The 288,358-nt window shown below is 41.8% G+C and overlaps 2 protein-coding genes, 1 long non-coding RNA gene and 1 pseudogene across 3 annotated transcripts in view; 3 read left to right on the top strand and 1 right to left on the bottom strand.

Annotated features, from left to right (window-relative positions):
- The first annotated feature begins 56,465 nt into the window (after positions 1 to 56,465).
- On the top strand, positions 56,466 to 145,184 carry LOC126474426 (uncharacterized; annotated as a pseudogene).
- Positions 145,185 to 168,205: 23,021 nt separating this feature from the next.
- Positions 168,206 to 203,762, bottom strand: LOC126473865 (uncharacterized). The gene is made up of 3 exons (XR_007586533.1): positions 203,546 to 203,762; positions 172,533 to 172,741; positions 168,206 to 168,758 (listed from the first exon to the last, which is right to left on the bottom strand). It is a non-coding gene; the product is annotated as an uncharacterized LOC126473865 (long non-coding RNA).
- Positions 203,763 to 217,831: 14,069 nt separating this feature from the next.
- LOC126474425 (trypsin alpha-3-like) lies at positions 217,832 to 222,720 on the top strand. The gene is made up of 2 exons (XM_050101896.1): positions 217,832 to 217,837; positions 222,349 to 222,720. The coding sequence occupies exons 1-2, from the start codon at positions 217,832 to 217,834 to the stop codon at positions 222,718 to 222,720; spliced, it is 378 nt and encodes a 125-aa protein (XP_049957853.1).
- Positions 222,721 to 287,620: 64,900 nt separating this feature from the next.
- The window catches only part of LOC126474424 (trypsin delta-like), an 8,619-nt gene continuing 7,881 nt past the window's right edge, over positions 287,621 to 288,358 (top strand). The window contains exon 1 of the mRNA XM_050101895.1: positions 287,621 to 288,025. Within this exon, the coding sequence (XP_049957852.1) occupies positions 287,621 to 288,025 (405 nt within the window). The remainder of the gene's footprint in view (positions 288,026 to 288,358) is intronic.

Below are 288,358 nucleotides of genomic sequence, written 5' to 3'. Positions count from 1 at the left end.
TATATCATCCTTCGTGCAAAATAGTAGCAAGTTCAGGTAAAGATGATGTAGATGGATAGCGATAGTGCACCCTTCTCTCCAAAGTAAACCACAAAGGTATAAAAACATGGCTGTGGTGGCCAGGGGAGACGCGACAGTTCTTCCTGGTGCTCACAAAACCAGTCCTGTGAACGGGGACCTCGTCGCCTTGGGACGCAACTTCACCACTGGGGGACAAACATTCTACCATGGGATAGACCTGACCAGCCAAAGTGGTCACATGATCCTTGGCAGTAATACAACCTTGCAGAGTAGCCATGAGACCCCATGGACTATCACAATATCTCTGAACCTCCGCCATGATTCACTCTTTGGACTTAAACTCGGCCAGGAGTTGGAAACAGTTTGAAACAAGATTCATCCGACCAAATGAGATTCTTCCATTCCTCCTTAGCCTAGGTTTTATGGCTTCGGCACGTAATTTTCCTGTTAAGGACATTTGCTTTACCGATGCGTGGCTTTGGAATTCCCGCTCGCCCTGCAATTCCCAGCTTATCGAGCTCCCTTTGTGTTGTTTTGGTGCTGACAGTATTCGCGAATGCGACCTTCTGTTCTGTAGTGACTTTTGAGGCTATCCTGTTACTTCACTCTTCAATGACCGTCTGTCACGATCACTCAGTGCACACTTTAGTCCGCGTTGTCACTTAGCACATGATGTTTCAACGCTTTCCCTACAAGCGGTATATAAATATTCGATAAGGTGCCTCTTTAAACACCGAACACTTCGGCTGCTTTGGCTACGGAATCACCCACCATACGAGCGCAAACTATTTCCCAAGTTCGAATTCACTTAGCTCCGACATAACGCTCTCACAATTATACAGAACACTGTTCTGACCACAACCGCCGATTAGAACGTATTGAGGACATTGCAGAGACACCGTTCGAGGTGTAATACACTCATGCTCATAAATTAAGGATAACTGCAGAATGTGATGCCACACAACGTGGCACTACACATAACTGGCGCTATTAGCATAGGCACATAGGGAACATACACGACACAGATCTGTAAGTCCACAGTATTGGTGATAAGTTGAGAAAACCGTCCCGACCCCGACATCAATATGGGATATGATCACCATGCACACGTACACAGACCGCACAACGGGTTGGCATACTCTGGATCAGGTGGTCGAGCAGCTGCTGGGGTATATATAGCCTCTCATTCTTGCATCAGTGCCTGTCGGAGCTCCTGAAGTGTCCTAGTGGTTTGCAGACGTGCAGCGATACGTCGACAGAGGGCTTCCGAGACGTGCTCGATGGAGAACAGGCAGGCCACTCCATTCGACTGATATCTTCTGTTTCAAGGTTCTCCTCCACGATGGCAGCTCGGTGGGGCCGTGCGTTATCATCCATAAAGAGGAAGGTGGGACCCACTGCACCCATGAAAAGGCGGACATACTGGTGCAAAATGACGTCCCGATGCACCTGACCTGTTACAATTCCTCTGTCAAAGAGATGCAGGGGTGTATGTGCACCAGTCATAATCCCACCCCACACCATCAAACCCCGACCCCCATACAGCTCCCTTTCAAGGACATAAAGGGGTTGCTACCTGATTCCTGGTTCACGCCAGATGAAAACCCGGTGAAAATCACTGTTCAGACTATAGCTGGACTCATTCGTGAACATAACCTGGGACCGCTGTTCCAATGATCATGTTCTGTGTTCTTGACACCAGGCTTTACGGGCTCTCCTGTGACCAGGGGCCAGTGGAATGCACCTTGCAGGTCTCTGGGCGAATAAACCATATCTGTTCAGTCGTCTGTAGACTTTGTGTCTGGAGAACTGTTCCAGTGGCTGCGGTGAGGTCCCGAGCAAGGCTACCTGCAGTACTCCGTGGCTGTCTGCGTGCACTGATAGTGAGATATCGGTCTTCTTGTGCTATTGTACACTGTGGACGTCCCGTACTGTAGCGCCTGGACACGTTTCCTGTCTGCTGGATTCGTTGCCATAATCTTGAGATCACACTTTGTGGCACACGGGGGGCCCGTGCTACGACCTGCTGTGTTTGACCAGCCTCCAGTCGCCCTAGTATTCTATCCCTCATAACGTCATCAGTATGTGTTCTTTAAGCCATTTTCAAAACACAGTCACCATTAGCACGTCTGAAAACGTCTGCACACTTGCTCGCTGCACCGTACTCTGACATGCACCAACACCCCTCTGCGTATGTGGACTGCTGCCGGGCCAGCGCCACCGTGCGACGACCGCAGGTCAAATGCACCGCATGATCATATCCCGAGGTGATTTAAACTCGCAAACCGCCCACCAGAGCGTTGTTTCACCATGTATCAGCATTATCCTTAATTTATGAGCATGAGTGTACAACAGGCTGGCTAGCATCTGCATTTGTTTGTCAAGCATGCTTTTCTCGTGGTGTTTCCATATTCTTGTCCAGTTCCTGAATACACTTAGTACTTTACAGGGGCGGTTTTGCTGAAGCGAATGTGAACGTAGGATCTGAAAGTCGACTATCGTTAGGCCTAAAACTTGAGTCTAACCCTAGACGTGCTACTATGGTTCCTGGACAAATATCTCAAGATATAATAGAGCGGATGAAAAGGACGCATGTTCGGTGGCTTCATTAATGACGGCTTTTAACCCAGTTGGTCTGTCTGTACGTAAAGAGTGTGCAGTTTTCATTAATGTGCCATAAAATTTTTGGAGTGTGGTTAAAGAGAGAAAAATTATTCCTTCTTTAATTCGCACTAGACTCGTACCATCACAAACATTATGAATGAAGGGAAAAGTACATATATTCAAAGTGTGGGAAAAGCTACGATTACTTCAAGGATCTGAGAAACCACGTGACACAGGTAAATCCAGGAAAATTACGTGATATCGAAACATTTATGTAGTTTATATGGCAAACAGTTAAGCCAGAAGTATTATTTCATGTGTAACAAGAGAAACACATATGCATCGGAGCAAATAAAATGTCTACAATGCTAGCCTTCAGTAGTTTCTAAGAGATGCTATATTAATCAGTTGGCGTTGAAATCTGAAGTTCCATTCTCGCCAGAAGAGACTGAATTTTAATCTTTTCAGGAATTCATTGATTGGAAGCAGGACGCTCAAAGAAATGCGTTGTCACTTTATGTAAAAAAGCATCTGTCGTATTATACTTTAAAGACACACATCATGTCTGTGCGTCATCGTTCAGGACATTACGTATCTAAGTAAGGATGAAGGGCTGCGTCACATGAATACTCAAGGGAATTACAAAATAGTAGGTGTCTGTCCTGCCAACATTTTAGTAACCGAAGTTGGTGATGCTAGCTGCAAAATCAAATCTGTGGTTACTCATGAGGATCATCAGAATGGTATGTCATCTAGGCTCGACAGAAGCAGAAAGAAATATGCTAGCTACGGACATGCAAATAGAGTTCCATTTGGTATATTAGTTGACAAAATAAAAGATATTTAATCAGGTTTTAAGCCAGAATGAATCCACCTGGTGACAGAAAATTGAGCCATGGCGACTGGCGCTAGTTATGCTCCATTTGCGTCGCTGATATCGACACTCGTCTGGTCTTGTATCTCTGACTGTTCCGCCTTTGGTTTTCCGGCTTGGGCTCTCTCCGGTCGGCGTTCAACGAGGCAACATGTTTCGAAGGCAGGCCCTCGTCTCGATCCTCAGTGCCTGGGCCTCGCCGCCCTTGCCCTTTTGGCGCCGTGAGTACGGTGCTGATTAGTCGGCGCGTTTGCGTGCGAAACGGTGTCGCGTTTGCGTGCGAAACGGTGGCGGGTTCGTCATCTCAGGCTGGACATCTTCTCATCGCGTAACTGGAAGCATTAAGTTACGTATGATTCATATGCTGCTGTTAACCTGTGAAGATTTGTGAAACTTCTGGTGTCACGTTGTATCTGCCGGAGACCAGTTAAGGGAGTCTAAGGCTTCTAAGTGTTGTTTCCGCGTAGCAGAGTCTAAGTATTTCAGGAAGTGCAAAAGGGCATGGAGTTTTAGTGCTTGTTTTTAAAGGTTCCTTGCAGTGTTAATTTGATGTAGTACGTTCATTAGTGTGCTCTTCTCCCAGTTTTAGTTTTAGACTCTCTTTTAATCTGAAGGGCAGAGTTTTGTTAAGTCAGTGTAATTTTAATTGTTCTCCTATTCGGTAAATGTCTCAGTTTGGTTTTCAGCTATGTTACAGATAGTCACGTAGTTAGTAAGCCGTTCATGGTCTTGAAAAAGGTGAATCGCGAGCTGAATTTGTCTGTCGCGTAAATTATTTGCTATTGCAGAAATTTTCTGGTATGTGAGGCAGATGGGGTTTGTCACCTTGGCGTACAGGCTGAGATCGTGTGTGCGTTCGGCGTGTTTCCTGCCCTGGCTTGCAGCCTGATCATCTTCGAAATTGCTTGGCGGTTGCTTTTTACTCGTTTGTTCCGAGTACCACCACGTATAAGCCGCGCTCCCATCCTTTAGTTAAATATCCGGCCTGTCCTCCGGGACGAAAGAGATCTTTTTATAAGTAACGCAAGGTGAATCATTAGAGTTATGTAAATTGTGGTTACGTAAGGAGGAGGAGGATATTAGTGTTTAACGTCCCGTCGACAACGAGGTCATTAGAGACGGAGCGCAAGCTCGGGTGAGGGAAGGATGGGGAGGGAAATCGGCCGTGCCCTTTCAAAGGAACCATCCCGGCATTTACCTGAAGCGATTTAGGGAAATCACGGAAAACCTAAATCAGGATGGCCGGAGACGGGATTGAACCGTCGTCCTCCCGAATGCGAGTCCAGTGTGGGTTACGTAAGCAATGAACCGAATAGGGTGCTTATGGTGGTGACTGTATGTGGTCCTTTTGCAATCAAATCTAATTCTTATCTTTAAAATACTGTTTGTTATATTAATTCATGATCCAATCACATAGTTTTTCTAAGGTCAGTTGTATATTTGCTTAAGAGGAGAAAGGTCCGAATTAAATTTTTATGTTATTCTGATGCTGTAATTCTGTCATAATGAGATCTGTTCTGTAGTTGAAATTAAAATTATGTACCAACCACAAGTTTGTCCATCAGCAAAGGTCCCGAGCTTTCTATCTCCTTTGAGTAGCTGTAGTTAAATTGCAATTTTGGTTTCTCTAGCAGGTAACTTGAGCAGTGACACAGCTCATAAATATTTGTAGAAACTAAGTATTATCATGTCACGAGAGATAAAGCTGATGGTAGAAGCGTAGGTTATCGCGATCAAGGCTAACGATAACCGCTGTGTGTCATTCTTCAAACCACAAGATGCAAAGATGCATCCACTCGTAAGCAAGGATGATTTTGTTCAAAACCCTGACAGTGATTTTATTTGACTCGATGAAATCTTCGGAATTAATAGCTGTTATTTTGAATTCATTGCACTTCTTGTCTTTGACGACCTGAGACAAGGTTTTTCTTCTATTTTTCTTATGTCAATCAGGTCAGATCAAGAGGTGATATCATTGTTTGTTGAAGAAATAAAGTCTGACGTACTTAAGATACGCCTTCAGTAATTAATGCCATGTTTAATTTAATCATTTTAAAATGATTGGTTTTCACAGATGTCAGAACCAAAGAGGAAACTGTTGTCGTGGTGCATCGACAGCTAAGAGAAGAAAAAAATATACACTCCTGGAAATGGATAAAAGAACACATTGACACCGGTGTGTCAGACCCACCATACTTGCTCCGGACACTGCGAGAGGGCTGTACAAGCAATGATCACACGCACGGCACAGCGGAAACACCAGGAACCGCGGTGTTGGCCGTCGAATGGCGCTAGCTGCGCAGCATTTGTGCACCGCCGCCGTCAGTGTCAGCCAGTTTGCCGTGGCATACGGAGCTCCATCGCAGTCTTTAACACTGGTAGCATGCCGCGACAGCGTGGACGTGAACCGTATGTGCAGTTGACGGACTTTAAGCGAGGGCGTATAGTGTTCATGCGGGAGGCCTGGTGGACGTACCGCCGAATTGCTCAACACGTGGGGCGTGAGGTCTCCACAGTACATCGATATTGTCGCCAGTGGTCGGCGGAAGGTGCACGTGACCGTCGACCTGGGACCGGACCGCAGCGACGCACGGATGCACGCCAAGACCGTAGGATCCTACGCAGTGCCGTAGGGGACCGCACCGCCACTTCCCAGCAAATTAGGGACACTGTTGCTCCTGGGGTATCGGCGAGGGCCATTCGCAACCGTCTCCATGAAGCTGGGCTACGGTCCCGCACACCGTTAGGCCGTCTTCCGCTCACGCCCCAACATCGTGCAGCCCGCCTCCAGTGGTGTCGCGACAGGCGTGAATGGAGGGACGAATGGAGACGTGTCGTCTTCAGCGATGAGAGTCGCTTCTGCCTTGGTGCCAATGATGGTCGTATGCGTGTTTGGCGCCGTGCAGGTGAGCGCCACAATCAGGACTGCATACGATCGAGGCACACAGGGCCAACACCCGGCATCATGGTGTGGGGAGCGATCTCCTACACTGGCCGTACACCACTGGTGATCGTCGAGGGGACACTGAATAGTGCACGGTACATCCAAACCGTCATCGAATCCATCGTTCTACCATTCCTAGACCGGCAAGGGAACTTGCTGTTCCAACAGGACAATGCACGTCCGCATGTATCCCGTGCCACCCAACGTGCTCTAGAAGGTGTAAGTCAACTACCCTGGCCAGCAAGATCTCCGGATCTGTCCCCCATTGAGCATGTTTGGGACTGGATGAAGCGTCGTCTCACGCGGTCTGCACGTCCAGCACGAACGCTGGTCCAACTGAGGCGCCAGGTGGAAATGGCATGGCAAGCCGTTCCACAGGACTACATCCAGCATCTCTACGATCGTCTCCATGGGAGAATAGCAGCCTGCATTGCTGCGAAAGGTGGATATACTCTGTACTAGTGCCGACATTGTGCATGCTCTGTTGCCTGTGTCTATGTGTCTGTGGTTCTGTCAGTGTGATCATGTGATGTATCTGACCCCAGGAATGTGTCAATAAAGTTTCCCCTTCCTGGGACAATGAATTCACGGTGTTCTTATTTCAATTTCCAGGAGTGTATGTTCGAAAACTAAATCGGAGGAAAGTCTAGCTAAAGCGAAGCTAGTGAGAAGTTTCATGCAGGAACGAGAAGTTATTTTTTTGAGCATGTTTTTCTTCTAGCGCTGTACGATCTTCTTCCTAGGTGAATTTAGCTATTTTCTTCAAGAAAATTTGAATGAGTGCTGCTGCAGCCCGATTTTTATTGCTTGTCAAGTGTGCATCAATCAGTACACATGTTCATGCCGAGATCCAGCACCAAATGGAACACGTGTAAACATATTCAGTCTACCTCGATAAAGTAAACCAGTTACCCACTTCAGCCCTGTGATCTCTAAGCTTCTGTCGCAGTGACTGTTCAGTGTTGTGTTTCTGAGCGTTCAGTCGAGTTGTTGTTTCTGTTTTATGCTCTATTGGAAACAACTGACTGAACACCCGGAATCACGTTAACTTTCGTGCTGGCGGTGTCGAGACTCAGGCAGATACACTACTTATGTACAAAGAATGGGAAGTAGTAAGTGAGAAAAAAGCAAACTCAACAGAGAAAATACTGAATATTCAGATTTAAATCAGCAGAAGTGCAGACTGAATCGGGAAATTGCTGATGTTATCGACTCGCTGTCTTCTGCAAGACAGCAAAAGCCAAATGTCAGACGTGAAGCGACATTAGTTCCTGTCTGTGGATGTCCGCAGAAATTTAGTCAAGAGTGTGGGGGCGGGGAAAGACTCCCGCATCCCGTGGTCGTGCGGTAGCGTTCTCGCTTCCCACGCCCGGGTTCCCGGGTTCGATTCCCGGCGGGGTCAGGGATTTTCTCTGCCTCGTGATGGCTGGGTGTTGTGTGGTGCCCTTAGGTTAGTTAGGTTTAAGTAGTTCTAAGTTCTAGGGGACTGATGACCATGGCTGTTAAGTCCCATAGTGCTCCGAGCCATTTGAACCATTTGAAAGACTCCAAAAGTGCCATTTTTTATTTAACTGATTAGCTGAGTTCCAAGAAATAAAACTGATAGGATGTGTGCTAAGTTTACTGTATCTCAAACGTTTGATGGTCATCCAGTCAATATTTTTATGAAATTAGATTACTGTTATACCTTAAGGAAAGCATGTGTCATTAGAAAATCCGAAGTGCATATATGTTTGTCCTTTTAATATTAATATAGTGTAGGAAACTTACAAAAAATCATATAATTGGTCAGTAGATCCAACACTTAACAGCCTAGGACTGAATCAAAACGATCCTCGCCTCCCACGTTTGGCAAAGTATTGTGTACCTATGGCAAATGGACTTCAGAATCGCAACTCTATGGCTGGATGTCATCTTTTATAGTTTAAGAAAGTCCAAATGCCTTCTCCCCTTGATATTTCACCATTTTTCCTCTCTTACAGGGCAGAAGTTGGTGTTTCTTGAAGAAACTTCCTTCTGCGCTTGGATTCACGTATGAGGTATAGGTGAATGCGATTATTACAATATAGCACGAATGCCGATGGTCTTGACACAGTGTTAACACTGGTTTCTGTCAGATCACTGAAATTAAGCTCTATTGGGCTTGGTTAGTACTTGGGTGGATGACCATCTGAGTCTGTCGAGTGCTGTTGGCAAGAGGGGTATATCCAGCCCTTGTTGGGCCAACTGAGCGACTACTTGTCTGAGAAGTAGCGGCTTCAGTCACGAAAACTGAAAACGGCCGGGATAGCGGTGTGCTGACCACATGCCCCTTCTTTTCCGCATCCAGTGACGCCTATCGTCTGAGCACGACACGGCGGTCGGTCGGTACCGTGGGGTCTTCCGAGGCCTGTGCGGCCGGAATTTAGAGTATAGCATGACTACTACAGTCTACAGAGTAGAGATACTGCGTAGAACTCAATGAAATATCATCAAGACTTGACAGGTGAAATGGAAACTTGAGACTAAGATGTGTAGTAGGAGATTGGATGCCATACTGCAGCCAAGTGTATGCAGTGTTGGGTGTTGGTTCAAATGGCTCTAAGCACTATGGGACTTAACAAAAATGGTTCAAATGACTCTGAGCACTATGGGACTTAACAGCTGAGGTCATCAGTCCCCTAAACTCAGAACTACTTAAACCTGACTAACCTAAGGACATCACACACATCCATGCCCAAGGCAGGATTCGAACCTGCGACCGTAGCAGCCGCGTGGTTCTGGACTGAAGCGCCTAGAACCGCTGGGCCGCCTCGGCCGGCGTTGATGGTAGGACATCTCTCGTACATTCGTGAGGACGTGTGATGGAGCATACACATCACAGACCAAGTGCGTATTTAACAATGCATAGAAAAAAGCTATAATCGAAAACAGTTGAGGTGTAAGTTTTTTATTTGGTAAATGTAGTCCAGGTGGTAAGGTAACTGGCAATTGCAACAGCAATTGCAGCGGGTCCTCTAGAAAACATTTGCACTTACATACTACAATCGTAGAAATGGAAGATTGGTCAGCTTTGAAAGAAGCCCTTTCCATGTCTTTGGCGTTAATTTATTCGCACCACTTCACATACTAGATGCGAAACCTGCTTTCTTTGTACCCTCCTCCAATGTCCCGTAGATTAGTACCAACTATTATTCTTGCATCATTCAGATCCATTACATTTCGTTAGTGCGTTACGTTATCAGTAGGACTGGGAACGTGCTTTGTGAATCATGTCGAAACTTGGTTACTATTTGTGTGTGTTATCACCATGGTACCACTAATTATGCCTTTCAACATTGAGTCTGGTAACCGCATGCTGCTTAGTATGTATTTCAATGTATTATTATTATTATTCTATTGAGGGGATTGTGGAAACATCACGTCTGTTACCGTTAGGGAAACAGTGTGATTCGAAACCAAACATTTCACAATTAGCGGTGTCAGGATGAATCATGCAAAGCAATATCTGTCAAAGGTGTAATGCGTGTTAGGTGGAACAGCGCGCGTAACTGACGGCGTGTTTATACTGTATGCGCTGTCCACCAGACAGGGACTAGTTGCGAGCGGAGTAATGCGCCCGTGACAGACATAAAAACTGACCGCCGGCCGGCCGCGACAGAGACTAAGTCCGAGTCGTTCACTTAAGGTGGCCAGTAAAACTGGCCGCCCCTGACAACTCGTCCGGTCATCTGCACAATCTGGCAACACTGTAAGATGCGGAAGTGTTAGGAGGAAGTGTTGACTACTTCCGAGGTAGTCAGTGTATGTATTAACTGTCATTTTCGAATTTAAAGTTCTAGTTATCATTTTGCAGTTATGCAACTGTGTGTGGAGCGAGTGCTTTTGGGAAAAATACGCCAGAATAAAGATATTCTTGTTTCAACAAAGATCGTTCTGGCATGAATGATTTTCCACATTAAGGAAGTCTCGACTACTGATATATGTGATAGATTACCGTTTCACCATCATGCGACATTTTCATTCAACAGGCAAAGTTCAGAAATCTGGCGTAGGACTCTAATTCGAAACAACAAAAATCATGGAGTGACTTTTATTGAACGTCATCAGGTCGCTCATTGAGAATTCGTAGGCAGTACTGTTATTGGTGACGTGTTATGGTGCCTTTATCGTTAACTTCCTCACAAGAAATGAAAGGCTGAGCCCCACCAAAAGACGTAAACTCGATCAAAGAGTAGTGTGAACATAATATTTTACATCTGATAGCTCCAAAAGTGTGTTTTGGGCTACGATTTCTGCCCCAAGGGGTTGTGCAACACAGCTGGAATTTGTTACCAACAACTGAGAGACCTTTCGGTCGCACTGTAAGAAAATCGAACAAGAAAATTACATCACCTATGTTACTGCATGATAATGCACTCTGTTGTCTTGAGAAACAAAACTATCCAGGAGATTGGTAGGAAAGTCGTCTCTCAGGCATTTGTATTGATAGGGAAGTGCTCTCTCAAGCACTTGTCCCTCTCGTCATATATTCGTAACATTTTACCTTTCCTGCTCTTGATCGATCAACCGTCAAGGCAATTCATTTCTAGACGAAAATACTCTTAAAATTACACTGGTTTAATGACATTGTTAGAACCAGTGGGTTTCTGCGGGCGTAGAATTTGTAGACAACATTAGCACTGTCAGACAGTTTTTGCTCATAGTATTTTCGAGTGTGTTCCAGAATTTTTCGACATTTTCGGTGTTGGTGGGGGCATGTGCATTGATGAGTGTATATTTTTTATCGGGGCTCTGAATGAGCATAGTCGTAAGTCGGATGTTGATGGGCCGGCCGCGGTGGCCGAGCGGTTCTAGGCGTTTCAGTCCGGAACCGCGCGACTGCTACGCTCGCAGGTTCGAATCCTGCCTCGAGCATGGATGTGTGTGATGTCCTTAGGTTAGTTAGGTTTAAATAATTCTGAGTCTAGGGGACTGATGACTTCCACTGCTAAGTCCCATAGCGCTCAGAGCCGTTTGAACCATTTGATTGTTGATGGGTGTGATTTCTTTGACAGAGTTGATGATAGATCTGTCTTCGAGAAATGCAATGCTGAAGATAGGTACGCCTTACGCTACCTCTTGTTGTATTTTGCTCTTGAAGATTCAATGGTTTCCGTAATGCAAGGTTTCACTGTCACTTAGTCGTGGTTCTTGAAGAGCAAGGAATAGAATTTTTTGTCGGTCGAATTCTTATGTGAGATTATTTAGTTTTCGTGTTTGGATTAATGTATCGATGTTTAGCTTTCAATTGCATGTTTTCTGCTTGTAGGCAAATTTACCAGAGATCTTCGATATTCTCTGCCATGCTAACCTGGACTCCCCAGAATCCGAAAATTCAACAAATCCATGCCCGAGGCAGGATTCGAACCTGCGACCGTAGCAGTCACGCGGTTCCAGACTGAAGCGCCTAGACAACACGGCAACATCGGCCGGCCACGGGACTATTATTGTCATTATGTTATTAGCAAATTCGATATGGTGTATCTTCGAAGCACTGAAATAGATATGTATTGTTCGATTCAGTATGTCCATCACATAACTACGGGCTATAATTACATTACATTGCTGCTATTAGACATATTTCTCACTTTATCTTAGACAGTTGCTACCTGTTACTCCATCATAGGAATTTATGTACGCAGCATTGTTGCAATACAGTTGTTCAAATTATACGACTTCTGTAATTCTCTTTCGATACCTGATCGTTCTAATCGGATTCAGCCAGTCAGTCTTAATGTGGATATCCGACTACGACTCTCATCATATGATAGGCTGGGTAAACCACATTCTTAACCGGACTGTTGAATCTAGATCACTTATCTATGACAGGGAATGTATTCTTAAACACTGTGGAAAATAATAATCCAATGTGCTTATTACATACACGTTATTTAAATATAAATATATGAACTAACGAGATAACAGTTTACTTACAGGAGCAAAGCCCCATCCATCATAGCAGAGCAGTGCGAGATTGGTTTCAGGGCCGAGAGAGGATAAAGCTGTTGCCGTTTGTTCCACGATCAGCGAAGATCAGCCAGGTAGAGAACATGTGGGCAGAAGTAACAAGGTCATTGCCATGTGGACCTACAAGTGCAAGCGACCTTTGGACGAATATAGAAAACGTATGGTGGGAAGTAAACCATCACACTACACTGTCGACAACTTAATGAAATCAATGTTCCTACGCCTGCGAGAAATCTTACGTAATGATCGTTGGTGGGTTGGTTACTAAAAGTATACTCGTCCACGAAACCCATGTGGACAGTTATCTGATAATCGGCCAAGCTTTGCTTTGTCGCAGCTCTTTAGCATAAAAGTCCATTTCCTTCAGTCTCCTTACAATTCTTGCAATGCAAGGTAATTGAAAAATCTCATCCACTCGACGCCAACTGAGGAATTGACTGGTGCATTTGTTGTTCAACACACAGCAGTTGTCACCCGCACGGGAATCAATGGCTGTTTGTGCGTGCGTGCGTCCGTGTGTGTGTGTGTGTGTGTGTGTGTGTGTGTGTGTGTTGTTGTTGTGTGTGTGTGTGTGTGTTTGTTTGTGTGTGTGTGTGTTTTCGTGTTCACGCACAATCTGAATCAATACTGCTAACATTAGAGAGACAACCAACAATAAATATTGCATCAAATATGACAGTAAAGTATTTTAATGCGATGGGAAGCTACAAACTGAATATTTACCCAACCCACGTTCTGCGTATTACGTTAAGTAAGATATATTAACTCCATAGCATCGTTAGCAGAGACAGTGCGCTCTTGTTGTCGGGGCTCACGACAAGTACAGCGATTAGCAGTGCCCAATGCCGCCGCGCTTTGTTTATGTTGGCTGAGCGTGGACACTGCAGCAGACGCTTCGCCATAGACAGAAAGAAATCACGTTGGCTCTGACTGCAGTGAGCGGATATCACTGCCTGCGTGTTCTTATAGTAACCAACGTGAGACTCTACTCACAGGTGCCATGGAGCAATTGCAAAGGGTATTATGTCATTAGTCATCTGAATATTAACCAGTGATGAAATGTCCACTCTATTTGAATCCGACGAAAATAGGAACCTTCTCACAAAGGAATGTGAGGTGGTATCAAAATTTATCAACCATATAAAAATTAACTGCAGGGCTTTCATGTATGCAGTAGTAGCACACAAGGAATAATACGTCTTGCAAGCGTATATTTCATTTCCTCTTCTCATACTAACGCCCCTGTTTTAGTACGAAGTGAGAAAATAAACACGAAAAACTAAAGTTCCTGAGAAGCATGTAAGTCATTACCTATTCTCAAATCATAACTTTTACTTTAGTATGAAGTAAAAAAATAAATAGTTTAGGGTTCTGAAGCATAATATGACACCAGATTCTTATTGTAGGCGCTATCGGAAACGCAAAAGCAGGGAGCTGTCCATTCTTTTGTCGAACAGTCTGTTCCCTTTCATGCATTACTCTGGCTAGGAGATTCTTATTTAAGGACTTGTGGGCATCAAGTTCTTCAGCAGAATACGCCTTATGTTACTGTGCTAATTACGGTATGGAAAAAATGCAACAAAGACGAGTTCCCCTAAAGCAGTGAGGATATTTGCACATGTCTGTATTCAGCAATGACTGCCAGCTGCCACAATACTTCACAGAATCCATGCGGCAGGCAACACAACTGTGCGTGCGCTTCAGACTTCATACAGTAAGACATCAGGAGATGGATGGAAATGTCAAATTAACATCGCTATCTGAGTCGTATTCAATCCAGGGAATGAGGTGTTATTAAGGTAGTTGAGCGTTATAGCAATTACACTTTCCGCTATTCTTGACAAACATCAGCAACTTGTAATCACTACGAGTTACAACTGCGTGATGATAATAGTTCAGGTTGTCAGTAGTTTTGGTGGTGTTATGCTGTCAAACTGCTTACAGTAACGTTAATGGTGGAGCACGTAATTTAGGGCTGACTACCTGCTTAAAAACACATTCATGCCCGAGACAGAATTCGAACCTGCGACCGTAGCCGTCACTCGTTTCCAGACTGTACCGCCTAGAACCGATCGGCCATCCGGTTGGCATTCTTGTAAACTGACCATTCGTTATTTGAGTAAATACGAACTACAATCTGATTCGCATATATATGACATGGGTTAGCCCCGGCACAAAGCAATGACTGAGGGTTGGATGCCGTTGAAGTCCCGTTACATTGATAGCAAGACAAATGTTCGCAAATCACCTCTATTGCATCAAAGCGTCACAGCGCGGTGAGGAAAATTTGTGACCGTCTGGGCTTCGAACATGGACCTCCTGCTTACTAAACAGATGTGCTAATTACTGCACTATAATTTTTTTTAAGTTTGAGAAGACTTTCAGCACCAAGAAGGCGGAGGGAAAGAGTGCAGGGGTCGAATATCCGGGGCCTCGCCACAATGCTTCCCCCATATCTGTCGCTGAGCAGCTGCGTTATTCCCATGTTTGAACCCATATATTCCTTTGATTTGATGTAGTAATTAAGCTAAAATAAATTACAGTTGCTGCCTCCAGTGGGGTACATTCCTTGTAGAACATTACGTATACCAGTGAACAGGGTGACGGAAAAATATATAACAAACGTGTCATTCAGAAATATATTCACAATTTAGATTATTATGTACTGGATGCATATGAGGTCTGTAAGGAAGCCATATATTTTTCAACAAATGAAAAAACTTTACGGAGCCTGATGGATTTTACCAAATTAGAATAGTTCTAATTTTAGAACCAACGTTAGAGAATATTCCAGGAATAAAAAAAAAGTGAAAGAATAGTATTCTACTTCTAATCAAAAAAACTGTCCCCCTATTTGTAGCCCACATAAAGCAATAGATAAAAAATATTGAAACCATTCCTTATATTTGTTATTCTTCTTCAGCTTAAAATGTTCTTCTGCAATTTAAAACATGTACTCTTCTAAGTTTTGCTTGTTACGACGTAAAATACAAACGGTAGCAGAAGCCACGAATAACAATTTTTCTTTGCGGGCAGGTAACATTTCCAGTCGGGTTGTAAAGCTTCAGTAATCGGTATATGACTTTCTGCGGTTCTGTTGGTAGTGCTAATTTCTTCCTAGTCCAGTTCCAAATTCTGATTCTATTTTCACATAAGAAGATGTGCGCTACAGTATCTACAAGGCGACAATTGTCGCAGTGTGGAGATGGTCTCAATCTGATTTTCCATAATCGTTCCGCTGAGGGTATAGTTTCGTTTACAACATCGCACCATACGGCACTGACTCGAGTTGGTAGAATTTTATTCTTGATATTTTCCTGACGTTCCTCCAGTTTTTTGTAGGTTAATTTACCGGAATTGGTTTGTGATGATGATGATGATGTTTGGGTTGTGGGGCGCTCAACTGCGTGGTTATCAGCGCCCGTACAATTATCCAATCTTTGCTCAGTCCAATTTCGCCACTTTCCTGGATGATGATGAAATGATGAGGACAACACAACACCCAGTCATCTCGAGGCAGGTGAAAATCCCTGACCCCGCCAGGAATCGAACCCGGGACCCCGTGCTCGGGAAGCGAGAACGCTACCGCGAGACCACGTGCGGCGGACGAATTGGTTTGTGAAGACGATGTCTGGTAATATAATGATCACAGACGGTGCTAGTGTTGGTTTGTGCTGGTGGAAGTCTTATACAGCTCCAATCGCCATATTACTTTCGGACGTAATCTAGGCCGGCATTCTACAGTAACAGGAGCTTTCCTATCCCCAGGATCTAACGAGAGGAACAGAAGTTTCGTTATGCCTGTCTTAGTGGCATGTATTTGTTTAAAAGCACGTCTTTAATTCCAAGTCCTCCGGTTTGCCTCTGCAAAGTCGCCGTGTGGAAGGAAACTTTTGAAGATATTTTGTTTCCACACATACCAAGAGGCTACAGCTAATATTTTATGTGCAGTGACCTGCGGTATCGGTGAGACTGCTGCGACATGATTTATTTTGCTAAGTATGTGTGTATTTATAAACTGAACTTCCTGCAGCCGGTCTAACGATCGCAAGTCATGGTATTTCAACAAGGTTCCGATGACATTAAGTTTCCGCTCCCAATTGTTCGTGACCATGCGCTTGGGATTCTCCCTTAACAACAATCCGAGTTGGAGTCTCTCTTCAGTTACATCCACCCAGTGCGCACCTATTGCAATATTGTAAGAACCGAGATGCAGTATTTTGGATTTACAATTTTGTAAATTATTGGTAAGAACCTATGAGACCAAGCTGCTTAGGTTATCTGTCCTAAGCTTACACAATACTTAATCTAACTTAAACCGACTTACTCTATGGACAACATACACCTTTGCCGGAGGGAGGACTCGAACCCCCGACGGTGGGTACAATCGGGACACAGCAGCCAACCTCTCTGCAGCACCTATCTACACACGCTCCTCGTCAGACGCAAATTCCCCCGGTCCATTATTCCACTCTCTCGCGGCCACACTGTATTCCCGCGTGGTTTCGGACGATGACGGGCGTCTAGGACTGAAAACGTTCGATGACCCATCGAGACCTGAGTAATTACACTGGATGTTTCAGGAGGAATAGAAAATCTTGTAGGAGATGGTAGTATTGACAAATTGCAGAAAAAATGCCATATAGCACGTGTCCAATTTTTATTGCTGGGTTCAATGCATTTTCGTTTCGTATGTTGGTCCTTACAGGACCCAGTTGTCTACACTTCCTTGAAAATGAGCTTCCAGCTTTATTGGAAGAGGTTCATTTGGCTACAAGGATGCGTATGTTCCTCCAGCATGACGGGGCTCCTGCACATTCTAGTCGTCAGGTGACACAGTATCCAAACCTAACATTTCCCGGAAGATGGATCAATAGATATGGGCACTTTTCTGGCCTTCAAGGCCCCCAGACCTTATCTCTTTATCTCTTTGGATTTTTGCCTGCGGGGATGGTTAAAGGTGAAGTCTACGAAGAAGAAGTAAACCCAAGAGCCGATTTGATCGTTCGGATCATGAATAGTAGCTATACGTGGTGTTATCAACAGAACTCAAATATGCATTGAAGTTGGTGTGGGAATTTTTGAAAATCAACTTTGAACACCCTCATTTGTCTTTGCTTTTGAGTCTGTTAGGGTTACGTACTAACAACTGTATCTCTGTACTCAATAAAAAGTGGACGCATTTATTTGGAATTTTTTCATGAAATTCGTCTGTACTACCACCTGCTAAAATATCTACTATTCCTCCTGAAACACCCTGTATGTGGATATATGTGTGATGTCTGTTCTTACGGACATGTCCGAAAGAAAATGCTTCTGGCATCCTGCAACTACCTTCGATCTAGTTGCAGGGGCTGATAGACATTTCAGAGCTGCTTGGCTGTCTGAATAAAAGTAGATGCTACGATTTTTGTAGGGTCTACTCTAATTCTTCTCCGTGCATATGCTTTTTCTTTGTAGACTTCGCCTTTAACCATCCCCGTAGGCAAAAATCCAAACAGATGTTTTGTTGTTGTTGTTGTTGTTGTTGTTGTGGTCTTCTGTCCTGAGACTGGTTTGATACAGCTCTCCATGCTACTCTATCCTGTGAAAGCTTCTTCATCTCCCAGAACCTACTGCAACCTACATCCTTCTGAATCTGCTTGGTGTATTCATCTCTTGGTCTCCCTCTACGATTTTTACCCTCCAATACTAAATTGGTGATTCCTTGATGCCTCAGAACATGTCCTACCAACCGATCCCTTCTTCTAGTCAAGTTGTGACACAAACTTCTCCCCAATCCTGTTCAACACCTCCTCATTAGTTATGTGATCTACCCACCTAATTTTCAGCGTTCTTCTGTAGTACCACATTTCGAAAGCTTCTATTCTCTTCTTCTCCAAAATATTTATCGTCTTCCATACATGGCTACACTCCATACAAATACTTTCAGAAACGACTTCCTGACACTTAAATCTATATTCGATGTTAACAAATTTTTCTTCTTCAGAAACGCTTTCCTTGCCATTGCCAGTCTACATTTTATATCCTCTCTACTTCGACCATCATCAGTTATTTTGCTCCCCAAATAGCAAAACCCCTTTACTACTTTAAGTGTCTCATTTCCTAATCTAATTCCCTCAGCATCACCCGACTTAATTCGAATACATTCCATTATCCTCGTTTTGCTTTTGTTGATGTTCATCTTATATCCTCCTTTCAAGACACTATCAATTCCGTTCAACTGCTCTTCCAAGTCCTTTGCTGCCTCTGACAGAATTACAATGTCATCGGCGAACCTCAAAGTTTTTATTTCTTCTCCATGGATTTTAATACCTGCTCCGAATTTTTCTTTTGTTTCCTTCACTGCTTGCTCAATATACAGATTGAATAACATCGGGGAGAGGCTACAACCCTGTCTCACTCCCTTCCCCACCACTGATTACCTTTCATGCCCCTCAACTCTTATAACTGCCATTTGGTTCGTATACAAATTGTAAATAGCCTCTCGCTCCCTATATTTTACCCCTGCCACCTTCAGAATTTGAAAGAGAGTATTCCAGTCAACATTGTCAAAAGCTTTCTCTAAGTCTACAAATGCTAGAAACGTAGGTTTGCCTTTCCTTAATCTAGCTTCTAAGATAAGTCGTAGGGTCAGAATTGCCTCACGTGTTCCAATATTTCTACGGAATCCAAACTCATCTTCCACTAGGCCGGCTTCTACTAGTTTTTCCATTCGTCTGTAAAGAATTCGCGTTAGTATTTTGCAGCTGTGACTTATTAGACTGACAGTTCGGTAATTTTCACATCTGTCAATACCTGCTTTCTTTGGGATTGGAATTATTTTATTTTCCTTGAAGTCTGAGGGAATTTCGTCTATCTCATACATCTTGCTCATCAGATGGTAGAGTTTTGTCAGGACTGGCTCTCCCAAGGCCATCAGTAGTTCTAATGGAATGTTGTCTACTCCCGGGGCCTTCTTTCGACTCAGGTTTTTCAGTCCTCTGTCAAACTCTTCACGCAGTACCATATCTCCCATTTCATCTTCATCTACATCCTCTTCCATTACCACAATATTGTCCTCAAGTACATCGTCCTTGTATAGACCCTCTATATACTCCTTCCACCTTTCTGCTTTCCCCTTCTTTACTTAGAACTGAGTTTCCATCTGAGCTCTTAATATTCATACAAGTGGTTCTCTTTTCTCCAAAGGTCTCTTTAATTTTCCTGTAGGCAGTATCTATTTGTTCTCTAGCCATCCCTGCTTAGCCATTTTGCACTCCCTGTCGATCTCATTTTTGAGATGTTTGTATTCCTTTTTGCCTGCTTCATTTACTGCATTTTTATATTTTCTCCTTTCATCAATTAAATTCAATATTTCTTCTGTTACCCAAGGATTTCTACTAGCCCTCGTTTTTTTACCTACTTGATCCTCTGCTGCCTTCACTACTTCATCCCTCAAAGCTACCCATTCTTCTTCTACTGTATTTCTTTCCCCCATTCCTGCCATTTGTTCCCTCACGCTCTCCTTGAAACTATGTATACCCTCTGGTTTAGTCATTTTATCCAGGTCTCATCTCCTAAAAATCCCACCTTTTTGCAGATTCTTCAGTTTTAATCTACAGTTCATAACCAATAGATTGTGATCAGAGTCCACATCTGCCCCTGGAAATGTCTTACAATTTAAAACCTGGTTCCTATATCTCTTTCTTACCATTATATAGTCTATCTGAAATCTGCCAGTATCTCCAGGCTTCTTCCATGTATAGAATCTTCTTTTATGATTCTTGAACCAAGTGTTAGCTATGATTAAGTTGTGCTCTGTGCAAAATTCTACCAGGCGGCTTCCTCTTTCATTTCTTAGCCCCAATCCATATTCACCTATTACGTTTCCTTCTCTCCCTTTTCCTACTACGGAATTCCAGTCACCCATGACTATTAAATTTTCGTCTCCCTTGACTATCTGAATTATTTCTTTTATTTCGTCATATATTTCTTCAATTTCTTCGTCATCTGCAGAGCTAGTTGGCATATAAACTTGTACTACTGTAGTAGGCGTGGGCTTCGTGTCTATCTTGGCCACAATAATGCGTTCACTATGCTGTTTGTTGTAGCTTACCCGCATTCCTATTTTTTTATTCATTATTAAACCTACTCCTGCGTTACGCCTATTTGACTTTGTATTTATAACCCTGTATTCGCCTGACCAAAAGTCTTGTTCCTCCTGCCACCGAACTTCACTAATTCCCACTATATCCAACATTAACCTATCCATTTCCCTTTTTAAATTTTCTAACCTACCTGCCCGATTAAGGGATCTGACATTCCACGCTCCTATCCGTAGAACGCCAGTTTTCTTTCTCCTGATAATGACGTCCTCTTGAGTAGTCGCCGCCCCGAGATCCGAATGGGGGACTATTTTACCTCCGGAATATTTTACCCAAGAGGACGCCATCATCATTAACCATACAGTAAAGCTGCATGTCCTCGGGTAAAATTACGCCTGTAGTTGCTTTCAACCGTTCGCAGTATCAGCACAGCAAGGCTGTTTTGGTTAGTGTTACAAGGCCAGATCAGTCAATCATCCAGACTGTTGCCCCTGCAATTACTGAAAAGGCTGCTGCCCCTCTTCAGGAACCACGCGTTTGTCTGGCCCCTCAACAGATACCCCTCCGTTGTGGTTGCACCTACGGTACCGCTATCTGTATCGCTGAGGCACGCAAGCCTCCCCACCAACAGCAAGGTCCATGGTTCATGTGGGGGGTCCAAAGAGATAAGGTCCGGGAACCTTGAAGGCCAAGAAAAGGAACATATCTAGTGATCCACCTTCCGGGAAATGTTAGGTTTGGATACAGTGTCACATGACGGCTAGAATGTGCAGGAGCCCCGTCATGCTGGAGGAACATACGCATCCTAGTAGCCAAATGAACCTCTTCCAATAACGCAGGAAGCTCATTTTCAAGGAAGTGTAGACAACTGGGTGCCGTAAGGACCAACATACGAAACGAAAATGCGTTGAACCCAGCTATATGTACGCAATAAAAATTGGAAACATGTTATATGGCATTTTTTCTGCAATTTGTTCATACTTCCACCTCCTGCAATATTTAGTATTCCTCCTGAAACATCCTGCATGATTACTTGAGTCTCGACGGATAATCGAAAGTTTTCAGTGCTAGACGCACGACATCCTCCGAACCCTCGCGGGAATACAATGTGTCCGCGAGCGAGTGGAGTAATTGCCGAGAGGGAGGGGGGGGGGGCGGCAAAGATGGAATTCGCGTACGACGAGAAGCGTGTGTGTGTGTGTGTGTGTGTGTGTGTGTGTGTGTGTGTTGTCCATAGCGTAAGTTAGTTTAAGTTGGATTAAGTAGCGTGTAAGCTCAGGGACAGATGACCTAAGCAGCTTGGTCTCATGAGTTCTTACCACAAATTTACAAAATGTTAAATCCAAAATACTGCATCTCAGTACTTACAATAGTGCAATATGTGCGCACTGGTTAGATGTAACTGAAGAGAAACTCCAACTCGGACTGTGGTTAAGGGCGAATCCCAAGTGCATGGCCACGAACAATTGGGAGCGGAAACTTAATGTCATCGGAACCTTGTTGAAATACCATGACTTGCGATCGTTAGACCGGCTGCAGGAAGTTCAGTTTATAAATACACACATACTTAGCAAAATAAATCATGTCGCAGCAGTCTCACCGATACCGCAGGTCACTGCACATAAAATATTAGCTGTAGCCTCTTGGTATGTGTGGAAACAAAATATCTTCAAAAGTTTCCTTCCACACGGCGACTTTGCAGAGGCAAACCGGAGGACTTGGAATTAAAGACGTGCTTTTAAACAAATACATGCCACTAAGACAGACATCACGAAACTTCTGTTCCTCTCGTTAGATCCTGGGGATAGGAACGCTCCTGTTACTGTAGAATGCCAGCCTAGATTACGTCCGAAAGTAATATGGCGATTGGAGCTGTATAAGACTTCCACCAGCACAAACCAACACTAGCACCGTCTGTGATCATTATATTACCAGACATCGTCTTCACAAACCAATTCCGGTAAATTAACCTACAAAAAACTGGAGGAACGTCAGGAAAATATCAAGAATAAAATTCTACCAACTCGAGTCAGTGCCGTATGGTGCGATGTTGTAAACGAAACTATACCCTCAGCGGAACGATTACGGAAAATCAAATTGAGACCATCTCCATACTGCGACAATTGTAGGCTTGTAGCAACTGTAGCGCACATCTTCTTATGCGAAAATAGAATCCAATTAGGAACTGGACCAGGAAAAAGTTAGCACTGTCAACAGAACCGCAGAAAGTCATATACCGATAACGGAAGCTTTACAACCCGACTAGAAATGTTACCCTTCCGCAAAGAATAACAGTTATTTGTGGCTTCTGGGACCGTTTGTGTGTTACGTCGTAACAAGCAAAACTTAGAAGAGTACATGTTTTAAATTGCAGAAGAACATTTTAAGCTGAAGAAGAACAACATATATAAGGAATGGTTTCAAATTTTTTTTATCTATTGCTTTATGTGGGCTACAAAGAGGTGGACAGTTTTTTTGATTAGAAGCAGAATACTATTCTTTCACTTTTTTATTCCTGGCATATTTTTTTACGTTGGTTCTAAAATCAGAAATGTTCTAATTTGGCAAAACCCCTCTGGCTCCGTAATGTTTTTTCATTTGTTGAAAAATATATGGCTTCCTTACAGACCTCATATGCATCCAGTGCATAATAACCTAAATTTTGAATATATTTCTGAGTGACACGTTTGTTATGTATTTTGCCGTCACCCTTTTCACTGTTATAAGTAATGTTCTACAAGGAACGCACACCATTGGAGGCGGCAACTGTGATTTATTTTACCTTAATTACTACTTCAAATTAAAGGAATATATTGGTGCAAACATGGAATACATGGGAATAATGCAGCTGCTCAGTGACAGGTATGGGGGAAGCATTGTGGCGAGGCGTCGGATCTTCGACCCCGTCCCTCTTTTCCTCCGCCTTCCTGGTGCTGAAACACTTATCACACTTAAAATAAAAATAATAATAATAGTGCAGTGATCAGCACGTCTGTGTAGTAACCACGAGGCCGAGGTTCGAAGCCCAGTCTTCACAAATTTTCATCTGCCGTCGTTGCTCTATTTCAACGCGCTGTGACAGTGTGGACGTCGATCCTTCGATATTTAAGATGCAATTGTTTTTTGAGGAAACAGAGGAGATTTGCGAACATTTGTCTTGCCATCAATGTAACGGAACTTCATCAGCATCAAACCCTTAGTCACTGCTTTGTGCCGGGACTAACCCATGATATATATATGCGAGTCAGATTGTAGTTCATATTTAGTCAAATAACGAATGGTCAGTATACAAGTATGCCGCCCAGGTGGCCGAGCGGGTCTAGGCTCTACAGTCTGGAACCGCGTGACCGCTACGGTCGCAGGTTCGAATCCTGTCTCGGGCATGGATGTGTCTGATGTCCTTAGGTTAGTTAGGTTTAAGTAGTTCTAAGTTCTAGCGGACTGATGACCTCAGAAGTTAAGTCCCATAGTGCTCAGAGCCATTTTAACCATTTTTGAAGTATACAAGTACACTCCTGGAAATTGAAATAAGAACACCGTGAATTCATTGTCCCAGGAAGGGGAAACTTTATTGACACATTCCTGGGGTCAGATACATCACATGATCAAACTGACAGAACCACAGGCACATAGACACAGGCAACAGAGCATGGACAATGTCGGCACTAGTACAGTGTATATCCACCTTTCGCAGCAATGCAGGCTGCTATTCTCCCATGGAGACGATCGTAGAGATGCTGGATGTAGTCCTGTGGAATGGCTTGCCATGCCATTTCCACCTGGCGCCTCAGTTGGACCAGCGTTCGTGCTGGACGTGCAGACCGCGTGAGACGACGCTTCATCCAGTCCCAAACATGCTCAATGGGGGACAAATCCGGAGATCTTGCTGGCCAGGGTAGTTGACTTACACCTTCTAGAGCACGTTGGGTGGCACGGGATACATGCGGACGTGCATTGTCCTGTTGGAACAGCAAGTTCCCTTGCCGGTCTAGGAATAGTAGAACGATGGGTTCGATGACGGTTTGGATGTACCGTGCACTATTCAGTGTCCCCTCGACGATCACCAGTGGTGTACGGCCAGTGTAGGAGATCGCTCCCCACACCATGATGCCGGGTGTTGGCCCTGTGTGCCTCGGTCGTATGCAGTCCTGACTGTGGCGCTCACCTGCACGGCGCCAAACACGCATACGACCATCATTGGCACCAAGGCAGAAGCGACTCTCATCGCTGAAGACGACACGTCTCCATTCGTCCCTCCATTCACGCCTGTCGCGACACCACTGGAGGCGGGCTGCACGATGTTGGGGCGTGAGCGGAAGACGGCCTAACGGTGTGCGGGACCGTAGCCCAGCTTCATGGAGACGGTTGCGAATGGTCCTCGCCGATACCCCAGGAGCAACAGTGTCCCTAATTTGCTGGGAAGTGGCGGTGCGGTCCCCTACGGCACTGCGTAGGATCCTACGGTCTTGGCGTGCATCCGTGCGTCGCTGCGGTCCGGTCCCAGGTCGACGGGCACGTGCACCTTCCGCCGACCACTGGCGACGACATCGATGTACTGTGGAGACCTCACGGCCCACGTGTTGAGCAATTCGGCGGTACGTCCACACGGCCTCCCGCATGCCCACTATACGCCCTCGCTCAAAGTCCGTCAACTGCACATACGGTTCACATCCACGCTGTCGCGGCATGCTACCAGTGTTAAAGACTGCGATGGAGCTCCGTATGCCACGGCAAACTGGCTGACTCTGACGGCGGCGGTGCACAAATGCTGCGCAGCTAGCGCCATTCGACGGCCAACACCGCGGTTCCTGGTGTGTCCGCTGTGCCGTGCGTGTGATCATTGCTTGTACAGCCCTCTCGCAGTGTCCGGAGCAAGTATGGTGGGTCTGACACACCGGTGTCAATGTGTTCTTTTTTCCATTTCCAGGAGTGTATTTACGAACAGTAGAAGCAGGATTGCAGCGAAATGATCACTTAACCAAATGCAACATAGAGTACCTGTTCAATGAGTAATTCCAGCAGCATAGCGGAGGGTAATATCTGTTAAGCAATTCATTGCAGAATTAATGTAATACCAGCACGTTGATCTCTGTAGTCATACTGTATTATTAGCAGCTCGCGAATGGTGTATTATGTTCGTAAAATTGTATTAGTCAAGCTGAGGCCAAATAAAGAGAAGCGACGACGCCATAACACTATCTTTACTTAAGTAGGTAGTCAGTGCTAAATTATGTGCGCCACAATTAACGTTACTGTAAGCAGTTTGACAGCATAACACCACCAAAACTACTGACAACCTGAACTATTATCATCACGTAGTTGTAACTCGCAGTGATTACAAGTTGCTGGTGTTTGTCAAGAATAGCGGAAAGCGCCTCTGAGGTTCCATTTGTATTACTACTAGGGCGGAGAGAATCCTAAATAACAGTTCAAAATGGTTCAAATGGCTCTGAGCACAATGGGACTCAACTGCTGAGGTCATTAGTCCCCTAGAACTTAGAACTAGTTAAGCCTAACTAACCTATGGACATCACAAACATCCATGCCCGAGGCAGGATTCGAACCTGCGACCGTAGCGGTCTTGCGGTTCCAGACTGCAGCGCCTTTAACCGCACGGCCACTTCGGCCGGCTAAATAACAGTAATAGGTCACCCAGCGAAGAGAAGAGTCCACGTATTGTCTCAAGTTCTTGCAGTTTGATATTAATGCAGTTCCAGATGGTTTCACACTAACGGGTTCTTTTGGCTATTGGAATACTCATATAGGAACTATAAAAGTGTAATTGCTAGAACGCTCAACTACCCTAATAACACCTCATTCCCTGGATCGAATACGACTCAGATAGCGATGTTAATTTGACATTTCCATCCATCTCCTGACGTCTTACTGTATGAAGTCTGAAGCGCACGCACAGTTGTGTTGCCTGCCGCATGGATTCTGTGAAGTATTGTGGCAGCTGGCAGTCATTGCTGAATACAGACATGTGCAAATATCCTCACTGCTTTAGGGGAACTCGTCTTTGTTGCATTTTTTCCATACCGTAATTAGCACAGTAACATAAGGCGTATTCTGCTGAAGAACTTGATGCCCACAAGTCCTTAAATAAGAATCTCCTAGCCAGAGTAATGCATGAAAGGGAACAGACTGTTCGACAAAAGAATGGACAGCTCCCTGCTTTTGCGTTTCCGATAGCGCCTACAATAAGAATCTGGTGTCATATTATGCTTCAGAACCCTAAACTATTTATTTTTTTACTTCATACTAAAACAATAGTTATGATATGAGAAGAGGTAATGACTTACATGCTTCTCAGGAACTTTTTGATCTTCGTGTTTATTTTCTCACTTCATACTAAAACAAGGGCGTTAATATGAGAAGAGGAAATGAAATATACGTTTGCAAGACATAATATTTCCTTGTGTGCTACTACTGCATACATGAAAGCCCTGCAGTTAATTTTTGTATGTTGTATAAATTTTGATACCACCTCACATTCCTTTGTGAGAAGGTTCCTATTTTCGTCGGATTCAAATAGAGTGGACATTTCATCACTGGTTAATATTCAGATGACTAATGACATAATACCCTTTGCAATTGCTCCATGGCACCTGTGAGTAGAGTCTCACGTTGGTTACTATAAGAACACGCAGGCAGTGATATCCGCTCACTGCAGTCAGAGCCAACGTGATTTCTTTCTGTCTATGGCGAAGCGTCTGCTGCAGTGTCCACGCTCAGCCAACATAAACAAAGCGCGGCGGCATTGGGCACTGCTAATCGCTGTACTTGTCGTGAGCCTCGACAGCAAGAGCGCACTGTCTCTGCTAACGATGCTATGGAGTTAATACATCTTACTTAACGTAATACGCAGAACGTGGGTTGGGTAAATATTCAGTTTGTAGCTTCCCATCGCATTAAAATACTTTACTGTCATATTTGATGCAATATTTATTGTTGGTTGTCTCTCTAATGTTAGCAGTTTTGATTCAGATTGTGCGTGAACACGAAAACACACACACACACACACACACACACACATACACACGGACGCACGCCCGCACGCACGCACGCACAAACAGCTATTGATTCCAGTGAGGGTGACAACTACTGTGTGTTGAACAACAAATGCACCAGTCAATTCCTCAGTTGGCGTCGAGTGGATGAGATTTTTCAATTACCTTGCATTGCAAGAATTGTAAGGAGACTGAAGGAAATGGACTTTTATGCTAAAGAGCTGCGACAAAGCAAAGCTTGGCCGATTATCAGATAACTGTCCACATGGGTTTCGTGGACGAGTATACTTTTAGTAACCAACCCACCAACGATCATTACGTAAGATTTCTCGCAGGCGTAGGAACATTGATTTCATTAAGTTGTCGACAGTGTAGTGTGATGGTTTACTTCCCACCATACGTTTTCTATATTCGTCCAAAGGTCGCTTGCACTTGTAGGTCCACATGGCAATGACCTTGTTACTTCTGCCCACATGTTCTCTACCTGGCTGATCTTCGCTGATCGTGGAACAAACGGCAACAGCTTTATCCTCTCTCGGCCCTGAAACCAATCTCGCACTGCTCTGCTATGATGGATGGGGCTTTGCTCCTGTAAGTAAACTGTTATCTCGTTAGTTCATATATTTATATTTAAATAACGTGTATGTAATAAGCACATTGGATTATTATTTTCCACAGTGTTTAAGAATACATTCCCTGTCATAGATAAGTGATCTAGATTCAACAGTCCGGTTAAGAATGTGGTTTACCCAGTCGTAGTCGGATATCCACATTAAGACTGACTGGCTGAATCCGATTAGAACGATCAGGTATCGAAAAGGAGTTACAGCAGTCGTATAATTTGAACAACTGTACTGCAACAACGCTGCGCACATAAATTCCTATGATGGACTAACAGGTAGCAACTGTCTAAGATAAAGTGAGAAATATGTCTAATAGCAGCAATGTAATGTAATTATAGCCCATAGTTATGTGATGGACATACTGAATCGAACAATACACATCTATTTCAGTGGTTCGAAGATACACCATATCGAATTTGCTAATAACATAATGACAATAATAGTCCCGTGTGGCGGATAGGGGAAACCCTCCCCCATATGTGGGGGGGGGGGGGGGGTACCGAGGAAATCAATACTTGGGGTGAGCCAAATACTAACACGATCCTGAACGGCTACTCAATCCGTTGAACCCAAAATCCAGACACGTCTGAGTGAAAATCACCGGTACTCTGGTGACCGTCTGTTAGCTCAGTGAGCTCGGCTGAAAATATTTGGTTGCAATGGCTTCAACACCCTATGGCCCTGTCCGGTCCTGGAATCACACAGGCCAAACCAATGAGACACAAGCAAACATGAGCTATGCAAGAAAAGTCAACTTTACCCCTGGTGGTACACAACCCGCCTGTCGACATGCGGCAGTTGGATTTTCGGATTCTGGGGAGTCCAGGTTAGCATGGCAGAAAATATCGAAGATCTCTGGCAAATTTCCCTACAAGCAGAAAACATGCAATTGAAAGCTAAACATCGATACATTGATCCAAACACGAAAACTAAATAATCTCACATATGAAATCGACCTACAAAAAATTCTAATCCTTGCTCTTCAAGAACCACGACTAACTGACATTGAAACCTTGCATTACGGAAACCATTGAATCTTCAAGAGCAAAATACAACAAGAGGTAGCGTAAGGCGTACCTATCTTAGGCATTGAATTTCTCGAACAGAGATCTATCATCAACTCTGTCAAAGAAATCACACCCATCAACAATCAAGTGGTTCAAACGACTCTGAGCACTATGGAACTTAACAAGGGAGGTCATCAGTCCCATAGACTTAGAACTATTTAAACCTAACTAACCTAAGGACATCACACACATCCATGCCCTAGGCAGGATTCGAACCTGCGACCGTAGCAGTCGCGTGGTTCTGGACTGAAACGCCTAGAACCGCTCGGCCACCACGGCCGGCCCATCAACATCCGACTTACGACTATGCTCATTCAGAGCCCCGGTAAAAAATATACACTCATCAATGCACATGCCCCCACCAACACCGAAAATAAGAAAAACACCGAAAATGTCGACAACTCTGGAACACACTCGAAAATACTATGAGCAAAATTCACCAAGATGACGTGATAATACTAATGGGAGACTTAAACTCTCTATTTGGGACAGAAAAAACCTCTAGAAAAGTCATTGGTACAAATTCAACCCACCGAAACGCTTAGACCATTGGCACACGTATGACATTTGCCAACAATTCAACCTCAAAAGGAAGTCTCCCCACTTTAGGAAAAAACCAGTTCCCAGGTAAAAAGCTTGGCTACCAGGTTCAAGCTGCTTTCGTTTGCCTTTCGAGACTCGCTGAAAGCCAGAGTTTTAAATCTTTTGTAACAGAGCTACAAGCAGGCAGATACAAACTCAATAAGGGAATCGTAAGACAACACTCCAGCAAAATTCGTCTTGCTACTTTCAGTAACCCTTAGTGTCAGAACGAAAACCTTACGGTACTGTCAAATTCATAATGCCACTTTTGTTTTCTGCCGACATATTTTTTGTTGTTGTGAATACGTAATTTTATCTATGAAATGACACATTTTCATAATAATTGCGAATGATACACGAAATGAAGTAAATTCAGACCTTTTCGAAGTCAAATGTCGGTAATATCCTACTAGTTCGTGTTAAAATAGGCTCAATTGCCTTATAGACACTTAATGTTTTATTAAGATAGACTGCCGTCGTGATGTTACTGTAGTAAGCTGAATTTAATTTATATTAGTACAGTGAATATTTTAATTGCATTTTCCATTAGTTTACTAAATGCATCAGTAATGCATCAGTAATGCATCAGTAATCGTCAAAGAAAAGTTAATCAGGAGCAGAATTTTCGTTCACGATATCTAAAACTGTCTGACAGTGCTAATGTTGTCTACAAATTCTACGCCCGCAGAAACCCACTGGTTCTAACAATGTCATTAAACCAGTGTAATTTTAAGAGTATTTTCGTCTAGAAATGAATTGCCTTGACGGTTGATCGATCAAGAGCAGGAAAGGTAAAATGTTACGAATATATGACGAGAGGGACAAGTGCTTGAGAGAGCACTTCCCTATCAATACAAATGCCTGAGAGACGACTTTCCTACCAATCTCCTGGATAGTTTTGTTTCTCAAGACAACAGAGTGCGTTATCATGCAGTAACATAGGTGATGTAGTTTTCTTGTTCGATTTTCTTACAGTGCGACCGAAAGGTCTCTCAGTTGTTGGTAACAAATTCCAGCTGTGTTGCACAACCCCTTGGGGCAGAAATCGTAGCCCAAAACACACTTTTGGAGCTATCAGATGTAAAATATTATGTTCACACTACTCTTTGGTCGAGTTTACGTCTTTTGGTGGGGCTCAGCCTTTCATTTCTTGTGAGGAAGTTAACGGTAAAGGCATCATAACACGTCACCAATAACAGTACTGCCTACGAATTCTCAATGAGCGACCTGATGACGTTCAATAATAGTCACTCCATGATTTTTGTTGTTTCGAATTAGAGTCCTACGCCAGATTTCTGAACTTTGCCTGTTGAATGAAAATGTCGCATGATGGTGAAACGGTAATCTATCACATATATCAGTAGTCGAGACTTCCTTAATGTGGAAAATCATTCATGCCAGAACGATCTTTGTTGAAACAAGAATATCTTTATTCTGGCGTATTTTTCCCAAAAGCACTCGCTCCACACACAGTTGCATAACTGCAAAATGATAACTAGAACTTTAAATTCGAAAATGACAGTTAATACATACACTGACAGCGTCGCGCCGCGTTCACGTGGGCGGCGCCGGATTTCAGGCGGCGGGTGGCGTCTGGCCGTTGGCCGGTAGCCGCTGCAGCGCGAGGAAACGCTAGATCGTAAGCTGTTACGATCGCGACGCAGCCACGAACTGTCCTGCGGAATTGCTTCTGGAATACTTGTTATTGCTGGTGGGTAGAATGTCAAGCGAATTATGTTTGATGTTCAATCAGACTCATAACTTTAGACGAGGGCCGGAATGTAGTAAAAAAAAATACAGGTGGACGCGAACAGGCGACTGTAATTTAGAATGCACGACGATTACCACTAGACCACGGGCGCACACAATCGGAGTACACCTCGGAAGTAGTCAACACTTCCTCCTAACACTTCCGCATCTTACAGTGTTGCCAGATTGTGCAGATGACCGGACGAGTTGTCAGGGGCGGCCAGTTTTACTGGCCACCTTAAGTGAACGACTCGGACTTACAAGGGGAGGCCGCCAATTGTGAAATTGAGATTCGATTCATACTGCGCATAATAAAAGCTCATGGCCAGAGGTGTAATGCGGCAAAGCACCAAGATGCACTTCTCAGCCGTTGTCGAGAAAATCGACAGTTAAAAGAAGCTGTTGCAGTGAAATACTCTCTACGATTAATTATTGTCCACAGCGTCGTGGCGCAGCGGTAAACGCTCTGGTTTGTAATCCGCAGGTCGCCGGATCGAATCTCGCACCATGCACGGTTTTTTTATTTGTTTTTTGTAATTCAAATGTGTACATACATACATACACACACACACACACACACACACACACACACACACACACGCACACACACACACACACATATATATATATATATATATATATATATATATATATATATATATATATATAATTCCCGGCAATCAGTTGCAACAATTATGCATATAATAAGTTGTTGAATGTCGTTTGTCGTGGAAAAACTGGCGACTTCGAACATCATTATGTTTTCCGCAAACAAAGTTGTATTTCACAAATGTTATTAATTGTCTTCATAATGTTAACCACATATAGTTAACGGAAGACGTAGAAACGATATTCCGAAACGAATACGTATAGCGTAAGTCAAACGTTCCAATTAGAATAGAGACCCCACGAACACAAATTCGCTGTGGCAGGTATGAAATATACACCCCGTTACTCGCTCGTTACACTTGAAGGACAGATGTTGAATGGGCCGAAAGGAGCCGCCGCATAACAGCGTAGTTGCCAGCTAACTTCCAAAGAAGGTAGATGCGGTCCCTAGCGCAACTTATTACATCGTCGAAAATCAGTGTGGACGGGAGAGATTTGGTACACCCTGTTAAAAAAACGGAAAAATGGAGGCGGTACAGTTGGAGAGCGATCCGCCTTCACCAACATGCATAAGCAATTCATTAATATATATATATATATATATATATATATATATATATATATATATATATGAATTACAAAAAACTAATAATAAAAAAATTGCATGGCACGAGATTCGATCTGGCGACCTTCGGATTACGAACCCAAGCACTTAACCGCTGCGCTACGACGCTATGAAAAGTTATTAATCGTAGAGAATATTTCACCGCAATGGTTTCTTTTAACTGTCGATTTTGTCGACAACGGCTGAGAAGTGCATCTTGGTGCTTTGCCACATTACACCTCTGGCCATGAGCTTTTATTATGCGCAGTATGAATCGAATCTGAATTTCACAATTGGCGGCCTCCCCTTGTTAGTCTCTGTCGCGGCCGGCCGGCGGTCAGTTTTTATGTCTAAGACTGTACATGTGTAGACGTATAGAATTTTCTCATTGTAAATCTCTAAACCAGTGTGGCAGATGTATGGCATAAACGAACGATGAATATGTGGATATGCTTTTGGTCCTTGGTGTATCTGACAACCGGGCTGGTGTTGTTGCTCGTGAATATGCTGTTAGATATCCTCATAAATGCTATCCAGATAAAAATGTGTTCTGTCGTCTGGAGCTGCCCCTTCCAGAGTGAAGGTCTCTCCTTCCACCACTGTATGACAGAGGTCATCTATGGACTCGCCGTACTCCAGCTACTGAGGAAACTATTCTGGAGGTCATTCACCAAGAACCTCAGCGAAGTAAACATAGCGTAGCAAGGCAGCTGCGTGTCTTGCAACGCCCGTACGTTAACGTGATGCATGAGCATGGCCTGCACCCCTATCATTATGCTTTCACGCAACACTTGCATCCTGTAGTTCGCCATCAGCGGATACAGTTCTGTGAATGGTTCCAACAACAACAGGAAGCCAACGATGACTTTGCGAACACCATAATATGGTTGAATGAAGCAGCATTCACTCGTGAGGGTGTCATCAGTCTGCACAATGGCCACCATTGGTGTGAGGTTAACCCGTAAGTCACCTGCGATCATGGATATCAAGTACGCTTTGGCATCAACGTCTGGGCTGGAATATTGGGAGACGGGTGTTTGGGCCTTTACATGTTGCCTGACTGGTTGCCTGCACGAAGGTATCATGCATTCCTATCAAACTATCTGCCTGACGCGCTGGAAGACGTTCTACTACATGTTCAGCAGAGAATATGGTTCGAGCATGATGGTTCAAATGGTTCAAATGGCTCTGAGCACTATGCGACTTAACTTCTGAGGTCATCAGTCTCCTAGAACTTAGAACTAATTGAACCTAACTAACCTAAGGACATCACACACATCCATGCCCGAGGCAGGATTCGTACCCGCGACCGTAGCGGTCGCTGGGCTCCAGACTGTAGCGCCTAGAACCGCACGGCCACTCCGGCCGGCCAACATGATGGTGCACCTCCACACCCTGGAATTAGTGTGCAGCAGTATTTGCACAGAAAATATCCAGGAAAATGGCTCGGACATGGAGGTCCAGTTTTATGGCCACCACGTTCACCTGACCTAAATCCCTTGGATTTATTACTGTGGGGACACTTGCAGGAGCACGTGTCCTCTACTCCGCCGACGCAAGTTCATGCTGCTCTTGGTACTGTGGACGCAGATTTGCTGCGAAGGGTCCAGAGCTGTATGATCTGGCGGGCTGCGCAATGTTTGGACGTGCAGGGAGGTCGCTTTGAGCACCTGTTGTTCTGAGGACAACTTATTCTGTTGTGAAGGTCATGCGGTCATTAATATGGACATTATTATTGTCACTGGTTGCTAATGTCCGACATCTGAGTGCTCATATTACATATAGTATAAATGACAAGAATATGTTGTGTTATTGTACTGTGCTATCATCTTTATCATCTCGAAATTGATATTGTTTTTGTAGTTATTCTGTCCTATGACAGGTCATTTGTTTCAACTGCCTATTTCTTATTTGTCTAACCACGTATTTGTTATGTTCAGCGTTTTGCAAAATGTTGTAAATTTAGGATACAGAATGAAATTAGCAAATAAAAAAATACGCCCTAACCCAGGATCGAACCTTCGATCTCCTTCATGTTAACCCAAAACTTCATCCATTGCACCAATTGTACAGCACAAACAATACCTCCTACAGAGATAGTTAGTACACGTAGTTACAGTGTTGCCAGATTGCCACTCTTTAACGTCCTTTTTCTGCGGATGTACTCACCGGACGAAATTTTGTGACAGGCAATTTTTATCATTGGCACGTGAGGAGTCGCGCTGCGACGCCCAAGTGCCGAGTGCGCGAATTTCGCTGCACCCTGTATACCTTCAGACTCCGCCTTTTATTTTGCAGATTACCAATAATAATTCAGAATACCATACCAGCAAGTTACATCTTGCCTTTTTTTTTTTAAGCAAGCTTAGTGCAGGTGTTTGAGGAAGAGATCACGTGTGTGGGGGAGGCAAAATATTCTGAGACAAACATCTTGATTTGCTGGCAAGTGGTTGCAAAATTAGACACAACCGCTAGCTTTAGAAAAATACTCTTTGTTCATTCAGAGGCAAACAGATAGCTTGATACTTCTGGCGCCAGCTGCATCCATCGAAATACGTATTGTTGTTAGGGTAAAGCTGTGGGGTGAGAATGCTAACCTAACATTTGTTTTTTTTCTTCAAGTAGGCTTAGTGCGGCTGGCAGCTGTGGGGACAAAACAGTTCTGTGAAACAGATAGAGCCCCCTTCTGAAAACATCCTTTGTTTGCTGGCAAGTGGCTCGAAAAGTGGGCGCACCTGCTATCTTTAGAAAAACTCCCCTTGTTCATTCTGAGACTCTGGTACAGCCAATGCCAGCTGCATCCCTAGAACTATATGTTCTTGTTTTCGTTAGGACAGAGCTGTGGGGAAAGACACTAACCTTCGAAAACAAATCTATTCTTCATGGTAGATGCCCAACAAAGCGAGTGCTGAGAATGGCATTGTACATTAAATCATCTACCGATTTCCAACTGCTGGCTGCTGCCCCCCTGCGATGTGGTAGCCGAGGAGGCCGCAAGTGTGGGTGACCATCGTGCAGATCGCCGGACACCAAGCCAAGCGGTGAACGTGGCGGATTGTGTCATCTAAGACACTTGGCGCGGCGCCCTTTAATCTCGAGCAACCGAGCAGGGCAGGAGGTGGGGGTAGGCGTGTCTGGAGGCGAGGCAGCTCCAGCAGCCGTCATGAATGCAGATCGAGCCCCCCCCCTCCCCCCCCCCCCTCCCCAAGAACATGCAAGGCGGCGTGGTGCAGAAGGTGGGTAAGTGATGAACCCTGGCACATGACTATTGCACTCGCGTCAGGGGCAGCGCTCCGCAGAGCGTCTTAATGACTTTGCGATGGCAGTATACAAAGCGATAGAGCGATCGGAAGTTAAACAAGAGTATCCCTGTCCTACGAAATGCAAATTATGTCCTTCTCAGAGCATCATTCACCGATTTCCCGTCCTTTGATTTTTTTTTCCATTTCTACCACCTATTTCCGTTTTATAAACAATTTCCATCGACAATTTCCGTTAATATTAAGTCCTGTGATTGACAATTTAATTGTACAGCAAAAACTCGAAATCCCCGCTAAAATGTGAAATTTCCGTCAAAATTCGAAATTCCCACCATTATAGTAGGGGGAGATGGAGGGGGAGGGGTGGGGAGGGTGCAGGGACCCACCTGCAGGCTGAGAAAAACACATGACCTCATCTGGGGGTGGGGTGGTGGACGTGGTTAGGGGGGTAATTAATTGGTCAATTTAATTACTTTGCATATCAATTTGATATCAAAATTGCGCTCATGCCTCCTTCTCCCTACTACTAACGAATTCACAGTTTCTTTCTTTTAATGCTACATTCGTTTATTTAAATATACAATTTGACGCTTTGTATCCCAGGGTAAGCGATTTATTATCTATGGTTCAGAAATAAACAAATTATCATTGGTCAAAGGAAGGAATTATTGAGATAATCCTACTGAATATCAACAAAAATGCCACATTAACAGGAAACAGGAAATAAACTTAAAAAAAAAGGTTTATTCAACTTTGATGCCATTTGGAAAACTTTGTTTGCTTATAACACTTCGCATGTTAATGCATTTATTGCATTACTTCAATGATTTCACTTTTTTAGTGTCGACTGGCATAACTAAAGTTGAACAAAATGTGTTTTGAAGGCTACATTTTTTTGTGTTGGTTAGTTAAAGTGTAGCCCCGGGGCCATTATACGACTAAATGCATGTGGGAAACCTCTCAGAACCACTATCAAACTGGTCTGTAGAATCAACTTTTAGCAGCGTAGGACTGCAGCAAGGCAACCCCTGTCCTTACATTATTCTGCAGCTTGCCTACTAGAATGCAGATATCGTACTCTTTGACTGCATGAGGCGCTGTGTTGCACTGACTGACTTCGAGAAGGTCCCACCTTGGAGGCCACATTTTTCGGCCCGGAATTTTACGCTTTCTTCCTTCTCTTCTGCAACGTAAAATGGTAATAAGTCCTTTGAGTGCTGTGTTCGGTTGGATAGATTACGGCATAGCTGTACGAACTTACAGCATAGCATGGCTGTGTTCTTCCGATTGTACTGCAATACGCATTTGCGTCATGTGAAACTGTATACCGTATCATCAAGCCAGCCTGCCGACAGACAAATGGTAAACTACTGTCGTGATTCTATTGTGCAGCAAGGGTGTGAAAATCTGGGACAGACAAATGGTAAACTACTGTCGTGATTCTATTGTGCAGCAAGGGTGTGAAAATCGATGATGGGTGACTAGCACGTATGCAGCTGCCATGTTTTTGATGTGTTGGAAGTGGCGAAGGAATCGGCGCTCAAGAGCGTTGAACTGACTCTTTCCCGTAGCACGGTAATGGCTGAACGAGGAAACGACAGAAAAGATAGAAGATGTTACTTCGGTACTGTTCTGTAAAGGTTCGCATCCATCTTGATTGCAGCCACGCCAATTGAATCGTCATAATTATCCTTAAAAAACAAAAATAACAAGTAGGATATATTGCAGTATTTCCCGTCGCGGTCGTCGGTGTTAAATATGCAGTGTTCTGTAGTAGGAGACAATGACTACTAGACATCTGATATAATCCTGTAATAAATAAAAATACTGTACCCAAGCTCCATGACGGAGCAAGTGCCCCCTTTTGTTCTCCACCCCCTTGGTGACGCCTATGGTAATGAATGACCTTAAGAAGGTGGAAAGCCAATTACAGTAGAAGCCTAATGTACCAAGGTCCGAAATACAGTGGATTCGGGTATAACGTAGTATGGAATATGTTCCCCAAAATAAAATATCATTTACGAAATATTTTTGAATTCTTAGTATACTTTATAAGCTTGAAAAACATCTCATTACAGTCTGCATGTAGTCTTTCTGCAGTATAATTTACTGCTGCAGCCTCCAAACTCTCTAAACAATAACCAAAATAGATGGACGTAATTAAACCCAGTCTTTGTTTGTCTTATCAACCTATGGGATTGTTGCTGGACACAAGCTTTGAATACAAATCTCACGTATAACACTGTGACGTAGTCAACAAAATCACTATGCATACAGTGCTTGGCAACAGCCGAAATGATAGCAACCATCATGTGGATCGTAAATTATTCTTTGATTGTTCAGATTTCTTTGTGCTTGTTACGAAGTCTCAGGAACGGAAAGCGTATTCTGCGAGTGTTAAACTAAAAATTATTGATCGTATGAAGAATGGCGTCATTACAGCAATTTTATCACGCGCGTGTGGTGTAGCTGGAGGAGCAATCAGGGGACAGGTGAAATAAGAAAATAAACTAAGCAGTTTTGTAAACACAGTTGAAAGTGATGCTGGAATGGACAGAAAAAGCTCTATGCTGGGAAAAGACAGTGAACATGACGAATGCCTTTATAGGTGGTTTTTAATAAAGAGGCGTGGAGGTGTACTACTTTCCGGACCAATTATAAAAGCCCAAGCCGAAAAATTTCACTTTTATATATATGGCAAGAAGAATTTTATGATTTCCAATGGGTGGTTTTCAAGATGTAAACGTCGCCTCAGAATTCGCCAAACGATGAAGGAGAAGCAAGGTCTTGCGATAGTGACTCTGCTTCACAGTTTCCCGAAATTCTGTACAAAGTAATGGTAGATGAAAATTTAAATTTTTAAGAAAGTGAATAATTGTGATTGAACGTCGCTTTATTATCAACAGCTTCCCGCCAGAACTCTCGATAATAGAAATCACGGAATAAGATGGGTTTGAAAATGAATAAAGATAGAATAACTCACCTCTTTGCCACAAATAAATCGCGCAGCCTTAACTGAAACCCCTTTGAATAGGTCAAAGTAAAAGCCCTAGATGTTCCAATCATGTAAACATGTCATCATTATGATTCACTTACCACGCATTCAAAGAATGCTTTGATGTCATATATTTTCTGCAATTAGTTTCAGGAAGAGTTTGTTATGTCAGTGAGAAAGCATCTACGGTCTCTTGAGAGAATAAGCTTTAATAATCCTTAATCACTGTCCAGCACATCCACCTGCTGATGTGTTGTAGTCAGAAGATGGAAAAATAAAAACTTTTTTGCGAAAAAAACATAACGGCATTATTCATACGAGCAAATTCAGGTGAGGAAATGGAAATGTTCTTGAAATGTGTAAATCTTAAAAGTGTTGCGTATTCAGGAGATATGGCGTGGCAAAGTATCGGCCCGACCACTATTAGAAATTGCTGGAAGAAGTGTTCCATTCAACTGCGAACGGTGCACTGACATAGGTTTCAACAGCAGTCAACAGTCTGCATGTGATGTTCTATAGCGAGGTACTGATCTCGAAGATTTGAACCGCTGGTTAGTCGACGACGACGAAGAACCGATTTCGAGATCTTAAATGACAAGGACATTATTGATGCTGTTCCAATAGAGGGTAGTGATGCCGTCGAGGATGAGAACGACAAAGCTGAACAAGAAAGTATAGACGATCTCCAGTTCACGTGAAATATTGGATAGTATAAATAAAGTGAGTACGTGGGTGTAGCTACAAATTGAACCAAACCATACTCCATGGTTTTTTTAAGATGGTGGATAACGCACAAGGGGGAGAAGACCTAAAACTTGGCTTTTTCACGAGAGGGAAAATACATACAACATACCTGAAAGTCAAAATTATTCCACCTTTTGCAATCTAAAATGCTATCTCTACTGGATTAGAAAGCAGACGTGATTTTGTGTAGCACTATTTGCTGCTTTCACCAGTCGAGAACGAATATGTAATGCACTAAATGTGCTTTTGAAGGTGTGTTTGAAGTAAATGCGTTTACGTACTTATTTCGTTAGTTAGCTATTTACATGTTCCCTAGGTAGTAAATCCGACCTCTCACTATAACGTGGCGCGCTGTCTAAAAATCACTACATTCATACGTCCCGCCAAAGCTCAGCTTACTTCATACCAGCTCCGAGAGGTAACTGAACGTCAGACACAGACAGTTCCATTACACTGTCAAAAATCTTCTGTGAGTAACTCAGTAATCATCAGAGGTCTTATCGAACATTTTTTAGAACCGATACGTATGTTCTGCTCGTAACTATAACAACGCCTCCGCACGAATAAACAACCTTCAATCTCGTCGGCAATATGGAAGAAAGGAGATCCCTCTATGATGTGCTCAAAGGGAATTTAGCGGCAGCTGGAAGAGTAAGTACTCAGGTAGAATACTTTTAGAGTTGATAAAAATGTGTGTAGGACTATATCGCTAATACCCGAGGAGTATGTATAAACTGAGACCTCCTAAGAACAAACATTACAGAGACAGTTACAATTTGCCATCAAGTAGCGGAATGCATCGGTTAAACTGCCAGTTACTTTCATATGAGTCGAATTAACTAGTGTTTTCCGGTGTCAGTAATGGCGAATCTGTAATAAACACCACAACATTCGAAAGTATCTATATGATTAACTTAATCTTTATTTATCAGGGAAGGCCCACATGACGAAGACATATAAAGCATCGTTTCAAACCCATATTTTTAATTTTTTTTCAAATAATCGTAAATTAAAACTTACAGGAGCTATTCGTATCAAAACTTTGTCTATAGTTAGTAAGTCTAAATCAACACCCTTTGTTTTTTTTTTAAATAAAAGATGACGGCACTTGTGAGCTAAGTATATTTACCCCCCTCACTTACGCCAATGACTGCGAACCTAAAAATGAACACACTTCCTTTTAACTCCGTTAAATTCTGACAAGTATAAAGTTTCTCACTGCAGCTAGAAAATGAGTAGACCTACAAATTACTAACATCACCTCGAAAGTGGTTTATCAGAACTTACGTGTACTCGAAACATGAATGTATTATCAACGTAGATCCCGCATGGCAAAATGCGAGTGGCAGCAAGGGATTTTTTGTCCTTAGTCTTACATGACATTTTAATGTTTTAGACGTTTGTGGAGAAAACACCATTAAAAATCTATATTTCATAAGCAGGGCCAGTCTAGACCATTTTCTACACATTGGTTCCGTTTTCTTGGGCTCGTCTTAAGACCTTTAAAAATATCCAAATATATTGATCGTGGAAATGGATTGTTTATCCTTTTGAAATAAGTACTACAAAGAGATTTCTCTGAAACAGAAATAAATTTCTTAATCTTATTCCAGTGCTAAATATTAAAAAAAGAAACAATTCATTTCCATTTAAGATAATTCCTGTGATCATTAGCTTTTTGCGAAGGCAGAAGCAACAAGACCTACTGTTCTAGCTTCAGCAAAAATCTGCTATAGGCCTACTGTATGTTAATTTTTTAGTTTCATAACGAAACTTTTTAATTCTATAATTTACAAATTATTTCACTTTTCATCTGGAAAAGTAATAAATAAAGAAAACCATAGTATTTTGCATTGACATGTTAAACATAAGTCATTGTTTAACTGCACAAGTTACTGCCCACGCAAACTAAGTTGACATTCGGCGCTGTGGCTGAAGGGAGCAACCATAACGGTTTTTCTCATTTGCCGTCGCTCCCATCAGGCAACATTCCGAGTGGCGACTTAATTTGTGTCGGCAGTGTATATCACACGAGAAGAAAACTCAGCGTTTCAGTGTATGTACAGACAACTTCTCTCTCAGATGAAAGCATAACATTCAACAGGCCTGTTCCCTCGCCTTTAACTTAGACAAATCTTTCAAAATAGAATCAGAGTCTTTTAATTTAAAGGTATCGCTTTCAGTGGTTAGACTGACAGTTCACACAATTGTTGCTACGCAAGTGTTGATCTAAGGCAGGGGAGTACAGACTTGGTAGTACCTTGGGCCGAACGCCTCTCTCTGAGACAGCGAAAGCGCCGGAAAAAGTAATAAATACTAGTTCACCAATTTGTTTCCCAGATATTCATTTTGTTTAACAAATGTAACAATAATATATTTTTACAGAAGCACGTCATTCACTCCACTGTCATATACAACTCGTATTGCCGCAACTGTATCATTGCGCTAGCGCGCAAGTTCAAAGATAGGAAGTTGTTTCAGCGTAGGAGTAAAGAAAACAAAATACGAGAACGAACGTTTAGGGGCGGGCCGCTACCAGATCGACGGCAGACCGCATGCGACCGGCTGGCATTATTCCTTCTCCGTGTTTAGTAGGAGGCAATACTGTCTTGAAACACGCACGGGTTTGTTACGTTAAATTCCCTCTCTAAATTCATGTTCATTTCCAGGCGCGCCTTCTCCATTCGTGCACGGGTTTGTAATGTTCTTACAAACACATAATTAAGGCGATGCATGGAACATGGTCATGAAGTTCGCGCGTTTACTTCAGGTCGCTCGTGTTTCATCCGTCAGTCACGTTTGATTTTCACTGTGCAGTGCTTGACGTTACATTTCCAGCGTGTACTGTCAGTTAATGCGGAACTTTTGAAGGTCGTTCTTCGTGGTATGGCGGACAGTTTTGAAATTGTAAATTTGATGGAGAGAATGATAATTACCAATGTAAAATTCGATGTTCTTTATAATATGAAGGTGAATACGACGCAAAGTATGGTTATTTCATTGAAACATTTTCGGAGTCATCTCAAACCACTTGGATTATGATGGGACGTTATTCGTAGCAGGTGCGATTTGATTTTAGAGAAGTATGTAATTGTCATCTTCCGGAACGAAACAAAAACAAAGACAAAAAGAAAGGCGAAAATAGAAACTTTAATTTTAAAGCAAATATAGGAATCATGTTTTTAAAAGTAACTAAGAGTACCCTAAAAATTCACCATTGAGACGGGGATTGACTGCCCTAATACGGATTAATTATAATCATTGTCTTAACAGAGATTAATTATAATCTTTCTCCTAACAGAGTTTAACTATAATCGTTCTCATCGAGTTAATGTCGCCCAAGTATTGAGGGTGCTGCGTTGTTCTGAAGACGTTAAAAAGTAATTTGAACCGTATTTTGAAGAGGGCATGACAACTGCTGCAGCCACGTCTTATCATGAAATGGTTCTCACTGAGGAGCCGGCCGTGGTGACCGAGCGATTCTAGGCGCTCCAGTCTGAAACCGCGCGACCGCTACGGTCGCAGGTTCGAATCCTGCCTCGGGCATGGATGTGTGTGATGTCCTTAGGTTAGTTAGGTTTAAGTAGTTCTAAGTTCTAGGGGACCGATGACCTCAGATTTTGAGTCCCATAGTGCTCAGAGCCTCACTGAGGAATGTGAGAAAGACGTTTACATTAAGTTGTGCAACGCACAAAAAATCCACTTGACCGTCAAGCCATGTACCTATATTAACAATGGCGTCATCGAACCTACATCTACACACGATTACTCTCCTATTCACAATAAAGTGCCTGGCAGAGGTTTCAATGAACCACGGGACGCGAGACTTCAGTAATGTTATCGACGTTTTAAAGCAAAAGGAGATTGAGTTATATAACATAAACGTATATACACTCCTGGAAATTGAAATAAGAACACCGTGAATTCATTGTCCCAGGAAGGGGAAACTTTATTGACACATTCCTGGGGTCAGATACATCACATGATCACACTGACAGAACCACAGGCACATGGACACAGGCAACAGAGCATGCACAATGTCGGCACTAGTACAGTGTATATCCACCTTTCGCAGCACTGCAGGCTGCTATTCTCCCATGGAGACGATCGTAGAGATGCTGGATGTAGGCCTGTGGAACGGCTTGCCGTGCCATTTCCACCTGGCGCCTCAGTTGGACCAGCGTTCGTGCTGGACGTGCAGACCGCGTGAGACGACGCTTCATCCAGTCCCAAACATGCTCAATGGGGGACAGATCCGGAGATCTTGCTGGCCAGGGTAGTTGACTTACACCTTCTAGAGCACGTTGGGTGGCACGGGATACATGCGGACGTGCATTGTCCTGTTGGAACAGCAAGTTCCTTTGCCGGTCTAGGAATGGTAGAACGATGGGTTCGATGACGGTTTGGATGTACCGTGCACTATTCAGTGTCCCCTCGACGATCACCAGTGGTGTACGGCCAGTGTAGGAGATTGCTCCCCACACCATGATGCCGGGTGTTGGCCCTGTGTGCCTCGGTCGTATGCAGTCCTGATTGTGGCGCTCACCTGCACGGCGCCAAACACGCATACGACCATCATTGGCACCAAGGCAGAAGCGACTCTCATCGCTGAAGACGACACGTCTCCATTCGTCCCTCCATTCACGCCTGTCGCGACACCACTGGAGGCGGGCTGCACGATGTTGGGGCGTGAGCGGAAGACGGCCTAACGGTGTGCGGGACCGTAGCCCAGCTTCATGGAGACGGTTGCGAATGGTCCTCGCCGATACCCCAGGAGCAACAGTGTCCCTAATTTGCTGGGAAGTGGCGGTGCGGTCCCCTACGGCACTGCGTAGGATCCTACGGTCTTGGCGTGCATCCGTGCGTCGCTGCGGTCCGGTCCCAGGTCGACGGGCACGTGCACCTTCCGCCGACCACTGGCGACAACATCGATGTACTGTGGAGACCTCACGCCCCACGTGTTGAGCAATTCGGCGGTACGTCCACCCGGCCTCCCGCATGCCCACTATACGCCCTCGCTCAAAGTCCGTCAACTGCACATACGGTTCACGTCCACGCTGTCGCGGCATGCTACCAGTGTTAAAGACTGCTCCGTATGCCACGGCAAACTGGCTGACACTGACGGCGGCGGTGCACAAATGCTGCGCAGCTAGCGCCATTCGACGGCCAACACCGCGGTTCCTGGTGTGTCCGCTGTGCCGTGCGTGTGATCATTGCTTGTACAGCCCTCTCGCAGTGTCCGGAGCAAGTATGGTGGGTCTGACACACCGGTGTCAATGTGTTCTTTTTTCCATTTCCAGGAGTATATATATATATATATATATATGTATATATATATATATATATATATATATATATATATATATAAATTACAAAAAACTAATAATAAAAAAATTGCATGGCACGAGATTCGATCTGGCGACCTTCGGATTACGAACCCAAGCACTTACGGCTGCGCTACGACGCTATGAAAAGTTATTAATCGTAGAGAATATTTCACCGCAATGGTTTCTTTTAACTGTCGATTTTGTCGACAACGGCTGAGAAGTGCATCTTGGTGCTTTGCCACATTACACCTCTGGCCATGAGCTTTTATTATGCGCAGTATGAATCGAATCTGAATTTCACAATTGGCGGCCTCCCCTTGTTAGTCTCTGTCGCGGCCGGCCGGCGGTCAGTTTTTATGTCTAAGACTGTACATGTGTAGACGTATAGAATTTTCTCATTGTAAATCTCTAAACCAGTGTGGCAGATGTATGGCATAAACGAACGGTGAATATGTGGATATGCTTTTGGTCCTTGGTGTATCTGATAACCGGGCTGGTGTTGTTGCTCGTGAATATGCTGTTAGATATCCTCATAAATGCTATCCAGATAAAAATGTGTTCCGTCGTCTGGAGCTGCCCCTTCCAGAGTGAAGGTCTCTCCTTCCACCACTGTATGACAGAGGTCATCTATGGACTCCAGCTACTGAGGAAACTATTCTGGAGGTCATTCACCAAGAACCTCAGCGAAGTAAACATAGCGTAGCAAGGCAGCTGCGTGTCTTGCAACACACGTACGTTAACGTGATGCATGAGCATGGCCTGCACCCCTATCATTATGCTTTCACGCAACACTTGCATCCTGTAGTTCGCCATCAGCGGATACAGTTCTGTGAATGGTTCCAACAACAACAGGAAGCCAACGATGACTTTGCGAACACCATAATATGGTTGAATGAAGCAGCATTCACTCGTGAGGGTGTCATCAGTCTGCACAATGGCCACCATTGGTGTGAGGTTAACCCGTAAGTCACCTGCGATCATGGATATCAAGTACGCTTTGGCATCAACGTCTGGGCTGGAATATTGGGAGACGGGTGTTTGGGCCTTTACATGTTGCCTGACTGGTTGCCTGCACGAAGGTATCATGCATTCCTATCAAACTATCTGCCTGACGCGCTGGAAGACGTTCTACTACATGTTCAGCAGAGAATATGGTTCCAGCATGATGGTTCAAATGGTTCAAATGGCTCTGAGCACTATGCGACTTAACTTCTGAGGTCATCAGTCTCCTAGAACTTAGAACTAATTGAACCTAACTAAACTAAGGACATCACACACATCCATGCCCGAGGCAGGATTCGTACCTGAGACCGTAGCGGTCGCTGGGCTCCAGACTGTAGGGCCTAGAACCGCACGGCCACTCCGGCCGGCCAACATGATGGTGCATCTCCACACCCTGGAATTAGTGTGCAGCAGTATTTGCACAGAAAATATCCAGGAAAATGGCTCGGACATGGAGGTCCAGTTTTATGGCCACCACGTTCACCTGACCTAAATCCCTTGGATTTATTACTGTGGGGACACTTGCAGGAGCACGTGTCCTCTACTCCGCCGACGCAAGTTCATGCTGCTCTTGGTACTGTGGACGCAGATTTGCTGCGAAGGGTCCAGAGCTGTATGATCCGGCGGGCTGCGCAATGTTTGGACGTGCAGGGAGGTCGCTTTGAGCACCTGTTGTTCTGAGGACAACGTATTCTGTTGTGAAGGTCATGCGGTCATTAATATGGACATTATTATTGTCACTGGTTGCTAATGTCCGACATCTGAGTGCTCATATTACATGTAGTATAAATTACAAGAATATGTTGAGTTATTGTACTGTGCTATCATCTTTATCATCTCGAAATTGATATTGTTTTTGTAGTTATTCTGTCCTATGACAGGTCATTTGTTTCAACTGGCTATTTCTTATTTGTCTAACCACGTATTTGTTATGTTCGGCGTTTTGCAAAATGTTGTAAATTTAGGATACAGAATGAAATTAGCAAATAAAAAAATACGCCCTAACCCAGGATCGAACCCTCGATCTCCTACATGTTAACCCAAAACTTCGCTCATTGCACCAACTGTACAGCACAAACGATACCTCCTACACAGATAGTTAGTACATGTAGTTACAGTGTTGCCAGATTGCCACTCTTTAACGTCCTTTTTCTGTGGATGTACTCACCGGACGAAATTTTGTGACAGACATTTTTTTATCATTGGCACGTGAGGAGTCGCGCTGCGACGCCCAAGTGCCGAATGCGCGAATTTCGCTGCACCCTGTATACCTTCAGACTCCGCCTTTTATTTTGCAGATTACCAATAAAAATTCAGAATACCATACCAGCAAGTTACATCTTGCCCTTTTTTTTAATGCAAGCTTAGTGCAGGTGTTTGAGGAAGAGATCACGTCTGTGGGGGAGGCAAAATATTCTGAGACAAACACCTTGCCGGCCGAAGTGGCCGTGCGGTTAAAGGCGCTGCAGTCTGGAACCGCAAGACCGCTACGGTCGCAGGTTCGAATCCTGCCTCGGGCATGGATGTTTGTGATGTCCTTAGGTTAGTTGGGTTTAAGTAGTTCTAAGTTCTAGCGGACTGATGACCTCAGCAGTTGAGTCCCATAGTGCTCAGAGCCATTTGAACAAACATCTTGGTTTGCTGGCAAGTGGTTGCAAAATTAGACGCAGCCGCTAGCTTTAGAAAAATACTCTTTGTTCATTCTGAGGCAAGCAGATAGCTTGATACTTCTGGCGCCAGCTGCATCCATCGAAATACGTATTGTTGTTAGGGTAAAGCTGTGGGGTGAGGATGCTAACCTAACATTTGTTTTTTTTCGTCAAGTAGGCTTAGTACGGCTGGCAGCTGTGGGGACAAAACAGTTCTGTGAAACAGATAGAGCCCCCTTCTGAAAACATCCTTTGTTTGCTGGCAAGTGGCTGGAAAAGTGGGCGCACCTGCTATCTTTAGAAAAACACCCCTTGTTCGTTCTGAGACTCTGGTACAGCCAATGCCAGCTGCATCCCTAGAACTATATGTTCTTGTTTTCGTTAGGACAGAGCTGTGGGGAAAGACACTAACCTTCGAAAACAAATCTATTCTTCATGGTAGATGCCCAACAAAGCGAGTGCTGAGAATGGCATTGTACATTACAATCATCTACCGATTTCCAACTGCTGGCTGCTGCCCACCTGCGATGTGGTAGCCGAGGAGGCCACAAGTGTGGGTGACCATCGTGCAGATCGCCGGACACCAAGCCAAGCGGTGAACGTGGCGGATTGTGTCATCTAAGATCTGCTGCGGAGAGCAATGAACGCACTTGGCGCGGCGCCCTTTAATCTCGAGCAACCGAGCAGGGCAGGAGGTGGGGGTAGGCGTGTCTGGAGGCGAGGCAGCTTCAGCAGCCGTCATGAATGCAGATCGAGGCCCCCCCCCTCCCCCCCCCCCCCCCAAGAACATGCAAGGCGGCGTGGTGCAGAAGGTGGGTAAGGGATGAACCCTGGCACATGACTATTGCACTCGCGTCAGGGGCAGCGCTCCGCAGAGCGTCTTAATGACTTTGCGATGGCAGTATACAAAGCGATAGAGCGATCGGAAGTTAAACAAGAGTATCCCTGTCCTACGAAATGCAAATTATGTCCTTCTCAGAGCATTTCCCGTCCTTTGATTTTTTTCCATTTCTATCACCTATTTCCGTTTTATAAACAATTTCCATCGACAATTTCCGTTAATATTAAGTCCTGTGATTGACAATTGAATTGTACAGCAAAAACTCGAAATCCCCGCTAAAATGTGAAATTTCCGTCAAAATTCGAAATTCCCACCATTATAGTAGGGGGAGATGGAGGGGGAGGGGTGGGGAGGGTGCAGGGACCCACCTGCAGGCTGAGAAAAACACATGACTTCATCTGGGGGTGGGGTGGTGGACGTGGTTAGGGGGGTAATTAATTGGTCAATTTAATTACTTTGCATATCAATTTGATATCAAAATTGCGCTCAAGCCTCCTTCTCCCTACTACTAACGAATACACAGTTTCTTTCTTTTAATGATACATTCGTTTATTTAAATATACAATTTGACGCTTTGTATCCCAAGGTAAGCGATTTATTATCTATGATTCAGAAATAAACAAATTATCATTGGTCAAAGCCGACGAGTTGTATCCCATCATTCATCAGCAAAAAAAAAAAAAAAAAAAAAAAAAAAAAAAAAAAAAAAAAAAAAAAAAAAAAAAAAAAAAAAACAAGGAATTATTGCGATAATCCTACTGAATATCAACAAAAATGCCACATTAATACACCTCAAAGCAGAGAAACAGGAAATAAACTTTAAAAAAAAGGTTTATTCAACTTTGATGCCATTTGGAAAACTTTGTTTGCTTATAACACTTCGCATGTTAATGGATTTATTGCATTACTTCAATGATTTCAGTTTTTTACTGTCGACTGGCATAACTAAAGTTGAACAAAATGTGTGTTGAAGGCTACATTTTTTTGTGTTGGTTAGTTAAAGTGTAGCCCCGGGGCCATTATACGACTAAATGCATGTGGGAAACCTCTTAGAACCACTATCAAACTGGTCTGTAGAATCAACTTTTAGCAGCGTAGGACTGCAGCAAGGCAACCCCTGTCCTTACATTATTCTGCAGCTTGCCTGCTAGAATGCAGATATCGTACTCTGTGACTGCATGAGGCGCTGTGTTGCACTGACTGACTTCGAGAAGGTCCCACCTTGGAGGCCACATTTTTCGGCCCGGAATTTTACGCTTTTTTCCTTCTCTTCTGCAACGTAAAATGGTAATAGTTCTTTTGAGTGCTGTGTTCGGTTGCATAGATTGCGGCATAGCTGTACGAACTTACAGCATAGCATGGCTGTGTTCTTCCGATTGTACTGCAATACGCATTTGCGTCATGTGAAACTGTATACTGTATCATCAAGCCAGCCTGCCGACAGACAAATGGTAAACTACTGTCGTGATTCTATTGTGCAGCAAGGGTGTGAAAATCTGGGACAGACAAATGGTAAACTACTGTCGTGATTCTATTGTGCAGCAAGGGTGTGAAAATCGATGATGGGTGACTAGCACGTATGCAGCTGCCATGTTTTTGATGTGTTGGGAAGTGGCGAAGGAATCGGCGCTCAAGAGCGTTGAACTGACCCTTTCCCGTAGCACGGTAATGGCTGAACGAGGAAACGACAGAAAAGATAGAAGATGTTACTTCGGTACTGTTCTGTAAAGGTTCGCATCCATCTTGATTGCCGAAAGGCGCCGAAACCGCAGCCACGCCAATTGAATCGTCATAATTATCCTTAAAAAACAAAAATAACAAGTAGGATATATTGCAGTATTTCCCGTCGCCGTCGTCGGTGTTAAATATGCAGTGTTCTGTAGTCGGAGACAATGACTACTAGACATCTGAGATAATCCTGTAATAAATAAAAATACTGTGCCCAAGCTCCAGGACGGAGCAAGTGCCCCCTTTTGTTCTCCACCCCACTGGTGACGCCTATGGTAATGAATGACCTTAAGAAGGTGGAAAGCCGATTACAGTAGAAGCCTAATGTACCAAGGCCCAATATACAGTGGATTCGGGTATAACGTAGTATGGAATATGTTCCCCAAAATAAAATATCATTTACGAAATATTTTTGAATTCTTAGTATACTTTATAAGCTTGAAAAAAAATCTCATTACAGTCTGCATGTAGTCTTTCTGCAGTATAATTTACTGCTGCAGCCTCCAAACTCTCTAAACAATAACCAAAATAGATGGACGTAATTAAACCCAGTCTTTGTTTGTCTTATCAACCTATGGGATTGTTGCTGGACACAAGCTTTGAATACAAATCTCACGTATAACACTGTAACGTAGTCAACAAAATCACTATGCATACAGTGCTTGGCAACAGCCGAAATGATAGCAACCATCATGTGGATCGTAAATTATTCTTTGATTGTCCAGATTTCTTTGTGCTTGTTACGAAGGCTCAGGAACGGAAAGCGTATTCTGCGAGTGTTAAACTAAAAATTATTGATCGTATGAAGAATGGCGTGATTACAGCAATTTTATCACGCGCGTGTGGTGTAGCTGGAGGAGCAATCAGGGGACAGGTGAAATAAGGAAATAAACTAAGCAGTTTTGTAAACACAGTTGAAAGTGATGCTGGAATGGACAGAAGAAGCTCTATGCTGGGAAAAGACAGTGAACATGACGAATGCCTTTATAGGTGGTTTTTAATAAAGAGACGTGGAGGTGTACTACTTTCCGGACCAATTATAAAAGCCCAAGCCGAAAAATTTCACTTTTATGTATATGGCAAGAAGAATTTTATAGTTTCCGATGGGTGGTTTTCAAGATGTAAACGTCGCCTCAGAATTCGCCAAACGATAAAGGAGAAGCAAGGTCTTGCGATAGTGACTCTGCTTCACAGTTTCCCGAAATTCTGTACAAAGTAATGGTAGATGAAAATTTTAATTATTAAAAAAGTGAATAATTGTGATTGAACGTCGCTTTATTATCAACAGCTTCCCGCCAGAACTCTCGATAATAGAAATCAATGAATAAGATGGGTTTGAAAATGAATAAAGATAGAATAACTCACCTCTTTGCCACAAATAAATCGCGCAGCCTTGACTGAAACCCCTTTGAATAGGTCAAAGTAAAAGCCCTAGATGTTCCAATCATGTAAACATGTCATCATTATGATTCACTTACCACGCATTCAAAGAATGCTTTGATGTCATATGACATTTTCTGCAATTGGTTTCAGGAAGAGTTTGTTCTGTCAGTGAGAAAGCATCTACGGTCTCTTGAGAGAATAAGCTTTAATAATCCTTAATCACTGTCCAGCACATCCACCTGCTGATGTGTTGTAGTCAGAAGATGGAAAAAAAAACATGACGGCATTATTCATACGAGCAAATTCAGGTGATGAAATGGAAATGTTCTTGAAATGTGTAAATCTTAAAAGTGTTGCGTATTCAGGAGACATGGCGTGGCAAAGTATCGGTCCGACCACTATTAGAAATTGCTGGAAGAAGTGTTCCATTCAACTGCGAACGGTGCACTGACATAGGTTTCAACAGCAATCAACAGTCTGCATGTGATGTTCTATAGCGAGGTACTGATCTCGAAGATTTGAACCGCTGGTTAGTCGACGACGACGAAGAACCGATTTCGAGATCTTAAATGACAAGGACATTATTGATGCTGTTCCAATAGAGGGTAGTGATGCCGTCGAGGATGAGAACGACAAAGCTGAACAAGAAAGTATAGACGATCTCCAGTTCACGTGAAATATTGGATAGCATAAATAAAGTGATTACGTTGGTGTAGCTACAAATTGAACCAAACCATACTCCATGGTTTTTTTAAGATGGTGGATAACGCACAAGGGGGAGAAGGCCTAAAACTTGGCTTTTTCACGAGAGGGAAAATACATACAACATACCTGAAAATTAAAATTATTCCACCTTTTGCAATCTAAAATGCTATCTCTACTGGTTTAGAAAGCAGGCGTGATTTTGTGTAGCACTATTTGCTGCTTTCACCAGTCGAGAACGAATATGTAATGCACTAAATATGCTTTTGAAGGTGTGTTTGAAGTAAATGCGTTTACGTACTTATTTCGTTAGTTAGCTATTTACATGTTCCCTAGATAGTAAATCCGACCTCTCACTATAATGTGGCGCGCTGTCTAAAAATCACTACATTCATACGTCCCGCCAAAGCTCAGCTTACTTCATACCAGCTCCGAGAGGTAACTGAACGTCAGACACAGACAGTTCCATTACACTGTCAAAAATCTTCTGTGAGTAACTCAGTAATCATCAGAGGTCTTATCGAACATTTTTTAGAACCGATACGTATGTTCTGCTCGTAACTATAACAACGCCTCCGCACGAATAAACAACCTTCAATCTCGTCGGCAATATGGAAGAAAGGAGATCCCTCTATGATGTGCTCAAAGGGAATTTAGCGGCAGCTGGAAGAGTAAGTACTCAGGTAGAATACTTTTAGAGTTGATAAAAATGTGTGTAGGACTATATCGCTAATACCCGAGGAGTATGTATAAACTGAGACCTCCTAAGAACAAACATTACAGAGACAGTTACAATTTGCCATCAAGTAGCGGAATGCATCGGTTAAACTGCCAGTTACTTTCATATGAGTCGAATTAACTAGTGTTTTCCGGTGTCAGTAATGGAGAATCTGTAATAAACACCACAACACTCGAAAGTATCTATGTGATTAACTTAATCTTTATTTGTCAGGGAAGGCCCACATGACGAAGACATATAAAGCATCGTTTCAAACCCATATTTTTAATTTTTTTCCAAATAATCGTAAATTAAAACTTACAGGAGCTATTCGTATCAAAACTTTGTCTATAGTTAGTAAGTCTAAATCAACACCCTTTGTTTTTTTTTTTAATAAAAGATGACGGCACTTGTGAGCTAAGTATATTTACCCCGCTCACTTACGCCAACGACTGCGAACCTCAAAATGAACATTCTTCCTTTTAACTCCGTTAAATTCTGACAAGTATAAAGTTTATCACTGCAGCTAGAAAATGAGTAGACCTACAAATTACTAACATCAACTCAAAAGTGGTTTATCAGAACTTACGTGTACTCGAAACATGAATGTATTATCAACGTAGATCCCGCATGGCAAAATGCGAGTGGCAGCAAGGGATTTTTTGTCCTTAGTCTTACATGACATTTTAATGTTTTAGACGTTTGTGGAGAAAACACCGTTAAAAATCTATATTTCATAAGCAGGGCCAGTCTAGATCATTTTCTACACATTGGTTCCGTTTTCTTGGGCTCTTCTTAAGACCTTTAAAAAATCCAAATATACTGATCGTGGAAATGGATTGTTTATCCTTTTGAAATAAGTACTACAAAGAGATTTCTCTGAAACAGAAATAAATTTCTTATCTTATTCCAGTGCTAAATATTAAAAAAAGAAACAATTCATTTCCATTTAAGATAATTCCTGTGATCATTAGCTTTTAGCGAAGGCAGAAGCAACAAGACCTACTGTTCTAGCTTCAGTAAAAATCTACTATAGGCCTACTGTATGTTAATTTTTTAGTTTCATAACGAAACTTTTTAATTCTATAATTTACAAATTATTTCACTTTTCATCTGGAAAAGTAATAAATAAAGAAAATCATAGTATTTTGCATTGACATGTTAAACATAAGTCATTGTTTAACTGCACAAGTTACTGCCCATGCAAACTAAGTTGACATTCGGCGCTGTGGCTGAAGGGAGCAACCATAACGGTTTTTCTCATTTGCCGTCGCTCCCATCAGGCAACATTCCGAGTGGCAACTTAATTTGTGTCGGCAGTGTATATCACACGAGAAGAAAACTCAGCGTTTCAGTGTATGTACAGACAATTTCTCTCTCAGATGAAAGCATAACATTCAACAGGCCTGTTCCCTCGCCTTTAACTTAGAAAAATCTTTCAAAATAGAATCAGAGTCTTTTAATTTAAAGGTATCGCTTTCAGTGGTTAGACTGACAGTTCACACAATTGTTGCTACGCAAGTGTTGATCTAAGGCAGGGGAGTACAGACTTGGTAGTACCTTGGGCCGAACGCCTCTCTCTGAGACAGCGAAAGCGCCGGAAAAAGTAATAAATACTAGTTCACTAATTTGTTTCCCAGATATTCATTTTGTTTAACAAATGAAACAATAATATATTTTTACAGAAGCACGTCATTCACTCCACTGTCGTATACAACTCGTATTGCCGCAACTGTATCATTGCGCTAGCGCGCAAGTTCAAAGATAGGAAGTTGTTTCAGCGTAGGAGTAAAGAAAACAAAATACGAGAACGAACGTTTAGGGGCGGGCCGCTACCAGATCAATGGCAGACCGCATGCGACCGGCTGGCGTTATTCCTTCTCCGTGTTTAGTAGGAGGCAATACTGTCTTGAAACACGCACGGGTTTGTTACGTTTAATTCCCTCTCTAAATTCATGTTCATTTCTAGGCGCGCGTTCTCCAATCGTGCACGGGTTTGTAATGTTCTTACAAACACATAATTAAGGCGATGCATGGAACATGGTCATGAAGTTCGCGCGTTTACTTCAGGTCGCTCGTGTTTCATCCGTCAGTCACGTTTGATTTTCACTGTGCAGTGCTTTACGTTACATTTCCAGCGTGTACTGTCGGTTAATACGGAACTTTTGAAGGTCGTTCTTCGTGGTATGGCGGACAGTTATGAAATTGTAAATTTGATGGAGAGAATGATAATTACCAATGTAAAATTCGATGTTCTTTATAATATGAAGGTGAATACGACGCAAAGTATGGTTATTTCATTGAAACATTTTCGGAGTCATCTCAAACCACTTGGATTATGATGGGACGTTATTTGTAGCAGGTGCGATATGATTTTAGAGAAGTACGTAATTGTCATCTTCCGGAACGAAACAAAAACAAAGACAAAAAGAAAGGCGAAAATAGAAACTTTAATTTTAAAGCAAATATAGGAATCATGTTTTTAAAAGTAACTAAGAGTACCCTAAAAATTCACCATTGAGACGGGGATTGACTGCCCTAATACGGATTAATTATAATCATTGTCTTAACAGAGATTAATTATAATCATTGTCCTAACAGAGTTTAACTATAATCGTTCTCATCGAGTTAATGTCGCCCAAGTATTGAGGGTGCTGCGTTGTTCTAAAGACGTTAAAAAGTAATTTGAACCGTATTTTGAAGAGGGCATGACAACTGCTGCAGCCACGTCCTATCATGAAATGGTTCTCACTGAGGAGCCGGCCGTGGTGGCCGAGCGGTTCTAGGCGCTTCAGTCAGGAACCGCGCGACCGCTACGGTCGCAGGTTCGAATCCTGCCTCGGGCATAGATGTGTGTGATGTCCTTAGGTTAGTTAGGTTTAAGTAGTTCTAAGTTCTAGGGGACCGATGACCTCAGATTTTGAGTCCCATAGTGCTCAGAGCCTCACTGAGGAATGTGAGAAAGACGTTTACATTAAGTTGTGCAACGCACAAAAAATCCACTTGACCGTCAAGCCATGTACCTATATTAACAATGGCGTCATCGAACCTACATCTACACACGATTACTCTACTATTCACAATAAAGTGCCTGGCAGAGGTTTCAATGAACCACGGGACGCGAGACTAAGGTAATGTTATCGACGTTTTAAAGCAAAAGGAGATTGAGTTATATAACATAAACGTATATATTTTTGTCAAAGAACATAGGTGTGCATTACAATAACATCTACTATGCAAATAATGTTTATGGTCGGTTTGGCTGATGAAACGGTGTTTTTTGATACGAGTCTATCCTATCAGCAAACAAACGCCAGTATAACATTTACATTTTCTGAAATGAAAATTGGTGCTATGCCTGTTGTTGCAATATTGCACACAAGTCAGTCTCCAGACAATTACATAAATGCCTTTCAATCTGCAAAAGCTTATTTAGAGACTTTCCAGAAAGTTTTTCACGCAAAAATAATTACGACAGATGACAACAGTACAGAAAGGAATGCCTTATAAGGTGTACTTCACAATAGCACATTACTTCTCTGCATATTTCATGTCAATCAAGCTCTTTGGCGTTGCTTGTGGGAAAGTGGTAATGTTGTTAATAAGGACGATCGACAACCAGCTTTAAGGAAATACCGAACTGTAATGTTCGCCAGTACAATGCAAAAAGCCGAAGTCACTGTGTCTGATTTATTAAATAGGAGCAAATGAAGAAAAATAAAAAGCTGGAAAAGCACCAACACGTTTGTGGGAACGGTGTGAGGAGTGGTGTTTAGCATATCACCCGGGGGAATAACAGAGAATTACTGTGAATCCTCAGTACGAATGTTTAAAGACGTAGTATTGCAGCGCTGTAAATTATTTAATACGTGCGCGTTAGTGGACTTTACCGCGAAGGCCTTTGAATCAAACCACAAGAAAAGGTTGTTTCAGTTTGCCAGTAGGAGGGCGAGAATCTTGCGTTAGCGTATGAAAAATTTTGCCAAGCAAGTGGCAATATTGAAGATATTACACACGTGGATGACAATACTTACTTCGCCAAAAAGAGGACTAATCTGTACACTGTTGATTGCAAAATTGCAACGTGTGATTGTCCAAATGCAGCTGGGGGCCCAATCTGTAAACATCTTTCTGTTGCAGGGAGAAAAAGAATGGGACCGTACTTACCACGTGACTATATTTAAAAGACTCAATATCGTCAACAGTTTACAAATTACGCTCTGGCTGACCAACTTTCAGCGTCGTTCTTCGAAAATATTACTTGTGAATCAAGTACAAATAAAGAAAACAGAAAACTGACTCTATTACACCAGATGAAGTACCAGAAACATTTACACTTCGAATAAATTGTAAGAAAGCAGCACAACTATCAGTAATGAAAACTTTTAACAATGATGTTCGAAATACTAATACCTTGGAAAGGAATTCAGATGCTGAACATACAAAAATTCTCACCAAACTAAATCTTGATTTGTCGAAGATAAAGACTCCATCAAGTATTGTATCATTTATTGCTGGAAAACATCGGCGAAGATCTCAAAAAATTAGTGTACAAACTACAACGATCGCACGCTGCAAGAAAATGGGTCTTCCAGGCGGCAACGGAAGGATTCAGTCAGGACGACCAGCCAAGTCTGAACTGAAGAAAAGAAAACGTGTTCACAAAATTCCATCAAATATCGATGATAACGAACCTCCTGCTAAAAAAAACTGATTTTATAGAAATGAATTATTTTTTATGTATGTTGTTGCCTTACATATTGTATACGTCTTTGAATATAGTTTTATTTCTATCCTATTAATAAAAAATACATACAGATTTTGCTTTCTATTGCCCAGTCATCACATACAAAACATACTCCAAACAAACACTGGTTTGTAGCCCTCAATCAGTGGGCACAACAATTATAAACCCGTGCACGATTCCAGGACGCGCGCCTTGAACCAAACACGAGGTTAGAAAGGGAAAAGTTAGGAACCCGAGCGTGTGTCAAGGCACAGCTGCCTCCTGTTGTATATGGAAAAGGAAATACACGACCAGCGGGCCCGCTCTGTGTATCACTGATCTAATGTATGTCTTTTATCAACTTAAATTTTGAAAAAAAAAAAACAAGTCTTTCACTACTAGCTACAGATCTAGACAAAGTCAGGAGTATCCGTAAACTCATAGGGGCAATGGGTATGATGTAGTAAAGTAGTTTTTTATGATGTAAGATAAAGAGCCTTGTGGAGAACTTCCAGCTGGAAGAATGGGCCTTAAGATCAAAACTTTACTGTTTAGTTCGTTCCAGCTGGTTACATTCATCACAACGCAGTCTCAAAAGCAATGCTTGCGGTGTTTAGTTTTCCACAGGGGTACCCCACAACTACAGATCATGACTGTCGTAAAGAAAGCCGAAGTGTTTACTGTGACTATCCATAAGCTCAAACCTGTCTTTTGGTGAGCAGTTAGCTGCATCAAAAATAATTACCTTAAACGTGCTTTCTGTTTCACCTTCATCGATGGGTGCCTGTTAGACTCGCTGGTAAATTTCTTCTTCACTCACCTGGGACGAATTTTAAACTCTTTTGGATGTGTTACCACACTATTAAAGTCCTAGTCTGATCTTATCTTCGGAAAGCTGCCTACCCTTTCAACTAGATCCACAGCATTCTGTAGGCTTACAGGAACTCTTTGGAGAACTTTGCTCACCTAATTCATGCTAAAGTAAATTTCATACCAGATCACCGTACAACAAAGAAATCTGTATTCTTGTTATCTTTCTTGTAATACTAGTGGACGTTTCTTGCAAATGCATTGCCTTTAGAATCTTCGCCAGCTTCATAAACAGCAACATGCACTTGTTTACTGTAGAATCTAGGCCGCTGCAAGGCACCTATTTGGTGTTCCAAACGGATACGTAGATGCAGTACAGAACTTGAAAATTTCTTGAACTGTATTGACAGGTTGCCGGCTTGAGTGACCGAGCGGTTCTAGGCGCTACAGTCTGGAACCGCGAGACCGCTATGGTCGCAGGTTCGAATCCTGCCTCGGGCATGGATGTGTGTGATGTCCTTACGTTAGTTAAGTTTAACTAGTTCTAAGTTCTAGGGGACTGATGACCTCAGAAGTTAAGTCCCATAGTGCTCAGAGCCATTTTTTTTTATTGACAGGTTGACAGAAATAGGACATGACAATGTTGCATCTTTCACAACAAGGTCCAACGAGTGAGCACACATGAGATAACACGTGCTAGAGAGTTAAAGTCTTATATTTTTCCCTGTCCAAATGTTATCAGATCCTTAGCCACATGTGCTTTTGAAAGGAATATACTGTCCTTCAGATTAGTTCAAAATAACATCAGGCAGACATTCACCAGTAGTGTCTGTAAGTCGAATAAAGCAAAGGAAATGCTCTTTGGTAACTATTTTTTCACTAGGTTCGGTGTGAACACACCGAACGACCAGTGACATTTGTTTTGTGTGACTCACGCTAGGGGTATGTTTGCTGTCTTTTAAGTTCATTCAAAATGTGATTCGGAATATCTGTTTGATAAAAGAGTGATGAATCTATTTTCCATTCTTTACTGAGATAGTGAACATTGGGTTTAAGAGACCTTACACTTCACAAATGTCTTCCTGACCGGTATCTAATGTGGCGATGTGTTTTGTTAGTTTGAAGAAATTCCAGTTATTTTGTTTAAAGAGAATGTCTGTTGCTCCTTGAGACAGAAAAGCTTCTGATCAGAATTCAATATTAATTTAGAAAGCATGTGCGAAAATAAGCTTGCCTTTCTTCCGCTTTGTATCCTGCCCACCACGGATAAGGGGCAACATGCAGATTCTATACTCCTAGATTACAGATAGAGTTTGACACAATGTCCGACTGAAGACTGTTAACAAAGTCCCGAGTATGCGGAGTGGCTTGAAGACTTCTTACGTAGACCGTCTGCCTTTCACACATAGAATTTTTACAAACTCATCATCTTCAAATATGTTTTTGACAGCTGATAACACCGCTACTCACTTCGATAGGTTTAACTGTAAAATTGAAAAGCTTTAAAAACATGTTTTATACTCGTACATTTATTAATTTTAACAATGCAAAATGCAAAGCTACTAAAATTGATGCTTTTAATGGGAGGGATGAGCCAGACGCTTTATTACCTACTATATATGACTATGGCTCCATACAAAATTAAAATCATTGATAACCAATCTGTTTTTTTTTATTTGCAAGTAGATTGGCAACCATGCTGTAATTCCTTTCCATAAGATTTTAAGATGGAAAAGCTATCAACAACTTTCTCCCGATAGTCCATAACTCACGATACGTAACAGGTATATCTCTCTGATGCCAGAATTGCTACTCTTTTCTAAACAGTACCTTAAATTCTTCGTTAGCGCTTATTCCTATTAGTTCTTCTTGTAATATCACATCCGTTTCCTCAACTATTACTGTATGGACTGATTTAGTTATGTGTTTTCATAGTTTCAAAGTCTGCCTAAAGGACAATTAATAGTCGAACATAGGCTGAAATGTCATCATTCTGGTAGTCTATCTGTAACAATCTGGGAATATCCGCGACAACCAGTGTTCGCCTTCACTGATTTAATTCTGGCAAGAAAAGTGAAAATGAAAGATTTTATTTTTCTCAGTTTTAGGCTGTCACATTGCAGCTGCAAGCTAACCTCATTAAATTTAGTAAACAAATCAGTTAAATAGACAATTTATAGTTTTCCACTTGATTAAATTATCTTTTGACATTGGATCTTTAACATCCAGAAACTCTGAAACAGTCTCAACAAGAGAGAAAAATCTTGTCAAACTTAAGTCTTGACAGCCAGTGCTACTCTAGTGTGAAGGGGTAACCGATCAAACCTCTCGTCATTTTCTTCGCATAACTGCATAAATAATCGAGAATTCGACGTGTTGGTTCGGATTTTGTTTACTGCATTAATCACAAGTATGAGAGATCAATGCAACCTGCCACTCTGATTTTTAGCAACTGAATATTATCGACGGATGATGCAGTGTATTGCAAACCCACGGGCACGTTATGTCTTAAATGACCAATAATTCCACGATAGCGCCCAAACATGGCAAGTGCTCCATAAACTGCAGCTAATATTATATTTCATGAAGGGGTCACTTTTTTCATGAAATAATCTTTCAGAACATTAAATACTGATTCACCTTTTTTTAGCCTGTTGTCAAAGTTTTCAAGAAGAGCAGTTCTTCATGGATTTCTTGGTCGATTACAAAGGAACATTTTTGTCAATAACCTTCATTGCCAGGTAAAGGTGACTCGGCCATTTGTATGGAGAAATTGTCGTTTGCAGATAATTATACAAGATGCTTTCAATATCGTAACTCATTTCATCAATACGTCTTTGAACTGTATTGCTGTTCAAAGAGTACTTTTGAGTATGTCATAAGCGGGTTTGTGTAGAGCAGTTTTTAAAATCTGTCCAGTGGCTGTCAAAATTAAGTGTCCCCAGTTCCAGATTTGATTGTAAGTAGCTAGATACTGTGAAACGCCCGCAATCTATCATCATCTCTTTGTGACGTCTAAGTGAATATAATGTCCACTGTGGGTCTCTCTTGAAGTCCTCTCTATTTCTCAAAGTATTTCAAATCTTTACTGGTTCTATCAAGGTGAAACCTTCTCAGCGTGGATGTTTTCATAACGTAATTACTTAAAACTTTGTTTCAATCTGCCTAAATCGGATACACTCTCGCAGATCCACATTTTTCGCTGACCCCGGCAGATTGGAGTCGAAAATTTGGGAATTACGGATCTGAATGTAACGTTGCAGAGCGATACGAAATGGAACGAGTATTTAAAGTCGGTAGTAGACGATGAGAACGGTCGACTTCGGTTTATTGTGAGGCTTCTACGAAAGTGTAACTCATCTCACAAGAGACCTCCTTTAGAACACTAGTGCGACCCGTTCTTGAGTACTGCTCGAGTGATTGGGCTCCCCGCGAGGTCGGAATAAAGACATCGAAGCATTCTGAAGCAGAATGCAAGATTTGTTACTGGTCGTTTCGATCAACACTCGAATATTCTGGAGTGTTTCGTGAAAAATGGGAATCCCTTGAAAGCAGAATGTTTTTTTAGCAAAGCACTGTTGAGAAGATTTAGCGAACTGGCATATGCGACTGACTTCTCCGTTTGCGAGAGTGTAAGGGAAGGTGCAAGGTATCCTCTACCATGCACCCATGGTGACTTGCGAATTATTTATGTATATGTAGATGAAACACCAACCTCGATGTCCCCAGGAACTGTGTAGCACAAAGTAGTCTTTAGCAATATGCAGTCCCAGCCTGAATAACTCTCTGATTTTCTTCATCAAGCATTCTGCTAAGACACAAATATAATTATAGTCCTAATTACTATACATTTATATGATTTGAGGATTTTTTCTATTGGACTAGAAATCCGGACATATTTTTCTAGTTTGAAAACTTGGAAGAGTGAGAGCGAGAAAATCAAGAAGTTAAAACTTTTTGATCTCTCGAGAAAATCAAGAAGTTAAGATTTTTCGATTCTTCGCTACAGCACATTGTCACGGAATAGCAACAGATTTTCAAATAACTATGTGCTTTTACTCAAGCTGAGGTTGAAATATTTCCAACAAGACATCAAAATTTAAGTGTCAGGAAGTCGTTTCTGAAAGTATTTGTATGGAGTGTAGCCATGTATGGAAGTGAAACATGGACGATAACTAGTTTGGACATGAAGAGAATAGAAGCTTTCGAAATGTGGTGCCACAGAAGAATGCTGAAGATTAGATGGGTAGATAATGTAACTAATGAGGAGGTATTGAATAGAATTGGGGAGAAGAGAAGTTTGTGGCACAACTTGACAAGAAGAAGGGACCGGTTGGTAGGACATGTTCTGAGGCATCAAGGGATCACAAATTTAGCATTGGAGGGCAGTGTGGACGGTAAAAATTGTAGAGGGAGACCAAGAGATGAATACACTAAGCAGATTCAGAAGGATGTAGGTTGCAGTAAGTACTGGGAGATGAAGAAGCTTGCACAGGATAGAGTAGCATGGAGAGCTGCATCAAACCAGTCTCAGGACTGAAGACCACAACAACAACAACATCAAAATTTTGTTTGTCCGTTCACATAATGTTAATATACCGGTGTCGATTAGGTTCTGTACACAATGTTCCTTCATCACATTTTCACAGGTGTTAATGTTAACTATTCCTAATACACATGTTAGAGTCATTTGTAAATAGTGTGAAGCAGTGGCACAGCATGAAGAGATCTTAATGAAGACGAGATTGACAAGCTCAGATCGTAAAGTCACTCTTTGTTTGTCAAACCCCGGAACAGAAAACAGTGAACTTGACAAAGAGCAATCATTGTAGGTTTACAGGGAACATGTTTCAGGCCACTCTGTTAGTTCTCCGGAGGACTTGAGTGAGTATAGGGTTCGTACTCGGAGAAATAATGGTGAGCGGTGAATCGTTACGCATTTCCACTGAGACAGAGGAACCGAGAAAGAGTTCCCATTTATAACGCGGAATGACAGCAACATCAGTGTTAACTTGCAGAAGCTCATTACCTCTTTCATAGGAGGAGTTCTCGTTTGTCTGATAAGCGCATGTGTCTACGGACCTCAGTGCGCCCTAAAATTCTCTACAAAATTAGTTCATGGACCAATGTACAACATACAGGAGACTTTATGTTATGAAAACGAAAAGATGCCCAGAAACAAGACGGATGTAATTTTATATTCAATCATAACGGCCTTCCATTTTCGCTTTTAGTTCTTGCTAATACGTGGTTAGTCCATTTCTTTCGTCGTCAATGCACGTTGATGACATTTCCCCTCTCCTGAGAAATGACCGACATCGAAAGACAGTCAGTGACAATGGCGGCATTCCAAACAGGAAACCGACAAATACGGTGCCGTGTTGCGCTGTCAAGCGAGAATCTAGTCGCCACAGCACCGTACAGTGAACAGCCTAAGAATATGGTGCCAGCAAATTTTTTCTGAGAGATTAATCTGAACTTATAGTTTCGTTTAATGTGGATGTTATATCTCAGTACAGTTTATATATTGTGTTGCTCAACACCGAAGAAAGGTTTAAGTGGTTTTTCGCTGACTTCCTTCTTGAATATTATCTGCACCCGCTGCATGACGTAGAACAGTTGTGCAAGCCTATGTGACTGTAAATCGCTGAGCTAGACAACTCGCTGGAAAACATTGGTGCACTGTTTCTGTCAGATGGCCGATCACCGACCGATCAAAGCACAAACTACACTCCTGGAAATGGAAAAAAGAACACATTGACACCGGTGTGTCAGACCCACCATACTTGCTCCGGACACTGCGAGAGGGCTGTACAAGCAATGATCACACGCACGGCACAGCGGACACACCAGGAACCGCGGTGTTGGCCGTCGAATGGCGCTAGCTGCGCAGCATTTGTGCACCGCCGCCGTCAGTGTCAGCCAGTTTGCCGTGGCATACGGAGCTCCATCGCAGTCTTTAACACTGGTAGCATGCCGCGACAGCGTGGACGTGAACCGTATGTGCAGTTGACGGACTTTGAGCGAGGGCGTATAGTGGGCATGCGGGAGGCCTGGTGGACGTACCGCCGAATTGCTCAACACGTGGAGCGTGAGGTCTCCACAGTACATCGATGTTGTCGCCAGTGGTCGGCGGAAGGTGCACGTGCCCGTCGACCTGGGACCGGACCGCAGCGACGCACGGATGCACGCCAAGACCGTAGGATCCTACGCAGTGCCGTAGGGGACCGCACCGCCACTTCCCAGCAAATTAGGGACACTGTTGCTCCTGGGGTATCGGCGAGGACCATTCGCAACCGTCTCCATGAAGCTGGGCTACGGTCCCGCACACCGTTAGGCCGTCTTCCGCTCACGCCCCAACATCGTGCAGCCCGCCTCCAGTGGTGTCGCGACAGGCGTGAATGGAGGGACGAATGGAGACGTGTCGTCTTCAGCGATGAGAGTCGCTTCTGCCTTGGTGCCAATGATGGTCGTATGCGTGTTTGGCGCCGTGCAGGTGAGCGCCACAATCAGGACTGCATACGACCGAGGCACACAGGGCCAACACCCGGCATCATGGTGTGGGGAGCGATCTCCTACACTGGCCGTACACCACTGGTGATCGTCGAGGGGACACTGAATAGTGCACGGTACATCCAAACCGTCACCGAACCCATCGTTCTACCATTCCTAGACCGGCAAGGGAACTTGCTGTTCCAACAGGACAATGCACGTCCGCATGTATCCCGTGCCACCCAACGTGCTCTAGAAGGTGTAAGTCAACTACCCTGGCCAGCAAGATCTCCGGATCTGTCCCCCATTGAGCATGTTTGGGACTGGATGAAGCGTCGTCTCACGCGGTCTGCACGTCCAGCACGAACGCTGGTCCAACTGAGGCGCCAGGTGGAAATGGCATGGCAAGCCGTTCCACAGGACTACATCCAGCATCTCTACGATCGTCTCCATCGGAGAATAGCAGCCTGCAGTGCTGCGAAAGGTGGATATACACTGTACTAGTGCCGACATTGTGCATGCTCTGTTGCCTGTGTCTATGTGCCTGTGGTTCTGTCAGTGTGATCATGTGATGTATCTGACCCCAGGAATGTGTCAATAAAGTTTCCCCTTCCTGGGACAATGAATTCACGGTGTTCTTATTTCAATTTCCAGGAGTGTATTTACTGTCAACTAACTTCGTATCGCAGTCAAGTTTTTCACATGAAATTGGTATATATAATTCTGGAAACTATAATGGTAATTTATATGTGCTATTGTATGTGAGAAATATTTTTATGATGCAAAATCAGTTTGTATTAAGTATAAGGGCTATAACGAATGTGTTAAAGATAGGGGTGGGGATCTTGTGCTGCCAGATCCAGTTTGGAGAAAATCGGGCTATAGTGTCGGATGTTTTTTAAAAAAAAGGCGGCATAAGGACACAAAATTAGCGACATAAAAGTATATAGAAAAACCCAAATTTTCAATCACTGGATAACATTTGCTTTTAAGCAGAGTTGGTACGCTGGTACAACTGCATTCAAAAGTACTTTTCTGTTCATCAAAAGTACCAATTTGAGGTTGCCAATAAAAAATATAGCGCAAAAAATAACTGTTGTTCATTCACTAGTTTCTCTGACATCTATAACTCGTAAGCTCATATACAAAAAGTCATTAATACAAAAAACTACGGATTAAAAGGTTAAATATAAACAGACGTAAGTGCAATAAAGAACTGCATGATTTGTGGTTGTTAAGAATACGAAACAAGGGAAATCAACTTGAAGATAGTGTTTTAGAAAGGGAGCAGGCTGCAGATAAACATGAGTTGGTAGGATATATTGCGACAGACCACTGACAAGCCTGAGTCAAAACAAAGCCTCTGGAGTATACGACTTCACTTCAATGCCAGTCGAAGACTGACATCCTTGGGAGAGTCAGGCATGAAGACCTATTCCACCTGATGTACAAGATATATGAGGCAGGGGAAGGAAAATCATCTTGGGTTCAGGAGAACTTTGGGAACAGATGAAGATATACTGACACCACGACTTAGACTATAGCACGCAGAAAGGCAAACCTACGTTTATAGCCTTTTTGGAATGTTGGGAAATCTTGTGACAATGTTTATTGCAACCCAGGAAATTCTGAAGGGAAGGGAAATAAAACACAGGAAGCAAAAGGTTATTCACAACTTGTACAGAAATCAGGATGCAGTTATAAGAGTCGAAGGATATGAAAGGTAAGAAAACGTTGAGAGGGGAGTGACGCAACGTTGTAGCCTAGAACTGAAGCAATGACGTAGCCAGGATTTTGTCACGGGGGGGAGGGGGGGGGGGGTTGCCAAACGAATTAAAATTCTAACATTATGCGTTGCGTCTTTGCTTACAAGAAACAGTTGTCTTCTAATATAAGGTCACTGTCGCAGAGTGGAAAAATTTTAACTTTGCGTTGAATTACTTATTAAGTTAAGTGGGTTCATATCTCTTTGGCAATAAGTATCTCCTCCTACTACAATCTTATATTTAAATTTTCGGCTTATCGCCGGCCGAAGTGGCCGAGCGGTTCTAGGCGCTACAGTCTGGAACCGCGCGACCGCTACGGTCGCAGGTTCGAATCCTGCCTCGGGAATGGATGTGTATGATGTCCTTAGGTTAGTTAGGTTTAAGTAGTTCTACGTTCTAGGGGACTGATGACCTCAGCAGTTGAGTTCCATAGTGCTCAGAGCCATTTGAACCATTTTTTTTCCGGCTTATCTGAAACCAAGTCGTTCAGCGCGTCAAAGCATCCCAATTCCTCAATTCAAAAAAAATTTATTGAAGTATCTATCTTTTCATTAAAGTTCTTCAATTTCCTTAACTGCTCACGAATTTCAGTTATTATGGTACTGCAAGAGCGTAAACAGATTTTGCGAAAGGAGAAAGGGGGGGGGGGCGCAGTCGGCTCCGACGAATTCAACCTGCGTGCTGAAAAAATCTTTTAGAAACGAACTATGCAATGTGCTATCATCCGTTCCCCACGTACCTTTCCCCATCATTCCGTATCGCAACTGGTTTTCGTAACTGACTACCACCCACGTAACCAGATTGGGCGATATTTTGCCATTTTGGCTAGTAATGATAGAACTTCGAGCAATACTTTTAAATAAATGCAACCATCGCCGTTTGGGCAATATTTTTGTTGTTCAGAGCCATTTTTGGGCGACTCAGTGGTGGTGGTGATTAGTGTTTAACGTCCCGTCGACAACGAGGTCATTAGAGACGGAGCGCAAGCTCGGGTTACGGAAGTATGTGGAAGGAAATCGGCCGTGTCTTTTCAAAGAAACCATCTCGGCATTTGCCTGAAACGATTTAGGGAAATCACGGAAAACCTAAATCAGGATGGCCGGAGACGGGATTGAACCGTCGTCCTCCCGAATGCGAGTCCACTGTGCTAACCACTGCGCCACCTCGCTCGGTAGGGCAACTCAGGCAAATCCTAGCGTATTTTTATGCACAGATTTTAACCTAACATTATTTGTAATGTTGTTTACAGTTCCGATCCCTTTGAAATACTAAAATGTTGCCACCACAGAGTTCTACTAATCTCCAAATAACAACTACAGTGCTAGCATTAAACTACAATAGATAGGTAATTACGCTGCTTATTTCTAACTTACTATAATGCTAATGGTCGAATAAAAATCGGTATTACTGTTCTTTCTTGTTACAAACTTATCCATAATTAGAAACTACCACAACAGCACACAGCAAAAAACAAAGGCCAGTCCTTACATTAAATTCAGCTGCAAGTAAGTAATGGACTGATTAACAGAACAACAACGCGGCCGCGTCCTTTGTTCACGATTGCGTATAGACCGGAGAACCGACTCATCCAACATATTGGACTGGAATCCATGCATCCGGCTGTTTTATCCAATGACATATCGCCTTTTAGCGATGTTTTATTCTGGCGGACAACAAATGCAGGGTACTAAGTTAGAGCTTTTTAGCTCTATTGTTTCAGTTACACGTTCACCCGACGATGTGGGTTTTAGTGCCATGAAACCGGTAGTGATCTAAAAATAAAGGACTAAATACAGCTGAAGCAGTTTATTAATACACAAGATAAAACCAAAGCATCTTTCAATGTCACTACTTGGCAAATTCATCGTGTGTAATTTCATTTAGGTGATAAGGGTGGGGAGGGGGGCTGACCTCGCACCCCTTCCCCCCATTGGCTACATCCATGCCTGAAGCAGGTCAATATGTACGAGATATGTTCAAAAAATTCCGGCACATTCGTGGTTTCGCGCCGGTGGTGTGTTGGAGCGCAGTGTGGTTGGCATCCCTGCACATAGCTGTTTAATATGTAACTGCCGGAAGTTTTCGTTATTGTATGTCTGTTAGTCATTGTTCAGCGTCGTACTGAGTAGAACGTTGTGTCGCACAGTTCGCGAAATCCGAGATGGCAGACAGTGGAGCAAGGCGTCTGCATTGTCTTGCGTGAAATTCAAGAAAACCTTTACAGACACACCAAATGATGGAGGAAGCCTACGGTGATGATTGCTTAAACTGTACTCGGTGTTACGAGTGGTCCACATTGTTTGAAAATGGCAGGACCGAAGTTAACGATGACCCTTGTTCAAGACGCCGTTCGACGTCTACCGCCGACGCTCGTGTCAGGAACGTCAACGAAATTGTGCCTACCCATCAAAGACTGACTGTTCGAGAGATTGCTAAAGAATGTAACATTTCAGTTGGATCATGTCATGAAATCCTGATACATCTTGGAATGCATCGTTTTGCCGCCAAGTTCGTCCCACGGCTCATGTGTAAAGGTCAGAAAGACCTTCGCTTCGCAATCTGTGAAGAGCTTTTGGACCGCGCAAATGAGAATGAGATGTTCCTTAAGAGGATCATAACTGGTGATGAAACGTGAGTCTAGGGTTATGATACTGAGACCAAAATTCAATCTTCATAGTGCATCAGGAAAGGCTCTCCAAGACCAAAAATCTCGTAAGGTCAGGTCAAATGTCAAAGTCATGCTAAAAGTTTCCTTTGACTTTGAAGGATTAGTTCAAAAAATGGTTCAAATGGCTCTGAGCACTATGGGACTTAACATCTATGGTCATCAGTCCCCTAGAACTTAGAACTACTTAAACCTAACTAACCTAAGGACATCACACAACACCCAGTCATCACGAGAAGGATTAGTTCATCATGAATTCGTGCCAAAGGGCAAACTGCTAATCAATGGTATTATCGGGACGCTTCGCGACGCCTGTGAGTAAATGTGAGAAGAAAAGGGTCTGAAACGTTGCGAGACTAGTCAGGATTCTTGCATCACGATAACGCACCCGCACCTGTTAGTGCGCGACTGTTGCACAAAAAACGAAATCAGTGTGCTGCCTCATCCCCCGTAGTCTCCAGACTTGGTCTCTGAGGATTTTTTTTATTTCCAAAATTTGAAACCCTGTTGAAAGGACGAAGATTTGCAACGATAGACGAGATAAAAGAAAATTCGCAGACGGCGATCCAACAGGAGCGTGTCAAGACTGCTTCCGGAAGTGGAAACGATGTTGGGGGTGGTGTATCAATTGTAGAGGAGAATATTTCGAAGGAGACCATGCACAGTATGTAAAAGGTAAGTGTAGAAATATTTTGTAGACAAAAAGTTCTGGATACGTCACTGGTAAGTATTAATGCTTAGTAGCATCGTACTGCATCGATGTAAGTTACCTCACTGCAGTCTTCCATACGAAGATTGACATGAGTCTGTATATTCACAGAGTCTCGGACAAAGCTCTGAGTGCGGCTGCTTAAAAAGGCGCCTAGCCAGTCAGAGTCCTCTGGTGACATGTACGCATCGTAACGAATTCCTCCCTCCCCCCCCCCCCCCCCCGCCCCTCCCCACGCCCGTTAGAGCGAGCGAGCGAAGGAAGAGGCAGATTATCCAGCGGTGCATTGGATGGAGTTTTAAATGTGCCATCTCCCGCGTAGCATACCTAATGTCGTCGACAAAGGTGCCACCGATACCGCAGTCCTCCCTCCACCCCACAAACAAACAAACAAACAAACAAACAAAAAAACTTGCGCGCCGTCGACGCATAGTTTGGGTGCCAACAACGATAAGGGCGAGGTCTGTATCGTCACAGATGGGGTTGGCTGTGACCCAAAGACGAGCCACTGGGAACATCTGCCAAAAAAACTGGAGGTGTGGTGTCTGTCCAATGTCAAAGGTGGGTGCAGCAATTGTGCAGCTGAAGCTGATGCAGGCTTGATGTCCGTGACTGCCGTCACAATGTAGAGTGGGCGGCTGCAGCGTGTGGGAATTGGAAATTGACGAGGTCGTCGGTCCCTAGGCTTACACACTACTTAATCTAACTTAAACTAACGTACGCTAAGGACAACACATACACACATGCCTAGGGAGCACTCGAACCTCCGACGGGGCAGCGGATGGGGAAGCTGCTGTGGAGATGGCAGTGGCTGCATAGGCAGCAGGGGTCGATCTGCACGGCAGAGTCATCGGAAGACTCCTGCACTACTTAATTACTATTTGAGTATTAACTGCCGCTTTAAACTCGACACAAAGTCTGATCTTCCCGTTCGGTTTTCTTCTGAACACAAGGGGAGGTACCCACTGACTTGTAGAAACGGTTTTCAGATGTCCTGTTTGTTCTAATCTGTTGACTGCAGAACCAACATAATCGTGAATGGCGTGGGGTACCAGAAGAGCACGATAAAACTTCGGTTTTACGTTGTCCTTAAGTGTAACGTGCGCATGAAAATCGTTCAGATGTCGCAGTTGAACGAATGTCCTTATTTTTTCACGTAACTGATGAATACTGGCATAGTAAAGTTGTATATCAATAGCATGCACACTGCCAGTGTTTGGCCAGAAAGGAGCGGAGAGGTGGTGACCTAAAATTCTTCATCACCATACTTTGTGCCAATGTCCTGGTTTAAATAATAAAGCTCTCCGCAGTGTCCCATGGAACGAGGCATGTGACACTATTGACGGTGATCCGTCCGTCGGATGAGAACGTCATGCTTGACAGTCCCCCAGGTACTATTCGCGAGAAGTAAGCGATGCGCTGATAATCTTGGCATTGAGCGCCTGTACATGCACGCTATGGGGCCGGTACCGGGTCACCTTCTTCCTTCTCTCATCACCACCATTGTTATCACACAACGCAAAAATTACATTACACTCCATAAACATAAACACACACACACACACACACACACACACACACACACACACACACACATACACAAAATACATACATGCAGCATGGTATTACAATTATTGTAATGGAACTTGTTGCAAATAACAAATAAGTGTCAGTGAGATGACGTCGGTCATTTGAAGCACTTTTTGGGGAAAACAACCCCCCCCCCCCCCCTCCTTCTATGGTGGTTTTCTAAGCTTTCCTTCTGTTTTTTAGTTTCCCCACTTTTTGAGTTTCGCTCCAATTGCTGCTGATTTCGAGTTTGGTATTTTTTACCCTTCCCTAAGCCACAGAACGGGCGCTAATGACCGTACCAGTTTTGTACCCTAAAACCACAACAAAACAAAACAAATATAAAAAATACGAAGGTAAGTCAATTATTATCCGCAAAGTAGTTATAAAATTTTATTGTAATCAAATAGGAAACTTACAAGAACACCATTTATCGACATAGTTTCCTTGCATTTCAACGCACTTGGTCCATCATTGTACAAGCTTCCTGATGCCCTCATGAAAGAGGGCTCTCGGTTGAGCTGCGAGCCAGGAATGCACAGCTTCTTTCACTGCTTCATCCGAGGCAAATCGACAGCCCCTTAATGCCTGTTTGAGTGGACCAAACAAGTGATAGTCAGAAGGGGCAAGATCAGGACTATATGGAGGATGATCCAGTACTTCAAATTTGAGTTTCTGGAGCTTTTCAGCAGTGTGGGCAGCAGTATGCGGATGGGCATTGTCGTGCAACAACACAACACCTTTTGACAGCAATCCTTGTCGTTTGCTTCGAATTACAGGCTTTAGGCTGGCAGTAAGCATCTCACTGTAACGTACACTGTTCATTTTTGTGCCCCTTTCCCTATAATGTTCCAGTACTGGACCTTGTGCGTCCCAAAAAACCGTAAGCATCAGTTTTCTTGCAGACGGTTGGGTCTTGAATTTTTTCTTGCACGGCGAATTTGAATGTTTCTATTCCATACTATTCCGTTTACTCTCCAGCCGTAATGATGGATCCATGTTTCGTCACCAGTAATGATCCTGTCTAAGAAGTTGTCCCTTTCGTTACCATAGCGATCCAAATGTGTTTTTGCAGATGTCCAAGCATGTTTGTTTATGCAACTGTGTGAGTTGTTTGGGGACCCATCTTGCACAAACTTTATGAAAGCAAGTCTGTTGTGGATGATTTCGTACGCAGAACCGTGACTAATTTACAGACGATGTGCCACTGCATCAATAGTTAATCGTCTGTCTAAGAGAATCATTTCATGCGAACGCTCAATGGTTTCTTCATTTGTGGCGGTAAACGGTCGTCCGATTCCTTCGTCATGCGTAACACTTGTGCGACCATTTCGGAATTTTTCAATCCATTTGAAGACACTCCGTTCTGGCAAAACAATGTTACCGTACTGAACCGGACGTCTTCGACGAACTTCGGCCCCTGAATACGCCTTCCGACCACAAAAAAACGGATCACTTAACGTTGCACTTCTGCGTTGCAAATAGACAGCGGAGCAGCCATGATTAACAGCATCGCAGCTACAACAAAACTAACCTAGCAGCCTGAAAATTGCAAAGATATAACAACAAATAAACAAAGCATGCGTCATCAACGTAAAACGACAGTACTACGAAAATAAACAAAAATATAACTAAATTGCGGATAATAATTGACTTACCCTCGTAGCATGCACGTTGTTCTGACTATCTAAACCAAAGAAATCAAAAATATCCACTTCAAAAATATTGGAACTAGAACGAGACTGAACTACTGTGAAAAGCACTGATATAGTCGTTTACAGTATCTATATTTTATTTGCAAAGAACAGAGGTACTTTCGCCATTGTAGGCCTAAGGTTCAAGTGTGCTTTTTCTAGTTGAGGGTATCCCAATAGCTCAGAAGTAATCAGTGTGACTGAAGTACCAGTCTCTAACTGAAAAGGTACATATTGAAAGCAAATCTGCAGAGAGATGAACAGTTCGTGGTTTGTCCTCTGAATTTGATTATCTGATCTAACTTTTGGAAGACTGTCTTTCTTTGAATTGTGACTGACGAAGCGTTTAGTTGTATATCTAGTAGAGAAGAGGTGATCAGAACGAGACAAGTTTTGCACTGTGTGTTTAACTATGCGGTTCCATTGCTTCCATCCACAGTTGCTGTGTAAATTGCCGGGAGGAGTGGATACAGATTCAGAATGAGAGATCATGTTTATTTCCATTTTCACGACTCAATATTTGTGATTTGTGTGAAATAGAATTTAATTTTCATTCATTTTGCAAGCACATCTGTTGTGTGTGCTCTGATTTATGGTAGAGTTGATATTCTGCTGGGTGGAGGAAATAGTTTTTAAGGTCATGTGCCACACAACCTTTCACACAAGACTTAGGAAGGTTTGACTACCCGAGGTCGCAGATATGCATCTCACACTGTGTTTGGGATGTTGCCTGTCAACGCCGGTTGTTGCGCATTATGCACAAGTAGGGCTACTGCGAGCTATCTGCTGTCAGTGTTGCAACAAAAAGCACATTAAAGTGAAGCTCACTGAAGGCTTGAACTTCCAGAGCTTCGATTGCTTTAAACTCGTAACTGAAACCAGGATTCCAATGCTTTAGAATCTTACAAGGGAACCTCCCCATCGCACCCCCCTCAGGTTTAGTTACAAGTTGGCACAGTGGCTAGGCCTTGAAAAACTGAAGACAGATCAATTGAGAAAACAGGAAGAAGTTGTGTGGAACTATGAAAAAGATAAGCAAAATATACAAACTGAGTAGTTCATGCGCAAGATGGGCAACATCAAGGACAGAGTGAGCTCAGGAGCGCCTTGGTCCCGTGGTTAGCGTGAGCAGCTGCGAAACGAGAGGTCCCTGGTTCAATTCTTCCTGCGAGTGAAAAGTTTACTTTTTTTATTTTCGCAAAATTATGATCTGTCCGTTCGTTCATTAACCTCTCTGTTCACTGTAATAAGTTTAGTGTCTGTGTTTTGCGACCGCGCCGCAAAACCGTGCGATTAGTAGACGAAAGAACGTGCTTCTCCAATGGGAACCGAAAACATTTGATCGCAAGGTCATAGGTCAACCGATTCCTCCACAGGTAAACACGTCTGATACATTCTATACGACACTGGTGACGGCATGTGCGTCACATGACAGGAATATGTTGTTGACCCACCTAACTTGTACACTTGGCGAATGGGTAAAACGATTCTTCTACCTTGCCTGATTTAGGTTTTCTTGTGGATGTGATAATCACTCCCAAAAACGTGATGAAAACGTAAGAGTTTGTCAGATAATAATTGTCTGAAAATAAAAAATTTAACTTTTCACTTGCGGAAAGACTTGAACCAAGAACCTCCCGTTTCGCAGGCGCTCCTGAGCTCATCCTGTCCTTGATGTTGCCCATCTTGTGCATGAACTACTCAGTTTGTATATTTTGCTTATCTTTTTCATAGTTCCACACAACTTCTTCCTGTTTTCTCGATTGATTTGTGTTCAGTTTTTCAAGCCCTATCCGCTGTGCCAACTTATAACTAAATCTGAGGGGGGTGCGATGGGGAGGTTCCCTTGTTAGTTCGTATTCTGTTATCAGCAAGGTTTTGAATGACGGCATCATGAAGCATTTTATCTTCAAATGAGGATCTACAAGTGCAGTTAAATTTACTTCTTAGTCAAGCACTTTGGTTCAGAGATCCATTGCTTGTAAGATCGATTATTATGGTGAAGTATACGAACAAGTTTGAAACAAACAGCAGCTACATGATTCTGAACTTTGAAGAACCCATCCAGATTTCGAACAATGTCTTGATAGGGTAGGATTTGGGCTAACTGAGCTTTCTGCACAACCTAAAAATACAATCCTACCCACAAAAAAAAGGAAGAGCATCGTGATTCATCTGATACGTTATATGCTGAGAAATACTGCTCGAGTTTCAGACAGTACTATTACGACAGCTGTGCTGCAGAAATATGTGAACGGCAATCAGCACAAAGCGTGTGGCACGTTGTATCCACTGACAAGCAGATATTCTGTTAGGCCAAATTATGGCAATGGTATGGTGCACACAGGAGTAAAAAACAAACCAGTTTGAGATGGGCCATAGTGCCGTGCCGTGTAGACACATATTCCGGGTCTGATGCACAAGCCATGGACTACATGGGTTGAGCTTAACGTGAGCTACTGATGTGTTTGGGTTTATTTAGGGCTGTCCACTTGTTTCGCTTTCGTTCCACCACATGCACAAAGTACATTGTGCCTGGTGGTTCATAAAGAAAGTTTGCTTCATTCCAGACTTAGTCCATTGTTATTCCGTGGTCTCGTGATTGGACGACATGCTCATATCACTGAGGCCTGTATACCCTCAAGGAGCACTCCTTTGCGAACATCATTTACCACATTCGCCAGCTAGTAGACATTATAAATAGATTTCATTTACCGGTTACTTGTTTACTCTTTTGTGCAGAGTAAATGTATTTATGGCAAACAAACTTCATCAAGTTCCGTCGCCATACCATCACTTTATCCTTGTCCCTCAACACAGTGCAAGTGTACAGCAATAAAACCAGTTCACTGCGCAACTGACACGTGAGCAGCAATATTAGCATGTTCCGTCTTCACTGGTGATCCTGACGTGATCTGTGCATAACACTTGATGACGAACTTTCGTTGATGTGTGTGACATAGAACCATGAGTAGACAAACCATCGAGTTTTTTGTATGAACAGTTTTTTTCTGTGTTTTTGCTTCGATCACAAACCTAATCCAAAATCTGTTCGGCCAGAAGGCAACACTAAGTATGCAGGTCGACCACTTCGCTCAGGCACAGACAGAAGGCAGCAGGTGCCATAGCAGCAGCAGATCTGCTTCAGTCTGGAACCGCGCGACTGATACGGTCGCAGGTTCGAATCCTGCCTTGAGCATGGATGTGTGTGATGTCCTTAGGTTAATTAGGTTCAAGTAGTTCTAAGTTCTAGGGGGCTGATGACCTCAGATGTTAAGTCGCATAGTGCTCAGAGCCATTTGATTTGAGCAGCCGATCCAGCCACCAGCGACCTGGCTCGTGCAACCAGCAATGCAGCACCAGCGGCACTCCACTGACATCAGAGCAGCTATCGAGCAGCTCTTGATGGTACCAGGCTCACTTCAGCACCGGTGTAGCAAAGTGTCAGCCACCCTGCATGCACCCAAATGCCAGCTGCATCCAGGTCTAAGTGCCTCAAGCTGCAGTGTTATTTCTAAGCTTCTCTTTGTTGCGGAATAGACTGGCAGTGTCGAATATCTTGTCAACATGGATTCATACCTGTCGTTATTCCTGCAAGCCCTGCTGCGTGACTGCAGGACTACCGACAACTGTCTTGTTACTGCTGCAAATAATTAATCCAAAAAAATGTACATCACACATCACTGAAATTTGGACCTCGGACAACACTGCATATTTGTGTGGACCTTCCATTGTGGCTGAGCCAACTCTGGCTGCGGATTTTCTCAGTCCCATCAAGTTACTAGCCAATATTATAAACACCCAGTTGACTGATTCGACAGCAAGTTTGAAGATAGCAGGACAGTGACAGCAGGCTGCTTTCTTCAGTGTAAAACCTGTGAAGTGCTTTGGACCATAAACAGACATTATGGACAAATTTCTGAAGCTCACTCGCCCACCTGGTGCACTGAGGAAAGTCAAATGTTCGTCAGTCCACCACACTGTGACAATGCCCAGCCCACACCTCATGCTGTCCACATCAGTTTGTGCCCAAGCGACTCACAGTAGTAAAGGTTGAGTTTGTTGTCCTACTGCAACAGGGTGTTGTTCGAACATCAAGTAGAAAATTTCCTCTGCCTTGCACTTAGGCCCAAAACAGGACAGTTCATGGATGCCATGTGGGACTGTCATGCCTAAATGCACAAATGGTGCTAGACCGATATCCAGTAATGCATTTGCAGTATTTTAGCCTCAGGGAGCATGATGACATACTTAAAACAGCCATCATCATGCCCTTTGCACTTCTTGAGAGCATGTACGTGCTGGTCAGCCTTCAGAATGCTGCCCAGACCTGGCAGCGTTTCCTGGATGGCATCTTGTGAGGGTTGTATTTTCAGAGTTGCCTGGACTCCGTAACTGACACCTAATGACCATCTTCCAGCGCCTCACTGAAGGGGGATTATCATTAATCCCATGAAGTGCATATTCAGGGCACAAGGAGTAGAATTTCTCAGGCATTTAACCACCCAAAGCGGATCCACACCACTGACAAAGAAGTTGCAGATGACAGTGAACATTCCATGTCCACAGATGTACAAAGAATTGTAGCACTACCTCCGCATGGCAAACTTTTGTTGACACTGCTACTCTATAACCCTCGATGGCAGCTGTACATTACTGAGTCCAAACAGAGCCTTGCAGAAGTGACACTGATTGATCACCCATGCGTAATTCTTAATTGGCTATGGTTGTAGACACCAGCCACACTGCCATAGATGCAGTGCTTCAACAATATGTTGGTAGCTACTTGGTTTTTTTCTCCCGTAAGCTATCAGAGTGCAATGTAGTTGGAGAGCTTACAACTTTGAGTTGCTTGTGGTGTATGAAGTGGTGAAATACTTCTGCCCATCTGTGGAAACCTGTCCCTTCATGATTTTAACCAACCACAAGCTGATAACTCATGCATTTTAGAACAAACGTAATAAGTGTTCTCTGTGTCAGTTCTGGCAGTTGGAGTGTCAACAGTTCTCCATGGGCATCCATGATATTTCAGGAATAGACAATATTGTTGCTAACTGCTTGTTCCACTCTTGTGCCATTATCTCTCCTCCTGTGGACCTTGAGAACGTTACCCAAAGACAGGAGAGTGATGAGTAACTGGACAATTTCTGTCAGGACACCTCCAGTGGCTTTTGGGTTGACCTAGTGCCCATTACAAGCTCTGCCCACAAGCTTTGGCATGATGTTTCAACAGATTTGTAACACCTGTTTCTTCTAGAGGGATTCTCGTGCAGTGCTTTCAACCGAATCCATAGTCTGTCACACCCCAGCATCAATATCTCTGTGTCAATTGTGGCCATGCTTTTTGTCTGGCCAGGGCTATGGAAAGATGACCACCAGTGCCTGCCAGCACACCAAAGTTGGAAGGCACACTCGTGCACCTGTTGGCTTCTTTTCCAATGCAACACACCACATCACATATATGTAGAAATCGTGGGCCTTGATAAACTACATAGCTGGCTGTTCAAAAGAAATAATAACTGCTTTACAGACAGTGTGAATCTACACTTTACAGTTACTAAAACGTAAGAGTGCGCCTTTCAAATACAAAGATGCACAGGGATTTTAAGAATTAAATAATGAAAAGTCAGCAAATGCTAAATATCTAACTAGCTGCTCAGTTGGAACACCAAAGGCAGCAGCCAGAAACTGACTGGCTCACTAGGCTGAAATGAACTGTTGCTGGCCCTTTGAAACAAGCAAACAACTCCTCTACAGAATACATGAAACTATAGTTAACATTACTAAAATGTGAGATTACACCTCTTAAATATAAAAGTACACACAGAATTTAAGAATTAAGCTAAAAAAAACATAGAAAAAGCTAAATGAGTAACTTATTACTCTACTGGTGCATCGCAGGTGGCAGCCAAAATTAAGCTGTTACTGGCCCTTCAAAACAAACAAATGACAGTTGCTTTACAGAATGGGCACATCCACATTTTACAGTTACTAAAATGTGAGAGATTACATCTTAAATGTGAAAAAAATGCACAGAATTTAAGTATTAAAATAAGAAACTGCACAGGAAAAGGTTAATATGTAACTGTATGCTCTGCTGCTCAGTCACAGGTGACAGCCAAGAACTGACTGTCTAACACTAGGCAGAAACAAATGCTGATGGCTTGCATAACAAACTGATGGCCACATTGAACAATCCTATTGTTGGTAAGTTGCTGAAGTTTTTGTCCATAAATGCAGGAAAAGATACACGCATTAAGTCTGACAAAGATTGTATTGTAACAGCAGTCACATTGTTATTCTAATGTTAATTTTATATCCCTTACTTTCTTATGCTGACTACGTAGTACACAGTTGATCTCCCCAGCTCATTAAATGTCAAGTCTAGACCTTCTGCGGAGGCACTTAGTAAAATCTTCTTTTGGCTGGAAATTCCCTCAGTTTTAGTTGATGTTATAATGAGAGCCAATCTTAGGAAACATTGATTATTTGGTAAGCTTGTATAGCTGCATGTTGATTTTCCATTTCTGGTTTATGGTTTTGCAATTTTCAGTGAGATGAGTTCAGTGTACTCCCATATTAAATAGTGGATCTCAGAAACATGTTCACAATGTGTTTTTTGTTGGAAGTCAGGAAAACCCTGCAGCCTCTGACTGGCTGTACCTAAAAGGATGCTGTGGAGTTCAAACCATTTTTCATGCTGAGATTTTACATTTTGTCAATAGTTTTGTCCCCAAGCGAGGTAGCTCAGTGTTTAAGAGAGTCGATCTGCATTCCAATTTATGTTTTATGTGATTTTATTAAGTACTTAAGATGGACGTTAGCAGTTGTCTTCAAAAAATTTTGTGGCATTTTAGCTCCCACTTATTGTTTATTTCTATCTTATTAACCATCTGTCAATGACTTTGTCACTGACAAGATATTAAACCCTGATCTTTTGCTCATTTTGCAGTTCTGTCATGTCTGTATGTCATATGTTTAAAAAAGTGAGTAAATTATTGTATTATTTATGTATTGTATTATTTATGTAAGTGAAGCCTCCTAATAGGCTGACCAATTGTAAGTATGAACATGCGTGATGAATACAAATAGAAATTAGAGGTTGGATTACACTGGAAATCATGTGCTCAGTGACCAAAATATCAGTATTTTAAACAAGAAAATTGGCAGCATTAGTTGTAATGGGTTTGAAATCATTTATTACTCTAAATTTTGTTTGTTAGCTGCTGTGGTTCTTCTGTATTGACACCATACGAAGTTGTAATATGTGCTTTTATTGCATTAGTCATTGAGAATTTAATATTTGCACTGTAGATAATCACACAGTGAATGAAATCAATTTGCTGTAATAATTGATTTCAAACATCTTATGATCAATGCTGCCAATTTTCTTGTTTAGAATAGAAATTAGCTAACAGTTACACTTGTCTGAAGAATGAAAATATAGTTCCAGAAATTTGTGATAAGTTTTAATTATCCACATAACTTGTTACCAAACTATGATCCTTCAAATTTACAGTACATTCCTTGCCTTCTCTACATTGTGTTGTTTGTCAAGATGTCAGAAGTCTAACTGATACATTACTTTTTATCATAGCACATTAAAGCAAACAACTACACAAATTAATCTTAATACTCAGTAGTATCAAACATTGTTATCAAAGTCACTACAGTTAAATGCTAGAAATATGTGGTGAGTGAGATACCTCTTGTAGTGTATTGTCCAACACAAGTAATGGACATCCATGATACTGTTAAATTATTGTTTAATTTTTTCTTTAGTTTTTCATTTTCCATGAACTCTGTAGTTATAGAATACTTTCACTTAATTTTATAAAAATTGATATCAGTTATTATAAGTATGTGTGGAATATAAAAATATAGCTAATAAATGAAAACCTAGTAAATATAAAAATAAAGGAAAATCATTTACAGCTAAAATGAAGGATAATATAGTATTGCTTGTGTAATTCAAAATTAACCATTTCTTTTAGAAAAACTTCATTGAAAAGTAATTTAAATAATTGCAGAGGACCTTTCTACATCGTTTGATTTATATTGGACGCCATACCTTTGAAGAGCAGCAAGCTGTTACACAATTCAATGAGACAACAATAAAAGTAATTAATGATGGCTACTGTGATGAGCCACTTACTGGATTGTTCCTGTGGTACAATGAATACTTCGTCCATTCTCTTGAGGTGAGCCCAAAATACTGGAAGTAATGTCACTAGACAAAATATTAGTCACCCTTTAAATGTGCACACTGGTCATGTGATGTGACTGATGCAAGTCACAGCAGTGAAGTGGTTTGCATGTGCCAGCTGGTTATTTAGAATCATGGAGTAAGGTAGGTCGATGTGGAGATATGATACAAAGGCAGAAAATGAGCTATTATGTTTGGACATTCGTAAGACTGTACGTGAATTAAGTAGTCCAGTTTGTAGTTGCATTAATGTGGACTGTTGACCACATCTACACGGAAAGATGTAGCACTCACATCCATGAACCAAAGTGTAGGAACAGTGTCATAAAAGGATTTTGAGAGGGACTGGTGACTAGTGTCACATGTTCTCAATGATAATTGTTTTAAAACCCTTCAGAAATTGCTGTGGTCATTGAATGCAGGCCTTCTCAACCGTTGGTGAGTGAACATTGCAAAGAACTGCACGCAGTGCACATTCAGTGTGAAGTGCCTCATAAAGGCCATTGTTCACAGTAGTGCATAGAGCTTCACTTCTTCAATGGCCAAAACTACACAGTATCTGACAGTTTCTGACTGGAGGTGTGTAGTATGGGCTGATGAGTCTTTATTTGTTCTATTTTCAAATAACTTAGGGTGTCAAGTGCACTGATACCAAATGAGAAGTTTAACCTGCAGTGTGTGTAGTTCCATGATACTTTTGGGGTGTTTTTCATACCATGAAATAGGCCTATTAATTTAAGTTACCATGAACATCAACTCGGACACTTATATCAATAATACTCGTGATCATGTGTTGCCTTTTCTTCTACATCTTTGTGATGAACATTCTGTTGACTTCAGTTTTCCAAGATGACTACAGCATTTTTCACAGGGCCAAACATACATGTTCCTGATTTAAGAAACATTGAGGTCCTATATTTCAACTTGAATGATTGACTAAATCATCAGACACCATAGAACATTTGGAACAGTGGCTGAAACATAGCAGTCCCTGCACTCTGGTGCTTCTACCATACCTAATTATTAATAAGTGCCTTCAGCTGGGAATGGCATACATGTAGAAACTTGTGGGCTCTCTATCTCACAAAATTGATGCCATTAGCCAGATTGGAAGTGGCAATGCAGGGTTTTTGCAAGATTTGTGCAGGGCATGACTAATGTTTTGTTCAGTGTGCTAGTGAAGGGATCTATGAGTTGAGAAGTGTATTATATTAAATGGTAATGTTGAGTTATGAAACCTGTAAGATCACCATCACAAGGAAAAGATCTATGCTTTACAACTAATTTATCTTATAGCTCATTGATTTGTACTGTTTGTAGATTAGGCCCTATTGACAAGAGGGTGCTAGATACATACACTTCTATCACATTACTTTATAGGAGACTTATGTAAGAAATTATAAGATACCAAGGAAAAAAAAAACTCAGATCTGCCTAAGGTTTGAATCTTCGATCATTCATGGCATACATTTTCCAACACAATTGTTAACTTTATTTGCATGTAGCTGACTGATGTATGGTGCATAGACACACATGATAATAAACAATACTCCAGACTTTGTGAAACACATTCTCTGGTACGCCATCACACAGATATGCAGTTGCATTACACAATACATATGCTAATATTGACTGTTTATGGATAGTTGTCCAGGCTGAAAGTGGTAGAGAAGGAGAAATAGATGTGAAAACTGGAAGGTGAGAAGATGTATAGCATGAGGAGTGAATGTTTACTAATTTTCCAACACTATCACTTACGTACCTTACCTTTGTGATTCCATCTGAGAATTCCAACATGCTCACCAACAGCTACTAAAAGCATAATGTCGATAATAAAACTTGTTCATTATTTGATCCCCTTCCTGACACCAGCAGCATGTCATATACCCACCTTATTGTACCCCATTTTTGGGACCTCTGTAACATTATCTTTCAAGAAGATTATGCAAGACTACATTCTGCCAGTGCTGTCCTGACTCAACTTGATATAGAGGACACTATCGTGGTTAGCATGTTCTCAAATTCCCTCTCCTCTAATGACATCTGGTCATCTCGTGCTGAGAGACTGACATGCCACCACTCGCCAGCCACTACGTTGAACTCTTGACATACAATGATGAAGCAGCACTGAATGCCATATGTGTCTAGCATCCAAGCCAGGTTAGGCCTATTGTTGCTGTCAGAGGTGGCAGTGCTGTATATTCTTCCTACTCTGCTGCAGACAATAAGTAAAATTTTGTTATTTGTTACCTTTCCTGGTGCTGCAATTTTAATGGGCAGTGGTATAGTTCTTAGTATTACTAATATTTTGAGTGTACATAGCCTGTTGGATTTTTACATGCCTGTGAGCTGTAAAAGAACATCCATAAACCGGTAAAATAAGTTAAAGGTTGCCTTTGGTGACACCTGTGGCACTCTTTATTGATGACTTTCTTCAGAATTTTCTCTCAAGAGACTAGCTTGTGATTTGGTGTGCTCTGAAGTGTGCATTAGCTACCATTCATGGCATTCACATTGATTTTGTGCTGAGATTAGAATTATCTTGTGCTTCACTGTTATGATGAGTGTAGTTAGAATCAAGTTGTTTTTAATGTCACACAACATTGAAACAAAAGTGTGTTATTTATATTTTGTCATGAAACAAATACAAGAAACTTGTTGATTAAATAATTGATCTTCAGATGACTGTACCATCATTATCCACATCCTCAAGGAAACCCATGCTATTAAATGTCAACATGCTAGTAAGTATGGAGAGAAAAACTTTCAGTGCAATCTTTGGAGATGATGAATGCAACAAACATCAAATATGGGATAAGTGTTGCCACGCATGCACAGCAATACATGTATGGCCAACAATGAGTACATTTTTATAGAGAGTGAACTTTAAATGTACATGTGGTGTAGTTGGACGTAGTTAAGTTTGAAGGAGAATTGAATATTGTTAATTCAGCAGAAAGCAATTCACTGGGAGTAGAAACCAATTTGGCTTCAGGGTTTTCAAGTGTTATTTTAACTTTGGAAAGTAGGAAATAGGTGAACCAGTACTTTCTTCATTATTGTCAATAATAGATTGATAGGTGATGAGACAGGTATCAAAATTTTATAGTCAATAGCAGGGATGGCTTCTGAGGTAGTGCCACTGTGCCATGGCGCCACTTGTATGAAAAAGAAAGAGAAATCTATACGAACTGCACAAAGAACATGTTTCAGTGTATGTATTTTCTGATTTGAAAAGGCATGTTTTACTGCACGCTCTCTCGTGGTGGTTTTCTGAAGCTCGGAGCCAACTGCAGATTGGCACCATCTGCTCTCATAATCACTGTGTGAAAGGCTTGGCCATCTTTTCTTTTTCGTTTCCTTTATTGTTATTTTCAAACCTTTACATAAATGTAGGCTGGCAGTGGACTATCTACGCCACTCTTCGACCATAGAAAAACATACATTAAACAGGAAGACATACATTTGGGAAGAGAAACACTAGCACAGTGGCGACGAAATAAAACATACTGTTTTCATGAAAAAGTCGGAGGCCAGCCATAGGGAAGAGGGGATGGTAGGAGGGAGAGGGGGAGGATGCCAGTCGGAGAGAAGAAGGGAGGGGGAGGGGAGAGGGTATGGGAGGGTGTGGAAGCCTGGGAATGGGGGGAGGAGAGGGAGAGAGGAGAGGGGAGGAAGTGAGGAGAAGAGAGGGGAAAAGAGGGAGCCCTGGGGGAAAAAAACACAGCAGTAGGAAGGGGAGGATCAAAGCTGGTAGGAGGGGTAGGTGGAGGTGATGATGGCATCATCAGGGAGGTGGAGTTGGCAGAAGCCACCTTGGGCAAGGGTATGGAGTGTGGTAAGATGGAGAGCGGGTGTGATGCAGTAGTACAGGCAGGGCAGCGGACAGAGGTGCGAAAGGTTGGGAGAGACAAGCGGGTGAGGGGATCAATTTTACAGGAGGTGTAAAGGATCCGTATCCATTCAAGGAAGAGGAGGAGGTGGGAGAAAGGAATTAAATTGTAGAGGATCCTCCTGGGGGATGGGATGCAGATGCGATAGGCGAGGGAGAGCGCATGGCGTTCCAGGATTTGAAGGGACTTGTAGAAGGTAGGAGGGGTGGAGATCCAGGCACGATGGGCATAACAGAGGATGGGGCAGATGAGGGATTTATAAGTGTGGAGAATGGTGGAAGGGTCCAGACCCCATGGGCGGCCAGAGAGGAGTTTGAGGAGGTGGAGTCGGGCATGCCTTGGCTTGGTTTGTCCGGAGATGGGGGGTTCAGGAAAGGCGACGGTCAAGGGTGACACCAAGGTACTTGAGGGTGGGGATGAGGTTAATAGGACGGTCATAGATGGTGAGATAAAAATCAAGGAGGTGGAAGGAAGGGGTGGTTTTGCCTACAATGACTGCCTGGGTTTTGGAAGGATTGACCTTGAGCAGCCACTGGTTACACCAAGTGGTGAACTGGTCAAGATGGGATTGGAGAAGGTGCTGGGAGTTTTGCAGGGTGGGGGCGAGGGCAAGGAAGGCAGAGTCATTGGTGTATTGGAGAAGGTAGATGGGGGGTGAAGGCAGCAGCATGTCCGCCATATGTAGAAGGTAGAGAAGAGGGGAGAGGACGAAACCTTGGGGCACAGCGGCGGAGGGGTGGAAAGTGTAGGAATCCGTGTTATGGGTGGTGACATAGGAAGGACAGTGAGAAAGGAAGGAAGCAATCAGACAGATGTAATTAAGAGGAAGGGTGAAGGTTTGGAGCTTGAAGTGGAGACCAGAATGCCATACACGGTCGTAGGCACACTCAAGGTTGAGAGAGAGGAAGATGGTGGTATGACAGGAATTTAGTTGTTCGGAGAGGAGGTGAGTGAGGTGAAGGAGAAGGTCATCGGCAGAGAGGGATGGTCGAAAGTCATATTGGGTAGAGGGCAGGAGGCAGTGCCAGTGGATGCATTGGGTGAGGATGGATTCCAGGACCTTACTGAAGACTGAGGTGAGGCTGATGGGCTGGTAGGATGAGACAGCGGAAGGCAGTTTGTCTGGTTTGAGGAACATCAGGTTCCAGGAGGTTTTCCACAGGTCAGGCTAGAAGCCAGTGGACAAGACCACATTATATAGTCTGGCCAGGGTGGAGAGGAAGGAGGCGGGACCATCACGGAGGTGATGGTAGTTAACACGGTTGTGACCGGGAGTGGTGTTGCGTTTCTTGCGTAGTGTAGCTATGATATCCTGAGTTATGATTGGGGTGTTGAGTTCTGTGTGTGGAAAGCTGTCGAAGTACTGGAAGCCAGGAGCAAGTGGAGGGGCAGAGGTGTCAGTTCAATCACGTACATCAGAGAATAGGGTGTAATCAAACTGTGGATCATCAGGGATGGTAAAGATATTGGATAGGTAGGAAGCAAAATGGTTGGGGCTACTAAGGTTATCAGGAAAGGGGTGGTCGTCGTGAAGGAGAGGGTAGTAGAGGGGGGGAGGTTTAGACCCAGTAAGGTGGCAGAAGGCTGACCAGTAGTTAGTACTTAGACGAGTTAATATGCAGGGTAGCATTAAGGGGGGTGTATGTCTGTCACCAGTCCTGGTGTTTCTTGGCCACGAGCAAGTTTCGGACATGTCGTTGGAGTTGCCAGTGGTGTTGTAGCGTGTCCTGGTCCTGTGTGTGAAGGAACTCACTGTATAGATCATGGGATTCACGAAGGAGGAGGACGGCCTTTGGGGATGAGGTGGGGTGGTGCGGGTGGATGGCGACGGTAGGGATGTGTGCCTCCACGACACAGACATGGTCTGCTGGAGAAAGGAGGTGGCATGGGTAATGTCATCGGGGTGGTGGTAGGAAAGGGGTTGGCTATCAATCCGGGTAGTGAGGGTATCCTGGTAGGCATTCCAGTTGGCGTGGGAATGGTCATGGACATATTTCGGGGGAGGGGTTGATGTGAGGGTCTGGGTGTGGGCGACGACCATCTGATATGGCGAGGATGACAGGGAGATGGTCACTGCCAATAGGGTCGAGGACGTCCACTGTGATGCGGCCAAGGAGGTTGGGGGAGACCAGGACGATGTTGGGAGTGGTATTGGATTCAGGGTGGGTGTGTTGGGGAAGGGGAAGGAGGTCACCTTGGAGGGTGGTGAGGAACCGATGCCACTGCCGTAGCTGGGTGGCGGAATGACTATGGATGTTGACGTCAGTGGCAGTCATGTAGGAAGAGAAGGTTTGGTCGATGTGGGAAAGGAAGTCACATCATAACGCAAGCACCTCTGGCAGCAGACGGATTGGGGAGGGGAATGGGAAGGGTCAACCTTATACCGGTGGTGGAACAGGAGGGCACCCTCTTTTAGGAGAAGGTCGATGGAGGGGGTGTGCTCAGAGAAGACCTGTATGAGGCGGGTGGGGACAGTAGGATTGTAGATTTAGTGGACATCAATCATTTGCAGGTAGGGATGTGGCTGGAGCTCTGCCAAAACCTCCACCTCCGTGATCATCGAACTAAGCCGAGTGATCACTGTGGTGAGGGTTAGTGGGCGATGCAGGGGTTGGGGCTGGTTGGAAGAGGAAGGTGGAGGAGCCGGGGTGAGGGAGGCATTGGGGCCAAAGTGGGCAATAGGCATTTGGGAGAGGATGTTGGTATGGAGGGTGGGGCTAGTGAAGATGATGAGGACAGAGTCTGCACGGGGGGTGAGGAGAGAGATAGGGGCTCCCGGGAAGTGTTTGAGTAAGAGCAGGGTGAGGTTTCGGGCCTCCAGGAGGGATGGGTCCAGATTGCACAGGAGTTGGGAAGGGGTGGGAGAGGAGGGGGCACTGGAGAGGGGGGGGGCAGAAGAGGCAGGCGGGGAGATGTCCATGGCATTTCGGAGGGGCGGAAGAGAGAGAGGCTGGGATTTCTCAGGAGTTGAAGAGGTGTGGGTGCTGCTGGGGCATTTAACGCATCAGAAGGGTGTAAGGAGGCTTGGGGGGCAGGTGTGACTGGGACATGGCGGGAGGTGGCAGGTCACAGCGTCGGGGTGATGGTGGCATGTGCCATGGCTCTTCAGGTGACCACCATGGCGGGGGCTGTAGTAGTGGACAGAACAGCATGGGGGAGTGGAGGGAAGGGATCGAGAGTGGATAAGGGGGTGTGTGGAGAGGGAGCAGGAGATGGGGCTACGAAGGGCACAGGAGTGGGAAGGGTGAGAAGCAGGGGGCTGGGTGGGAGGGGGGGGGGTGCAGCACGTAATCATGGTGGTGGCGGCAGAGGGGGAGGTATAGATGATGGGTATGGTGGTTGGGGTGGTGGTGGGGGTAGTTATGGTGAAGGTGAAGAAGGGAAACGGAACAGGGGAAACAGAAAACAGGGGCAGAAGAAGGATGAGGAAAACGATGAATCACACACGATGGAGAAGATGAAAATGAAGATGACGATGCTGGCCGGGGCCGAAGCCCCACTGCGCTGCTGCTGATGGGAGAGCAGCGGCAGGGGGAACATCCACCACCGGGGGCGGTGATGGGCCGGACCGCATCAGCTGTTGCTGCAGCTGCTGTCGCTGGTGCCGCCGCCGGGCTGCTCTGCTGCTGGGGCGCTGGACTGCTAGGCTGCTGGAACCTGCTGGGCTGCTGTAACTGGCTGGGCTGCTGGAACCGGCTGGGCTGCTGGAACCGGCTGGGCTGCTGGAACTGGCTGGGCTGCTGGAACCCGCTGGGCTGCTGGAAGTGGCTGGGCTGCTGGAAGCTGCTGGGCTGCTGGAACCTGCTGGCACTGCTGGAACTCGAACTGGAACTGGCACTGGCATTGCTGCTGGGCCGCTGGTTGTGACTGCTGCTGCATCTGGTGTAATTCCTAACTCTTTAACAATTGTACACAACAGTTCTTGAAGGGCGCAACTCTTTCGAGTTCCACCGAAGATGCTCGGCCGTCGGTTTCTACATGCTTCTTATGGTCGCGAATGGAGCCATAGCTGGTCTGGCTTTGGAGCTTCATGTTCCTTCCACCAGAGAGCAGTACAGTGCAGAACTATAGAAACATGCAATCTGTCATCTAACAATCATGTTAGAATACATCAGGGTGCAAACTTCTTGTAACCCAGTCCTATTATCTTTCTGCAAGTTGATGCTAAAGCATTCCTACACTCAAATTAATGCTTATTTAAATCAAATACAGCAACAATAAACTTAATTACCATTGTATGTAGTATTATACAATTTGAATATTATTATGCCCTTAGATTTTGAAACTAAGATGCATTATTTCAACATTGGTATATTTCACAACAGCAGAGCTATAGGAACACAACAAAAAAACTAATATATTCACCACCTGTTGAGCATCCATTTTTCAAACAACAGTATCATATTTCTGTTTATACATGTTGTAGTTATTGTGAGGTCAGGTAACTGACAGTATATAGCTGTGTACACAGTGTTATCTGTAAGGGAAAATTCAGTTGACTGTGGAAATAGCAAACGTGAACAAAGTAAATGAGTTATTAAAAATGCCATTTAGTGGCAGGACTCTCAGTGAAAAAATTCAGATAAAAACACTAGGTAGGCCATTCCCGAATCTGAATCTGCAGCAGCAAACAAAAAATCAATGCCCTAAGTTTAATCCAGAAATTTACCAAAGATCAAATGGATCTGTGGCTGTGAAGAAAGCAATGCTGTTTTTTGTTTTCCTTGTGTGTTATTTGGGATAAGACTGAAATAACCGATAATGGGCATGTATGGTCTAAAATAAAAGTACATGAAACATCAAAGTGACATGTGAATAATGTGCTTAGTCTTTCATTTCTAGCCAAAACCAACAGTCAGCAGAAATTAGATTTGAAATATAGACAAACCACTGACAGCCACAACAAACATGTAGAAAAGAATAGATAAATATTAAATTTAATTGTAAACTGTATTCAATTCTTTGGAGCTTTGGAAATGGCTCTCAGGGGCCACAATGAATCTGATGCCTCTCAAAATAGAGGGTTTTCCGTGAGCTAATGTACTTCAGTGTGGAACAGGATAAAGATCTTAATGTTCATTTTAGTCAAGCATCAGTGTTCAAAGGCATTTCTAAGACTGTTCAGAATGAACTACTGCACTGAATGTGTACCATGATGAAAAAACTTTGTTAATCCAGGCAGTCAGAATGTTCATACCATAGCTGAGAGTAGGCCTATTCTGAAAGAAATTGAACCATTAATTGGTGATGACTGAGCAAAACTAACAGCTCAGAGTTACAATGGTGCAAATGTTATGAGTGGCAAGTCAAATGGGGTTAAGAAATTAATTTAATTAAAGACAAAAACCCAAATGAAAACTGCATCCACTGTTATGCACATCAGTTCAACCTTATTATATCTACGGCAGCCTCTGTTAATCACAAAGCCCGCATTTTTTTGCACATCTTTCTGGTATTTCTTCATTCTTTCTTTATTCGCAAATAAGATCAAAAGTGTTGCATAGTATTATTCTAAAAAGCTTGCCTCATGTGTGTGTCATGAGATGGAATTACCATTCTGGAGTGGTAAAAGATGTTTTTGAAAACAAGGAAGACCCTATTGCTGTTATGGAAGTAACTGAAACAAGTGAAAGCATAAAACTATCTTTTACTGTTGAAAAAGCTGGTTCATACAAACAAAGACTGCAAGATAATGAATTCATTTTCTATCATTTTTCTGTAAGATATTTCCTCATGCAGACATACTTTTTAATCAGCTTCAACCAAGGCAAAACAAGACATCCAGAACTTAGAAGAGGCAATGCAAAACATCAGAGATGACATTGACTCAATCCTTAATGACATTAGTTTCAAATATGATGAAATGATGCCTGTCATGAAGCCACAGATTTTTGATGGGCACAAAAAAAGAGAAGCTTTGAAAGTATGCGTTGCCATCCTTTCTGAAACAAAATTACATTTTCAGTTCACTGGACACCTCATTGCAGCCAATTTATTTGATGTAAATCAGTTTGACAAATACATCACATATTTTCCACACAAATACCTTGAAATTACAGATACATATACATTTCTGCAAAAAAGAAATTAGATGGGTGAGGTTCAATTCGTCTACATTAGCTTGAGTTGAGAGCAGTTTCTGGCACAGTTCCGTTTCTTTCCCTGATTCTAGAGGATGAACTTCGTGACACATCTGATGAGACTGTTAAAAGTTTTGAAATTTCTAATAACGACACCTATCTCGACATTAGAAGCTGAGCGAAACCTTTTGATGCTCAAGAGACTTAAAACATTCCTGCGACACACCATGAAAGAACAACAACTGAGTGCCTTAGGGATGCTATCCTGTGAAAAGTCATTCAACTGTAAAATTGAACATTTCCATTTGAGAGTGACATATTTATTTGCCAACAAAGAATAGATTTTCAATACCATTCCTACTAAATATTTTGAAGCTGTCTTCCCAAAGTCATGGAGCTGCTGAGTTAGCACAGTGTCTTTAGTTTTAAATGTCAATAATTTGATTAAATTTGCTTCACAAATCCAGATTACAAGTTGGAATAATTTGCATATGCTCTATTATTTCTAGTACTGGCACTCATGTTTTCAAAATAGTTATATATATTTTTATGAATGCAGTTTTCTGTTATCCTGGATAGGATTGATACTGCTGAAATTGGAAAGTAGTTATTTGGGAGGTTTCATCACTTTTTTGTGCATAGGTAATGTAACTATGAGTTTAAGACATCTGGGAAAATTCTTTTATCGAGTACTGTGTTTTACTATGAGAGAACTGTATTTTAATTTCCCTTGCTATATACTTTTTATGAAATTACTGATTCCAAATTAGTCTTTTGTTTAGGAATTGCTTTCTTTGCATATTGATTTGTGAGTATTATGTAAAATGATTAAGGTCTAAGTAAATATCTCACTTAATTGTTTTGACCGAGTGAGCAGGACTTCTGCATCTATAGTAGCATTATTGAGTGGTGTCATGGTGCTAGCATCTACATCTACATCTACATCTATACTCCGCGAGCCACCTTACGGTGTGTGGCGGAGGGTACTTATTGTACCACTATCTGATCCCCCCTTCCCTGTTCCATTCACGAATTGTGCGTGGGAAGAACGACTGCTTGTAAGTCTCCGTATTTGCTCTAATTTCTCGGATCTTTTCGTTGTGATCATTACGCGAGATATATGTGGGCGGTAGTAATATGTTGCCCATCTCTTCCCGGAATGTGCTCTCTCGTAATTTTGATAATAAACCTCTCCGTATTGCGTAACGCCTTTCTTGAAGTGTCCGCCACTGGAGCTTGTTCAGCATCTCCGTAACGCTCTCGCGCTGACTAAATGTCCCCATGACGAATCGCGCTGCTTTTCGCTGGATCATGTCTATCTCTTCTATTAATCCAACCTGGTAAGGGTCCCATACTGATGAGCAATACTCAAGAATCGGACGAACAAGCGTTTTGTAAGCTACTTCTTTCGTCGATGAGTCACATTTTCTTAGAATTCTTCCTATGAATCTCAACCTGGCGCCTGCTTTTCCCACTATTTGTTTTATGTGATCATTCCACTTCAGATCGCTCCGGATAGTAACTCCTAAGTATTTTACGGTCGTTACCGCTTCCAATGATTTACCACCTATGGCATAATCGTACTGGAATGGATTTCTGCCCCTATGTATGCGCATTATATTACATTTATCTACGTTTAGGGAAAGCTGCCAGCTGTCGCACCATGCATTAATCCTCTGCAGGTCCTCCTGGAGTACGTACGAGTCTTCTGATGTTGCTACTTTCTTGTAGACAACCGTGTCATCTGCAAATAGCCTCACGGAGCTACCGATGTTGTCAACTAAGTCATTTATGTATATTGTAAACAATAAAGGTCCTATCACGCTTCCCTGCGGTATTCCCGAAATTACCTCTACATCTGCAGATTTTGAACCGTTAAGAATGACATGTTGTGTTCTTTCTTCTAGGAAATCCTGAATCCAATCACAAACCTGGTCCGATATTCCGTAAGCTCGTATTTTTTTCACTAAACGTAAGTGCGGAACCATATCAAATGCCTTCCTGAAGTCCAGGAATACGGCATCAATCTGCTCGCCAGTGTCTACGGCACTGTGAATTTCTTGGGCAAATAGGGCGAGCTGAGTTTCACATGATCTCTGTTTGCGGAATCCATGTTGGTTATGATGAAGGAGATTTGTATTATCTAAGAACGTCATAATACGAGAACACAAAACATGTTCCATTATTCTACAACAGATTGACGTAAGCGAAATAGGCCTATAATTATTCGCATCTGATTTATGACCCTTCTTGAAAATGGGAACGACCTGCGCTTTCTTCCAGTCACTAGGTACTTTACGTTCTTCCAGCGATCTACGATAAATTGCTGATAGAAAGGGGGCAAGTTCTTTAGCATAATCACTGTAGAATCTTAAGGGTATCTTGTCTGGTCCGGATGCTTTTCCGCTACTAAGTGATAGCAGTTGTTTTTCAATTCCGATATCGTTTATTTCAATATTTTCCATTTTGGCGTCCGTACGACGGCTGAAGTCAGGGACCGTCTTACGATTTTCCGCAGTGAAACAGTTTCGGAACACTGAATTCAGTATTTCTGCCTTTCTTCGGTCGTCCTCTGTTTCGGTGCCATCGTGGTCAACGAGTGACTGAATAGGGGATTTAGATCTGCTTACCGATTTTACATATGACCAAAACTTTTTAGGGTTCTTGTTTAGATTGTTTGCCAATGTTTTATGTTCGAATTCGTTGAATGCTTCTCTCATTGCTCTCTTTACGCTCTTTTTCGCTTCGTTCAGCTTTTCCTTATCAGCTATGATTCGACTACTCTTAAACCTATGATGAAGCTTTCTTTGTTTCCGTAGTACCTTTCGTACATGATTGTTATACCACGGTGGATCTTTCCCATCGCTTTGGACCTTAGTCGGTACGAACTTATCTAAGGCGTACTGGACGATGTTTCTGAATTTTTTCCATTTTTGTTCCACATCCTCTTCCTCAGAAATGAACGTTTGATGGTGGTCACTCTAATATTCTGTGATTTGTGTCCTATCACTCTTGTTAAGCAAATATATTTTCCTTCCTTTCTTGGCATTTCTTATTACACTTGTAGTCATTGATGCAACCACTGACTTATGATCACTGATACCCTCTTCTACATTCACGGAGTCGAAAAGTTCCGGTCTATTTGTTGCTATGAGGTCTAAAACGTTAGCTTCACGAGTTGGTTCTCTAACTATCTGCTCGAAGTAATTCTCGGACAAGGCAGTCAGGATAATGTCACAAGAGTCTCTGTCCCTAGCTCCAGTTCTGATTGTGTGACTATCCCATTCTATACCTGGTAGATTGAAGTCTCCCCCTATTACAATAGTATGATCACGAAACTTCTTCACGACGTTCTACAGGTTCTCTCTGAGGCGCTCAACTACTACGGTTGCTGATGCAGGTGGTCTATAGAAGCATCCGACTATCATATCTGACCCACCTTTGATACTTAACTTAACCCAGATTATTTCACATTCGCATTCGCTAATAACTTCACTGGATATTATTGAATTCTTTACTGCTATAAATACTCCTCCACCATTGGCGTTTATCCTATCCTTGCGGTATATATTCCATTCTGTGTCTAGGATTTCGTTACTGTTCACTTCCGGTTTTAACCAACTTTCCGTTCCTAATACTATATGCGCACTATTTCCTTCAATAAGAGATACTAATTCAGGAACCTTGCCCTGGATACTCCTGCAGTTTACCAATATTACGTTGACTTTTCCTGTTTTTGGTCTCTGAGGACGGACGTTCTTTATCAACGATGATAATGTCCTCTCTGGTAAGCCGTCAGGTATTTTATCGTTTCGCCCAAGGGGGGGTCCCTCTAACCTAAAAAACCCCCGTGTGCACGCCACACGTACTCTGCTACCCTAGTAGCTGCTTCCGGTGTGTAGTGCACGCCTGACCTGTCTAGGGGGGCCCTACAGTTCTCCACCCAAACTCAATATTCATTGGTATCTCACAGGCAGTAGGGATAGGTACTGTTTTCTTTGTTGATATTTCCCTTTTAATGACATTCAAGGCTCTTTTACATTTATTTTTGGAATTTAAAATATACTCTTCGATTGCACTACAATTAGAATTTTGTATTTTGGAGCTGTATAGTTTTCTCGTATTTGTGTGATTTTCCTTCTTCCAACCACTTTCATGAGACTCAACTTTCATAATCAGTTGTTGTATATTGAGTTTGTTAAGTTGTGAAATGTATCACTTGTTGGTATGGTGCAACTTATGTGTAATATTAATACAATATCATTTAATGAAACAATGGAAAATCCAGGATGGACTGTAACAATATTATGAAATGGATATACAGTATCATTTAGTCACCATGGGGCACATCTTTTCTGCTATGTACTTAATCTCTGTCAGGAAAATAGAAAAATATTTACTAATAGTTTTATTACTATCAATTTTTGAGCCCAATCCATTCTGTTAACTGGTATATCATGTTGTTTACATTAGTGTCTTCTAGAATTCTTTATGTCACTTGCCTTCATTGATGTTGAGAGCTGAATTTTTCATTTGAAGCCACTGTCTTGTGTGAGCTGACATTCCCAATTCTACAACATCATATTCAAGAGTGTCTCTGTGTACATTGCTAATTATGTTATCAAGACTTGCATTCAGTCTATTGAGCTTTCTGGCGAGACAATTTTAGATCAATGACTTAAGAGAATTAACCAGATGAATCACATTTTTCCTCTTTTCCTTATATCTATATTAACATCACATACTGTTATAATTTTATGCAATTAAAACTTGGACAACAGCAATATTAAAGTATTAACTTTACTACAAAAACCATCCCATCAGAGTCTGGAGTTTGATAAACTGAGACAATTACAACTGTTTCTGTGTGATTTACCATGTTGTTGTTATTGTTGTTGTTGTTGTCCTCAGTCCAGAGACTCGTTTGATGCAGCTCTCCGTTCTACTCTATCTTGAGCAAGCTTCTTTATTCCCGAGTAACTACTGCAACCTACATCCTTCTGAATCTGCTTAGTGTATTCATCTCTTGGTCTCTGTCTACAATTTTTACCTTCCACACTTCCCACCAATATTAAATTGTTGATCCCTTGGTGCTTCAGAATCTGTCCTACCTACCAATCTCTTCTTTTAGTCAGGTTGTGCCACAAATTCCTCTTCTAAACAATTCTGTTCAGTACCTCCTCATTAGTTATGTGATCTACCCATTTAATCTTCAGTAATCTTCTGTAGCAACACATTTTGAAAGCTTCTATTTTCTTCTTGTCTAAACTATTTATCGCCCATGTTTTGTTTCCATACATGGTTACACTCCATATAAGTACTTTCAGAAAGGCCTTACCATACCAGCTACTTAAACACACCTTCCAGGCATATCCTACTAAGTCCTATGACTAAATAATGTAAATAAAGGTTGCTGTTAATGCAGATTGAACCTCAGGCACATGAAATGTTTTCTTTTTTTTTTTTTCTTTTTTTTTTCTGTAGGTAGTAAGTACCAAGTATCCAAGAGGAACATGTAATCCTATTTCAGAGCCATTCACCGGTGTTTGTTGATACAGAAAAAACAGCAGTTTATTTTTTCAAGCCACTATTGCAATTTATTGAACTTACCTCTAAGATTTGAAGAAGGCAAATATTGGTACAGTTTTCACTGGGTCTTACATGTTCATTTATTTCAATGGAAGCTCTAAAGCAATACATTCATATGATTGAATGCTACTACTGCAGTTTCCTCTTAAAGTGGTTTCTACCCTTCCTTGCCCTGTTATGTCATTTTCTCTAAAAGGTAGGTGTATGAGCCTCCAGAAAAAGACTTTCTTCTGAAAACGAGACTATTACATTCACACATTTAATTTAATTTTGTTTATCTCTTAGCACAGAACTTTCTTACCATGGTAATTTAGATGCTCATCAAGTTCAGTGTGCTTGTTTTTCACTAAGCTACTAATTCCATTGATTAGCATTTTGTTTAAGTGGAGCATAGTTATTTGCTCTGAGAACTGGTTTTATGGATTTCTTTTTTAACCCATAAATTAGTGATCAGCTCTTGTCTATGAGGTATCCACACAACAGTAATTTTCATCTTATTTACATTTAATAAATTCCACAAACCTGTTTTTGGCTTCATTATGTGCTATTTCGTTTTCACCATTCACATAAACAACAATGTCACTGTCTTTCAGTATATTGTTATGTTACAAGACGTCTTCAATCATGTTTTTCACCCATGTGCACCATTTCATGATGCCAGTTACATGAAAATCGATATTCACATCCTGTAAATTGCTTTTTTCCATGGTTAGCTGCTAGAAATAGAACATTGCATTTCCTTTCCCACTGACTTCACTTTTATGACATTACATTTTGTTTTGGCATTACAGTACATGGAATGTTCATTTTCAGTGTTTATCAAGTTGTTGCTGCTTACTGAAAACATACTGAACCTGTTTGTGCAAATGGATTTCATTGAGACTGTGGTACTTCTTGAATCAATTTGTTAGATATTTCTAGAGAAATAGGAAGCATGATGGAATTGTTTATCCACCTTTGGCCATTGTTTTATCTGTGAAGTGTTTTGAATTATTTATGCAACTTTGGCTATTTTTTCCACTGGCAAGTGTGATTGAATAGTTTATACACTTATGGCCATTTTCCCTCCACTATTGCACTAGGAAGCACTTGTGTACATGAATTTCAGAGCATTTGTAGTTTTCTGTATCACATTTTACCTGGTAAAATGCTTTGGATAGTGCTTGAAGCTGATGTTTGTTCCTCAAACTTTTTTCACCTCAGAATATCAACAACTCACTGAAAGTTTTTTAAACATTGATTTAACTTTTTGATTACAACTTTAAACTCATTGCAAATGCCTTTTTTTTTGCAATGTAACAATAAACTCTCGTCACATCAATATTACTTGCATCTGCACTTGATGCCATCTTGTGGAAGAGGCAGAGTCAATGGTGTTATATAACAATGAGAAACTGGAAACATTTATTTCCACACAGAAGTGTGGAGAAAAACAGTTACTGATACATAGAAAAACCATTAACCAAACTCTGGATAGATATGTATCTAGTAGAGCAATTTGTAACAGAAAGGCCCATCCACAGTTTGCACTCTTCACAAAGAAACTTGTAAGCAACAGCAACTATGGCACAGTAAGTACAAAATGTGGGAGTAGTATATATAGAGAGATTCTAAGTGAAACAAATCTGACTATCAAAAGAGCATTGCATAAAGATTGTAATAACTACTCTATCATAATTTTACTGGATGGCCTCTCAAAAAACTCAAAGAAATTCTGGTCATATAGAAAGCTTGTTAGTGGCACCAAAGTAAGTGTTCAGATAGTCATGGATGGAACTGAAAGTAAGGGTGCAAAGAAAAAAAACAGAAATGCTTAACAATTGTTTTCAAATTTTCCTTTACAAAGGAAAATCTATGTGTAGTACCACAGTTTAATTCTTGAACCACACAAAGATAGTTTATAGGCCTATAGATATAAGTGTTAGTGGCATTGAGGAACAGCTGAAACTGACAAAACTTTACAAACCCTTAGGACCTTATGGAATCCTTAGCAAATTCAATATCAAGTTTGAGACTGTGTTAACACTTATCAACCATAATATACTATAGACCTCTTGAACAAGAATCTATGCCCAATATTTGGAAGAGAGCACAAGTTCCACATGTCTACAAGCAGGGTAGTAGAAGTGATCCACAAAATTATGGCCCCATATCATTGTCATTCATCTGTTGCCGAATATTAGAACCAACTACATGTTGTATTTCCACTGGCTGGGTGAACCCGGTATATCACATGCACCTGCATCAGCAACAGCTGTGTAGAATGCCCACTGTGAGTGAAATTGATTGATATTATGTCATTGCGACACCAAAACAAATGCAAGATGCATGTTGGTATAGGCACTCTCCTCTTTCTTCTGTATTGCTTATGTTCTTTGTAAAGTTACAGTTGTTCTCTGTAAGATTACATACAAGCTTAGTAGTATGAAGTGGTAGCCAAAAGTAGCAGCTGAGAAGTATAAGAGGAAGAGCAATAGTCAGTTTTTTCAAAGGAGCTTCTCCTCCTCTTCCTCTTTCTTCCCCCCCCCCCCCCCCCCCTCTCTCTCTCTCTCTCTCTCTCACTCTCTATCTCACACACACACAAACACATAATTGTCAATGTGAGTAAATTAGAATTATTCATAATTTGTTGCTAGTACACCTACCTTACTTTATGTGAGGCCCAGAGAACCATGTGCAGTTACAAGGCTCCTCTTTCACTGTATTCTGCTTCTCACTTTTTGCCACCTTTCACATTCTGTGATGATCTACAGCCATTCCTCATGGTTTCCATCTCTCCACCTTTTCTTAGGTGTATCCAGTGGTCATCTTCTCCAGGGAGTAAAATCAGTGGATTTCAAAGGCCATCAATGTTTGACCCCATGAGCAACATGACCTGCGCATACAAACCAATTGGTTCTCATTAGCCCTACAGTTTATGGGCTGTTGTAGAGCTCATTCAGTTCACAACTGTGCTGAAGAGATTTCATACTCTAAAATGAGAAGATTACTTCAGAACACTCCAAGAATCAGTCTTTCATACAGCTAGAAATTGGAATTGCTTGACAAGCTGTGAGATTTGAGAAGCTGAGAGAGACTGATGAATGCTCACCTTGCAGCTTGGATCCTTGTTCTGATCTTTACCGCACACAGTATGTCCTCTGTGTAGATCACCAGTAGATATTTAAAATCATGAAATACTTTGCAGAATTTGGTTGTGACTACAAGAGGCTCAAACAGGTCTCTGGAATAAGCATGAGTCCTGCTCATCACCTGATATTCAGTTTTTGATTATTCATGAGGCCAGTATTCCTCACTGATACCTTCACACTGTCATTCATCTGCATCAGTTTTCCCTTCAGCTAGGATAATAGAGCCACATTGCAGGCAAATGATAGATATGCGATTTTCTCATGTTCAACTGTTATACGGACCTTTCTGTCTCACAGCTTTTGAATCAGTGTGATGAATTCTAAGTAGGTTAAAAAGTTTCTCAGGTAATCCAAACTTGGTTAAGCCATTCATTAAGCTCTCCCACCTAACTCAGCTGAGTAACTTCTTAAAATATGTGAAGAGCACATGAAGATCTTTGTTATACTTCTAAATTCTCTCAGTGGGACATTGCAGTATGTGAACATTGTCTGCAGTATAGCTACTCTACAGAAGTAGCTTACAATGACTGATTCTGCTACTTAATGTATAACTTGACTGAATCCACCTCCATTCAGGCTCTCCTTGTGACGAAATTTCTCGAACAAAATGTGTGAATGGGTGAATAGTAAAATAGCAGTGCATGTGACTTGTATCATCTGACATATGGTGTGGTTAACATTGCATCCTGTCATGATGTGTTTTATATCAATCACTTCATATTTGCAAACCAAGCAATCTTGAATAGTCCTGGGGAAAGGATTACTCAATTTGGAAGCTCAAGCATGCGTCTGTTAATCAGGCATATCCAATATGTGGTTATCTCTTATTTGTGACTACATCATAAGCTGGAGCAGATAGAATAGTGATGTCAACTTTTGCCTTGCAACTAGGTGACTCATTGTAAATGGATTTCCACCTTTTTCTTTAACACTAAAGAAATAAAGACATTAGAGCATTTCTGGTTATGGGACCAGGTTATTTAGCCTGGCAAATGGGTGGTATTTGTATTTATTTATTTATCCTGTGGATCACATACTGTACAAAGTACACAAATATGTAGTTTGGAGAAAAAAATAGGCAATGGACTGCCATTTAAAAAATGTACACAAAATTGTTCATTGATGAATATAGTAACTTCACATACAGAGAATACAAACAATTTACATGGGGGAACTAAGAAACAAGTAGGCAATGTGGGGCTACTTTAAATTTACACAAATAATCACTGAGATTACAGAATAGTGAAAATGTCAACTGGAAACACAACAGAAGGACAATGTCATTTAAAAACTACATTAAACATGAAATTAACATTGAGATTTCACAGACAATTAAGTTTTAATACTAATAGAATGTGTACTTGTACATTCTAAAGCGAGTTGAAAAATTTTGGGAAGTGAAACTGAAACATAGTTGTGTATAGTAGAAATTAGGCTATTATTTTGCCTACAGAATGTTTTACTCTAATCACAGTATTTTACAAAGGAACTTTATAATTTTTCATTTCCAGGAATTCTTTTACTGAATAGAAACAGCTGGAATCAGTTAAGTTCTTCTCTGAATTTCGAGAGGTAACAAAAGTTTGAAATGATGATCTAATGGAAGGTGCATGGAAAACATGTATTGGTGACATGAAAAAGAAAGTTGCCACTCACCATATAGTGGAAGTGCTGAGTTGCAAATAGGCACAACAAAAAGACTGTCACAGATAAAGCTTTTGGCCCAGCTGAAAGCTTTATCTGTGGCAAACTTTTGTTGTGCCTGTCTGTGACTCAGCATCTCTGCTATATGGTGAGTGGAAACTTTACTTTTCATAATACTGTTACATTTAATCCTAGATTTCCATTGTTTGATTATTGTTAAGATGATGATGATGATAACATTTTAATATTTATGAATTTTCTTAGAACATTTCTGGGTAAGAAATGACATGTTCCACAATTTTGCATCAAAGACACAGGCCAACTGCAACAAATAAATAAATAAATAAAACATTGCTTCAGATTATCAGTGTTTATGAATAATAACAGAGTTGTGTGTATTGCAAATCTCAAATAAATTTGAAATCAGACATCTCTTCCAGACTGAGAACCAAGATGTTCACATTATTTTGTGCATTCACTGTACTATGTCTAGCACGACTATATCTACAATAAATACCACAAATATTACAAAAATTTAGCCAGACTGGAAGAAAACAGTAAAATTCACATCAGGAACAGGGGGTTAAATGCTTACAGTCTGTTACATCGCTGTACAGATTATCTTAAAGGAAATATTTTCAGAATTATAGGTCTCTGTAGTCTTGGTACATTTCTGGCTAATCTCATAGTACATCGCACTGAACAAGAAAGTAAAACTGGAAAACATATAAATCTAACACCTGTGTCATTCTTTACAGTGAGTCAAACTCCATTCCTTTCATAATGGAATGGAAGTGGCTGTCTTTAAAATTTAACAACATTGTGTAACCTATATTTTCACCCAAGAAAATAAGCACTTATCCATAAGAGGAATTTTTTAATTTTAAGGTTATTGTACTTGCTTGAACCTAAATGTATCTATAATGTCCTTTTGAAGCACGTAATTTCATGAATTTGCTGTAGTATAAACAAGTCTACCAAGAATATGTAAAAAATGTTTATTTCATATGTACAATCATCTGCACTTACTCTATCCATGTTTACACTTAAGGAGTACCATTTAATATTACTTGAATTGAAACATTTTAGTTCTGTGTTCCATTACAAAAGATGTTACAGGGATCAGAAGAAACACTGAACAGACACCTGCAGCTGTTACTGGAACAAATAGAGACTGGTGTAATTGGAATCAGTGCTATGAAGGTTATTCTCATGTCTTACCACATTAAAGAGGTAAGAAATTTTTCACTCAGGTTACCTATACTGCTAAAGATGGCATGTAAATGGTTGGTCCACGTGCTACTTCAGAAACATGGAAACACGAGTTGATTCCTTCATGGAGATCTTCAGTGTGAGCTAGTAGGATCCTTGCCCAGTTCGTGTACTATTTAAAACCTTGTCTTCCAAGTAAAACAGTCAACAGACCAAAGAGGCATCACTTTTTGTGGCCAAGATAACTATGTTTTTCACCAGATCCGGGAAAGACATGTGTGGAATGTTATGTTGCCAGGCTTGACATCTTTGCTAACAGCCAACTTCACCATGCATAAGAAAATGTTCAGATTCCTAAGAAGACTTTTTTTTGATTAGAACTGTAATCTTAGTGATAACCAGTAACATTTTGAAACAACTACATACCAACTCACAAAAATCAGGGAAAAACAGTCCTACTCTTATGCATCATCACATGCAAAACTAATTGTTGATGCTCAGTTTTTGAAATTAGTGACCTGAGCTGATGGCAGTGAGGAGGACATAGGGAATGTTGCAAGGAGGGCGTAGTAGAAAAAAGACTGCAAGAGAGCAGGATGTGTTGAAGAGAGAACTCCCATTTGCTTAGTTCAGAGAAACTTGCACTAGAAGGGAGTATCCAAATGGACCACTCAGCAGCTGTTGAAGTCATTCATGTAGTGGTTTGCAGCACATTCAACAATGGTATGTGTTGTGTCTAGACAAGACAGCCTAGACACAATGAGAGGAAGCCGAAAGGCACACGCTAAGCTAAAGCAGGATGGCGTGAGGTCTGAAACAGGATACGTAATGAATGCTATAAAGAAAAGTACGTAGCTTCTGGAATACTTAACTTTAATCCATCCTTTTGGTACATCTGGAGATTGTGGCGATACAAGTGAGACTCTTTAGATACATGCAATGTTACTAATAGCGCCTTGCTAGGTCGTAGCCATTGACTTAGCTGAAGGCTATTCTAACTATCTGCTCTGCAAATGAGCGAGGCTTCGTCAGTGTGCATCGCTAGCTACATCGTCCGTACAACAGGGGCGAGTGCTAGTCCGTATCTCGAGACCTGCCTTGTGGCGGCGCTTGGTCTGCGATCACACAGTGGCGACACGCGGGTCTGACATGTACTAATGGGCCGTGGCCGGTTTAAAGCTACCACCTAGCAAGTGTGGTGTCTGGCGGTGACACCACAGTATGGTCAAGTTGGCAGTTTGCTACAGTTTGCTTTTTCCCTTCTCTCCTATGTCCATGCAATTCCTTTTCCACCTAGATCACACATTGCCTTCTCCAGCCACTCTTCCCCCCCCCCCCCCCCCCCCCCACCATGTGGGCATTCTCCCTCTCACTCTCACTCTCCCTCCCCCTCCCCCCCTCACTCTCCCACCCCCTCTCCATCTCCTTCCCTCTCTCTCTTTCTCTCTCTTCCTCTCCTCTCCCTCCTTTTCAGTCTCTTTCCCCTCTCTCTCCCCTCCCTTTCTCTCTCTTCATCTCAACTCTTCCTCCCTTTCCCCCTCCCTTTTTCACCCTCAGTTACCCCCTTCTTCCCCTTCCTGAATCTGTTTTTGTTGTATGCTCTGTACTTTTTTGTCTTGTTGTGCAGCCACAAAGCCATCTGTCCAAAGGCATTCCTCTTTCCCTCTACCCCCTCCTTTCTACGTTTTAAATGATTTAAGAAAAATTAACTTCTTTTCTTCCTTAATTGATTTAGCTGCTTGTTAAAAGCCTTTTGCCTCCTTCATCTGGCGCACTCATTTTCAATTTGAGATTTCCTGTTTTGTGTAAGGATTTTCCTTTCCTCTTATTGTGTGGCCATGTATTTTTTTATTTAGCACAAGTTTATCACTTGCTTCAAAAAAATGGCTCTGAGCACTATGGGACTTAACATCTGAGGTCATCAGTCCCCTAGAACTTAGAACTACTTAAACCTAACTAACCTAAGGACATCACACACATCCATTCCTGAGGCAGGATTTGAATCTGCGACTGTAGTGGTTGCACGGTTCCATACTGAAGTGCCTAGAACTGCTCGGCCACACTGGCCAGCTATCACTTGCTCTCACTGCTATAATATTCTGATTATATAATTTTTAAGTGGTTAACTTCCCCATATATGAATTGTGTAGGGCAGCTGTGGGAACGCAAGTCCATAGTGTGTTATCCTGAGTACGTTTATCATCCACAATGTTAGCAATTTTGCTCATGATGTAAACAACCCAGGTCTCACAGGCCATAAAATGCTGGGATAATGAACTGAACTCAAATTTAGTTTTTATCACATTTCTATCTGAAGTATCATCATGTAGAAATTTATGTAATTTAGTTTGGGAATACAGCTTGTATACAGAAGTTACCACATTGTACTCATCTTGAAATTCTTGTTCTTGTAGATAATGGCTCAGCTTTTAGTCCTTCCAGGGATTCCTTTACTTCACCTTGACCTCACTATCCTTCCCCAGCTCCCTTACTAAGAACACCAACCTTACAGCAGAAGAAAGGACAGCCATACACAACCTCAAAACAAATCCAGACCTAATTGACTTACCTGCAGACAACGATTCCACCACTGTCATTATGAATCAGAGTGACTACTTGGTGGAAGGCCTTATCCAGTTATCTTACTTCTCCACCAAGAAACTCTGCCAGAGTGATCCATCCTAGAAGTCCAACGTAACCTCCAATCTCTGCTTCAAGCCTTAGGCCCTTCTCAGAAACTCTTCCCTAAATCCATTCCCTCCTCACTTCTACGACACCCCATACAACTCCACCTTGTACATGCCCTCCAAAATCCACAAACCCAACAATCCTGGACGCCCCATTATAGCTGCTTATTGTGGTCCCAGTGAAAGAATTTCAGCCCCCATTAGCCAACACCTCCAACCAATTGCCAAAAAGCTAGCCTACTATGTCAAAGATACCAACCTCTTCCTTTGCTTACTCTTCATCATCTCCACCCTTTGCTTCCTGAATCCTTACATATCACTGTTGATGTCACTTCCCTATATACCAACATTCTGCAGGACCATGGTGTTGCCACTATTGAATACCACCTTTCCCAAGGTCCTCCAGATTCCAAACCCACTATTCCATTCCTCGTACACCTTAGTAACTTCATCGTAACACACACTACTTCTCCTTTGAATTGAAGGTATAAAAAACAAATCTTCAGCACAGCAATAGGCACCCACATAGCAAACTTCCCTGCTAACCTGTTTATGGGCCATCTGGAGGAAACCTCCCTAGTTTCCAAAATCTCCAGACCAATGGTCTGGTTCAGGTTCATTGATGATATCTTCATGATGTGGTCTCAGGGTCAAGATACACTCTCTTCATTCCTTTACAACTTCAACGTCTTCTCTTCTACCCAATACACCTGATCCTCCTCAACCAAGCATGCACCTTCCTGGACTTTGACCTTCTCCTCACTGATGGCCCCATTGACATGTCTATCTACAATGAACCCACCAACCACCAACTGTGCCTGTATGTTGATAGCTGCCATAACTTCCCTGGCAACTCAGGGATAATGTATCTGCAGTAACAAGAATTCCCTTGCCCACTATGCTGAAGGGACAGTCACTACCCCTAGACCTACTTCACAATTAGCTCTCCCATGCCATTTATGCACCCCCCCCCCCCCCCCAAAATACTCCCACCATCCCCGAAAACTATCTACAAAGGATGTTACCTATCATCATGCACTGAAATAAGGGACAGCCTACTGAAGATCCTTCCCACCCCTCCAAAAGTTTTATTCTGTCACCCACCCAACTTCCACAACATCCTAGTGCATAACTATACTACTGCCAATCCCATTCCCTTGTCACAAAGATCACATCCCCGTGGAAGACCTGGGAGCAAGACCTGCCCAATTCACCCACCTAGCACTTCCTATTCTAGTCCTGTCACAGGCTTATCCTACCTCATCACATGGGGAGCCACATGTGAAAGCAGCCATGTCGTATGTCACCTCTGATGCAATCACTGCACAGCTTTCTATTGGTATGACTATGAACCAGCTGTCCACCAGGATGAATGGCCACTGCCAAACTGTGGTAAAGAGCATGGTTGACCACCCTGTGGCACAATATACAGCTGAAAATTGCGTGCTAGATTTCAATAGCTGCTTCACAACCCAGGCCATCTGGATCCTCCCCTACACCACCAGCTTTTCTGAACTGCACATACTGACACTCTTTTTCCCATTCTGTAAAGAGTTCATCTAAGATGAGACTGAAGTGTGTGGTGACAGTCCATCTCCTTGGTGAACACCTAATTTAATTTCAAAGAGTTCGGATATTTCACAAGTAAATTTTACTCTGGACGTTGTGCCCATCAGTGTTTGACTGATAAGGCTTACTGGCTTTTGTCTAGATCCTGCCCTTCTAGAATATCAGAGACTATCTGTCAGTCAAATCACATCTTCTTGAAACTGATGAATGGTTGAACTGTTTTGTGTTGTCTTATTATTTCAGTATTGTTTTTACACTGAAGATCAGCTCTCTGCCTGAGCGCCTTAGTAGAAAACTCACTCGGTATTTGCTGATCTATGTTCATGATGTGATTGTGTTCTTTGAAGTAAACATGCTGAGAATATCTTGAATGTGAATTGAAGGAGAAGGATCCCTCTGTAGTTATTTATGTCCGTACCTTAACATTTTTCATGGAATGGGTGGCTGAGCATGTACTTCCAGTCTTCTGGCAGTTTTTCAATGTGCTAAATATCCATGATGATTTGTGTAAGTTCCTCATGTATGTTTGCTTCTGTGTACTTCAATAACTCTCCAGTGGTGCCATCTTGTCCTGATGTCCTGTTGTTACTGAGCCGTAGGACATGTTTGTAGATTTTATCTTAAGTGGGAGGTAGAGGAGGAGGAGATTAGTGTTTAACGTCCCGTCGACAACGAGGTCATTAGAGACGGAGCGCAAGCTCAGGTGAGGGAAGGATGTGGAAGGAAATCGGCCGTGCCCTTTCAAAGGAACCATCCCAGCATTTGCCTGAAGCGATTTAGGGAAATCACGGAAAACCTAAATCAGGATGGCCGGAGACGGGATTGAACCATCGTCCTCCCGAATGCGAGTCCAGTGTGCTAACCACTGCGCCACCTCGCTCGGTGGGAGGTAGAGATCCTGTGTATGTGTGTGTGAACAGGAGTCTCCTTGGAAATATTAAATGTGGTTCTGGACAGTTGCATAGCTCATGCAAGTATCAAAATTGCTCCCCACAAATGTCGTGATTTGTCAGAGGGTGTTTACCATCTTTCTTTCTTCAATATCTACATCTACATCATACTCTGCAAGCCACACTGTTCCACTCACGAATAGTGCGTGAGAAGAACGATTGTCGGTAAGCCTCTGTACTGGCTCTAATTTCTCAAATTTTCTCCTCGTGGTCAGTACGTGAGATGTATGTAGGGGGAAGCAATATGTTGTCTGACTCCTGAAAATTGCTGTCCCAAAATTTCAGTAGTAAATCTCTCCATGATGCACATCATCTCTCTTGTAACATCTGCCAGTGGAGTTTGTTTAGCATCTCTGTTACACTCTCTCACCAGCTAAATGATCCCAACTTGAAACACGCTGCTATTCATTGGATCTTCTGTATCTCCTCTATCAGTCCTACCTGATAGTGATCCCATCTAAATCCGGCAAGCAAGAACCTTATAAGCCACTTCCTTCATGGGTGAGTTACATTTCCTTAAGATTCTTCTGATGAATCTGAGTCTTGGGTCTGCTTTTCCCACTATCTGTTTTATATGATCATTCCAGTTAAGGTCACTCTGGATATTTTATGACAGATGCTGTCTCCAGCTGTTTGTCATCAATAGTGTAGCTGTACAGTAGTGGATTTCTTTTCCTATGTATGTGTAATATGTTACATTTATTTATGTTCAGGGTCAACTGCCAGAGTCTGCACCATTCATCAGTTCTCTGCAGGTTGTTCTGCAAATTCTTTCTATCTTTTGGCATTGCTACTTTTGAATAACAACTGCATCATCTGCGAATAGGCTTAAAGAGCATCCGACGCTTTCTACTAGATCATTTATATTTATTGTGAACAGCACTGGTCCTATCATACTTCCCTGTGGTACTCCAGATGTTATCTTTACATCTGTTGATTTAGTTCTGTTAATAGCAATGTGCTGAGTTCCATCTGCAAGAAAGTCTTGAATCCAATTCCAGGTCTGCTCCAATACTCCATAAGCTCATTTTTTTTTCATTAAATGGCAACGTAGGACTGTGTCAAATGCCTTACTGAAATCAAGGAACTTGGCATCAACCTGAGCGCTATTGTCCACTGTGCTGTGGATCTCATGGAGGAACAGAGCAAGTTGAGTTTTGCAGGATCTCTGTGTGCGGAATCCGTGTTGATTTTTATAGAGAAGCTGTTCATTTTCCAAGAATGCCATAATTCTTGAGCATAAAACTTTAGTGTCAATGATATAGGTCTAGAATTGTGTGGATCTATCTTACAGCCTTTCTTAAAAATGGGAATGACCTGCACTTTTTTCCAGTACTTAGTTACCTTCCATTGCTCAAGCGATCTACGATAAATTACTGCTAGTGTGTATCCATGGATCCTCCCACAGAAAATCCTGTAAAAATCATGTATATTCTGTTCCCAAAAGTTATTTTCAGTAATTTAACCTTCTGTCGGGTGCGGTGTTTGTCGCAGCAAGATCGGGTGCGGTGTATCAAATTGATCACACCATTTATTCACATGATCATTTATTAAATTCTGTTCACAAAACATATTATAAGTGCCAAATATATTTAAAGAAAGACAAAGATGACATACGAGCACAACTGCAGTAGAAATATTCATTATTCAGATTTCTTATCGTCAATGTTGGGCTTTAGTAACAAATGATAAAAATGTCGCTTTTTCATTTGCTTCTTTATTATATTTCACTAGTAAAACACATTACAAATGACAATTATCTTTACAGAAGGGCTATTATGACACTGGAGCAGAACAACAATGATATTACAACTCATTCGTTTCATCGTCACTTTTTGACTGTGGCAATAAATGCGGAATTTTTCCGCATTCAGAGCAAAAAGGTTCAATGTGTATCAAACATATAGGCTTCTGACACATTCTGCAACAATATTTTGTCAGTCTTTTTTTCTGTCCAGGTATTACACCTTTTCCTCTTGATCCCAGTCCCTTGTTCTTCGTTTCGACTTGTGTCTTTTGCTTCTTCTTCACACGTTGGCCTATATTGTTGTAGCCGCAGTTGAAGATCTCTGTGAATTCATGAGGTATCCAAGCATCTACGAACCAAGTGAAGTAGAACTAACGCATGTGAGTTGCTTCAGGAATCCTTTTCTTTGGATAAAATTCTCGTTGATGCCGTAGTAACTTACTTATGAATTGATTCCACTCATATTGATCATTGCAAAAAATATGACCATGGGCCAATGGCACAAATTTCTTGTTACATTGTATGAAGCGGTCAACTTATCTGTAGTGTTGACTCCACTTTTGGTGGTATTGTAAAATGTTACAATGGATGGCTTCTGTTTATCTCCAGTATCAGCATCTACTGAATTATCTTCATGCAAACTTGATGCCAAGATAACACACTTCCCCTTTTTAGGAATGTAGGAAACTAGAGTACAGCCTGTCTTGAAGCCAAAAAGTGAACTGAAAAGAAGCTTTGACGCTCTCAGTATACTGATTGGTATACAGAACTATATTCGACAAAATGTCGTCATCTATGAGGCAATTCCAATATTCCAAAGGCGTTCTCAATGCTTTCACCGCACCTATAGGAAAACTTTCGAATAATATTGTGGGCCCTGAAACGTACTCTCTGCGTTGGTGGAACTTTATTCCATTTTGTCTCTTTGTCCCTTCCAGTATAATAATGCTGGCTTTCTTCAAGCACTTCCTCATCGTTTTCACTGTCGTTTTCCTCTGTTTCTGAATCTTCCTGCCGAACTTCAACTGCATCATCACAAATCTGTCTCTACTTCATCTGCAAAATCCTCTTGATCATTATTGTCTTCAAACAAAATTTTTTGTATTTCTGCAACATGATTTGGGTCAAGGAGGTTGTACATCTTACTGTAGCCTGCCATGATCAAGTGTCTCACACCTAAAATGATAAAATTCCTATAAAATAATGCAGTCAGGTGCAGTGTATCAATTTGATACCTAATACTCAAACATTCTTAACTGACGATCAAACGGTCCAAAAAGAAAATAAGTGCATTACACATTGTATATTAAGATTGTACTACTTACTAAGTTATGTTGATAACCAAAGAAATGAATTGTTGAAATGCAACATGAACGGGCACAGTGTATCAAACTGATCAATCAGCACATATATCGACAACAGAGCAGTCGTATCGACACTGAAGCGCACAACAGTGACAAGCATTCTGAAAAGGCTAGCTACTAGCAAGTAGGCGTCGATGCTGCCGCTTGTTGACAAATAATTTACAGTAAACTTCGAGGTGTATCAATTTGAACAGCCGCACCCAACGGAAGGTTAATATTGTTCTCTCATGTGGCTCCTCTTTGCCTGCTGTGAATGTTGCTTCCTTTTCTTTGTTCTTGAAAAAGTGTTGCTCGTTCTTGGTTGAGTTTTTACTGTTGTATTTCAGGGTGGTTTTCTTTTGTTCTTCCAAAGTGGCTTCACTTGCTTAGTCCCACCAATTTTGTTTCATTTTCTTCTTCTGTGGGATAGCTTTTTTTTGCCTTTCTGTATAATCTTGCTTTGGAACTTTTCCTGTGTGACTGTTTTTTCTACCTCCGATTCCTCTTTTATATTAGTTCTTTTGGATCCTTTTTGTTTCAATTATTTGAAGTTGTGTACTATTACTGTGTGCTCTTTTTGGGTAAATTTAACTTTGATGCAGACAAGACAGGGATCCAAATTGATCTCTGCATCTATGCAGTTTTGTACGTGGTTAACTTCTTTCTGAGAATGGTATGCGAATGCAAAATGATGGATTTCATGCTCATCAAGCAATTGTATTGGTTATCTCCTGGTCTTTCAGTTTCAAAAATATTTATTCAGGAAGTTCAACATGATTTTCAAATTCTTTTGTTGACAGTATGAAATGAATTTGGCCCCATTTTTGTTGACAAATGTATTTACTGTGAAACTGCTGACAGTTTTTTTGTATATTTTTATCTCCACAATGTTCTGCCATGACAATGTCTAGTAGGACTCTTTTATTGAGTCTTGAGTACACATCATAATAAAATCAATGTACAGTAGCTTCAATAAACAATATAATGCAATTTTACTTTAATTTTTTCAGAAATTTTACATTACTTGTAAATCACCTACTACAATGTTACATTTCATTTGTTGTGTGCAGTAATTTATATAAATACAGTTCAATTATTTGATATTTTTCAGTTATAAAAGTAGCTAAACCTGTCTGGAAAAAAATGCAGAAACGTAGTTTTTTTCTGGGGGGGGGGTTCACAGATTTTGCATTACCGCCAAGGACACAGAATCACCTCAGTACGGCTCTGCACACAGGTCATGAGGAACATTGTGAATATTTTGCTACTACTTGGCATTTGATGGTGAAAAGATGGTTAAAGTTTTAGTTAAAGTTTTAAATAGAGCAGAAATATGGTTAGTAATAACTGAACATTTGCTATTACAGACACAAATCCACCAATGCAAAAACAATTGAAGACAGTTGTTCCGGTAAAGAATCTATGAATGATAAAGCCACATTTGACTAAAAACTGTCACTGAAAGAATAGTTGGAAACTGAAGTTTCCTTGTCACACAAAGGTAATGGGTTGATGTATTTGATGAGTGAAGGTGGTAAGAAATGCCTACATATCAGTTCTTTTGAAAAGAATTTTTTCTTTGTTTGTTTGTTCTAAAGTGAAATATCTAGGTTGAAAAACATGGTTACAGAGAAACTTAAAAGTCAATAGCAACTAATAGTGACATTATAAGTTTGTACTGTACCTTCACTCACGACATTCCTGTTCTTTACACTATATTACTGTTGTCCAGTCAACGTGTTCTGTGCTGCACACAACCTGTATCTTACGTAGTGCTGTATGAAGTACTATGTTCCATACATCATGTTAGTTCTTGCTATAACAAACTTGGTGACGAGTGAGGGTTATGTTTTCTCTGCATGTTAGTGTCAGTGCTAAGTCACTCAGCAAACATCTCGATGGAAGAAATACTCCAACATATCATTGCCCAGCAGCAAGCTTTCACAGAAGAACAACAGGTTCTTGCCACTGCTGTCAATCAAGTGGCATCTGCATGTTCATGACAGGTTGCTCTCCAATCAGTGCAACTGTCACCCTTTCCATTATATGATGAATTGGCTGATGATTAGTTCACGACAGGTTGCTCTCCAATCAGTGCAACTGTCACCCTTTCCATTATATGATGAATTGGCTGATGATTAGGACTTGTACAAGACATGAGCATGCCAACATTTCCAGGTTTTTCATGTGGGCGACGCAAACCTGTGTAAGGCTTTCTTTCTTTCCTGGCTTTCACCGACTTATATCAACTGTTGTGCCAAATTGCATCTTTGCAAGAACTGGCCAGCTTATCATTTGGTGAAATGTACAAGCTTCTCTCAGTCTATTGTTGTGACAGAACTTATGTCATTGTGATCCACATAGAATTTAACCATTGTCAGAAATACCCAAACCGATAATATAAAGGCTGGGCTGCAGTATTACACAGTTGGTCTGTCATTGTAAATTTGTCACTAGCACCCATCATGAATCCTACATTGATCACATGTGGGTGATGTTATTGTTCATCTGGTCCTGTATAGGGAAGTCCATGAAAAAGCACAATATGGAATCTGACGCTTACAGATGTGCCCAAAATAGCACAGTCCTTTGGATCATCATTGGCCACAGGCGATCAGATTGCTGCATGGGATGAGGTGTCAGAAGTTGTTGTCAGCCCCTGTTAGGCATGCTGCAAGTATTCAGGATGATGGAGAAGCCGTTGCAGCAGTACAACCTTCAACTCAGCATTGTGTGGGGAAGTGTTGGTTATGGCTACAGTGGCAACAGGAGGCGTCACAGCAGCGGCCGCGTGTCCCCCATTTATTTTGTTTGTACTGCTTTGTCCAACACAAGTGTGCTGTGTGCCCTAAGCAATGAGCAGTTTGCAGTGAGTGTTGAAAGAAAGGCCACATTGCATTGATGTGTAACACCTCTTCAAATGTGGAGGACACAGCAGTACTAATGGACATAAATTGTATCTCTACAATGACTGTTTCCCAGAACAAATTATTTATTGACTTGTGTCTGTTTAATAAACTGCTAAAGATGCAAGTGGGCACAGGAGCTGCAATGACTTTACTAAAAGCACAGATTTACATCGACTTGGGCTCCCCTCCCCTCACACAGGTTTCATAGATGTTGGTTAGCTACAATAAACAGCAGATTCTGATCCTAGGTCAGTTCCCTGCTCCTGTATGTTACAAATCTGTTGCTCACCCTATCACCTTCCTCGTTGTGGATCATTCCCATACTGCAGACTTGTTCAGGCTAGATGCATTTAACACTTTCAGTTCTCCATTGCCAATTATTTACTTTAGTGTCAGAATCAGTTCCATATGAGCAACTAGAGTCTGTCTGCTCTGAGTTTTTGTCTCTGTTTTCCCCTGGGCTAGGTTGAGCTACCAGTTTTCAGGCCCACATTACCAAGAAAGAGCCTGTCTGCCCTCGTTTCTTTTTTTTTTTTTTTTTTTGGGGGGGGGGGGGGGCATGACAGGTGCCTGTCACATAGCACGATTCTGTCAAGGCCAACAAGGCCAAATTAGACCGTTTGACATTGCTCAATTTCATTTGGCCTATTTCTTTCAGTGAACGGTCTACCACTCGTCATCGTTAAGAAGCCAAGGGATCTTTGTCTCTGTGGCAGCTTCAGTGTCGTGATTAATATACAGTCCATGATAGATACTGTAATCTTACCCTCCCACACATCACTATTAAAGTTCTCATTCTTTGCACAAATTTTGAAAACTTCTAGAGGAGTAAGATTACAAAAAAGAACTTTTTTACTTATCTTGTTGTTGTTGTTGCTGGCTCAAAATCTTGTTGCGTCTAGGAGTACATTCTTGCTGCTGAAAAATTTTGATTTAACGTTGTGAGTTCTTGAAGACAAAATAACTGATGAAGAGTTTCTTGTTGCTATGAATATCTTTTTATTTTATCCCATTCTTCTAAATCACACTGTCTTTGTAATTTCCACATTCAAAAAACCAATAATTACATTGTTGGTGACACACTTATAAAAACATCTACTTCCGTCTGAGGTTTGCCCACTACTACTTACATTCTGCGCTACTCACAATTTCTAAAGAGTTTACAAAGCAAAAGAGTTGACAAACTTTCTCGACAGGAGAAGAATCTTTACCAAGTTACATCATTATTTTATAAACAAATTTAATAATTAGTGTTTGATTGTGCAATTAATAATATGAGTTTTAAGTATGCCAGAAATTTTGTAATTTCAATTATTCTTAAAGGAGGTGTAATTTTAACTGTTAGTACATATCAATTGTACCACATTAATTTCTTTTTTATACATTTCAGCCTGAAATATAATACATTGCATACAAAATCATATGAATTCTTTTAGTGAAACAGCTGAGATAATTTTAACCTTTGCAAGATCGATAGTATACATGGTATCAGTTATCTCTATATAAAAAAATGAAAATGTTAGAGAAGAAGGATTCATTATAATATGTACCCTCTGCCCCACCTGACAAACAGCTCACAAAATTGGCAGGTGGTCACTACTTTTCCAAGACTATGTGCCTTCTCATTGACAATGCACCTTTCTGCCTGTACCAATATCAACACTTGCCTTTTGGCATCACTAGTGTGCCCACAATTTTTCAGCACTTTTAGAACAGCTAACAGCCTCTGTACCTGGCTGCATCAATTAGCTCAATGATATTGTTGTTTTGGTTTCTTCCACAAGAGACCACCTTAGCAATCTCCAATCATCATTTTCTGTTTTGCAGTCTGCGGGTCTCAAGTACAATCTCAGTTATTTTAGCCATTGATTGAGTACCTAGGTTTTGAGGTTTCTCACATAGGGGAGTTGCATCACTGTGTTGATACAATTTCAGCTTTCCCATGGCTGACATCCGTTAAGGAACTACAGGCATTCCTAGGTAAAGTTGTGTATTTCCATAACTTTTTCTCAGATGCACCCACTGCTGTTCAGCCACTGCACACGCTTTTATGTAAAAATATGCCTATTTTATGGTCTCCAGCTTGTGACCGAATGCCTCCTTGCCTAAATCTAAGCTTCAATCTGCCCTGTGCCTGGCCACTTTTCAGCCAGATCAGCACCTTGTGTTGGCTACAGATGCCTCGCAGCTCAGTATAGGTGTGATTTTGGCACACAGATACATGGATGGGTCTGAATAACCCACTACTTATGCTTCTAAGACTTTAACTTCCACTCAGCAGTGGTATTCTCAGATTGAAAAGGAGCCTTTAGTGATTGTGTTTTCCTTCAAAAAATTTCACCTCTTCTTGTATGGCTCTAACAATATTATGAAAAGGAAAGTAGCCACTCACCATATAGCGGAGACTCTGAGTCACAGATAGGCACAACAAAAAGACTGTCACAAATAAGCTTTATGCAGACAGACAGCTTGTTGGTTGTCATGCTCACATAGAATACAACACAATGGTTGCAGCTCAGCTTGTAGATCACATGACTGGTTTCACAGATAGCGCTGCCTTTGATGAGATAGGTGATGTTTGTGACTTGACTGGAGTAGGTGGTGGTGGGAGGATGTGTGGGACAGGTCTTGCATCTAGGTTTATTACAGGAATAGCAGCCATGAGGTAAGGTGTTGGGAGCAGGGGTTGTGTAGGGATGGATGAATAAATTGTGTAAGTTTGGTGGATGGCGGAATACCACAGTGGGAGGGGTGGAGAGCCTTCAAAAACTGTAATTATCCTCCCAACCTTATACAAAAACAAATCTCCTGTGTCTTATCTTTCCAGTCTTCCACCACCTCCCAAAGTCTCACCATCTGGCCCTCATAACTCTGTACCACAGAGAATGGGTGCAACTGAATTACATTCTCTGCCAGGTTTTTCAGCTACCTCTTGTTTTGTGCTGAAATAAGAAATGTCCTGCCCATATCCTTCCCAACCCTCCCATGTGGTATTCCACTGTCCACCAAACCTACACAATATACTCATCCATCCCTACACAAACCCTTAACCCATGGCTCATATCCTTGTAATAGACCTAGATGCAAGACCTGTCCTATACATCCTCCCACCACCACCTACTCCAGTCTGGTCACAAACATCACCTATCTCATCAAAGGCAGTGCTACCTGTGAAACCAGTCATGTGATCTACAAGCCGAGCTGCAACCACTGTGCTGCATTCTATGTTAGCATGACAACCAACAAGCTGTCTGTCCGCATAAATGGCCACCAAAAACTGTGGCCAAGAAGCCAGTGGACCACTCTGTTGCTGAGTACACTGTGCAACACGACATCCTTCATTTCAATGACTGCATCACAGCCTGTGCCATATGGTCCCTCCCCACCAGCATAAGCATATCTGAGTTTTGCAGGTGAGAACTTTTTCTGCAATATATCCTATATTCCCATAACTCTCCTGGCCTCAACATTCATTAGTCATTGTCCTCACCCATTCAGCCCCTTCCCTGTTCCCATCTCAGGACTACACAGCCCTCATTCTACCATTGCACCCAGTCATTTTTTTTACTTCTCTCCTTTTCCACTACCATTCTCCTGCCATCTGTCTAACCTCCAGATTGCACATAGCTACCCTACCCTCTCTCCACCTCATCCCTGTGAGTTCCCCAGCAGCATTTCACTGTCCCCTATTACTACCCCCTACCCCTCCCCCTCGCCACCCCAGCCACCTCCTTACTCCCTCACACAGTTGCCACTCCCATCATGCCACCATGCGCTGGTGCTGCTGTTCGCAGTGTGACTTCAGTTGCCAGAGACTGCAGTCGTGTGTGTGTGTGTGTGTGTGTGTGTGTGTGTGTGAGTGAGGTTGTGTGTGTGCTGACTAGTTTTGACAAAGGCCTTACTGGTCAAAAGCTTATTTGTGACAGTCTTTTTGTTGTGCCTATCTGTGACTCAGATTCTCCACTATATGGTGAGTGGCAACTTTCCTTTTCATAATATTGTTACATTCGATCCATGATTTTCCATTGTATGAATCTAAGCAACATTTGATCATTGATCACAAACTGTTGATTGCTCTTTTTAATCCTTTGTCTTCTGTGCTGGACAAGGTAGCACCTCATTTGCAGTGGTGGTCTCTCTTCCACTCCCATTATCATTGTCAGATCCATAACTGGCTCATGAAGCAACACACCAATGCTGATGCCTTATGTTGCCTTACAATCAGTCTATACCTGGCATTTGATCAGGACAGGATGCTTTGTTTCTATTCAGGCATTGAGAACCAAAAATCAGTTGACAGTTTTCCCATCACTAGTACCATGACAACATGATCTGTCACTGCAGTTCCTGTACTGAGTGAGGTCCTCTCTTTCATGCAATACAGTTAACCAGAAAACTTCTCGTGCTGTGCCTCAGATCCCTTGCATATCTACTTCTCCATCCAGCACTGCCCTTCTGTTGTTTGGTGGGGTTCTTTTGTTAGCTATGGAGCACTTATCATTGGGGGACCTCTCTCACCGAAGTTTTGGCCCACTGGCATGTGTATTGGCTGGGCATAGGTGGGGACATTTTATGGCTGACCACTGCTTGCAATTGCTGTGTTCATTAACAGGCAGCCCTGCTATAGTCTTTTTTCCCTGGCCAATGTCACAGCACCTGTGGGAGCATCTACAGGATCATCAGTTTTGCTGAGCCCTTCCTAAATCAGTATTAACTCAATGTAGTGGATGCCTATTCCAAGTTTCTCTATGTGGCCTGTTGGCTGTCCATATCCACAGTGGCCACTATTTGGGCCCTGTCTAAGATTGAGGGGCTTCTGTATGCTGAGATGGCCCCCAGCTTGTTTCTTGAAAATCCGCATCTTTTTGTCAAGCTAGTGGTTTTCACCATCTCACAGCTCCCCCATTTTATCTTCAGTCTAATGGTGAGGCCGAACATATGATTTAGACGTTTAAAACTCAGATGCAGAATTATGTATCTGGCAGGTCTCCTGAAGGTGCTTTAGACTGTTTTTTAGTTTGTGCTATTTCACTCCAGTGGGGGACAGAGGCCTGGTGGAGCTGCTACTTGACGGGCACCAGACATGGACATTCCATCACCTATTGCGTCTAATGCTACATCCACCTTGCGCCTGTTTGGGCTCATGGTTTTGGCTGCTGGATGAACTGGGTTCCTGTTGTCATTTAGCATTGCTGGATCTGACACCTATGTGATGTCCCCACTCCTGATTTGCAGGTGTTCCGTCGCTTTGAGCAGTTGTGGCCACCTATGGTGGAGCCTGTCCCAGAGAGTCAATCCCCACTCCCCCCCCCCCCCCTTCCCTTTCCACTGCTGGTGCCTGTTCCTGTGTCACACATGGTCCTTTTCATGCTGCAGAGGGGGTTGCTGCCTGGCAGATTGCTGTCTGGGGTTCCTCCCTGTGCCCCCACTCCTGACACCACTGCCGCCATTGCCATCACCTCCCCCTCCACTGCTGGATCTAGTGAATCTGTCGCTTCTGATGCCCCTGCTGATGCCCCTGGTGCTGACTACTGCCCTTGAGGAGGACATCGCTACAAAAATGACATCCCTGGTCTCTCACAATTAAGGGTGACAGCATGTCAACCCACCCTCTCATCACTTCCACCCCAACTGCCATTGTCATGAGATAAAATGGATGTCAGCAACTTATTTGGTGTTTTGCATAACTCATAATCTCAGTCCCTTGTGGGATCAGTGTCTTTTCCCATGGTACCAGAGCTATTTTTTCTTTACCATGTGTTTTTCTGTGCCATTGTTTTTTTGTGTATGTATGTACGTGGTTTTCCCACCACCTAGAAGGAAGGAGTGATATACCTTCACTCATGACATGCACAATCTCAGAGAGTGTGTGGCCATACAGTTCATAGGCCCACTAATAGAGGCACCTGCGTCAGCCCCTTGGTGCGCTCTGGTGAGCTGCCAAAGAAACAGCATTATGTAAGCAATCGTAAATGAGTGCTCACCTACACTTTACACTGTGTTACTGTTGTCCAGTCAGTGCATCCAGTGCTACACACAACAAGTACCTTATGTGTTGCTCTGTAAAGTATTATGTTTTATATATCATATTTGTTCTTGGGATGGGTTGGGTTTTTTGGGGGCAGGAGACCAGACAGTGAGGTCATCAGTCTCATTGGATTAGGAAAGGACAGGGAAGGAAGTCAGCTGTGCCCTATAGAAGGAACCATCCTGGCATTTGCCTGGAGCAATTTAGGGAAATCACGAAAAACCTAAATCAGGATGGCAGAATGCAGGATTGAACCGTCGTCCTCATGAATGTGAGTCCAGTGTGCTAGCCACTGTGGCACATCGCTTGGTATTTGTTCTTGCAATAACAGTTTGACTTACTTTTTTTCTGAAGCCAGACAGTCGTCATTTAATATCTGTGACACCAATGCATATAACTGGGCTTTAGATATTGCTAACAATGTAGGATCAAAAGAACTGACAAATTGTCCTAGTTGGATAACTTGCTTCAAAATATTGCGCAGAATTGTATTTGGGAATATAATAAAACATTTTTCAAGAAATATTCTAGAGAATTCTCTTTATAATAATGTCTGTAACCAATCTTTAAGGTTCATTGTGACTTATGTTATATATTTGTCTTCAAGAATAGGTTATAAACTTCAGACCATGTTGAAAAGATAAATGCACAGAAAAGCCTGTGGTAGGCTCACTGAAACCTTGAAAAAAGCAGGAGGAAAACATTACAGTTTTCCTTGTGTTCTTGGAAACAAATCTGTTCTTTTTCTAGATATTTGCTTGGGTCATAAGAATTCTTAATCAGTATTAATAAAATGAGAAAGTATGTACGCACCTGGATAAATTCTATGGGAAACATCAATTGACAATAAATATACTAAGTACTAGTTAATACTGAGATCATACACTCTATTGCGCTGGCTGATACATGAAACACGAGACACAATAAAGATGAAGACTCTACAGGGCAGGAAGACAGAGAGAGTAAAAATGAACATATTCTAACTTCGGTTCTACAGTGGTTGTGTTTTACATTCTATTAGTGGGATTGCCAAAACAACTGCTTGTGGCTTACAAATCTGCCACTGCTAGTACACATTGTAGCCTCCACAGGAGGTGCCAGTTGAATGTCAGGTTGCAATGGATACTGATCGACTGACAGTGCTGACACAGTCTTTGCCTTCATCACATCATGAGGCATAGGCATTGAACAACTGTTGGAGACCTGGTCCAAAACACTGTTCTCTCGAAACAGTCAGATATGATACAGTCTAAGGACACTGTTGTAGGTGTGCACAGCTCAGGGTGTGTAGATGAATTGGCTCCAGTACAGTGCAGTGACTGCTCTGGTGATGAAGACGATTTAAGCTGTGCTTTTATGATATTGGTATAGAAGAACTGGTGTTGTTTGATGTAGGCCTTGTTCAAGAAACCAGAATTGGCTGAGGATGGAGTTTGTGATGGTGCTCATTTGTGAGTGTGATGAGTCACATGAGGTGTTGAATCAGTCTTTAACATGACACATCGACTTGTCTGCAACCACCAAAATAGTCCCATAAGCAGTTGTGGACTGACATACTCATGTAGAAGCAAGTTGTGGTGGATGGCAATGCTTACATTGTCTTTGGAGTTTACCTTGGATGGTTTCCTATTCTTTATAATAAGCACTATGCTTGGAACATAACTTCCTATTTTTAGTAGAAATATTTGGTTTTTCCTTTCTGTAGAGAAGACATACTGCATTTTAATGTGTCATGTGTGGACCTCACTGTCTTGTGGCATGTCATGAGGTGAGGTGTACTGTGGGGTGTCACAGCTGTTTGCTTTACCCATTTTAACTACACAGGTCTGCAAAAAAATATTTTTTGAAAGTTGTTTGAAATTTTGTAACTGGCTTTTATGTACTTTTCAGTGCTGATTTCAAAACTACAATCCATTTTTTTCTGTCATGTCAGGTTTACTCACAAAAAGGGAGTATTTTTTGGGTATAATGACAAAATTTAAGCAATTTATCACATTTTTTCCAACGTTATAAAATTTTATTTTATTTATAAATCATGTTCTAAACTACATTTTCAGTACACTTCCATTTCTCTTTAAGCTCCTAAGTCCTTATAATAATGCTTTCACTTTCTGTCGAAGCTTCTTTTATTGCTTTTCCAGCTGTGGACTTGTTGAGGATAATCTCTCTTTATCATCCAGCAGTACTCTGCTATCATGTTGATGTTCCATCTTCCTTGATATCTTCTTTCCATTTCTTTGATGTCTTGGTGAAATCTTTTGCCCTGTGCTTCACTTACATCACCAAGGTTTACAGGAAAGTAGTCAAGATGTGAGTGGAGAAAACGAACTTTAATCGTCATGTTGTAGCCCAGCTTCTTAAAGTTGTCTAGCTTGTCTGTGATGATTGTCTTGTAGTTTGGATCTCTCTTGTTTCCTAGGAAACTGGTAACAACTAATTTAAAAGATGTTCATGCTGCCTTTTCTTTTGTTTTCTTTTTGTCAACAAAGTTGGGATATGTCATTAGTTTTCTAGTGTCTGGTCTGACAAAGATTCATTCCTTTAGCTTTGCCTTGGATAAACCAGGAAACTGTCCACAAAGATATCTGAAACACTCTCCTTCCTTTGACAATGCCTTAAAAAATGGTTTCATCAGCCTCAACTTAATGTGAAGTGGTGGAAGTAAAATCTTTTTGGCATCCACAAGGCTTTTCCTCTCAACATTTTTAACCCCTGTCAGTAAGGTTTTTCTCAAGGGACAAGCTTTTTTCATGTAGTGTTACTTTCTGTCTCTACTGTCCCATTCAAAGGTAAAACAAGGGAGCTTTGTATAGCCACTTTGTTGACCAAGCAGCATTGAAATCACTTTTAAATCATCACATAGTGTCCATTTATGGTCTGAATAGCAGAGTTTGCTTAAGACAGTTCAAGGTTTTTTTAATATTTTTTTAAGCGAACCGAGTGTCCAACTGGTATAGAAGCATACTTATTGCCACTGTGTAGAAGTACTGCTTTAAGGTGTCTTTTTGAAGAATCAATAAAAAGTGTCCACTCATCAAGGGCATATTCTATTTTGAAATGTACCATAAGTTCAGGAACATCACTGCCAAAGAGCAGGTCACCTTCTTGAGAGAAGAAAGATACAAACTCCTTTTTCCCATGATCGATACCAAGGAAAGGATGTACCCGGAATCAACATTTGTTTAACTTTCAATCTAGATCCTAAAACCTCTGCTGATTCTTCAGAAAGGCCTAGGTCTCTAACTAAATTGTTCAGTTCAGATTGTGATAATGGTATGGGATCGGTTGTGTCAGGGTTGTAGCAATCTCTGTCTTCTTCACTATCACTTTGCTGAGCCAATGGGTCGTGATCATCTATATCATCCAAAGAATCTGGAGGAGAGAGTAATGGTACTTCAGGTCCATGAGGAACAGGGCGAATGGCTGATTGAATATTAGGGTAAGAAATATCCATTTTGTTTTTCAAATTGAAACCTCGTACATTGCAAGAACAAAAATAGCAGTCATCACTATGATTTTTGGACTCCCTCCACCGTAAGGACTGTTTTTCAGATTGAAACCATTGCCTCAGTTCTTCGACACACACTGAACAAACTTTGTGTGGGACCCAAGGCTTATCTTGATTGCCTAACTTTGTACCAAAATAGGCAAAATATACTTTTTCAATAAAATTGGAAATGTTTCTTTGTTGCTTTTTAACGGTATAGTTACCACAAATGCAGCAGAAGCAATCTGGCGAGTTTATAAATGCTGTGGTAGCCATTGTCCATGAAACAACTTCACAACACAAGAAAACAGTCACTACTTTAAAGCGCTAGTAACAACAAGATGTGAAGCACAGAGTACTGTGAACTGAAGGACAATAGCAGAAGTTCACTGCTTGGTGATGGCGGGGGAAGGGGCAATGCGACAGACAGGTGCTGACATGAAAATACTGCTGGTTTCTCCTAGTTACTCTTTATTTTACGTATATCTAGTATAAAAGCAGCTAAACAACAGTTTATGGAGATCCTAAAAAACAAAATTCAAACTCACTAGAGTGCTGAAATATTGAAAAAAGCCAAAACTAGACATGCAGTTTGCGAAATAACTGTGTGTGATGGAATTTTTTCACTATTTTTCCTAAAATCAGCGTTGAAAACACTATAAAAATCACTTAATAAATTTGAAACAATTTTTATGTCACAGACCTATGCTATCTCAGAATCCAAGGAGGAATGCGCACAGTGTAAAGAAATGTCAGTGATAAAATGGTGCCAGAAATCTGCATCAACAATGAGTTCAGTGAAATCAGCTACTAGAAATATGCACTGTAATGGTTTCTTGAAACCTATATTCACCATTATTGTGCTTTTACCAAGTGTAGAGATTGTGAGGTTAGTCACGGCTTGAAGTCAAGAGTTAGCTGAAGACTAAGTGTCTTGTTTTCCTGGCGGTACAGTGACGTCTGATCCAGAATCAATTAGCTTTGTTCACAAAACACGTATGTCCTGAACAGACAAGTGAAATGTTTTACCAAAATTTCTTGGAGTGTTATGTCACTACACAGTTTCAGGAAAGTTTACATTGCCGGTGCTGGGTGAAGAAGTGGAATGCAGTGGCAGATTTGGTGGTGACCGTTTGCTGGGCATGTTTGTTGGTGAAAGCATTGGAAATTTGCGAAGAACCACCGGTATCAGTTTTGAAGTTGTTGATGAGTAGGTGCTTCTTCTCGGTGCAGCAGCTTAAATACAGTCACTGCTGTCTTACGTAAATGCAAGAAGAAAATTACGTCCTTGCCTGAGAGTGGAAATGCATGTGGCACTGACACAATCATGGAGATTGATTGTAACCACTATGGCATGTACTGTGGCAGCTCTTGTCTTCTGAGCAGGTGTGAGTCAGTGTTTTGGTTATTCTCTCATTGAGCTGCCACTGGAAAGTGCACATCTCTTGCTGCAGCCTGCAAATCTGGTCTGTTACTGGATGCTGGAGGTCCCTAATAGTGTCTGGTGGAACTGACATAGCAACCCATTACAGGTTACAGAAGCTACACCCAAATTGCCATTTTCTAAAATATTGTAAACATTGTCTATAGCTTTTAGTTGTGAAGCCAAATCATCACAGTTAATGGAACACATAGCACTCTGAACTGTTAATGGTAAATGATTAAACCACATGTATTATGGTGTTGCATCCAAAGTGTTAGTTTCTGCAAAGAACTTTCACAATTGATGCCAAAACTGTACTGGTTATCTGTCACCAATAACCTGACTTAACAATTGTTGAATGTGGAGCTCTCTTGATTTTCAAACATGGCAAAGCACATGGTCTTTGAAGTGTGTATGCCTGCACACCTTAGGCAGCAAATGAAAGTGTCAGAATTTAAACTACAGTTCTGGCTCTGTGTCATATATAGTGGAACAACTGTTGTGCTTCATGGTACAAAAGATGCAAGGCAGCATTATGATAAATTATCTGCGGGCTGCATATTACATGAATTTTTTGGCACATGACCATCACTGGAAACACTTGGGAAACAGGGGTAGTAGTCACCTCCTCAGAATTGCACAATAATTGTTCTGATTACAACATTGTAGCTTCCTTCACACTTAACATGCTTCTCATGATCCATGGCTTTTTACAGGCTCATCACTTGTGGAAATCATTTTTGGATATTACGAGTCATAGATCGGTAATAACACACTTTTGTAGTCGAATGAACATTTATTTAAATACTGGACAAGGCGAATACAATATGGCTGTACGAATATAGCACACAGAGAGACAAGGACAAAAGTAAAGTCAAAGATCATTGGGTCCAAAGACAAAGCACTTCACACCAGAGGTGACACACATTGATCCACAATATGTGTTATAAGTATTTGTTAATATTGAGATGACACACTTTATTACAAGTCACTGGTTGATACATGAAACATGAGACAAAATAAAGATGAATTGGATACCAGACATTAGAAAATGGGAAGACAGAGAGAGGAAAACAAAAAAAGCAAAGATAGTCCACACTTCAGTTCTTCAGTGATTGTTTTTAAAATTTGATCAGTTGTGCCACCACAATATCATTACACAGAAAATGTCTGCTTTTGCAAATAAAGGAAGGAAAAATTCTGAGACACATTGTAGGACCTAAAAATAATGGACAAGAATATAAATTATGACCAGATAAGAAACTGTTTGAGATCACAAGATAGCTCACAGAATCCTTTAAGAAGGGAGGCTGAGCATCCAGGGGCATGTCAAGAAAACTACATTAAATAGAAAATCTAAGAAAATCCTGAAATACATGGAAAGCAGGAAGATCCAAATTGACTGGCTGATAGAAGGGCATAAATGGAAATAGTAATGAATAGTGTGCTCAAAGAGGATGGTGTAAGTATCTGGTCATAGGGAAAAAAAGGTAGCTCACTCAGAAAAAGAAAATATTGAACTGAATGAAAGAAGAAACACAATTATTCTATAGATTATTTGAATGAAATAATAATAGGAGTAATTAGTTATGATATATTCTACATCAAATGCTTTTATATACACACATTGGCAGAAAATGGGACACCTTTGAGCCTAATTATAAAGTCAGTTTCTGAAAACACATTAACCTGTTTACCAGTTTATATAATAAATTCTTAGTTTATTCTATGCCTATTCAGTTTCTATTATTCTCATATTAAGGTGTATTAATAAGTATTTTACTTAATATTCATTACCATGGTTATTTGACTGACCATTACAGTTGTAAATAGTCTTCATGGGTTTGCTGCTGGAGGACTATTTATAACATATCTGCCGGGAAAGCTTGAAGAGTCACACCATTACAGTTGTTTGTGCATGTAACCATAATAATCATTAAGAGTTATTAATGAGCTGTTGCTACAGATATAGCTTTGCTTTTAACTGAGAAGATTATAATTAACACCAATGATTATTGAAATTTCTGCTCTAATGCCTGAATGCAGTAGACTCTTCCCCTTACAGTGCTGTCCTATGACAGTTAATATGATATTTATCTTTGGTTCCTGTATTGTGTTGATAAAGATTAGAGTTTACATTTCGCTGCAATGTTTTGAGACCAAAAGTTGGAAAGGGTCCTTAGCGTTATATCTGCAGATACATGCACAACTCTTTCATACAACCTGGTTTATCATACCTCATATTTTAGTTCCTTAATACATGTTTATGTTTAAGAAAAAGTAAAGCCTTATTCATAATCTTCTTTGTAACTGTTTCTAAAATGTGTGACTTTAAGCATTCCTACCAAAACACCTGTCTGTGTTGTTTTCGGGCATTCAACCAGGTGCAGTCATTTTACAGAACATGATATTTTGACAGTGTTCCTGGTCATCATATTTGAATGATAACTGTAGAACGAACATCTCTGATACTTTGTGCCTGCATTATACTCTTATTGCTGTTTCCCCCTTCTCACACTGTCTGGCCACACACCTTGTCAGGTGGAGCTGTCAGGTGATATGATCACTGAATACCAGGCAAAAACTCTGGTTCCTGAGTGCTTCTGCCACCCTTGTGAGACATGGAAGTTGGTATCGGTTGATGCAGTGACTTCAGTTTGGCTGAGTGGTAGTCCCCCCAATTTGCTGAGAGTGAAACCACTGTCTCTGTTTATCAGGCTGTCAGCAACTCATATTTTAACAGCTCGCTTTGGAACTGTTTTCTGAAGTTTTTGAATACATGTGTTTGGCTGCCTGATCAATGGAGACAATGGATTCACTCTCAGCATAGTGTGGGACCTTGTGCTCATCCAGAAAAACTCATAACATCAATCAAGAATGACTTCTGTGCACACCATGAGCAGCAGAAGCACTGAAGTACTAGAGTTTGTGCCCAGCATTTAGTGATTGTGTACCCCAAACACTACATGCAATGCAGCATGTGGTTGGGCAGTGATGGAGTATAAAAGAGGCATGTCTTAGCACAAATAATCATTCTGCAAGTATCACCTGAAGATGATAGCAAGGTACATTGCCAAAATACCATGTTTCATAAATTACTACATTTATCTGGACACTTGAGACCAGTACGAACAGTGTTCCCAAACTGTTTGCTCTTACAACTATTGCATTTATTCTGTTAGATGGTTTTCTTAACAAGATCTACATAAAGCTTCTAATTAAATCTGTCTTGGATTGTTAGCCCCAGAAATTATATACTCAATTCCTCTACCAGTAAGGAACTCTGGGGTTCAAAGCAATTTTTTAGTTGAAAATAGTTTTACAATTGAGTTAAAACTTCTATGTCAGCCACATTTTATCATTTACATATTAAATTCTGTTATTGATATTTTGATGATGTTATCCCCCATGAACCATGGACCTTGCCATTGGTGGGGAGGCTTGCACTCCTCAGTGATACAGATAGCCATACTGTAGGTGCAATCACAACAGAGGGGTATCTGTTGAGAGGCCAGACAAACACGTAGTTCCTGAAGAGATGCTGCAGCCTGTTCAGTAGTTGCAGGGGCAACAGTCTGGATGAATGACTGATCCAACCTTGTAACATTAGCGAAATCAGCATTGCTGTGCTGGTACTGAAAGCAAGAGGAAACTACAGCCATAATTTTTCCTGAGGGCATACAGCTTTACTGTGTAGTTAAATGATGATGGCGTCTTCTTGGGAAAATATTCCAGAGATAAAATAGTCCACCATTTGGATTTCCAGATGGGGACTACTCAGGAGGATATCGTTATCAGGGGAAACAAAACTGGTGTTCTGTGGATCAGAGCGTGGAATGTGAGATCCATTAGTTGGGCAGGTAGCTTAGAAAATTTAAAAAGGGAAATGGATAGGTTAGTTACATATAGTGGGAATTAGTGAAGTTCAGTGGCAGGAGGAAGAAGACTTTTGGTTAGGTGAATACAGGGTTATAAATACAAAATCAAATAGGGGTATTGCAGTAGTAGGTTTAATAATGAATAAAAAATAGGAGCATGGTAAATTACTATGAACACCATAGTGAAAGCATTATTGTAGCCAAGATAGACATGAAGCCGACACCTACTACAGTAGTACATGTATATGCCAACTAGCTCCACAGATGATGAAGAGATTGAAGAAATGTATGATGAGATAAAAGAAATCATTCAGATAGAGGAAACAAAAATTTAATAGTCATGGGGGATTGGAATTCAATAGTAGGAAAAGGAAGAGGAGGGTAAGTAGTAGGTGAATATGGAATGGGGGTAAGGAATGAAAGAGGAAGCCACATGGTAGTATTTTGCTCAGAGCATAACTTAATCATAGGTAACACTCGGTTTAAGAATCATAAAAGAAGGTTGTATGTGCAGAAGAGGCCTGGAGACACTGGAAAGTTTCAGGTAGTTTATATAATCGTAAGACAGAGATTTAGGAACCAGGTTTTAAATTGTAAGACATTCTCGTGGGCAGATATGGGCTCTGACCACAATTTAATGGTTATGAACTGTAGATTAAAACTGAAGAAACTGCAAAAATGCAGGAATTTAAGGAGATGGGACCTGGATAATCTGAAAGAATCAGAGCTTGTAGTGAGTGTCAGAGAGAGCATTAGTAAATGAGTGACAAGAATGGGGGAAAGAAATACAGTAGAAGAAAAATGGATAGCTTTGAGAGATGAAATAGTGGAGGGAGCAGAAGATCAAGCAGGTAAAAAGACAAGGGCTAGTAGAAATCCTTAGGTAACAGAAGAGATATTGAATTTCATTGATGAAAACAGAAAATATAAAAATGCAGTAAATAAAGCAGGCAAAAAGGAATACAAACATCTCAAAAATGAGATCGACAAGAATTTCAAAATGGCTAAGCAGAGATGGCTAGAGGACAAATGTAAGAATGTAGAGGCATATATCCTAGGGTTAAGATAGATACTGCCTACAGGAAAGTTAAAGAGACATTTGAAGAAAAGAGTACCACTTGTATGAATATCAAGAACTTAGATGGAAACCCAGTTTGAAGCAAAGAAGAGAAAACAGAAAGGTGGAAGGAGTATATTGAGAGTCTATACAAGGATGACATACTGGAGGGTGATACTATGGAAATGGAAGAGGACATAGATGAAGATGAAATGGGAGATATGATATCTCGTGATGAGTTTGACAAAGCACTGAAAGACCTGAGTCGAAACAAGGCCCCGGGAGTAGACAACATTCCATTAAAACTACTGATACGTAGCCTTGGGAGAGCTAGCCCTGACAAAACTCTTCCATCTGGTGAGTAAGATGTATGAGATGGTGAATTACCCTCAGACTTCAAGAAGAATATAATAATTACAGTCCCAAAGAAAGCAGGTGTTGACAGGTGTGAACATTATCAAACTATCAATTTAATAAGTCATGGCTGCAAAATACTAACACAAATTCTTTGCAGATGAATGGAAAAACTGGTAGAAGCCGATCTTGGGGAGGATCAGTTTGGATTCTGTAGAAATGTTGGAACATGTGAGGCAATACTGACCCTATGACATATCTTAGAAGATAGATTAAGGAAAGGCAAACTTATGTTTTTAGCATTTGTAGAGGAAGTTTTTGATGTTGTTGACTGGAATATTCTCTTTAAAATTCTGAAGGTGGCATGGGTCAAATACAGGGAACAAAAGGCTATTTACAGTTTGTACATAAACCAGGTGGCAATTATAGGAGTCAAGGGGCATGAAAGGGAAGCAGAGGTTGGGAAGGGAGTGAGACAGGGTTGTAGCATATCCCCAATGTTGTTCAGTCTATATATTAACCCTTTCCACTCCAATGTCGAGTGCCACTCGACATCGTGAAATTTGTTTTCCGCTCCGATGTCGAGCCTCATTCGACACGACTTTTCGAAGCTCTCAGATGTATTTTGAGTCTACTAGGCATTATTGCTGCAGTGTGCTGCCATCTAGGAGAACTAGTGTTAACTCAGTGTCGAACAGTAGCAGCTGTGTTAAGTCAAAGATTGCAATTATTCCATTCAAGTCCATGTGCTCGAAATGGCTAGTTCTTCACGTACAGTCCTTTCTGAGGAAGAGATTTTAGATCTTTTAGAGCAATCTCTAAGTGAAAACAAGAGTGAAAATGATTTTGATTATGATAGTGATTCATTTCAAAACAATTCAAGTGACAATGGCGAAGAAAACAGTGGCAATGTGCATGTTTTTAGTGATTCAGCAGAGGATTCGTGGCGAATGTGAAGTGACACTGACACTGACTTCACAGATTTTCCTTTTGGTGAATCAAAGTGTGGTTTTATAACAGAAAGTAGTTCTGTTCCATCATTGCCTGTCGGATTCTTTCAATTAATTTTTGCAGATAACCTATTTCAACAAATAGCAGATGAAATGAACAGGTATGCTACATCAAAAATATGTAAAGTGACACCACTTCCACAACATTCTGCATGGTGGGACTGGAGAAATGTTACCATGGAAGAAATGAAATGCTTCCGTGGTGAGCTACTGAATATGGTATTACAAAAGTGTAAGAACCTGCAGGACTTTTTTTCAAGGGAATGGTTACAATCATCCAACTTCTTTCCAGACTGTTTTAGCCACCGACAATTTATGCAAATTTTCTGGGCACTTCATGTTTCTAATCCGACAAGTGTTACACATGTCAACAGGCAGGTTCAGTCACGTCTGAGTAAAGTGACAAATATACTGAATTACTTGTCTGGCACGTTTCTCGGAATTTATTGACCATATCAGTATTTAGCTGCTGATAAACCTACAGTATCGTTCAAGGGTCATGTATTATTCAAAATGTACAATCCTCAAAAACCAAAAAATGGGGACTCACAGTTTATGTAATTTCGCATTCATCAAATGGTTGTATCTGCAGTTTGATACCCTATTTTGGCGTTGTAACAACTGAGTCATTAATTTGTCCACACTTGAATTTTTCTGAGAGAATAGTTCTTCAGCTGCTAGCTAATATCAGAAATGCTACAGGGCAGTCAGGGTATCATTTGTAAACTGACCATTTTTATACAAGTGTTGCATTAGCTGATGAGCTGTTGAAGCAGAACATACATCTCACAGGAACGATTCAGGCCAGTCGCAAAAACCTTCCAGCTGCAATCAAGAAAGGAGCTCTGCATCTAAGGAAGCACAAAATAAAATGCCTCCGCAACAACAAAATGATTGTTCTGGCATGGCAAGATAAACGAACAGTTCTCATGCTTTCTACAAAATCCAATAACTCAGTGTCACTTATAGAAAGGAGAAACAGAAAGGAAAGGGAAGAAATAAAGAAACCAAATGTGATTATTGATTATACTTCAAAGATGGGTGGAGTTGATTGATCTGACCATTTTATTTCCAGTTGCGGTTTTCTGATGAAAAGTCTCAAGTGGTGGCGAAAACTATACTTCTGGCTGTTGGAGGTAGGACTTGTAAACAGCTATTTACTATACAAGAACCACTGTGAGAAAAACGACTTGACAATACCGTCTCACAAAGAATTCCGTAAAAGTGTTATAAGAGGATTAGTTGACAAAGAAAGAACTCAAGGACAGAAACGAGGACGTCATTCAACTTCTGATGATGAGGAATGCTTGAATGGAAAGTTGCACATTATCAACAAGCTTCTTGGGAACAATCATAAGGATTGTGCAGTGTGCTCAGACAGAAAAAAGAAAGGTGGCAGGCGTGAAACTGTGTATTACTGCAAAACATGCTCACGAAACCCAGCTCTCCACACTGAAGAGTGTTTTAAAAAATACCACAGAATGGAAAGTTTTGTACTGTAAAAGCTTACGTAAATATATGAATGAAAGCATACATTTTGTTTCCACAGAGAGATCCGTGCAAATCTCTGTGGTGCACTGCCACCCAGGTGGCGGTGATTTAAATAAGAGCACGTGGAACCACCCTGTGCCTGCCTTACAGAGTGCAAAGGGTTAAGCAAGCAGTAAACAAAAGAAAAATTTGGAGTAGGAATTAAAATTCACAGAGAAGAAATTAAAACTTCGAGGTTTTGCCAATGATTTTGTAATTCTGTCAGAGACAGCAAAGGACCTGGTAGAGCAGATGAATGGAATTGACATTGTCTTGAAAGGAGGATGTAAGATGAACATCAACAAAAGCAAAATGAGGATAGTGGAATGTAAATGAGGTGATACTGATGGAATTAGATTAGGAAATGAGACACTCAAAGCATTTCTGAAGAAGAGAAGTTTGTTAACATTGAGTATAGATCTAAGTGTCAGGAAGTCTTTTTTGAAAGAATCTGTGTGGAGTGTAGCCATGTATGGAAGCGAAACATTGACAATAAATAGTTTAGACATGAAGAGTAGAGGCTTTCAAAATGTGTTGATACAGAAGAATGCTGAAGATTAGATGGATAGATCATGTAACTAATGAGGTGGTACTGAATAGAATTGGAGTGAAGAGGAATTTGTGGCACAACTTGACTAGAAGAAGGGATCAGTTTGTAGGACACGTTCTGAGGTATCAAGGGATTACCAGTTCAGTATTGGAGGGCAGCATGGAGGGTAAAAATCATAGAGGGAGAACAAGAGATGAATACACTTAGCAGATTCAGAAGGATGTTGGTTGCAGTAGGTACTTCGAGATGAAGCTTGCACAGGATAGGGTAGCATGGAGAGCTGCAGCAATCCAGTCTCTTAACTGAAGACCACGACAAAAACCACTAAGAATGGTTTAATTGAAAGACTGCCTTATTTTGTTTGCAAGACTGATTGTTGATATCTATTGCATCATTGGCTTTACAATTTGAATCAGTAGGTATATCATTTGCATGCAAAATTATCTTAGAACTAATAGGACAGTCTTTTATATCAGTCCATGCACAAAAATGCACAGTATGAATATGTTCCAAAAATCCACATGCGAAAATTCAGTTTTTCAGGTTGTTGGCATATCTCAGGGTCTATTGGTCACAAGATAATGGGTCAAGTGTTTTGGATAGCCCTTAGCATAATGATCATTTGTACATCTATCAGAAAGACATACATACTGTAGCTATCCTACTACACAGGGACAAAATCTAACATTGCACACATCCTCCAGTCCAGCCTAATTGAGCAGTACACTAGTGTGGTACAGGTTGGCCTTAGGCAGCTTATAAAAGCACCATTTGTTCATACGTGGTTTGTGGGAAAATCCTGATCAACCAAGGTTTTTAGGTACAAAAAGTAACAATTGTGGGGATTGCCACTTCTATAATTTCCACTCATGGACAATCATTAGAATCTTTATGAGACGTTTTTAAGATGATATTGTCAGGTAATTTCAATTTCTTTTGGTATCTTCATCCATTACCAAGATCCAAAGGAACAAAATTACTGTATTTATGTAGAAAAACAGAAAAAATTGGTTTTCAGCTATTTCTGCACTATGGGCAGAAATAAATAACTAACCATAGAAAATGACTCAAATTTTAGCCAAACACACTTAATTTATCTAGAAATTCCATTTTCCTACTTTTAAAAATCTGTATCCATTACCAAGATACACCCAAAAAACCATGATTTTTGGGTACCAGTTGTGGGGATGGTCACTTTTATAATTTCTGTTTATGACAAATCATTGAAATTTTTACCATATCATTTTAATATAATGTTCTCAGGGAACCTTGAAATGAAACTTTTATCAATATCACTATCTGTTATTGAGATTCGGAGGTTCAGAATTACCATACTTATGAACATAATATCTGAGATGTAAATGTAGTTTTGACTGATGTAGTGAACGTGTTATAAGGAATCTGAAATCATCACAAGGGTTCTTAGGTGACCAAACTATGTTTTAGTCATCTTCTTTTCACCAATAAATCTTTATGACACACTTTCTCTGTATAACGGCACGTCACACCTATGCAGGTTCTCTTGAGATGGAAATTAATTGGTGATGCCACCTGGCAATATAAGTACCTTACAAATAATTATTTTGTCATATGAAATTCTTTGTATGTGCAAATTTTGTATTTTTTGCCGTGCTGTAGGTGTAGCCTAAAAATTTTGTGCATTTCACGTAAAGTGAACTTGATTTGGATGGTAGACGATTTTACATCAACCTTTTATTACATGTATGTATTTGTTTGTATGTCTCAAAGTATGTAAATGTGTCAAAGGATGTAAGTAAACTTTTAAAACAAAAATAACCCACCCTGCTGCAACGGAGAAAAGAAGGAAATCAGCTGAAAAATGCTCCTGTTGGAGACAAAAAAGACTGACATTTAAGAGACTGTGACAGAAAATTATGGAAACAGGTGTTTCTCAATTCTTATTCCACTTTCCTCATTGAAAATTTTGGCGTGCGAACATATTTTCACTTTTTTGTACTGAAAGAGAGTAGCAAAGAGGCAGTGATGATGGAAGAGACAGGAGACAGTGTCACTAGGAGGGAAAGTGAGAGGAGACAGTGATGTCAGGATAGAGAAAGTGGCAATGAAAGAGAAAGTGAGATGGATGAAGACAATAGCAGTGGGAGCTAAAGAGAGAGGAGATATTGATTGTCAATTTTCCCCCACCACCCTTTACCCAGGTGTTAAATTTTCTTAGTGTAAGGGTCAAAACACTGAGGAAATCCTCCCCAAGGACATGTTTGGAGAAGAGATAATGGTGGTTAAAGAAAAAGACACCAGATTGTAAGCAATAAAGAAAGATACATTGGCAGTGGGAGAGAAAAAGATTGAGACAAAGACAATGACAGTGGGTCCGAGAGGCAGTGAAAGTAGCAAATCAGGAGGCAGTGGTAAGGAAGATTGAGAAAAAGGGATGAAGACAGTGACAGTGGGAGAGACAGACAAAAGAAAGTGCCAGTGGTAGAAAAAGCGGACAATGGGAGACGGACATATATAGACATGGCAGTGAGAGGGAAATGCTGAATATGAATGTTCCACAACAAAGAGTGATTGGGTAAAAGGAGTTAGAATGTTCTGTGTTAAAAGAGTGTGAATATGTTTCAATGGCAAAATTTTGGTGTGGAAGGCAGAATGTGGATTTGACACAGCTGGTTCCCCACTTCCCTGTCAGAGTCTCTTTAAGAGCATATTCACCTTTTTTGTGCTTGAATGTAGCATTTTTCAGCTAGTAATTAACTTATTTAAGACACAAGGATGGCATGGAAAAATGTACCATGCTATATTATACTATTGTTTTCATATTCATATTCAACAAACTGTTTTCTGTTAGTTATATAAAATATTATTAATGCATGAGTAGTACCTATAAAATAAATATTCCATTATTTAGCTAATAATATTTTAACATTACACAGTTAATGTTTTTCATACCACTTATCACCTTTTAAAGGAAATAAGTTGCTGCTTCACTTGTGGTTTTTTAAAGGAATCTATTTTTGTTTTAAAAAATAAAAATTGCAGTTGTTTCCCATGAATTACAGAGATTCTTTCAACAATGGATTTCAAGGCCAGTACATGCTCATACTTTACCAGAGCGTATCTCACCAGATAGTGATATGGACAAAACTGCACAACTGCTACAAACATGTATTGGGAAACTGTATCAGCTTGCTGAATTACTCCAAAAGCAGACAGCGGTAAGTTGTACTGCAGGCTTAATGTACTAATGTATGCAATAATGATAATACACTCATAGAAAAAACAGAACACCTTGAACAAGTAGTGATAGGGCGCACATGTTCAAAGGGAATGATTAGCATTTGAACCATGTCAGCCCATGGGTTCAAGGTCATCATTGATACTGGGGCGCAGCACTGCCTGCTGGTAAAATGTGCCTGTAGCTATTGTTGCCATTATAAAATGAGGATAATGGATCAGTGTGACTTCACGTATATGTTTGTGAGGTATCCTTACCTCGCAGACATATATGCGAATTGTACTGTCAAAACAGTGAGTCTGAAAGAGGGTGCATTATTGGCATGAGAGAATGTGATGAAGTGTTTTGGCAATGCAGTGGGTGTGTGAAGAATGGTTCATGGAAGGCAGTAGAACACAATGAGCTGGGTCAGTTCACACCACCCAGACTACCCCCTTAGAAATTCAGCACCTCCTCCGAATGGCATTGTAAGACAGAGATGCATCCTCCTCAGCTCTGGTGCAACAGTGGAACAGTGGAACACATCATACACTGTCAAGAGTGACAGTTAGTCACCATTTATTGTGCCAAGGGTTATGTGTGTGTCGTCTATTTCTCTGCCTACCTTTGATGAATGTGCAGAAACATTCTAGAAGGCAGTGGTGTGTGGAATGATATCACTGGGGACAGGAATAGCACCAGGTAGTGTTTTCAGATGAGTCTAGGTTCTGTTTGTTTATAAATGATGGCCACATTTTGGTTCGCCACAGACAGGGAGAGTAGTATCTCAGCGACTGCATTTGCACAAGACATACAGTGCCAACTTAAGGCCTTACAGTGTGGAGTGCTGCTGGGTGCAACCAAAAATCAGAGTTGGTGCATGTTCAGGACACTATGACTAGTGTGACCTATTTGAATGATATGCTGTGACCCATAGCCATACCCTTTCTGCACAACACTCCAGACACCATTTTTCAGCAAGCGAATGCGCAAGCATATGTTGCTGCATGAACTTGTGCCTTCTTGGTGTCACAGGATGTCAGCCTTTTGCCCTGGCCCACAAGATCACCAGACTTGTCACCAATCAAAAATGTGTGGAATATGGTGAAACAATGGGTGCAAAGCTGTAACCCAATGCCGAACACTGCAGATGAACTTCAGAACCAGGCGAATGCATCATGGTTGGCTACGCCACAGGATGCCATTTGTGCCTTATATGCACTGATGCCATCATGCATGGAACAAGTTATCAGGACCTATGGAGAACCCTGTGGCTACTAGGCAACAGGACATGTTGTGAACCAAGGTGATTGAAATACTAATCATTTCTGCAGCACATATTAAAGTACATGTCCTGTGAATATGAACGTCCTTTCTCCAGTCATTCAAGGTTTTCTTTTTTTTTTTGAACTTAAGTGTAATAATAATAGTAATAATAATAATAATAATAATAATAATAGTAATTTGAAAGAAAAGCCTAATGTCTTCTGGGGCCTAAACCATGTCTGTCAGAGTAAATGTGATGCCTCTGTTAGCCGATAAAAAGATTTGTTGCAACTATTCAGAAGTAATCACTGAATGTGGTGATCAGTTATATCAGTCTACAATCATTTCTGGTTATCAATGATTGGTTGAGAACTCAGTTCCATTTACCTGATTTTTTTAAAGTTTGCCTCACTTATTGCTAACAGATTGTGGAGGTTTTAGAACATGGTGATAATAAAGTTTCAACTATTTGCTCAGCTTGTCCTGTGAAATATCCAGAGCTATCTCTTCCTAGTAGAAGACCCATTAATGTCAGATGTTACTTATCATTTTGCTATGCTTACTTAGATGATGTCCTGATCTACTCTACCTTTGCTGAGGAGCATGCATAACACTTATTGAAGGTGTTCAAATTTCTGTTGGAAAACGATTTAGAGATCAACCACTTCAAGTCACAGCTTCAATGCCGTAGCTTTACCTTCCTTGGGTATACCATTACCCCCAATGAAGTCCATCTGATGTCAGACCACGTGGCTTTCATTAATGAACTGGCTCTACTCAAAACTTATTGTTATCTTAGACAATTTCTTAGCATGGTGAACTTTCCCTGGCTTCATATCCCTCACACTGCCTCTCTTCAGGCTCCCCTGACATATGCTATGGTGGGTGGTCCAAGAGCAAGACACATGCATCCAGTGATCTCAAGATAGCTCTTACTAATGCCATCACTCTTGCAAACTAATCACGGGTACTCTCACATCCATCATTACGGACCTGAGTGAACCTTCGATTAGCACTGTTTTGCAACATATTGTTGGTGACACCTCATAGCTGCTCTGTTTCTTTTCCAAAAAACTTTCTTCCTCACAGTGCATATGGTCAGCTGTTGATAGAGAACTGTTAGTGATCTACGAGGGTGTCCATTAGTTCTGTGAGGACATAAAGAGCAAGGTGTCACAGTTTTTACCAACCACCAGCCACTCGAGATGCTACCATAACCCTGTGACTGACCTCCTCCTCTGCCATTTCAGGCACAAGGGCCTTATCTGCCATTATACAGTCAGCATCCCTAAATTAGTGGCAAAGACAACATTGTGGCTGACTATCTGTTGTGTGTGCACTGTATTTCCTCATCACTTGACTTAAATGAACTTGCTCACTTGCAAGTGCTCGACCTTGACGTTGAAGAGCTATTGCATGATACCTCTTCCTCTTTGATTGTTGAACGACTTCATCTCCCTGTTTCTACTTTACCAGTTTTGTGTGACACATCTACAGACACACCTCTTCTGCTGTTCCTGCATCTCTTAAACTTAAGGTTTTTTTCCCAGCCTTACATGATCTGATGCATCTCAGTATCATGGCTACCATTCACCTAGTAACTGAGCATTTTGTCTAGCCTGGAATTCAAAGTGACTGTTGCACTTGGGCTAATGCATGTTTACCCTGCCAGTGCAGTAAAGTCAGCCTTCTCAAGGGCATTTAGAAATACAATAAGGCAGGTTTCATGACATCTGTCTTGACCTTGTCATTCCTCTGTCCCCCTCTGATGGATTTAAGTACATTGTCTCCATGATTAATCATGCCAGCAGATGGAAGCTGTTCCTTACTTGGCTCTCCATATTTGGCTGTCCCTCCTCCATCACATCTGATTAGAGGGAGAACTCTGCTCCTCTTGCTCCATCCGAGCTCCCTACTCTCATCAAGCACATCTGCTCTGATATCACTCAGGCTTTGCATTCTGCCCCCCCCCCCCTTCCAACCCCCCCCCCCCAATCCACATCTATCATATTCTTACATAAAGACCTCAGCCAATGTGAGTTTGTTATGCTCCATGACAACTCCATTTGCAAGTCCTTGCAGACCCCGATACTCAGTACCACACTGAGTACTTGGCTAGACTGACAATACTATGGACATTTACCTGCACAGCAAATGCCAAACTCTTTCACTCAACAGGGTTAAACTGGCATGAACACTTAACAAGGAGCCTCTCTCAGCCTCTGCCCTAGATGAGCTTCCCACCACTGCTGACTCCTCCTCTGAGTGCCCAGGTCTGCAGCCTTCCACTAGCAACTACCCTAATGCTTCTTCAGAGTCGAGTGCTGCAAGTGATGTGTTTCCTCAAAGTGCTCTGTTACCCTCACCTCCAACACCTCCAAGTGTCAAGATTTCTACAACTCCATCCTCTATGTCCACCCTCTACTTTAAGCGGTGCAAGGAAAGTGCCTTCTCCTCTGGGCCTTCTATTGTATTGGTGCCCCCCGCCCCTTCCAATGATGTCACATTCAGTGCCGATATTTCACTGTATTGTGTTGAGGATCCCTCCCTCCAGCTGCTTGATGCCATACACTCTGTGATTTATGCACCCTTGCACTCCCTTGATGACCCAACCATTTTCCATGGCACCCTACTCCTCCTCTACCAGCTTCCCACTGGTGCTGATGGTGACATCTCTGTATCCGTAAACATTAATAGCTGCCTTCCCGCCTCTGTTCCTCTCAACGAGCAACCCTCTCCAGCTCAGCTTCAGCTGATTCCCTTGTCCCATGTGGGTCACCCACCTTACACCCCCATACTGGCTACAAGACTATATCATCTCCTCCATCACCACCGAGCCATCACTCTCCATGAGAAAGGTCCAACCTTGTCTCCCATCAGGGCAAGTTGCGGCATGACTGGTCATGTCGTTGCTCTGACTTCCGACTGATTGCTATCTCCTACCATAACAGCGATGTGTCTTTGCATCTTGTTCTTGTTCTCCGCTGTGTTATGCACTGCCTGGGGGGGGAGGGGGGGGGGGGGCTCTGTGGCAGCCACACAGTCAATAGGTCAATAGGTGACCATCTTCAAAATATTGTCATTGGCTCTATCTTTGTTGGTGGCCTCATTGTTTGCTTGTATGTGCTCCCTGTTATTCTGTTCTGAGTTACATGTAATAAAAGTGTACTTCATTCATAAGGGTGGATGCATTCTACTGTCGACTGGGTGTAGTGTGTGAATATCCAGACATATGTACACTCATTTCGTAGCTATAAAATTCTTTTCTGGGAAGCAAATGCACAAAATATTAACACATTTTTCAATCTATAGGAAAACTCTTTAATAATAGTACCAAAAGTAGTAGTCAAAGATCTGTTCAAAACAGGGTATTTAACAACACCACATGAGTACATTTTCCAGTCAACTGAGCACATCAAAAATAAGTTTGATGATTATTACGTAAACAGCTCTGTCCATGACCATGGAATGAGAGCCACACTGAAAGAATGAACATAAAACTCAAAACAGCATTTTCTGCCAATGAGTAAAACCTTACAATAAATTACCCAAGGTGATGAAAGAGATTACTAAAACTTATTTAAGAAAGCAGTTAAAATACTTGTTAAGTGATACATTCTATGCACTGAAAGACTACTTGATAACACAGAGCAAGGGTTTGATAAAAGACATAATACTTTCAAACAGTAATAATAATGAAAATAAAAGATATATTATTTCACTTAATACTTTCACAGAATGATTTTTCCTCTTTTTTTTTCTTCTCTGGGAAAACTTACTCTCAAAGAAATGCAATGTACATTAGGATTGTGCATAAGTCTGTAGTGTTTTTGTTTTATGGTGTTGGTATTCCAGTTGCTAAGTGTTTATTTATGTACGGTCAGTGTTTATTTGTGATTAAATGTTGCTATTTGAGTTCCATATTGTCATTTTGTGATCTGGAGATAGTGAGTGGAGCTGTGGATGCTAGAAAATGGGGTGCCAAGTGAAGAAATCGGAACATTTCCTACATATTCTTCTATTTGAGTTCAACAGAGGGGTGATAGTAGTGGAGGCAGCCAGAAACATTTGCGCAATGTAAGGGGGATAATGATATTGCACAGAGGATGGCAATAAAATGGTTTTATGTCTTGAGGAGGATCATTTCGACATTAGTGTTTCTCCATACCCAGGAAGACCTTCTGGATTTGATGAAGAACATTTAAACACATTAATCCACAATGGTCCATGTAAGTGGTCTCCAAAGCTGGCAAATGTGATGTACTGTGATCATTCCATCATTGTGTAACATTTGCATGCATTGGGAATGGTTCAAAAATCGAGTTGTATGATACTGAATGCTCAAAGTGAAAATCACGAAAATCAGTCAGGTCATCAAATGTGCATCTCTGCTTACTTGTCATCAATTGGCTTGTGAGCAACACTGACTGCTTCTATCCTATATCATTACTGGTGAGAAGAAAGATAACGTTATGCATCTGGTGGAACAGTGACAGTGTGATATACCATGAATTTCAAGCCTCCAAGGAGTAACTATCACTACTGACATTTATAGTCAACAACTAAGGAATCTTGCATCACATTCCAAGAACCTTGACCAGGAAGACTGTGTGAAGGATGCTACTCCATAATAATGACTGCCTGCATTCTGCTTGATTGACAAAAAACACTGTACAGGAGTTGGGTTTGGAAGTCATTCCACACCCACTTTATTCACCTGATCTTGTGCCCTCGGATTTTTACATTTTCCACTCTCTGTCAAACAATGTTCAAGTAACTTCCTTCCTGGATGAAAATGCACTCCAAACATGGCTCAATGTGTTCTTCACCTCAAAACCATGTGATTTCTACAGTCATAAAATTGAAAAGTTACCCCTATGTTGGCAGACTGTTGTAAATGGTAAGGAGAATATATTATTGATCACTAAAGTCTCTGTTATGTGTATCTGTTGTGTTTATGGAACTTACAAAAAAATACTTTGAACTTATGCACCAACCAGATGGGTGCTGATTCAGTCATTTGTGCAAGCAAATGGGAAGTTGTAGTACACAATGTGGAAGCCAGGCATCATTGCTATGGTACTGACATCAGTTGAAAGTATGTTTACAGTTGTGTTATGAAACAGGGTGTGTAGTGAGTGCAGTGACTCGGACTGAGAAATGAATGAACAGTGTAGCACTAGCCTTTGGCAGTATTAAAAAACCTCTCTGGAGTTGATAGTTGATGGATAGAGAGACAACATTGCAGTCACAAATAATCTGCTTAAAACAGTTATAGATGTTGGCTACTGACAAATTGTGTATACAGGTGATGTTGATCCTCTTGGAATCAGCTAAGCCCTGAAGAAGGTGTATTGAAACACTGAAATCGGTAGTCATACAATTAATGACATCATAAGGACAGCTGTAGGTGTTTCATTTCGTTACATAAAGTGAATGGCTGAAGTCCCCCAGACCTCCAGTCACAAGGATGGACGTACAAAAATTCTTTGTAAAACAGTATTTTACACTATGCATATACTGAATGAGGTAGCACTGTTTCAAACAGACTGACCTCATATTTTGGAGGATGGAGGCTCCAGTCTTCACCTAGCCATCCTGATTTAGGTTTTTCATGTGTTCCCTTAATTACTACAGGCATGTGCCTGGATGGTTCCTGCTGTGAGGCAACAATCAACTATTTGTCCTATCCTTGTCAAACTAGTCCCTAAAGTATGTAAATGCCTGCACACATGAATTATTTTGTTTTTGTTGTTCTTAAATTATAATATCAAGCCAAATCCAATTTTGGTCTCTGAACATTGACTATTAGCTTCTAATGGTAGCAGAGTCAGTATTACCATCTATATAGCTTCTAATATGCATTAGATTGGTCAGATGTCTTGTATCTCTTAGAAGTTGGTTGATTTAGTTAAAAGTATTACCTAGAGATTTCCATGTCATTTTATGTACATAAAGTTGTACTATCTACTACCGTATTTGTCGAATAAGCAAAGTGTGCAAATCTGATCTTATAATCATTTATCATGTAAGCTATTTTTTCCTGTGCAAGACTCATTTTCATTTTCTTTTCCTATTTTAGGAATAATATCTCCAAAAATTATCTTACTCTCTCCCGTTGAACATTCATTGCATAATTTATCCAGCTCATCATAAAATGCATAATATTCTTCTTCTCTTTAGTTGGGGCGTGAGGACATATGAGATTATAGTTTAAGAATTTCTCACTGATTTTGAGTCCACACAGTCTGTGTAATTTTGCCTGGAAGTTCATTATAAGATTATTTCTCTTATTTACCGTAAAATCTGTTCCAAATGTGATATTTCTTTTGACACTATGAAGAATCTTGTGATCTTTCTTTTCTGTCACTCCATCTAACCAGCTTACCTTTTGAATAGTAGTAATGTCTGGTCAGTGCTTGTTCAGCTAATCAAGTAATTTGTTTAAAACTCCAACTTGACAGAGAGTTAGAGCATTTCATAATCCCAACTGAAAGTCCTGTTTTGTCAGTGATCTCTGTCTTGCATATTGCCCCAACTTCCACCTTTAAGCTCCCAGATTTTCAAATCTCATCCTGTGCAGTTCAGTCCCCAGCAATCAGTCTTTCCTTCTTTTTCTGTCCAGTAAGTCTCTCAGGACCCAGGGTTCTGAATGTCTTTTCCAAACTTTCTTCATTTCCTAAACCTCGCCAGTTGTTTTACTTCACCCCAGTGCCTTCACCTACAAACCTTCTGCCGTAAGGAGGAGGCACTGGCTCCAAAAGCTTGCAAATTGCAGTACATTTATTTGTGAGTTCTCCAGGTGCCACTCAGTGAGTAGATTTTTATCTTTCCAATTACCTTATATTTTTAACAGTTGATTATTTTCATCAACAGGTAGTTGAAGATCACTTGGATGGGTGACCGTCAAGTGTGCCAAGCGCTGTTGGCAAGTGGGGTGCACCCAGCCCTTGTGAGGAAAACTGTGGAGCTACTTGATTGAGAAGTAGTGGCTCTGGTCTCAGAAATTGACATACGGCTGGGAGAGTGGTGTGCTGATCGCATGCCCCTCCATATCCGCACCCAGTGACGCCTATGGGCTGTGGATGAGATGACGGCCGGTCACCATTGGGCCTTCATGGCCTGTTTGGGAGGAGTTTAGTTTAGTTTAGTTTAGTAGTTGAAGATGTTGGGTGTAAGTGCTGCTCTGAATTGAAGAGGGTGGCATATAATAGGAAATCATGGCAGGCCAGGTCAGATCAGGCAGAAAACTGATGGAAAAGAAAGCACTACTTTAGATTAGCGATGTTCTGGGACCAGAATAAAGGCTTAATCTTCCAGGAAGTTCTAACTATAAAGTAGCATCAAAACAGCCTGTCATGTAACATATTAAAACATGTCAGATATCACCCTGAATTAATTTTTAAGGGTATAGAACAGGTGTTATTGTGCTTCTGGATGGCAAAACCAAATATATCTGTGCTTAATGTATTATTTCTTATCAGTATCAATCAAACCTGACACATTTTATATTTTTATAATTATTCATTGCTGCATAAAATTATCTAGATATTCATACCATGGTTTTCCTCATGATTTATACTATCCTTAGCTTTTGTGCCAGTTGCTGGAGTTTCCTTCCCAGTGTTAAATTGCGATCATAGTAATTTTACAATTGTTCTAAATTCATAAAATTGCAATATTACCTGTTATCTAATGAGTGAAGAAAGTGTCACACTGATGTCAGAAGTATTGTTACTTGATTATTCTTCTTTTGTTCAAGATATGAAATAGAATGGTCCCTGCAGCACATTTGGGGGTCACTAGAAAAAAAAAAAAAAAAAAAAAAAAAGAAATATATATATATATATATATATATATATATATATATATATATATATATATATATATATATATATATAATAGAGGGAAACATTCCACGTGGGAAAAATATATCTAAAAAGAAAGATGATGAAACTTACCAAACAAAAGCGCTGGCAGGTCGATAGACACACAAACAAACACAAACATACACACAAAATTCTAGCTTTCGCAACCAATGGTTGCCTCGTCAGGAAAGAGGGAAGGAGAAGGAAAGACAAAAGGATATGGGTTTTAAGGGAGAGGGTAAGGAGTCATTCCAATCTCGGGAGCGGAAAGACTTACCTTAGGGGGAAAAAAGGACAGGTATACACTCGCACACACACACATATCCATCCACACATACACAGACACAAGCAGACATTTGTAAAGGCAAATGCCTTTACAAATGTCTGCTTGTGTCTGTGTATGTGTGGATGGATATGTGTGTGTGTGCGAGTGTATACCTGTCCTTTTTTCCCCCTAAGGTAAGTCTTTCCGCTCCCGGGATTGGAATGACTCCTTACCCTCTCCCTTAAAACCCATATCCTTTTGTCTTTCCTTCTCCTTCCCTCTTTCCTGACGAGGCAACCATTGGTTGCGAAAGCTAGAATTTTGTGTGTATGTTTGTGTTTGTTTGTGTGTCTATCGACCTGCCAGCGCTCTTGTTTGGTAAGTTTCATCATCTTTCTTTTTATATATATATATATATATATATATATATATATATATATATATATATATATATATATATATATTTCTTCAGTGTTATTCAATGCATATTTGGTTATAAAACATATGAACATATGTATTCAAATGTTCCATCAACTTAAAGTGTGAGTGTGGATCTGGGTTATATCTGCTTGTTCCCCCCAAACCACCTTCCACTTCTTTACAAGGTGACTCACTTGGAATTTGCAGCCACTCTTCTTTACTAAACAGCTGGCTGCTGGACACCCTCTTGACTTCTTCTCTGCTGAAAAATGTTAGGTACAGAAATTTTTAGACTCTTTCGACTTTGAAATAAGTAGACATACGATCTTTACTTTTCAATAACAAACAATGTATTTGACCTCCATACACAATACAAAATTCACTTTTCACGTGAATATGTAACTTCCTGCAACTTCCTGTAACAGTCAGACATTATAAACAAACTGAATTACAGTTAAAAGAAAGTTGGCTTGGATACCATGACCTTTCTTAACAGGAATCATAAAATGAGTCTTGCCTCTAACAACGTTACGTCAAGAATCTACAAGAGTACTTTTTCAACTGTTTTTGTTTAAATAACAATAGTTGATGACACAATAAGAACAGAGCTGCATATAAACTCCATGGTTCTTCCTTACACACTCACTAAAACATCTATGGATTGCCCAACAGATACTTGTCAGTGCCGTTCAACCACTGTGTCTACTTTCTTCCCATGACTGATTTGAAACCTGCACAGCACACACAAACATGTGATACACAGTAGATAGGATTCTACCATCCCACACTCATATCCAGAATATCGTGTTTTCAAGACGGTAGAAGGCCTAGTGGTTCTAGAATTTACACAGAAATTCTCGAATCCCAACATATCCCCCCCCCCCCCCCCCTCAGATCGAACACATGATTTTTTATAATCACTATGCAAATAATATCACTCATAATAACTTTTCATATCTTAATGGTATACATTTCTTACATATGTTTATATACATATCTTTCCTTCCCATAACAATTCTCTGTCCTCTCTTGAGCAATCTTTCACTTACTGTTTCTCTACTCTTTTCTTATTTTACTTTTTTGTTAAGACATGATCATTTACTTGTGGTTTAGTCAGCTTTACTGATGTTTAGGAATTGTGGGGACTCTTTTCTTTTCTTTATTTCCTTTTTTCTGTTTTTCAATCATAAACTTCAAGTGTTTGACACATGGGTAATCTATTTTCTATTCTTATCTTTTGTACTACCTTTTTCCTAGTATGTATTATTTTCAATATTTGTAGCTTGGAGGAACTCTGGACAAAATGAAAGTGTTCTTTTGACACTAATTTTGTTTCCACAAAACCTAATAATGCTAGTCATTTATAGAATTCACACTTCCCAGAATAATCCCCATAAAATTTGTGACTTTTGTTACAATACTGTTCCCTTCTCCTAGGATCAGCACCTATTCCTTGCTTGTGGGTTGACTTTATGAGACCACCCCCTCTTTCCATTCTGGTAGGTAAGCCCCTTGCAAAACATCCCTATTTTTTAGGCCACAGATCATCCTATCTCCACGTAGATATGTCTGCCCTTTATACTTAGTGAATGCCGGGTACACTCCCCTTATCCTTTTTGAGTAGGCCTCATGGTTCATTACCCCAGTATATATTTCTGTGTATACCATAGTTAAGTATCTTCTGGTAAGGATATAAATCTATTTTAAACTTCGCATTCATTCTTTAATACATCATTTACTCCCTAGAGTCCTCATCTACTTATCAACTTCTATATTTTCAATAGATACTATGTCTACATATACTATTTACATCCCACTATCCTCCAGTTCATCAGAGTACTTATTACACTGACATTTCTTAATGATCAACATAACTAATTCTACTCCTACTTTCCTTTTCTTCCCTTGCTCATGCCTCTCTCTTATTTATCCATTACTCATTACTACTTTATAGTTGTTCATCATGTATGTGCACCTCTTCTTATGTATATTCAATGTAGAACCATCATAGCGTCCTACTTGTGTGCGCATATTTGTGTATGTAGACACATTTTCCCTACAACATCTGGCAGTTCTTGCATCATGACAGGCTTCTTCTTATGTGGTTTAATGTTTGCGTAGAAGTGTACATTTGTGTACATGTGGATGTGTGTTCATGTAGTCTGATTCTTTGCCCTTCTTTTCTAAAGATAAGATTTAGGTTTTTAGTAACCATGGAAATAAGGAAGGTCTTCAGCGATAGAAGTTTGTGAATATGGAAAGAGTGAAAAAATAGACAGGTCCTCAAATGAGAAGTAAGTAAGGAAAAAATAGATGTGGATGCTAGGGTCAAAGAAGAGAAAGAAGATAGCCCCAAAGACAGGAAACCCTTCCCACCTCCCTAGGATCCCTTCCCCTCAGGTACTTGAGTGAGACACCGGAGGGGGTTTGGTGTTAAATCGTCTCCTACAGAACTGACTTGTCCCACCTTTCACCCTTTGACCCTTTGAGGTCCCTGAAGAAAATCCTAGCAACCCTATAAAAATGGCAAATGATGAAAAATCAGGCACACTTGTTTGTGAGGGTTGTTTGAAAGGTGTGATGTGTGTTTTATGTTAGTCATGATTTGTCTGTTCTTGTGAATCATGCGTTTAGCTATAATAGCCCTTTCAAAATTAATACAAACCTTCCCAGCTATATCACATCTCATAAAAGGTATAAAATACTCTATAAAAAATAAAGAAATCTATACACTATGGTATAACAGTTGTTCAGCTAGTCACAGCTTATTATATTTTCCACAAATATAATACTCTATTTAGTTTATTTCATCTGGGATTGAAGAAGAGAAATAAGATAGCTCCAAAGACAGAAAACCCTTCCCACCCCCCTTCCCTAGAATCCCTACCCCTCAGGTACTTAAGTGAGATGCTGGAGGTTGTTCTCTATTTCATAGTCATATCCAGTTTTCTAAGCAATAAGATTACAGAATAGTTCTAGATTTTAAAGAAATTTGGTGCAGGAAACTACTTGAAAAAAACACCAAAAAACAACTCAGGATCCAACAGTCGTTAATCTGTCTGTCAACTTAGAATGTTAATGTCCCTGGGGAATATATAATTTTACATCCTTTAAATTGTATTTGCCCCCACCCCCCCCATGCCCCACTTTGTTTTTTGCTCGTGTTAAATGCCAATTGAAATATTTCCTTATAATACCCCAAGTATTATTATAATATTTTGGGTCCCATAGATCTGATATTAACTTTTCTTGAGCACTGGCAGTCCAGCACTTCTCTTTAAATTTTTTTTGAAAGTCTTCCCAAGAGGAAAAATTCTCTATATTTACTGTTCCCCATTCTGGGTCTTCCTCTAGAAGGTACCCCACAGCAAATTTTATTTTCTTGGAATGTTCCCAATTTTTTGGCAAAGCTTGGTTAAATCTTTTTAAGAAATGGGTCAAATGTACATCTCCTTCTGGCTTAAATTTAGGGAATTGTCTAGATAACCCTGAATTAGCTCCCCATTGCAAATCAGTCACCACTTCACTATTTAACACAACCTTACGTGAAGTTACCCTTTTTTCTGCTTTGTCTTGGATAAACTTAATCTCTCCCCACAGGTCAACTATACCCTTCCTGGTATCATTAAATTCAGAAGAAGGAATAGGCAATACATTTCCAGATGTTATTCTCTTGGTAACCTTTCAATCTATAATTTCTCCAAATTGTTCCTCCAAACTAATTACATTTTTAATATCCGAGTTAGCTATTTTCTCTTTGAAATTCCTTTCTACATTGTCTACCCATGTAGTGACACCTGTAATTTGTGACTGAATAATTGACATTAATTCATTATGCTTATCTACACTCTCTTTCAAAGTATTCATTCCCTGTATTACATCATTATATTTAATATTCTACACATTTTCAGAAGATCCTAACTTTTCAATAAGTTCCGATTCTACATTACTACATTTGTTCTCAGTGTCAAGTTCTAACATTTTTGATAAATTCTGAAAAGTGTCATTCTGTTTCTGACTAAGGTTAGTAAACATATGATTTATATGAGTGGTCAAAGAATTTGTCTTGTTCTTTAAATCTACTTTTAAATTCTCTACTTTATTATTCATGGCGTCAAATTCAGTCTTCAAAGCACCCATGCCTTTGCATAAATTACTAAATTCATTGCTTTGAGAGTTGACTCTGGCGTTTAACAAACCTAAATTGGTTGTTTGAGTATTTAATTGAGAATTTACCAAGTCTAGTTCTTTACTTAGAGTCACACTCTGACCATTTAATTGAGAATTTAATGAGTTTAACTTAAGACTCTGAGCTTTGGCTAAATCTATCAACTCAGCTCAGTCAGGCACTTTTTTGCTAATCTACATGGCCATAGATGGCTCTTGAGTTTCCCCAACCTGTTGTATATTTCCCATACTATTATATGCCTTAGCTCTTGTAAGCATTTTAAACTAACATTAAATATGATACTTACACAATAACAGTTCACTCAACAGTATCTTGTACCACTTTATACTAAAGTAATCAAGTTTTTTTCATGTTCACCCGGCATAGAATTCTCATTGTGTAGGTGAGCAGATGTGGAGGCAGGTCAGCACCAAAGAACAGCAGCTGGTGCCAGTGGCATCGGCTGTATGTTGGTTTCCGTGTCTGTGTCCCCACAATGTATATGGGAGCTGTATACTCCCCGCACTGGATCTTCTTAGCTGAAGTGCTTTATGCGTACTACTACTTAGACAAATACCCCGAAATCTTCTTTACTATTTTTATTATTGTGAATTTTTCATTACTTCAATGGTTTTCCATTTAAATTTCCCTCCATTGGATACTTGAACATATTCCAATGTCTCGGAGTAATTCCCTTGTCTTAATACGTTTGGTTGCTATGGCAACACATAACAGCTTCTTCCTCATTTTTGACTGAAAATTCCTGTTTTCTTGGTCCTTTCACGCAGGTTGCCACATTCTAATGTTCTGTTGACTTAAAGTGTGAGTGTAGATCTGGGTTATATCAGCTTATTCCCCCAAACCACCTTCCACTACTTTACAAGGTGACTTACTTGGAATTTGCGGCCACTCTTCTTTGCCGAATAGCCGGCTGCTGGAAATCCTCTAGACTTCTTCTCCGTCGAATAACACTAGGTACAGGAATTTTTAGACTCCTTCTACTTAATAAGTGGACATTCAAACTTTTTTTCGTCAGCTAATGATGAATTTGATCTCCATACACAATAAAAATTTCACTTTCCACATGAATATGTAACTTCCTGCAAGTCTCTCATAAAGTCAGACATTAGAAACAAATTGAATTACAGTTAAAAGAAAGTTGTCTTGGGTACCATGACCTTTTGTAACATGAATCATAAAGTGAGTCTTGCCTCTAACAAGGTTACGTCAAGAGCCTACAAGAGCACTTTTTCAACTGTTCTTGTTTTAATAACAATAGCCAGTGACACAATAAGCACAGAGCTGCATATAAACTCCATGGTTCTTCCTTACACACTCACTAAAACATCGATGGATTGCCCAACAGGTACTTGTCAGTGCCGTCCGACCACCACGTCTGCTTTCTTCCCGCGATTGATTTTAAACCTGCACACACAAACGTGTGACACGCAGTAGGTAGGATTCTACCATCCCACTCTCATATTCAGAATATCGTGTGTTCAAGATGGTAGAAGACTGAGTGGTTCTAGAATTTACACAGAAATTCTCAAATCACTACAGTATCTACATATGTCCTGACTTTCTGCTAAAACCTACATATTAATGTACTGTTACAGTCCATGAAACCCCTGTTGTGATCTAGTAACTTGGCTAGTTGCCTGTAAACTAATAAGTTTTCGACAACTAACTACTCCAAAGTGTAGGCCTAGTTCTTTTAATAAACATATTGTGCAGTCAGTGAAGCAGTACAATAAGAAACATTTGATGTCAGTGGTATTGCCAGATTTGAGGAATGTGACAGCTATAAGATTAATGGTACTATAAAACGGCAATCTGAGTCTATAAATGTGTGCCACTAGTCTCTAGTAAATTAAGCCACGACACTTATGAAAAGTGGGGTATTTTTTTGTTGATACCTTTTTTTCTATTTTGCAGAGTGGACTACAACTCATCCTAGATCATTTGTCTGAACGTGTTCCGCAACTACTACCAGAAACAGAACTTATGGAATTTCTACTCTCTGTTTCATGGCTTCATGATCCTCAATATCTTGTTTCTCATTTTGCATCCTTACCGCAAACTGATATTGATACAGGCAAGTTCCGCTATTACATAATGTAACCATCTAACATTACAAAAAAAGTAAGGAAAAAAGAAGTTAATTCATTGTGTTACAGTTACCAGTGTATTCATTTCAATGTTAACACCTTTCATGCATATTCTCTGATACAATCTCTTGGGCAGTCTTAAGGATAAATATAATACAGCAAATCATTATTTAATGAAATAAACAATGGAAAGTTCAGGATTGTCTGTGGGCACTAAAGTCTGATTGCGACTGCATCTGATGTGGCAAAACATCTAGCAGGGGTGGGTAATGCACGTAAGATGGAGGTTTGAAGGAGGAGGGGGGGGGATAACATGGTAATGTGAGAGAAGATGCCAATGCTGTTCCTGGAAGCATGCTGGGGCATAGTGGGGGCAGGATTGGAGTGCTAGGTACCTCACTGGGGTGCTGGGGATGAGGGTGGGGAAGATGAGGAGGAAAATGAGAGGAGAGAAGTAGACAAGATGAAAGGATTTGTAGGTGAAGTGGTAACATAGAGGGCATATGTGTGCTGGAATAAGAGCATGGAAGGGATAAGGAGGTGAAAGACAGGGACTAGCAAATGCTGAGACCAGGATAGTGGCAAGAGGGGTTATGGGAATGAAGGACATGTTGTGGGCAAGTTTCCATCTGTGCAGTTCAGAAAAGCTGTTGGTGGGAAGATTCCAGATGGCACAGACTGTGAAGCAGTCATTAAAGCTAAGCCTGTCATGCTGGATGGCGTCTTTGGCAACTGAAAAGGGGGTGGGGGTGAGAGGGGGGGGGATGGTCCAGCTGTTTCTTAGCCACAGTTTGTTAGTGACAAGTCGTGTGGACGGACAGCTTGTTAGTGCTCATGGGCATGTAGAATATGTCAAAGTGGTTGCTAGCAACTAAGTTCGTAGATCACATGGCTGCTTTCACAGGTGGCCTTGCCTTTAATGGTGTAGAAGATGCCAGTGACAATAGGAGTGGATATATGGGGCAGATCTTGCCCCTAACCTTGCTGTTCATATTTCAGATTAATTTTGTTGCAAACTGGCGAAAATGCTACTCTGTATCTACGCGCATGAAGTTTTTCTACTACTTGGAGCAAATGTGAGGGGAGGTTGCTTTATTTGTGTGATAATGTCTGTGAATGATAAGAATTTGGTAATTTTCATTAATTATCTTATTGTCCAGATTTCTTGACATTCATTGTCTTTGTTATCGCTCAATCTGTAGTGATACAAAATACCTACATGCTGGAGGATAATATGGTTGAACTAGAAAGTGTTTAAACAAAACAGACTAACTCTTCACAATTACATTATCCAGCATGAACTACTATATCTGTACCAAAATTCAACTCAGATACAGTTTATAAGTCAGTAATGTTGCATGATATTTACATTGCTGAGGTTCTTCAAATTATGATCTAATATTTATTTAAATAGTAATAATTAAAAAATGATTCATTTCAAAAGTTTCTTTTGTATATTCATGCATCAGTGAAATAATTTTCTGTAATTTAACAATGTAGGGATAGACAGATTGACATGTTTACCATACAGATGATCATCATGCACAGTGAGGGGAGGTGAAGATCCTCACACTATGCAACCTCACATATCAGAGAAAAATGACCTTTTTCTGTCCGTAGGATGGTCAAGGGCCAGCCCTCATCAACTTCAGTCCTTGCAAGAAAGATGAGACCAATGTCAACATGTCATGTGTCCTGTGGTGCAAGCTGCTGTATGATATGGATCTTGTATGGATAGTATTTGAGAATTGGTTTGGAGCACCTTCAGTGTAGTGGACCATGGAATGTTCAACTGTCATGACACAGCAAGTGCACTGCTTGATGATTGGGAATTGTGTGCAGTGTTGTCTGCCATAGCAACAGCAATTTCATCAACCACCTGTGTTGCAACCGGTCATTGGCCACTTCCCAGAGTGACAGCCAGTTCTCCTGTTGATTTGAGCTTTTTCATCATGCTCCACACAGGTGGAGAAAGAGGACCCTTCCATTTTCCTTTCAGCCAGCTATATCCTCAAAGTGTTTTTATAATAGAGATTCACCAATAATGCCCTGCTCCTTTTGTCCAAGCTCATACTGACATGTCAACAAGTGCACTGTGATTGGTCAGACATGTGAGACTATGAATCATGATGACTGATCGTGGCACTCGCTGGCCATAGTTGTAACTGGTTGGTGGCACTGCCCCATCCTCTGGACATTAATGCTACCAAGTTCAGTACTCATATAGTAATTAGTTTCTGTGTTAAAACATGTTAACTAGGGAAAGTTTAATTATTACCACCTGGTATAAATACATCAGGTTAAAGTATCTCTTTCTACTTACTGCCTTTGACAAAACCAATGACCAGAAGTGTACTAACATAAGGCATTCAGTGCTTCAGGTCATTGCTACCTTTCAAATAAAAAGTTGATTAACTTTTCAATTACTAGTGCCTCCTTAACCAATTTTCTGCTCCCTCATCTAATAGTATTCTCACTTATGCTCTTTTTTGTGGTTTCGGTGTCTTCTTTCACCATTTCACATGGTCAGTTACTACATTTCTCATAGGAGAATTTATGTTTTTTCACATTTCTCACAGTAGGTTTACATTTTTCACATTTTTCTTAGTACATCTTACACATCAGTGGAACATCAGCTACAAAAAATAGTCTCACTTATGTAGGAAGGACACAGGTTAATGTATCTGGGATTGACTTATCATTGGGAAGAAATAGAAACTTTACATAAATCTGAGTGAAAGTTTTCAAGACAGAAGAGGCTGAAGACAGAACAACAACTAATATAAGCATTCATACAAAATCTTTAAAAGAACAGCATGTGAGTGAACAATGTAAGAAATGTGTTATTAACTACATACACAAAGACACTTTATGGAAGTTTAAAACTGTAATTATTTGCAACTTGTCATCAGATACAAATTACAAACTGGAATAATAAATGAAAAGCACAAGTTTGCTTTTGTTCTACAATATTACTTTTATTGTGTTAACTGGTTTTCAGCTTACAAGGGCATCTTAAGACATTTACTGAGTGTTGTCACCAAAGAAGTTACAATGTCTGCAAACAACACTGGAAGAGAAGTAACACATCTAGGCTGAAGCAGAAACATACAGTAAGTAACATCTTAGACAGTGTGGTGGTAATGCGATGAAAAAGTAAAAAATTGAACAGTAAATAAATAACAATGGAGTAGACAGGTAAAACTTTAACACAAAATAGGAACAGCATGCCTACATAACAGTTTATATTAATAAACAAAACTAATAAAATAAAATAAGTACTTGACAAGGCTACATCACAAAGTATAAAACATGGAGAATGATACACAAACCAATTAAAAGAAGAAACAACAGATCTAACCCTAAATGACCAGACACAGCGCAACACTTCCCCTCTGCTAAACTTTATATAATCGTCTCTGTTGTTTGTTACTTCCCACATTGTCTGTTCCTACATATTCCCATTTTCCTGTATTCATTAAGTTCTTTTGTTTTATTGTAGTTGTCTATGCATTTCATATAACGTTAAAATGCAGTACCACCACACTCTCAAAGATTGCATTTACTGTATGTTTCTTCAAACGCCTCCATTTTCCTGCATTTATTTATTTCTGTTTATCTTATTGATATTGCTTAAGTTCCTTATGTATTCTGTAGTTACATTGATAATTGTTTCTGCTTTTAATTGGTTTGTGTATCACGCTCCATGTTTTATACTTCCTGATGTTACCTTGTCAAGTACTAATTTTATTTTATTTTATTAGTTTTGTTTATTAATAGAAACTGTTATGTAGGCATGCTGTTCCTATTTTGTGTTACAGTTTTTCCTGTCTACTCCATTGTTATTTATTTACTGTTCAATTTTTTACTTTTTCATTGCATTACCACCACACTGTCTAAGATGTTACTTACTGCATGTTTCTGCTTCAGTCTAGACATGTTACTTCTCTTCCAGTGTTGTTTGCAAACGTTGTAACTTCTTTGGCTGCAATACTCCGTAAATGTCTGAAGATGGCCTTGTAAGCTGAAAACTGGTTAACAGAATAAAAGTAATATTGTAGAACAAAAGCAAACTGGTGCTTCTCATTTATTATAATGTTGTTCTACCAAGAACCGACAGAAGATTCTGTTAACATTATAAACTGGAAGTTTGAGATTGTAAATTCTAAAGAGGTACATTAACCTCAGTATTGATTCTCACAATAATGGTTGTAGTATTCAGTTATCATAAGACATAGAAAGCTGGTGGATTGCAATTGCCAATACAAATGAATTTCAAACCATATAATTCTACGGCTGACTATTTACAAATGGAACCGAGCGAGGTGGCGCAGTGGTTAGCACACTGGACTCGCATTCGGGAGGACGACGGTTCAATCCCGTCTCCAACCATCCTGATTTAGGTTTTCCGTGATTTCCCTAAATCGTTTCAGGCAAATGCCGGGATGGTTCCTTTGAAAGGGCACGGCCGATTTCCTTCCCAATCCATCCCTAACCCGAGCTTGCGCTCCGTCTCTAATGACCTCGTTGTCGACGGGACGTTAAACACTACCTACCTACCTACCTACCTACCTACAAATGAAAAATCTTACCCAACAGTATGATCACAAGAGTAAAGTATAGTTCAGACTCTGCTATAATGGAAACACACTGCTATGAAATATGTAAATGAAAAGTATAATAATAGATACAGAACTGTTGAAGAAATTCAGCTAAATTATTCCTCACCAGCTGTAGAAAGTAGAAACAGCAGCAACAGTCATAAGGCAAGAAGGTGAGTATAAACTTAGCTGAGAAACATCCAGTGACAACCACTCACCAATAAAAATACACAATGCAGATTGCCAGAACAGACGATTGTGGTCATGCCCGTACAGCAGTGTAAGAAACCTTCCTACTGAGAGATTTCTCCAAAACTCATTACATGCCCCTGGGGCACTCTTGATGATACCCTTGTTTCTGATGAACACTTGCTGTTGAGGTCTATGTACTGGTTTCTATTAAGAAATCTTTGAGCTGGGAAAATAATCGATGTGCTCAGCTTTGTTAACAGTCTGTGGAGGGGCACTGTGTCTAGAACTTACCAGAAATCTAGGAGGATGGAATCCACATGTTGCCCTTCATGTATGATTTGCAGTATATCATGCAATAAAATGGCTAGCTGAGTTTTTCACTAGTCATGCTTTTTAAATCCATGCTGAATTGTGGACAGAAGCTATACAGGGTTATTCAGAATGGTCATAACACTTTTAAGTGATTATAAAAATGTTTGTATTGAGGTAATGTGATACATGAATATATGTAAAGAAACAGCAAATCTAGAACTTACTTGTGTCGTGTTCACAAATGTTCAGCATGTGAACCAGTAATCACATGATGCAAATTTAGTCTACAGTCCATTGGGCCCATATTCACCCCAAAGTGCTGCAGCGATATCAGTCACAGCTGCCCTGATATGCCCGCAGTTACAAAGGCATTCTCTCTCCTTAAACTTCTATACCCACTTGTAAGTGTATTGCCTCATAGGTGGAACATTGTTAAATGTAGACTTGAATTTCTTATGTGTGGCAGTTATGGACTTGCTCTTAGAGAGCTCCATCATGTAAAATACTGTCTCCATTGGTGTGGCAGCCACATTGCTGGAAAAAAAATCATATTGAGTTGCTGTATTCCTACATAACTCAATACAAACATTTTTTTAAACCATTTTGAATAACCCTTTATTTGTGGAAAATTTTAACTACTATGAAAAAATTGTTTGGACTGGAATTTTCTAATGTTCAGATGTGGCTCAAAAAAAGACAACAGTTTGCAGCTCCACATTACATCGTGTCTTTATTAGGAACAACCAGCATAATTAATAATTCTTTTTGGTTTGTTTCATTTCTTTAACTAATGTTTGAAATTCATTAGTAATATTAATAAATAGAAATTCTCTCCTGTTTTGCAATTGTGGTTCTTTTTATGAATTAATTTCCAATTTGTCTGAAATAAGGAGAATGAATTTTTTTGTTTATATCATTTGAAATTTTAAGAAGTTTCTAGTACATAATTCCATTATTATTTGTTATTGGTGATGAATATTATAACCTAATAAATTTTTCTCTGAAATTGAATGGGCTGCTTCACATGCATTATCAGTGCAGTCAAACAGCAATAAATAGAAGTTCTAGAGAAGGTGAAATCACGGATTTGATATAACAAGGTTTATATATATATATATATATATATATATATATATAAAAAAAAAAAAAAAAAAAAAAAAAAAAGTAGTTTACAGTCTACGTTTTTTTCGCATTTGTATGTGATATAGACCTCTGTTGGGTTTTGATAATTTAAAAAGAAAATCAAAATAGGTTGTTATGCACATTGTTTTATTTTTTCTGAAACAGATGTCAATTTATGAGTTAAAGTAAAATATTTTCATCATAAGAAATTCAATCTAGTAAAAGAATATGCAGTGCATACATAAAAATTTCCAGAAATCATTGGCATTAAAAGTAATCCATAACTTTAGCTTGCTTTAAACTTTTGATCACCTGTGAGTCAATTTCATTGTCTGGGATTATGATGGCTGAGAACACATTATCCTCTACTTCCTCAAACTCTCCACGTATTCTCTGTGTTGAGAGACACTTTAGCCTGCCTGGCCATCACTGCTGATGCTTCTTTGACCTTCCCCTCTTCCTCTTCCCATTCCTTTTGATCTCTTTTTTATTTGCTGTCTTCATGGAGTCAACAATCTCAGCTTATGGTAGTGATTCTGCTACTGTGACATCCTTGTCCATATACACAAAATCTTGAAAATGAACATGAGCACTGTTAAAGTGAGTCATCACTTTCATCCATTCAGACTCAAGGATACTGATGGGGGCTTGTAAGTGCTGTATAAAATGAAAACTTAAATCAAAATTCCCACAAACCAATGTTGGAACCAAACTAAGATCTTACATGCTAAAGTTTTAAACTCACCAACTGCTCATTTTCATCTGTCACCAAAAATCCAAATGTTCAGAAATAACTGATGATCATTTGCTCATTCATGTTTCTCCACATTTTATTCAACATTCTCATAACATCTAAAATGTTGATAGTTGTAGGGTTGTCATCATCAATACTGTGGATTGCCATTCAAACCATTTCATATCTGTAGTTTTTTGGCATCCTTGATTATTCTTTGATCTAAGGGCTGCAATTCTGATGTAGTGTTAGGTGCTAGAAATTTTACTGTGTTGGATTTTAATGGAGGGATAGCATTGTGCACACTGCAATTGTCCAAAAACAAAACAACTTTTCGATTTTCACAAGTAATTTTCCTATCAAAATCGTTTTACTAGTTAGAAAACACTTATGAAGCCATCTATGCTTTCTTGTTCACAGTGTACTGGTTCACTGCACCATTTTCATACTACAGTGTACTGGTTCATCGCACCATTTTCATACTGCGTCTCTACCACTCCACTCTCAAATTGCGCGTGGGAAAAAGGAACATCTAAATCTTTCCGTTCAAGCTCTTATTTCATTATGATGATCATTTCTCCCTACATAGGTGGGTGTCAACAAAATATTTTCACATTTGGAAGAGAAAGTTGGTGATTGAAATTTCGTAAGTGTTCTGCCAACAAAGGGCAGTCTTTGTTATGCCGTCCCCACAATATTGTCTGTGTGGTCTTTCCAATTGAAGTTACTTGCCCCTGTGACATTTTGCTCCTCAGAAAGTGAAAGTGTTGTGTGGAAGACATTTTTAAAGAAGTCCAAGTTTGTCTGCATTAAAAACATCATCTGGTTTGTAATCTTGAAAGATCCCCTGCCATTCTAACTTCTGCTCATCACAGAATTTGTTATCTAAATTGGCACTTTCCCCACCCCAATTTCAGAAGGCAATACCGTGTCTCTTCCTAAAATTTTCTAACCAATCATTACTTGTATGAATCATATCATATCCCAGTGCTGCTGCAAAATAATCTGCCTTTTCTTTCAAAATAAGTCACATTATTGTTCCTTTGTCGTCAGAACCACTGCACTAAACTCTTCTAAATCTGAAAACTCAGCACTTCATTGCTGTTTTCAATCTGTCTCTTAATCTGTGGTAATCACACGGTCTTCATTCTTTATTATTACTGACACTGTGCTTGCCAGAATCCTAAACTCTGCAGCTATGTCTTTCTTTTTCTTCAGTCCTACTTTCCCTTCATCAATGAACTTTTGCTTTTCAACAATTGCCAGATGTTTCTGCTTAGAGCCCGTCACTGACACACACAGCTCATACTCAATCAAAACAAACACAACCACAAATCACACCTGCCTGGAGGGTGGGGCAACTGCAATGCGACGCAGATCTCACTGACACATTGATGCAGGGATTCCCCTACTTATGCACACTTCAGTATACAGAGGTATGTATAGAAGTGACTTCAATATAAAGACACTGAACTTTGATATATAGTGGTAAAATCTACCCTTCTCGAGATTTCCAAAAACTTCAATACACTGACGAGCTTTCTTTGAAATATCAAGGTTTTGGGCTTTCAGGGGCAGGGAATAAACAAAAAATTCAATGTAGACAGATGATTGGTACATTGAGGTTTGATATATTGAGGTTTTGAAAATATTGAATATGTTGTATAATAATAATAATTGATAACACAAACTTTTATTTTTTTCCAGAGCTTGAGTTACCAGCATCCACAGATTTTGTTCCATATAATGTGTTCTTTACTCTACCTGAACCGCAAGATTAAGAGGAATTGTGGGAGAACATTTCACTGAGCTTTAAGTTGTAGATAATGATGACAAAGACATTTTTGGTGCACTAAAAGGTAAGAGCTGGAGAATAAGAATGGACAAAACATCTATAATTATGAGAATATTTCTCTTTGAAATATAAAAAAATGATAACTACAGTTAGTAACACTGACCTCAAAGGATAACACTTCAACACTGTGTGTAGGCCTAATGTTCCATTTATTTGCTTCAATGACTTGTATATGATAAAAGTTTAAAAATTTGAAATACCAACTATATAAAAATTATATATAAAAACAAAGATGAGGTGACTTACCGAACGAAAGCGCTGGCAGGTCGATAGACACACAAACAAACACAAACATACACACAAAATTCAAGCTTTCGCAACAAACTGTTGCCTCATCAGGAAAGAGGGAAGGAGAGGGAAAGACGAAAGGAAGTGGGTTTTAAGGGAGAGGGTAAGGAGTCATTCCAATCCCGGGAGCGGAAAGACTTACCTTAGGTAAATTTATATATTTAAAAACAAAGATGATGCGACTTACCATACGAAAGCGCTGGCAGGTCGATAGAAACACAAACAGACACATACATACACACAAAATTCTAGCTTTCGCAACCAATGGTTGCTTCGTCAGGAAAGAGGGAAGGAGAGGGAAAGACGAAAGGATGTGGGTTTTAAGGGAGAGGGTAAGGAGTCATTCCAATCCCGGGAGCGGAAAGACTTACCTTAGGGGGAAAAAAGGACAGGTATACACTCGCACACACGCACATATCCATCCGCACATACACCTATGGATATGTGTGTGTGTGTGTGTGTGTGTGTGAGTGTATACCGGTCCTTTTTTGCCCCTAAGGTAAGTCTTTCCGCTCCCGGGATTGGAATGACTCCTTACCCTCTCCCTTAAAACCCACATCCTTTCGTCTTTCCCTCTCCTTCCCTCTTTCCTGACGAAGAAACCATTGGTTGTGAAAGCTAGAATTTTGTGTGTATGTATGTGTCTGTTTGTGTTTCTATCGACCTGCCAGCGCTTTCGTATGGTAAGTCACATCATTTTTGTTTTTAAATATATTTTTCCCACGTGGAATGTTTCCCTATTATATTCAACTATATAAAAAGGTATTTGTGATGGAGTTACTTCCATATTTATTTTAGTCTTTAATAATCATTGGCTTCAACTGTATAAAAATGTTATGCAATAAAATAGTGATAGTGTATGACTAAGTCTCAAAGACTTGTGCCTTGAAAATACCAGTCTCAAAGATGTAAGTCTTTAAAATATAAATCACAATGATGTAAGTCAAGAAGATGTAAGTCATGGGCTGTAAGTCACAATGATTTAAGTAACACTGATGTAAGAGTGGAGTTTGGGACATTAAGATCAGAGAAAGTAGATGAGTTTAGAACAATTAAGAATGAATGCGAACAGATAGTTAACCAACTAGAAACTGCTTTGTTTGGATAAACAGAGGTACCTACTAAGGATATTCAAGGGAGGGCAAAGAAACTGCAAGAGCAATATGCATATAATGTGGCTGAAATGGAAACTCAAATTCAGTCAGTGCAGGAAAATTGTAAATATGCATGTGAAGAGGATGAGGTCTAGAGCCATGAAAGAAGTATGAAGGGAAAGAGCAATGTAACACATGTAATGACACACTGTAAAAACTTGTAGAAGCTATTGCAGCCACATATATAGAATCAGAAACTTAGGTCACACAAACAGGCAGGTTACCTGTATGGGATGTCTTTCCTTCTCATCCCATACTGTAAGGCTTCTCTGACCCGCGGTTCTGGGTCAGATTTCCAAAATCTACCCCTTTTCCTAGATCTCTCCAGTCTTTTTCCTTCATCCTTCTTCCTTCCCCTTCTGCCTGAAGAAGGAGCCATTGGCTCCTAAAGCTTGCCAGTAACAACAGTCTTTTATGTGTGTGTTCTGCTGTCGCTTGGTGAGTAGATTTTTTACAGAGATATTTAAACAGTCAGTCTCCCCAGAATCCATGAATGAATGGACTGCACCGCATGCCCTGCACTTCACTGTGGTTTTCAGATTATGGATGTAGATGTAGATATGTTAATGGCTGGAGTGAAATGTGAGGTCGAAGCAGTATAAAGGAATTAGTGGGTTGAGATTTTGTTAATCACTGTTCCAAGCTGTCATTGGGAAAGAGACTACGACTATTCAAAGCAATGACTAGAGAAGATAGATATTCAGATAGTAGTGGAGATGATGAATTTAACTATAAGAACCAAGTTTAGGCTTATTTCTCAGAAGAACCATCAGAGAGTGAAGCCATGGTTTACCCCATCATATCTGTAGATGAAAAAATTGGCAAAATACAAGTAGTAACGTAGCAACAGCAAGAAGATATGTTTTAACTGTTAACAAAAAAATTGGTGTTTTCTGTTGATTGGTAAATGTAGTATTTGTATGAACTGGTTCTCAATTATGTTGTATGCTACTACACTGAATTTTGTTTTTATTTATATCATTTATTATTGTACTATTTTCTTAAAAATATTCTACCATTACTTGTCCTGTCAATAGAAAATAATATATATAATGAATTTTTCTTCATAATTGACATGACTGCTTCACATTATGTGTGTACAATAGTATTAACTTTTGTCCTTAAAAATATTAAATACCTCTTTTATATCTCTTATGATTATTAAAAACATACAGTTTTATTTATTTCCAGAAATTGAGTTACCAGCATCCACAGGTCCTGTCCCACATAATGTGTCCTTCACTGCATCTGAAGCACAGGATTAAGAGTTATCTTAATAGAGTATTTCTCTGCACTTTAGATTGTTAATATTGATAGCAAAGACGTTTGTGGTGCATTAAAAGATAAGAGCTCAAGTATAAGAATGGATAAATTGTAATATTTGCTAGGTACATTTATTTTTTGCAATGATTTCACTGTCCTGACTGTTGTGTATCTCATAAATGTCACTGATGCATAACAGAAATAAAAAGATATAAAAATACAAAAAGAAGATTTAACTATGGTTTTAAACTTTCACATTTTGTGGTCTGAAACAGAAGGCCATTATGTAATATTAGGTAAAAGCTCTATTAGAATTAAGACTGTGATGTTTTAGAGCTAAATCTAATTTTTTTTCTAAAATCAGCTTAAGAAAGAAAAAAAAACTTAAGCTAAAAATTTGGACTGAGTATCTTATCTCAGAACAGAGAATCAAGTGAGAAGTGTTAAGTAAAGAAAAAAGGATTGAAGTCTTAGATTTAACAACTTGTCAGTGTTTGAACACTTTTTAAAATGAATAAGCTAAAAAAAAAATCTTCTATTGGCCTGAAGTGATTCAAGGAAACCATGTAGAGTTAAATAAAGGTGGCTGGAGTGTTAAGCTTTTTATTTATTTAAGCAGAGGTACTGGTGAAATTTCAACCCAGTCACAAAAAAAAAAAAAAAAAAAAAAAAAATTCAGGGGGCTGAAAATTTGTTTCATAACGTATCTTAATGCTGAATTCAGTGGGTAAATACAATCTGCTAAAAAATTCTTTTCGTCACTTGAATTTTCGAGTTCTGTGAAAATCATTATTTTTTTCAAACCCATATGTGGAATTGTTGGTTATCAAGGAACATACTCACAAAAAAGTTTGGGCCAAAAATTTTTAAAATCGAGAGAGGAGTATCATTTTTTCATCTTGGCCATTTTGATTTTTTCAAAAAAATTAAAGTATAGTGACCTTTTTAACATTACATACAAAAAGTGTAAATCAATTACAAAAATCCTGTACTTATAATACATGACAAGAATTTAGCGTATAACATAGTTACTATGACACTACACAATGTATGGCCCAGTATGACAGAAAAATAAATAAAAGATGACTTGATATGTTTGGAAATGGTATTCTTTATTTTCAGAGTGCATATTACATCACACATTCCCATCTCTGCTGTGTCTACACGAGCAGGTTGTTGGCTGTGGGTACAGCTGACCAAGTGGAATAAAAGTGAGCCTTTTCTGGCCACCGGGCATCATGCTGTCATCAATTGCAGGCTTTCACATCACATTAGAGTTGGTAGACTGCAGGTGTGTTACTACTACAGTGTATATATATGTGTCATGGTATGAATGAAATTGGGTAAAGTAACGAAAACGTTGTATGAAGGTTGATCACCTGCTTACCCTAAGAACCTTACACCAAACCATCACGCATTATGGATTAGAAACTTTTATAAATATTTGCTTTCCATTTCACAACTCATTCCACTGCAAACGTAAATCATTATGTCCAAAAATTGCAAAAAATGTATAAATTATAGTTTCACTTATTTCTTTACAATAATTTTGGATGTATACATCAATTAGGCACATATAAATATACATATACATATACAAACACAATTATGGATGTATGTACAGTTTATGCATATATACAACATATTCGTATAAATTTAATGTTTCAATTAAATTTCTGCGGTGTTCATATTTATCTAATGACAAAAAACTACTTCAACTTGACTGAAAAAGTTCAAAATGGCCGCAATTAAAAAATGCCACTCCTCCACAATTTGTAACATTTTTTGCTCAAACTCAGTTTGTGAATACATTCTGTGATAGCCAACAACTTCAATTACTGGTTTGAAAAAACAATCGTTTTTTTCAAAACTCGAGAATTCAAAAGTGATGAAAATAAGTTTTTTAGCATATTGGATTTACCCACTGTGGTGTGCGTACTGTAAGACCTTTGGTACACACACCATCAGATTATTTGACTTGTCGCTCTAAAGGTGTGTTTACACTGCGATTTGTATCGGCACATGTATGAGATACATGTATATACGACTTTGCGACATGTATCGCGACTTGTATGAGTTGACAAGTATCAACCTCATACATGTATGAGCGTGCGTTTACACTGGTTGATATGTATCACTGTGCGATAGCTTCCGACGACGATTTGGAAGTTTTCACATTTTTATGTGCTGATACACTTGCTCTTTTGGAAGATGATAGGAAGAAAAGGCGGAGGAAGCGTAGATGGTGGCACAGAGAGTTTCTCGCGAATTAACGCCATATTTTAGAAATTATGTTAGGATGAGTATGGAGGATTTCCGCGGTTTGTTATCACTTGTGGCTCTTCTTGTGTCCAAAACCAACACAAACTTTCGGGAAGCGATTCCACCAGAGGATCAGTTGGCAGTAACACTCCGTTTTTTAGCCACTGGGGATTCCTCGTAAAACGAAGATTTCATGACAAAACATTTGCATTGTCGCGCGATTGCTAATGCCGACGTCTCACACACGATTGTCGGCATCCGTTGTCAACATTATCACGCGAGGCCGCCGGAATAACAGCAAAACATTGATATACGTGCCAGATGCATGAAAAAATTATTTAATGTATGACATACTCTGATATATATAAAACTTTTACCTTCACTTCTTGGGATAAAACTTGCACCATGGCCTCGCAAACATGAAGAATAATGTTGCATATGGCACTTCTTGATATTTTATGCAGATACATTAACGTCGAAACGACAGTCGGCACCTTCAAAACTCAAACAGCCGCCAAAGAGCCTGGTACTACGCATGCGCTAATCGTCGAAATAAGCGGCAGTCGACAAGACGACAGGAAATGATAGTACTGCGCATGCGCGAGTTCTTCAAATCTCGCTCATACATGTCGCGTATATGGCCAAAAAGTGATATACAAAATGTATACGCGACATGTATGAGCTCGAGGGTCCGCATACAAGTTCCGTGAATTTTTGTATGAGGTGATGTATCGCGACATGTCAAATTGACATGTCGCTCATACATGTCGCGATACATGTATCCCAGTGTAAACGTACCTTAACGAAGTAGGCGAGTGTCAGCAATATGTCTCATGGTCTTATTGTGGCGTGTTTATCTTCTGCCGTTAGGTGAGACAATAGAAATGCCACTTGCATGCTTAGAGTAACAGATTGACGGTGACCAACTTTAAACAGAACTTGATTAATTTTCGCACACATTTAGTAAAATAATAACAAGCATAAAATTACTTAACTTGATTCTGGATGCTGTTTACAATAGACAATCTGAAGTTCCTTAGGTCTTGGTACGTTAATCTTATTCTCACATATCTCTGATACTTGACAAAGTGTCTATACATTTCTCTTCATGGCTATGTACAGGAATATGATAATCTTATTAGGCGCAGACTGAAACTTGACTATGTACTGGTACAGACTAATGCAGACAGATACAGACTGGTGCAGACAAATGCAGACTCACTAATCGGAGGTCTGTACACTCGTTATAATACCTCGCGCGTTCAGGTATCACTGCCCGAGTGTGATCCACGAGGAGAAAAGGTTCTACATTAGCAGCAATCTCATTGGCTGTGTTACATATTAATACGCGAATCGGCGGAAGCAGAATTTGGTCCGTCTCTAAGACAGCGCCATCTCGTAGTGCGGAGATGGGCGAGTGCTGCGCCTGGGCTGTTGTGCTTAGCGGGACGCGCTCTAGTGGGAAAGTTGTGTATGTGCTGACTATGCAGAACTACGTACACAACATCCCTCCCTTCTGGGGGAAGAAAAAAAGCTTTTGAAGTTTGCTTGAAAAGGCTTTATTTTCTGCTTCCTTACTTTCCGGTGTGCGTATGTCTGTGGGTGCACACATGTTGCTCCCCGTGCGGTCCGCTAGGAAAACCTACTCAAAACCTACGGAACAGGGAACTGGAGAAGCAAAAATTTTATTACATAATTGCATTTCAACATCGGTACATTGGTCATAGTTTAAATCTAATTCTTCTTCGATGCCCATCTGCTCTGGGGGTGTCGGCTGTGGACGGCTGGTGTAGTCGGCTGCCCCTGAAGGTGCTGCATCAGCGTCAAATCCTGTGAGCTGCTCGGGGTTGACACCTGCTTTTGAGTCTGCAAAATGAAACAGCCTAGGAGTTCTGGCTATATGTGACTGCTGTCTTTGCTGCAGTAATTGATTAGTATGGCGGATAACTATGCTGCTTTGCATTCTTATTCTATACATGACACTTCCAATGCATTCTACAATAATGCCTTGTGTCCACGTACACTTTCCTCGACTGTAGACAGTTACGAAGACTTTGTCGTTTACATGGAATCGACGTCATTTCGACGTTTGTTGATCATTTTCTGGATGCATTGTGGGTTTTAGGATAGGCATCAAAGTCCTGTGTTGTCGCCCATGCAGTTTTTCTGCTGGTGACTGTGCCTCATGTGGAGTAGCTCTGTATTGTGACAGAAAAATTAATAAGGAAGTCTTTTTGTTGTACTGTTGCACCAACTTTGTCATGTGTGCCTTGAACGTTTGTACGAATTGTTCGGCGAGTCCATTAGCCTCAGGGTGAAATGGTGCCGTCCTGTAATGGGCAATTCCGTTCATCTGACAGAATGACTGGAATTCTTCCGATGTAAATTGTGTGCCATTATCGGTCACTATGGTTTGAGGCAATCCTTCAATGGAAAAGATCTTTGACAACGCTTGAATTGTTGTCGCTGAAGAAGTTGTACGCATTTGTAGTACAAAAGGGAATTTTGAAAATGCATCAATGACAATTAACCAAGAAGCTCCAAGAAAATAACCTGCATAGTCAATGTTCAATCTTGACCAAGCTTCTGTTGCCTGTGGCAACGGAAAATATTGTCTTGGCGGAGCTGATTGATGTGTCTGACATAATTTACAGTTAGAAGGCATTGTTTCAATATCTTTATCAATGTTCTTCCAGTAGCAATGCTCTCTGGCCATGCGTTTCGTGCGTACTATGCCCCAATGACATTGGTGTAACATTTTTAGCACTTTATTCCTGAGAGCTTTGGGTATAACTACTCTTGTTTTTCCCGTTTCACTGTGAACTAATATGACGCCTTTGTGCACTGTGAGAGCATGTCTCATGTTCCAATAAGATTTCACTTCTGGCTGAGCTAACATGTTCTTATCAGTTGGCCATTCTGTAAGAATATACTGCTTTATCTTTGATAACACTGGATCTTTGGGCACTAACTTAGCTATTTAAGGTGGCACTGATGGGGAAATTTCCCACGACGTTCTCATTGATTACGTCTATCTGAAAACATACATCCTCTGATTTGTCAAAACGTTCATCTTGACCTGCCGGTAGACGTGAAAGTACATTGCTGTTGGCATGTTTTGCCGTTGATCTATATAAGATCTCGTAGTTGTAATTAGACAGTAGCAATGCCCAATGTCATAAACGCTGTGCTGTCTTAGTGGATACACTATTATGTGGTCCGAATATTGGCGCCAATGGCTTATGGTCTGTGACCAGAATAAATTTTCGTCTGTATATGTAGTCATGAACCTTCTTCATGGCAAAGATAATTGCTAGTGCCTCTTTTTCTACTTGGCTATAGTTTCATTGACTTGAGTTTAATGTTTTCAACGCGTATGCAATCGGTCATTCAATTCCTTGATGTTTATGGGACAACACTGCACCGATCCCGTAATCTGACGAGTCCGCCGCAATAGTGATCAACTTTTCGGGTCATAAGTCTTAAGACATTTTGCGTCTACTAAACTTTGTTTCAGTTTGTCGAATGCGCGCTGGCATTCTTTGGACCAATTCCACCTGACTCCTTTGTGAAGCAATCTGTGCAACGGTTCGGAAATTTCAGCTGCTTTTGGTATGAATTTCCGGTAATAATTAATTTGGCCTAATAAAGCTTATAGTTGCTTTAAGTCTTTCGAAGCTGGTAATTTCTGTATTGCTTCTATATGCTGTGGTGTCGGACTGATTCCGTTATTTGACAATATATGTCCTAAATACTGAATTTTCTTGACAAAAAATATACATTTGTCCTTGTTGCACCTGAGATTGGCCTTTCTGAGAACCTTGAACAGTTCTTCCAGGTTATCTAGTAAATCTTGTGGAGATTTTCCCGAGACAATTATGTCATTGAGATAGTTAACTGCATTAGGACAGTTTCTAATTAATTGTTCCAAGTAACGTTGAAAGATGCTTGGTGCGCTAGTGATACCAAATGGTAAGTGCTTGTGTCTGTACAATCCAAATGGAGTATTTATTAACATAAACTTTTGTGTATCTTTGTCTAAAGGGATCTGCAGATATGCCTCCTTTAAATCCAGTTTGGCGAAATACACACCCCCTGCTAATTTAAACATCAGTTCTTCCGGTTTTGGAATCGGGTATGTATCTATAATGCACTGTGAATTGACAGTAGTCTTGAAATCTCCACAGATACGTAATGATCCATTTGGCTTTTCTATTACAACGATTGGTGTTGCCCAGGCGCTACATGTGACTGATTAGATAATACCATTGCCTTCTAAACGGTCAAGTGCTTGTTTTACGCGTTCGTTCATTGCATAAGTGACAGTTCTACCTTTGCAAAACTTCGGCACTGCATTCGGTGTCAGCGTAATGTGTGCCTGGTAATCTGTGACACTGCCTGTCGCGGAGGAAGAAATATCTTCGTACTTCTGCAACACTGTTTGTAATTTTCGTTTCGGAGCTTCATGTGTGACCTGTTTCGCTTCATGGATTGTGAAGCCTAATTCGTTAAAGAGATCCAGAACCAGCAAGTTTGATGCCTTATGGGTGGTAACTACTGCTAAAGTAGCTGTCTTGGTAAACTGTTTGTAAGTTACTTCCGTTATCAGTGCACCTTTGACTGGAATGTGTTCATTACTGTAGCTGTACAGTGAGCTTTCAAAATGCTGCAATTTAGGAGAACCTAGTCATTTATGTGAGTGCAGATTTATGACAGAGATCGACGATCCTGTGTCAATCTGGAATTTGATAGGTATTTTGTTCACCAGTAATGTGACATACAAAAACTTGTTCCTGTTTTGTACGATAGCATTAACTTCATGTTTAACTTTTGAAACCTGAATATAGTCTTACCTATTCATATTGTCACATGCATTGGAGGTATACTTCTTAAAATTAAGCACTTTCTTATTGCTGAACTTATTTCTAGACTGTACACTTTTCTTATTACACACTTCTGATTTGTGCCCTTTTCGGTTGCAAAAGTCACAATGTGCGTTACGATAGTAACAATTGTCTCTGTGATGATTGATTTCACATTTAAGACATGATTTCAACTTTAGTCTTTTAGTTTGGGTGTGTGATCTGTTCTTAGATCGCGTGAGCCTAGCCTTGCTGTCCTGTTTACAGCCTTGGGTATGCGGGCCGCGTTGCCCCGTGTCGCGTGCCTGTGTCGCGAACACGCCACAGCCATCGTCCGGTATCACACTCACAGAAGCTTGGCCTTGGTCATGTGCTCGAATGAGTGGTAAACAATCTTGCAAGGATGCATTGATTAAACTAAGGAGCTGTTTCTTTAATTTCTCATCTGGTGAATGCATTGTGAGCATATCACGTATTAAAGAATCTGCATAGGACTTTTTACACTTTTCGTTTTCACAAATAAATTTGCAGTTCCTAGTTAATCCTCACAACTGTGTAATCTATTCTGTGTATGTCTGCTGTGCCTTTTTCTTGCATAAGTAAAATTTATGCCTTGCAGCAGCAACATGCGTTTGCTTGTCGAAGTATTTTTCGAGCAAGTCTTTAATAGCTAGGAATGACAAATTTGTCGGTTCACAAGTCAGACTCAGTTTTAAGAGAAGGTTGTAGATAGCTGCGCCACAATGTGCCAAAAAATAAGATCTTTTTTCTATATCACCTGATATCTGGTGGGTGAGGAAGTGCTGTTCCAGGCATGCTGCATAGTCCAGCCACGCTTCTTCCTTGCTGTTGTAAACTGCGAAAGGTGGTGCTGGAAGTTTAATTTGTAGCGGAGACGCTATGGCAGGCTGCGGCTCCAAACGTCTGTTGCGTCTGTTGTATATGTGCCATGAGATTTACGATCTGCGCTGTGAGGTCCATGGTTATCTGAAAATTCCAAGTGCAACTAGATTACTGCAATAATGATATTTTAGCTGCAAGAGAGCAGGTTAACAGTCAAGGATGTATCTTCCAGAAGTCCACCGTAATCTATTTTATTTCAGGCTCACATGTGGTCATCCGTAATTGTGCGGAAATCATCTGTTTCCTTAGTACCTCGTCGCCAATGTGGTGTGCGTACTGTAAGACCTTCGGTACACACACCATCAGATTATTTGACTTGTCGCTCTAATGAAGTAGGCGAGTGTCAGCAATATGTCTCATGGTCTTATTGTGGCGTGTTTATCTTCTGCCGTTAGGTCAGACGATAGAAATGCCACTTGCACGCTTAGAGCAGCAGATTAACGGTGACCAACTTTAAACAGAACTTGATTAATTTTCACACACATTTATTAAAATAATAGCAAGCATAAAATTACTTAACTTGATTCTGGATGCTGTTTACAATGGACAATCTGAAGTTCCTTTGGTCTTGATACGTTAATCTTATTCTCACATATCTCTGATACTTGACAAAGTGTCTATACATTTCTCTTCATGGCTATGCACAGGAATATGATAATCTTATTAGGTGCAGACTGGAACTTGACTATATACTGGTACAGACTAATGCAGACTGGTACAGACTGGTGCAGACATATGCAGACTGACTAATCGGAGGTCTGTACACTCGTTATAATACCTCGCGCGTTCAGGTATCACTGTGCGAGTGTGATCCGCAAGGAGAAAAGGTTCTACGTTAGGAGCAATCTCATTGGCTGTGTTACATATTAATACGTGGATCGGCGGAAGCAGAATTTGGTCCGTCTCTAAGACAGCGCCATCTCGTAGTGCGGAGACGGACGAGCGCTGCGCCTGCGCTGTTGTGCTTAGCGGGGTGCGCTCTAGTGGGAAAGTTGTGTACGCACTGACTACGCAGAACTATGTACACAACACCCACTGAATTCCAAGATATGCTACAAAACATATTTGTAGCCCCCTGTGTTTTTTTACAACTAGGTTAGAATCTCACCAGTAAAATAGACTACAAAAAATTTACAAAGCTAGGTTTCTTAGACTCACACATGCACACATGCACACACAGTATAATATAACACCAAAACACATTATACCAGTATAAGGATTCCATTGCATTTGCATAATAAAGATATGAAAACACACATTACTCAGATACAATACGTTTCATATTTTTAACTTTAATGTTTACATTCCATTCAAAGAATAATAAGAAGTGAGTACTGAATTTCACATGGATTTCATCTTCTGTGCTCCTATTCTTTTACACAGCATCTGGAGTCAGATTCTTTCTAATATCCTGGTTAGTAGATCAGCTAACCAGTCAGTTTCATCTCCGTTTTGCTGTACCTTCTTACCCAAAAAATTGTTGAGAGGCCCCCTAGTTGTATGAAACTCCAGCTTCACCATTTTCCTTTCCTCTCTGATTCTGCTCAGAATCACCTCATTCCTTATCTTATCAGTCCATTCAATTTTCAACATTCATCTGTGGTGGCACATCTCAAATGCTTTGATTCTCTTCTGTTCTGGTTGTCACCACAGTCCATGTTTCTCTACCATTCAATGTGGTACTCCAAAACTACATTCTCTGAAATTTGTTCCTCAAATTAAGGCCTATGTTTGATACGAGAAGACTTCTCTTGGCCAGCAATGCCCTTTTTACCAGTGTTAGTGTGCTTTTAATGTCCTGCTGGCTCCATCCATTAGTGGTTATTTTGCTGCCTGAGTAGTAGAATTCCTTAACTTCATCTACTTTGTGACTATCAATCCCCATGTTAAGTTTCTCGCATTCATTTCTGCTACTTATCATTACTTTTGTCTTTCTTCAATTTACCCTCAATCCATATACTACGCTCATTAGACTGTTCATTCCATTCAGCAGATCATGTAACTCTTTTTCACTTTCACTCAGGATAGCAAAGTCATCAGTGAGTCATATTGATATCCTTCCACCTTGAATTTTAATTCTACTGCTGAATCTGTCTTATATTTCCATCATTGCTTCTTTGTTGTACAGATTGAACAGTGTGGGTGAAAGACTGCATCCATGTCTTACACCCTTTTTAATCTGAGCACTTCATTCTTGGTCATCCACTCTTATTATTCCCTCTTTGCTCTTGTACATACTGCATATTACTCATCTCTCCCTATAGCTCTCCCCTATTTTTCTCAAAATTTTGAACATCTTGCACAATTTTACATTGTTGAACACTTTTTCCAGGTTGACAAATCATATGAATGTGTCTTGATTTTTCTTTAGTCTTGCTTCCATTATGAACTGCAATGTCAGAATTGCCTCTCTGGTGGTGTTACATTTCCTAAAGCCAAGCTGATCATTATCTAACATTTACTCAATTTTCTTTTCCATTCTTCTATATATTATTCTTGTCAGCAGCTTGGATGCATCAGCTGTTAAGCTGATTGTGCGATAAGTCTCACACTTCTCAGATTGCACAAGTCAGATGGTATGTCACCAGACTCATACATTCTACACAGCAACATGAATAGTCATTTTGTTTCCACTTTCTCCAAAGGTTTTAGAAATTCCAATTGAATGTTATCGATCCCTTCTACCTTATTTGCTCTTAAGTCTTCCAAAGCTCTCTTAAATCTGATTCTAATAGTGGATCCCTTATCGCTTCTATATCAACCCTAGTTTATTCTTCTATCACCTCAGACAAATGTTCCCCCTCATATAGGCCTTCAATGTACTCTTTCCACCTATCAGCTCTCTCCTCTGCATTTAACAGTGGAATTCCCACTGCACTCTTAATTTTACCACTATTGCTTTTAATTTCAATGAAGGTTATTTTGACTTTTCTGCGTGCTGAGTCAGTCCTTCCAACAATCATTTCTTTTTCGATTTCTTCACATTTTTCATACAGCCATTTCATCTTAACTTCCCTGCACTTACTATTTATTTCATTCCTCAGTGACTTTTATTTCTGTATTCCTGAATTTCCCTGAACATTTTTGTACTTCCTTCTTTCATCGATCAACTGCACTGTTTCTTCTGTTACCCATGGTTTCTTATCAGTTACCGTCTTTGTACCTATGTCTTTCCAACCTCTGTGATTGCCCTTTTTAGAGGTATCCATTCCTCTTCAACTGTACTGCCTCCTGAGCTATTTGTTATTGCTGTATCTATTGCCTTAGAAAACTTCAAGTGTATCTCATCATTCCTTAGTACTTCTATATTCAACTTCTTTGCATACTGATTCCTCCTTACTAATCTCTTAAACTTCAGACTATTCTTCATCATAACTATTTTGTGATCGGAGTTGATATCTGCTCCTGGGAATGCCTTACAATTCAGTATCTGATTTTGGAATCCCTGTCTGACCATGATTTAATCTAACTGAAATCTGCTAACGCAGCTGGAAGATATTCTAGAAAGATGGAAAGAGTATTTCTCAGAAATGTTAAATTGCATTGATCTGCACATAACCTCCAGTTACTCAAGGTCTGAGAGTGACAGCATTAATAATGACGAATGTAGAATCACAGAACAGGAAGTGATCCACACCATTCAAAAGCTCAAAAACAATGAGGCAGCAGGTGAGGACCAGATATCAGCAGAGACGTTAAAAGAGGGCAGAAGCGAACTACGTAAAGAAATTTATAACCTTATCACAATGATCTGGAAAACTGAAACACTGCCGGAAGATTGGAAAACTGCATAATACACAAGAAAAGAAACAGAATGGAATGTGGAAATTACAGAGGACTCAGTTTGCTGAATATAATGTACAAAATCCTCTCAATGATTATTCTGTGAAAACTTAAACCTTACGCAGAAAACACCAGGCTGGATTTTGAACAGACCATTCCACAACTGATAATTTGTTTACTATACAACAGATCTTTGAGAAATACTGGTAATTTAACAAAAACATCCACTGTCTCTTCATTGACTTCCAGCGAGCCTACAACAGTATCCACAAAAGTAGCCTCTACAACACGTTATGAGAATTTAGTATACCCAGTAAAATCATTAGGATGATACAACTGTGCCTGGATGGCTCCCGGGCAGCGGTGAATTTCAGCGGTCCATATCCCCCACCTTTCCAATTAAAACAGGCTTACGACAGGGAGACACTCTTTCACGTGTCCTCTTCAACCTTGCATTAGAGAAAGTGGTTTGGGAGAGTAATTTACATCTATACTATGGTCTTTGATTCAAACACAGTGAAGTAAAACTCCTGGCTTATGCAGATGATACAGTGTTGCTGAGTGAAACTGAAGAAGAACTGAAAGACATGTACATATCTCTCAGGCACAGTGCCAGCAAAATGGGGCTTTTGATTAACCAAGAGAAAACTGAATATATGGAAATAGGTCGAGTCATAAACCCAAATCCTTACTTTTAAATTGATCAGCATTCTAAATTCAGAAAAGTTCTCCAGTTTAAATACCTTGGATCACATTTCAACAGTAAAAATATAACAATGGATATAAATGAAAGAATAGCCTAAGGGTAAAGATGTCTGTACTCACTAAGCAACCCACTCAAAAGTAAAGCTTTGTCAATCACCACAAAGATGAAGATATACAACACTATCATCCGCCCCATAGTACTGTATGGTTCGGAAAGAGAAACTGAATGTTTTCGAAAGAAAAATAATTAGAAAAATCTGGGGACCTGTGTTGGAGAACGGTATATGGAGAATTCAAAAGAACAACGAAATTTATCAGTTAATGAAGCAATGGGCTGGACATGTGGCTAGAATTGAAAACAACAGAATCACCAAGAAAGCATTTGAAGAAACTCTCCAGGCAACAAGACCATTGGGCTGACCTCGTACAAGGTGGAAAGATGACATAGAGAAGGGTATTAGGAATTTCCACAGCTTGGAGAGAGGCTGCGAGAGATAGAAGGTGATGGAAGCAGATCGTTGATGCAGCGCGTGGTCTACAGTCTACAGGGCCTGTGATCATTGAGGGGTGCAGGGGGGGGGGGGGGGGGAGGGAGAGAGAGAGAGAGAGAGAGAGAGAGAGAGAGAGAGAGAGAGAGAGAGAGAGAGAGAGAGAGAAATCTTCCCATATCACCTGGTCTTGTCCAACTATTCCTCCTCCTGTGATTCTTGAAGAGAGTGTTCACTTTTCCTCTAATCCTTTCCCTACAACTGCATTCCAGATTTACATCTCCCTTTACACACTGTTGTTGTTGTTATGGTCTTCAGTCCTGAGACTGGTTTGATGCAGCTCTCCATGCTACTCTATCCTGTGCAAGCTTCTTCATCTCCACCGAGCGAGGTGGCGCAGTGGCTAGCACACTGGACTCGCATTCGGAAGGACGACAGTTCAATCCCGCATCCGGCCATCCTGATTTAGGTTTTCCTTGATTTCCGTAAATCGCTCCAGGCAAATGCCGGGATGGTTCCTTTGAAAGGGCACGGCCGACTTCCTTCCTTGTCCTTCCAATGACCTTGCTGCCTGGTCTCTTCCCCCAAACAACCCAACCCCAACCCAACCTCTTCATCTCCCCGTACCTACTGCAGCCTACATCTGCTTAGTGTACTCATCTCTTGGTCTCCCTCTACAATTTTTACCCTCCACGCTGCCCTTGATGCCTCAGAACATGTCCTACCAACCAATCCCTTCTTCTAGTCGAATTGTGCCACAAACTCCTCTTCTCCCCAATTCTATTCAATACCTCCTCATCAGGTATGTGATCTACCCATGTAATCTTCAGCATTCTTCTCTAGCACCACATTTCTAAAGCTTCTATTCTCTTCTTGTCTAAACTATTTATCGTCCATGTTTCACTTCCATACATGGCTACACTCCATACAAATACTTTCAGAAACAACTTCCTAATACTAAATCAATACTCAATGTTAACAAATTTCTCTTCTTCAGAACACCTTTCCGTGCCATTGCCAGTCTACATTTTATATCCTCTCTACTTCGACCATCATCAGTTATTTTGCTCCCGAAATAGCAAAACTCCTTTACTACTTTTAAGTGTCTCATTTCCGAATCTAATTCCCTCAGCCTCACCTGACTTAATTTGACTACATTCCATTATCCTCACTTTGCTTTTGTTGATGTTCATCTTATACCCTCCTTGCAAGACACTGTCCATTCCGTTCAACTGCTCTTCCAAGTCCTTTGCTGTTTCTGACAGAATTACAATGTCATTGGTGAACCTCAAAGTTTTTATTTCTTCTCCATGGATTTTAATACCTACTCCAAACTTTTCTTTTGTTTCCTTTACTGCTTGCTCAATATACAGATTGAATAGCATTGGGGAGAGGCTACAACCCTGTCTCACTCCCTTCCCAACCACTGCTTCCCTTTCATGTCCGTCGACTCTTGTAACTGCCATCTGGTTTCTGTACAAATTGTAAATAGCCTTTTGTTCCCTGTTTTTTACCCCTGCCACCTTCAGAATTTGAAAGAAAGTATTCTAGTCAACATTGTGAAAAGCTTTCTCTAAGTCTACAAATGCCAGAAACGTAGGTTTGCCTTTCCTTAATCTTTCTTCTAAGATAAGTCGTAAGGTCAGTATTGCCTCATATGTTCCAACATTTTTATGGAATTCAAACTGATCTTCCCCAAGGTCGGCTTCTACCAGTTTTTTCATTCGTCTGTAAAGAATTCGCGTTAGTATTTTGCAGCTGTGACTTATTAAACTGATAGTTCGGTAATTTTCACATCTGTCAACACCTGCTTTCTTTGGGTTTGGAATTATTATATTCTTCTTGAAATCTGAGGGAATTTCGCCTGTCTCATACATCTTGCTCACCAGATGGTAGAGTTTTGTCAGGACTGGCTCTCCCAAGGCTGTCAGTAGTTCTAATGGAATGTTGTCTACTCGTCCGCAGCTCGTGGTCGTGCGGTAGCGTTCTCGCTTCCCACGTCCGGGTTGCTGGGTTCGATTCCCGGCGGGGCCTCGTGATGACTGGGTGTTGTGTGCTGTCCTTAGGTTAGTTAGGTTTAAGTAGTTCTAAGTTCGAGGGGTCTGATGACCATAGATGTTAAGTCCCATAGTGCTCAGAGCCATTTAAACCATATGTTGTCCGCTCCCGGGGCCTTCTTTCAACTTAGGTCTTTCAGTGCTCTGTCAAACTCTTCACGCAGTATCATATCTCCCATTTCATCTTCATCTATATCCTCTTCCATTTCCATGATATTTTCCTCAAAAACATCGCCCCTGTATAGACCCTCTATATACTCCTTCCACCTTTCTGCCTTCCCTTCTTTGCTTAGAACTGGGTTTCCACCTGAGCTCTTGGTATTCATGCAAGTGGTTCTATTTTCTCCAAAGGTCTCTTTAATTTTCCTGTAGGCAGTATCTATCTTACCCCTCATGAGATAAGCCGCTACATCCTTACATTTGTCCTCTAGCCATCCCCGCTTAGCCATTTTGCACTTTCTGTCGATCTCATTTTTGAGACGTTTGTATTCCTTTTTGCCTGCTTCATTTACTGCATTTTTATATTTTCTCCTTTCATCAATTAAATTCAGTATCTCTTCTGTTACCCAAGGATTTCTACTAGCCCTCGTCTTTTTAGCTACTTGATCCTCTGCTGCCTTCACTATTTCATTTCTCCAAGCTACCAATTCTTCTTCTACTGTATTTCTTTTCCCCATTACTGTCAATTGTTCCCTTATGCTCTCCCTGAAACTCTGTACAACCTCTGGTTCTTTAAGTTTATCCAGGTCCCATCTCCTTAAATTCCCACCTTTTTGCAGTTTCTTTAGTTTTAATCTACAGTTCATAACCAATAGATTGTGGTCAGAGTCCACATCTGCCCCTGGAAATATCTTACAATTTAAAACCTGGTTCCTAAATCTCTGTCTTACCATTATTTAATCTTCTAGTATCTCCAGGATTCTTCCATGTATACAACCTTCTTTATGATTCTTGAATTAAGTGTTAGCTATGATTAAATTATGCTCTGTGCAAAATTCTACCAGACGGCTTCCTCTTTCATTTCCATCCCCCAATCCATATTCACCCACTATGTTTCCTTCTCTCCCTTTTCCTACTCTCGAATTCCAGTCACCCATGACTATTAAATTTTCGTCTCCCTTCACTACCTGAATAATTTCTTTTATCTCATCATACATTTCATCAATTTCTTCATCATCTGCAGAGCTAGTTGGCATATAAATTTATACTACTGTAGTAGGCATGTGCTTCATGTCCATCTTGGCCACAATAATGCGTTCACTATGCTGTTTGTAGTAGCTTACCCACACTCCTATTTTTTTATTCATTATTAAACCTACTCCTGCATTACCCCTATTTGATTTTGTATTTATAACCCTGTATTCACCTGACCAAAAGTCTTGTTCCTCCTGCCACCGAACTTCACTAATTCCCACTATATCTAACTTTAACCTATCCATTTCCCTTTTTAAATTTTCTAACCTACCTACCTGATTAAGGGATCTGACATTCCACGCTCCGATCCGTAGGATGCCAATTTTCTTTCTCCTGATTACGGCGTCCTCCTGAGTAGTCCCCGCCCAGAGATCCGAATGGGGGACTATTTTACCTCCGGAATATTTTACCCAAGAGGACGCCATCATCATTTAATCATACAGTAAAGCTACATGCCCTCGGGAAAAATTATGGCTGTAGTTTTCCCTTGCTTTGAGCCATTCGCAGTACCAGCACAGCAAGGCCATTTTGATTAGTGTTACAAGGCCAGATCAGTCAATCATCCAGACTGTTGCCCCTGCAACTACTGAAGAGGCTGCTGCCCATCTTCAGGAACCGTATGTTTGTCTGGCCTCTCAACAGATACCCCTCAGTTGTGGTTGCACGTACGGTACGGCTATCTGTGTCATTAAGGCACGCAAGCCTCCCCACCAACGGCAAGGTCCATGGTTCATAACCTTTCAATTTCCTCATATACTCACTCTATCTCTTCATCTCCATCTTGCGACTTCAGCATATATACCTGAGCTAGTGTTGTTGGTGTTGGTATGCTGTTGATCCTGATAGAGCAACCCTATCACTGAATTGTTCAGAGTAACGCACTCACTGCCCTATCTTCCTATTCATAATGAATCATACTGCTGTTACAACATATTCTGCTGCTGTTGATATTATTCTATACTTATCTGAACAGAAACCCTCATCTTCTTTCCATTTCACTTCATTGTCCTCTACTGTATCTAGATTGAGCCTTTGCATTTCCCTTTTCAGATTTTCTAGCTTTCCTATCACATTCAAGCTTCTGAAATTCCATGCCTCAACTCAGAGAATGTTATCCTTTCTTCAGTTTTTTACTCATGGTCTCCTTCCCTTCGGGATTCCTCTCCTGGAGATCCAAATGGGGGACTACTCTGGAATCTTTTGCCAATGGAAAGATCAGGACACTTTTTCAATTACAGGCCACATTCCCTATGGATACATGTTTTGTGTCTTTAATGCAGCTGTTTCCATTGCCTTCTTCATCCTAATGCCTTTGATCATTGCTGATTCTTTTGCCTTTAGGGGCAGTTTCCCATCCCAAGGGAAAGAGAATGCCTTGAGCGTCTGTCTGCTCCTTTGCCCTCTTTGACAAGGCCATTTGCAGAATGAGGGTGACTTCTTATGACGGAAGTCTTCAGCTGACAAGCTGATTATTAATCAAAATGTAAGCAGTGGTGGGTTTTCAAACTGGGATCGAGGACATTTTGATTACTAATCAAAGATGCTACCTTAGACCACAGGATTATCCTCGACATGGATTGTGACATATAAACAATTCTTATTTCTCTCAAAGTAGAAGACAAATTGATCAGCATTGTTGTTTTCAAATGTGGCTTTTGTCTAAATTCTAGGAAACATATGTTCCAACCATATACAGGTTCTTCTTTGATAACAGTCACACCAGTATCACCTTCAAAATCTTCAGTTTGTTCCATGTGTACATCATCTTGGAGTACACTATTTAGAAAAGTTGCTTTGATGAAAAACTGGTCAAGGTTCATTTTCTGTGCAGCAGCCACTTCCAACATGGTTCAAATACTATCATAACATCCAATAGGACTGAATGTTTCTTTGTGGTAAATTTCCTGCCTTTGTTCTATCCTTTGGCCGCAAGTAGAGTGTCAAAGGTATTTTATGTTGGCATCCCTATACCAAGTGTGACACACAAGTTGTGCTCTCATAAAGGTGAGTAGTGGGTCGTTCCATATGAAATCAACCAAGATAAAAATAAATTTGTACCTTGATGATTTAGAATTTTGTGATTTTTTCTTATTTTATTGCACTTATCAAAATAACACAAAATCCAAAGTTACAAAGTTTTTTAGACACTTTATTTTTGAGTTTTTAATTTTTACAGTTCTCAAAAAGTGAGATTTTTGCCACACTTTGAAACCTTAAAATGACCACATCTCAAGAAGTGTGTGACACACGTACCTAAAATTTATACCATTTTATTCAGGTTATTATAGGCTTTAAAACTATCTGCTTTTTGACAAAATTACATGAAATGCTAAATTTTCCCTAACCAAAAGGTTTTTAAATTTTGAAAGTTTCAAAATCAGATTTTTTGATAAAAAAAGAGAAAAAAAACCCATGCATTAATCATGCACTATTTGTTAAAGTGTGCGCCAAATTTCATGATGATATTCCAAAGGGAACATACGGCATACGGAAATAAATTTTATTTTTCCGCAATTTGTATTGGCAACAGCTTCTCAGCACCTGATTTGTAAGCTGTTAAATTAAACTACCGTCAAAATGACTGTTGAGTTCTAATTAACCACACTTCAGTGTTTCATTTAAAAATTCCATTAAACTATCTCATATGATAATCAACATAAATAATGTAAGGAATGGTATGCATTTTCCATTTTATGTAATTTTTAATTCACAGTAGTTGCAGCTCATTTATAGAACAATAGTTTTGTGTGTGTGTGTGTGTGTGTGTGTGTGTGTGTGTGTGTGTGTCTCTGTGTGTGTGTCTGTCTGTCTGTCTGTGTTTACATTCACTTCTATTGACAGCTGAGGAGGATTACCAGGTTGGTTGCAGCAATAATGACACCCATTTAGCAATAGCTCATTTATTAACCTTAACACATACAAGGATCACACAGAACTGAACTGAACATGGTGGAACAGCCAAAGATAAATGCATATCGATGTTGGTGTTGATTTCATTGGCGCCACATAGCCGCCCCCCCCCCCCCCCCTCCCCTGCAGTACGGAGTACTCTTGAGTGACCCGGGGGGGGGGGGGGGACTATGGTGTCAGCAGGGGTGGTCTACAGGAGTCAGACCACAGTCTGCTCGACAGCGTCGCTGGGGAGCTGTGTGGGAGGAAGGTTCGGCCACCGAACCTGGAAGTCGTTGAAGTGAGCCAGGCGTCACACTGGGCATGCTGGTTGTGCGGCAACAGGTAGGCCAGTGGTTTGTGGGTGGAACAGAGCGCCAATGAAGATGTCTCCGGTGGGTGTGGCGAACACACGAAACATGTCCAGGGTGATGTCGGGTGGGAGGGGAACACATTTCACCAGGTGGCAGGGAATGGCGGAGGTTGTGTCATGAGCACTGGATGAAGAGAAACACACGACCAACAGTGTATAATTGTGCAGTATTATTGAGATGTCAGGGATTATGTCTGGGGGGACAGGCACAAACACCTCAAGCGAGGGCACGTTCAAGATGGGGGGGCATGAGAAACCTCGACAGGGTGAGGCAGATGACGGTGGAGAGGTCGAAGGGATCGACGAAGGGCCCAGCGGCGAGGGCGTGATTGTAGGTAAGCTCGATGTGGGGAGCATGTGGTCACTCGAAGGAGTACGTGAGACTGGAGTAGAGGGCGAGGTTGGAGGAGATCTCAACGAATTGAGCTGGAAGTCACTCGATCGAGTGTGTAAGTCCGACGTGGAAGGAGTGGTTGGAGTGTCATGAGCCACGACAGTGAGTGGCATGGTTGTGGCCTGAAGGGGGGTAGAAGAAGGCTCGACATGCGCAGGCTTAAGTCTGTTGAGATAGACTGTACCAGCTGAATCTTTCATCTGGATGTCATAGGTGTTGGCTGAGCGCTGGAGAACTCGGAACGGGCTGGCATATGGAGGTTGGAGGGGAGCACAGACAGTGTCATCCCAGAGCACGACATACTTGCAACTGTCCAGAGATTTCAGGAGGTGAACCTTATGCTGGGAATGGCTGACAGGTGAAGGGATATGGAGGTTGATGAAGTGGTGTCTGACGTGGTCCATGAAGGAAGGTAAGTCAGACTGAGGGAGAGAAGCAGAAGGGCTCACAAGTTTGCCAGGAAGAACAATGTTCTGGCCATATACGAACTCGGCTATTGTGCCTTTGAGGTCTTCCTTATAGATTGCACGAATGCCGAGTAGCACAAGGGGAAGGGCATCTGTCCATAGAGAGTTGTGACATCAAAGAGCCACCTTGAAAGTGCGGTGCCAGAGCTTGACTAGCCCATTACTTTGCGGGTGATATGCTGTGGTATGGATGCGCTGGATGCAGCAAATGTTACAAATCCTGTTGAACAGAGCTGACTCAAATTGTCTGCCCTGGTCAGTTGTGATGATAGCTGGACATCCGAAACGTAATACCCATGACTCGACAAAAGCTCGAGCAACCAGATCTCACCAGAAATGCCAGGGAAGGTGGTGCGGATGCAGTGTAGTGAAGAAGTAGAGTCTGAAATCAGGTTTTGTGTTTCCTCGTCAGCAGGTTGGAGGTTAAACAGTTCAGGGAGGTCTAACGGCAAATGGACAGTGTCGACTCATGAAAGGAAATCAGGAACTATATTGTCAACACCCTTTATGTGTCTGACATCAGTGGTGAACTGAGATATGACGTCCATGTATCTGAAGTGGCGAGGAGACAGGTCAGCTGGCGGGTTTTTAATGGACGCAGCCAGGGGTTTGTGGTCCATTAAAACATAGAAAGGGCATCCCTCAACGTCAGTCTTAAAATTTCCTAATCGCTTCATAGACCGTGAGCAACTCCCTGTCAAACGCGGAATACTCGTATTTCCGTTATGCATTGGTGAGCTTGCACGAGAAGAACTGCAGAGGCAACGTTTGGCCGTCGATTGTCTGGCTAAGGACAGCGCCAATGGCAGTATCGCTCACATCTGTGGTGATGAAAAGCTGTGCATTGGGATGAGGATGCGTGATGGTGCAGGCCTTGGCAAGAAGCTTTTTGAGGGTAGTGAAAGAGTCGGTCATAGCAGGGGTCCATGGAACAGGTCGAGATCCAGAAGTGTTGGTGCCTGCCAAGGCGTCCATCATTGGAGCCTGAATCTCCGCAGTCCGAGGTAGATGTTGATGATAGTAATTAACCATCCCCAAAAAGCACTGGAGCTCTTTGAATGATGAAGGTCTGGGTCGGTTTAGTATTGTTTGTACTTTCTCAGGGGGTGGTGAAATGCCGTCGGCAGAGACCCAAAAACCAAGAAAGGTGGCAGCAGGCTGACGTAGCTGCAATTTGTCCTGGTTGGTCTCGATGCCTGCTGCCACGAGAGTGTTCATAACAGTTTGCACATGTCAAATGTTGTCCTCGACGGAGGAGCTGAACACAAGAATGTCATCAAGATATGCAAAGCATAATTTTAGGTCGAATAGCACTTCATTGCTGAAGCGCTGCCAGGTCTGGATTGCGTTTTTCAGACCGAAGGGCATGAATTGAAACTGAATAACCCGACTGGGGTGGTGATTGCTGTCTTCTCGATGTCGTCAGCTACCATGGGGATCTGGTGGTAGGCCTGTTTACAATCAATGACAGAGAACGTGGTTGCACCTGCAAGGGAACTGGTTGAGTCGGCAATGTTGGGTATGGGGTAGGTGTCCATAATAGTTTGTGCGATTAGTCGATGGTAGCCTCCGCACATGCACCAGGACCCGTCTTTCTTGGGTGTCATATGTATGGGCATAGACCAGCTACTGGCAGAGGGTTCAATGACGCCGGATCTTAGTAGTTAAGAAATCTGATTTTTAAGGTCGAAGAGGCGCTCGGGACAAAGTCGACGTGGTTTACTGGAGATCGGGGAACCTGGCGTGAGGCGAAGCTTGTGAACCATGCCATTGGTGACGACGGTAATGTTGCTGATGGCACTGGAGGTGGTTTGTTTACAATGTGTGGTGGGCAGGGCAGGCGAGGCGTGGTCGTGGTGTTTGGAGCCACTCGGCGGATCCGACAGGAGCCGAGGTGGGGAAGTTTACCAGGAGTCAACGCGACAAGATGGCCGTTAGTGAGTCCATTGTCTGAGGGCGTGGCCTGTGGCAGCACGGTCGCAGGCGAAATGCTTGGCACGAGTGCACGGTTTGTGTTGTCAGTGGCGGTCACACGGCGGCATAGTTTGTGGTGCTGTCCACGAGGGGCAGGGTAGGAGCCATCAGTTAGGGAACACGTGACGCTCGTCGCGCATGCGCACTTGTGTCTGGCTGAGTGTCAAAACGCTTCCGTGTTAGGAGTGTGTGGCCCTGCGGAACTGTCAGTGCACGTTATGGCAGTTTTGATAACACAGTTGCGAGGGGTTGCGGGAAGTGAACACACGAAGGCTCAATTGCTGGGATTGCAAGCAGATTCGGCGCACTTAGTGACCTTGCTTTGTCCTTGCTGTAGTGTCTGTAATTCCTTTGCAGCATTGGAGAGCTGGTGTTGTTTTTAGTGGAGCCGGAGGGAGAACTTGAAGTTTTCCTTGCATTGGCGAGCGATGTGTTCAAGCTCAACAAGGCACTTGTGCGTGGTTTCTTGTAAAGTCGTCGACAGAGACGAGCATGTATGGATGAGATGAGCCTGGACCAATGTGTCACAGGGGGGTTTGCTCGATGGAGCACAGGGGAAGTGAGTCTTGGACAGATGATGAAACACGGTGTTTTGCACTAGGTCCAGTGAAAGTTTGTGGTGTCACAAGAAGTCAATACCTAGTATAGGTTCGTCAATTTCGTACACTAAAAAAGTCCACTCGAGTTTGCAGTTTGTGGAGAGTGAGACGATGTGGGAAGTTGAACCCAAGCATTATAGTTTAGTTGAATTCACAGCTTGCAGTGAAGTATGATGATGGCGGATGTTCGACGATGCTAAGGACATAGGCAGCAGCGAAACATCGGCGCCTGTGTCCACTAGGAAAAGGTATCCCGACGAAATGTCTTTAATGTAAAGATGTCCGTAATTATCCAGTCGTTCCCGGACAGAATGAAGCACTGGGGGGTGCCTGTCATGTTTTGTACAGGAGGCGACACCCGGACATACCTGCGATTGGCGTTTGGGAAGTAGCAGGGTGGTCTGCAGTTCCGTGCTGCCTCACCAAACTGTGTGTGGAAGTAACAGTACGGGTAGTGTGGTTGCCTTTCCTGTGGAAGGTTCATTGCCAGTGGTGGTGGCAGAAGTTTGGTGGCTGCAGCAGTTTCAGTTGCAGGAGGGGGCATGACCGTGGGCGAACAGTCGGCACAGTACTCATGTGTCCATGAGCTGAAGGTTGGTTATGATGGTGGAGAGTGCCAGACATGGAACGTAGTGTGGCAATTGGTCCTTCTGCACCTGAGTGGAGTTAAAATCCTCACCAAAGATTAGGTCATCCTGGTGTCCTATAAAGAGGGGTGTGACTCCATTTGCTATGAAAGTTGACTGTTCACGGCATCGTCCTGACCTGGAGGGCTCATAGATATTAATGATTCTGACATCATGCAGAATGAGCACCATGCCTCTGTGAGCATACAAGCTGTGGCGGGAGATTAGAGCGGCAGTTTCCTGCCGCGGAGCACATTGCTGGCGGTTGCTATGGGGCCTCATAGAGTGGCTAGTGTTTACACAGCCTTGGAAAAAGGCAAGCACTTGGCAGGGGCACGTATGGTTGTTTGTGTGCTTGCAGAAATTTATATTCCAGAAAAAATTGATAAAAAGGTAACAGAGTGATTCAGAGATGCGAGTTAGCACTCATGTTCAGAAAAATATGTAAAGCCAAATTAGCTAGACGCGCCACAAAAATATATAATAGTATAAAGGCTATTGTTCTCTCAAAAATTGTAAATTTATGAAAGTTCAAAAGCTAATATTTCGGCAATACTTTGGCTGATTAATATAAACAAAGTGTCTACGGATGCGGCTAGTAGAGCTGTATCGAGCAATCATAGCCGATTTAGCAAAATGTGTACCAATTTTGAATGAGAGGTTGGAATATGGGATTCGACTGAGAGAAACTGTGTTTTTGGTAATAAATAAATTTAAAGAGACGAAACTAGCAGCAGCATTCTAAAGTTTAAAGAGGTAGACAAGTACTTAAGTATATATTTTTATTTATTTATTTATGTTTAGTATAAAAAAATTCGGGAAAAGCAAAATCACGCCACAGGAACATTATTTGTGAAAAAACGGAGGCAGATAATACAAAAAATTGGACTTGATATTGTTATTACCCAGAAAATTTCCATATATTTCAATATATCATATATGTTTTTGTGTTTAGTTTTAGAATCGTAATTTTTGTCAAAAAATGTTTTGAGTTAGACAGTCGTTTCGAGGGTGGATAGGATGACCATTTTGGTGACAAGGAGTTGGTTCTGAGTGACGCTAAGAGCCAGATGTGCCATGTATCTGGGAGTAGTAGTGGGTTGGTAGCCACGTCCGGAGACAAGTATGTATGTAGCGACATTCGAAAGTGATCAAGTGGAGCACAATATAGTGACTTAGGACAGCAGACAAGAGTGTATTCTGTGAACTGTGAACAAAGTGTCATGTGTCATGATCGTGACATATGAATTTTATAGTGAAGTGTTGTAGCATCAGTTATTAATGGCCACCCTTATGTAAGAGCCCATCAGACTGCATTCTAAGGGTTTAATGAATATATTGAAGCAAAATAAACTACTTGTTCAGTGACTCAATATTTTTAAATTTCACCACAATTCCTGCCTGCTCTGTGTTTTTAATATTTTTATTTTTGCTTAAAAACTGAGTTTACGACAGGTGTGAGCTGTCACGCTGTGGCGAAAAAATGTAGCCAAACATTGAGACCAGCCACCTCCCTGGGCTGCTCAGTTAAGCTGAGTATATATATATATAGCATGTGGTGGTTCAAGCCAAACTATTCAAACTGTAATTTATAGTGCCCAGTACAGTCATAATATGGGGTTTCTCAACTTGGATTGTCTTAACAGGCTCAGTAGGCAGTGCAGGATTGCGTTTAAGAGCGAAGAAGATTGGGAGAAATGCATTGCCGATCACTGAGCAGTAGTCTGAGTCTGACGACCACCAAAGTGGGAGTTGAAGCGGTGCTGGCCGCCAAACATCGACGATCCCACTTCTCCGCCGCACTCCGGAGCTGGGCGTGCTTCTGCCACCAACTTGCAAATCATTCCGGGCCATACCGCACCTCACCACACAGCAGCCTACAGCATCAGGCAGCAGCTGTCAAGCAGCAGCAGTCTCAACAAAGCTAAGTATTGGTAGCAGGTGCAGTAATTTCTCAGTTCTCTGTCTCACAGCCAGTTTAGCTATGGAGTCCAAATTTAATGATATGGTGATGAAGTCAGCTGGTGATGTTGAGTCTACAGTGTGTGGGAGTGAGCCTCAGAGCTGACATGGACAGCGAGAAGAAGAAGAAGAAGAAGCTAATTTAGTGGCTATGCTTAGATCATTAATGAGCAAAATGGGGGAATATAGAACTGAATTAAAAACTGATATGGGAGATTTAAAGACTGAATTAAAAACTGGTATCAAGGATATGAAAAATTCTCTGGGGGCAAAAATCAGAGAATTAAATGATCAATTGGAGGATTTGTCAGAAAAATTTGAAGAGGTAGAAGGAAATTTGAATGCTAAGATTGATGCATTTCCTGTTGAATTAAGGGCTTGAATTGATTCAGGCAGGCAGTCGTGTGAGACAAAGAATGATGTGACAAGGCAAGCTCTGATTGATGTGGGTCAGAAAATTGTTGCTAGTTGTGATAAAATGAGAACTTTATTATTAGGTCAACTGGCAGGGGCAGCTAGCGAAAATGTGGCTGCTGTTACTATGAAGAGTAATGTAGAAATTGACAAAGTTAACAGTAGATTAAGTAATACAGAATTATGTAGGGCTAATGGAAGTATGGGGTGGCCCATGATACAAGTACCCAGTGGTAAGAATTTTTCAGGGGAAAGCAAGTTCTGTGCTCTAGATTTTCTGGCAGTATGCAAGAATTGATTTAGTGATGGTATGAGTGACATCAGCAAAATTAAACTGGTAAAAAGATTGTTTGAGGGTTCTGCTCAGACATGGGCAAATCAATGTAGTGAACAATTTAAATCATATAGTATATTTGAACAGATGTTTCTAAATAGGTATTGGAGCCAAGCAAAACAATGCAGATTACAGAATGAGTTTTTGGATGGGCCAGTTTACAGAGGAGGTAGGCAAGCTATGAGAGAATTTTGTCAGGAGGAATTAAGAAAAATGGTACATTTGGATAGGCCTTTGCGAATTTTGACTGAGGTGTCTACTCTAAGGAGAAGATTACTCGAAAATGTACAGTGGGAACTGATACATCGTCCAACAGATCTACAGAAAATTTCTTGGAATTTATTGAGAGGATGGACCCAGCAATGTGCCATAAGTCAAACTCAGTTGGTAATAATTCAGGGAATAATCAGAGGAATTATGGAGAGAGAAGAAATAATGTGAGTTGGGGTAATAACCATCATAATTCAAGCAGAGAAGGAAATCAGAATGGTAACTGGAGAGAAAACAAAGATAGAATTCAAAATGAAACTTGGAGGGATAACAGAAAAAGATTTAGTGGTGATGTCAGGTACAAGAAAGGTGCATGGGAAATGGGAACAGGAGTGATCAAAGGCCAATGGAGGAACACAGAGATCGGAGAGCAGAAATTAATGCAAGGGGACCACTGGGACAAAATTCTTTAAGCTGAGATTTGTTCCACACAGGGTCCAATTTGGGACAATAAACCATGCAGGAAATAGGACCATGAGATGGGAAAAGAATTATGGGAGAAATAATGGTGGATCTTTTAATAGTTTTGGGCAAAATAAACAACAACCATTCAGGACGTCATTGACAGTATCGACGTTCCGACAGCGTGCGCTGATATGAAAATCTCATTCTGGAAACCTCCCCCAGGCTGTGGCTAAGCCATGTCTCCGCAATATCCTTTCTTTCAGGAGTGCTAGTTCTGCAAGGTTCGCAGGAGAGCTTCTGTAAAGTTTGGAAGGTAGGAGACGAGGTACTGGCAGAAGTAAAGCTGTGAGTACAGTGCGTAAGTCGTGCTTCGGTAGCTCAGATGGTAGAGCACTTGCCCGCGAAAGGCAAAGGTCCCGAGTTCGAGTCTCGGTCTGGCACACAGTTTTAATCTGCCAGGAAGTTTCATATCAGCGCACACTCCACTGCAGAGTGAAAATCTCATTCTGAAAAGCAGCGCTGACGAAAATTCGACTAAATACCTACCACGCAAACACCACAGAACTCCAGTCCATGGGCAGTAGCTGAAAGTTAAACTATCTAAAGTTCGCGATTCTTGCATGACTAATTTGAAAAAATATCTAAAATTTCGTTTTAATTCGTTTATTGTCTTTAAAACATGGAAAATGGCCATCAAGTCCGTATTTAATATCCCAACATCAGTTATGGAATGTTACTGACTATCTCTGTTACAAGTTCACACCTGAAAGCAGCCGGAAGATATTTAGTCCGACTCGATATTTTGAACGCCGTAAACTGTCACTGACCCACGACTACTTGCGAATTAACACATTCAATCGTTCAGTAGGCTTCCTGTAAAGTAGTGCTCGCCATAATGTCACAAACTGCACGAAATACGCCACGCGGAGTTTATGGACGACATGAAATGTTCGCACGCGAATCTCTCCTAAACTAATCACTCACAAAGCTCAAACTTTCAAAAAATACTCAATGTTATAGTCGTTTTTCGTCAACGACACGGGAACCGATGAGTCACGCGAATTTCCCGATTTTGGTAAAAAGTTGGTAGGTGTTTAACAGAAGGTGGCTTCCAAGCGATTCTCTCGACTGGTAGAGCTGAGGCACAAAGCCCCATTCAAATGCGCGGGAAATGCTGAATTCCTATTAGCTAATACACTCCTGGAAATTGAAATAAGAACACCGTGAATTCATTGTCCCAGGAAGGGGAAACTTTATTGACACATTCCTGGGGTCAGATACATCACATGATCACACTGACAGAACCACAGGCACATAGACACAGGCAACAGAGCATGCACAATGTCGGCACTAGTACAGTGTATATCCACCTTTCGCAGCAATGCAGGCTGCTATTCTCCCATGGAGACGATCGTAGAGATGCTGGATGTAGTCCTGTGGAACGGCTTGCCATGCCATTTCCACCTGGCGCCTCAGTTGGACCAGCGTTCGCGCTGGACGTGCAGACCGCGTGAGACGACGCTTCATCCAGTCCCAAGCATGTTCAATGGGGGACAGATCCGGAGATCTTGCTGGCCAGGGTAGTTGACTTACACCTTCTAGAGCACGTTGTGTGGCACGGGATACATGCGGACGTGCATTGTCCTGTTGGAACAGCAAGTTCCCTTGCCGGTCTAGGAATGGTAGAACGATGGGTTCGATGACGGTTTGGATGTACCGTGCACTATTCAGTGTCCCCTCGACGATCACCAGTGGTGTACGGCCAGTGTAGGAGATCGCTCCCCACACCATGATGCCGGGTGTTGGCCCTGTGTGCCTCGGTCGTATGCAGTCCTGATTGTGGCGCTCACCTGCACGGCGCCAAACACGCATACGACCATCATTGGCACCAAGGCAGAAGCGACTCTCATCGCTGAAGACGACACGTCTCCATTCGTCCCTCCATTCACGCCTGTCGCGACACCACTGGAGGCGGGCTGCACGATGTTGGGGCGTGAGCGGAAGACGGCCTAACGGTGTGCGGGACCGTAGCCCAGCTTCATGGAGACGGTTGCGAATGGTCCTCGCCGATACCCCAGGAGCAACAGTGTCCCTAATTTGCTGGGAAGTGGCGGTGCGGTCCCCTACGGCACTGCGTAGGATCCTACGGTCTTGGCGTGCATCCGTGCGTCGCTGCGGTCCGGTCCCAGGTCGACGGGCACGTGCACCTTCCGCGGACCACTGGCGACAACATCGATGTACTGTGGAGACCTCTCGCCCCACGTGTTGAGCAATTCGGCGGTACGTCCACCCGGCCTCCCGCATGCCCACTATACGCCCTCGCTCAAAGTCCGTCAACTGCACATACGGTTCACGTCCACGCTGTCGCGGCATGCTACCAGTGTTAAAGACTGCGATGGAGCTCCGTATGCCACGGCAAACTGGCTGACACTGACGGCGGCGGTGCACAAATGCAGCGCAGCTAGCGCCATTCGACGGCCAACACCGCGGTTCCTGGTGTGTCCGCTGTGCCGTGCGTGTGATCATTGCTTGTACAGCCCTCTCGCAGTGTCCGGAGCAAGTATGGTGGGTCTGACACACCGGTGTCAATGTGTTCTTTTTTCCATTTCCAGGAGTGTATGTTAGACAGCCTATCAGATCATCTCGAGCACTTCTGTACTCGAGGTATTTCTAATGTCAGGCAATCAGATTGCCACCTATAATTTAGACTAGAAATCTCGTAGTTCCGAAGCTAAATATAATCTAATGAAAAAAAGTATAATTACTTTTCGCAGTATAAATTACTAATAAATTTAATACTCAGCGACCCTTCTGGCTACATTTTACTAATTATAACTCACTAGGACACACAAATTTTCCTACTGCACAACAACTTTCACACGCATAGATTTACATAGTTTTGATAAAATATCATATTTTCACTGTACGTATGTCCACCATTCACTCTCTCAGTCTCTCCAAAACACGCAGCCAAAATACAATGAAATAATAATTTTGCAAAGCACTTTTAAATACGTCAGGAATTTGTGGTAATGAAACTAATGAAAGTTCCAGAAAATTGGATTATATGAACCTATCCTCTTGTTGCAGTTTCAATAGATACTATAGATGAATACATTACGGTCTCTAACTCGGTTTCACAATGCCAGCACGGTTACTATGTGTTTTAGGTAAAAATCTATATGTCCGAAAGTTTTGTTATTGATTTGAAATTTTAACGGTATGGTCATATTATCCATAGAATCTGGTATATTAAGTATGAAAAATATCAATTGCTATTTACTAGTACTTCTCCAGATTCATACAGGGTGTGTGTAACGTACTGCACACTACGTTAAGCAAGTACGAAGGTCACTTGGCCCAGTAGCCAGCGTCAGTTGTGCCAGTGTGAGAACCAAATCTGCTCCCCTCTCAGCTCCACGGCAAGCCACGCTTTCAACGCAGGTTGACAACTAGCAAAAAGCTGCCACGGTACACCTCTTTTTGCTGTGAGGAGGTAATGATCGGAGTCCATAGTAGTACTTCTGGCACTACGGCAGTCTAGTGCATCAGAGCCATACCTGGTATCTTTTAATATATTGTCGGTTTGGTTCCTAGTACTGTCGTCTGGTGATACCCAGTCATTTTATGTATATTCTTATGCTGGAACCACATGCTAGAAACTGTCGTGTTGAGTGCTGCTGCAAAAATTTATCAGGCGAAATCCACAGTTACTATTATGAAGGCAGTATTTATCAATGTTAGGAGAGAAGACCCACTCCTGCACTACCTTAGCAGGCATATCTCCTGTCGCCATTTTTACATCATGTTTTCGACATTGATGATAAGCTTGCTCCCGTTCTTCATAGGACATCTGCTTCTGTTCTGCTATCTTCTCCTCAGCAGGTGCATGCGCATTTAGGAGACTGTAGTTAAATTATTTTCCCTCTACTCATGTATAACATATCCGTGGACTTATTGCTTTAAATCCCATCAGTAGTTGTTCAGTGCTCCTGCTCTCGTTTGCCCAGACTGTTTTCCACTGAGGCAGGGTGCCCAATCCTCCGCACAGTTGCTCAGGTTCGTTGGGCTCACCAACTTGGAGGTCAGAGACGGGACTGAGCAGGAGAGGCTAAGTGACATCCACTTGCTTAGAGTCATATTTTACGTATCACTACCCTATTTGACTCCCGAATTTCGATATTATTTTCACAAAGTACCGATATTCCTGATATATTTACCACTTACCCGTACAGTGCCCTGCTGGTGAGTGCAATGAATCGTCTCATCCAGTTTTCGGCGCTAAATTTCCCACCATCAGTGTGTAAAAACGTGTACCGTCATGCACGCATTTTTCCATAATTGCAGCGTCCAGTTTTGGTGCTCCTGCACCCATCCTAATCTCAGATGTACTGTGAAGAGAATCACCCATGTGGGACGGTGGCTTCGGTAAGCTATAGCGAGAAGATGGTTCTCAGTACCATGAGTGATCAAAGATTGTTGTTATCCAACTCTGAATTGGCAAGTGAGTTTTTTTCATTCTGGTCCACCCACCCGCTATTGCAAAACACGATAGTTGACAGTGATCCAGCCGGCCGGCGGGCCGAGCGGTTAAAGGCGCTACAGTCTGGAACCGCACGACCGCTACGGTCGCAGGTTCGAATCCTGCCTCGGGCATGGAAGTGTGTGATGTCCTTAGGTTAGTTAGGTTTAAGTAGTTCTAAGTTCTAGGGGACTTATGACCACAGCAGTTGAGTCCCATAGTGCTCAGAGCCATTTGAACCATCTGACAGTGATCCATGTGAGCAGTCAAGTGGATGCGACAGTTTTCCAGAAATCGATATAATGACGATACATCCTTGTCATAGTGGCAGTGCCTGCACGATATCTGGGATGAGATGGCATGTGTCGGGTATTCACACTCTGGCGGCAATGAAATACGCTGATATCGTATGCCTCCGCCGTTATGTGCTAGTCTGTCACGTGGATGGCTAATACTCGTCAAATGAAGACATTAAGTCTGTAAATTAGTTCGTGATTAAGTAACGGCATTTTTTTCCTAGAGATCCATCTTCATTACATTAAATCTGTATTCACAAGTACCAGTTTTCGGCGGCCGGCCGTAGTGGCCGAGCGGTTCTAGGCGCTACAGTCAGAAACCGCGCGACCGCTACGGTTACAGGTTCGAATCCTGCCTCGAGCATGGATGTGTGTGATGTCCTTAGGTTAGTCAGGTTTAAGTAGTTCTAAGTTCTGGGGGACTGATGACCTCCCATCGTGCTCAGAGCCATTTGAACCATTTTTGAACCAGTTTCGGCCATTACCATCTTCAGATCTGTTACAAATAGAAAATAGTGGTCTAACCAACTGAATTCAATTAGCTGAAGCAAAATCTACAACAGACGTAGTGATACGTAAGGAAAATAATACCATGCATACCAGCCATACACAGCATACATATTCTGATTTAGGTGTCTACGTCAAATCTATATATCTAGGTATATAGTAAATGCTGGTGATGGCCTGGATACGTCAGTATTCATGGAAGTACATGAGGCCAATAGATGGCACTAATGCTTGGGTGCACGGGTAACTGGTCAATTTTAAATAATGACTACACATACTGTATTTTTAACTACTGAAATTACGACACTGTTTACACACGCACATTCAATGGCTTTGCCGCAGTGGTAACACCGGTTCCCGTCAGATCACCGAAATTGAGTACTGTGTGGCTTGGCTAAGACTTGGATGGGTGACCATTCAGGTTTGCCGAGCGCTGTTGGCAAGCGAAGTGCACTCAGGCCTTGTGAGGCAAATTGAGGGGCTACCTGATTAGTAAGTACAGGCTGCAGTGACCGAAGCTGACAATGGGCAGGCGAGTGATGTGCTCCACATCCACAACTAGTGATTTCTATGGGCTAGGGACGACACCGTGGTCAGTCAGTACTGTTGGGCCTTCCGAGGACTGTTCGGATGGAGATTACACATGTACCTGAGAATTAGAGTATATGTCCAGTATTTATACAAATAACTGGACGTATTCAGGCCATCGCTAGCATTTTATATGTACGTAGACCTATTGATTTAGGGTTGATAGCTACATCAGAATACTTGTAGTCTGTATATCTGGTATGCACGACTGCTAGTCACGTATTTTTTCTTATGTATCAATAGGCTTGTTGCAGATTTTACTTCAGCTAACTGAACTTAGTTGTAACAGATCTGAAGATGGCTGAGGCTGGTAATCGCGAAATGTGCAATTTATGTGATGAAGACGGCCTTTTCAAATGAAGTCTAGTACTTGGCCCCGTATGGTGAAGTTTTCCCTTCACTGAGGCAACAGGAGCGCTCTTTGCAGCAATGCAAAACTGGTACATATAATTCTTTTTCTCACAAGTTTATTCAGTTTTCTAAAAATATTAGACTAACTGCAATATCAAAAATACAGGAAAACTGAAGTAAAAAGAGAAACAAGTGTTTTTATCCGTGCAGCAATTAGCAATTTGTGATGACGCAGTGAATTTTAAAGGCCAGAGCTGTATACTGGTAATCTGAAGTATTTTGTTTGCGGTGCCACTGTACTGATCTCGATAACTGATTAAACAGGTGGGTATAAAAAAAAGACTGACAACCGGAGGTGAGCAGAGCTGGAACGAGAGATGATCAAGCCGACACTCGCCCTGTGCCTGCTGGCTGCCGTCTGCAGCGCTGCGCCTTCCTGGAAGTCGCGAAGAGTGCGAGACGACCCGGCCGGCCGTATAGTGGGCGGCGAGGCGGTGGACATCACCCAGTACCCGTGGACGGTCGCTGTGGTGTACAGCGGCGCGGACATCTGCGGCGGCTCCATCCTCAGCGTCAGATGGGTGCTGACGGCGGCGCACTGCCTCACCGGCAGCAGCACCTCGTACGGAGCCCGGGTCGGCAGCTCGACGCGCGGCACTGGCGGCAGCGTGTTTGACGCCTACACAGTGATCTTCCACTCCAGCTACAGCGAAGACACGGCGGACTACGACATCGGCGTTGTCGACATCTTGGCCGAAATTCCGTTCAACGACAGAATCCAGGTAACATGTTTCACTCGTGTGCAGTAAGAGATAATAAACGTAAAATGCAGTTCTTCGTCAGCGCTCAGCTGCATTCCTGCTTTAAATACACAGCACAGCCCAGGGAAATCAAAGGTCCCAGGTTTGAGTCCACATCTGGCAAACAATTTTAATATGATTCTTGAGTTTTTCCCGGTGTATTTGATAATCAAAATATCCACGGGTGTACTGCCGGTCTACAGTTTCCAACGGGCACAATATTTCGGCGATCATACATGTCGCCATCATCAGGTGAACTGACGGACTGAGCTCCTATGAGCGTGCCGGTACGGAGATCCGTACGCTATGGCTGCTCAGGGGGAACTGGGTTCGGTCGCGGCGGCGGCCGATTTAAATACCCTCCGCCCGCGGCGCATTCCCTCCGCCGTCCGAGCCCCGCGCCACGGTCACGCGGTGGAAAAGATTGCCGGAAAATCACGCTATGGAGTGTGAACGCACGAGGATTCTGGTACAGACGTCGAGATACTGGGACAGCGTTGTTAGAGAGGCCATCGAAATTCGCACCAATGACGACTTCATAAACCGTGACTGTGGCTATAATCTTAGCAAGGCTTGGGAACCAGCGATTGGGTTAATCAAGAGTAAATCGAGGAAACGTATAGTTGTGACGACCACGGCGGACAGAGCCATCACACCGACGTCATCTCAGACGCCGTCGCAATCTGTTCCACCGCGCGACCGTGCCGTGGGGCGCGGACGGCGGAGGGAGTGCGCCGCGGGCGGAGGGTATTTAAATCGGCCGCCGCCGCGACCGAACCCAGTTCCCCCTGAGCAGCCATAGCGTACGGATCTCCGTACCGGCACGTTCACAGGAACTCAGTCCGTCAGTTCACCTGATGATGACGACATGTATGATCGCCGAAAGATTGTGCCCGTTGGACACTGTAGACCGGCAGTACACCCGTGGATATTTTGATTAGTTTTAATATGTTAGGATGTTTCAAATCAGCATAAACTACGCTGCAGACTGAAAATTTGTTCTGGGTTTAAATATTTTGTTTGTCAGAACGGTGCTTTTGCAATCTATCTTGATATCAGATCACTTAATCTATTATCTGCATTGCCATCAGTAACATGACCACACATGTTATCATATCTCTTCACACATTGGTCTTCATGTTAAGCGCAAAGTGGCACTGATTTCCGCTATCAGTATTCCATTCACTCGTCTTTTTAACACTTTAAGAAAATATGTTTAATCATGTCACGTGTCTCAAAATATTGTTTTGGAATCAATAGCTTCAGTCAGAAAGGAATATTTCCTAGATTTTTGCAGCTTTCTTGATGACAATATTCAGCGACTCTTCACAAACATGGGGTTTGAAGGCTTGTCTGGTCTGTAACGTAGGATAGATGGTGATCTATGGTCGCCATGCCAAAAGAGCACAATGCTGGGCGTGCGGTTCTAGGCGCTGCAGTCTGGAACCGCGAGACCGATACGGTCGCAGGTTCGAATCCTGCCTCGGGCATCGATGTGTCTGATGTCCTTAGGTTAGTTAGGTTCAATTAGTTCTAAGTTCTAGGGGACTAATGACCTTAGAAGTTGAGTCCCATAGTGCTCAGAGCCATTTGAACCACAATACTGGTGCACGCACAAGTGTTTCGGGGCACATCGTACATTATCGAACTTGGAGCTCCGCAGCAGACCACTCCTGTGTGTTCACATGTTGACCAACGACATCGACAATTACGACTGCAGTGGGCACAGGACTATCGGCATTCGGTCGTCGAGACATTCTCATGCACATACATGGAACTGCGTTAGTAATCGAAGAAACCCTGACAGCTGCGAACCACCTGCATCTCTTCATGCTTGGTGTCTTCCCCTATGGCTGATGTTATCTTTCAACAGTATAACTGTCTGTGTCTCGAAGCCACAACCGTGCTGCAGTGGTTTTAGGAGTTTTATAGAGAATTTACGTTGATGTCTGGGCTGCAAATTCGCCTGATGTAAATCCCATGGAACCCAATTGTGTCGCTAACGGGCGCCATCATCGCACACGCAAATCAGCGGTTCGTTATTATGCGAATTGCATGACCTATGCGTAAACATCTAATACCACATACCTCCACAAACTACCAACAAACTGTCGGTTCCCTGATACGTAGAATCAGTGATGTATTTTGTTCCAAGGATGGACAAACAAGCTATTAACAGGCGGTCATAATATTTTGGCTCATCTGTGTAGATGTAGATGTAAATTTAGTCTACGTATTAAGCTATCAGGCACACAAAACTCACAGAAGAATGTTGTCTCTTATTTATCGAGAAATCAAAAGACGGAATCCCTGCTACTGATTGTCTCTCAGTAATATATCTTCGTATTAGCCCCTAATTTTCTCATTGCAGTCAGTTCGCAAGATGTATGTGAGAGGTTGTAAAATGTTTGCCCATAACACTTACAAGGAGCGGTATAGAGCTCAGCTCTCAACTGCCCTTTCGTCACAGTATCTCTTAGTTGCCATATGGTCACGAATCTTCCAGTCTTCGATATATAGCAGTTGAATCTACCTGATTTCGACAAGTAAGGGATCTCTCCCATCAAGTCACAGATATCTACTATTTTTTTTCTGTAAATCTCATCACGTTCTGACAGCAAATTTCCATTAGTAAGAAGCCTGTCTAGTCCTCCACGTGTCACTGTTTAGGTATGGAACTATCACACGAGAAAAATAACACGCTAACGTCCGGGAGGAAAGTCCCAACCATGTGGAGTATACGTGAACTACACAAAGAAATTCAGAAGCATAACACCTAGAATTCATCTATATCAAATGACTGTGGATAATTATGCCACTGTACGTGTCCTAATCCCGTTTCTCGTTTTCCTGTGATTACTGAGCTACACATACAACAGTGTTATGTTGTCAGAGCCTTCGTTGATACTATAGAGTTTCATGAGGAATACATCACTCCGTAACACAAAACTAATAATATCACAGAGCTTCCAATACTCTATCCATTGAATCGTTTACGTACAACGATGCAACAGCCTCACCTCTATGCAAAAGTCAGAGCTACTGCAAAAGTAGGGGAGATTCAGGACTTAATCGCAGCTTTGCTCATATTTTTACCCTCCTTTTCTGTTTTATAGTGAACCGACAATGACACTATTCCATCTAGAGCAGAGTAAATCCACATGGGTAACACACATATGCGTAGTGCTAGTTACTTATTTAGACGCGAACCCAGTACTTACACGCTTAGCCAACTATCCAGTTCACCAAGTACAAGCGAGACCAAATCAATCTCAATGTCTCCTCCGGCAACACCAGTCACCTTATAACCTTTTTATCTCGAACCGAATTGTAGTGCAACAGTCTCTAGGAGACATACGGAAGGGATTTGGGGCCACTCGTCTCCTACAACGTCACATCTAAATGGGTGTATCTCCTCCCCCTTAAAAATCCATGCAGATGAATCTGAGCCTGACAAATTCTTCTGCTTTAGCTCACCGACTTGTCAGTTCTTAGTGTTTGATTACTTCCCTTAAGATCCCACCAAACGAATCCAAACCAGACATTTACATTCTACTTCAGCTCACTCACGCATTATTTACTACAAAAATCGCCAAGGGGCCCGGGTTCGATTTCCGGCTGGGGCAGGAGATTTTCTCCGCTCAGGGACTGGGTATTGTGTTGTCCTCATCATCATTTCATCCCCATCTCTGACGCGCAAGTCGCCCAATGTGGCGTCGAATGCAATAAGTATTTGCCCTCGGCGGCCGAACTTCCCCGAATGGGGGACTCCCGGCCCACAATGCCGTACGCTCATTTCCATTTCATACTACAAAAATCACTGATAACACAAGGAAAACACTGATTAGCTAAAAAGGAATAATAAACGGTCGCCAGCCCGCTAGGGCAAAGAATCTCCAGAATCTTGAGGAAGGTAATGGCAAAGATATTTCAGCAATTAATCACTGTCGTGGCAACAGAAGGTCGTCACACTGCTGCGCAGCACAACAGTTCACGAGAAAATAAATGAATCGGAAAGCACTGAGTTTGCAATTGCTTCCTCTGAAGTACAAAATTTTGAAAGTAACGTTAAATGAAATTACTGGTTAAATAAATGACTGGCTTAACTTAAACTTCGTTATGTAAACAAATAACTTTCAGTAACCTCAGAGTAACGCGACGAAAAATATAGAAAAAGGCAAGCAATTTACTTTTGATTATTGAAAGATTGAACTGAATTTACTTTACGCAAATGAGCAGTTGGTTTCACTTTTAAAATAACAACAATAAAATGCGTACCAAGCCAGCAGAAGTCACTCGCTAAGCTAAATACAGAAGAAATGAAACTGCGCACTCTTAATTTGTGATGTATCCCTAGTAATTAGTTTTGCCAGTGAAATTACACGTTACTTCAAGTAGCCTTTGCTATGCAATACAAGAATGAACAGTTGATGTGGAAGAAAATCTAGGCAGAAACTGGTCTCTAGTAAACACTCTAACTGGCAGTAAGTAGTTACTAAAAATGGTTCAAATGGCTCTGAGCACTATGGGACTTAACTTCTAAGGTCATCAGTCCCCTAGAACTTAGAACTACTTAAACCTAACTAACCTAAGGACATCACACACATCCATGCCCGAGGCAGGATTCGAACCTGCGACCGTAGCAGTCGCGCGGTTCCAAACTGTAGCGCCTAGAACCGCTCGGCCACCCCGGCCGGCGTAAATAGTTACTTTTCATATTTTTGCGACACTCGGTGATTGTATGGAAAGAAAGGGAAAATAATGTCTGAGGACAATGACAACACAGGTGCCCTACAAGTTCTAACTATTGCAAGTTATTCATACTTTGTGAAAGAAATGTTGCTGGGCACTGCCAACGTGAGTTTATGATTTTGTACTTAACAGACTTACGTTGTTGTAGCTGTGCGGACCAGGAAGAATGTAGCCGACGACAATGCTGAGGTGCCGTTGTTGCTGCTGCTGTTCGATGAGAACCCCGAGTAGTCCGCAGAGCTACGGATAGTTATGGGACAGGCAATAGTAGCTTCCTCCGCCTGTCCACTCCTACCGTGCTCTCAATATTCGTGGGTTAACAAATGAGGCGCGTCTACTTTGGCGCGAGCATGGCCGCACTCCATGGCGGCGGGAGCGCGCAACTAACACTTCCGCCCTCTTTCATGACTCAAGCTGCTCTGCTTCCTCTCTGCTCGCAACGTGACAGAGATAAACAACGGCACAGCTAGTACCATTTCCACGTTGCTATCGATACGTTTCAATAAAGTTCTCTTGGCTTTTACCCAGAAATTTACAACATTTTCATTATAATTACGATTAATTATATACAGTCAAAAATAAATACACTAGTACAACGGTTTCGTTTTAAATATAGTTCCTGCATTACAGCTTCAGAATCAAAAGTATAGCGCAAGAGAGCACGTTATCAACGGTTATTAAACGGCAAACATTTTGGATGGTGCAGAAGGTATCTTAATCTGCATTTTCCGTGTTACAATACTACGCTGCATTGGAATCAGATGCATGTTACATAGGTCCCAAACGACTGTCAAGGTATTTAAGTAAAATAATGCTGTGTAGGGTACTTACTTCCCTAATTAACAAATTGTCCAATAAAACTATAGTCTTGCCTCGTATACATCCCATACTGATTTTTGAAATGTACTTCCATGTCGCTAGCATTCAGATAGGATCAAACTTGAACAGTCCATTTCCACAGTTATAAACCATAGCTCTGAAACCTAGTCCTTTTTTAGCGGAGGGACCTTCCTGTCAAATTCCTACAGAAGGGGAAGAGCCTGCGGTACTGACACTATCAAGAAGGCAGATTACCGATGAGATGGTGACTACATGTTTGAAATTCGGAGCAAATAATCAGAAGCTATAGAAAAAGAACTGTAAGAACTGGAAGCTCCTGCGGTATTCTAAACAGCTGCTTCATAAGAATAATAATTTTTAACGTCAGCCATTTCCAGCCTTTATGTTTTGATCGCAGGGCTTTAGATGCTTTCCTGCTACCACATTTTAAATGAGGTGGAGTTTAACAGTTCAGCTGCTACAATGACATATAGAGTTATCACTTTTTCTACATTCCAACTACTTGACGAAGGATACTATTTCTGGTCTACATCGACCCCTGTACTGCTACACTGAAAGATCTAAGAGTTATATTTTCTGGTACAGCTTCTTACAGTTTTTTCCAACATACGAGCATTATCAAGGATCTCCTTATCACATTCTAACAGAAGTGGGGAAAGTCTGTGACACAATCGCTGCGAGGAAGGTGGATTTCCGATGAGGTGGTGAATAGATGTTCGAAATGTTAAGAAAACAAATATAAGCTATAGGAAAAAGAACTGTAAGAACTGGCAGCTACTGCGGTGTTCCAGAAATCTGCCTCGTCAGAACAGCAATTTTTAACGTCAATCATACGTTAGTGTGCTACATTTCTCGTTGTGATAGGTCTATACCAATTCAGTGACGGTGAAGGGCTAGACAGCCCTCTAACTGCTGTCGGAACGTAAAGGGATTTCGAGATTCGTGGTAATATGGCGCCGGCCCCTGTGGCCGAGCGGTTCTAGGCGCTACAGTCTGTAACCGCGCGACCGCTACGGTCGCAGGTTCGAATCCTGCCTCGGGCATGGATGTGTGTGATGTCCTTAGGTTAGTTAGGTTTAAGTAGTTCTAAGTTCTAGGGGACTGATGACCACAGCAGTTAAGTCCCATAGTGCTCAGAGAGATTTGGTTTGATAATATGGCATGTAATAGATACTGTGACGAAAGGGCAGTCGAGAGGTGAGCTCTACATCGCTTCTTCTAAGTTTTATGGGGAAACACATTACGACCTCTCACATACGTCTTCCGAACTGACTGCAATGAGAAAAATGGGGGCTAATACGAAGATTTTTACCGAGAAACAGTCAGTAACTGAGGTTATGTCTTTTGTTTTCTAGATAAATAAGAGACAACATTCTTCTATGAGTTTTTGTGTCTATAAATCGATGGACTGACGTCTCAATGGGTAGATTAAATTTACATCTACATCTACACTGAAGCGCCAAAGCAACTGGTATAGGCATACGTATTTAAATACAGAGATATGTAAAGAGGCAGAATACGGTGTTGCGGTCGGCAACGCCTATATAAGACAACAAGTGTCTATCACAATTGTTAGATCGGTTACTGCTGCTACAATGACAGGTAATCAAGATTTAAGGGAGTTTGAACGTGGTGTTATAGTCGGCGCCTGAGCGATGGGACACAGCATCTCCGAGATAGCGATGAAGTGAGGATTTTCCCGTACGACCATATCACGAGTGTGCCGTGAATATCAGATCTCAGACGTCGCTTCGGCTGGAAAAAGATTCTGCAAGAACGGGACCAACGATGATTCAAGGGAATCTTTCAACGTGTCTGAAGTGCAACTCTTCCGCAAATTGCTGCAGATTTCAATGCTGGGCATCAACAAGTGTGAGCGTGCGAACCATTCAACGAAACATAATCGATATAGGCTTTGGAGCCAAATGCCCTATCGTGTACCATGACGACTGCACCACAAAAAGCTTTACGCCTAGCCTGGGCCCGTCAGTACCGACATTGGACTGTTGGTGACTGGAAACATATCGTCTGGTCGCACGAGTCTCGTTTAAAATCATATCGAACGGACGGACGTGCACGGGTATCGAGACAACCTCATGGATTCATGGACCCTGCATGTCAGCAGGGGATTGTTCAAGCTGGTGGAGGCTCGGTAATGGTGTAGGGGGTGTGCAGTTGGAGTGATATGGGACCCCTGGTACGTCTAGATACGACTCTGATAGGTGACACGTATGTAAGCAGCCTGTTGATGAACTGAATCCATTCATGTCTATTGTGCATTCCGACGGATTTGGGAAATTCCAACAGAACAGTCCGATACCCCACACGTCCAGAATTGCTACAGAGTATCTCCAGTAACACCCTTCTGAGTTTGAACACTTCCGATGGGCACTAGACACCCCAGACATCAACATTATTGAGCAAATCCGTGAGGCCTTGCAACGTGCTGTTCGGAAGACATCTCCATCCCCTCATACGCTTATGGATTTATGGACAACCCTGCAGGATTCATGGTGTCATTTCCCTCCAGCACTACTTCAGACATTAATCGGAGTCCACGCTACGTCCTGTTGCTGCACTTCTGTGTGCTCGCGGGGGCCGTACATGATATTAGGCATGTGTAACCAGTATCTTTACATGCATACTTCGCAAGCCATTGCACGATTTGTGGCGAAGTGTTTTTTGGTACCATTACAAGACTTTTCCTTTCCTGTTCCACTTACAAACAGAGCGAGGGAAAAAAGTCTATCTCTATGCCTCTGTATGAATGTTAATTTCTCGTATCTTATGTTCGTGGTCCTTGTGTGTAATGCGGCGGCAGCAGACTTCTGCACTCAGTTTCAAATGTCGGTTCTCTAAATTTTCTCAGTAGTGTTCCTTGTAAAGAACATCGCCTTCCCTCTGGGTATTCCCATTTGAGTTCTCGAAGTATCCGCCCACTAATTTTGCAGGAGCCAGTAGGAACTGTTCTACAGGGCTTATTCTGAGGAAAACCCAGGTCGTTAGTCTCATACGCGTTTGGGATGGGGTGGTCAGCAGACAGTTATTTTGCTATTGTTATCTGGGTCAGCCTTTCTGGCATGTTTCGGAAACACGTCTCAGAAAGTTCCGGTTTGCATGTGGGAGGAGAGGAAGCGTATTGTTCAAAATCTTGATATTTACCCCAGTGCCATTTAAGTACCCAGTCCTTCTGAAAAATATAGGACAACTTTTGCGAGTTTGGAGTCATTAACATCTGTCGGGCGTGGTGAGTGGTGGCTTGTCGGCTGAGAGTAGTACAGCCCCAATGTGCAGGCGGAGGTTCGCGATCTAGTGGCAGTGGTGGCAGCTGTTCGCATGCAACCTGGCTGCGGTGGAGGAGACAGCGGAAGAGGTGTAGCGGGGGTGGAGAAGAGAGTGAAACATGCTGCTGCTCCATTGACCATCAGGGTGCAGCAGGATTCGTTATAAGCGAAAGCATTATGACCACTGTCCACCGCGATGTTGGATGTGGCCTGGTGGCGTTGCCAGCACGTGAATTTTTAACAGACATATACAAGTGGAGCAGACACAGACAGGTAATCACCCAAGCAAAGATATGCAATGCAAATGGGGAAATTCATTGAGATAAGCTTCTTTGATAAAGGGTAGATTACTACCACGCAGAGCATGTGAACGAGTATCCTGTAAATGGCGAAGCTGGTGGAATGTTCGCATTCTGCTGTCGTGAGTATCTGTGGAAAGAGGAAGAAGGACAGTGAAACAGCCACTAGGCGCTAAATGGTTGGACGTCCACGACTCTTCACAGAATACGAGGTTCAGAGGATTGACTGCTCAGAATGCAGGATGGTTGGTGATCTGTGGCACCTCTGCCGAAAGAGCACAATGCTGGTGAAAGCACAAGTGTTTCAAAGCACGCCGTTCAAGTTACATTGTTAAACTTGGAGCCCTGCAGTAGACCGCCCCTACGTGTTCACATGTTGACCGAGCGACATTGTCAGTTACGGTTGCAGTGGGCTCAGGATAATCGGGATTCGACCGTCACTCAACTGAAATGTGTTGGCTCTTCAAGTGAATCACAATTTTGCTACGCTAGGTAGATGGTCATATCCACAAACGCCGTCATCGAGATGAGAAAAGTACAGTGCGCCATGGACACAGGCCGCTGACAGCAGTATTATGTTATGGGAGACATTCTCCTGCACTTGGATGTGACCTGTGGTGGTAATCAAAGACAACTGACAGCTGCGAACCACCTGTATCCCTTAAAGCTTGATGTTTTCCCCGATGGCGATGTTATCCCTAGCAGTATAATTGTCCGTTTCTCGGAGCCAGAACCATGCTATAGTGGTCTGAGGGCACTGTAATGAACTCACGCTGATGCCTCAGCGACTTAATTCGCCTGAAGTAAATCCTATGGAATCCATCTGGGTCGCTATCCGGCGCCACCACTGCATTCACAAATCAGCAGCCCATTATTTAAACGAATTACATGATCATTGTTTAGACATCTAATACCATATTCCTCCACAAACCTACCAACAAACTGTCGGATACCTGATATGCCGAATCAGTGATGTATTTCGATCCAAGGATGAGCAAACATGATATGAACAGGTGACGATGTATTCTGGCTCTTCAGTGTACTTCCATCAGCATGACAAAGCAACCAACACACAGAACATAATTAGCATTAGATATCTTTAGCTATTTGACGACGATTGCCATCCATTTTAGTATCGGAGGAAGCGACTACCTACCCTGTTGGGAAGCCCTCGGAGACATCACGGAAGTGTCTGGAGCGTAATCAAACTACATGAAAAATGTTACTCACCATGCAAAGAGGCTGTCATGATCAATTTAATTGTCAGTCAATTTGATGTCAATGACGCGCTGCTGGGCGGCTAGAAGGGAGTGCGAGAGTACCATGGATATGATTCGCGACGTGGAATGGTAATCACGCGTTTTTGAGTTGCAGCGAAACCTTTTAATGAAATATCAGTCTCCCACCTACATAGGAAGAGGTGCCGATCATAATGAAATCAGCAGTATAACCGAATTTATAAAGTGATACACAACATTAACCTGATATTTCCAACTCCTCTATGCTGCTACTTTAAGCTGCTTCATTAGTGATGAGGCATTTGTCAACGTTAGGAGAGTTCGAAAGTGAGGAGATTTCCTGTGCTATTAGCACTCCGTCATGAGTAAATAACAGGTTTAATATTCTAGTCCTGTGGTGCAGGACGTAACAGTTATTAAGTTGATAAGAACAGATTTTTTTACCTGATGAGAGGATATTTAGAGGAAATATAGCGTATGACATACTGTTTTACAAAATTTTCAGAAGAAGTAACGATACTTTAGCAATGTGATAACATGGGTATGCTCTGATTTCTTCCGACTTCGAAAATAACTCGTATAAAAAGGGTGAACCTACATTTCACGTGAGAAATTCAAGATGTATGGACAAAAACATACCCATTTCGGATTGGGTAAAGTGGATTTTTAAACTGGGGCCTCTATGTTAGGGGTGCAGTTGCAGTTAGAGCTGTATGTCCAAGTCGCACCTGCTTGCCTCGCAGTGCGCCACAGCCAGCTGTAGAAGTGGCCACGAGGCTTTGGTCGACTGGAAGTCGTGGTTTAATCTTGTGCAACCAACAGATACAAGGAATACTCCAAACTGTCAGTTCTCGTCCTCAACCGTGGGAACAAAATTGGTGGCGGCGCTTGTGGCACCTTCTGGGTGGCCGAATAGCGAACTAACCATTATGCTAAGTGGCGACAGAAACGTATGTGTGCGAAGATTCAATATTGAAGGTGTTTGCGCTCGATTATTATTTCCCCCATGTAAATTGATCGGTTGACGGTGGTCATGGTGACAGTCTCTCCAGCTTATATGCATAAGGTACATCTGGGGTGTGGATACCAGGAAATGGGCGCCCAACTGCCAGCATGGCTGATGTACTTGCGGGTCTCTAGTCCGCGCCTGGCACTCCTGCAGTCGGGAGGTCGTGTCCGATTGGAAAGTTGTTTTCACCAGATATGTTTAGCGTAAGGTGGAACAGTTGTGGTGGAGTTGGGTTTTACAGCGCATGGAGGAGGGTGCTTGCGTTCTCAAACTCGGTGCATGCAAGGCATCAGATATATTTGGCCCTACGATCTACATGTGGCAGAAATTTGATTAATTGATTTGCAATACGTATATGTCTGAAAAATATGTGTTATTACAAAGAAGAAGTATCGTAATGTGGTGGAGAGTTTAAGCATCCTATGTGACTTACAGCTTCAAGAGCTTTTTTCCCTTCCTTGTACCCCGTAAGTAGTCAAAAATTGATTTGATAGGGCAGGGCATATGGACTATTTCCGACCTTTTTTGATATCGCAATTGTGCCAGCTCCTCCTTTGTCTCCAGCATTAGTCAGTAGGAATACAATATTCTGATGAGGGATGCAAACCTCACTCAGTGTGGTTGGGCGTGTTGATTCATGCAGGTGTTCACACTTGAGAGAGTGAGAGAATGACAGACAGACAGACTGGAAGCAAGACTGAAATTTCATAGTCAAAGGGTTTCCGTGACCTGATGCTTTGTTTGGAGGCCACGAGAACAGTTGGGTGACTCTTGGGTGGCTTAGCATGCAAAAAATTGGACCTGTATCAGTGTGTGTGACTCCCAGCGTTAGCGGGCTATGTAGCCCCTAACAGCAGTTTCTCTGCCATCTTACAGTCAGTATGGAGGATGGGCACTACACGCATGCCAACGCATAGCGATGTTAGTGGTGTGTGCTGGGACTTAAGAGTCTCGGAGTGCGTCATTAGCCATTAGTCGTCTGCAGTGAGCAGAGCTGTTGGCACTCAGTGCTCGACCTCACACCACCAGTGCCTAGCCTGCAGATATTGGTGATAGTGCACCCAGTGCCCACCTGGCAGACATATATGTGGGAAACTCAAAACAGCGGCTAATGTAACACACTGCATTCCATCCCTTGGAACTTACAGTTGTTACATCATAGAAAGTGGGTGGTGGGGGTGCAAATGTGAAGAGCTGAATGCACGTTTGGCTATGGGCAGTCACCTTCAGGCCACTGCTTTGGGGTTTAGCGGTGGTGGAGTATTAGGTGTGTTGCATGGGACACCTCAAGTGTCGCTTCTTTCTTCTTTGGGCTCTGCTACTGAGGCTTCTCCTAGTACACCTGACACAGTGCATCTGTCCTCATAGCAGAGTTAACGATGGGTAGTAAGACGTTTGTGTCACTCGAGGTGGAGGGGCATTGTGGAGACTGGGTGTCTGGCCTCAACCATTCACCCTGTGGGTGGACAGGTGTCCGCTCTTTCAGCAGGGTCCAACCACCACGTGGGAGGAGAGGTTTACTAGTTACTGGGAGCTCCAATGTGTAGGTGTATTATGGAGCCCATTAGGCAGACAGAGTTCAGAGCTGGAAAGAAAGCCAATGTGCACGCAATATGTCTGCCAGGGCTAGTAGAGATTCGTGCATCTCTGAAAATATCAATGTATTGAGCATACAAGTACTGCTAACGCCATACATCGTGAAAAGAGCTAGCAGAGAGCCCAAAAAAAATTCTGGTCAAATTTAAAATCGCTGAGTTGGTTCTAAGACCTTCGTCCAGTCAGTTGTTGAACAATCTGGAGTGGTAGTTGAAGACAGCAAATTTCACATTCAAGAAATTGTTCACATGGTAGAACCGTGCCAACATACTGTCGTTTGACTATCAAACAGAGTCCCATATGGACGACATGGTAATAAGCTTCCCTGGCAATAGAGAAACAACCAAAGGAATTAAAAACAAACAAGTGACCAGGTCCGCATGGAATCCCAATTCAGTGTCTCAAAGAGTACTCGGTGGCATTGGCCCCTTGCTTCCTTGCATTTATCGTGAATCCCTCACTCACCACAGTGTCCCAGGCGACTGGAAAAGAACGTCATAGACTCCTGTGTATAAGAAGGGCAAAAGAATGGACCCGCAAAATTACAGACCAATCTTCCTAATATTGGTTTGCTTCAGAATTCTTCAACATATTCTCAGTTTGCATATAATAAATTTTCTTGAGACTGAGAAGCTTTTATCCAAGAATCAGCATTGTTTAGAAAGCATCTTTCATACAAAACTCAGCTCGCCCTTTTCTCAAATGATATACTGAGAATTATGGCAACATGCAGATGATATATTTATAGTTTCCGAAACGCATTTCACATGGTGCCGCATTGTAAACTGTTACAGAAGGTACGAGTAAGTGGAATAGGTTCACAGATATGTGAGTGGTTCGAATACTTCTTTAGTTACAGAAGTCAGTATGTTTTCCTCGCTGGCGAATATTCATCAGGGACAAGGGTATCATCAGGAGCGCCCGAAGGAAGTGTAATAGGATGGCTGTGATTCTCTATATACATAAACGATTTGACATGCAGGGTTTGCAGCAATCTGTTTTTGTTTCCTGATGATGCTGTGATGTATATAAGGTGTGTATGTTGAGTGACTGTAGGAGGATAAGATCCCTTAGACAAAATGTCTAGTTGGTGTGATGAATGACAGCTAGCTCTAAATGGAGAAAAATGTAAGTTAATTCGTATGAGTAGGAAAAACGAACTTGTAATTTTCGGATACAGTATTTGTAGTGTCCTGCTAGACACAGTCCTGTCATTTAAATATCTGGATGTAACATTCCAAAGCGATACTGAATAGAACGAGCTTGTAAGGATTGTGATAGGAAAGGCGAATGTTTGCCTTAAGTTTATTAGGAGAATTCTAGATACTTGTGGATCATCTGTAAAGGAGGCCGCAAATAGGACACTAGTGCTACCTATTATTGAAAACTACCCAAGTGTTTGAGATCCATACCAGGTCGGATTAAAGAGAGACACCGAAGCAATTCACAGGCAGACAGCTAGATTTGTAACTGGTAGATCTGAACAACATACAAGTGTTACAGAGATTCCTCAGGAACTCAAATTGGAATCCTTTAAGAGGAGGTGACGTTCTTTTCGAGGAACACTATTGAGAAAATTTAGAGAATCGACATTTGAAACTGAGTGCAGATGGTTTCTACCACCGCCAACATACATTTCGCGTAACGACCATGAAGATAAGATACGAGAAATTATGGCTCAAACAGAGGTGTATAGGTAGACGTTTTTCCTTCAGTCTGTTTGCGAGTTGAACTAGAAAGGAAATGACTGGCAGTGGTACAGCGTACCCTCCGCCATGCGCCTTAAGGTGGATTGTGGAGTATTGGTGTAGATGTAGCTGCAGATGTACCCAAGTGGGAGAGGAGAGTGGGGGGGGGGGAGAGCCCTGTCTTCTGCAAACTGATTAAATAAAGAACACACAGACTGAGTTTAACAATATAGTATTATTTTTTATTTTTTGAATTTAGTTTTGTGAGATCCTTCCTTTCCAGCAGTTCAGTGCAGACTGAGTCTTTTTCCTGCCAATTTCCAGATTGACAAGGGAGGGAGTAACTGGCGTTGGGGAGGGGAGCTTTGGGGAATTCCCTTGGATGAGGAGAAGGGACTCGGAACTGAACTGGGGAGTGGCTGACAACAAAAGTGTCCTTTTTCCCAGTGGGGTTGGGGAGGAGAAAGGGGAAATTGAGTGATGAGGGGTTTCCTCAGAAGGATGGATTATTCCCAGGGGATCACAAGTCAACTCAAAGGTGTCATAAATCAATTAGCATAATAATAGGTTAAGGCTGAGAGGGAAGAGGGAACTTGGCAGAACAATAGGATAAGGGACCAATGGGATGAGGATGAGTGAAGAACCACTTAGCAGAGCAAAAGGTTAAGGAGAGGGGATGAGGAGGGAGAATGGTGGTTTAATTGACCAGTTTAATTAATTAACATATAAATTTGACATAAAAAGTGTCCCAGAACCTGCCTACTCCACTACTGGTACAGAGGCCTGGGGTGGATGGCCTCTACATTGGCAGGGTTGCAATGAAATGGTGAGTGGTTGTCAGGATGATGGCTGGTGGCTGTTCAAAAGAACATCATCAAACATTTTACTGAAGAGCAAACTGCAACACTCATTGTGATACTGAGTGGTGGCAACACCCTCCTGGACGTTTTATAGAGGCAGTGAGGTGGTAGGCGCGGTTGCACCAGGTGGCGCATTGCCTACTGTGATGGCACCAGTTTTCAGGAATACTGACATGCAGAATATGTGATAGGGTGTGTGTGGTTTGCAGCTCAGCACAGAATTGCGCTGTGGTCCTTGTATAGAAAGACAGTTACCAACAATAGTGCCACTCTTGCAAGCATAAGTGTACAGTGTCTGTATGCCTGCTCAGGACTATGTCATTTTTCCTTCTGGTATCGCAAGTATAGACATCAGTGTTCCTTTTATAGCCGGCCGCGGTGGTCTCGCGGTTCTAGGCGCGCAGTCCGGAACCGCGCGACTGCTACGGTCGCAGGTTCGAATCCTGCCTCGGGCGTGGATGTGTGTGATGTCCTTAGGTTAGTTAGGTTTAAGTAGTTCTAAGTTCTAGGGGACTGATGACCACAGCTGTTAAGTCCCATAGTGCTCAGAGCCATTTGTTCCTTTTATACTGCAGTGGATTATTTACAACTAACGTCATGACAGTATCAGCAGTCAGAATGCCCCACTCGTTAAACAGATGTCTACAAGATGATTGTGAGTGAGCACCCTATATTATTCTTATAGCACGTTTTTCAGCAATGAAGACTTCCTTTCTTAAAGATGAGTTTCCCCAGAACATTATTCCATATGAAATTCTTGACTTGAAATGTGCAAAATATATTAATTTACTGACTTGTCTCTCTCCCAGGTTTGTAATGACTCTAAGTACAAAACTGGCTGAACTAAAATGTTTTAACAGTTACAAAATGTGCTTTATCCAGTTTAAATTCTCATCAGTATAGACACCAAAGAATTTTGAAGTTTTCCCCATAATTATTATTTTGTCACCATATCATTGATGTAGTACCCCTAGACATGTAGAATGAATATGTCCTCTCTTTTTAAAACTGAGGGTGAGACCATTCACAGAAAACCAGTGAATGATACTTTTAAGAACATCGTTCACAATTTCTTCAGTTTCTCTATGCATGCTTGGATTGATTACAATGCTAGTGTCATCCGCAAAAAGAACTAACTCTGCTTGTTGTCTATTAAACTGAAGATCGTTTACATATATGAGGAGCAATAGTGGACCTAAGATTGAGCCTTGGGGGACCCTGCATGTGATTTCTTCCTAGACAGAAAATTGGAAATTTGTGGTAAGATCCTATGGGACCAAACTGCTAGGTCATCAGTCCCTAAGCTTACACACTACTTAATCAAACTTAAGCTTACAATAAAGACAACACACACACCCACGCCCAAGGGAGATCTCAAACCTCAAACTGGGGGAGCTGCACAAACTGTGACAATGCACCTCAGACTGCATGGCTACCCTACGTGGTCCTAAACAGAATTACGCCCCCAGACTACATTGGTTGAATTACTAAGTACGACTTTCTGCATTGTTTTGGTTAGATACAACATTATCCATTGGCTGGCTGTACCATCAGTCCCAAAAAAATTCAATTTGTCTAGGGGAATACTGAGATTCATGCAGTCAATGCCTTAGATCCATTGCAGAAAATATCAACTGGTGCTGTATTATTATTTAATGATGGTAAAATTTCATGTTACTCACCGAATTTAGCAGGCATTAAATAATAAAACAGTGGTGCCTGGTATTTTCTACTACTTATCTGAAGCATTTGATGTGTGACTGATGGTATTCTCCTAGATAAATGGATGTTTTGTGGGACTGAGGATATTGGCAACCAACGGATAATCTCATACCTGACCAAAAGAATGCAAAAAGCTGTGTTTAATAATTCACTAAATGTACTCTTGGTACATAATTCCGATGGGGGAGAAATCACATTTGGGGTTTCCCAAGGCTCAATCTTAAGTCCACTGTTGTTCCTCATATATGTAAATGAGTTTCAGTTTAATAAACAACAAGCAAAATTAGTTACTTTTGCAGATGACACTATCATTGTAATCAATTCACACATACCTGCGGAAATGGAAGCAACTGTCAATATTCTTAAAAGTATCGTTAACTTGTTTTCTGTGAAAGACTCAACCTGTATGTATAGATTTATTTGGGGCTTGTTTAGGCTTTTGAGATGTGGACAAGAAGAAAAGCAGGCCAGCGTCATTTAATATGTACAAACAAAAACACTTGCAAGATAACATTTTGTTATTAGTAAAAAACAACAATCAAAATTATCATTCAACAAGAAAAGAAAGTTGTTTGCTTCAGAAAATATTAGAACTGAAGTAAGACTTTTATGTGGAGTGTAATGCTATAGAAAACTGAGATGCGAATAATAATAATAGCAGAAGAGGAAGTAATTGCTGCGTTAGAAGTAGGGTGCAATAGGAGAAGAATGAAAGTATCGGGGGTAGACTGATAACGAAAGAAAAAGTCTTGGCATGGTTGAGAGTGAAGACTGACATAACGAAGGTATTAACTTGGGGGAAGGATGTATTGATTGACTATATACAGTACTAGGGCATGAAGACAGTTAAAGACAATTTTATAAGGGACATCAGTCAGAAAAATATCGTATGCTGAGCCAGGCTAAAATACATTGACCGGGAAAGAGAAGAAAAGGGTTGCAGAAACGACAAAGAGCTGAAGAGATGACTGAACGCTTTGGAAAAAGGCTACTGCGCAACAACCTACGTGTTGAACGCTGGTTGATGTGATAGAAGTGTAGTTTACTTTTTAAGTTGACGATGATAATCATGGTATAAAATGTGTACATATGTGTTATATATGAGCCTTAGTGTGCGTGTGTTTATAGGAAAGAGATTACGCATGGCGGGTGGTAGCTATAAATCTGTGCATTTAGATTACCTTATGAATATTGGTTCAAGAATACGTAAGTTGATGGCTGTTTGAGTTCCTACGACAAAGCCAAAAAAATAAGAAAATATGTGAAATAACTGACAATCAAATATTTGATTGGAATCTGGCAAAGACTTCCAAAACAGTATGGAGACGCATTTGTCCTGCTGCAGAGAGGCAAAGTGTAATTTCAGTTAAGTCGGCGCTCAAAACGGGTTCGGTTCGTTTCTTCATTCTACCGTATCTTTTTTTACTGTTTCATTGATAAAGTGTATAACAGCTCAAATTGCGGACAGTATACAGGGTGATTCAAAAAGAATACCACAACTTTAGGAATTTAAAACTCTGCAACGAAAAAAGACAGAGCTAAGCACTATCTGTCGGCGAATTAAGGGAGCTATAAAGTTTCATTTAGTTGTACATTTGTTCGCTTGAGGCGCTGTTGACTAGGCGTCAGCGTCAGTTGATGCTAAGATGGCGACGGCTCAACAGAAAGCTTTTTGTGTTATTGAGTACGGCAGAAGTGAATCGACGACAGTTGTTCAGCGTGCATTTCGAACGAAGTATGGTGTTAAACCTCCTGATAGGTGGTGTATTAAACGTTGGTATAAACAGTTTACAGAGAATGGGTGTTTGTGCAAAGGGAAAAGTTCTGGACGGCCGAGAACGAGTGATGAAAATGTAGCACGCATCCAGCAAGCATTTGTTCGCAGCCCATGGGGGTATGTTAAGGATATTGTGTTTCGGCCACCTCTCCCAGCCACCACTGATGATTTGAAACGAGAAATAACAGCAGCTATCCAAACTGTTACGCCTGATATGCTACAGAGAGTGTGGAACGAGTTGGAGTATCGGGTTGATATTGCTTGAGTGTCTGGAGGGGGCCATATTGAACAGCTCTGAACTTGTTTTTGAGTGAAAAAAACCTTTTTAAATACTCTTTGTAATGATGTATAACAGAAGGTTATATTATGTTTCTTTCATTAAATACACATTTTTAAAGTTGTGGTATTCTTTTTGAATCACCCTGTATTTTAAGTGGAAGTGTCAAAAATCGTTGAGTTTAGCATGATGGCTAAGCCAATTAAATTTCCAATAGGCATTTCGGTCTTCTAATTTTGTTAGTTTGCACCGAATCAAAATACATATTCTTATCGCGATTTCAAGGAATTAAGATAAAGATCTACCTAGCGGCACACACAGACCTAGACCTGTCTCCCGACATGCAGTCGCTGTTATACAAGTCTGTAGGAATTACGGATGTGAATACTTGTTTTGTATAGGTACATTTGTGAGATCAGAGCTCGCACTATGAATACTATTGGCGATGCATATCCTGATTTCGATAATTTTGTGTATTTGTGAAATATTAAGGGCCTCCATGTGACGTTTCTTCTACAGTTCGATGTTGAGTTAAAGAAAAATCTTAAAATACTTTCACATGTGATTTAATGAACGAAAATGGAACCCAGTGGTAGTATTTCTCGACCCGGTCTTTTCCTGATGTTCAACACACTTCCTCCAGTGCACAGGAAATACACGGATTCCTCAGGAAAGAAATTCCTGTAGTGGTGTGCGCAACCACTCGTGGACTGCCTGTTGCGCTCTTCATCGGGGCGAAATTTCTTTCCTCCCATAAGCCTGTTTGAGAGGTCCAAACACGTGGTAATCATTTAGGACATGGTCTGGCGAGTGTGGTGGATGAGGAAGAGTATCAAAGTGAAGATCTGTAATGATTGCAACTGTTGCATGGGCAGTATGAGGTCGAGTATTGTCATGCTGCAAAATGACATCTGAAGTCAGACATCCACAACAATTCGATCTGATTGCATGTCGAAGATGATTCTTCAGCAAATCGCATTATGATACAGTGGTGATGATGATTCTCCTAGGCGTGTGACACTCAAAAGTAATGGCTCGTTCATCCCTAAAGAGAGTTAGCAAATGGTTGCATCCAGAATTTTTTGGGTTTTGGAGATGAAGAGTGGGGCCATTTCTTGCTAGCTCTCTCGGTTTAGGGTCGGTGGTAGTGCACTCATCTTTCATCCCTGTAATGACTGTCAACATCACCTTCCCCTTCTAAGCACCGCAGAAGTTCTTTGTGGACATCAAGGCATCGCACTTCCAGTTCTGGATTGATATGTCGTAACATGACTCTTGCAGACATTTTGAAAAAATAAGCAGTTCATGAAAATATGACGTCAGCCATGTTTAAGGGCATTTCCATCACAATGGCTTCAGATGCTCTAGTAAATTGTTGTGTCTCAGCACAGTGTGTCTGACGTGGGCGGGGACCGTCTGCCACCCGTCATACAGTTTCTGACCTTCATACTTCACAATTAGGCTCGCTGCAGTGAAAAACATGCCTCACCATATTGGACTATCATTCGCCGATGGATTCGTACCTCACTGCTCGAAAAATGGAGAAAGCCTGTTCTTACTGGAACAAGTCGCAAGCAGTGCAGCAATTGTAAACTGGCGTTATGACAGAATTTCACTTCTCCGTGGTATGCTATCACACGTTTGGCGTTCAATAAAGCACTGGTAACTGTACGGCAGTTAATTGAAAGATATGGCGGGAAATCAAATGTTTATTACGTTTGCCGGACCATGACTTGAACCTTTGCCTGTTGCAGACAAGTGCTCTACCGACTGAGGTATCCGAGGGCAACTCCTGACCCACCCTCACAGCTTTAGAGCCGCCAGTATCTCATCTCATACCTACCGAACTTCACAGATGTTCTGCTGAATACCTTGCGGGACTAGTACTCCTGGGAAAGAGGACATAAGCTGTAGGCCTGCAAGGAATGAAGGTGAACTTCCATGAAGTTTGAAAGGTAGGAGATGACGCACTGTTGGAAGTAAGGCTCTGAGGACAATTGGCAGCTTGGGTGGTTCCATAGGTAGAGCACGTGCCCACGAAAGGCAAAGGTCCCAGGTTCGAGTATAGTTACGGCACAAAGTTTTTATCTGCCAGGAAGTTTCAAATCAGATACGCTCCACTACAGAGTGAAAATTTATTCTGGAAACAATCCCTCAGGCTGTTATTAAGTCATGTTCTTCCATATCCTTTCTTCCAGGAGCGCTAGTCCTGCAAGCTATGCGGAAGAACTTCTGGGAAGTTTGCGTGGTCGGAGATGAGCTACTGGCAGAAGTAAAGCTATGAGAGCGGGTCGTAAATCGTGCTTGGACGATGAAGAATGTAGTTTGTGATTCCCCATTCCACACTTGCGTGGACTTCATTGCTCGGATTCTGCACCTACTGAAGTTTTCGGCTAATTTTATGGCATACTGGAGCTTCTATGAACACGATGCGTCCCAGAACGATGCGCTGTCGTCATCGCGGTTAGCAATTTAAGGAAACAGTTCTGAGTGAAGAGAATAAAATGTTCTGCAAAAATAATAAATACATCATCTACAAATATATACACGTGTATATTATTATTATTATTATTATTATTATTATTTGTGTCAAGACCCTTTACGATCACGTGTAATATTCTGCCTCATTTGAGAATTCTTTCTGATCTTTCACGATTTTCTCAGTTTTTCTCTGTGGAGTCTTTCTATGCCGTCCGGAGTGGCCGAGCGGTTCTAGGCGCTACAGTCTGGAGCTGCGTGACCGCTACCGTCGCAGGTTCGAATCCTGCCTCGGGCATGGATGTGTGTGCTGTCCTTAGGTTAGATATGTTTAAATAGTTCTAAGTTCTAGGGGACTGATGACCTAAGAAGTTAAGTCCCATACTGCTCAGAGCCATTTTTTTTCTTTTTCTGTCTTTAGTCCACTTTGTCCCTGGTTTCTTTGGGACTTCATTCTCTGATTTAACCTTCCACTTGTACATCTTTTCTTGTAAATATTTCTGTCTTCAGTTTCTGTTGGATCGACTTGTGCTCTTTATCGGTCAAGTTTGACTTGTGTGATCCAAGGCACTGTTGACTAGACCACTCGTACGTATGTCAGAATTCTCTTGGTGAGTCTTTTTGGAGGTAGGCTTCTGATGTGCCTGTTGAACTTTAACCTTCTTTTTCTGATATCTGCTACTTGGTTTGACATCTTCTCTGTGTTTTCCCCAAAGTGTAATCTGTATGCCTTTTCTGTCAGCTTTGGGTCGAGAATTTTTCTCATGATTCTGCGTTCTTCCCTCATTAGCCTACCCATGTGACTTTTCGTATAGAGTGTTAGAGTTCCACTTGCATGCAGTATTTCAGGTTTGTTTACTGTGTTGTAGTATCTGACCTTTGTTTGTATGGACATGATATCCTCATTATATGTGTAGTGTTCTGCTGTAAGCTCTCTTCATTTTTTGCAGTCGAGTCTTCCGTGAGGCCTTTTTTCCTCGTGTTGGTTCGAGAAGTTGACCTAAATATTTGAAATTTGTAACTCTGTTTATCTTGTCGTATTTTGTGCCTAATTTTTGTATGTTTAATTTTGAGCATAGAATTCAGACTTCCGGAAGGAGATTTGCAGACCAACTACTTCTGCAAATTCTTTAATATTTCTGTTTGTTTAGTTGCTGTATCTTCGTTATCCGAGAATGTGGCCAGGTTCTTCTGTGAAAGTTATGTTTGAAATTTCTTTGTCCTGGGATTTTCCTAGTCGTGTTGGTTTCCAGTGTCCTTGGATTTTCAGTTCTTTTTCCCATTACGTCATTACTTTGTCCAGCAATAGGTTGAACAACAGTACACCTTGGCGTACTACAATTTTGATCACGAAGGGATCAGAGATGTCACCCATGAATTTAATTTTCGATACTGTGCCAGACAATGTCTGTGTGATTAGTCGTAGTGTTACGTGGTCGAGTCTCCGTTCTTCTAAAATGTTGAACAAGCGTTATCGGTAAACAGAACCGTACGGCTTCTTGAAATCTATGAAAGTGCAAATGATCGGAGTATTCCTAATAGCTTTGTAGTTTAGAATTATTTTCAGATCGAAGATCTTTTTTGTGCATGAACAACTGGGACAGGAGCCAGCCTGGTAAAAAAATGCGAAGGTCCACGGTTCGAGTCTCCGTCCGCCACATAGTTTTAATCTGCAAGTAGGTTTCAAATCATCGCGCAATCCGCTCCGGAGTGAAAATTCGTTCTGTTTATCATGTTTTTAAGTTTCTTCATTTGATTCCCCCTCGTTTATGTATATTCCGATCGTTCAGATGAAATCCACTGGAAACGCGAAGGTAATCGGTCTTAAACACAGATATCTGAGTCAGAATGTTTACTTCCTGTATGTTGGCAGCCTGTGAGCCTAGCGACCTCGGAGCCGGCAGCCGGCACGCTGGTGACCGCCACAGGCTGGGGCGCGCTCTGGTACGACGGGCCGGCCGCCGAACACCTGCAGGCCGTCACGACATCCATCGTGGACAGAGCCTCGTGCGCCGCCAGTTTCGCAAACCTCGGTCTCGACATCACGGAGCGCATGATCTGCGCCGGCGATCCAGAGGGCGGCAGGGACGCGTGCTCTGGAGACAGCGGCGGACCCCTGGTGGAGGGGTCCACGCAGTACGGCGTCGTTTCCTGGGGCCACGAATGCGCTCTGGCCGATTACCCGGGCGTCTACGCCAACGTCGCTGCTCTGCGCTCCTGGATCAGCGAAACAACAGGCGTGTAGTGAGTTACACTCGACCCTGCCGCTAGGGCACTTGAAGTTTTCAGGGTATGAGATAGCAATAAAGGCTTGTGAAACTTCTCTGAGAAATGCATTATTGTGGATGCCCCAGGGATTAATTTTCTGGCATAAAGAAATAAATAAAACAGTTAGTAAAACCTGTCTCCACATCACACCTACATATCAATGTCGCTATTAGGTTTTGAGTTGTAACCCCTACCTTGCCTGCTTCCGAATGTGGAAGGAAGGTAGAGAATGTAAAGAATATAGTTGTAATCACCCACCACGTCCCAGCAGAACATCAACTCAGTAATGTTAATTGAAATTAGCCGAGTAGTACTTGTTAGTTCCTGTTGTGACTTTCTATTACTCCAGACTGGTGTTGGAAAGAAACGCAAGGTTACAGACGTGACCCAACGTCATTCTGAAAAGGCGAGTGCACAATGCGATCGGTCAGTCGCGTTATGTTGCAAGGTTAATTGAAGGTCGGACTTCGATTCTGAGAGACTGCAGATTAATTGATGCACAAAAAAAGATCTGATAATTTGCTAATCAGTATTTCGATCATGTCAGAGGCGGACGGGCTCCATGTCTACATCTACATTTATAGTCCGCAAGCAACCTAACGGTGTGTGGCGGAGGGTACTTCACGTGCCACTGTCATTACGTCACTTTCCTGTTCCAGTTGCGGGAAGAACGACTGCCCGAAAGCCTCCGTGCGCACTCGAATCTCTCTAATTTTACATTCGTGATCTCTTCGGGAGGTATAAGTAGAGGGAAGTAATATATTCGATACCTCATCCAGAAACGCACACTCTCGAAACCTGGACAGCAAGCTACACCGCGATGCAGAGCGCCTCTCTTGCAGAGTCTGCCACTTGAGTTTGCTAAATATCTCCGTAACGCTATAACCCTTACCAAATAACCCTGTGACGAAACGCGCCGCTCTTCTTTGGATCTTCTCTATCTCCTCTGTCAACCCGACCTGGTACGGATCCCACACCGATGAGCAATACCCAAGTATAGGTCGAACGAGTGTTTTGTAAGCCACCTCCTTTGTTGATGGACTACATTTTCTAAGGACTCTCCCAATGAATGTCAACCTGGCACCCGCCTTACCAACAATTAATTGTGTATGATCATTCCACTTCAAATCGTTCTGTACGCATACTCCCAGATATTTTACAGAAGTAACTGCTACCAGTGTTTGTTCCGCTACCGTACAATCATACAATAAAGGATCCTTCTTTCTATATATTCGCAATACATTACATTTGTCTATGTTAAGGGTCAGTTGCCAATCCCTGCACCAGGTGCCTATCCGTTGCAGATCTATCTGCATTTCGCTGCAGTTTTCTAATGCTGCCAGTTCTCTTTATACTACAGCATCATCCGCGAAAAGCCGCATGGAACTTCCGACACTATCTACTAGTTCATTTATATATATTGTGAAATTCAGTAGTTTTGCATTTCTTTCACAAATAGCTGCAAACAAAGCTGCTTAATTACAAGAGAATATAAACTGATACGCACAGGTTGTTAAAGAAATAAATGTGGAAGGTGTTACTCTATATAAACGTAACCACATTTGTGGTTCGTAAGAGCAATCTATATAGATGCTTACAAAGCGAAAGCTAAAGAGCAAGAGACGATACGAAACAGTGAGGCATCTCCTTACTGGGCGTAGAAAAATGTGGTGGTTGCGCCTTCCTTTATTATCACAGAAAGTACTTATTGACATTTGTGGACTTGTTAGTCTATACATTTAATATTTCATACAGAACAATTCTTTCGCCTTACAAATCTAATCCACAAAACAACATTTAGAGTTCTGTCGTTCCAAAATGTATTACACAAACTGCTCAAAAGACATTTCATTTCATCTGCGTAACTCCGAAGGTACCTGGAATCTTTCAGCTTTCCTCGGCGTGAGTGATTAACCGTGTGTTTTGGGTGTTCTACAGGATTGTCTCCATTTTATGCACGAAAGTGGGAAAAATGGAAATGTATAAAATGGAAACAGCACCTCAGCAGAGCACCTTTCAAGCACAACGTTAACTTGTCTGAGATTAGATGCAGGTGGCGCAAGGAATGAAAGAGTAAATCTTACGAAACTAAATAAGTAGCTTTACTGCGAAATATAAAAAAAGAGAAGGCAATTTGTGACTTCAGAATCTGATTTCTGGTAAGATATTCAGTTCAGTGTTGCTCAGTACCGTCCGTTGAAACATGGTTGGATCTACACTGTACACAAGGTGATCAAGACCTACTTTAATGCCCAGATCTGTCTCACTCTTCGACGGTCACCCTCTTGAGATATACCCATTGCTTCACAACGACGTACTCGAAGTTTCAGCCGCTCAGTCAGGTTCTTGTTGGCAGATAGTGCGGGCCATTCCATTCATTAAACTCCTACCTCATGGAAAATAGTGTCCACAAGGTGAGTAGGGGTTTTTTGTGAAATATATATCCTTGAAGGCCGAACCCGTCCATTCATTCGACTCCCGCCTCCTAGAGAATGGTGACCACAAGGTGAGTACGGTGTTTTTGTGAAATATCGCTTTGAAAGCCAAACCCGTAATTGAACAGTTGACTGTAAACCTGTACAGTGTGTTGAAAGTTCCTATCCCAATGCTGCACAACCCTCGAATTATCCTAGACGAAGCAGAGAGGCCTCCTACGCTAGTACATTGTAGCGGCTCATAACACGACAGACACATCTTCCTGTTGAACCCACGGGATTGCATTCCCGAGCCATAGAGTGGCACACGTTCGCTTCCATAATTTTCTACGACGATCATCAACCGTCAGCCAAATTCTGCATTCTTCAAGCCACATCTACATCTACATCTACATCTATACTCCGCGAGCCACCTTACGGTGTGTGGCGGAGGGTACTTATTGTACCACTATCTGATCCCCCCTTCCCTGTTCCATTCACGAATTGTGCGTGGGAAGAACGACTGCTTGTAAGTCTCCGTATTTGCTCTAATTTCTCGGATCTTTTCGTTGTGATCATTACGCAAGATATATGTGGGCGGTAGTAATATGTTGCCCATCTCTTCCCGGAATGTGCTCTCTCGTAATTTCGATAATAAACCTCTCCGTATTGCGTAACGCCTTTCTTGAAGTGTCCGCCACTGGAGCTTGTTCAGCATCTCCGTAACGCTCTCGCGCTGACTAAATGTCCCCATGACGAATCGCGCTGCTTTTCGCTGGATCATGTCTATCTCTTCTATTAATCCAACCTGGTAAGGGTCCCATACTGATGAGCAATACTCAAGAATCGGACGAACAAGCGTTTTGTAAGCTACTTCTTTCGTCGATGAGTCACATTTTCTTAGAATTCTTCCTATGAATCTCAACCTGGCGCCTGCTTTTCCCACTATTTGTTTTATGTGATCATTCCACTTCAGATCGCTCCGGATAGTAACTCCTAAGTATTTTACGGTCGTTACCGCTTCCAACGATTTACCACCTATGGCATAATCGTACTGGAATGGATTTCTGCCCCTATGTATGCGCATTATATTACATTTATCTACGTTTAGGGAAAGCTGCCAGCTGTCGCACCATGCATTAATCCTCTGCAGGTCCTCCTGGAGTACGTACGAGTCTTCTGATGTTGCTACTTTCTTGTAGACAACCGTGTCATCTGCAAATAGCCTCACGGAGCTACCGATGTTGTCAACTAAGTCATTTATGTATATTGTAAACAATAAAGGTCCTATCACGCTTCCCTGCGGTACTCCCGAAATTACCTCTACATCTGCAGATTTTGAACCGTTAAGAATGACATGTTGTGTTCTTTCTTCTAGGAAATCCTGAATCCAATCACAAACCTGGTCCGATATTCCGTAAGCTCGTATTTTTTTCACTAAACGTAAGTGCGGAACCGTATCAAATGCCTTCCTGAAGTCCAGGAATACGGCATCAATCTGCTCGCCAGTGTCTACGGCACTGTGAATTTCTTGGGCAAATAGGGCGAGCTGAGTTTCACATGATCTCTGTTTGCGGAATCCATGTTGGTTATGATGAAGGAGATTTGTATTATCTAAGAACGTCATAATACGAGAACACAAAACATGTTCCATTATTCTACAACAGATTGACGTAAGCGAAATAGGCCTATAATTATTCGCATCTGATTTATGACCCTTCTTGAAAATGGGAACGACCTGCGCTTTCTTCCAGTCGCTAGGTACTTTACGTTCTTCCAGCGATCTACGATAAATTGCTGATAGATAGGGGGCAAGTTCTTTAGCATAATCACTGTAGAATCTTAAGGGTATCTCGTCTGGTCCGGATGCTTTTCCGCTACTAAGTGATAGCAGTTGTTTTTCAATTCCGATATCGTTTATTTCAATATTTTCCATTTTGGCGTCCGTGCGACGGCTGAAGTCAGGGACCGTGTTACGATTTTCCGCAGTGAAACAGTTTCGGAACACTGAATTCAGTATTTCTGCCTTTCTTCGGTCGTCCTCTGTTTCGGTGCCATCGTGGTCAACGAGTGACTGAATAGGGGATTTAGATCCGCTTACCGATTTTACATATGACCAAAACTTTTTAGGGTTCTTGTTTAGATTGTTTGCCAATGTTTTATGTTCGAATTCGTTGAATGCTTCTCTCATTGCTCTCTTTACGCTCTTTTTCGCTTCGTTCAGCTTTTCCTTATCAGCTATGATTCGACTACTCTTAAACCTATGATGAAGCTTTCTTTGTTTCCGTAGTACCTTTCGTACATGATTGTTATACCACGGTGGATCTTTCCCCTCGCTTTGGACCTTAGTCGGTACGAACTTATCTAAGGCGTACTGGACGATGTTTCTGAATTTTTTCCATTTTTGTTCCACATCCTCTTCCTCAGAAATGACCGTTTGATGGTGGTCACTCAGATATTCTGCGATTTGTGCCCTATCACTCTTGTTAAGCAAATATATTTTCCTTCCTTTCTTGGAATTTCTTATTACACTTGTAGTCATTGATGCAACCACTGACTTATGATCACTGATACCCTCTTCTACATTCACGGAGTCGAAAAGTTCCGGTCTATTTGTTGCTATGAGGTCTAAAACGTTAGCTTCACGAGTTGGTTCTCTAACTATCTGCTCGAAGTAATTCTCGGACAAGGCAGTCAGGATAATGTCACAAGAGTCTCTGTCCCTGGCTCCAGTTCTGATTGTGTGACTATCCCATTCTATACCTGGTAGATTGAAGTCTCCCCCTATTACAATAGTATGATCACGAAACTTCTTCACGACGTTCTGCAGGTTCTCTCTGAGGCGCTCAACTACTACGGTTGCTGATGCAGGTGGTCTATAGAAGCATCCGACTATCATATCTGACCCACCTTTGATACTTAACTTAACCCAGATTATTTCACATTCGCATTCGCTAATAATTTCACTGGATATTATTGAATTCTTTATTGCTATAAATACTCCTCCACCATTGGCGTTTATCCTATCCTTGCGGTATATATTCCATTCTGTGTCTAGGATTTCGTTATTGTTCACTTCCGGTTTTAACCAACTTTCCGTTCCTAATACTATATGCGCACTATTTCCTTCAATAAGAGATACTAATTCAGGAACCTTGCCCTGGATACTCCTGCAGTTTACCAATATTACGTTAACTTTTCCTGTTTTTGGTCTCTGAGGACGGACGTTCTTTATCAACGATGATAATGTCCTCTCTGGTAAGCCGTCAGGTATTTTATCGTTTCGCCCAAGGGGGGGTCCCTCTAACCTAAAAAACCCCCGTGTGCACGCCACACGTACTCTGCTACCCTAGTAGCTGCCTCCGGTGTGTAGTGCACGCCTGACCTGTCTAGGAGGGCCCTACAGTTCTCCACCCAATAACGGAGGTCGATGAATTTGCAACCATTATAGTCGCAGAGTCGTCTGAGCCTCTGGTTTAGACCCTCCACACGGCTCCAAACCAGAGGACCGCGATCGACTCTGGGCACAGTTTGTAGGCAGCGGTCTTTAAATGGTGGTGTTGAGTGCGAGTGACAACTGTGAGCCAGATATTCAGTGTCTTGTGTTTCACGTTAGCGATTGAAAGTTCGATTCCCGTCACTGTGATGTACGCCAATTCAGCTAGTAACTTCCTAGCTGTATAGCTAGAATATACGTTCCGTATATACTGTCAGATTGAATTATATGTACAAAGGCGTTGTGCGATTCATGATTGGAAACCCAGCACACATTACTTAACTGCATTGAGATCACATATTTACTTTTCCTTCCAATACGCGGAAATCTATTTTTGTAATAGTTTGTAATGCTCATTGTGATAATAATTGGAACATCCAATTTTTTGCAGTGTTCCAACCTCAGATCTATTCAAAACTACAACAAATGAAATTTATCCCATACATTTCTCTAGATGCAAAGCTAAAAGTCTCCCACTAAATCTGAAAGAATGTTCCAATTGCAGTCTATTAGCATTTCAACTGTCCAAGTAAGTCACACAGTTCATATTGAACAGCCGAACACATCATAGGATTTATAACAACCGTCATATGTTCATTTCTTGACTAGGCAACATTCCCCACAACAGATCACTCCTGATTCTTGTTTCGTCTTCCATTTCAGTGTAAGAGCAATATAACAGCTCCAACAGGACCACTTAATTCTCGACGGTCTCAACACGTCCTGTGGGTTTTTCTGTTATCCTACTTAGCCCACATCTCTGTCTTTACTTCCCTCGACATCTGAAAGAGTTTTCTAATGTAATTTTAACTATCTCCCACCACCAGGTCAGTTTCTTATCTAATATACTCCACCCCATCTCCGTTATTTCCTTCAGAGGTTCCCAACCACCTCCTAATTTTCTTTCAATTCTCTGAATGTAGCCCATTTACTGTTGTAATACTTCATTTACTTTGATTTGCAATGATAAGCCACCCCTCCCCCATTTAACACTTATCAACAAATTTCAGTCCCCTTGCTCTATTGTGTGCATGTTGTCTATAGAGTCATGTAACAATTCATTGAACCTTTCTCCTCCAAAACAATTTCTCCCCAGTGCAGCTTCTATATTTCAACAAGTGTCCTCTAGATGGACTTTACATTTATATCTGTGTCATACAGCTTTATCATCCAATATTATGAAAAAATATAAACCTTGTTTCTCTATGAAAAATTTTAAAGTCACATGTATATTAATAGCTTTAAAGTAAATAGTAAAATGTTTGTAATTTCTAAACCATCATCAGAAAAAAGTAGGAAGATTTCGAAGCTGTCAGTAACTCTGAATTGATAGGGTAAAATAGTTAATAAACATTAAAAAGAAAACGAAATGTGATGGTTACTTGCATCACATATGCACACAAATAATGTCATAATTTACGAATCACAACTCACAGTTCGTGCAGACATGAGACATGCATCAATTAATGTGCATGTATACTATAAATTAGGTCAGAGTGAATAATGCAGAAAAGTAAAATAGTTCAGTGATTTGTTTACGTTGGGTCAAATAATGATGTTTTATCAATGATCCTGAGAGGATACTTTGTCGAAAATGTGTTTAAAATTTAAGAGAAGAACAATAGGGAACGTACAATTATGGATAAAGAGATGTAAGGCAAAAGGTTAGGGCCCATGTAGCATCATGTGTCATTTCCTGTTACTACCTTATTGACATAAATACCTCTGAAACAGGTAGGTCTTTGACAGTCACAATTTCAGTTGATTGCAAGACAAATAGAGTAAGATATCTGACCTCACTAATAGGCAATAAAACCAGATAGGCCTTGATTAATAAGTGTTTCAGAAAACTCAAATTGTGAAATGGCTCTTAATTAAAAGGGAACAGGCAGGCCTTCAATAATCTCAGCTTCAGTTAAGTAAAATCGGCAAATAGAAAACAGGCAGACCTTCAATCATAAAAGCTTCAGTTAAGTAGAATTGAAAAACAGAAAACAGGTAGGCCTACAATGATAACAGCTTCAGTTAAGTAAAAATACAAAATACCAACAGGCAGGATTTCAATAGTAACAGCTTCAGTTAAGTAAAAGGTCGGCTAAAATCCAGAAATCTAGGTACTGCTTGACGACTGGGGGAGGGAGTTCTGCCACAGCATAGGAGAAACACATTATTGCTCTCGCTCAGGGAACACCATGGGCTTACACAGTTTAAGATATCCTGTTAACAAACAACCAAGGCCAGTATCGACTCAAGATAACCAAACAATAGCCAAAATTTAAGGGCCTGGCTGGTAGTGAAACAGATCAGCTAAGAAATCGCAGTGATCGCAGTAGACCTATAGATATCGATGAGAAAATAACAGTTAAGGCCTCAAAATCCAAAACTTAAGTGAAATTCACGAATCGAAGCTGAAGCTTGCCAGTTACAAAGCAGGCCCAGTATTCAGCACAGCGAAACAGACTTCAACGTTTCCATCGGTGTGCCACGTTCCAGAGCTGGCTGGGCAGGCTACGCATAAAAATGGCAATCGGAATCAGCCACTGATTCAAATCGGCCCACAAATATGCCCAGCAACCACTCGCTGGACTCCATGCCGAAGACGCTTGCGCAAGAGCTCGCCTGACTTGCCGGGCAAAACACTCACACCGTCCTCCTCGCTCCGTTACCACCACCGCAACCCCATCAACAATCTCGAGCAAAGATCTTAGTAGCCTCAGACCAGAGGGACATCACACGACAGATCGAGCTAGTGGCGCCAGGAATCCAAAAGGTAACGCCAGAAACCTCGCTGGGACTCACAAGACAAGATACTTTTCTTTTAGTTTTCTTCTGGGTGGGACCCACAGCCTCTTTAAATCTAAAGACAGACATTATTCACCCAGGCTTTTTATGAATATTTTATTTTGACAAGTAGTTTTGGGCACTGTCTATTCTCATATGAATCTACAGTAACCAACGTGGATATATTGTTGTCGCTACATTGAAAAACTTCCTGCCATGCATGTCTACGCCAGTTTAGTTGTCAGTTGTTGTCATCTTATAATGTTTACCACAAATCACACTATATACACTCATCCAGTTACATTGTATCCATTGCGTGTACTCTTGAAAATAGGAACAGTAAGTTGAGGACGCATATTGCAGTAACAGTGAATTCAAATGAGCTTAATACTGTGGTTGTTCTGAAATTCAACAGTTATGTGGAAAAGGTGCTAGACTTCTGCAAAAATAACAATATCAAAACTGTACACCATAAACCAGCTAACAGGAGCAAAGCAAAGGACAAACAAAGGTTGCAAAATTGTAAAGTAACCTTCTCATATCAAAATAAGAAATCAAGCATTGTTATGAACCCCTGAACCAAATTCTCAAGAGCAAAACCCAAAATACATATCAAATTGATCACAGTACGATTTATATTGAAATTCATTGATAGCCCACCTTAAGTAAAACTTTTAGCACATTAATAATCAAGTTAAATTCCTTCAACAAAAATAAACAATAAAAATTCTAGCATATTAGCTCACAATATAAAAAACACAGTTTCACAAAGGAGGAAAATTTATATCGTTCATTATAACTAACTTCTACAGAGATATACCAGTCACAGAAACAGGTGAGATATTAAACAAAAACCTTACAAGCCAAGGGAACGTATCTACAATTGGAGTGTATGAAATGATTGAGTTACTGGAACTCACTCTACCACAAAACTATTTCCAATTTTAACACAAAATTTACCAAAAGTTGCACAGAGTAGCAATGAGCAATTGCTTAGCAAGTACAATTGCTGATAAATGTATTAATACACTAGAAGAAGGATTTTTCAGCTCAAAATAGCCCACTTTAGATAAAATTATATACAACCACAGACACGTTGATGACACTTTGTTCCTTGTAATTGGTAAAGAAAATGACATGGACATGATCCCTCCCAAAATTATACAGCTTACATCCAAAAATAAAATTAACAATACAAGTAGAACAGAACAAGTCAATCAACTTTCTGGAGCTCTAATAAGCAATAATAACAACCACCTGAGATTTGAGATGCCTAGAAAACCTACCATGACAGAAATTATTATTAATAATAGTCACTCCTGTCACCTAAAATCACATTAACTTGCATTCTTTTAATCAATGACCAACCAAATCGCCAACTTCCCATTTGCCACTGACACAACACAGAAAGAAAATATAGAAACATAATTATATATAGCACAGCAGAATGCTTTTAACCCAGCAATAGTATTAAGATAATACATTCAATGTGTACAACCAAAAGCACAAAACATCAATACAAAAACAACGCTGCTAAGGAAAGAAATAGTTACAAAAAACATGTAACAACAACATACATTCACCAAAATTCGGAAAAACTCGATAAAATCTTTAGAAACACGAAGGTGAAAATGGCTCTCAGCACCAGCAATCACTAGTAACACTTTACAAACGAGAATACTGTCACTTAACAAAAATCTCAAATTTCTCGAATAATGAAATTTATGAAGTCATGAGCGATTTTTGTAACCAATTTTACGCTGAATAAATAGGTAGTAACTTCTCAATTGGATATAAAGAACACATGTGAAATTGTGAAAGCAAGGTAAAGTGGGGTAAGTGCACAGATAAATTCATAAATATCTACTCCAAATGAGCGTACAACTTTTATGAATAGAGTTATACCAATTTATTTTCCTGAATTGTGGTAATGAGTCTGTCCTTTCTTAAGATATATATTCAATGGATAGTTTTGCTATGAATTTTCTCTTGATAATATAAAACTTTTTCAAAAATATCTAGTGAAAGTTCTCTTTTTAGTTGGGAGTAATACTGCGGGAAGCGCCCAATAGTACATATTCTGACATTTATTTTTATGGTTGAAGCTCCACTGCTCGGTTAAAATTTTTTGTTATCAACTTTTACGCCCTGATGTGTCACGATGCTTGTGGATCTCATGGAAATACGAAACAAATATGATATATCATAGAAAATCAGTCTTTTTTCATGAGGATAAAGAAATAATAAAGGGTGAAAATGTACATATTTACACATGATACAGCTTACAATAGAGGGGAAAATCATAAGTGGTAGCGTATCTCCTCACTGTAAGCACTACAATCATGAAAAAACAAGAAATGACAAAAAAAATTCTGTAACACACATTACTACAAATAATAATTAAAGAATTCACTGTTAAAGGTCACGACCCCCGTTCTTCCTATGCTGTGACTTGGAAGAACATTTACAAGATCACTTTTTTCTACTGAGCAGATGTCATCTCTAGGAGAGGTCTGGAATATGGTTTGGCCATTGATCACTGAAGTTTCTTTCCAAAACTTGTAAATGGGTTCACCTGCATTAACCTAGAGCACCTTCCCCACACGTATCTTATCTAGGTTTTGTCAGCATACTTCACTACTGCACGGTCAGCTGTAGCTAAGTCCTGTAGAGCTTTAAACCGGAGTCATTTCCTTGTTCTACTTCTTTCTCCACAGCTTCCAATGTTACAGCTTCCTCTTCCTCCTCTTGTGCCTCCTCCAAAAGGTCTTTGAAGCAGCCCTTATAGGAATCTCTGATACAATACGCATCATCGTCTGATTCCTACGAACTTTCCATATTTGTATCTTTTTAAATTTTCTTTTCTGAGAACCAGCAGGCTTCTTACTGGTCGTCTTATTAGTCTCATTTCTTATCACTGTCTAAGCTTTTCGAACTTGTTACAATTTTTCAATTGCTTCTTTTTCGTTTTGTCAGAGTATAAGCCTCTTATGCATTTGATCTGAAGTTATAACTTCTGACCCTTTGGCTACTAAAAGTAAGTCCTGAAATGATTTTATGCCTTGAGCTGATGCTAAGGTCTCCCCATGGTATGTTGCGTGACTTGTGAAATGGTCTTTTTGTGTTCTGCTATCCAACGTTGAAGAGCTTCAGGATCGAACATGTCTTCCAAAATCAAATGAGTATCTTTACCTGAAAACGTTTAAAGTAGTTAAAAGGACAGTATTCATTTACTTGAGAACTATATTCATTAGCTACTCTTCATTTTGTTGTTCGACGTTTCGGTCCTGCTGTGCACTTTCCCCATGAAAATCCAGTAATTGGGCAAGTAGACTTACTCCACTACTCAGTTTTATGGGAGAAGTGCACAGGAAGGTCTAACTCTTTAGCACAAAGAAAACTACATATCAAGACTATTTAGTTACCCTCTCAAACTGAAAAACTGTAAACAATCCCGTGATGATGACAGATTAGATAAATACACTTGAGCTCAGCAATCTTAACTGTAATGGAATGCATACGTAGGAATGCTTCAGGAAATGCTAGGCATGACACTAGCACACTCTAGTTAAGGCAGAATGGAATGTATACAGTTCACTATACGATAACGTGGTGGCAGCTGTGGACGAAATATTTCACGGAAGTTATTAACCAACTGTGCACTAGCTTCGAAAGTGCACTTACCCCACCTTACTCTAATCAGACCTCATTTATGTACATTTACGCGACTGTAAACACAAAGCAGAACAAATAGAAAATGCAATGAAAGTTCTACATCGCGTACCTAAAGGAACCGTAATGAATATTTTGATGGAACTCGAAATTTATATCCACACAGACATGTTTCCAGATAATATTCTTAACGAACAAATAGAACTCAAACACAAGCAACATTTAGAAAATTCTATTGACTTCCTAAGAGGGAAAGGATAATTTTCTGCACCTCACAATGCCAGGTAATAAATAAAAAAACAGAAGAATTCTCAACACAAATTATATATTTGCACAGTGTATAGAAGCATAGACTAATATGGTATTTGTATGTAGCTACAGACACTCCAAAAAATTGTATTGGGACACACAAAGTAAAGATCTACGAAAATATATGTAAATCATCTAAGTTATACCTCATAATTTTATACAAAAAAGTGTATAAAATTTATTGCCGGTATACTTCAAAAGGCGAACTGTCAAACGAGACTCATCGTATGTAAATAAGGAACCAAACATTTAATGTCATTCAGTGCCATAACGCATCCTACAGGATCGTCTGAAAAGAAGGTTTTGGAACACTATAGTCAGCTTCACGTTGAATTCCCTGTACTGTTATAACGTCACCAACTGTGATATGAAACAGACAACCTCTGAAGTTTTCAAAAGTTTGTGAACTTCAAAATACTGCCATATAAATGACTTACAATTGCGTAGAAACAGGTGGTAAAAGTGAAATGATCATATCGCATTTTGGCAGCTGGTGTAAATCTTTCTATTAGACGCCATTTTGTCGACTTGTACGTCGTTGATGATGAGATGAAATGACGATAACAACAGAGAAAATATCTAACTCAGCTGGATATCGAACCCGAGGCCCAGGACCAAGAGCTGCAACGATAACCACTAGACCACGAGCAGCTGATAGAGGACACAGTTCTGAGACGAGGTAAAGACTCTAAGGTCATAGTGTTTGATGAGGTGCTGATCTTCAAATAGATCACAACCATATGGGCAATGCTGGCAGTGATGGGTGGGTGTATATGTTGTGAAAAGAATCAATTACAGATCACAGTTTTTCATATCTTCACTTCTGAATGGTGCATCTCAGTTGCAGATTCGGTTTCTTTGCATCCTCAACATACTGACTAGTAAGCATATCATGGAATACACTACACGTTCAAACTGACACCAAAATTTAACTGTCACTCCTGTTGATACACAGGATGGTTATAAATTAGTTGCACAAAAGTAACTTTTAATTGTGAAAAATGTGGATAACTTACAGAAATGTTTGATACAGCACTAAATGCAGTCTACCTTTAATTTTTATTCCCGAGTAGAGCTGTTAATTCCCGACATTGCCGCTAGGTGGCATGTGCTAACGACTTATTCCAACAGTCATCATGGAGTTGTATAAAGGTGCAGTGTGCACGGTGTTGTTTATGATCTCATGAATCCAAATCTGCTACTACAGTTCAGAAACAATTCAGGATTGAATACCACAAGCCACCCCTCATATAAACGAACGTGTACAGGACTCACCTAAGGTAAATGTTTTTTGCACTGTAAGCTGTAACGAGATTTGCGGTCCTTTCTTTTCTTTCGGGTACACTGCAACTGGAATGTTGTATCTGGACATATTGAACATTATCCAATGTCTCAATTATAACAGGATATGGGCACAGAATTTATTTTGCAGCAAGATGACGCGCCACCAAATTATCATCGCGAAGTTGTCACGTATCTCCGTAGGAATGTGCCGACTTGGATTGGATGTGGTGGAACAATATCGTGGACATCACGATCACCTGATTTGACCCCAATCGACGCCTGCGTTTGGGATTACATTAAAGACAGAGTGTTTGCTGCTTCGCATCTGGGAAACGTGGACGAGCTCCGACGGCAGAAAACACAAACAGTTGCTACCGTACATCAAGACTTGCTTTATAGGATTTGGGGAAATTGATTACAGATGGGACATTTGTTGCGTTAGGAAAGGAAAGCCACATTGAACATTTGTAAATAAAACTTGAAAATATTCTGCATTCAGTGCCATATCACAATTAAAGGATAATTTTGTGTAAGTGACTTATAAACAGCCAGTATGTTATGTTTGTTTTAAATTGGTCGAATTCTAGGTATTTATATGGTATTATTAAAAGGAATGCAGTCTAGGTTCTCGTATTAGGCAACATAATACATGTTTCGTCCCGAGTAACACTGTGAAGACAACACATCCTGCAGATAAATGACTCCGCAAATGGTAGAATATGTCGCGAGTGGTGCGGGACACGCATAAAGAGACGGAGAGGTTTGAACACTGGTAGCTACCGCTCTATATCTGCTGACAGCACAGGACAACTTTGCACCCCACAGAGACTGAAGGACACTTGCTAGTCGGCAAGCTGGCGGGCATTTCACATATTCCTTGGCAGATCCCAGAGCTGAAGAGCAGCTGAAAAATCTGCGGTGACAACGTCAACAGCACCAAATGAGTGCCAACAGCAGCACAATGCATTGGAAAAGGCGCTGTGAAACATTTTTCAATTCGGCATGATACCTCAACACATGCGACAGGAAGAAGCACTATATACAAGGGCGCTAATTTGATCCTTCAGAGCTGTTACTATTAGGAAGCGGGTGTTTAGTAACCACACCGGAGTCAGGCATGGAAATCGAGATGGAATCACCAGCCTCAACAATCCAGACTGCTTTGGTTTGACAACTGCAACGCAGGTGACGTGGACTTCGCGTCAGCTGACAAAACCTTAAAAAGGGGGCGGTAGCCAGGTGCTAAATGTTGAAGTGGCGAGGTGCTGGCTTAGCTAAGAAACACATAATACCTTGAAACACATTTATTACAGATTGAATTTCCCAGAGGATAAGCAGGACCTCAAATACACCTTTCATTGATCATATCCACGGTGAACTTTAACGAACATTACAGAACACTCACTCGCAACTTTTCATGTGAGCCTTGAAGCGATCAGTTAACTCTAAACTGTAGAAAATTACTGCGGCTACAAGCCATAAAGTACTTACGGTGACAAAATTTACTAGTAACCGCAGTAAAACTGCAAGAAACTAACAAAGTTAAAAACTAGTTAAAAGCTTACACAGCTTAAGACTCAGGCATCACGCCTTGAACCGGCGGACATAGCTACTGGCATCAGGTAACGGTATAATTACACGTAGCGAATACAATGGAGCACTAAGCAATGACATATATATTGCTTGTCAGCCATCAGCCCAAGCTCTAGGTTCAAAATGGTTCAAATGGCTCTGAGCACTATGGGACTTCACTTCTGAGGTCATCAGTCCCCTAGAACTTAGAACCACTTAAACCTAACTGACCTAAGGACATCACACACATCCATGCCCGAGGCAGGATTCGAACCTGCGACCGTAGCGGTCACGCGGTTCCAGACTGAAACGCCTAGAACCGCAAGGCCACACCGACCGGCCCAAGCTCTGGGATCTACATGCACAATCATTAAGCTACCTGCAACATATGAAAGAAATAGAAGCACAGGTTCAGGACAAATGAATACAAACAGTTTAAAAGGAACATGTTCAGAGTTCCACAACCAGTGTCTTAAACAATTATATGATTATTTAACCACTGAGACAAACAGAATCACCAAACTTGGCCTTGCTCAGTGCACTTTAATTACTTCACAAGAACCAGGGCAAATTTTATCGCAGGCCGGATAACTACACTCAACGTAATCCCGGACTCGCTTAGTTCTTTTCTGGAAAAACGAAACCTCACTGTGACCGACAAGAATAGTACGATGAGGCTGGCTGGTTTCTCCCAGAGGAACAGCAGTTTCTCACGAAAATTTAACAAAGCTCACCGTTAAACGAGGAACTCTTCGCAACAAGTCGACAAATCAGTCCAGATACACAGGATGTTTATGATCCAGGCGAGAATTCACCATTGCAGTGCCGTACCACAACAGCCATGGCTCCTACCAAGGCGTGCGGTAGAAGTTTCAGTCCGCTATCCTCCATGCCAACGAAACGTTTCTACGTGACGCGCTTAAAAACACCACGATAATACAGGCGTTCTCCATCCCTTCACCACTAATGGCCGTATCAAGTGCACAACTACCACTAGACGTGCACCACTGCTCACGCCGTCTCAACGGACGTCATCTAGTCTTGTTTTTCTCTGCTGGTCGCTCACCAAGCGAGTACTACTGAGCGTCTGCTCCCCTCCATCATACTCTCTGCTCGCAACCAAAGAGTTGACTACTATCGATATATGAGGCAAAGAGGACATTTGCTCAAAGGTAAATTGAACTGACGCACCACGGTTCAATCCTCCTCCCCTTAAAGTAAACCAAAGTGATTAAAAACGAAGGGACTGTTCAACCAACAGCTTTCCATCACCCAGATTCTGTGACACCTTGAGCTGGCTCAAGAGAGCTCATATTTTCTTACTGGAAGTGCGGTCTTGGATCAGATAGATCACTGAGGATAACTGTTTAATCGCCTCATAGGTACCCAAGAACCGGGGTAACACTTTGAGAGTTATTTTTTGTTGCCCTTTACCCTGGGTCAAAACTTTTTAAATACACCTCCTCGCCCATCTTCACGGTAACCGGATGCCTGCCCTTATTGTACTGGCCTATCTCCCTACGGTGCGCCACACGAATGTCTTTCCTCGCATTTTCCCAGTTGCTTCGGATGATATCGGTTTTATTATCCTCCGGTGACAGATCATTTATTGACCACAAATTGGATAGTGATGAACTGACAGGAAAGATGAACATCAATTTAGCAGGCTTTGTGCCATGGCTCCCTTGTAATACCGTGCTGAACGCATAATTGCCTCAGTTAAGAGTCTCACCCGTTTGCGAGTTTCCATTATATATAATCGAGACTGGCTGCAGGAGCCGATTCACTCTTTCAGCAAAGGACGGCGGTGGGTATATGGTATTGTGATATTATGTGAGATTGCCCTACAGAAAAAAAATATTGAACTCCCTAGACAGAAATGCTGGCACATTGTCACTTACTAGAGTTTTAGGAGCCCCAAAGGTAGAAAATATGTCACTTAGATGTTCTATGGTTGCAGCAGCCGTAGAACACCTCGTCTCTACCAGCTAAGCAAACCTGGTGAAGGCATCAACAACAACCAACACATATCCATTTCCTTATCTGGAACGAGGCAGAGGCATAGTCAATGAAAATTTTATTTAGCGGATGTTCGACACTATTTGAGATGTCTTCTTCGGTGCGAAAATATTGATTTGCCTACGCAACTTTCCACCCTAGACACCTGCTGACCAACTTTCTGACATTACTATACGAGCTGGGCCAAGTCAGACGTCCCTTTATTTTGCTTAAGGTCTTATGTGCTCCAAAATGTCCTCCACATTGGAACTACGAAAATTCTGGGACGCCGGCAGCATGAGCTCCGCTCGCGAACATATCCTCGTTATCTTGGTGTATTTGATAGCCCGTTCCTAAGTCACTTAATTTGAATCAACCCCCAATCATTTTCCTGATTTTCTTGCAATTTCCCGAAAAGCTCCGGAATTTCTCTCAAAATCGTCGAGACACTCGTTTGCCTTCTACCACCTTTATTGTACTCAACATCTTGGGGTCTTAGTATACCTCTTCTCCTTCGAACATGCGACTACGCGCGTCAATGACAGTATTTTCTACGCCTTTAAATGTTCTACCTGAAATTTAAACGTTGAAATTCTCACCGATCATCGTACGATTCTCCTTGTTTTTATAGGACGCGCAAACACCCAGGTAAGCGCATGATTATCCATTTTTAATTTAAACTCCTCATGTTCCAAGTAGACCCTAAACTTTCCCAGAGCAAACAGAAAGGCAATCCCCCTCGAGCTCATGTACAGAGTATAATTTCCTCTCAGCTGCTGACAACGATCTCGAGGAGTAAGCTACAAATCGTCTTTTGCCCTCCTTTTCCTGCAACAATACGAATGCTACCCTAAATTCGAGGCGTCGGTCTGCAAAAACAAATCCCCTTTCAAAGTCGGGGACCGCCAAAACTGACGCACTGGCTAGGGAGATTTTCAGCGCTTAAAACGCCAGCTCTTGACTCTCTGTGCATTTAAATAACCCTCCATTTCGTCTTAATTAACTCAACGGTTCAGCTATGAGGGCAAAATCAGGTATGACTTTTCTAAAGAAATTTATCATACCGATGAGCCTTGCTATTGCCTCTTTGTCCTCAGGGACGATAAGATAGGGGTTGCCCAGGTACGCTCAGCAGCTACCTTGATACCTTCAGCTGGAAGAATGTGCCCCAGGAAGAATATCTCCCTACGAGCCAAATCCGCTTTCGCAGGTTTCACACTTGAGCCTGCGCCACGAAAGCGCCTCAAGACTTATTGAATATGATCGAGATATTCGTCAAAGGAATGACTATAAATAACAATGTTGTCCAAATAATCATAAACACGATTAAATTTCAGATCACTCAGGACAGAATCCAACAATCTAGACAGCACTGCAGCACCCGGTGCTAACCTGATAAGAACCCGATTGTACTCGAACAGATTCCAATCCGTACTGAAGGCTGTTGCCGCCTTCGATTCCTCTGCCGAAGGCGGGTGGTGATATGCCCTATTTAGGCCCCGGATGGTATAATATTTCGACCTGGCGAATGTAAAGAAGATTCCATGACGACCCTTTAGTATAATCTAGAGCAGGTCGATAACCCTTACATCTTAACCAAGAAGATGGAGAACACTTATGCCGAAAGAGACGGCCTAATGACTCCTTCGGTCAATTGCTGATCGATTATTTTTCTTAATTGGGCGACGATAACCTGCACAGCGGCTGCCGTACTGGAACCTCATCAATCAGCTGGATTTTATATTTTAATTTATTTTGTTATTCCAAAACTGTCCGTTAGAACCTCCTGGAAATTGTCCCAACACCTTCGACAGCGCCTCCGCTTGTTGCTTTCTCCAGGTGCCTAATCTTGAATAATGACTCTTCTCCCTTCACACTGCCGGCCGCGGTGGTCTAGCGGTTCAGGCGCTCAGTCCAGAACCGCGGGACTGCTACGGTCGCAGGTTCGAATCCTGCCTCGGGCATGGATGTGTGTGGTGTCCTTAGGTTAGTTAGGTTTAAGTAGTTCTAAGTTCTAGGGGACTGATAACCACAGATGTTAAGTCCCATAGTGCTCAGAGCCATTTGAACCATTTTTTTCCCTTCACACTATTTATTCGCCTAGTTGACCGACGCTTACATAACCTAAATATTTTCTAAGCTGAAATCTAAATGAAAATCTCTTCTCCCTGTTTTAAGGATGCACCTTATCTTCTGCAAAAAATCACACCCTAACAAGCCGGATATGGACAACTCTTTCACGGCAATAGATTTCATAGGCTAAATAAAACCCTAGATGCCAAGCCTAATTCTCAGTATACCACCTGCGGGCAACGTTTTACCACTTACAGGTCTGTTACACCTACAGAGTCTTTGCTCAATGCCTGCCATTCTTGTCTTCCCCGGTTGTGGAACTCGAACGCCTTCAGTGCCCCGCACGTATCCAGCCTATCGATACATTTCTCGTCACTGAATCTAACGGTTTCAATATTTGACCCCATGTTATCTGAATCTTTCAAGTTTTCTGACAAACACAATACAAAAGTATCTTCTGGGCGGATTCCTTCTAAAATGTGACTTACTACCGTCCATTCTAAACACAGCAATCTATTAAATGAACAACTTTCTGAGCAACTTAAAGAATTACGTTTCACCCACCAATAAGGATGCGTCTCGCCTCTAGAATTACAGTAATAACAGACTCAGGCGTCACGTCCAGAACCGGCGGGCATAGCTACTGGCATCAGGTGACGGAATAGTTCCACGTAGCTGTTACAACGGACCACTAAGCAGTGACATACATAACGCTTGTCAGCCATCATACAAGCTCTAGGATTTACATGCGTAGTTATTAAACTGCATGGAATACATGAAAGAAATATGAGCACAGGCCCAGGACAGATGAACGAACACAGTTTAACAAGAACCTGTTCAGAGTCCCACAAATGAACAAAATTTAACTACTTTGACTTTAGCAACTACCGTGTGATGAAGGAATCGACTCAAAACTTTCATTTGAATTTAGCAACGGCTCCAACCAGTGTCTTACACAATTGGGTAATTATTTAACCATTGTGACTATCAGAGTCACCAAACTTGGAAAAAAAAACCTCGTGTTGGCAGACTAGAAGAGTGGGATAAGGCTGGTAGGTTCGCCCAGAGGAATAACATTTTCGCTAGGAAATTTGTCAGAGCTCACGTTGAAAGAGGAAGTCACCGCAACAAGCGGACAAAACAATCCAGATACACAGGATGTTCATGATCCAGGCGAGAGTTCACCATTGCACTGCCGTATAACAACAGCCATGACTCCTCTCTAGGCATGCGGTTGAAGTTTCAGTCCGCTATCCCCAAGGACAACGAACCTGCTCTCCGCGGCGCGCTTAAAAACACCAAGGCAATACAGGCGTTCTCCGTCCCTTCGCCACTAAGGGCCGTATCAAGTGCGTAACTACCACTAGGAGTGCTCTATTTCTCACGCCGTCTCATCGAACGTCATCCACTATTATTTTTCTCTGCTGGTCGCTCACCAAGCGAACACTACTGAGAATCCGCTCCCTTCCGCCATACCCTCTGGTCGCAACCATAGAGGCGACTACTATCGGTACATGAGGGAAAGTGGATATTCGTGCAAAGTAAGCTGAACTGCCGCGCCACGGCTCAACCCTCTGAGGCGTGATCTAGGAAGTGTGCACACTTTTCTCGTCTAGTTGTATTGATGTTTCCGAAGTTTTCTGATCACCGACATTGTTTTTTTCATACAGTTACTCACTTGTCCTTCGTTTTTCTCTGCGTTTGCTACTACGCCTTTGTTTGCACGGTGCTGATCATTCTTTGATTTGCCACTTTGGATTACACTTGGTTGTTTCTCCACTGACCACTCGTTCCTTACGGCTTCTCGCCGTTTCTTGAAACCGACTCGTAACACACCTACATCTGCATTCTGCAATAATAAAGGATGAATGTGTCATTGGGCTCACTGAAACTGTTTTGTACCAGGATGAAGAGCTAATAAACAAAACACGAGAAGCTGCCGCTACACAGGCATAAACACTGACCTGTACATGGCACTCGCTATTCCAGACCACGTTCTGCTCAAATGGTTCCAATGGCTCTGAGCACTATGGGACTTAACAACAGCTGAGGTTATCAGTTCCCTAGACTTAGAACTACATAAACCTAACAAACCTAAGGACATCATACACGTCCGTGCCCGAGGCATGATTCGAACCTGCAGCAGCGCGGTTCCGGACTGGAGCGCCTAGAACCGCTCGGTCACAGCGGCCGGCCCACGTTCTGCTTCCACGCGACATCCATCAGCGCGTCGTATTCATCAGCCAATAGTATCGTCAGCCGCCAAAGAGAGTGCTGCGTAGCTATGGTGGGGATTGTTCCAGCAATAGGCGCAAAAGGCGACACGAGCAGCGGACACTGTTGTCATTTCAGTGACTGTAGCCAGCTGAGTACAGTTCCTGCAGTTACGGTTCAAATGGTTCAAATGGCTCTGAGCACTGTGGGACTCAACTGCTGTGGTCATCAGTCCCCTAGAACTTAGAACTAATTAAACCTAACTGACCTAAGGACATCACACACATCCATGCCCGAGGCAGGATTCGAACCTGCGACCGTAGCAGCAGCGCGGCTCCGGACTGGAGCGCCTAGAACCGCACGACCACCGCGGCCGGCTGCAGTTACGGCATGGAGCACAGTTTCCTGAGTTATGTTCAGAAGACTACATTCCGACTTAGCAGTAGCTATTTAAGAAGGTCTAGGCTACCCAAACGAGTCTTTGCGTAATTGTTTTCAGTCACAGTGACAATATCATACATTGCTAAAAAACAATTTATTTAGATTTCATTGTATTCTGTTTAGGACATGAAATGGCACGCATCGTACTGTTACCAAAAGTTAAGCATAAAGTTTTGTAGCTCTTTAATAACTATTATTGACTATTATTTATTTTCACTTTTTCCGTTCCAGTCCACCATGTAAAGCAAGTGTGGAATTAGATAATATTAGCTTGTAAACTGCCGTCCGTGTTAATGAACTGTAATAGAAACATGTTTTTGCTACTGTGGATGTATAGCAATAAATATAGATTTATGTAGCATCACTGTTATTATAAAACAGATTGCTGAATCGATTTACCATGGCCTTCTGTGATATCGTTAGGGGGAAGACTGTTTAAAGCAACAGTGCATGCCACGAGGTTCACTCTGATAACAGGACAGACGAATCTGAATGCCCTCTGGAAGAAAAAGGCTTAAGAGTCCAATAGGCGATGGCAGTACATGTGAAGTGTTGCAGCTGCCAAGATAGAGCCACCAAAAGTTCCTCACGTGAATGCTATTGACAACAATTGTTGCCGCAGCCAAAATACACTGCTGGCCACCGTAAATGCAACACCCTGAAGGAAGCATCCGAATCAAGTGAAATTTACACCATGAGTTTGCAGCGATGAGATATGCAACTGATTAGAATTTCAGCGCAGACGCACATCACGCGCGCCTGTGGCGCCACCTCATAGCGCCATTTAAGGCTTGGCGGTTTCGACGAGTGTACGTTCGGCACGTGTGTTTACCTTGTGGTTGTTTCACAAGACGATCAGTTATGCCTCGTAGACAACAGCGAACATCTTTTGATCAAGTATGCGAGTTCGACAGAGGAAGGATAGTGGCTTACCGAGATTGTGGATTATCATACAGAGAAATCGCTAATCGTGTTGGACGAAACTAAACAACTGTAATGCGGATATGTGACCGTTGGATGCAGGAGGGTACGACGGACCGACGTGGTCGATCGCATTCACCTCGGTGCACCACTGCACGTGCTGATAGGCAAAATGTGCGCATGGCAGTGACGGATCGCTCAGTGACATCCTGAACCATAGCACAGCACATTGCGTCTGTAACGCATCATCCAGTGTCTGGGCGTACCATTCGACGCCGTTTACAGCAGAGTGGTCTGTCCGCAAGACGTCCATTGCTTCGTCTACCATTGACGCAGAACCACAGACGTCTCCGTCGCCAATGGTGTGATGACAGATGGATGTGGACGGCAGAATGGAATGACGTTGTCTTTACTGACGAGGCACGCTTCAGTCTGCAGCACCACGATGGTCGGATTCGAGTGTGGAGACACCGTGGAGAGAGGATGCTGGACAGCTGCACTATGCACCGCCACACTGGTCTTGCACCGGGTATTATGGTATGTGGCAGTATTGGATATTACTCTCGCACGCCTCTAGCACGCATTGCCGGTACTTTAAATAGCCGGCGCTACATATTCGAGGTGCTGGAGCCAGTTGTCCTTCCTTACCTTCAGGGCTCGGCCACAGCCATATTTCAACAGGATAATGCGCGACCACACGTGGCACGCATTGTCCAAAGGTTCTTCGTCAATAACCAGATTGAATTGCTTCCCTGGCCGGCTCGCTCTCCGGATCTTTCGCCGATAGAAAACATGTGGTCCATGGTTGATCAACGAGTGACCCAGATTACATCCCCAGCTGCCACACCAGATGATCTTTGGCAAAAGTGTGGTAGCTGCTTGGGCTGCTGTACCCCAGGAACACATCCAACGTCTCTTTGACTCAATGCCGAGACGTGTGGCAGCGGTGATCTCCAACAATGGCGCCTACTCTGACTACTGATTCTGGCAGGAACCACATGTCACAGACGTCTGTAAACGTAATCATTTGATATTTGGTCAACATGTTATCTACAAAATAAATTTTGTTGTGCTACCTCTTGTCTTTCTTGGTGTTGCATTTACGGTGGCCAGCAGTGTAAATACGGCCGTACTGTCGCGGCACGTCCGTCTGGTATTCGGGCTTCTTTTCTATGTATTTGCCGCCAGTACGTTAGTGCATCGTCTTTGTTTCTCACTCTTTGTGATGTTTGCTTGTCGTCCACTTTTCCGGTACGTGTAGTCAGCATGAACACCTAGCACACTTGTTGTTTATTCTGTTCAGCGACATCCGACTGTGATGTTGAGTTTTATCTTCACACGCTATTTGAAATTATGCCGCGTCCTGCCTAAAGCATTCACCATGGGAACAGTTAAAAACCTCGAGGAGATCATTGTGGCGTTAGCTGAGTATCCGTGCATATGTACAAGCGGTAGTCATGCGTTTTAATTACCACCTCGAAAAAATAAAGCTGCGTATTTACTGTTTTGTTGGTTCGAATGTACATGTCTGGAGTCCTGGTACACTCTGAAATCTCAGGGCCACAGTAGTGGAGGGCACCAGAAGAGGAGCAAAAGCAAAATAGTACAGACCATTGATAAAATGGAGTATTTCTACATTTGGAGAGTAACCGCGCTGTAGCACACCATGTTGAGGTGATGGAAGTGTGTGGCAGCAGTGGACTATCATATGACACACTGCTTAGGTGGCGCGAACGCATCCAGTGTAGACAAACAAGTCTGAAGTGGCAGACCATCGCTCTGTGAAGAGTAGTAGGGTGTTCGAAGACTGGGTTATCAGTCATGCACGTACCTATAAATTACAGACATTTTGAACATGATAGATGTCGCCAACCGCTGGGTTCCGCTACTGCTTGGATCCAATAAAAAAATAAAAAATAAAAACACGACGAACCAAGGCACAGAGGAATTCTAGCAGTGTGTTGGAGCAACCCATCTTCAGCCGCTTGATGACATGGACGAGCGCTTCGTGTACCACAATGCCACCGAAAGAAAGGAGCAATGTAAGCAGTGGAAATCATCCTCGGGGAGGGTGGCGGAGAGTGCTTTTTGGGTGTGGCATTGTCTGGTGCTAAACGTTTATGCTCGTAAAGGGAAAATAGTCGCGGGAGAATATTTACCGACATCTCCTGCCGAGTCTGTGGAAGGCTGTAAAGACGAAATGTCGTGAAAGCTATTCGAGAGTGTGTTTTTGCTGCGCGAGCACGCCCTAGGTCATTCTGCACAGGACACGGTAACACATGCTGCGTCTCCAGGTATTTCGCCGCCCCGTGAGAAAATCTGAAGCGACGCCCCCTACTGTATTTCTCATATTCGCGGTAAACTCATGAAATGGTCGCACAGGAAAATCCCCACTTCATCGTTACCTCCGAGATGCTGTGTCCCATCGCTCATGCGCCGACTATAACACCACGTTCAAGCTCACTTAAATCTTGATAATCTGCAATTGTAGCAGCAGTAACCGATCTAATAACTGCGCCAGACACTTGTCGTCTTATATGGGCGTTGCTGACCGCAGTGCCGTCTTCTGCCTGTTTACGTATCTCTGCATTTGAATACGTATGCCTATACCAGTTTCCTTGAGGCTTCAGTGTGTAATATGCAGTGTATGTATATGGAACCTTTAGAGATTTTTTGTAGCGAAGTTTCTCTCCTATTAAATTTATATAACAAGTGTATTACATGTATTTAAAAATATGTAAATAAAAACACGCGTACAAGTATCATTATGACCAGAAACAGTAAACTTTCATCCATATAAATTTTTCTTTAATAACGCTGCATTATGATAATTGGCAACACATAAGCATTTGTCTTCTCTCCTGAGTGAAGAAACACATCATGGAGTACACCTAATTATATGTGTATGACATGTAGCAAGTTTAACAGGAACTAATGTTGTGAAGTGATGGTAATACGCTGCCACCTCATGGATGAAGTTGCAGCTAATTATGCTATAGATGTTCATAAACTTAGGTAGAGGTTGGGGAACTGCACTATCGTTAACAGGCACGAAGTCGGTGTATTGCACAAACTGTCCAAGTTGTGGTTTAGGGCGATGTGTTGGCCATGTTTAATCGGATGAGGTTATACCGGTCGTTTTTCAGCTGATCGAAGAATAATGAACTTGTTCATACTTGACAATGTCTGTCGTTGCAGATGCGGCAGGTGCTTTTCATTCATACACCAGAGTGGACGCAGGAAAAACAGTGTTCGATGGAAGTTTCGTTATAAGGCGATCAATGTTGTTGTAGATCACAGCAACCAGTGTTGCCAACTCTAAAAAACCCGAGTCGCTAGATTCAATATCAAAAGTCGCTAGAAAGTCGCTAAAACTGATTTTACTAGGGGTGTACTGAAAATTTCGTGCTGTGAATGGTGCAATAAGCCAGTGGGGGGGGGGGGGGGGGGGGGAATAAAATATTAATAAAAGCTCTCATACGTAATTGCTATATTGTCTTAATTAAATGACGTATCGCTTGCAACAGCATATATATAAAATATGCTAACGTTTAATTAAACTTATCATAATTGATGCAACACATAAATTGTTGTTTCAATCACCGTAGTCACATATACTAGAAATATACAACTATATTTGTAACAAAAGAAAGCAAGAAAACAAATTAAGTTACAAAATATATACATACCGGTATGTGAGCTATTCATCGTCGTCACTCAGAAGATCGAATAACTCTTCTGTTTCATGCTCTGACAGAACTGTAGTTGATGTAGAGGGTTGTACGTCGCTCAAAAGATGACGTTGCAGTTCGACTGGTTTTGTCGCAAAAGGGTAACTTTTGTTCGTTCCAACAAGCTCCAATACGTCTGACGGTATGTCAAAAGATGCACAATCTTTATTTTGTTTCTTCAGCTGGTCTCTCAATATGATCAAAGCATTAATTGCCTTTAACGATAATCTGTTACGTTGTTTAGTTTTTATAATGTTCATAGAACTGAGTATTCTTTCCATTTCTGCACTTTAAGGCGGTAGGCATAGAACAGTCATTGCTGGCTGTGAAATCAAAGAAAAAGGATTCTCCCCTGCGGTATTTTCATACAGCAAAACCTCACTCCAAAATAAAACAGTGCTAGTAGTGTTATTCCACCTAATGAAGTTGATATTATGCCATTTTTGCAACATACAGTCTACGAAATCGCTACTAAAACCCAGTTCCTTGGCTACATCCGCTACAGCATTATTTTTATTCACTTTTCTTGTTTCTTTAACATTCAACATTGACTTTTTTTTCAGGATCGTAACTTTACTTGGCAGTCTTTGTTGAATTTCTTTTATGAGTTTCAGGCTAAACTGAATGCATCTCTTCTTCAAATAAACTTTATTTTGTTCAGACAAACTTGACTCAGACAATTTCTATAGTCAAAATCTTAGTTTTGTTAATGAAAATACTGGCCGAAAATAGTTTTGAGTCGTCAGTACTCCAAAAGTCGCCAGATAAGTCGCTAAATAATTTTTGTCGCTAAAAATTTTTTTTTGTCGCTAAGACGAAGGCAAAAGTCGCCATTTCTAGCGACAAAGTCGCTAAATTGGCAACGCTGACAGCAACACACAAAGATAAATCGCCAGTCTTTATTGTTGAGGACAGCACTGTGGTTCGTTATGTATGTACGATCGATAAACACCAATTACATGCATTGCAATTGTATCTGATTCATTATTAATGCGAGACAATATACACAAATCTGTAAAACACACAACCAACATGAGTTCACAGCGAATTAACACACTGACTGATCCAAAGTTCTTGGAAAGCCAGAGAGAGAACACACTTCACCGATGATATCCACCACAGCTACATTTATACAAGAAGTGCAGCTAAACCAATACATGAAATTCTGATCTATTACAAAATAAATGCCGGATGTATATAGAGTCATCAGCTCTGCAAAACTTCAAGATACATTGTGGTGGCTATTAGTACAAAGGAGGAAGCAGTATTATTCAGAGTAGCAAAAGTGTACGATGCAAAGTACAGATGTAGTAGCATTTTTGGTAGAGGCTTGAACATAGCTCACCACACAAATTTATTTTTGTGTGTGCTTTTGTGAAATTTGAACTTCATACAGTAAGTCATGTTTGAATTATGGCAGTCATATGCTATTCTATTTTTCAAGTGACGTCATAATATTCTTAAAGCAAACACTTGTAACATGTTGTTTGTGTAGGTAGGAAATGATCTTTTTTTGTCTTTGAGAGTGTGTGTTAAGTTGATTACGTTTTGCAACGATAAAATGTGATACAAAAAGTAATATAAATATTTGTCAGTTACTTAAATGAAGCTAATACATAAATTAAGAAAAAGCTATATCCTCTTATAAATGTTATGTGTTACTGATTCTGATCCTAAAAGACTGCACTGCACGGTAATATAAAAATTTTGCTGTTCTTGTTAGAAGCACTGTGGTGGATTGTACATTATACAAATTTTCAATTACTGTACGTGTGACGATGTAATACTCTGCTTATTCAAAATTAGGCTCAAGGGGTAGTTCAGATAGGAAGTGTAATTTCTTGTCAGATGTTGAGAAGCAATCTAAGTAATTTCAGCTTTGGTGTGAAACAAATATTCATATCTACATCTACATCTACATCTACATTTATACTCCGCAAGCCACCCAACGGCGTGTGGCGGAGGGCACTTTACGTGCCACTGTCATTACCTCCCTTTTCTGTTCCAGTCGCTGTCTGAAATCCTCCGTGCGCGCTCGAATCTCTCTAATTTTACATTCGTGATCTCCTCGGGAGGTATAAGTAAGGGGAAGCAATGTATTCGATACCTCATCCAGAAACGCACCCTCTCGAAACCTGGACAGTAAGCTACACCGCGATGCAGAGCGCCTCTCTTGCAACGTCTGCCACTTGAGTTTGCTAAACATCTCCATAACGCTATCACGATTACCAAATAACCCTGTGACGAAAGGCGCCGCTCTTCTTTGGATCTTCTCTATCTCCTCCGTCAACCCGATCTAGTACGGATCCCACTCTGACGAGCAATACTCAAGTATAGGTCGAACGAGTGTTTTGTAAGCCACCTCCTTTGTTGATGGACTACATTTTCTAAGGACTCTCCCAATGAATGTCAACCTGGCACCCGCCTTACCAACAATTAATTGAATATGATCTTTCGACTTCAAATCGTTCCGCACGCATACTCCCAGATATTTTACAGAAGTAACTGCTGCCAGTGTTTGTTCCGCTATCATATAACCATACAATAAAGGATCCTTCTTTCTATGTATTCACAATACATTACATTTGTCTGTGTTAAGGGTCAGTTGCCACTCCCTGCACCAAGTGCCTATCCGCTGCAGATCTTCCTGCATTTCGCTACAATTTTCTAATGTTGCAACTTCTCTGTATACTACAGCATCATCCGCGAAAAGCCGCGTGAAACTTTCGACACTATCTACTAGGTCATTTATATATATTGTGAAAAGCAATGGTCCCATAATACTCCCCTGTGGCACGCCAGAGGTTACTTTAACGATCGTAGACGTCTCTTCATTGATAACAACATGCTGTGCTCTGTTTGCTAAAAACTCTTCAATCCAGCGACACAGCTGGTCTGACATTCCGTAGGCTCTTACTTTGTTTATCAGGCGACAGTGTGGAACTGTATCGAACGCCTTCCGGAAGTCAAGGAAAATGGCATCTACCTGGGAGCCTGTATCTAATATTTTCTGGGTCTCACGAACAAATAAAGCGAGTTGGGTCTCACACGATCGCTGTTTCCGGAATCCATGTTGATTCCTACAGAGTAGATTCTGCGTTTCCAAAAACGACATGATACGCGAGCAAAAAACATGTTCTAAATTTTTACAACAGATCGACGTCAGAGATATAGGTCTATAGTTTTGCGCATCTGCTCGACGGCCCTTCTTGAAGACTGGGACTACCTGTGCTCTTTTCCAATCATTTGGAACCTTCCGTTCCTCTAGAGACTTTGACATCGTTTAGCTTCTGTTTGTCTGAGGGGTTTTGGCTGCGTTTAAACTTGGAGTGAAGCTCTCTTTGCTTTCGCAGTAGTTTCCTAACTTTGTTGTTGAACCACGGTGGGTTTTTCCCGTCCCTCACAGTTTTACTCGGCACGTACCTGTCTAAAACGCATTTTACGCTTGCCTTAAACTTTTTCCATAAACACTCAACATTGTCAGTGTCGGAACAGAAATTTTCGTTTTGATGTGTTAGGTAGTCTGAAATCTGCCTTCTATTACTCTCGCTAAACATGTAACCTCCCCACAAAAATAAAAAAAAATAAACAATACGAATAAGATTCTAATTTAGTGTAACCTCAAAACAAAATTCTTTCACAGTGTAACCTCCCCACAAAATTCATTCCCATTTATAACTTCCCTACAGAAATTCATTCACATTTAACCTCCACACAAAATTCTTTCTGATTTAATCTAAGCTCAAAATTCATTCACATTTAGCGTAACCTCAGAACAGAAAAATTCCTAAACCTCTCAACAGTAAAAATTATAATTATGTCGTTCACATTCAGTGTAACGTCCCAATAAAAAATAAATTCAGTAACCTAGTAATAAAACAAAGTAACTAACCTCTCAATTAAATTGTCGCTCACTTATGACTTTTCAATAATTCACTGTGAATTTAACCTGGTAAATTTTGGACGACAGCAGTGCTGCGTCATGGCCCTGAAAGATCATTCTGAATAAAAAAAGGAAAAATGCTTACCTCAATAAAGTCGCCGGATATATCTGCTCTTACAATAAATTTTTCCGGCACAGCTCTGTGCAATGCTGGCCGACCTATCTGTCATTTATGAAAGAAAGCAACTGATTTTTCTATTGCAATAATCGGGATGATCATGGATAGGAGAAATTAGTAAATCCTTTAAATTGAAATGAATAGTCGTTAAAAGTTACTTTTTATAAGGAAAATTATTATTACAAGAGTTTTAAAACATTTACATGCGACTTGAGATAACATTACTACATATGCGCGAGGCTGCTTTTTACCTCGTACAATAATACTCAGGCTCCAGCATCGCTGCACCGCGACCGGCCAGCCAACACGATACACCAGACCAGACCAGAGCAGACTCCAGACTAGCAACAACTTACTGCTACAGCTACACAGTTCCTACTGCAGTCAACACTGCTCTCTGGTCAGAGACCTTGCATATCGCAGGCAGCGCATGAGCAGTACATCGAAATTACATCTGCTCGGACCTCTTACAAACAGATAAACCTTCCTCCCTTTTTTTATATTCCTATTAATTTCCACATTAAGGGATGCTGCAACGGCCTTATTATGATCACTGATTCCCTGTTATGCACTTACAGAGTCGAAAAATTCGGATCTGTTTGTTATCAGCAGGTCCAAGATGTTATCTCCACGAGTCGGTTCTCTGTTTAATTGCTCGAGGTAATTTTCGGATAGTGCACTCAGTATAATGTCACTCGATGTCACCCGTCCTAAACATCTGAGTGTCCCAGTCCATATCTGGTAAATTGAAATCTCCACCTAAGACTATAACATGCTGAGAAAATTTATGTGAAATGTATTCCAAATTTTCTCTCAGTCGTTCTGCCACTAATGCTGCTGAGTCGGGAGGTCGGTAAAAGGAGCCAATTATTAACCTAGCTCGGTTGTTGAGTGTAACCTCCGCCCATAATAATTCACAGGAACTATCCACTTCTACTTCACTATAGGATAAACTACTACTAACAGCGACAAACACGCCACCACCGGTTGCATGCAACCTATCCTTTGTAAACACCGTCTGTGCCTTTATAAAAATTTCGGCAGAATTTACCTCTGGCTTCAGCCAGCTTTCTGTACCTATAACGATTTCAGCCGCGGTGCTTTCCATCAGTGCTTGAAGTTCCGGTACTTTACCAATGCAGCTTCGACAGTTTACAATTACAATACCGATTGCTGCTTGGTCCCCACATGTCCTGACTTCGCCCCGCACCATTTGAGGCTGTTTCCGTTTCTGTACTTGCCTGAGGCCATCTAACCTAAAAAACCGCCCAGTCCACGCCACACAACCCCTGCTACCCATGTAGGCGCTTGCTGCGTGTAGTGGACTCCTGACCTATCCAGCGGAACCCGGAACCCCACTACCCTATGGCGCAAGTCGAGGAATCTGCAGCCCACATGGTTGCAGAACCGTCTCAGCCTCTGATTCAGACCCTCCACTCGGCTCTGTACCAAAGGTCCGCAGTCAGTCCTGATGACGATGCAGCAGATGGTGAGCTCTGCTTTCATCCCGCTAGCGAGACTGGCAGTCTTCACCAAATCAGATAGCCGCCGGAAGCCAGAGAGGATTTCCTCCGATCCATAGCGACACACGTCGTTGGTATAATAGACAAGTCAGCGTCTTAGCAACTTTTTGGAGCGTATAGTGTGTTTAATTTAAGAACAAACTTGTCGGGAGTATCTTCATTGAGTCGGGTTGTTATCTATCAGCAGTGTCCTATCCTCTAACCACAAATTTAGAGAAAACCACAAGAGAAAGAAATAGTCAAAACAAGACAAATCTAATTAAATTTGCAGTTCATTTTCAATCGAGTGACTGTTGTGTTCAAAAGCAGCTGTAACTGTAGTGGTTCAGATAGTATTGCACTACTACGGCAGACAATTAATTTAAACTAAAAGTGATTTAAAAAAGATTCATTATATGAAAAAAGCATGCAGGCTTCCTTACAGCCAAAGTAATCTTAGAAATTTATGTTGTACTTTGTAAATGATATTTTGTGCATACGTCTGCTTAACGTTTGTACTGAAAACAGTTGTTGCCGTGAATGCAAGTTATTTTTGCATTAATCTGAGACACAGTTATTTACAAAGTAATAAGTAAAAAATGAGAATCAGTTTGTGACAAGTTTAGGCATTTTTTTTCAAGAGATAGCGTTATCGTGAGTTACATAACACAGTACAGTTTCCATAAAGTGCTGCTAGTCAGTGCTTATTATTGGCAATCGTTAAGGTAGCGAACATCATTACATTCCAAATTAACGTCTTTTGTGTTTACGTCACACGTGTAGGTCGTGTGCGTTTTGCTATTTTGTCTTTCTCACACGATATTTGCGTGATTTCAAAGTCATTACAATCACTTATCAAATTTAAATATTTGTTATTTTGGAATTGGCAACCAAATTGTTCTGAAATCTAAATTCATTTAAAACATATTCCGGCATTCAAAATTTCCGCTAACTACATTGACACTTCAAATTATTGCTACTTTTTACATTTCGATCCTTGTTTTATGTACAAACACTCGTGCGATAGCGATTAGATTGCAGTTAGCTACTTTCTGTCGGTAAGCAGTGATATTCGGAGACTCTGTTTTAATTTCAGTTGTACTCCAGATTTATCAGAGCGACAGTGTACGGTGTATTGTGTTGTTGTTATACGCTCTTCGTTATGCAGTTGTTTTGTTACTGGAAAGCTTTGGAAGAGTCGTGATAAAGGTTTTATGTAAAGCGGAAGTAAGAATGCCGTTGTGACGATGTTTTCAACTGTGTATTTCAATAAAATCTGTAAGTGATCAATTACTAGTTTTCTAATTCTCTAAACAACCCGTGGACGTCAATAATTAATCCGAAAACAGCATTTACCACAAACTGATTAAAGAAAGGGTTTTATTTTGTACATTTTGCTCTTTTCAGCGTATTCATAAATGTACAAAATTTTAGTTGTTTCACTGGGGCAGTGCTTCTGAGTTCGCCCCAATAGCTGAACGGTCAGCGAGTTGGAAAACGACGTACGGGGGCCCGGGTTAGATTCCCGGCTGGGGTGGGAGATTTTCTCCCCTCAGGGACTGAGAGTTGTGCTGTCATCATCATTTCATCCCCACTGTCGACGCGCAAGTCGCCCAATATGGCATCGCACTCAATAAGACTTGCACTTGGCAGCCGAACTTCCCGCCTGGGAACTCCCAGCCACTAACGTCATACGACCATTTCCATTTCCAGTGCTTGCGAGTCAACTATTTAACTTACTTTATTTAAACTGCTATTGTGTAATGATCTATTTTTCAAACAGCCACTATGAATATCATTCAAGTTACGTAGGTCAAAATATTCTAGGTAATAAGCAATGAACGCTCCAGGTGTATAACAGTAGGGCAGTTCGATGACCGTTGTACGAAGTGGATTAACCAATATTGTTTGACAGCAATAAAATCCTGAAATTTTCCGACACATTACTGCGAGCAGGGAATTATAAGGCCTTATTTTGAGTAACTAGGCTTCTGGCGTGGAGTAGCCCAGAAAACATCACAGCAATGCTGATAGTGGCGCAGTTCCCACCACATCACTTTCAATACTGTCATCGATAAGGATAGATCCCTAGTTGGTCTTGGCTAAATGGCTATATTTCAGAGTCCTTAGGTGAAACCTTACACTTCGCCCTTTTCTCTGAGAGCACTGTAGTTCCTTCATGATCACTTTAGTCTCAAACGACTTCAGTATTCCTCCGTGAATGAGTGATTAGCACGCCTGAACTCCAAGTGCAGCCCCAGTTTCGATTCCCAGTACTGCCGGGTACTGTTCGCTAGAGGATGGACTGGACTAGTTGGCACTCAGAATTCGTGTGGCCAACTGAGGAGCAGCTAGAGAGGAGGAATAGCGGATTCGTAGTTAGAAGAAATCGTCGACATCTTTGCTGACCACTTACTGTGCCATACCACAGCCACGTGATACCATTGGCAGAAGGTCAGTGTGATTGTTAGACCACTATATATGTATCAGGAGATCTAGAGTAATGCTTACGAGTCGTGAAACTAAACATTGTCCCGAACACTGTCGAGTCGAAGGGGAGAAAAACATACAAATCACTGCCGAGAATGACATTGGCAACTCATTTTACTACAATATTGTAAGTAACGTAAGACTCTGGCAGAGCATTGTTTAAAAAAGTTTTTTTTTGCACAAGGATCACAATGTGATCTTGATATACCGCGGTGATTCTCATTAACGTCAGTAGTACTACAAACTTTATCAAAAAAGCTACCACAAACTTAATGTTGTTTACTATCGGTAATATTGTTTATTGTGTTACATTTAGTTGCCAGCCGCGGTAGTCGAGCGGTTCTAGGCGCTTCAGGCTGGAACGGCGACTGCCATGCCCTCGGGCATGGATGTGTGTGATATCTTTAGGTTAGTTAGGTTTAAGTACTTCTAAGTTCTAGGGGACTGATGACCTCAGATGTTAAGTCCCATAGTGCTCAGAGCAATTTGAACCATTTGAATACACTTTTGTTGGTAGGTTTTATAATAGTACAAAAATCCACTAAAATTCAGCTCACATTACAAAATCGCCGAGTTACAAATTTACGCGTAACTGATATTTCTAAATTTGAAGTGAGCAATTTGCTGTCGGGGATCATACAGCTTTTGAGCTAGCCTGACATAAATCGTGACTTGATCTATTTGGTTTACACTTCTGTGCAATCGTTTAGCTTCAAATAGTTAGTGTTATTTACTATACTAATGTACTTATGGGTATATAATATCATTAATTCAATCAGCATTTGCATTTATATGTCTGTAGGCACTTAAACTTAGTGCGATCAAATAATAATTCCGAAATTAATGTTCTACATTTTCAAGGGTCTAGTATCGAGTTGGACAGCAAATTGATTTAATTTTTCATGATATACCTGAAAATTCATGTGTTTTTACTTAGATAATTAAACAGTAAGATTTCAAACTAAATGAGTTTCATTCATCTCTTACATAAATCACAAAGTCCATTATCGAAACTAGACTGAGCATTCTCATTTTGTTAGGTTATTTATTTTTGTTGTATGTTGTGTTCTACATACATGAGGTCGTTCTCAGATTCGAAATGTGGAACAAAAAGTATGTCTAGTCTAATCTAATTTATAAGACGCATAGGTAAGGACGGTAACAAACTGTACTAGTGTGAATGGGAAACAATCTTTTTTGTGTAAGATTCCTGCGTTAAATGCACAAATTTGGCATAAACAGGCCTCGTTATGAGTGCGTCACCAGACGCCGGTTTTTTCTGTTATGCAGTATCGAGCGGCAGCCACATTGGAGTAGACGCCAGGGTAGCCACGATACGCGCATCCTCTAGCCCAGGAGACGATGCCGTACTGGATGGACCCCACCACCAGCGGTCCGCCGCTGTCGCCCTGGCCAACACCGACTCAAAGGAAGGCCTCGGCGCTTGTTGGTGACGTCACGTCAGCTAGGCACAGCGAACGCCAGGTCTGTTGCAGGCATACTCATTATGGTGGTGTCTCCCTCCCTGACACAGGAAAATGTGAAGCTATTGGCGGTAGTTGACCAACACACATTGTTCTGAGAGATTTCTGCAATCAATTAATTGTGCAATTCATTACACTGGTTAACAAATAGTGTACTCCTGAACTTAAATTTCCACCTGTTTTAAGGACTGTGATACAAAAACAACTTCATGGTCCAGCAGCTACAGAATTCGCGCTTCTTTACCTTATTTGTAAATCTGAGGAAGTTACGTTTGTACTGGGTTGCTTTTACAAAAAACTGTGAACATATTGGTACTCTTCTTTAGGTATCTTGGTTGACTATGGGGTGAGGAGCACTGAATGTTAGTGAAATATCTTGCGATTGTACACGTTGGGGGAGGGGGTGGGGGACAAAAGAAGAGGCAAAAGAGAGATACTTGTTTTATCAAATAAATTTTTTTTTCTTATAAAGTTTCTCCTTTCAGTTGCAAGAGGGGAATATTTATTTTTTCTAACGTGCATGTTTAAAAAAGTATAAGTTCAGCAGTATTTTCGATGTATGAGGCTATTTTGTTTCCTGTTTATAATTCCATTCGTTGAAAACGACTGTAATCTAACGAATGGCAACAACTGGACGTTTACACATGTAAATTCGTTCACATTTCCAGTGACGATGTCAAACGAAAATAAATAAATAAATAAATAAATAAAAGAAACGAGTTCATTGTAAGGGGGTTGGGGTAAGTTTCGATAAAAAAATGGATCAAGTAAATACTTGAATGTAAAATTTCCGAAGCTTGCAATGGGGCAAAGCGTCTTCTCATATCGATCTACGTTTGTTTCGACAGGATTCAGTAATACAGAACTATGATCTTCATTTGTAACTATACGATAGTAAGAAAATCTTTCATCTAAATTAAAACTGCAGAATCCAAAACAATACCAAACATTTTGTCCAAAAAGAAGAGATTTATAGTGATAAGCACGCCCAGGCGTTTCTGCCTGTAACAGACCTGGCGTTCGCCGTGCCTAGCTGACGTGACGTCACCAACAAGCGCCGAGGCCTTCCTTTGAGTCGGTGTCGCCCTGGTGCGAGTCCTTGCCACCCTCCTCTTCACCGGCACAGGTCATGCGCTCCGTGATGTCGCCGCCGTAGGCCTCGTTACACACACTCCGCTCAACGATGGACGTGGTGACCGCTTGCAGCTGCTGAGGGGAGCTGCCCCCAGAGGAAAGGTCGCCCCAGCCAGTGATGGTCACTGCTGTGCCACCAGCGAGCTCCTAGCTGCCGAGGCTGATCGCCTACAGAAAACGGTCATTGTATTCGCAGCGCAAAGCAGACAGCTAATGAAAATTGTAAACTAACTGAATCACAATATAATTTTCCCTTTTAGATTGGAATTGTTGGTTACGAATCAACGTTCTTATCATCAAAGTCTAGTATTTTGTGATGCAGCAACTTCTTGTGTAGCTACGTCCCCTCCTGTTTTGCTCTGTAGAGATTTCCGTGACACTGGTGGGGAAAGCCTGCTGCCTGAGTGCAGGACGTCTGGGTTGGCCCTTGTATGCAATAGCCAACATGCTATATGCTTGTTTGAAATATGTGGTGCTAAGTTTCTATGGGACCAAACTGCTGAGGCCATCGGTCCTTATTTAATCTTTCTTGCTTACTCTTAGAACAACACACACCCACACCCGAGGGAAGACTCGAACATCCGACGTGGGGGAGCCGCGTGAACCATGGCATGGCGCCTCAGACAGCGCGACGACCCCGCGCGGCTTAAAATATCTCAGTTACACAAATTTTCATATGTTAAAACCATGTCAGGAGGAGTGTGAACCCTTTAACGGAAACATTCACATTTATTAAATCACCATTATCATTTCAGCAAAAAATCGGTACCGTATTACAAAATCAATTCTGTTTAACATGTTGCTGATTTTTGATGTGGTCTTCAGTTCGAAGGCTAGGATGATGCAATTGTTATGCACCTATTTTTATCAACACTGACATGTACAATAATCATCGCCCATTAAATCGATACACCCATCTAATCTAAATTAATTCCCAGCAAGAATTAAGAGAAGTTATATCAGTGACTGCCATTTCTAACTACCAAAATTCAACATAAATTTCTTATTCTGAGGATTGTTTAAATGAGTAATTGCAAATCCTACTGGATATATTTTAAGCAGAGGCTAGCAGAACAGGGGAGACAAAGCCAGCTTCGGACTCTTATGGAGCCGCAGTCCTTTCAAAAGACGAACGCAGCCGTGACAAGGGGAACAGAAACCAGGTAGAGGCTCTAGGCCCAGTACACTGAGCATGGCCGCCATCTGTGTTTGCATCCTAAACGACAGAAAGCTATTATGTAAGGAAAGGCAGCTATAACATAGGGTGTACATCAGCACCTGGGAGGCACGTTGTGAGCTAACACCACCAGAGAATGCTGTCTCGTAATGCACTGAGGTCTGCAGGGAGCCTGTATTCTGGGAACCGTGGGGCACAGGTAGTTCAAAGATAAGATCTGTAAGATGGAGTGAAACGATACAATTTGTGTCTTTTGTGCTTGAGAGTATGGCACCCACGCCCATCAGGCTGATGGCAAGCTGACTAATCTGTTGTTGACTGTGCTAAGAAACAGCAAGAGCAGCTAACTTCGCGTAATACACACATCAAAAAAAGGTATGCATCACCCCGGTTCCCAGAACTCCTGAAGACAGACGTTGACTGAAGATACTGTATCACTGACACAGTCCCTTTGACTGTTCAGAGATGTCACTAAACCCGCCCAAAGATGTAAACAACCACGCATGAGCAGCGCCTATTAGACGGAGGGGGTCCGACAGCAGATCAGTTCCAGTCATTCCACCAGGAAGGACGTACACGGCTCGTGTTGTGTGTAGGTCAACGATGGCTAGAAGGTCGATACCGCTGTTCGATCGCATCCACATTGTTACTTTGTGCCAGGAAGGGCTATCAACAACGGAAATGTCCAGGCGTCTCGGAGTGAACCAAAGTGATGTTGTTCGGACGTGGAGGAGATACAGAGAGGCGGGAATTGTCGATGACATGCTTCGCTCAGGCCACCCAAGAGCTACTACTACAGTGTATGACCTCTACCTACAGATTTTGGCTCGGAGGAACCCTGACAGCAACGCCACCATGTCGAATAATGATTTTCGTGCAGCCACAGGACGTTGTGTTACGACTCAAACTGTGTACAATAGGCTGCATGATGCGCAACTTCACTCCCGACGTCCATGGCGAGGTCCACCGCTAGAACAACGACAACATGCAGTGCGGTACACATGGGCTCAACAACATGCCGAATGGACCGCTCAGGATTGGCATCACTTTCTCTTCACCGATGAGTGTCGGATATGCCTTCAACCAGGCAATCGTCGGAGTCGTGTATGGAGGTAACCTGGTCATGCTGAACGCCTTAGACACACTGTCCAGCGAGTGCAGCAAAGTGGAGGTTCTCTGCTGTTTTGGGGTGGCATATGTGAGGCCGACGTAGCCGCTGGTGGTCATGGAACGCACCCTAATGGCTGTACGATACGTGAATGCCATCTTCCAACCGATAGTGCAACCATATCGGCAGCGTATTCGCGAAGCATTCGTCTTCATAGAGGACAGTTCGCACCCCCATCATGCACATCTTGTGAATGACTTCCTTCATTCGACTAGAGTGGCCAGCATGTTCTCCAGACATGAACCCTATTTCTAAAGGTCTCGCTGTATGGTGGTACAACATGCAATGCGTGGTTTTCATGAGCAATAAAAAGGACAGAAATGATGTTTATGTTGATATCTATTCCAATTTTCTGTACAGGAACTCTCGGAACCGAGGTAATGCTAAACTTTTTTATGTGTTTATAAATTAATTCCGAGTGGGATAATGTGAATAAATTACAATATGAATAAATTCATGTACAGAACAGAACGTAATTGTACGTATGTCAGGGAAACATTATTGGGTGATATGGGAAATAGGGCAGGTAATGGGAGCCAGAAGATGTCTGTTTCTGAGCTTCAGCACTCGGAATACCCATTATAGGCTAATTACATTAAAAAAAAGAGTATGGAAGGGAAACTGCTGCCTTATTAAAACAGATCTAACTGGCCAGCACTCGACAAAAACCACTGTCTTTGAATCCTGTTAGTCAAGGGAAGGCAGGATTCGGTTACGATTGTGGATGGGGCCGTAATCAGTTACTACTGGTTGCCCTTTACGGTTACACACAACTCATTATAAACCAGTAATTCCAGACTGAACAATAAATAAGGTACCACACGTTATTAATGAAGGAACAAACAACTGTGTAAATAATAGCGTTTTCAGTGAGTTAAAATTTATCAAATCACCATTAAGTACAGATACAGCAGATAATGTTTTAAAAGTAACCCACTGTGATCTGGGCAGAAGGCCTTACGAGCCAGGAATGGCAATAAATTAAGAATTGTTTAAAATTCGCTGCAGCTTAAAAATTAGAGGTATTGAAATATTAAAGGCAAGTCGCCACAAACAGAGCAGAAGGCTTCAGACCCCAGGAATGGCAGTAAATAAGGTTTTAAAGGCTTACTGCGTAAATACAAATACAAATACCAATACAAATACACATACCAAGAATTTTAAGGCAAGTGACCACAATCACGGCTGAAGGCCTTAAACGCCCAGAATGGCAATAAATTAAGAATTATTTAAGAACTCGCTGCAATTTACAACTTATAGTTACTGAAATATTAACGGTAAGTCGTCACAAACACAGCAGAAGGCATCAGACGCCAGGAATGGCAGTAAATAAGGTTTTAAGGCTTACTGCTAAGATACAAATACCAAATTAGAATTTTAAGGCAAATGACCACAATCACAGCTGAAGGCCCTACACGCCAGGAACGGCAATAATATAAAAAAATTGGAAACCTGCTGTAAAACAGCAAATACAATAGCAAAGGTTAATTAAAAAAAATAAGCAACTGATCACCAAACAGGTGAAATAAGATGATGGTAAGCTTTGTAACACAACCCTTAACATCCACTGAACACTACAGTGCTAGGTTTATTCCAGAACGCGACCAGAACTATTAACTAGACGTATATAAACTTTAATCTAGGCATTACAAGGTACTGTAATAAATAATACAACAATAAAACACAAGGACCAGTACATAAGTCCCTTAAAGGGTACTGAGGCAGATTATAACCGCAGAAGGCGTGGACTGAAGGAGCGTTACACTGAACTACTGGCCATCGGACCTCCTTTTAGAACACAAATGTCTTACAAGAACCAAGGGGCCACAGACGGTGCTCCAGGAATCGACCTCTGAGAAGGTCCGGCAACAAAACACTTTCACGAGTGATGAGGTAGGCAGCCAAAAGTTGCATTCAATTCACAAGATGGTACCTCAGAATAGGGTCAGTCTAGCGAATGACTAACGATAATCTTGCTGAAGCTACCTGACGTCCGATACACCAAATGCAACGATGGAACAATACGCCAAAGCCGGAACCGGCGGTCTGCACTATGTCCCCAGAATACTGTGTTTAGAGTGCCCGGAACGAGAAAGGAATCACTACCACCAGAGTAGAAGAATCACCAACCGGCCTACAATCAAGAAAGCTGTCAAAAGTACACGCCTTACCGGACAGCAGCGGCAAGGCGAGGAAACATTCACTGCCGATACATACACTAACCCCAAGAGGAGGTAACTGGGGCGTTAGCGTCCACCAGGCAAGTAAAATTACCGCTGGTTGAACTTAACAAGTTGAACGCAGTAAATAGTAAAAAGAAGTCGAGGAAAGCTATTCAGATCCGCCTTCCCCAAGCTCTCCACTCGCTGCTCTTCGCCTCGGCGACACTACGAGCAGCAACACGAACCCAAATCACTGGAGTATCGCGAGATATCACAATGGTGGAGGTTTCTCTACTTGGATTGAAATGCACTCATCTTAAAGCTTACTGGATCCGGTTTACGACGAGGTCGTGCTCTCTCGTGACCACAGCCCTTCCATCTGGCAGTACATGCATGCCGCCAGAAGTCCCGGCGTGTTCTTGCACTGCACGGACCTGGCTTCTCCTCAGTCCCCGAACGAACTGGCCCACTCAAACGAGCCGGAAAAACGACAACATCGCCCCAAAGATAGGGCCACAGTTACTACGTATCGATCACCGCCGCTGCTGTCACTAGCGGACATGCAACACTTGCGAAACCGAGTGGCGCCAGTCAACACGGGAAAAAGAGAAACAACCGCAACCATGCCAACGAAACGATACGGTCTGGCCTCCAACAGAGGGCGGAAACCTATGAACAGTGTAAGGTGTCAGGCAAATCCAACACCTTTCATGAAAATGATAAGCAAATCCGGTAGTATGTCACATAGCTCCGAATAAATCGTGACATTAAATTAACCAAAGTAATACGAGTAATGAGTGAGCAAATGGAACACCACAGACTAAAACAAGAATGCCTAAATGCATGTCATACCTTCCCACCGTGAGTCAGACGCAGTTCCGAGGGGAGAAACGAGAACAGAAGGCGAGAGCAGAACCGTGTTAAGTTGGAAGGGACGGACACCCACGTCGCCAGCTAACCGCTAGGACCACACCCCAGCCGCAAGCTTTAGCGTGAGACTTTGTCACGTCTCTGTTACGTCAGGACCACCCCCTAGCCCATGTTAAAAGATAGAGCCCTCCAGAAGAACAGTATAGATCTTACGATAGCACTAAAAGGACCACACCAGCTGCAAGTTTTAGCGTGAGACTTTTTCGTGTCTCTGTTACGCTGCAAACTTTAAAAACATTGCCCCCACCACGAAAAGTATAACGTTTCTCATTGGATAGACAGAATTTTTGTAGGCGGAGCTTAAGGTTAACATTGAGATCCTGATTGATCAGATGAAAACACAGCCAGATAGTTTTTTTAAACCAACTTTGGTAAATTGTAGTAAGGAGAAGTAAGGAGAGAGTTGCTTCCGAGACGGCGAGGTGAGCGGAGCTGTGCTGCCCACCGTCCCCTGACGAACACCGACAAGGTAATGAACGCACGCGATGCCGCATAACAGCGCATAAAGCTTCACTCAGAACTGCAGAAGTCTCATCTGTTACACCCCCTTTTTGCGTAATACTAGTGTCGATCGACAATTAAAGCTCATGGTGTTCACATTTGCCACTTGAAGTAAAAATCTGAAACACGATGATTTTTCTGTTATATAGTTATTGAGAAGCCACATCAGCCACTGTAATTTACGAAAAGTTAGATAAGTAATTAAAGATAATTGAGGGTCACTGTAGACCATTTTGATAGTTTTCTCTTTTGTGAAACCTAATTTAAACCTAGATTATAGATGTGATATGGCATAGGTCATCCTTCGATCCATTGTAGAACTTGGAAACCCATTCAGGGAATATTCTTTCACATTTTTGTTGAACGCAGTTGGTTTTTAACATCCTGTATTAAAACATTTCCTTTTATCAATAGTGCAATTTATAAACAATGTTTTGTGAGTAGAATAAAATTTCCAATGGTAAACTTAACTGCTTTTTCCACGTTATTTTACCAGCTAACTAAAAATAGGAAAGCCTTGAACCCCTTCCACTAAATTTAGTTAGTATTAAGATTCTTTTACAGGGAGTGCAGTGGAGCTGACGCTGAAATCATTAAGTATTTGGTTATATCATCGCTAGTCTCACTGAACTCTTCTGAATTCTACATGTCATGTGTGGTCTGACGTCTCCTTACCAGCGACAGGTCCCAGATTCAAAGTAGTCAATTCCCTAAAAAACACGCTCAGAGCGTCGTAGCGCGAAAGTGGTAGGGAGACACGATATAGAACAAACAGACACCACGCAGAATGTTAGAACAGCACCAATGTGAGCCGCAGCACGGCTCAACCTCCCCCTCTCGAGGACAAATCCGGGGTGTGTGTTACGAGACCCAACTAGCGACCTAACCAAACTTAATTTGATTAAGGTCGACCCGGTACTGTTTACTGGTACGGTTGTCCATAACCAGAAGTTTAACTTGGCCTAAAATCTGCATAATCGTACACGGACGCAGAAAACGGGGAGTAAACTTACCACGCACTTCCCTCCCGGGAAAATTTCGTACGTACACCTGATCTCCCGGCTTACCCTTGAAGGCTCGTCGATTACAGTTATAACGACCAGCTTGTCTGTTGTGAGAATATTGACCTCGCACGATTCCAGTTTTCTTTGACGACCTGAGGGGTGATCTCTGCTGGAATTAGATCCTGAATCCCCCATAAATTGTAAAGGGGGGAATTAACATGATAGCCGGCCGGTGTGGCCGAGCGGTTCTAGGCGCTTCAGTCCGGAACCGCGCGACCGCTAGGGTCGCAGGTTCGAATCCAGCCTCGGGCATGGATGTGTGTGATGTCCTTAGGTTAGTTAGGTTTAAGTAGTTCTAAGTTCTAGGGGACTGGTGACCTCAGATGTTAAGTCCCATAGTGCTCAGAGCGATTTGAACCAATTAACATGATAAGCAAACATCAAGGAAACCGGAGTAGCCTTCAAAGCCTAATGGCTGGCGGTATTGAATCAAAGCTAAGCGGAAGCAGACTAGAATCCCATTTACTGGGAGACTTCTGATGAAAGATAATCAGTGCAGATTTAAGGTTATGATTGACCCCTTTCACAAAGGACCCCTGTGGATAATACGGAGTGGCAGTTACATGCTTAACTCCGCTTTGAAAACAGAAGGCCTTGAAGGGAGCCGAAAGAATGGTCGACGCATTACCATTAACGATTTGTTTAGGAGGTCCAAAAACACTAAATACGTTAGTTAAATGCGCAATGGTGGTGGCAGCAGTCACATTACGACTCGGAAGAAGTCAGGTAAGCTACGATAACGCGCCAATAATAACTAATACATACGGATGGCCTATTTTGGTGCGAGGTAAGGGCCCCTCATAATCGATATAGAGTTTGTCCATGGGGAAAGATTCACGTTCAGAACCAGGGAACCTTTGTTCAAGAACGTTTTTCGGTTTGACCACATGACATAACTGACACCGAGAAACCATTTCTCTTACGTCTCGGTCAATAGACGGCCAAGTCAGATGCTCCTTAATCTTCTGCAAGGTGTTATAGGTTCCTAAATGCCCAGCAATCAACGAGTTGTGAAAATAATGGAAAACGGGGCGTACTAGGGCGCCTGGTAGACAGATCTTAATCTCCTTGGTACGTCCCACCCTGTTACACAAAATGCCTTTCATGATAATGTATTCATCTAAACGCTCCCCCGCCGAAAGCCGTTTCTTAACCGGTCCCCAAGTGGGGTCCTGATCCTGATGGCCGGCAACGATGCATACTGAGTACACGAAATGATTATATTTATTGATCAACACAAGCGGTCTGAGACAGCAAGTATCGACCGTGCTTAAACTCCCTTGTTAGTACGAGGTGTAGCCTCATCGGTGGCTATGCAAGCGCTGACTCTGTCCAGTCGATCGTACAGAGGGCGAATACTTTCCTGGGATACGTTATGCCACGGCTGCTCAACCTGTCCACGTCGTTTTGTAAGAGTCATTGGTTGACGAGTTGCAAGAGTCACTTCTTTCTCCACCATGTCCCACATGTTCTCGGCTGGGGACAAGTGCGGAGATTGTGCTGGCTAGGGAAGTTGCTGCACATCATTGAGAGCACGTTGAGTTTCAGGGGTAGTGTGTGGGCGATCATTCTCCTTTTGGAACAACACGTCACGTTTCTTTTGTAAAAACTGCAGAGGAACGGGTCTGATAAAATTCACCACAAATTGGGCGCTTGTCAGCTTCCCTTCCAGATACACGAAATGTGAATAGAAGTTATAGCTTGTGGTACCCCAGACCATAAGGCCAGGAGTGGGACTAGCGTTTTTGGACTAATGTATTCTACGAGACAACGCTCATCAAGTCTATGTCGTACCAGCACTTGCGTGCAGGCAGAACCTACTTTCATCGCTGGAGATCGCTGCGCGCCATTCCGCCTTCCGAGTGACCCTGTGATGGCACCAGTTCAGCAGTGCGCGTCGATACTATGGCATGAGTGGAATACTGGCCCGAGTTGTGCGTTCCTGTTGTACCACTGCTAATAACCCGTTCGCGAAAGTCCGTGTTGGCACTTCTTGGCTCGCAAATCCTCTTATCTGTGCTGTGGCAGCTGTGCGATCTGCCACTGCTGCCCCTTCAATATGACTGTCCTGGCGGCCGTCTGTGCTGCGTGGACATCCAGAATTTCATCTACGTGTGTGACAATGCTCACGTGGCCACTGATACCAGCATCGCTGCACAGCTGGCGCAGCACGTCTAACTTGTATAGTAATACTCAGAAAGGGCCATCGCGCCACTTGGAAGGCCACAATAAGGCCTCTTTCAAACTCGCTCAGTTGGCTGTAGGAAACACAAATGCGTCTCCGTGGTATGGTTGCCTGCTTGCATTACACGTCTGCACCACACTGAACCTTCTGACAGTGAGCATTTTGCGTAAAAGGTACACGCAAATGGAACTCTTATATTTATGACACTATACGACGTTGAAACCATTATCAGTACATCGACTATCCTCCAGGTCATCGGATCAAAATCCATATAATCTTTCGAAGTGTACTAATTTTTTGCCGGCTGTGTATATTCCCAGAATGAATTTTTCACTATGCAGCGGAGCGTGCGCTGATATAAAACTTCCTGGAGGATTCAAACTGTTGGCCAGAAGGAGACTCTAAATCGTGACCATTGCCTTTCACGTTACAGTGCTTTACCGACTCAGACACCTAAGCATGACTCATGATCCATCCTTACACCTTTGCTTCCACCAATCGCTCATCTCCCAAATTTCAAAATTCACAGAAATTCACCTACAAAAGTTGCATGAGCAGGTCTCCTGGAAGGAACGATATTGCGGTTACATGGCTTGGGGGACGCTTCAAGAATGAAATTGTTACTCTGCAGCGGAGAGTGCGCTGGTATGAAAATTTCTGGCAGATTAAAACTGTTTGCCGGTCCAGTTGAGCACTTGCCAGTGAAAGGAATAGGTCCCAAGTTGGAGTTTCGGTTTCGTTTGTTACATTATTTGTCTTAATTAGTGCTAGTTCTCACATGTCTGTTGCTACAAGCCTCGTGCATGTCTGTCACACTTTCACTTGGAATTTACTTCCATAAATTTCTATTTCTTTTGGTTTAAGTTTTTGTACCCATTTATCACTCTGTATATTCTTCGGTACTCTCATTTTAATTATGGGCTAGTTTTAGTAACTACTCTTGCACACAGTCGTTGATTGTTGAAATTTACTAGTATTCTCTCCCTAGAACTCAAAAACCTGTTCCTTATGAAGATAGATAAAGTTATTTATGTATTATTAATTCTTGCCTTGTAGCACTCAGTTTTTTCTGGGTATATTTTTCTCATGCCCTAGGGAGGATTATGTGGTCTACAACACGTATTCATACGTAAATTTTTACTTTAATGTTTTTGTTTTTTAATAGCGTTTTAATATTAGGTATTGTTCAGCACTTCAACATATTGGAGTGGTAGGTTTTTTCAGAATTAAAGTTTATAAATCATTTAAAGCAATGAGAAGTTTTGTACTATTACATTTAGAAGTACGCATGGATCTTGCACTGTTTTTTTCTTCTTGTTGCTGCATTATTTACTTAGAAAAGGTAATAAGTGCACACATTTTTGTGATTCCTGTAATATAAGTTGTTCTTGTCACTTTCATGCAAACTGTCCAAGTCGTGTATATGTTAGTCGCTAAACAGTTTTGTAATATTCTTTTTACTATTTACCATATACTTTCCTTCACTTGTAGATTGCAAGAATGTGGATTAAATTTCTAATTTTATACTTGTCACATTAGTACATTAGGATTATGTATATTTTCTTTCCTAATTTGGACTGTAATATATTTTTATCTGTTTATGCTAAAAAAAAATGGTTCAAATGGCTCTGAGCACTATGGGACTTAACATCTGTGGTCATCAGTCCCCTAGAACTTAGAACTTAGAATTACGTAAACCTAACTAACCTAAGGACATGACACACATCCATGCCCGAGGTAGGATTCGAACCTGCGACCGTAGCGGTCACGCGGTTCCGGACTGAAGCGCCTAGAACCGCACGGCCACACCGGCCGGCATCTGTTTATGTCGTATCATGTTACAGTATTCCATCATATTTTTTGTATCCTTGCGATTACTTCAGTTCATGTCATGTATTTAATACGGTATCACTGTGTGTACCGACACTGTTGTGCATGGAGCAGTATACTGTACTTCGTGTGTTGTTATATTGACAATGTTTCTGACACTAGTCAGTGCTCCTGGGAAAAGAAAAAAGAAAAAAAAATTCTGTGACTTTAATGTTCCTTTACCATTCTTATCGCAATTGTCGTCACATTACGTTCATCTTTAGTGTAATCTGTTATAATGGCTCTGTAATATGACACTATTTATTTATATGAGTAAACTGCTATGTTTGTAACTTTGGTACAAAATTTCTTTGGTGCTGCACCTCTTACTCCTGTTGTTGTCGCGATTGAAGTCTTAGCATCCGGTTACTTCTCTGCTATCGGATGGACCACAATATTTCACTTTAGAAAATTTTGTTGATTTTACTCAAACACTGTACGTCTGACTGCACTCATACACTGTAAGTCTGACTGTACTCAAGAAGTTCCTCTTATGTGAAACTACATATGACATAAGAAGTCTTTATTGCCTTGTTTCCTGAATAACATAAAATGATTAGGTAGTTACATGTGGTCTTAATATTTGTTGTCTCTACATGGTCTTTCCTTTGCTTTACGTTGATATGATTACCTGGATGATAGATGAGGACCAAAACCGGTTGTTAGAAAAAAAAAAAAAAGTGTGTGAACACCTAAGGGACCAAACTGCTGAGGTCATCGGTCCCTAGACTTACACACTACTTGAACTAACTTATGCTAGAACAACACTCACACCCATGCCCGGGGGAGGACTCGAAACTCCGGCGGGAGGAGCCGCGCAATCCGTGACATGGCGCCTCTAACCGCGCCTGGTTGTTTTAAATAAGAAATACAAACAGCACTGCGTTATGCATTTCTCAAAATGTATTTCTGCTTACATATGCAAACTTAAACGGTGAAAAAACTTTGTACCACCGCCAGGATTCGAACCCGGGTTTTTTTTTTCTCTGTATTTGATCGTAGCGGACGTCACATGACAATCCTTCAAAGTTCGTGGTTGATCCCTTCACTCAGTTTTTTTTATTACGCGGTGAATTACCGTGCCGGCGACCAATCTCTCTACAGGATTACGACGATCAACGTCAGCATCACTATACTGTGACAATGGTGCTTACAGTGATTGGTAATTTAAGCTGTAAATTCCAGTGACTTTTGTAAACAAAAGTTTTCCTCTAATGTACTCTTCTCTATCAGTGCAGATTGTGCGATGTAGACTAGATTATAGACCTGTGTCCTTATTTCCTGTGATAGGTTCCTCATTCCAAGATTCTTAGTAGCATAATTCATTATCACAGATATGTAACAGATGTTAATAGATTTATATAACAATTTGTTTCCTTTGAAAATTTCATAAGCAACTCTAAGCTCACTAAAAGCCAATTTTCGTCGTAACAGGACTTCAGTCTAGTACTTTTTTTGTTTATAAGAATTACTTTACTTCGTTTGAATGCTGGCACTAAGGAAGTTAAACACTGAAAGATATTTGACAAAGCTTCTACGTTATTGTGTGTAGATCGCTTGATGTGCCGTATTTCAGCGATGTTTGAACAACTGACATCTCAGATGTCTGACAGTTCTATTTTTGTGGTATTTTCAATTCATGTAAAAATAAATTTGTTGAGGTAAAAGTTTTGAGGTAAAAGTTAGTGTGCTGCGACATCTATGTAATGTCGTGTTCAGCGTCATTTTAGTGTTACAGTATTCAAGAAAGTTACCTTTTATCTTATTACGATTGTTCTGTCTCAATTATTGAGCAGTTGAACTACACGCCGCTGTAGATATTCCGCACGGACATGGCCCGTTGAGTTACATCTAGCACAGATCCTAGGTTGGCCATCATACATTTCGATAGCCCGGTGTCCACAAACACTGATATATGACGGAATATGTCTTTGCAAATCAACTTTAAATTGCCTAACGCCTTTCAATACGGGATACTTATGAGCCGGAGACCAAGGTTCTGCAAAGTTACTCAAAACTTTGCCATATGGCGATATAGCAATATTTATCTGTTCAGCTGGAGCCTCAAAAGCTAGTTCAAAAATCCGAATCATTGTAATTCCAAGCCCAGCGTGGGAAACAGTGACTACACCCACATTCCCATAGCTAAGCTTAAACTTCAAACCCCCACTAAAATATTCAACTACTTTCTCACAAAACTCGGCACCTCTCAGTACTACCGAGCGAGGTAGCGCAGTGGTTAGCACACGGGACTCGCTTTCGGGAGGACGAGGTTCAATCGCGCGTCCGGGCATTCCTGATTTAGGTTTTCCGTGATTTCCCTAAATCGCTCCTGGCGAATGCCACGATGGTTCTTTTGAAAGGGCACAGCTGACTTCCTTCCACGTCCTTCCGTAATCCGATGAGACCTATAACCTGGCTGTTTGGTCTCTTCCCCCAAACAACCCAACCCAACTAACATATCTTCTTGACATAAACGACGCTGGACAGAATCGACAGATAAATCCCAATAATGTCATCGAGTCCAATTTTCATCACTTCTTCGAGGAAATTTTCGATTTCGAAAGAGGTCGTTCGAGCAAATGTATTATCGAAAGTTAACATCAAGGTATCTTTTCTCATACACTCCTGGAAATTGAAATAAGAACACCGTGAATTCATTGTCCCAGGAAGGGGAAACTTTATTGACACATTCCTGAGGTCAGATACATCACATGATCACACTGACAGAACCACAGGCACATAGACACAGGCAACAGAGCATGCACAATGTCGGCACTAGTACAGTGTATATCCACCTTTCGCAGCAATGCAGGCTGCTATTCTCCCATGGAGACGATCGTACAGATGCTGGATGTAGTCCTGTGGAACGGCTTGCCATCCCATTTCCACCTGGCGCCTCAGTTGGACCAGCGTTCGTGCTGGACGTGCAGACCGCGTGAGACGACGCTTCATACAGTCCCAAACATGCTCAATGGGGGACAGATCCGGAGATCTTACTGGCCAGGGTAGTTGACTTACACCTTCTAGAGCACGTTGGGTGGCACGGGATACATGCGGACGTGCATTGTCCTGTTGGAACAGCAAGTTCCCTTGCCGGTCTAGGAATGGTAGAACGATGGGTTCGATGACGGTTTGGATGTACCGTGCACTATTCAGTGTCCCCTCGACGATCACCAGTGGTGTACGGCCAATGTAGGAGATCGCTCCCCACACCATGATGCCGGGTGTTGGCCCTGTGTGCCTCGGTCGTATGCAGTCCTGATTGTGGCGCTCACCTGCACGGCGCCAAACACGCATACGACCATCATTGGCACCAAGGCAGAAGCGACTCTCATCGCTGAAGACGACACGTCTCCATTCGTCCCTCCATTCACGCCTGTCGCGACACCACTGGAGGCGGGCTGCACGATGTTAGGGCGTGAGCGGAAGACGGCCTAACGGTGTGCGGGACCGTAGCCCAGCTTCATGGAGACGGTTGCGAATGGTCCTCGCCGATACCCCAGGAGCAACAGTGTCCCTAATTTGCTGGGAAGTGGCGGTGCGGTCCCCTACGGCACTGCGTAGGATCCTACGGTCTTGGCGTGCATCCGTGCGTCGCTGCGGTCCGGTCCCAGGTCGACGGGCACGTGCACCTTCCGCCGACCACTGGCGACAACATCGATGTACTGTGGAGACCTCACGCCCCACGTGTTGAGCAATTCGGCGGTACGTCCACCCGGCCTCCCGCATGCCCACTATACGCCCTCGCTCAAAGTCCGTCAACTGCACATACGGTTCACGTCCACGCTGTCGCGGCATGCTACCAGTGTTAAAGACTGCGATGGAGCTCCGTATGCCACGGCAAACTGGCTGACACTGACGGCGGCGGTGCACAAATGCTGCGCAGCTAGCGCCATTCGACGGCCAACACCGCGGTTCCTGGTGTGTCCGCTGTGCCGTGCGTGTGATCATTGCTTGTACAGCCCTCTCGCAGTGTCCGGAGCAAGTATGGTGGGTCTGATACACCGGTGGCAATGTGTTCTTTTTTCCATTTCCAGGAGTGTAGTTTGCGTCATCACTAAGTTCTCGAAATCATTCCGCACAAGCAAGCGAATGACTTACCCCGCGGAAGTAAACAAGCCAGCCGTAGCGCGAAGCACAGACAACAGCTCGCCACGAGCGCTGCAGGCAGACTGCGCACCATCTGAGCTACCCACGCACGAAAAAAATTGTTCAAATGGCTCTGAGCACGATGGAACTTAGCTGCTGTGGTCATCAGTCCCCTAGAACTTAGAACTACTTAAACCTAACTAACCTAAGGACATCACACACATCCATGCCCGAGGCAGGATTCGAACCTCCGTCCGTAGCGGTCGCGCGGTTCCAGACTTTAGCGCGTAGAACCACTCGGCCACTCCGGCCGGCTACCCACGCACGACTCACGACCAGTTCTCACACATTTACTTCCGCCAGTACCTCGTCTCCTACCTTCCAAAGTTCACAGAAGCTCTATTGCGAACATTGCAGAACTAGCACTTCTTAAAGAAAGGATATTGGGGAAACATGGCCTAGCCACAGCCTGGGGGATGTTTCTAGAATGAGATTTTCTCTCTGCAGCTGAGTGTGCGCTGATATGAAACTTCCTGACAGATTAAAACTATGTGCCGGACCGAGACTCGAACACAGGACCTTTGCCTTTCACGGGCAAGTGCTCTACCATCTGAGCTACCCAACCACGACTCATGACCAGTCCTCACAGCTTTACCTCCGCCCATACCTCGTCTCGAACCTTCCAAACTTCACAGAAGCTCTCCTGTGAACCTTTCAGAATATATAAGAGCGACTGACAGTGATTCTATAATAGAGAGGAATCTCTGTGCTAGACCCACCATAAGGAGCTGCCACCAGATGATTGTGGCACCTTTCCAGACTCAGCACAGACGCAGGGTATGGCGGTCCTGTAAGAATCTGTAGACATCTTAAAATCTTCATGTCCGATAGTGTCAATGATTTTGAGGTAAAAAGGTATTACTGATTCATACATTATGCACCTGTAATCTACCTGGAACTCACGAAAAGTTTATGAAACTGCTGCGTGTGTGCCTTGTCTACGCCACAAGTTCTATGGCAGTGGCACTTCAAGACGTTCAGTGCTTCCAGGAAACTGGTCCCCTTATGCCTTGACCGTGGTGAGCCAAACCAGCATCGAATATTATGGGAGGCCGAGAAACAATACAACTTAAAGTGGTGTTCCTCATCTGCAACTCACATAAATCAAAAATATATTGCAAATGGCTAAAATCTACAGACACATACTTAACACAAACAAAACAGGAAATAAAACTATCTCTGAAGCTCAGTGCCCCAACGTTATAACTGTGAGCTGAAACTGATTGAGCTACTGTTGCAGAGTTATAGGAGAAACCAAAAAATTGAAAAGTCTACAAATAAGGAGCACAGGATTGGACTGCTTGCAGGGAATTTCAAGCAGAGAGTTCCACTTAAGACCAGCGTATTGCTTCCTAAGATGACTTAAGGACTTTGAGATGGATACAATAGCACCGTTGACAACTCCGCAGTTTATGTGATTGTTGGCTGAGAAACCTCAGACAGTACGTTCAGCCGGCTAGTCGGAATGGGCTTTTTTTCTCCATGCATAATGGCCCTTTTCCTTCACGGTTTGAGAGAGTCAAGCCTTAAACGTACCTGCTGAGTGTAAATGACTGTAATGGGAGTGGGTATGGTGTGGTGTCCTGTTTGTGCTGCGTAATGATCTGTAAAGGAGGAGGGTGAAGCTCGGTCTCAGCATATAGCCTACTCCTCTCGGGTAGCACCAAGAGACCCACCAGGGTTAACGACCCCATCCGACGAACAGAATTATCTCAATCAGTTGTGTCACATTCCCTCCTTCCACGAGACACTGTGGAGAGGTGTGGAATCTGGTGCAAGGCATGGTGCAAGGCATGGAAAATATTTCGAGTAGATTTCCCCACCATGTTATAGTTCTGGGTGGAGATTTTAATTTGCCGGATATAGACTGGGAGACTCAGACGTTCATAACGGGTGGCAGGGACAAAGAATCCAGTGAATTTTTTTAAGTGCTTTATCTGAAAACTACCTTGAGCAGTTAAACAGAGAACCGACTCGTGGCGATAACATATTAGACCTTCTGGTGACAAACAGACCCCAACTGTTTGAAAAAGTTAACGCAGAACAGGGAATCAGCGATCATAAAGCGGTTACGGCATCGATGATTTCAGCCGTAAATAGGAATATTAAAAAGGGTAGGAAGATTTTTCTGTTTAGAAAAAGTGACAAAAAGCAGATTTCTGAGTACCTGGTGGCTCAACACAAAAGTTTTGTCTCAAGTACAGATAGTGTTGAGGATCAGTGGACAAAGTTCAAAACCGTCGTACATAATGCGTTAGATGAGTATGTGCCAAGCAAGATCGTAAGAGATGGAAAAGAGCCACCGTGGTACAACAACCGAGTTAGAAAACTGCTGCGGAAGCAAAGGGAACTTCACAGCAAACATAAACATAGCCAAAGCCTTGCAGACAAACAAAAATTACGCGAAGCGAAATGTAGTGTGAGGAGGGCTATGCGAGAGGCGTTCAATGAATTCGAAAGTAAAGTTCTATGTACTGACTTGGCAGAAAATCCTAAGAAATTTTGGTCTTATGTCAAAGCGGTAGGTGGGTCAAAACAAAATGTCCAGACACTCTGTGACCAAAATGGTACTGAAACAGAGGATGACAGACTAAAGGCCGAAATACTAAATGTCTTTTTCCAAAGTTGTTTCACAGAGGAAGATTGCACTGTAGTTCCTTCTCTAGATTGTCGCACAGATGACAAAATGGTGGGTATCGAAATAGACGACAGAGGGATAGAGAAACAATTAAAATCGCTCAAAAGAGGAAAGGCCTCTGGACCTGATGGGATACCAGTTCAATTTTACACAGAGTACGCGAAGGAACTTGCCCCCCTTCTTGCAGCGGTGTACCGTAGGTCTCTAGAAGAGCATAGCGTTCCAAAGGATTGGAAAAGGGCGCAAGTCATCCCCGTTTTCAAGAAGGGACGTCGAGCAGATGTGCAGAACTATAGACCTATATCTCTAACGTCGATCAGTTGTAGAATTTTGGAACACGTATTGTGTTCGAGTATAATGACTTTTCTGGAGACAAGAAATCTACTCTGTAGGAATCAGCATGGGTTTCGAAAAAGACGGTCATGTGAAACCCAGCTCACGCTATTCGTCCACGAGACTCAGAGGGCCATAGACACGGGTTCACAGGTAGATGCCGTGTTTCTTGACTTCCGCAAGGCGTTCGATACAGTTCCCCACAGTCGTTTAATGAACAAAGTAAGAGCATATGGACTATCAGACCAATTGTGTGATTGGATTGAAGAGTTCCTAGATAACAGGACGCAGCATGTCATTCTCAATGGAGAGAAGTCTTCCGAAGTAAGAGTGATTTCAAGTGTGCCGCAGGGGAGTGTCATAGGACCGTTGCTATTCACAATATACATAAATGACCTTGTGGATGACATCGGAAGGTCACTGAGGCTTTTTGCGGATGATGCTGTGGTGTATCGAGAGGTTGTAACAATGGAAAATTGTACTGAAATGCAGGAGGATCTGCAGCGAATTGACGCATGGTGCAGGGAATGGCAATTGAATCTCAATGTAGACAAGTGTAATGTGCTGCGAATACACAGAAAGATAGATCCTTTATCATTTAGCTACAAAATAGCAGGTCAGCAACTGGAAGCAGTTAATACCATAAATTATCTGGGAGTACGTATTAGGAGTGATTTAAAATGGAATGATCATATAATGTTGATCGTCGGTAAAGCAGATGCCAGACTGAGATTCATTGGAAGAATCCTAAGGAAACGCAATCCGAAAACAAAGGAAGTAGTTTACAGTACGCTTGTTCGGCCACTGCTTGAATACTGCTCAGCAGTGTGGGATCCGTACCAGATAGGGTTGATAGAAGATATAGAGAAGATCCAACGGAGAGCAGCGCGCTTCGTTACAGGATCATTTAGTAATCGCGAAAGCGTTACGGAGATGATGGATAAACTCCAGTGGAAGACTCTGCAGGAGAGACGCTCAGTAGTTCGGTACGGGCTTTTGTCAAAGTTTCGAGAACATACCTTCACCGAAGAGTCAAGTAGTATATTGCTCCCTCCTACGTATATCTCGCGAAGAGACCGTGAGGATAAAATCAGAGAGATTAGAGCCCACACAGAGGCATACCGACAATCCTTCTTTCCACGAACAATACGAGACTGGAATAGAAGGGAGAACCGGTAGAGGTACTCAAGGTACCCTCCGCCACACACCGTCAGGTGGCTTGCGGAGTATGGATGTAGATGTAGATGTAGACTACAAAGTCTGGTATCATGAGCTTTACGCCGCCACATCTTCTTCTCTTGCCAACCGAATACTGGCGGTGAAAATATCTGCCGGTCGCTGTGGCCGAGCGGTTCTAGGTGGTTCAGTCCGGAATCGAGCTTCTGCTACGGTCGCAGGTTCGAATCCTGCCTCGGGTATGGATGTGTGTGATGTCCTTAGGTTAGTTAGGTTTAGGTAGTTCTAAGTCTAGGGGACTGATGACCTCAGATGTTAAGTCCCATAGTGCTTAGAGCCATTTGAACCATTTTTGAAGCTACCTTCCGCCAGGTATCTCCTAATCGAGCATCACTACTACTATGGGTACGGAGGCGTGTGTATCCTGCGAACGAAAGCAAATGCGCCTTCTCTTTGCTAGGAGTTTCAGTTTCTCTATATGCGTCCTGATAATGGTCCAGTATGGAAGCTATCTTAGAGTTATAGTTTGTCTTTGTGCCTACTCTTATCTGTTCACCTAAAGCTCATGGGTGGACAGTGCTCCCATACAGCAGACTTAATTGTCCGTGGCGTCTGTAGAAATTTCATTAGACCCGTGGAATGAAACTAGTCTTGAGCGGTCAGATGGCTTTGGACTAAGTCTTTCATGTTTTCTGCTTTTTGTTTCCCGCTTATATTCTGATGAAGAAGGAGTATTGTACACCCGACAGTAGATTTGTCTCTGTTTTAGATGTGGATACAGTTTACTGTGTCCCATTTGTAAGAGTAGCGTTTATTAGCTGTTTGGAAAAGCTAACCAATTTGTTGTTATTGTAATTCTGAAAATGATTTGCAGTACGCTGTTTTTATTTTTCGTTATTAGTCTCAGTCTGTGTCGAAATGCTAGCCTTTTGTGCCAGGTTTTCTCATTAGGCGAGTGTTGTTCTGGAATTTGAAGTACCTTAGAAAGTTCTGCATGTAGAGTTGGACTTTTAAAAGGATAAATCCTACTTTGATTTATTCTGGAAAGAAAGGCATAATAAAAGGCAAAACAACTGCAGCTCTCTCTTGCAGTTACTTGTTGATTTTATTCATATGTCACATATATAAGTCACGTCAAAGGCTGCCATTCTTCCTTTAATTTTCTTCTGTGTAGGTCTAGTATGTTCCTTCTAGCCATACTACTATCACTTGTCTGCTCACCAAGACTGCCGGAAAGGAAGAGTAAAGCTGAGATTGCTGAGATTATTGAATTGATCAAACAGGAATTTATGTACAGCCTGAGTGTGTTTTTGGAAGTTCACTTAAACAAATTAACGTTTTGTATTTTACACTGCGGGGAGGTTAAGGTTTCGTAGTGTACATATAAGTTTGCAACTTTTTTTATTTCTTCATTTTGAATACCAATTTGAAGAGCAGATATCATGGTGACCGTATTTTATTTTGTCACTGCTAACTTGTAATAGATCTTCCGTTTTCATGAAACAAGTTTGACTTCCAATCCACGGGAAGCTTGTGTATCACGTGGTTACGCATTACAGGACGTGGTTTTGATCGTGAGGATGCAGAACTCAATAACATAAGTGTTTTAACTGGCAATCGATCGCCGAAAGAAGAAAACAACAAAAACCTTCGGTTATAGTTGGAATCCACAAATGAAAACTCTATGAAATTGAGGTGATATATTGAAGCAGGAAAAGCATTCGGCAGCTGTAAGGACCAATATTCGAGGGCAGGGCGATAACTTTTCGGTCGGTCACAAAGGAGACACTAATGTCAGTGACATTTATTTTTCTCATACTAGTACATGTTCTACAATAAAGAGTCATCCTGATGTGTGGACGGGTTTCCTTTACCTGTATTTTAACAGTAGCTGTGCACAGTTAATCCAAATGGAAAAACTGGACTACTATTCCATCAGATTTTTTTTATTTTACTGGACTTTTTATCAACAGAATCCTGTGGTGATGATGAAATGCTATAAGGATTTTGCTCCTACGTTTCAAGTCTTAACAGACGGATGGGTACATGAAAATATGTCTTACTTCTTTTGTAGATGCTGTACGTAACAGACGCCCTAAAACTATGCCAACAGCTGAAAACAAGGAGACGTTATTGCGCGATTTAGCTGTCAGAAAGCTTTGTGTAACATTGATACCGCTTTTGTTCAATACTGACAAAAGGCAAAAGAAGAAATGAAAGTCTCACAGTTGTTTCCACGGTTTTAAAAAGAATCCAGATGACTTTTTGCGCTGATTTGTTTCTCTGGATGAAGTGTGGGTCGTCCAATACACGTTAGAAATCAGTGAGTGGAAGATGGTGATTCTACATCAGATAAAGTGAAGTGGTTTTCATTTGCTGGAGTTTCCTGATATGAAAACTGGTTTCGTCTAATTTATTATTTTTAAAAAGGTAGGAAAATAACAATGAATACATGTCATGTGGCGCTGATTAACTGAAACCATGATTACGAAAAGAGTAAAAAAGTTTTCCATCAAGGGAATTCATCCACCCACATTAAGTGCCCACGAGACAAGAAAATTGAAGAAGAGCGTTTCAGCATTGGAACCCGTAAATTTACAAAAACTGCCATAAATTCAAGAACATTGACATTAATAAATTCTGTTTAGAGCAGCATCTAGAAACATGTGCAACAGAAGTAGAGTTCCATAACAGATCCTATATAATAGTAACTATTTACCGAGCACCTGCTGGAAATTGTAATCTATTCATAAATCATCTAGAAGCTCTTTTGGGTTATTTAACAGGAAGAAACAAATAAATTTTGAGTTCTGGTGAGTTTAATACTGATTTTCTAATGCAATCTTCCAGTAAACATTTACTGCAGTTAGTAATGTTGTCTTTCAATCTAACTCACACTGCAAACTTTCCAACTAGGATCACTAAATCCTCAAGGATAGCCATTGATAACATTTTTATAGACAAATCAAAGGAACAAAATCATATCATAAAACCTGTTATAAATGGACTATCAGATCATGACATGCAGCTCCTTGTTTTAGATGTAAATTCTAAGCAGATTATCAAGACTGCTAAATCTGAGTACAAGAGAATAGTCAATCAACCAAAAATTGAGTGTTTTAGAAAACTGCTCAAAGATATGAACTGGAAAGATGTTTATAGGGCTCACGACATGAATGAAAAATATAACACATTCATGAACAATGTCAGTACCATGTTTCAAAACTGTTTTCCTCTAAAAGTTACTCAAATTAAACAGAAGTCTATAATAAAACCATGGATTACACAAGGAATAAAGATTTCCTGTAAGACAAAAAGGAAAATGTATCTGTCGACCAAGAATAGCTCCAATGCTGATGATTTAGCTAAATACTAGGAATACTGTAAAATACTATAAAAAGTAATTCAGACATCTAAGGAAATGCACTACGAGAAGAAGATAGCAATGTCAGGGAACAAAATAAAAACAATATGGGATATAATGAAAGAGGAGACAGGTAGAAGCAGAAAGGAGCAGGAGGAAATAGCACTAAGGGTAGATGACACATTAGTAACCGATGGGCATAGTGTGGCAAATCTATTTAACAAGTACTTTATATCTGTTACTGATAGAATGGGATTGTCAGGATCAGTAAATAATGCCCTTGCATATCTGAAACTAACCTTTACAAATAGCTTCAGGTATATGAATATGTCACTCACTTCACCAAAAGAAATAACTTCCATAATAAAATCTTTAAAAACAAAGAATTCTAGTGGTTATGATGAAATATCAACAAAGTTAATTAAGGCATGTTCTTGTGAGTTTAGTACAATTCTAAGTTACTTGTGTAACCAGTCAATTATAACTGGGACATTTCCTGACTGGCTAAAATATGCAGATGTTAAGCCTCTATTCAAGAAAGGGGATAAAGAGATACCATCAAACTGCAGACCGATTTCACTTTTGTCAGCATGCTCAAAAATTTTAGAAAAAGTAATGTACAGGCAGTTTCTCAACCATCTGACCACGTATAACATACTATCAAGAACACAGTTTGGATTTCTGAAGGGTTCTGATATCTAGAAGGCTATTTATACCTACAGTGAAAATGTACTTAATTCATTAAATAACAAGTTACATGCAGCAGGTATTTTCTGTGATTTGTCAAAGGCATTCGATTGTGTGAACCATAACATCCTTTTAAATAAGTTAGAATTCTGTGGTGTGATGGCTAGTGCTGCAAAATGGTTAAAGTCATACCTCACTAACAGGAAACAAAGGGTGTCAGTGTAAGGGACTAGTGAATTAAGTCATCAGTCATCATCAGAATGGGAAGAAATTACATGTGGTGTCCCACAAGGATCCATCTTAGGGCCATTGCTTTTTCTTGTGTACATTAATGATCTCTCATCAGTTACACTGCCAGAAGCTGAGTTCGTTTTGTTTGCAGATGACACAAGTATTGCAATAAATAGCATGTCAAGTGTAGTTTTAGAAAGAGTTGCTAATGACATTTTCATGGATATTAATAAATGGTTTAAAGCCAACTCACTGACATTAAACTTCGAAAAGACTCACTATATGCAATTCAGAACCTGTAAGAGGTTTCCACCCAGCATATGCGTAAAGTATGAAGAAGAGCAGATAGAAGAGGTTGACAGTCTTAAATTCCTGGGATTACAACTCGATACTAAATTCAGCTGGGAGGAGCACAGCACAGATCTGCAGAAACGCTTTAACAAATCTGTATTTGCAATTCGAGTTGTGGGGCAGTGGGTGGAGTTAACTGTTACATAAAATGTTTTGTGTTTCCTGGCCAACTAGCAACATATGTGGGGTGGCTGGTGGAATTATTTTGTTAATTGTTTATTTATTTAATGCTGTTGTTTGACGTTCTCAACATGGGCTCTCTAACTACAATATTGGCAACCAGAAAGTGATTAGCAAAACGTGAAGCCTGTAATTAGAATTCCTAGTGCCCACTTCATCTGAGAAATACACTTATAGCTACAGCTTATAGCTCTGAGGAATTAGGAGATTGTCTGGGATTCATAATCAAAAACGATTCTGTCTAAAATGTTCACTATATTCTGAAAGTCACAGACCAAAAAAGAATCCACACAATCCAACTACCAGAGCAGTTCAGAGTCTAATGCACTGATGCAACTATAACTGTCCAAATTAAATGTTTAAGTGAATGCTCGCCATAATTTGATGATAATGTTCATCAAACGCCACGCTAAATAATGGTAGAATGTCTGTCCCGCGGCGGCACGTGAAAATACAACATACGCAAACTGAAGATAGATCATTAAAGTGTTCCCAGAATTAACACTTCACTCGAAAATGATTTCATGGTTACGCGTATCCAGAGTAACTTATTACGGCATCCGAGGCTGTTTATAGCAATGATACCGACGCAACGCGACTCCCGGCACAGATGGTGCGCTAATCAGCGTCTGGAGAGAACTGGGGCCTTTCTCTCTTACGCAGCGTTCTTATATATAAAGCCGCGGTGCGGACGGCTAAGGGAAGGCCTGATCAAATCGGCTCTCCCGACTAGCCGCTGGGTAGTAATGCACCACTTTGAGTTATCGAATAAATCATTGCTTCCTTTGCTTTTTAAGACAAAAACCAGAAAATCATGAATTTCAACTAAAATTTTAATTTTTGTGATCTAGAATACTGTTTCTACTAAATTATTATGCAAAAGGAATCTAAATATAAATTTTTAAGTTTCTAGCTCTTTTCTGTTGCGCCAATGATTTTTACAGAAAAACATCCAAATTTCGAAAATGGTTAGAGTTATTGAACTGATATTCAACACATATTGATTTAGTATTACTCCTGACATGCTAGAAACGTTTCAGGTTATTTACTTGATTTTTAAAGTATTGCGCAACATTTATGACGTCAGAGCTAGTTACAGCGGACTAGGCTGGCACACAATGGAAAGACTGATGAGAATTTTATAAGGCGTGAGTAGGCTGCTTCCCTACAGAGTGTTAGCAGACATAGGCGACATAAAAATGAAAAATCTTGCATACTTTGCCTATTTTCATTCCATAATGTCATATGATATAATATTTTTGGGTAACTCTTCAAGTCAAACAAAAGTTTTCAGAGTCCAAAAGCGTGTAATACGTATTATTTGTGGAGTAAATTCACGGTCGTCCTGTAGAAACCTCTTCAAAGAACTGGGTATACTAACTACTGCCTCTCAGTATATTTACTCCTTAATGAAATTTGTCCTAAATAATATATCTCTTTTTACAACGAACAGCTCAGTTCATACATACAATACCAGGAACAAAAATGATCTGCACAAAGACTTAAAAGCACTTACTTTAGTACAAAAAGGGGTCCACTACTCAGGAACACTCATCTTCAATAATTTGCCAGCAAACATAAAAAAATTGAGTTACAAATAAAGGTCAGTTTAAAAGGAGCCTGAAAGACTTACTAGTGGCCAAATCCTTCTACTCCATTGACGAATTTTTAATAGAAACAAATGATGTATGTATATATTCATACTATTAATATTGTTATTTCAGCTTTAAAAAAAATGACATGTTCCACATCCACGAGGATCTCCTCAGCACGGATCTATGGAACGAAAAAATAATCTAATCTAATCTAATCTAATCTCATTAGATGAAAGGAGTAAGTGTACTGACCTAGAACGTTATTGTATTGGAAGAGGATAGTACTTTTTCTTATATGACACACTGGCCGCTTGAGGACTGTTCGCCTTCCTTGGGAAATCCCGCGAGAACAAACAACTCACTAAAATCAACATTGAGGCCGAATGGAACGTAAAATGCGTGACTGATACGTGATCACAGCGAATACAGGTATCCACTATAATACAATAAATACAAAATTAGAGATGCCTCTCAAATTGAGTAGAAAGGGACGATATGTGATTATTCAGCTAGAAGTAAGACAACTTCGCAGCCAAGATCGCATATGTAAAACCTTTATGTACGAAGACCGGTTTCAGAATCATAGTTATGGTTCAAATGGCTCTGAACACTATGGGACTTAACTTCTGAGGTCATCAGTCCCCTAGAACTTAGAACTATTTAAACCTAACTAACCTAAGGGCATCACACACAGCCATGCCCGAGGCAGGATTCGAACCTACGACCGTAGCAGCAGTGCAGTTCCGAACTGAAGTGCCTAGAACCGCTCGGCCACAGCGGCCGGCCATCTTACAGCAACTATACACCTAAATAAGGTACGGAGTAAGTGTGTGGCTCTAATACTGTAGGTGCATGTGTTATATTTGGAACATTGTACGTTATTTTTCATGATTAATAATTTTACACTTGCGTACGCTATTCACAGATCAGATTATGCTAAATTCGCCTAAATCAGTCATCGTAAATATAGATTTGACAAATGCGATGTTGGCTGAAAAGTTGTTTTCCTTCAAGAACAATCAGGAGTTTGAGAGACAATGTTCAATTATTTGATGACGGCCTTTCATCAGAAACTCAACAACAGCAACGATACATTACTGCAAAGGATTTACATTCTGACTCGATTTTGCAAAGCTATATCTAGGAAAAAAAGTGAAAATTTAATGAAAACGCCACACAGTCATAAGACAGACAAACTCCGGAGTACAAGATTGTCAATAAACTCTCGACATTCAAGAAATTATATGGTTCCAACAGATGAAAGCAAGCTCCTTTTCCATTTATCCCACAAATCACAAGACAAGGTCGTCTTCGTTGTCTTCGATAAAGATAAAGGACAGCACGGTAAACTCATGTAAATAGCTTCTCGTAGAATCACGACGTTTCATAGACATCTAAAAATGGTTAGATCAGCAGAGATAACCAAGCAGCTCCATTTATCTGACTGAGTCAAGGTCATTCATTATTCAGTAGAGAGGAAACGATAAGATAGGCCGCTGAGGCGGAGACTCCGTAGTCGAGCGCTAGAGACGGAAAGATGAAGCCAGCCCCAGTGCTGTTCCTATTCGTCGCAGCCTGCAGCGCCGCACCATACACGGCCTCTCAGGCGCTGATGCGCCGCCTCGACGGTCGCATAGTGGGTGGTGAGCCGGTGGACATCTCGCAGTGCCCGTGGCAGGTCTCAGTACAGAACGCCGGCCTCCACTACTGCGGCGGCTCCGTCATCAGTCCTTCGTGGGTGCTGACTGCGGCACACTGCCTCATCGGCGTTGCTGAAAGTTACCTGTCGGTGCGAGCTGGTACGTCAACACGCGAGAGCGGCGGCGTTGTTTACAGCGTCGCTAATGCAAGTTACCACGACGTGTTCACCTTTACTACAATGGACTACGACGTGGGTGTCCTCTTGATTGTAGGATCCTTCACCGTAGGTGCGGACGTTCAGGTAATGTTCAGACTGTGCACGTAAAAGAACCACACTCCAGAAGACACTTAATTTTTAAATTTTCGTACAGCTCTGTTTGAACTCAAAATGGTTCAAATGGCTCCATGCACTATGGGATTTAACATCTGAGGTCATCAGCCCCCTAGACTTAGAACTACGTAAACCTAACTAAGCTAAGGACATCACACACATCCATGCCCGAGGCAGGATTCGAACCTGCGACCATAGCGGTCGCGCGGTTCCAGACTGAAGCGCCTAGAACCGCTCGGCCACATCGGTCGGCTTTGCTTGAACTGTTTAATTATATTAAAAGTGTAGCTTTGCAATTAGTGA

The sequence above is a fragment of the Schistocerca serialis genome, chromosome 4, assembly GCF_023864345.2.
Source record: "Schistocerca serialis cubense isolate TAMUIC-IGC-003099 chromosome 4, iqSchSeri2.2, whole genome shotgun sequence".
In the NCBI taxonomy this organism is placed as follows: Eukaryota; Metazoa; Arthropoda; class Insecta; order Orthoptera; family Acrididae; genus Schistocerca; species Schistocerca serialis.
This window is presented reverse-complemented; position numbering and strand designations above follow the sequence as displayed.